The 288,358-nt window shown below is 39.0% G+C and overlaps 1 protein-coding gene and 1 pseudogene across 2 annotated transcripts; one reads left to right on the top strand and one right to left on the bottom strand.

Moving 5' to 3' along the window:
• Positions 1–118,261: 118,261 nt before the first annotated feature.
• Positions 118,262–118,983, bottom strand: LOC118594284 (annotated as a pseudogene).
• A 36,235-nt stretch (positions 118,984–155,218) lies between these two features.
• On the top strand, positions 155,219–273,791 carry Nectin3 (nectin cell adhesion molecule 3). 2 transcript variants are annotated; one of them, XM_036203168.1, is made up of 9 exons: positions 155,219–155,634; positions 184,649–184,990; positions 189,110–189,406; positions 190,887–191,004; positions 194,381–194,532; positions 210,758–210,896; positions 213,196–213,280; positions 265,631–265,693; positions 266,511–273,791. In XM_036203168.1, exons 1-9 carry the CDS (start codon positions 155,466–155,468, stop codon positions 266,685–266,687), a joined length of 1,542 nt encoding a protein of 513 aa, XP_036059061.1. In that variant the 5' UTR covers positions 155,219–155,465; the 3' UTR covers positions 266,688–273,791. The 2 variants fall into 2 exon arrangements, with proteins under 2 accessions (XP_036059061.1, XP_036059060.1); XM_036203167.1 differs by lacking the exons at positions 210,758–210,896; positions 213,196–213,280; positions 265,631–265,693; positions 266,511–273,791 and adding an exon at positions 200,184–201,994.
• Positions 273,792–288,358: the final 14,567 nt, after the last annotated feature.

Raw genomic sequence — 288,358 nt, 5'->3', positions numbered from 1 at the left:
GTGAGACAGTGACTAGCCACACATCTGATGTGAAATGTTACAGGTAAAAATGTTGACTGTAGATTATAATATTGAGAAAGTCACTTCCTGGCTTGAGGCAAGAGAGATCTGAGGTATAAGCTTTGATTTGATGGAACTTCTGAAAGCTAGTCTCACACAGGATCTGATCTCTTGCAAAGCTCCACTGAAACTAGCTACAGCCCAGTGAGTAAGGCAATCAATCAGAGCCAGCTACAATGCTTTGAGATAAGTCCCTTGTAGTCAGGGTAGATAAAGCACCACACCACATCTAAAACACTTGGAGGTGATAGGATAAAGGGGAAGCTAGAGGAGATATAGTTTTTGTAACCAGGCTCATGCTCAAATGACAGAGGAATCTTTTCCTTTGCTAATTATGTGGCTAAATATTCACAATCCAATGGACAAGGGGTACCTCCTTGAGTCTAATAAAGAACTCTGATATATTATTGCACACTGCCCTAAAAATGAATGTCTATGAGATGGGAACAATACATGTCTACTGCTAACCCAGTACACATGAATTTTCCAGAACCCTGCTCTGGAGGTCTTGTATGAGTAGTTCTTCAAGCCATCTGTGCACAATAGAGACACTGAAATTACTCATCAAAACAGGAACACCTTTATGGGTGAAGGAGGGCATAATTGCTATTTATCAGAATGCCTTCCCTGGAAGTCAAAGACATACGGTCATTTTAGGTGCATTGCCATTCAGAGAAGGAAGTTGAACAGTGAATGGCTTGGAATCGTGGCATCTGTATGATACAAATAGACTAGAGACACCTGAAAAGAAGCCTGATTTCATGGGGACTTGAGTGTGAGTGTATTTCACATGTGTACTTACATGCACCAAAGGCCAAGGGAAGGCAACATAAACTTACTCAAAAGTCCATCACACAGCAGAATGAAAAACATTGGCTTGTGGACAAAAAAGTAAAATCATAACCAAGAAGCAGACTCAGGCTCAATATAAAAAGAGCTTTATCACAGAAATGCCCAACAGTAAGAGGTTGCTATGTTATTCTCCTGAATGTACATGCTGGGAATATATGGGTTCCTTTCCAGGTATAAGAGAATGTTTGTGCAGACAGTGAGTGGTTGCATACATAGCTCCCTTGACTTTTTAAAGATTGTAATTTGCAATTAGCTATCCTCACAAACAGTATGATAAATTGTTAGTTTGCAATCCCAAGGATTGTGTGCATTAGAAAACAACAGTATATCTCAAAGGAAGGCAGACAGAGATAGCCTTATGCAGAAAATAAACACTGAAAATTTTCTAATGTGTTTATGGTCATTCATAATAGGTCATAAAGATAATAAAATTCAATGCCTTGACCATTAACGAAAATCATAATAGAATACTGTCAACAGCTGTTATTATCCCACAAATGTGAAAGTTCAAAATTCCATTCAAAATCTGCATTTGCTTATATATAATTAAAATATCTAAACACAAATTTAAAACCGAAGAGATTTTTACTGATTCTTGAAGCCTTTGACTAACTACCATATTTATTTAGAGTATTAATTTTTCTAAAACAGAGATGAATCTTCACTAAATTATGAAAGTAAAATAAATGTCACTGCCTTTTTCTGTTTTCTCATCTCTGGGCCAGCTCTTTCCTACTTTTATCTTTACTTTTTATCCTTCCTCTTTCCTGCCTTGGTATGGTCAGGAAAGCTTTGAATTAAATCAAGTTCCATATCATTAAGATGGTGGAGGGTGATACACCCCTAATTGCAGATGGTTTTATATTTTAGCAATATTTCTGATACCTTATTCCCAATGTGATGAAATCATAAAAATATAATCTTGGGAAAAAGTCATGTCAACTCCAGTTGTTTAAAGGAGATTCTTGGCATTGGAATTTTCATGAATGTATGGTATGTAGCAAGCCTCATAACTAGTTATTCAAGTAATTAATACTGCACTGTATTTTTACTTATCCCCATAATACCAAAAAGGAATGTTTGAGATTTTTAGATATTAGTAATAATAGCTGGGTCTCACTTGTTCAGGGTTCTGTGTGCAAAGTATTGCATTGATCAGTTTTCATATGTCATCTAACCCTGTAGCCATCACACTATAAATTATGTTGTGCAGTCATAGAGTTAGAAAGAAAAAAAAGGTGCAAAACAATTGAGTAATTTTCTTAGAAGCAGGTGGTGTTCTCTCAGCTCTATTTAACTCCACAGCTGGGTCCTCATTCCACAGGCTCTCCTTCATATTGGTACATTGAAACCAATGGTATGAGTTTCAAACGTGCAGACAGAGACAATACATGGAGATGAGAGAAGACCCTTTCTTTGTAACGTATCCAAAGCCTCTTCTCATATCTCTCTTTCTCCCACTGATGCATATACCTGTGGAAAATTTAATCAGAAGTCATCCAGACATCGCAGGACCAATTAGAGACTATTAAGTTTCTCTCAGGCTTTAATATCCCAACCTACACCTCTCCCCAATTTTTCAGAATTGCATGCATTTAATGCTTCACACTTTTCCTTAATTGAATTATTTTAAGTAAAAGTGAAGTCTTTCTTTTGGAAATTGAAACATGAATTTCCTTCTTTCTACTGATCCCTTAAACAGAATTTTGGGTAACTTAATATGAGAACAGAATATTATTTCCATACCAACCCAGAAGTAAAAGCAATGGAGACAGAAGAAAAAACTCCTCATTGCTTCCAGCCACCTCCTACAGAATCTATCTCACTAGTTATTATCAAGCACTTAATCATTTATGCTTAACTGGCCACCAAATGGTCCCCAAATGCAAATAACAAGCTACTTACTCTTTGCTACGGTTTACAACCCATGGATGGGCCACAGTTAGTGCAGGTAATACTCGAAAATACTCTGAAGATTTCATCAAATAGTTGACATGTTAGGTTAGCAAACTAGAACACTGAATTGACTACAGTGCCATCAAACTTGGTCAGGAGGCAGAGATGTTAAAGTCCAGTGAATTTAAGGGCCTCCACTATGTCAACTCTCTTTGGACTCAGTGAGAAGATTCAAAGCATAAACCATGGAGGCTGCCTAGTTTTATGGCAACTTGACACAAGTTAGAGTCACTGGAAATGAGAGAACCTCAAATGAAAATGCCTCCATAAGATTTTATTGTACCCCAGAACTCCCATCTGGACCAGAGGTGAGTGCCTGGGTTATATTCGGAGAGGCAACTGCACCTGGGTCCCACCGCTGGACACAGGCCATCCCGAGAGGACCTGATCAACTTGGCCCCAGTTTCCTGCCAATCAGAGGGCCCTGCAGGAAGGCTCCCCTTTTCCAAGACTGCAGGCAGACCCTGCAGTCTCCACACCCTGCCCCCACACACATCTGCTGGAGACCCCAGCCACTTCCTGAGAATCAGAGACCAGCCCCAAGCTTCCATCCTGCCCTGGAACTCCCACCTGGACCAGAGACCAGAGGAATTCCCATCTGGACAAGAAGAGCTCCCATCTGGAAAAAATAAGGAGACTCCCGGGACTTCCCGAGGCTCAGAGCCCAGCCCCCCAGCTCCTATCTGGCCAGCACTCTCATCTGGCCAAGAGCTTCCATCTGGACCAGAGAGAGGCTCCCTACATCTGTCAGCTCTCTCTGGACCAAGTACACTGATAAGACCAAGAACGAACCCAAGAGGAGATGGGCAGACGTCAAGGCAGAAGTACATACAACAAAATAAAGAGCAATACAGCATCACCAGAACCTAGCCCTTCTCCAACAGCTAGACCTGAACATCACAGAATGGAAAAAGAAGAAGAAAACAACCTCATAAGTAACATCATGAAGAGGCTAGAGCCTTATATAGAAGAAATCAAAAATAAAGTAGAGGAACAGACAAACAAAAAATGGGAAGAACGCTATAAGATACTAGAAGAAAGGACAATTAAAGCAGAAGAAAACAATAAATCCTTGAATGAAAATCATGAAAAAGCAAGGGAGACAATCCAAGACCTGAAGAGGGAAAAGGAAAAATGAAGAAGACACTAGCAGAAAGAATGTTGGAAATAGAAAATCTGAGTAAACAAACAGGAACTTCAGAGGCAAGTATAACCAACAGAATGCAAGAGATGGTAGAGAGGATCTCTGGTTTTGAAGATACAGTACAAGAAACAGATTCATCAGTCAAAGAAAACACTAAAACCAACAAAGTCATGACCCAAAATGTCCAAGAAATTTGGGACACCATGAAAAGATGAAACCTACGAATAATAGCGATAGAGGAAGGAGAAGAATACCAACTCAAAGGCACAGAAAATATATTTAACAAGATCATAGAAGAAAACTTTCCCAACTTAAAGAAGGAAATGCCTATGAAGATATAAGAAGCCTATAGAACACCAAACAGACTAGACCCCCCAAAAAGTCCCCTCGCCACATAATAATTAAACAACTAAACGTACAGAATAAAGAAAGAATATTAAGGGCAGCAAAGGAAAATGGCCAAGTGACTTATAAAGGCAAACCCGTCAGAATAACACCTGATATCTTGATGGAGACTTTGAAGGACAGAAGGACCTGGACAGATATAATGCAGACACTAAGAGACCATGGATGCCAGCCTAGACTAATATACCCAGCAAAACTTTCAATCATCATAGATGGAGTGAACAAGACCTTCCAAGACAAAACCATATTTAAACAATACTTATCCACAAACCCAGCCCTACAGAAAGCACTAGAAGGAAAATTCCAACCTAAGGAAGGCAGATATACCCATGAAAACACAGGCAATAGATAACACCACAGCAGTAAACCCCAAAGAAGAGAACTACACACACACTACCACAAAAAAATAAAAATGAGAACAAGAATGAACAATCACTGGTCATTAATATCCCTTAATATCAATGGACTTAATTCACCTATAAAAAGACACAGACTAACAGAATGGATATGAAAACAGGGCACATCTTTCTGCTGCATACAAGAAACACCTCAAATTCAAAGACAGACACCTCCTAAGAATAAAAGGCTGGGAAAAGACTTTCCAATCAAATGGTCTTAAGAAGCAAGCTAGTGTAGCCATCCTAATATCCAGCAAAATAGACTTCAAACTAAAATCAATCAAAACAGATGATGAAGGACATTACATACTCATCGCAGGAAAGATCCACCAAGATGAAGTCTCAATTCTGAACATTTATGCCCCAAACACAAGGGCACCCACATATGTCAAAGAAACATTACTAAAGCTTAAATCACATATAAAACCCCACACATTAATAGTGGGAGACTTCAACACCCCACTTTCACCTCTGGACAGATCGGCCTAAATGAGACTTAACAGAGACATAATGGACTTAACTGATGTTATGGCTCAAATGGACTTAATCGATATCTACAGAACATTCCACCCCCCCCCCTAAAAAAAGAATATACCTTCTTCTCAGCACCCCATGGAACCTTCACTAAAGTCAACCACATACTTGGCCACAAAGCAAATCTCAACAGATACAAAACAATTGGAATAACCTCCTGTGTTCTATCAGACCACCATGGTTTAAAGTTAGATTTCAACAACAGAAAAAAACTACAGAAATCCTACAATCTCATGGAAACTGAATAATGCTCAACTGAATCACCAATGGGTTAAGGAAGAAATAAAGAAAGAAATTGAAGACTTCCTAGAGATCAATGAAAATGAATACACCACATACCCAAATGTACAGGATACTACGAAAGCAGTGCTAAGAGGGAAATTCATAGCACTGAATGCCCACATAAAGAAGCTGGAGAAATCTCACACTAGTGACTTGACAGCACACCTGAAAGCCCTTGAACAGGAAGAAGCAAAGTCTCCCAGGAGGAACAGACGCCAGGAAATTATAAAATTGAGAGCTGAAATCAATAAAATAGAAATAAAGAGAACAATTAAAAGGATTAATGAAACAAAGAGTTGGTTCTTTGAGAAGATCAACAAGACAGACAAGCCCTTATCCAAACTAACCAAAAGACAGAGAAAGAGCATCCAAATTCACAAAATCAGAAATGAAAAGGGGGACAAAACAACAGACAATGAGGAAATCCAGAGAATCATCAGGTCATACTTCAAAAACCTCTACTCCACAAAACTGGAAAATCTAAAAGAAATGGATAATATTCTGGATAGGAACCACATACCTAAGTTAAACCAAGACCAGATAAACCATTTAAATAGCCCAATAACCCCTAAGGAAATAGAATCAGTCATTAAAAGTCTGCCAACCAAAAAAAGCCCTGGACCTGATGGTTTCACTGCAGAATTCTACCAGATCTTCAAAGAAGACTTAATACCAATACTCTTTAAATTGTTCCACACAATAGAAGCAGAAGGTATATTACCAAACTCCTTCTATGAGGCTACAATTACCCTGATTCCTAAACCAAACAAAGATGCAAAAAAGAAAGAGAACTATAGACCGATCTCCCTCATGAACATTGATGCAAAAATACTCAATGAAATTCTGGCAAACAGACTCCAAGAACACATCAAGACAATTATCCACCATGATCAAGTAGGCTTCATCTCAGGGATGCAAGGGTGGTTCAACATATGAAAGTCCATCAATGTAATACACCATATAAACAAACTCAAAGAAAAAAAACCACATGATCATCTCACTAGATGCAGAAAAGGCATTTGAGAAAATCCAACACCCCTTCATGATAAAGGTCTTGGAGCGATCAGGAATATAGGGAACATACCTAAACATAATAAAGGCAATCTACAGCAAGCCAACAGCCAACATCAAATTAAATGGAGAGAAACTCAAACAATACCACTAAAATCAGGAACAAGGCAAGGCTGTCCCCTCTCCCCATACTTATTCAATATAGTACTTGAAGTTCTAGCCAGAGCTATAAGACAACATAAAGAGATTAAGGGGGGATACAAATTGGAATGGAAGAAGTCAAGCTCTCCCTATTTGCAGATGACATGTTAGTGTACATGAGTGACCCCAAAAATTCAACCAAGGAACTGATACAGCTAATAAAAACCTTCAGCAACATAGCAGGATACAAGATCAACTCAAAAAAATCAGTAGCCCTCCTATATACAATAGACAAATAGGCTGAGAAGGAAATCAGAGATACATCACCCTTTACAATAGCCACAAATGATATAAAATACCTTGGGGTTATGCTAACTAAAGCATGTGAAGGACCTATATGACAAGAACTTTAGGTCCCTGAAAAAAGAAATTGAAGAAAATGTCAGAAAATGGAAAGATCTCCCATGCTCATGGATAGGCAGGATTAACATAGTAAAAATGGCGATCTTACCAAAAGCAATCTACAGATTCAACACAATTCCCATCAAATTACCAACACAATTCTTCACAGATCTGGAAAGAATCATACTCAACTTCATATGGAAAAACAAAAAACCCAGGATAGCCAAAAAAATCCTGTACAATAAAACAACCTCTGGAGGCATCACAATCCCCGACCTCAAGCTCTACTATAGAGCTACTATAATAAAAACAGCTTGGTACTGGCATAAAAACCAACATGTGGACAAATGGAATCTAATTGAAGACCCTGACATTAACCCGCACACCTATGAACATATAATTTTTGACAAAGAAGCCAAAAATGTACAATGGAAAAAAGAAAGCATCTTCAACAAATGGTGCTGGCATAACTGGATGTCAATGTGTAGAAGGCTGTAAATAGATCCCTATCTGTCACCATGCACAAAACTTAAATCCAAGTGGATCAAAGACCTCAACATAAATCCAGCTACTCTGAACCTGACAGTAGAGAAAGTAGGAAGTACTCTTGAATGCATTGGCACCAGAGATCACTTTCTAAATATAACACCAGTAGTAGCACAGACACTGAAAGAAACAATCAATCAATGGGACCTGTTGAAACTGATAAGCTTTTGTAGAACAAAGGACATGGTCAACAAGACAAAGCAACAGCCTACAGAATGGGAAAAGATCTTCACCAACTCCACATCTGACAGAGGGCTGATATCCAGAATATATAAGGAACTCAGGAAATTAGACATCAAAATGCCCAACAGTCCAATTAAGAAATGGGCTATAGAACTAAACAGAGAATTCTCCACAGAGGAAGTTCAAATGGCTGAAAGACATTTAAGGAATTGCTCAACATCCCTAATTATCCAGGAAATGCAAATCAAAACGACTCTGAGATACCACCTTATACCTGTCAGAGTGGCTAAGGTCAAAAACACTGAAGACGGCTTATGCTGGAGAGGATGTGGAGCAAGGGGAACTCTCCTACACTGCTGGTGGGAATGCAAGCTTGTATAGCCACTTTGGAAATCAATATGGCGTTTCCTTAGAAAATTGGGAATCCATCTCCCACAAGACCCAGCTATAGCACTCTTGGGCATATACCCAAGGAATGCTCAATCATACCACAAAGGCATTTGCTCAGCTATGTTCGTATCAGCTTTGTTTGTAATAGCCAGAACCTGGAATCAACCTAGATGCCCTTCCACTGAAGAATGGATAAAGAAAATATGGTACATAGACACAATGGAGTACTACTCAGCAGAGAAAAACAATGACATCATGAGGTTTGCAGACAAATGGATGGATCTAGAAAAAAATCATCCTGAGTGAGGTAACCCAGACTCAGAAGGACAAACACGGTATGTACTCACTCATAGTAGGATACTAGATGTAAAACAAAGATGACTAGACTGCTACACAACTCCAGGGAGGCTACCTAGAAAACGGGACCCTAGGAAAGACCCAAGGATCACCCAATGACAGAGAAATGGATGAGATCTACATGAACAACCTGGACAACAGTGGGAGTAATGAGGGCAAGATTTGAGGGAAAGAAAGCTTAGGGGAGCAGGAGATCCCAGCTGGATCAAGAACAGACAGGGAGAACAAGGAATAGCAGACCATGATAAATGAAGACCACATGAGAACAGGAATAGGCAGAGTGCTGGAGAGGTCCCCAGAAATCCACAATGATACATCCTCTGTAGACTGCTGGCAATGGTGGAGAGAAAGCCTGATCTGACCTAGTCTGGTGATCAGATGGCTAAACACCCTAACTGTTGTGCTGGAACTCTCGTCCAATAACTGATGGAAGTGGATGCAGAGATCCTCAGCCAGACCCCAGGTGGAGCTACAGGTGTCCAACTGTCGAGAAAGAGGAGGGTCTACAAGATCATGAATTGTTGAATCCAAGATTGCAAAAAGCACAGGGACAAATAGCCAATCGAATGGAAGCACATGAATTATGAACGAAAGGCTGTGGAGCCCCCAGCTGGATCAGGCCCTCTGGATAAGTGAGACAATTGAATAGCTTGATCTGCTTGAGAGGCACCCAGTCTGTGGGACCAGGATCTGTCCTTAGTGCATGAGTTGGCTGTTTGAAACCTTGGGCTTACACAGGGACACTTTGCTCAGTCTGGAAGGAGGGGACAGTACCTGCCTGTACTGAATCCACCAGGTTTAAATTAATCCCTAGGGGTGCCTTGATCCTGGAGGACATAGGAATGGAGGGGAGGTGCTGGGGTTAAGGTGGGGGTGGGGAAGGGAGGGGGAAAGACAGGGGAACCCATGGCTGATGTATAAAATTTAAAATACATAATAATAAAGAAAAAATAAATTAAAAAAATCCTATTGTAAGGCATCATCTTAATTACTGATTGATGAGGGATAGTCCAGCTCATTGTGGATGGTGCCATCCCTGGGCTGGTGGTTCTGAGTTCTATAAGAAAACAGGCTGATGGAGTGGTGTACTCTGGTGACCAGTCTAGTGAATACCCTAATCGTCATCACAGAGCCTTTGTCCAGAGACTGATGGAGGCAGATGCAGAGATCCATTGACAGGCACCAGGTTGAGCTCTGGGAATCCATTCGATGAGAGAGAGGAGGGATTCCGCAGGTGGGGGACGTCGAGATCATGATGGGAAGATGTGCAGAGATGAATGGCCACACTAGTGGAATCCCATAGACTAGTAGCTGTGGATCCCCCAAGGGACTGGACTAGGCCCTCTGGATATGGAAGACAGTTTTTTGGCTCAAACTGTTTGAGGAACACCCAGGCAAGGAGATTGGGATCATCCCTGATGCATGGGCAGGCTTTTGGGAGCCAGGTGCCTGTGGTGTGAAGCCTTGGCGCATCGATGAGGGGCTTGGACCCGCCTAGGCTCTGTGTGCAGGACTCTGCTGACTCCCCATGAGATACCTTGATTTGGGGGATGTGGGGATATGGGGTGGCTTGGGAGTGAGGGCTGGAGGGTGGGAGGAGGGAGAAGGGGGGATATGTGGGTGGTATGAATGTAGAGTGAGTAGAAAATTTCTTAATAAAGAAAAATGAAAAGAAAAAAGAAAGCAGGCTGAGTAAGCCATGTGGCACAAACACCCATCCATGTCCTCTTCATCAGCTCCTGCCTGCAGATTCTTATCTTGTTTGAGTTCCTGTTCTGACTGCCTTCCATGATAACCCTAATTATGACACCATCTATGAAAGTAGAGACTTCTATGTCTTTGCCTATCTCCTCTCCATCCAAAGAAGACACAATGTTCATTTTTCTCTTCACTATTATATAGTGTATCCCTCACTTGGTAATTCTATCTGCTAATCTGCAAATAGAAATCCCTTCAGTAAGGACTAAACATCAAATGAATAATATCAACCTGGAGTGCACTGTCTCCTCAAAACCATCAAGATCTCTGGGCTCTGAGGCTCCATGACTGATGATGCAGATGATTGGAGAGTTTGACAAAGGGCTTCTTGGAATTGTGACAGGTTACCAGGTTGCATGTAGGGTGACATTTCAAGGTCTTTTGAGTTTTTTTTTATACCTAACTGATCTTTATACCTAACTAATCCTCTTACAGGAAGATCATAAAAGAACAAAATACGTGCTAAGCTAATTTCCACTTTTGAAAGAGCATAAAACATTTTAGTTAACCCTTTTATTCATTTTTTTCTAGGGCAATATTACCATAACCATTTTAGGTAAAGCTCCCATCTTCAGGATCTTCTGTGGGAATAAAATATTCAGATGTCACTAAATTGAGAAAGATGCAAAAAGTGAATACTGAAGAGAATGGGAGAGAATATTTTCTATCGTATTTTTAGAGGAAGTGTTACTAAGATAAGTGATTAAATATTTTATAGAAATTATCATTTTAATTAAAGTGTGGTGTGGAGTACTAAGCACTAGAAGGGGGGTACTGGGGCTGAAACCCTTGAAAACATACCAATTTAAAGCTATTAGCTTTAATATTAACCTTAGGGCCATCTATTAAGTTCCTAGCTGAATATTAAAATATATTAACAAAAGAGCAAACTATTGAACCCTTTCCTCTAGCATGAAACTGTAGATTAGACAGCCAGCAGCACAATGAGTCATTTTAGTGTTGTACATGGAATAGGGGTGATGATTCATAGATCTGAGTCTTCAACAGTCATAGTTTGTTTCACCATAACCATAGACCAGACACAGAGTAGACTACCACGATGATGCTGCGAATGCCACTTTGGGTTCACATCTGCCATGGTCCATAAGCCTGACAAAGCTCTGTTATTTATGCCTTCTCTCTGTTGGGGAGGGGCACTTCCATAATCATGGAATAATGTCATACAGTGTTTGAGTTCTACCACTTAGCAGGAATCTTTGAGTATGCATTCCAGTCTGTGTGGATGCCAAGGGTTTTTTCTTTTATTTGGAAATCATTTTCTATTGGATAGATATAGTCATTTCTGTACTTGCTTACCCACCAGAAATCGCATGGGATGTTTCCAGGTTTAGGTGATCATTGTTAATGCCACTAAAAGTATTTATCTGTGGAGCTAAGCCTACTCACACGTGTGTCCTTATATGAACACAAACTTGAATTTCCTAACAGTGTATACCTCCAAATAGACTTGATGGACCCCCTGGAAGGTGCCTGCTTAGCATTTTGAGAAGCTGCTGTGGCATCCTCCAGAGTGGAGGACCATTTTGTGCTCCCATTAACAGAAAGAGTCCCTTCTTTTTGTAGCAGTGAGGCTGGGAATCATCAGTTTTTTTGTTTTTGTTTTTTTTTTAATTTTAGGACAGCCAATAAGTATATGAGGCTCTCTCCATCTCTTGGTAGCTTTTATGTTCATTTTCCTCATGACTAATAATGGAGAACATTTTTTTTTTATTTTGCAATCTATATTTTGTGGGACTGGCATTAAAGCATATTCAAATACTCTGTTCATGTTTTAATTTGGGTTGTTTTCTAATTTTTAGTCTTGAGAGTTCTTTACAAATTATGGTGCAAATTCTTTGCCTAATGTATGATTTGTAGACCTTTCTCTTCTGTACTGTCTTGCTATTCCCTTAGGATTCTATAGAGAACAAAGGTTTTTAATTCAATTTACTCCTTTTTTATTTAATGAATTGTTGCCTGTGTTATATCTAAGAATTCTTTCCCAATCAATTTTTCCTCTAAGAATTTTTAAGTTTTGACTTTGCATTTACGTGTATTGTGCATTTTGAGTTAATTTCTGTTAATTGAGTCAAATACAGATGAAAATTGATTGTCTTCCAAGTGAGCTTCCTCTCCCATTTTTGAAAAGACCCTGACCTTCGCCTGTTGAGTTGCTTTTGCAAATCTGAAAAAAGTCTGTTTATCATTTTTGTTTGAATCTATTTCAAATTTTTCTCTTGTTCCATCATTCCACATTTCAATTTTTCCACAGATACTATACTGCCTGCACCTGGCAATACTTGTGTGGGTGTCCCCCAAAGGTGCATATGTTAAACACTTTCTTTCCAAGATTGTGCTGTTGGGAGGGTACAGCCAACCTTTAGCCTGTAAGGGGCTTCTGGAAACCTTTAGGTCATTGGGAGTATGTCCTCAAAGGGATTGGGGAATTCCCATTGGTCCTATTTGTATTTTTCCTGGCTCACAAGTTAAGCAGTTGATATCACTATCATGTTTCCTTACCAAAGCTCCAAAGTGATGGGCCCACTTAGTTTCCACGTTGGCGAAACCAAATAAACATTTTAACATCCTCAACTCCTTCATTCTTGTTTCTTTGAAATAAATGTTTCATGTGTAGAAAACTGGTCTTAACCATTTTTATGAAGCCAAAATTGTCCTTGAACTCTTAATCTTCCTACCTCTACTTCCCGAGTGCTGGGATTACATATGCATGCCATCATACCAAATCTATGCCATGCTGAGGATAAGATCCTGGGATTCCCATACACTAACTGGGCAAGCACTCTACCAAATAAATGACATCCCTAGTGTTAATACTTTCTCTTTATAATTTAATGCTTCAGGTATCTCATTGTAGAGTGACTGAATTCTAACTGATACAACTTTTATAGCTTTAAAGAGACAATTATGCATGGCATTAAAGTTTGAATATTCCCGTTTCTTTGTCTTTCCATATACTTTATATATTCACTTCCTTGATATCTTCCTTGATAATTTCTCCTGTGATATTGATTGAGAATGCATTAAATATAAATATTGACATTTTACCCAGACTAGGATCTTTTAACCCAGAAATAAGATATGTGTCTCCATCACTATCACCAGCATACTAATCTTACATACATTTTACTGTATTTATCTCAGAACATTTCATAGTGGAAGGGTCACAAATATCACTGCATTTTTAACATCTCAATTTCTCAACTGTTTACTGCATTGTCTAAAAAATGTAATTCAGTTCTGACTACTTCTCTTGAATACTACAACCTTGTTAAACTCAATTTATTAATTCTAGTGTTTTAAACAGATTTTAGAATATTGTCATGTAGAAAAATCATACCACAAATAATAACAGTTTAATTTTTTCCTTTATAATAATTTAGAAAGAAGATAAACAAAGGGGGAAAATATCTCTTGTTTCATTTTCTAGAACAAATGCTTTCGCTAGATTTCAAGTTCCATATTGAGGAGGGTAGAAGTGGTTGACTAGTTCCTATCTTAGAAAGAAAACAATTAGCCTTTCACCAGTAAGTATGATGTTATCTGTAGTGTTTTCATATATTGAAGGCATTCTTTCTACTTCAAGTGAGCTGAGAGTTTGCATCCCAATTTGGACGTTGAATTTTGTCAAATGTTTTTTCTGTGTCTCTTGATGTAAGTTGTCCATAGAATGTTATCTTACCATTTTAATGTCAACTGGGTCCACAGTAATTTTCCCTCTTTCATTGCCAATGTTGATTACTTATTTCTTCTTTTACTTGACTGATTAATCTCATCTAAGATTATTAATTTTATTTATTGTTTTAAAAATCTAGTTTGGGGATGCCCATGGCTGCTTATGTTTATAATCTCATCAGTTGTGAAGAAGAAACAAATAACCACAAATTCAAGGCTAGCCTGGGCAACATAGCAAGTTCCAGGCCAGTTTGAGCTGTATAGAAAGACCCTCTCTGAAACAAGAGAGATAGACAGACAGACAGAGACAGAGACAGAGAGACAGAGAAGAACTCACTAGTAGCTTTTAGTTAAAATTGATCTTTATGTTTATAATTTAATTTATTCTTGCTTTTAATTTTATTTCTTTACATCTCTTTGAAACTTAATATGATGATTTGAATGACAATGGCCCCCATTTGAATCTTAGTCCTCAGTTAGCAGAACTGCTTGGGAAGGATTAGGAGGTGTGGCCTTATTGGAGGAGCTGTGACACACTGGGGACAGGCTTTGAAGTTTCAAAAGACTTGCACCATTCCTCTTCCCCCTCTCTGCCTTCTACTCATGGAGCAAGATGTCACCTCTCAGCTGTTCCTGCCTCTGTGCCCTCACTCCACCATCATGGACTTTAACCCTCTGAATCCAAAAACTCACTAAATACTTTCTTTTATAAGTTATCTTGGTCATAGTGTTTTGTCCCAGTGATAGAAAATAGCTACTACATTTAAATTATTAGTATCTTTTCATGTGAACTTTTAAGGTTAGAAATTTTGTTCAAACATTGCTTAAGTAATTTACATAAGTTTTAGTTGTTTATATTTTCACTTTCCTTCCACTCAAAAATAATTTTCAATAGCCCTTGACATTTCATCTTTGATGAGTTATTTAGTAATGTTTTACTTAACATTTTTCTTTTTATATTTATCTATGTGTGTATGTCTGTGATTATGTGCATATGTTTGTGGGTGACTTTGATTAAGCCACAAAAGTGCATGAGATGCCCTGGACATAGAGTTAGAGGCAATTTTGAGCCCCTTGATGTGGGTATTAAGAATTGAACTCTAGTCCTTTAGAAGAACAGCAAGTACTCTGAATTGCTGAACCATTTCTCTAGCCCGTTTCTGTTCAGCTTTCTAACATTAGGGTTTTCCCCTCATTACTCTGATATCATTTGCACACTTAGTTTTATGATTGCAAAACATGCTTCAAATAATTCCAGTCTTTTTTAACTTAATTGGTATTTCTTTGTGATTTCACATTGTAGACTATGATGAATGTTCCATCTGAACCTGAAAGAGTATGCTCTCTTCTATTTTGGCATGTGATATTTTACCAATGTTTTACAAAAGTGACTGATGATGTTGCTCAGATCTTCCATATATCATCAGAATTTTTATTTGCTTTTGTCAATATTTCTCTTCTCCTTTCATAACATAAATATTACAATTGATATTGTTCTATCAGTCCCTGGGGCTCTTTCTCTGTCCTCTCTCTCTCTTTTTCTCTCTAATTTTGGAGCCCCTAGTGACATCTTAAAATACTGCTACTGTATTCATGTGCCCATTTTTTCTTTTACGGCTATTTTTAATGTTTCATATACTGCTTTTATTTGCTGAAAATTTCTGACTTTCTGTTCTTTGCTAGATCATTTTTCCCTTGGTTCTTATACATGTGTAATACAACCACTTCAGACTTTTTCTGTATTTCCAACATTTAGGTCTTCTTGTGGTCGATGCCATTTGATCTCCTTTTCTCCTCGTAATTCCTTGGGTTTCCCTGGTTTTCTGTATGTTGAGTGCTTTTACATTTTATATGGATATTTTGAATGCTATATTATCAATTCTAAATAAATTGTATGTAGAATATTGGTTTGTGTTTTAACAGTCATTCATATCATTCTCAGTAGACTTAGTTGTTCACTCATTCTTAGTAGACTGTTTTTCCAAGTTTTCAGAAGACTTTTGGGTATATCTGGTCTACCCAACTTGTTCATACTGTAACATACATTGGTCCTCACTGTAATTTATTGCGCTAGGGTGTTGTTGAGACTTTGTTTCATAAATAAAGAACTGAGTAGTTTGTTTAAGACAAACACGGGTTTAAAGGGGCAATTTTTTCTGATTACTTTCCATCGTCAGTTTCCCCACTCTGTTTATAAGATTACCTATTCCTTGTGCTCTTGTTAGAAATATGGAAAGTTGGGTGAGGGGTATAGCTCAATTAGTAGGGAGCTTGCCTAACATGCACAAAGCCTTAGTCCAAACCCTAGTACTGCATAAGCCAAGTATGATGATGTACAAATGTGTAATACTGTAATCTCAGCCTTTGAGAAGTCCGGAAGCAGAAAGATCAAGAGTTCAAGGTCATCTTCAGGACATGTCTGCAAAGTGTCTTCCAATTTCCACAAGTGCACAAATTCACATCCCCTTCTTCATAAACAAAAAGGAAAGAGAAGGAAGGGAAGGGATACGGGGAAGGAAAAGAATGAAAAGGGAAGAGACGAATTAGGAGAAGAGAGATGAGGGCTGGTCAGAGACTTCCTACACTGACTTCTGGAGTTGCCTTTGCCTTGCTGATGAACAGAGGGGCTCTGAAAGGCTGTGTTCTTTGTAAGTCCCACAGGCTTCAACCCCACAGTGTTTGCTGACACTAAGCTGGTGGGGAAAGAAGGGATTCCACTGTGTTGTGATGACTCACATGACAGGAAAAGTAGACAACTGTTTTCCTTGAGATTTGACACTATGTACTAATGGGAAGGAGGCAGGTGATGAACCAAGAAACACATAAAACCTAAATGGTAGCCTTCAGCCAGACCATCTTTTTAGTCCAGAGGCCTCTACCCAGTCTACTTGCATTTGCACTGTTTAGTGTTATGTTAGATGTTAATTATTTAGGACAGAGAAGGCCATTTCTGTAGTTATAGACAGGATGGAGTGGACTATGTTCATTCCACTGTGTTTCATTCAGAAGTCACAGTATTGGAAAATTCTAAAATGTGGATAGGAGAGGGGGAAAGATTATCTCATAGGAATATGTATATGAAAGAGAATAAATTACAGAACATGTTTGAAAAATAAATGTTCATAATGTTAAATAAATGTTAAAAATAAAGTGAGACCTGCACAGGACACTTTTCTCTAGCACTTCCATGGCTTGAAGATGTAACCTGCCTAGGAACATGCCGCCCCTTTTTTTCTTGCCCAGGGAAGACTCTATCTCTCTAAGTAATATGACAAAGTTTGAAGTAAAGGCCTTGTTCCTACAAAAAGCATGTATGGCCCAACACTTACTATAACTTGTTGGTGAATCTCAGTAACCCCAGGGTTTAGTTCAGGAAGCTCATTCATAGATAGAAGCACATTGTCCAACTTCATAAATCACTCTGGCTGTTTTATTTTCCTGAGATGTATTCCTTCATCCTATTGATTAGTTTGTTTCTCCAACAAGGGAAACAGGGTAAATCATAGGGCCTTTTTAAAGACTATATACACTAATAAACAAATATTAATTAATTCACAGAAATTGCCAGCTTTACGTAGTGGGACCCTCAATACTTAGCTACTTATTGCATGGCATATAATTTATTTTTTTTGTCTCTTGTGCTTAGCATGCTGCCAAGCTCAGTGAACACATACTCAATGTCCATTAACTACCTGTCAAATAAACACTAGATTTAATGAATAAAATAATTCTAATACATATAATGTTAGACATATAATTCATAGAACCATCCTTCTTGCTTTAATAGTAGTATTTTAGTCTCAGGTTCTACTTCCTAAGTACAAATAAAATACCTGGGAATATCTAATGTCTACTCCACTTCAACTCTTCCAAGAATCATTAATATTTTTTTTTACCTTTTAGAGCTTTATTAGGAGTGAGAGGAAGAGAGAGGGAGAGAGAGAGAGAGAGAGAGAGAGAGAGAGAGAGAGAGAGAGAGAGAATCAGAGAAACAGAGAGACCATGTGGAGGGAAGAGAGCAGAAAGAGAAAAGGGAGAATCATTAATATTTTGCTAATGAGGGAAGAGACCTTTCAAAAGTCTAATAGCCAGAAAGTTATAGATTTAAGTTACAGACCCTTGAGCTTGATTCTGGAGCCTGTAACTATACCTAACATATCATACTATTTCTGGAGCCTGTGGCTATACCTAACATATCATACTACTTCTGGAGCCTGTGACTATACCTAACATATCATACTACTTCTGGAGCCTGTGGCTCTACCCAGCACATCATACCACTTCTCAAGGCAGAACTTCAGAGCCTTTCCAGCAACCTGCCCATGTGTCATCTGGCCCTGCTGGCTGATAGCCAAAAGTCTTGCATTTTGTCCTCCACACTATAGAACCTTCCCTGGCTTCATCATCTATGCCACCTTACCACGATGCTTTCATATAAGGCTGTGAAAGAAATCCAGCAATTCCTCTTCACACTACTAGTGTCTACCCCTAAGGGTTAGCTCACTTTACCCCTTCCCCTATTAGCTCTATTAGTAGTAGTTCTTTTGATTAAGTTTATGGCTAACATGCCCATAGATAAGTCATAGCATTTCAAATACAACACCTTGCATCTTTCAACACAATTTCTTTTCATTTAAATACCTTCATGCTTAGTTACAGAATTTTTTGTGTGTGCATTATTACAAAAAGCAGTGACTTTTCTCATTTTCCACCAGTCTATCCAAGTGTGTATGTAGAAGGTTAGACTGAAGTCATTAACTGAGCTAATTCTCAGTCCTAAAAATTTAGTTATTTCACAAATGTACATAAGGGATCTGAATTATTGCTGGATCATTTTTGAAGATGTATGGAAAAATTAAACTGTAAAAAAATTCCAGAAGCAAAATGTAGACTATGTTATTTAATGGGAACCAGAGGCTGAAAACACATGCCAGAATTTTAAAAGATAGAAAGGCTTTGCTGTCCATGCGCCGCTGTATGCCATCAAGCTGTGTGAGTGTTATCTATGGCAAAAGTTCTCAATTTTAGAATACAACATCACACATACACAGAAAGAATAGTGTCAAAAAATGGCACTTCCTAAAGCTGTGACTAATCCCACTGAGAAGGATCTTTGTGACTGAAACCTAAACAAAAGTTTGTTGTTTTTTTTTCAACAATGCTGAGATTCACAAGGTTTGAAAAACACTAGAACATACTTGACTCTCAGGACCAAAAGATCAGATAATATATACATGCAAAACATATCTCAATCAATTGTTAAATATTTCAGTCCAGCATAACTATTCATATTAACTTACATTCACTTTCTATTACTTAAATATCTCTTTGCAGAAAAGAACAGTGTAGGTTACCCAATTTAAAAGTATGTTTTCCAACAACTTTACCTAGAGCAAAAACAAAGTATAAAACCATAATTATGGTACAGTTTGGTTCTGATATACATAAGTGTATGGGGTCCATTTTATATGTGAAATCCAATCAAGCATGCCTTTGTCTTTTCTATGAGTTATAAAAACCACAATCCATGTTGTCAATTTATTTTCTGATGGGGGTGTTTGTATATATGTTTTGAATACACAGACCTTCCAACAGATGGGTAGTTAGACAATTACAAAATTCTTTTTATTGTGTAGCCTGCTTGGATTTTACATCTCATTACTAAAACTCAATGAAGAAAATTTGTGTCAAAATCATTAGAGAAATACTGAAATATTTCATGTGCACTTGCTTTAAAAAATCCTTAATAGCTCTATTAATACTTGTCAATCATCACATGTTCTTAATCTTTTTGGCTTTTAAAATGTAATTCCTCTTTCTTTGTTGAAATCTTTTATTCTGTTACCTTTAGTATCTTCTATACAACTGCAGATTTCTTTCCACTTGATTTGTCTTCATCCCTTCAATTACCAAAGTTGTTTCTACAACTTACAAAAATACTCAAATTCCAAACTTTCTTGTCATTTGTTCAATCAAAACACTCACCTGAATGCTTTTCAGATAATTTTATTGTATGTTTATTTCTGCCAGGCGAACAGTTTCCGAATGTCTAACAATAAATTACTACCTGTCTAGGGAAGTCATGCTGTTTGAAGGGTTTTCCTCGGCTCAACTACTTGAAGAAAAATGAAATAGGCTCATTAACAAACAGACTTCATAAAGGAGAACAACATATATTCTGTAAAACTCAACTGTTGATATATTCTGGGTCAGTCTATTGGCTAACATTATCTTGTGATGGATTTTCTGAAAACACTGGTATTTATTCAAACCCAGAAATGGCACTTAGAACAGAAAGTGAATTAAACTTGAAAAAGAGAAATGCAACACTGATTCAAAATAACCCCTTCTTGGAACATATCCAGACACAATATTAAGTGCATGCAATCAGTTCCAAGCCATACGTTAGAGAGCTCCCACAACTCACAGAAAATGTGCAGTTTTCAGCCCCATGAACTGTCGTCACCAAAAGAAGATGAAACAAGACTATAGTCTGACTCTGTCTCTGCTCACTATCAGGAAAAGAATCCTTACTACAGAAGCATTTGCACAATCTCTGTGTCCTACTGCATGGAAAGGTGTTAAGATTGAACTACTGCAATCAAGGTGGTGCCTTGAATCCTGAACATGATGTAGTTTAGACTCCATATATAATCTGCTGCAAATCAGTTGGGCAGAAATCCTGAAATAGCGCTTGCAGTCCTGTGATCCTCTCTTACAGCTCTTCCTAAGTCTTACAAGGTAAATGAGCCCACAGCTCCAACCTAAGTGTCCAGATAAGATGTGAAAAGTCCCTCCGCCATTGAGTATTCCCCTATCTTGCGTTCTAATTATTTTGCATAGAGCTACCAATGACTCCTAGTTCTGACATAGTGCCCAAACATAGGAACATACAGTTGTCACAAGTATATCACCATTTAATTACCCTGGTTCTTCATGAGGAAGCTAAATTATTAAACACAGAGTGTGACTGAAACACATGAGAATAGTTTAAATTGTATGATTGTGGAAACGCAGCATCAAAATACTTCCCAGAGGGTTGTAGAGTCAGGAACTAGTCACGTTGATGTCGCTCCTGCCAAGGAGGTCTGCTTGCCAGACTAGCATTCCACCAGGAGAGAAGAATCATTCCGTTCAATCACAGCTTGGCTTTGATAGAAGGAAACCATATGAAAGCGACAAATATATTTGAGAGAAGAAAACATATTGTTTACATTCTCTTTCCCCACTCCAAATCCTGGACAGAGTAAGGAAAGGTACGGCTTTGGAGGAAGCTATCAATTGTTTTGCTTCATTAGACAATAAATATCAGTTCAGTCTTGAATAAAACAGATGTAGCCAAAGAGGATGAAAAGCCCCCTGGGCTAACCAGTCAGTTTTACTAGAGGTCCACACAAAATTTTAAAATAGAACATTTACAAAACCATTTGAAGGCCTCTCCTTTGGGAGAGAGAGGCCCAAGCTTCTGGCACTTTTCTGTCTGCTTTTCTCAGCCAAGTTATCATCCCTCTTGAAAGGAAACTGCAGTCAGTATTCCTATTTCACTGGAGAGAGTAAATTGATATTTATTCACAAAATGTTGATACACGTGTCAGATGTAGATTTTTTCCTATGATTTTCAATTTGTTGGGTCAGGTTCATATGGTCATTTTTTTTTTTTTTTTTGAGCCTTTGGTCATCCTGGAAATCTGTTCCGACACACAAGTAAAAAAAAATAAATAAACCTAGCTGTAAACAGACCATATGCTATGTGAGAGGAGCCGCATTGTGAGGCCTTCCATTATTCCAACTATTCTCATCCAGAATCATCAACAGGCAAGGTGAAGTTCCCTAAGCCCAGTCTTTAAATTGTTGACACTTAGCTCTTCCTACCAAAGTAGTTCAGCCAGCTAACTACTCCACCTTTTTATTCTAATCATGACACTTTTTAGATCTATTGAATTCATCTCTTTCCATATCTCCCTTGAAGCATTTCATTCTTCAACTGCGTCTCTTTTAGAAAGGATTTCCTGTATCTCACAATGGCCTTGACTTGGTAGGGAACTCCAGAGGTACCTGAATTAAAGTTCTAAATGCTACTAGGAAATGTAGAATTTGCCGTGGCAGACTAAGTTTTCCACAGTATCCCGTTATGTGCCCATCTTATGTAATATGAATGTATCCCCATTGGGAAGCAAGCCAGTAAATGAGACTTTCCTTGACCCTGGGTGAATTTTGACCATGGCTCTTGATTCTTTCTCAGACTCCATCATGAGACCTTGCTTCTACCTCAGGCTTCTGATAAGCTCACTCTTGGAAGATAGCCATTATGTGTGCAAAGAAGCCCTTAAGGTCCATAAAAGGTCACCTACAGAAAGAAACTGAGGACCCTAGTCCATGCTTAGACAAGCTAAGCTTCCAACTAAGTGCAGGCCCAAATGTACCAATTCTGTGAGTGGGGCATCTTGAAAGAGAAAGTTCTAGTCAAAATTTGAGCCTCCTAATGGCTGATCATGAAGTATAGATAAGCCTTTACTGAGTGCACCAACAGAATTACAGGTGCTTATACTGTATAGTTATCATGGCTCTGACTGTTGAGTTTTCATGTGAATTGCTATGTAGCCTTTAAGGAAACTTAAGTAGATACTTTGTGACATATTTGTGTATTTAAACTCTGCATTTGTGTTATGCTGGTGAGTACATGTGTACATTTTAAAGCACAAACTGAGGGTATTAAATGATAATGTTCTGCTTCTTTTAATTGCTGAATCTAGCAGTTCTGAATCTATTATCCGAATTTAACCTACCACAGCCCCATTCTACCCTATCGAACTGTTGAGAGATTTGGTTCCTTTGGGGATTCTCCCCCAGTACGCCATGGTCTGAGATCTGTCTTCTGAACTATCTAGAAGATGTCAAAAGCTATCTAATAGCTTTTGAAGATTAAACAAGCTATTCCCATGAGCAGTATATCTAATTTTACACATACTGGAACTCTTCATTATACATTGAAGTGACAGAGATTTACTGAGAAGTTATTATATACTCATTGTACTTTGCACTGTGCTAAGCATTAAGTAAAAATAGATGAATTAGACTCCTACATAACTTTTATAGGTGTTAAGAACATGCCCTATAGCTGTGGAATCACTGGGGCTCTGTACACAGAGATCATCACAGAATCTCTTTAGGTTTGTGAGTTAACTAAAGTTGAGCCATGCTTAGAATAGTGAAGCTGTGACCTCTGACCTTTCTGGCCAGGCTTTCCAGGTGCCTTTCATAACCTCACATTTAAGACACTATTACCTTTCGACACACAAATCACTATTGCCACTAACACCAAGTCCTTATGGGAGTGTCAGATGAATATTTATTGAGTTCTCATTCTCTATGCCAAGTTCCATTATGTTTCTAAAATGCGTTATTATCTCAAGTCTCACCAAATCCCTATAATGTAGGTATTGATATTATTTTTCAGATGATCAAACTGAAGCACAGGAAAGGTTTTCTGTCCAAAGTAGTTATGAATTGATTTTAAAAAGCCAGGAATTGAATCCAAAAGCAGTTTGCTGAGACGTTGCTCAATGGTAATTTATATAGCTGTGTTACTGTGGTGGTTAATATTGATTATCAGCCTAACAGACTTAAGAATCACCATGGAAACAAACCTTTGGGGGATGTCTGGGAGGAAGTTTCCAGATTAGATTAATTGAGGGAAGTACAATCCTAAATATGGATAACACTATTCTATAGGCTAGGATCCTAGACATACTGATGTAGAGAAAGTAAGTTAAGCAGAACACTCATCTCTTTCTGCTTCTTGACTGAACACATGCAGTCAACTACCTCAAGCTCCTGCCGCCATGGTTTCTCCACAACGATGGACCATACACTTGAACTGTGAGCCAGAACAGACTCTTCCTTCTAGATGTCCCAGCAACACATAAAGTAATTAATATAGTTATGAACAAATTAGCAATGTGGAATGTGAAACCATAAGTCAAAGAACTTGCCACATTCCTCACAATATACCATGCATATGATATATGTAATGGGCTCTGTCTTATTTACTGTTCTGTTGCTAGGAAGAGACATCACGGCCAAGCCAGCTTACAGAAGAAAGCACTTAACTGAAGTTTGTTTACAGTGTCAGAGGATTAGTTCATGAACATTATGGTGGGTTGCACAATGGCAGGCAGGCCTGGGGCTACAGCAGTAGCTGAGAACTCACATTTAATCAGTAAGTTGTGGGCTGAGTGACAGAGAGGGGAAGCATTGGGGAAGGAGGGGCAACAAGGCAAGATGCAGCTACCAAGGACACACCCTCCATGACCTACTTCCTCTGGCTAGGATTCCCCTTCTAAAGTTTCCAGCACCTTCCAACTGGGGACAAGTCTTCACACCAGGAGCTTATAGAGGACATTTCATATTCAAGCCACAACAATATCTGAGTTATGCCTCTATCACTGTTTTACTAATAATCATTTGCCACTCTGAGGCATTGTTATGGATGAGATATACCCTATGATTCAAGAGAGTTGAAGCAGAAAAATTCCAAAGCCACCGCTCAGATATGGTATCAAATAAGTTGCCTTTGCAATTAAGATTCCTTGGAAAATGTTAATCACTTATTAAAGAAAAAACAGACACTGGGTTCTTTTAGAGACATTATTACCTAAAATCTCCTTTTTTATATAAGAAAACCAAAAATTAATGAATTCATATTAAGACAAAGTTCCATAGTACTAAATGACAAAACTTAATTCTAATATTTAAGTATTGTGACTTTTAAATCTAGGCTTAGGTCTTTGTTTCAAAAGTGTTTACACAGTTACATAAGATTTAGAAGTGGAAGACTAATGGTTACATATAAACCTTTGCATCATGACTTCAACTTTAAAAATAAAGCCGAAATTCTAATTGGGAATTGATTGTGTAACTCTATTATTTATATCTGTGTCCAGTTTTAGCCAGAGATCTGAACTGAGCATTGAAAACCCACATGGGGATTTCAGTACTGACTGTTGTCTGAAATCTGTTTTTGTTTTTGTATTTATAGGCATTATAATTCTGCTTTCTGTTAAGAAAGGAGATAGATATAAATGGGTCATTCTTAAAGTAATTTTGAAAAATCGCAGTTGCTGTTTCATGCCTCTTCTATGAATGGCCCACCATCTCATTCATCAGGAGGGTTACCATTATAGTGATCCACTACTATGCATTTACACAGGAATCCTAATATCAGGACAATGAACACACTGTGGAAAAGTCAAGTTCCTATTAATAATAATTTGTGGATGAATTTCAGATTTTTGAATTTTTTTTCCAAAATTATGTAACTTGTAAGAATTCTATCATCTAGTTTGAGATGTCCTCTTCACATACATCAGTGCGATTCCTATTATAAGAGCCAGCTGTGGGTTTAGCACACTTTCAGGACTGATGCAAAGGCACAGGTGTAGAAAAAAAAAAAGAAAAGAAAATGTTGTTTGTTTTTTTTCCTTTGGTGAAGAAAGAGGAGAAAGATCCGAATGTAAGTCGCTCTGTGCTTCAGCTCTGTGAACTAAGGTAACAGCTCTTGTGTTCACCACAAAGGTGTCATGGTGTGGGGGTGTGCTGCAATTCTTTATCGATGGTAGAAATAGCTCAAAAATCTCCATGAGTCTCCCTCAGCTGCCCTCCTGTCCTCAATCCTCAAAAAGGAAGAACAGCACTCCTTGACCACAGAGCCCAGTGGTTTGAGTCTTTCAATGTTGTTGTCCTTTTCTCTTGCTTTCTTGTCGAGCCAGAATGAAAAGACTGTTTTGAAGCGTGAGAAAATCCAAATTTCCCATTGAAAGCCTGGAGCTCATCAGCACGCCTGTGTGCCACTTACTCCAGGGGTCACTGGGTTATGCAACAGAACCTGTCTCCCTGCTTCCCAACTGGGGCTCTTTACCTGAAAACCATTCAGAATCTCTCTGAAGTTGATTAGCCTTCCACGGAGCCAATTCATCTTGGCTGTGCTTTGTCATGTGACCCTGTCCAGCCTGGGTCCCTGCTTTGATTATGTGCTATCTCCTTCTCCTTGATTAAATTTTAGTTAAGTCATTTCTCAGTTTAATTGATGGCAATGAAAATGTTTGTTTGTATTACACTGCAATTTCTCTTATTAACCACATATAAGCTAACTATACTAGTATTTACAAGCCAATGTAGAATTTTCATCCAAAGAAATAGTCTTTTTTAACTGGATTTTCATTATCTGTATGAAGACTAAAATTTAATTTTGGGGTGGTGAGAAATTGCCTGTTTCTTATATTACAGAATTATAGTAAAAGTGGAGATTTTATAATGTAATATTTAGAGATATAAGGAAATGAACACAGGCTTTTAGGACCAGATCGGGTTTTAAATTCCACAACAGGACTTAGAAATTGTGGGATCTCTCACAGCTAAATAATCTCATCTGAGAAATAAAACTACAAATACTAACTCATACAAGTTGCTCAAAGATTATAGTTACACCTAGAGAGTAAGATATTCACTCTAATGTTGATTACCATTTGTTTTAGCCTCACTAATACCAACTACAATGAGAGAGCTTACTTTTACTTTCTCTTTTTAGTTTCCTCGATAATCAAGAGGGCAGTGATTTCCACTTTCTATGTTGAAACCCAGTTAGTAAATGAATACACCCTTAGTGTATTATTTGGTAGCCATTTGGACAGTAATGTGAAGATGCTGAAACAAAACCAAGTGGTCAGTCAGAAAAGCTCAGTTTGGAATGCTGGGACAAAAAGCAGATTGAAGCATGTCCATTAAGGATTAAAACCACAGGCCAGTTAAACAATCTGTTGAAGAACCTTGCACTGAGATTGGTTAGCAGCTTGAATGAGTAACCTCAGGAAAATCATGGGAAACGCTGTGTTGACTTGTCTGATCTCAGCTTAATCAGCTCAGTTGTGAGCAAGACCTGCCAGCGCCTGGACCTACATCTTTGAATTTCAACTCACAGAAATTAACTGAAAAAATTAATTGTGCTCACCTCCATACTTGTCGATTATCTCTGTTTGTAACACATTCCCATATCTGCTTATCAGCACTATAGGATAAACAATTCCAATAAACGGCTCTAAAGTTTTACCTCTCATCATGGCAGTTGATTTTCTTTTTCCCAACTATGCTCCTCTTTCTTCTTCTACTCCTCCCCCCTCCTCTTTTTCCTTTTATTTCCCCCTTCTTTCTCCTCTTTCTGCTCTTCCTCCTATTCCTTGTCTTAATCCAGGCTGTACAACCCCCTTGCTCCCTCTTCATTGTCAATGCCTAGCTGTCAGTTGCCCTCCTCTTCCCCTCAAAGTCCAACCTGGGAAGCCCCCTTGGAAACCTCTTGAGATGTTTTCCTAATTATTAAATTATGAATCATGTTTAATAATTCAAACCACAAAGACAGCAAAATCTAAACCTTGGAATTATACACATTTTCGTAGACAAAAGCATCAGAAATGCCAATTCCCTCCTTCCTCCTTTTGAGTAAAAACATCAAGACCCATGAGCAAAGCAACTTCAAAACTAGCAGTTTGTCTACGTTTTTCCTTATCTGGAATTACCTTCTAAATTTTGAATAGACTATGTGACATTATGTAAATCAGTGTCGTAGACTGACCAGAAATATTGCTAAGAAAACAATGAATAGTTTTTCTATGATAAAGTAGCTCATCCTAAACAATCATAATAAGATAGTATTAATAACATAACTGACATCTACCTTCTCTTGAGGTCTCTTAATTACTTCTCTAGACTTTTCTATTTGCTGTTTCAGTCGGTGAACTTTGCAAAGAATCTCAGGTTTTTCTTCTTGGCCTAGATTATCTCAGATTGAGGAAGGGGGAAGGAGGGAGAGAGGGAGGAAGGAGAGTGAGAGAGAAAGTTAAATTACACATGACCTATGGTTTGTTGACGCTGTCCAATAAGGATCTCTGAAGAAGAAAGGAATGAGGAAGAACCTGTTCATACAGTACCCCTAGGAAAATTTCTGGTGCTCCTTAGTCATTCACACACACAAGTAGCTGATTCAGAAACTAAGTAATTTTTAAACAAATTCATCAGCTGTTCTTGGGGAGGAGGAGGAGGAGGAACAAACGAGTTTCTGTATTTTCTGGCTTTGGTCTAGATAAAGCATGTCATTTACTCCTCTCCCCCTCTTTTGGCCATGAGTAATTCTACAGTTAGAAAACAAACAAACAAACAAAAAACCATGTAGTTGATCTGCTGACAGGTGTACAGTGCAAAGTTCAGTGGTCAAAGGTTGAAAAAGCTACCAGAAACACATAGAAACTGAGATAGGTTACTCAGTTACTACTGCATTTCTTACTCTGACACTCATTCATAATGAAAGCATCTAAATATTGAAGATTAAGTTTCCCAAAGTAAAAGTATTATTATAAAGGTATTTTATAAGCTGAGATTATCTTGAAGTCCCCCCAGAACTTTCTGTCTTGTTTTAATTTTTCCCAAATGTAGAGTTAGCTGAAGCACTTGGCAAATATTTGTTGACTTCATTTTGATATCCCCAAACATTGTTCAAATGCCTTTTGGGTGCCAAAGAGCTATCCAGGATCAAGTGATACTCAAGAAAGAGTTCCCAGGCTGGAGAGGTAGCTATGTCAATGAAGTGTTCATTCTGCAAACAGGGGGTCCTGAGTTCCATTCCCAGCACCCATGTTTTAAAAAATGCCAGGAGTAGCAATGCATGCCTGTAATTCTGGGTGGTGAAGTGGAGAAAGAAGATCCTTGGGGATTGTTGTTCAGCCTGTCTAGATGGATAAAAGAGCTCCAGGTTCATGAAGAGATCATGTCCCAAAACATAAGATGAAGAGTGATTGAAGAAGACACCTGGTGTTGACCTCTGGCCAAGCATCCAAGTGCAAGTACACACCCCTCCCTCCCTCACAAACAAGTTCCAGCTCTCAGACAATTCCAAGCTTACAGAGCATATTATGATCCAGTGGGACCAATCTTGTGCATATAAGATGTTTTATAATTCTTTTTTTCCAAGAAGTTAGCAAGGCTTTGGGAAATTAATAATAATAATAATAATAATAATAATAATAATAATAATAATAACAATGAGGATAAACTGACAAGTGTTCAAAGAAGGATGATGACCTCAGGAAATGACATGTCATTTGATCTGCAGAACCCTGTGGCATCAGGGACCGAGTAATGGAGTTGAACTTAGGCAGTGGGATCAAATGGAACTGCAGAGGACCTGTGTTGTGTGATCCGGCCAGGAGAGTAGGGGTAGAGCATTAGATAGGAATGACATGATCAGATGGGTTTTACAAAGGTAATTCCAGCTCAGTAACTGGTGCTGCATTAGGACAGATGCATAAACAGGAGGAGAACCATATGATGGGCAGGTAAAGCATGCTGCAGGCCTAAACTCAGGCCAATGTCTAGTGCAATAGATAACTGAGGTTGAGTTTTAGAGAGCTGAAGTATTTGTGCTGACTTATTCTCACCTCTTTGAGTGATTTTGCAGACGGTGCTGGCACACTCACACCCTCTATAGTGACTTTGTGTAAGGGGAGGGGCAGATACAATTTGATTTTATACTTTCTCTCTTAAAATATAAAGCTTTTTTCTTGCTCAAAAATTCCAAATTTCTTCCTAGTTTGCAATTCAACTTCATTATAAAAAATTCAGGATTACTCATCGTTAATATATTGGTAAGTAAATCCTATCTCTAGGATTTACCTTTTCAAGAAGTAAATGGTCTTTACTTTAATTTTGGCATACAACTTGAGTAGCTTACCTTAGATGCATGATTTCATTATAAAATATTTTATTGACATTTGTTACTATCATGTACTGTTCACTTTACTGAGAAGTAGCCCAAAAAGCTGGATATTGTTTTTTGGTTTTTGGTTTTTGTTTTTTGTTTTATTTATTTATTTATTTTTTTACATATAATTTACCCACCCTTGTGTCTCTACAGCCCAAGTCCAAGAAACTTTCTCACTGTATTTGGTTCATTCATTCACTCAGCCAGCTTTTAATCCAAACTGAAGTGCTTTCTAGAATGCCTTCCAGAATCTGAACTTTAAAGGTAAGCTCTCCCCTTTCTTTAGTCTTCTTTCTGAATGAATCAACACACTGGAGTTTGGAGTACAAAGTTGAGCATTTACAGCCAGGAATTTAGAGACTCCACTTTGTGTATAATACAGTATTTTTCATGACTCCTGCTTTAGGAGACTTCAGTCCATGATCTCTTCACCCATTGCTGTGGGAGAGCATTGAGGTAGAAAGGTACAGTGAACAGAGCCACTCCATGGTAGCTGAGAAATGAAAAGAGAGATCCTAGAGACAAGGTATATCCTCCAATGCATCACCCCAGAGATCTTCTTTCTCCTTTTAGGTTCTGCCCTCTCTTCCACCACCCCTGAATAATTCCATCATAATACAAACCCAACATGGGTTATTCTACTGGCGAAGCCAGAGCTCCCATGACACAATAGATCTCTAGCCCTTCTGAATAATATTGAATTGGGAATAAGATAGATTTCCGCATCTGATTCTTTGGAGAAGAGAGCTCATATATAAACCCTAGCACCAGAACCAGCAGTTTCGTACTCATATGAAGGTCCTGACTCTGATGTCTGGTGTCACAATCCTAAGGAACTTATTCCTCAGGGACTAGCTATGCACCCATGCAACACTATAATTTAATCTGTGTAGTCTTCTGCCAAAAAGATGCAAAAGAGGTTTAGTCCATGTGAGTCTCACTAAAACTAGGACACATGTTTCCCCTGATTCTCACAAATAACCAGGCCTGCAATACATAGGAATTTATATGTCTCAGTCTGAGCCTTTTTGCTCCACAGACTTGCTGCACCTCAGCTTTCTCTGTGATTATATTTTTGCCCTAATTTTCGCATCACCTTAAGCAAAACTGAGAATATGAATGATGAATTTGTGGGCCAAGCACTGACTAGGAGCCGTCTTGGAATTCTTAAAACAACAAAATTGTGGTGACTCCTGCTTGAAGAACTACAGGGTAAATTTTCCTAATCATTATTGACAGTGATGTGACTATTCTTTAAAAAGGAGGAGGTAATGATTGGCAGGAACCAGTTTTTCTTCCCAGGGACTCTCTAGAGAACTGAATAACTAAGGTGGCAGACAACAATTTTCTTTGAAGATGACCTTTCATATTAAATGAAAAGCTGAAGGGCTAGTCTCGAAGGGAAAGAAAATGAATAATCTGTAAGGCCAACTATTCATTCCTGAATACACAGTGTTCATAAAAAAAGAGACACTGAAACGTGATAGTAAACATCAAAGCATGTTACATTACAAATTAAGTATATTTGCCACTTTCTGGGTCATCTTGGAAAGCCCACTATGAATAAGTTATCAGGATAGGAGCATGTTGACATGGTTACCACAGAATATGTACTGGTCAAATGTATCGTTAGCAGGCATTAGAAACACAAGGAGAACTTTTAAAATAGGCCATTTTGGACCAATCCTTCTTGGTTTCATTTCTGATTCATGCCATGTCCCACCCCCAACTGCCACCTGACTTGACAACTTTTAGGCAGAGGGCAATATGGTTAAAATGCCGATAACCAATCCACTCTGGAATTGTGAGAAGGTTTTTGTCCCATGGCAACCTCTATGCACCATCCTTCTTACAGTTCCAATCTCAGAATGCCTGAGAAGGTCTCATATCCTAAAAGCTAGAAAAGAACACTTGAAGAGGCATGGCCTGGTTTTACCTTTCTGAATAAAATGTTTGAGGGTATGTGTTTATTAAGCTCTTGCTTTTCCCAAAGTTTCATCATCTCATTTTAAACCTTCACCTCTCTCAACTGAAAGCCAAAAGTAATTAAGAGAGATTTGAACCCTTGACTTAGTGTAATGAATGAGGTAATAAAGCACCCAGTGGGTGGTTAAGTCTGATAATACTTTTTGCTTATTTTTTTGTAATAATTAAATTAAAACTCCTATTGGCTGGGAACCAGAAAGCATGCACCACATCAAAGTTTTATAATATTTCATATTTGGTCTTAAAATAGTCTATACTCATTTAATGTATTTACTAACCCAAATACTTCAAGCAGAGTTTCTTTCTAATGTAATTTAGAATGGCCATTTATATTGGAGCCAAATCTCTCTTGGCTATTAGCTCATGTCACTATGGTGCTTAATATCTCCAAAGGCAGAAATAAGAGCTCAAAAGAAATTACATTACAAAAGTTGTATTAATATAACTACTGCAGTTCCTTTTTGGAGATTTTAGAGATTTGAACCACACTGGCTCCTCTTTGCCTTTTCTCAAAGATCAGGGCCCCTAGATAAGCCAACTAAAGCCATTCAGAGTGACTGGATCATTTGGTCCCATCTAATCCTGTCAAGTTCCTAGCTACAACATCCACAATCCTACACTCTCATCTTAAGTTCTCTAATGACAGTCTTGGAACATTCCAGAAAACTTTAGCACTTCCCTTTTTTAACCATAAATCATATACAACTCTTTTGGATTCTTAGTCTATAATTTCTCATAAAATTCTTTGAGATCCTTTAGTGAAGATAAATGGCAAGAATTATTAGACTTTAAACTGTGATCCTTCAGTGTTATACGTACTGGATCGTAATTCTATGGCTTTGCTTCCCTCGTAAAAGTAAGCCACAAAGCCATTCTTTTCATTTCAAGCTTAACAGCACAGAGACCCATGGGTGAAGCAATATAAACACTCTTGAGTAATTTCTCAAAACCAAATCTCTCCTGCAAAAACAGACATGAAACTCAGTGATGTGTAATCTCTCCCGGAACGTGTGAAGCTGTAGTCCTCAGGCCACCCAAGGAGAGTGGTGAGAATAATGTTCATGTGTTGAACTAAGACAGGCGCGGGAACTAACTGTAATTACTGATCTGGGTTGATTCTGGTTCCACCATTGTGTTGCTCCAAACAAGTCACCACAACAGGTGATTGTTTTGGTGAGGTGTAGAGGAGGTGAAACCTCATGAATATAGAAGCTTTCTTTTAAAAAAAATGCAATTTTACAGGATTCATTTAAATCATTGGTTCTTGACAGTCAGTCATTGCTCAATGCATGACCCTCTTTAAATGAATATCATTAACACTAATACACTGTATGCAAAATAAGTGCTAGTGAGATATTCATGTAAGTGTTTGAAAAGTGTTAATGACAGGAAAAAAAAAAAAACAACTGGAAGAAGTACAGATGTCCACTGTTTGGATACAGTGGAAGGGTCTTCCAATGGAATAATAAGTAAAAGTCCAATGGAGAAAGTACATCTACAACAATTTGGATTTACTTTATAATTTCAAGTCTCTGTGTTGAGCACTTGATTTTTCACTTTATTTCTTCTTTTCAAAAATTTCATACATGTATAGCTTGGTCATATTTATCCTCCACTTTCTCCATCCAGCTGCCCCACAACATTATCTCCCAACTTCATGTGATATCACACACACACATACACATATATACATGAGACTCATATATTTAAATGACACACATATCACACACACACACACACACACACACACACACACACACACACACATCCCATTAAGTTCAATTAACATGCTGTCCACATGCTCATTTGTATGAGGTTATGCACGGGGACTTGAACAACCTGCTAATGACCATCCCACATACACACCAAAAGAAAACACTTAATTCATGTGTTTCCATTAGTTTGGCTGTTTGTTCCAGCCAAACTAATGGAAACATATGAACTATGAACCAAAGGCTGTGGAGCCCCCAACTTGATCAGGTCCTCTGGATAAGTGAGCCAATTGAATAGCTTGAACTGTTTGGGAGGCATCCAGGCAGTGGGACCCCAACCTGTCCTTAGTGCAAGAGCTGGCTGTTTGGAACCTGGAGCTTATGCGGGGATACTTTGCTCAGCCTGGAAGGAGGGGACTGGACCTGCCTGTACTGAATCCACCAGGTTGAGCTGAATCCCCAGGGGAGTCTTGGCCCTGGAGGAGATGGGAATGGGGGGAGGGGATGGGGGGAAGGCAGGGGCGGGGACAGGAGTGGGGAGGACAGGGGAACCCATGGCTGATATGTAAAATTAAAACACAAATATCTGTATGAAAAAATTAAAATAAATATATTTTAAAAGTTATGGAACAACAACAACAAAAAAGAAAACACTTAGTAGCCATTAACTGCTATTAGCTCTTCAGCTAGGGGGTAAAGAATTGGGACCCCTCCTAGAATTTTGACTCTCTTGATCTTGTGTAACTACTGCTGCTTTGAGCTCATGTGTGTCACAGCTGTATCACATCCAGAGGCCAGGTTTCTCCTCACTCCTCATCATCCTCTGTCTCTTACATTCATTCTTCTTCCTCTTTTTCCATGTTCTTCAAAACTTTGGTTGAGAGGGATGATGTAGATGCGTGAAGCACTTCACTGCAATCAATAATACCACTTTCCCCCCCCTGAGAATGAATAGTACGTAAAAATCTGTGGCAATGGTCACCCTAAAATGGTCCTATCATGAGTAACTATTTTCCTTCTGTGCTCTCTATTATTTCAACATTTTGGAAGAATAATGTTGAGCCATCACAGTAAAAGAGAATATAAACTGAAGCACTACGACTTGAGGTTGCATTGCAGAGATCCCTAAGCCTAACCAGTAACTATTTTCCAGATGATTCGGGTTCATTAGCCCCTCTGAACCTTATGATTCTCACATGTGAATTGGGCATAGGTAGAAGCCACTCAAAAATGCATACATGAAGCAACCCAAGCACTTGGCATGCTGCTCTACATATGACAGTAAATGTTTACATCTGTGACAGCTATCACCCCAGCTCCAAATAGAACTCCTCAGAGGCTCTGGCTTCTCCTGTCTTAGGTCCCCCATTCTCTCCTCAAGTTAAGTCACAGAAACTAAGCATCCTCATGGCAAGATGAGTCATAAAAATCAAAATACCGCTTCCCTCAAAGTCAAAAATAAAACCTAAAACTTGCATTCCAGTTTTCCTCCCATTTCTGTGTAAGAGTGGTTCATAAAGAGATCCCATGACCTGTCTTGTCTGATTGTCATAAGTGCCACACTTGGTCTTTCCAATCCTTTCTTACCCCTTGTGCTCCCAGTTTCTCTCTCCCATCTCTCTCTCTCTCTCTCTCTCTCTCTCTCTCTCTCTCTCTCTCTCTCTCTCTCTCTCTCTCTCTCTCTCTCTCACACACACACACACACACACACACACACACACACACACATCATTGAATCATTGCTTTTTCTCTGCTCTTCAACCCTATTTTTATCTAGATTCAGATTGAAAGCAGTAAACAAGTATGATATTTAGGTCATATATTTTTATCTTGGACACAAATAGACACAGTTCACAAATAGGGACTGTTTTGGTTAGATTATTGTACCCCTTCAAGGTCCTACTGGAATTTCTTAGACTTTGAAAGAAACTGACATTCATTTACATTTTGTTACTTAAAATATAACTTAAAATAAGAAAGGGAACCATTTTCACAACTCGCATAAAAGTAATAAAATAGCATGAGAACAATTCTTTAAATGTAATTCAACTTAATTAGAGGGAAAAAATGATTAAACGGAGATACTGGATGCAAACATATTGAAGGGCATATTTTACATAAGTTGAGTATGTTAGAAAAGAAAGAAGGAATGTCCAGTGCAAACTTTGACCTCAGGTGCTTTTGAGGACCTAGACAAATCTGGCAAGTCCCAAGGACCAGATCTCAGTCCTGAGTCAGGAAACAAAAATGAAGTTCTGAGACGTATAGCACATGGGAGATACTGAACCCAAGAATGAAGACACATGTTTCTAACCATGACAAAATCAAACAGGCCAGAGCAATAGTGTCATCATTACCCTGAAACTTACACCGTAGCACCACTCTTGTCTTACCAGATCTCAGTACCATCATTACAAGAATAGAAAGTGTGTATGTGTTCATTTGAGTGTGTGCATACCTGCGCACACTTGCACTCACCTAGGTGCAGATGCTCACGGAAACTTAAAGAGATGCTGAATTCCCTGGAGGTGGCATTACAGACAGTTGTGTAATGTCCTATCTAGGTACTGGGAGTCAAATTCTGGTCCTTTGCTAGAGAAGCACACACCATCCTAACTGTTGAGGCATCCCTTTTACCCATCTGTGGGTCAGTTCTGGTGAACTTGACTTGTAATAACAAGATAGACTATTTTTGCTGCCCTGCCCCCAAAAGACAAAATAATAATAATTATGACACATACCATGACAAACCCATTGCTTTCCATGCTACAAACTAATAAGCCAATATTAAAAAGCAGACCACTTCCTATTTTCCCCATCTTTCAGTACTATATAACTTTAACCTATGAGAATAAATTACCTTCCTGAATGCCCTCTCATTTCTGGGGTATAACGAATTTCTCCGTGTTATTCTCTCTCTCTCTCTAAAGAACACTACATTTTTCAAACCTTTTCCATTCTTCTGGGAGCAACAGCTTTGAATGAGGCCCTAAAATATGGAATCTTGATTTTTTTAAATGCATTATAAATGTTATTTGCATGTCTAGCACGTCACTGTGATAGACTCTACCACTAAGTGGCACACACCCACTTACAAATGTCTATCACGCCCATGACCTAATTAATTTAGGGGAAGAATCTCCACACAGCCACCCTTGGGAGTCAAAGATTCTGTTCTTGTGATGGAAACAAGTAGTTCTGTTCTTGTGATGTTCTTAAGATGGAACAAGTACTTCGTAAGCCCACATGCCTTTTCGGCTGTGACTGCCCATCTCTGTCTCGAGCAATGACCACTGGCATCTTGGATCCCCAGACAAGAAACAAGCAGCAACATCTGGCAAATGTCCTGTCTTCATGGTCCATGTCAGCATGTTCTAATAAGCAAGTGTTCCTCAGCTAAGTGATTATGAGCAAATGCTCTGGAATGCTCCAAAGACTGATAATTAACAGCTATGTGCTACAATTAAATTTTATTAGTGCTTTAGATATTCGGGCAAGATATTATCTCTTGTGTATGACAAATTCATACTTCATATCAAACCTCAAAGCAGCAATAAAAGCATGAATTTTATTTTTGTTTTCATTTTCTTCTTAATTCTACTATTCTTAATCCCATCTGTATCTCAAACTGCAAATTTCATAGACCTTTCAAAGGACCATGGGGAAAAGAGTGGGGAAGGCATCCAAGGCTTTCCCCAAGCAATCACCAGCCCTTAGAGGGCACCAACAGGGACAAACTAAATTAAGGTGATGACAAGAGGTCTCAGCAGTCCTAATTCACATTCATGGGCCCCTTGTGGCCATGCTATTTCCCTCAACAGATGTTAATTGAATGTCCACTATGCACGTGGTACTGTCTGAAGGTTTATGAAATTAAGACGTTGTAACATCTGTTTTTCCTGGTGTCCTTCCTAACTTTATAGTTTTAGAAATTAATAAATCTAAAAATGTACACATCCAGGAGATGATAACTCTGTAGGTAATACTGGGTTATATAAACAAAGAAACAAAAAGTTAACACAAGGCAATAAATGCCAAATAAAAGAGGCAGATGTCATAACACTTTTGAGAAGCAAGTGCTTGGAACCTCGGCTTCAACAGTTCCACAGCACTGGTTCTTAATACCAATGTGAGTTGGAGTTTGTTAACAAACAGGTTTCTGAAACCCGCCACCAGAGTGGACTCAGGTACAGCTCTGAGTTCAAATTTTCCTGACTCTGCACATAAATCTATTGCTTTATAAACCCATCTTGTGACTCAATGTGGAAAGCCATCAGAGTTATTGCCATAAGACTGGAATGTCAAAAAAGGATGGGCTTGACAAAGAATGGCTATCTGGTGATTTTAGCTTATAGATATTCCTGACACAGGGAATGTGAGGTAGATGAGGCTTATATAGCTCTGCCATCTTTGAGTTCTGACAAGGGTGATAAGGCACTCTTGGAAAACCATCTCTGGCATGGAGCTGTCTGGTCTTCCTGGGTTTGAGCTCTTCAGAGCCTCCAATCATACTTCTCAAGTTTCTCAAAGTACTTGAAATTCCAACTACTTGAGGCCCCTCTGTAGTTAAGAAACTGGTTCCATAAAGCCTGCTAGTGTCACCATATATTATTCTGTACCTCAGAAACACTAGCTCCTCTTTGTCACAAGCAAGGGACAAAAGTAATGTCTCCTAAAACTCCAGCTGTGGCAACTTGACCCTAATGCTTTGAGTGAGTCATTTGGCCCCACCCACTCCAGCCAGCTTTACTTTGCGCAGAGGAATGTTACATGCCTGTCTATAAGCTAGAAGGTATGTGGTGGTTTCCAAGTGAACTCTTCCAACTTCCCTTCAAAAGCCCCACCTTGCTTCACTGTTTCAGAGCAGCCAGGTAAGGCCTCTTAGCATCCATCCCACAGGACTCTAGTCTTCCCTGGTCCTTCCCAGGCCAGATATCCCAACAGCTTCAGCTCCTTGACCCATATCTCTTCTTCACCCCAAACTCCAAAGCCATTCCTAACCTTGCTCACAAGTTCTGAGCGCCTTCCAGCTCTAAAAGCCACACAGATCATGCTGTGCGTAAGTCCTAATCCCTTTTTGCTGTGCTCACTTGTCATTCATTTGGTGTGTCAAGGGCCTTGTTTTTGTGTCTTGAGGATATAGGGTGTCCTGACTGTGGCATTTGTCATTTTGTCAGCCCTCCTTTCTCAAGCATTTTAGAGGAAATTTATGACTATTTGTAATTAACCTAACCCCTTTAAATAAAAAGAAGACACAGCAAGGCAAGGAACTTTATCAATGCCTTTCACTATTTATTGCTCCTTATATAAAGCACCCACGGTCAATAGCAATGGGAGATTTCAGCCGGATTCCAGGCCCTCCTCCACCAGTCTATCCCACCACACCCCCGGCCCTGGTCGGCCCCTACTAAGGATACACAGTCCAGTTTTGCTCAAGTCTGTTAGAGTTTCTCTGTCCTCTATCCAGAACTGCTACCAGAGAGAAGGGAAGGGTCTGATGTTAGAGATCCCAGGCAGATGGCTGAAAGTGCTTGCTCGCATGGCCTACTGACACCGTCTGGCAGGCTTTGGGCTAGATAGTGAAGATAAGAAATGGATTAAAAACAAATTAACAAACATGGTTCCTAGTATGGTCAGGTACCACCAGTCCCTGATTTCCTGTGTTTAAACAAAAGACAGGAAAATTAATGTGAAAGTGAAAATCTTAGAATCTATTTCCAAGGACTCTAAGAATTTCTTCCTTAAAGTGAACATATATATCTTGATGTCTCATGAGAAGTTGCTCTTTAGAAAGAAAAGGATTTACACCTGCTGCATTCTGTTTGCTGGCCCAGACAGAAAGGCGTTCAGAAGGATTTGGTCACAGCGTAACACAATCTCCCCTGGTAGTTGCCCCAGGTGCCTTTCCCTCATGGTAATCTACCTTTAAAGACAATCCCACATGTCAGAAGAAATGAATGAGAAGAATGAGAGGAGTTCCTTTCCCACCTCCTCACATTGGTACTAATAATGAAGTCATGAAATGTTTCTGGTGCAAACATCAGCCTGTCCAGTGCCAGTTAGACTCTGTCATGGTCGCAGCTTTTTCTTTTTCTTTTCTTTTCTTTTTTTTTTTTCTGTTCATAAATGTAGTGCATACTCATTGCAAAAATTTAGCCTGAGAAAATACTTCATAATCTCAATGCCTCAATAGTAATTACTTTTAATATTTTTATCTATCCCTGTCTTACTTTGCGATTATTGTGAAGAGATACCATGACCATGCCAATTTTTATAAAAGGAAGCACTAAATTGGGGGCTTGTTTACACTTTCAGATGGCTAGTCTGTGATTATCATGGTGGGAAGCACACAGGCGTGACACTGGAGCAGAAGCTGTGAGTTTTACATCCTGATCTGCAGGAAGCAGGCAGAGAGAGAGAGAGAGAGAGAGAGAGAGAGAGAGAGAGAGAGAGAACAGAGACAGAGAGAAGGAGATGGAGATGGAGACAGAGACAGAAAACAGACTGACTGATGCTGGGGGTCCTGGCATGGGCTTTTGAAACCTCAAAGCCTACCCCTAGTGACACACCTCTTCCAACAAAGACATACCTTGTCCAACAGGGCCACCCCTCCTAATCCTTCTCAAATAATTCCAAAAACTGAGGAATAAGCATTTAAACACTGAGCCTATAGAGGCCATTTTTATTCAAACCATCACTCCATCCCATGTTATTTTTCTGTCTGCAAAAGCATACATATATGTGTAAACATTGTCCATTGACCACACCACCTCTATGTAATTTTGCATCCATTTTTCACCATTAGACTAACACCATCACATATGTAATTATATGTTGTTTTAAAATATGAGCAAAAGTTGTATCTATACTTTTAATGAGGCTATTTCTCCCATTAATTTAAATCTCAATCTTTTATGAGAGAGCTATGCATATCTGCTTCTCATTTACTCCAAATTTTATCTTGAGAATACACCAAAGGAATGGACAGAGGAAGAGAACAAAGCACTGATGATAAAATAGCAGAAAGAAGAATTAAGTACCTTGAAATTTTTCTTTTCTTCCCTAAAGAGAACTGCAGTGAACTCAGAAGGTAAGAAGGGGAAGTCCAAGTCTTGTAATTGTCCTAACAAGTGGAGGCTCAAGATTTGCTAGGCTGTATAAGACCAGCACACAACCAAGCCAGTCACTATTCTTGCATGGAGTGCAAAAGGTAACACAGGCTCAGGATTTATGGGCCTTTGATACCTTCTGAAGAAGAAAAAGGTTTTAATAAGGACATGGCCTCAAGTAAATCACCCACAGTCCCACAGATGGTCCCACACCTGTCAGTATATGAGTAGTATTAATTGAACTCTAAGGGTTGTTTTTTTTTTTTTAAGAAATAAAATTAGAATATAAAGTTGGGGGGTAATGAGGAGGTAGATGGATCTAGGGGTATAGTTAGGAGGAGGAGTAGGGGGTAAATATTATCAAAACATGTTTATGAAATTCTCAAAGAATTAATAAACTTTTAAGGATTTCTAGTAGATCTGGTCTCCTGACTATAGATTCATTCTTTGGGGAGGGTATTAAAATATGGAAGTAACATACAATTTCACTTCAAAACAGTATTTTCACAAAGAGTACAAAGCAAAATAGTTTGGTAATTATATGTCTTTTAAAACTTGAGGGGTGGCTGGAGAGATGGCTCAGAGGTTAAGAGCCCTGGCTGTTCTCTCAGAGGTTCTGAGTTCAATTCCCAGCAACCACATGGTGGCTTACAACTACCTGTAATAAGATCTGGCACCCTTTTCTGGCCAGCAGGCAGAATACTGTATACATAATAAAAATAAATTAATCTTAAAAAAAAAAAACTTGAGGGGCTTGTATTACACTGATGTGGGCATCATATGATCAATATTAAATAGTTCTGTTTTAAAAACGTGTTTACCTGTGTGAATGTTGCAGATAGCAAAATATTCACTTATTTAATTATATATATTATATACATATGCATAAATTCATGCCTGGAAGTTAGATAAAAGCTTGCAGGAGTCAATATGCTCTTTCTACTGTGTGTGTCCAGGGATCAAACTTGGGTCACAAGTCTTGAAGGTAAATATCTTTACCCACTGAGAAATCTCACTGACTCTAATTTGAGAATGGATCTTAACTTTTGGTAACTGTTAACTAAAATATAGATTCACTATTGACTTAGTCATAAAATCAACCCATAGTTATCCCAAGTGCTTTACAGTCTTTCTTCTAAAACAAGCCTATCAGGTGCATGCACAGGCAGAGAAGATTCTACCCCAGTGTGATGGTTAATGTTGATTGTCAACTTGATAGGGTCTAGAGTCACATAGGAGACAAGTCTCGGGATATGTCTATGAGAAAGTTTCTAGACTGAGTTAGGTGAGGTGGGAAAAACTACTCTAAATATGTGTGGTACCATTCTGTGGCCTAGAGTCCCAGACTAGTTAAGGGGGAGACAGGAGCTGAGCCTTTGTCTGTCCCTTCCCCCCCCCATCCCATTCTTTTTGTCTGCTTCACACCCCTGCCCTGCTCCACACCCCTGCCCTGCTTCACACCCCTGCCTCCATGACTTCCCTTCCATGATACCCTCAAACCATGAGTCAAAATAAACCCTTCCTTCATTGTCAGGCATTTTTGTCTCAGCAACAAGAAAGATAACCAATACACCCCGTTTCAAAGGTATCATGTCATTAATATTCTGGAAGTGTTAAGCAGCTCAGATAAGGTGACAGAATAAGTCAAAGAACTTCAGAAAAATCTACCTTACACATCCTATACACAAATAGGGTTTGTCTATAGTCTATCCTATTTGAAAGCTGGCGTTTCATCTGACTCTATCAGGAAACACATGTTAAGTAGTAAGCTGACAGCCCTGGGTTGAGTGGGGTGACCAAGGCGATGACAGTTTTAGAAACCATATTTTGTGGCCAATGACGGATGAAGGAGCTGGTGTATTTAGCCTTGGAAAACAACATCAAGAAGAGATAAGAGAGTTCTTTCCGTGTTTGAAAGGCTATCAAATGGACACAACACACACACAGATTCGTTCCTTGTTGCTGCAAATACCAGGCAAGAACAATGGACAGAACTTCAAAAGAAACAAGTCCCCACACAATAAGAGATTTATCTTTTGACCCAATTGAACTGCTCAGCTGTGGAGAGAGAGCAGACTGCATTCTAGCAAATGCCTCTACACTGGCTGCATTTAGGGGGAAACTGTCAGGGATTCTGTGATAACTTTTTTGGCTCTTGTACCATCACTCCATTTTTCTTTTCTTTTTCTTGAATCACTCCTGCAGTGTAGAGTACACAGACAAAAACAGAAGAGAAACTGCTACGATCCACAGGATTCTACAATGTGTTTCCCAGATAATAAGAACTGCCTGGGATAGACAGTGGACCCAGCTGAATGGGAAACCTCACAGGAGGAGCCTGGGAAACTTTGACACAAGGTTTGAAATGCCCTTCTGTAAACACCACTTCATTTCATCCTCCTAACACCCCTGTAGGACAGATGCGAACATGGAGGCTCAGAGTTACTCAGCAGTAAATTGAAAGTCACATCAGCAGATCAGACAAGAACTCATGCTCAGGAAGTTTGATCTGGAGTTACTTACCTTACTCACTATATTGTGAAAGAGAAAAGAGTAAGAAAATGGGTACCTTAAAGACAGGTTGGATTTTTAAGGAAATCAGTTGGTGGCCTTGCTTAACAGATCTAGCTATCTAACTTCTTTGTGGAAAATGGGACAGCATTTACATATAACCACGAATATTCTCTTCTGTTAATTAAATTGTCTCTGGATCTCCTCGATTATCAATTACAATGTGTACATTATTGCTATTTTGTATTGTTTGAGGAATGACAAGAAGAGAAAAATATGCCTGATTGTTTAGTACATATATATGTTTAACCCAACCATTTTCGATCTAAGTCTATTTGAATCCACAGAATGCTGAATTCATGGATAGGAAGGTCTGAGTGTACTGATATTCATGGTAAAATGTGGAGTGGGGCTTGGAACTGCCTACAATAAGATTTAGGCAAGAGCTATAGTGAGGTCACTTTTTGTCTTTTATAAATAATTACAAAAAGGGTCTACTCACCAAATAAACAATTTCAATGTGATTACAAAGAGAACAACATTTTAATGCACTTAGCAGAAGCAATTTACATGCATACAATTAATGTGCTAATTTCAGTGATCTTTAGCTATTCATTAAAACAGGCCTGGCAGGTCCTGTACTTGGCAACCCTCTCTTAGTCATTTCCTGCTATTACTTTATGTACTCAAAAGTAATCAGCCATCTATAATTTAAGACTTTTCAGTAATTAAATAGCCCTTTCTCTAATTATGTCCAAATTAGAGAGGTTAGTGTGTGGATAAATATGTTTGTACTCAGTATATGTATTCAAAGATGGTGGCTTCTCTGTATGTGGCAACAGAGACCAATAGAGCCCTTAACTCACAGTGGAGGGGATGTTGTTAGAGTGAGCAGGAAAGGCCTTTTGATTTTAAGGCTGAGTCGTTGTAGAAGAGGATTTTTCAGTGTGTTATTTTATACCCAGTTTTGTCAACGTGCTAAAGTCTGGATTTGTTGCCTACAAGGACCATCTGCTTTTTTCAGGCTTTGGCCTGAGAAATGAAGTGGAACAAAGGTTCTGGCAGAAAAGGAGTTAAAGGTTGTGTTTGCAGGAATGTGTTTGCTGACATTGATCAATGGGCAATTTTGTGATCATGCGTTTATTCACACAGAGGGTTCAAAAAAACAGATCAATAATGAAGCAGTGTTGAAGATGCCAAAGAAAAGGTGATTAATGAAAAATGTGGTGGAGGTGCAGTCTGCCATGTTGTGTGAATGCTCCTTCATTCCACACCCTATCAATAGATATGCATCAGATGGAGAGAGAACACTTCCTTGGAATGTCGTTGGAGCCAGGCAGCATTTTATCAGACCTCATGCTTCAAAGATCAGTTCCTCACATCCAAGAATCAAGTTTAAATCCTCTTGTGTACAGTCTATGCAGGCAGCTCTTCTCCTGCATTATGCATGACTCTGACATCTTGTAACATGAGCGGCATTCTAAAACTGGTTTCCAACTTTTATTTTCTGTATTATGTTTTAATGATACCATTTCAGCTAGAATTTTACCTTGGCTACAGTATCTTGTTACCCTTCTTCCTATAGCTTGTAATTATGACAGCAGTCATGTAACCTAGGATGGTATACATAAACAAGGATTTCTCAGAGCCTTGAGAGGATCTGTTGCTTTTAAAGCCCGTGCCTCGGCGCGTCTTTCTCATTATGTGGACTTAATATGTAATGATGAGTGTTAGGCAGACCCCAGCTCATTACATCTGGAAAGTGATAATAACTAATAATGAGCTGTGCTGAAAATGAATACAAAATCGAGAACAGCTCAACATTACAGTGTCCTGCCTGCCTTTTCTAGGATGAGAGGACTCAATTTCTCAAACACCAAACTCTAGGACTGGTTAACTGGAGGTAATCTTGTGAGGCTTTACTCTTTCTTATCTGAGGTCACTCGATTCCTCTTACAGAAATGCAGTCTTTTCTCCCCATTGACCCCTGCTCCCAGGGGTGGATTTGCAATCATCCTTTTGCACTCAGAAAAAAATGCCATGTGAGAATAAGTACTCTCTTCTTTTTGTTTTGAGGAAAGAGAGGCAGGTGTACCTAGTCCTCTTTCTTATCTTGCAATACTGGTCCTCTATTTAAATGATTTCAGCAATGAGTAAAGAGTCAGGGTCTGGACTTAAGCAAATGTGCAAATAATTTTATTCCCAGGACTCCTTGTTTTTAATGGTGCAGATAGAAGCTGTCTCTATGGTACATTAAAGACAAAATTCAATGTTTTCAATTAACCTCTTAATTTGATCCACAAAAGCATTGAAGAATAAGATGGTTCTTTTTCATCTCTGCTAGGTAGTTTCATCATCTACTGATAGCCACATGATTACCATGTATGTTCCTCCCTGTGAACAACATAGACACGTCCAAGAAAAGCATGTTGGTATAACATTCTTTACATGTGCAAAACCCTGTAAACTCACCATACATTATCTGCTTGTACTTCTGCCTGAACAAAGGTATCCAGCTGAGCAAGTTGAGCAAGCGGAAGTCAAGGCTGCCTTCCAGCTGAGATCCTCTTTGCTATACTGAGAAGAGACAAATGCAACACCATGATTTTTCCCTAGTTAGATACCCACAGGAACATCTTCTTCTTACCAAATAAAGGCACCATGCAACACTACTCCTAAGACTCATCCAGACATGTAATTAGTCTTGTCTGCCTCTCTTTCCTCAAAACAAAAAGGGAAATGGAAGAATATTCAGTTTTACTTTATGGTATGTTTCAAGGGCTTTGCTAATATTGAAACTGCAAAACAAGCAAACTTAGTCAAACACAGTGAGCTATACTTCTATTTAAAATGATTTTATCAGTCAATAGATACTCAGGGGTTGGTTTTGGTGAAAATAGTTTTCTTCCCAGCATTTGTTTTTTAAATAGTCTTCTACACAGAGGCTGTATCTATGGTTCATACAGATAAAATTATGATAAGTCATGACACCACTCCAGGGAGCGGTGTGCTTTGGGTGTACACAGTGGAGGAGGGAACCAGACAATGTAGAAAGTTGTCTCTAGAGAGGAAAGGGCTTTAGAATCACCAGGAGACCTTTCTAAGCAATCTACAGGAGCCACACTGCAGTTTCTGATTCAAGGGGATAACCCAAAACATGGATATCTAACAGGTTTCCAGGCAGTGCTAATATTGCTCATCCAGGCTCAAAAGTAGGAAAGTATAAACCTTGTAGGATCTCCCCTTTTAAAGAACTGGACTAAAGCATCACTGCTCTGTAAACACATGAAGAGGATTGTCTAAGGATATAACCAAAGAAGAAAACAAGCTTACATTAAAGATTCAATAACAGAAGCAGGGAGCAGTGTGAGACCAGACTAGGTTTGGCATGAGATTGTCTTAATATGGGAGAGGTACTTATGGACCTGTCAGAACAGAGAAACAGGGTCTGGGGCCTGCCCTATTGATTGCACATTTATGTTTGCCCCCACACTCATTTTTCATGTATGGACAATCACAGTGAAGCACTACACATCTCTTTTGGAATCCTGCCTAAGGTGTGAAATAAATATTCCAATAAAATGTTTTAATAGATTTATCCAGGTTCCAATTAGAGAAGCACGCTTAATTTGTGAGTCCCATCCATAAAAACTTCCTCTGTGCAGTAACACATCTGAAAATAATCCTCTGTGTTTCATAACTCAAAGCATAGTGAGACTCTCTTTGCTACACCTTCCCACATACTGCCCTAGGAATAGTCTATGTAAAATGACTTGATCTTGTCTGTGATTGTGTCAGCCAGTGGAGTATGAAAGGCAGCCATTTTAACCAATGTGCATTACTTCATAACCAATATGGCCATCATGCCACCAGGGTGATTAACATAAGTCAGTTTCATCTACACATACGGAATGACCGCCAGCCGCTGCCATTTTCCTATAAGACATGCAGAACAGCCTTGGCCTTACCTTTTCCTCCCTCTCTCTTCTCCCTGTTTCCATCGGCTCTCCCTCTGCTTCTAATTTTTTTTTAAAAGAATCTCAATTCTCCCACTTTCTCTGTCACATAAAGAAAGGATTTAAATGAGACAATCTGTTTTCTGAATGGTGGAGGAAGAGACTCATGGTATTTAATTAGAGCTCATTTGAAAGAGTTATCATAGTCTTCTGGACCAAATCCCCCAAGGGGAATCATGATGCAATTGTTTGATGTCTTTCACTCAGGTGCTTGTCTCACCTTTGTAGTTTAGTTATGTCTGGGGTGGGGGTAGGGGGTCAGACAGGGGGGCTTGTCTTGATTCCCATGGAGGCAACATTGTCTCGACAGTTTGATCCTGCTTTTGGAAATCAGGTTTTTCTGGCTCTGAGCTACTGGCACTTCTTTCTGTCTCTGCCTTTAAGGACAGTCTTGCTTGGAGAGCTATTTCCTTTGATGTGGATGTCAGGCTAACACAGCCATCCCTGTAACTAGTACATTTTCCTCCCTTTATGAAGGGTACCCATGGAAGAAAGTCAACTGGTTTTCCTGTGATCATCAAAAATGAGAATCTCCAAACCCTTTTTTATGGAATAATCTACTAAAAGATTTTAATTGAAAAAGAGTAATGGTGGACCTAAAAGAGTAATGTAAAGTAGACCTAAAATTCTATACATAATATGCAAAAGACATACAAGAAAATGAGGGAAGGTATCCTTTCTTTATATGACAAGTCAAAGCCAGAATAGTAATTGACAGGATTGTAAAAGAATTCTGTCTGCCCTTTTATCTTAGATTTTCTTCTCAAGGGACATTTTTAGCTCCTCAATTCTGAAATGATGACAATAATAAGAATAAAAATAACAATTCACAGCGATGGCTGCTGAGGCAGAACCCGGAATTTTCTAAAGGGAGACAATATATTGTTAAAACCTGCCAATCAAACCCTCCCCTTCTTCTGGTGGAAACATCAACTGACTGTGGGAAGAACATATTTTAATTAAATAAGTATGAGATAAATAGGCATCTATTATTATTCTGGGATAAAAGTATAGTGGGCTTCCTTTCTATTCTCACCCCCATCCCCAATGAAGAAGTTGATCTACTTTTGTTTGCCATGGGATATAGAGCTCCAGGATGCAGTGATGCGTATGGGCAAGTCTCTCAGGTGACTAAAAAAAAAAAAAAAAAAAAGACTTTGCACTTTCAGGAAGCTTTAACCCTTGTTCCCTCTGAAATTGCAGGTTATTCAAACATGTCCAGAAGACTGAAGCTGGTGTGTGCCTGGGGTTGGCTAGAAGTTTAATATCCCATGAATTACTCAGAAAGGAAAGTTACCACAAAGACCAAATTCTACAACAGAGATAGAGGCTTCAGGCTAGACATGGATTATCATTCATGATAATTACTTAAGAAAACTTGCCTAAACCAGCCACCCTACCGCTGTACGTTTTTCCACAGAGCCAAATAAGCTGTGTGGGAGTGCATGAACTTGAGGACTAAGTGATATTAGTGATCCTTCTGTCTGCTGGCATAGGATAACCATGGCCTTGGATGAAAGCTTCATTGTCCTGAATTTCATCCAGGCAGAGTAGGAAAACACCATCCCATCACCTCAATAGCCAGAACAATTCGGTGAGGTCAAAGGCTGTAGCCATGCAGCCAATTGATTTCCTTTGGACAAAATTTGACTATGATTCCTACTAACCACAAGATCTATGGGTTACTAAGTTGTGCCAAGATAGAGAAATTCTTGAAAGACCAAGGTAGCTGCTGCTCCAGAACATGCCAAATTAAATACAGAAGACACGTGGTCTTGTATCCCCCACCCCCAGGGTTCATAAATGCTGGTAAATTTGTGCAACAATCACATAACAAGTGAAATTTATTTACTCAAACATACTTTATGTAAGACACTATGACAAGCAATTTACATATTCTCTCACCTCATCTTTACCACATCTTATTGTACAAAAGAGGCGGAGGGGCTCTTCGAAAAAAGATCTCAGAGATATTACATGAAAAGCACGGACTCAAACCCTGTCCACAACAATTTGCAAGAATGTTAGCATTAACAATATCAGATTTCAAATGCTGTTATGAAAACCTCTTGGAATAGGAAATAATAATTAGCTAAGGCCCTGTTCACTTAAGAGGTTAGATAAATAATATTTTAAAACCCCCACCTAAGGGATAGTATTGATTTGTTAGCAGTAAAAAATGGAGTTACATATAAAAATTACATTTTCAGAGGATTATTTCTAGCAAATTCTGAGGGTAATCAATGATGTTGTCAATACATTTAATATTTTACCTCTCTACACATTTTATACTGTGTACCTTATCTTAATTGCTCTCGACAGCTGGCCTTACAGGCCTTGAAATTTAATAGAATTGAAGTTTACCTTGCTGACTTGAAAAGGTTTATTTCTTTTAAAAAAATGAACATTTTTGAAACACTAGCAATGATACAAGTTTAAAAAATGTGTTTCTCCTTATTTCCCACTTCTGTTATTGGTCTTGCATGCTCCCTTAAACCAATTAAAACCCTGAGGCTCTTCTCTCTTTCCTTCTTTCTTCTTTGCTGTCAATGAACCACTAGGGCCTGCCACTCTTTACTACTTATTTCATTATCCTGTGTCCAAAAGGAGGATTTGCTTTCTAGACTATTTACAAATATAAATTCTACCAATGGCCATCTCCACATAATATTCAAAACCTATAATTCAGCCTTCCTATCCCCTTCCCTCTGGGAGCCCTCCCACACTGTCAGAAAAAATGGCTCCTCTAAATACTACCCTGTATATGCTAGTGTTAGCGTGTTCTTTGGTAATTCAAAATCCAAACGCTTAACTTATGATTTGAGTGAGGCTGCAATAAACATACAGACATATTGAATATGTTTAACCTACCAAGCATAGCAGGTTCATCTAGCCTATCTTAAATATGTTCACAACACTTACAGTCACCTGAAATAGAGCAAAATCATCTAATATTGTCTAATATCCAACCAACTTTATAATAAAACATTGAACACCTCATACACACACACACACACACACACACACACACACACACACACACACACATATATGTGAAAATTTTACAGATGTGAAGAAATGTAATTATTTCTGTGTTTAAAAAAATACTTCAAACCAGTGTACTATAGGGCATAGGCTGTTTACCCTTCTGGCTGAGTGGCTCACTGGGAGCTACCACTTGAGGATCTTGTCCAGCATCATCAGATAACAAAACCCTATATAGTAATTGTGGGCTTGTCCCTGATGATGGCTTAACTCCATTTTCCAACTTATGATGGTGTAGCAATATTCATACTCAGAAGAAATTAGACTTGGATTTCATGTGTTTCTGACATGGCCATGTGCAGTAGGCACTTCCATGAGGTTGGGCAGTGGCAGGAAGCTCCCAGGCAACCACATGTGAACAACTGTGGCTCATCACTCTAACATGTCACCAGTGTCTTTTTCAAATACAGACATTCAATAAGTTACCTGACTTTGAATGATTTTTTTTTTAATAAAATGGAGTTTATATTACCGGATTTTGCCCAACTACCAGCTAACATTTACAAGCACGCTTAAGGGAGTCTAAGCTATGTTGTTTATCAAGTTAAATAAGTAGAACACTCTCAATCTGTAAAATGTTCAATCTATGATGCATTGATTGGTATGTAATTCACTGTTATTCAGAAATATCGTCTGTGTTCTCGAAGAGTCAAAACAGGGGACCACTAAAATTGATAAATACGAAATAATGTTAGTTGGACTGTAACTACATCATAAGTGAAAGAACACATATACTCTAATTCTCTAGCACAGTGCTCAGAATTCACAACTGAGCCCTCCTAACCTCATCTCCTCACTTAGATGTCAGTGGTTTACTGTCAGTCACCTTAAAACACACTCTGTTTTTCCCCATCTCTAAACTTTCACTTCAGTTCTCTAACAAAAGTGTTCCTTCTCTCTTGCTGTCTATTTATACTAACCTTTCAAACATCTTCCAAAGTTCAGGTTAGACTTTATTTTCTACAATAACTAACAAGGTCATCTCAAATAAAAAAAAAAATGTAGGTCATCATAAATGCCCTGCACTTATATCACTTGTTTAGATACAGAATTATTTAGTTGAATTCATGTTGATATGTGTTAATACACATACACATAAGTATATAGTGAAACAAGATTGTAGCTACATTTTTGTAGAAACTATATACATTGTGAACCCCTTGTGACACCCCTTGTTAAATATATATTTGTATTCACTACATTTTGAATATTTTATATTTCATGTAAATATATATAACTATTCATTTATATGACTCATAAAGTTACAATTACTCTATTTGGGGAAAACTTACTAAATGTGATAAAATGAAGTGGTGGCAACCGATTGCCAGTGGTCAGGTTGAAATTACTTTCTATTTTGGTTGTTATTTACTAAAAAAGCAAAAACAAAAACAAAACAAAACAAAACAGAAAACCCTTCTTTCTCCCAGAGTCCGAAGGTGAATTTCTAGTCCAGTGTCTAAGTCATCTCTGTTCTTCCCTGTTGGCAGTCTATAATCAGCATAATCATTCAGGGTTTCTAGATGTACCAAGTGTCACCACATGACTGTGACACTGATAGATTTTTACAGCTTATACCAAAAGAAAAACAAAAATGACTCTTTGATGCCCAGTGACATCTCATAAGATGACAAATCACTTCCTTGTTATTGCTGGCATCTCCTACACCTGGCCCATTAACAAGTGGCAGTGCTGAGGGAGACTGAGATTTGAAGCAAAAAATGAGAACAAATACCGGTCATTTCAGTACTGACGGGTCCAAGGTAGCCTGGATTTTTAAACTGGCTGTTTTTCAGGCAGATATAAGATCTTGCTGGTAAGATCAAAACGATATGCCCCGTAGCTTTCCTGGATGGCAGGTTTTGATGCTAGGGAGCAAGTTTGACTGTGGTTCATAGATGATGGCCACTTCCCTTCTCTTAAATGGCTAACATCTTTCACTTCTCTCAGATGAATATATCTGATATGAATTCTTCCATGTCACCTTAATGAGAACTATCAAGGGTCCTACCACTGGGATTCAAACTTGGGGAGATGCTGTGGATGCAAGGTCTGGCTGCTAGCCGGGGTACCATGCCTTCTAGAGCTTCTGGAAGGATAATTCCTGTGAAAAGAAAGAATCAGGCTCAAAGCCTCACCTAAGTAAACCAGCTTGGTAAACCAGCTTGGCCATTTAGGATCTCCAGAGACTCTTTTCTAGACCACACAGAGATAGAAGGTCCTCAATAAAATAACAGAAGGCATTGGAATGGAAAGTTACTACTCTCTTGAAAGACTTTCCAATAAAACCCAAAACGTGAAAGTGAAAGGCTCTCCTGCCACCCTTCATTGTAGAATAACCTCATTTCAATGACAGCGGCAGCCCCCAGCAAGAGAGACAGAGGGGCAGAGAAACCAGCAGGGCTGTGTGAACCACCCTGATGACTACATGGCAGTCTACCTTTTATGTCTCAGCAGAAGTAAAGGTAGTTGGAGGGCTAGAATGGCAGCATGGCCAGTGATATGACACCAGCTTTTAAATTGATCTCATTTTCACTCAGGGTGGATGGTATAGAGATAAGCAATACAATTAATGTCCATCAAACATCCCAGAATCTTTTATTTAGTGGTTAATTTTATAAGGCAAGTAGCAATATTTTCTGCATGTGCAGATGAGAAACCTGAGTTTTCATGAGATGAAGTCATTGGTCTAAGGTGAAGAGATAATCAGTTGTAGCCTTGGGATTTGGCCTCAAACTTTATGTTCCCAGAGACTCACCGAAAACCAGCCACGAGTTCTGCAGACTGTTTGCACTCTGTGGAAGTGAGGAGAGGTTATTATAAACAAGGAGAGATTCTCTGTTCCAACAAGGGCCAGAATTGGCGTGCCTATTTCACATGAGCTGAGTACTCATAACAGCTAGACAGAGTGGGACTCTACTTTGTAAAACTAGCCGGAGAGTCTGCATAGCCTGTAAGGGGATGTCCTACGGCAGGCAGCCAGCCATCCAGACAAACAGGTTAAGGCAGCTGTGAATATACTGTCTCTGAGACTTCGTGGCAGGTGTTCTCAGAGGTTAGATGACACATCTGGGAAGATCACATCTCTTTGATGCAGACAGAGGCAAAGTGGGGCAGAGTCTGCTCTGTATGTTGGGAATTGGGAAGGCTCAATTAGTTGATACTTCTCTGGGTTAGCATGTGGGAGGCTTGAATCTTCCTGATTTTTTTTCCCTGGGAACTCACTTGCTTGCTCTGGGCATCAGTTTCTCTTATTATAAAAGGAAAGAGTTGGAGTAACTTCCTTGTCAACTTCTCTTTTAAATTAGGAAAGACACTGAGAAAATTGAAAACACAGCTTTTCTGTGATTATGCTATTTTATGGAGAGATGGAGAGAGGGTGAGTGATCCCAGGATCAGAGAGTTAGAGGAGAAGGACCTTCTCCAGGTTTTCAAAGAAATAGATTAAACCATTCCTCATGGTGTTAAAATGTCCGACTGGATACTTTGTAGGCCAACATAAGAAATAGGCTCCTCCACTCAGGATTCAGTGTGTGAAAGGGATGAAGTGACAAGTCCCAGGAGGCCCTGCAAGTGACAGTGTCAGCTGACACTCGGGAGCACACTTCTTGACCTTGTACACACTGAAATTTCACGATTCTCCCCCTCTAGAGGAAAGTGAAACTTTGTCTTTAAAGGGTTTGAAAAGAAGCAGGACAAAGAGAGCCTTGTTCCTCTAAGGTCCTGCATTGTGAAGAAGAACACACAGTGCCGAGGACCTGGTGGGAATCCCCAGGGGGGGAAGAACAGGCTGACCTCTATCTTCTTTATGCTTGTGAATTGCCATATCTCTAACTTTTTGCTACAAGCAGCAGGTCCCTGAGGAATGGGGGAATTGAAATACAACAGGTGGTTTGGCCGGCTCTGTCCAGCAGATGTGGAGGACAAGTGCTCTGTCGCCAAGATCACCCAGCTTGCCTGCAAGTGAGCTCTCTTGTTCTCTCTCTCTCTCTCTCTCTCTCTCTCTCTCTCTCTCTCTCTCTCTCTCCTCTCTTCTGTCTCTCCCTCTCTCTCTTACACACACACACACACACACACACACACACACACACACACACACACACAAACACACACACTTTTCCTGCCCTGGACTTTTGGCAGGCATGAGGAAGGAGGCTTTCTACCCTGTGCCTTGCATGGAGTTCCCCATAAAGTAAAACACAAGAAAAGATCAATTGTGCTTTTGTGTCACGAGAGCCCTAACCTAAAGTTGTACCCAATTAAGCTTTACCTGTAGGTGGGCATGCCCAGAAAGCTAAACAAGAAACCAAGGCATCCAGCAATGCGGTAATGGCACAAGAACACGTTCATGCAGGAACAACTCAATTACCTGATCTTAATACAAACAAAAGCCCACACACCATCTGACAGAGAAAGAAAGTGGATATTATAACACTGTTAAAGGGTTAGCATCACATAGATTTTTATAGCATCAGATCTTACAAAATGTCTAAAGATGATTTTAAATAAAGAAAACTGAAAGGAAAGAAATCATTTGATCCCCCACTTAATTAAATGTCATCATATTTGTATTGAATTTTTAGTAAGAATTAGACAAAATAACATTCCCTCCCTTAAAGTGCTTTCAGCTTACTGAATAAAATGGGCACATAAACAACCAAGTAAAACAGAGTGGAACGTGATGAGGCAAACAAGAGGATCACGCAAAGAAAGGGAGAATTGAACTGTCAATGATGGCGTCCACAGTCAGAGGGCACTGCCAGTGGGCAGCAGAAAATGATGGAGCAGGGCTTCTTCTGAACTACCTTGCTCTTTTAAAGAAAAAGATTAAATCTTACTTATGCATGTGTGGGAAGACGATGTGCCCTTGAGTACAGGTGGTAACACAGGCCAGAGGCCTGGGATCACCCTAAAGCAGAAGTTACAGCCAGCTGTGTGCTGCCTGATACGTATGGTAGAAACGAACCTCTGGCCTCTGCAAAAGGAATGTGAGTTCTTAGCTGCTGAGCCACCTCTTTACCAGTTTTGATTATCCTAATTGACAGACAAGGACATTAGAGCACCAAGGGGTTAAATCACTTGCCTAAGAAATCCAAGCTGAAAGAGACAGTGATTCTCATCTGTCAGCAATTCATCATTTAAGAAAATCCTGCCATGTTATATTAATTTATGTACTCAATACTTACCAAGAACTAAACTGTTATTGTTTTTAGTAATCACTTAAGAAATGAATAAAATGTTTTAAAGTATAACATTTGACTTGAATGAAATCAAGGAGAAAGATGAGATTGGGGAAATGGGGTTTATAGAAGCATACCCACAGATTATTCTAAAGCCATCATTCTTGCATAGTCTTCAAGGACCTTGAATTTCTATCACTGGCCCATGCTGAGCTATTCCCAAAGCTTTAGAAATGCAGTTGGCAGAATAAGGTCATTTGACATACAAAATTTGCACAAAAAATTCCACAAAAAAATAAATCTCTTTGTTTTTCTAGCAATTCATCTTCCCCTTCCTCAAATCTACCCCCATCGTAAACTTTGCAAAATATTTTGCCTTATGACTCAATTTGTTCTCATGTTGTGATTGCAACAAATGTGATATTCCTAACATGTAGACATAGTTATAGCATGATGCTCATTCTACAGTATCTATACAGCATGGCAAAAAACTTCTTTTAGGTAAGCAAATTATTTAAGGATTTTATTCTTTCTCAATGTCATAATTTTTATTCTGAATAAATAGGGTTATATTTTTCCTTAGGATTACTTCACTGAATCCAAAATACAGATATCCTTTTATCTTTATACAATATCAGATAAAAAGTGTTATCCATATTTATGTTTAAAATTGAGACAAATCACAAATTTACCAGATCGTAATTGACCCAGTAAATAAAAGACAGAAATCCAAAGTAACTTAGGATTGTCTATTCTGAAAATGTATCAACTTCTGTTCTGAAAGTACACTGACCTGTAAAACTGTGTGTCTCCTAGTAAATAGAAGCCCTGTGTAAGGTGATATCTGGCTTGAACTGGTTCACTTTGTTTTCAGCAGACTGATGGTTCAGGTCTCCTCAATTGTGTCTTTATTGTATAAGAGAGTCAGTGTTCCCCAGATTTGCATTGCAGCCTATGGGACCCGCAACTAAACTTAAAACAAATAAAGTGGAATGTTTTAATCTTATGAAATTATCTCTCACTGAAGAAAAACCATAACAAAACATAATTTATTGAAGATTTTTTCAAAACTGCATTCCTCAGTAATGAAAAATAGCAAGTGACTTTGAAAATGTCTTTATACAGCCTTGCATCTCAAGAATCCAAGAATTCAGCAATGCCAAGGGCATTTAGCAAGATAAGCAATGATGTCAAAACTCTGGCTTTGTGGGAGCCTAGGACCAGATCAAAAGTTCATTGAGCATTCTGCCAAAGTAACCCTTTCCCTATCCTACCCTGCTGCTACTCTATCTCCAAGTAAGGCAAAATACAGAGTAAGATATCCCTTTAAAAGTTGGAGTATTTCTGGGCAGTTGTGATGCATGTGTTTAATCCCAGAACTCAGGAGGCAGAGGTAGACAGAGCTCTGTGAGTTCAAGGTCAGCCTGGTCTACAGTGCAAGATCCAGGACAACCATGGCTACAAAGAGAAACCCTGTCTTGAAAACTGAAAAAAAAAAAAAAGAAGAAGAAGAAATCTGAATATCATTTATTTGATGCTGTTATATGTTATGCTAGTTTAATTAAAATTATTCATTGGCAATTTCATATATATTATATATATAAAATGTATTCTGATCTCCCTCCCAACCCTGTCAATTCCCTCCTCACCTTCTATTCAAAAACCCTTGCCCACATTTATGTTTTCTCTTTTTGTTTCGTTGACCCATTGATTTTAACTAGAACTATCTGAGTAACCAGGAGTTTGGATTTGCCTGCCAGAGCTTTGTGGGCTCACCAGTGGGCACATGAGAATATTGGCTCTTTCCATCCTAGAATCTACCATCAGCTACCAGTTCATCAGGGACAGGAAGGGCCTGTGAGCTCATCCCCCAGCCTAGACTGGCAGTCCACAAGATCAGTCTCCTATAGGCTCAATGCAGATAATCATAGCTACTTTGAACTTCTGACTGCCTGATGCCCTTCAGATAGCATTTCACAGCCCTTCTCCCTAAAATCTGATTCTTACATTCTTTGTACCCCTATTCCTCATTATACCCAGAGCCTTATAGATGAATGTGTAAATGTCTCACTTAAGTATGAGCAGTCAACTGTGGTTAATCTTAGCACCTTGAGCAAACAGGAGTTTCTTCCTTCACCACCATTCACTGGAAAGAGAGCCATCTCTGATCAAGGCAGGGGAGCATCACTTGTCCTGAGTCAGCTCCTGTTCCCAGGCTGCTTGCACAGCATCCACTATGTCTTTAGAGTTATTTCTAAGGCAAGTCCTCTGCGTTGCTAAGGTCCACTCAAGTGTTTCTCACATGTGCTCCTATGACTCCTATGCACAATCCAGAAGCCACACTCCCTGATTCATTCCCACTGTCTCTGAGTCACTACTTGCCATTCAGAACATGGAACATGGTTTACTCAACTTTGTGTTTCTTACATAAGTATTTTCACTCCCTGCCCTATATTTTCATGGACAAAGATAATCTAATTTTGGCTTCTTTGCAAAATCTGGCACATAGATTTTGATTTTTAGAATTATGATTTCTATCTTGCCAAAAGGTATTATATGTCTTTATACCATATATACCTAAATGTTATTCAAAGACAAAAGGCAAAGACTTTTGACCACACAATGAATTCATAATCTGAAACTCAGTGATTGTGTTCTACTGTGACCAGGGTATATAATTCTTTCTTCAGGCAAGGGGCTGTCAATAGGCAGCTTCCAGAAATAATGAATGTTTGCAGTCATAATTTCATGGGTTGACTGAAACTTAATGGCCTTTATTTCCAATTTAGTTTGTGATATGTTCCAGTAGAAGTATTCTCAAATGAAATATTGTCTATCACAATACTATTTAACCCTCTATTATTTTGTTAATCAGTTGATGCTGTTTGTTTGGGTTTATGTGTCTAGCTGTGGCAGACTGTCTGAGGCACATTCATTCTTCTCTGCTGCTTCTGGCTTAGGCTTTCTTAGTCTGGTCACCAGTATACAGGAGAAGGTTGTCCAGCAACCGTCTTAGAGATATTTGCCTCATCTGACACAGCCAGCTCTTACTCCATTCATTACTGAAATATCACCACCAGAAAAAGAGTTGAAAAGGAGACAAAAAGATGCACTCCAGATCCGAGTATCCTACTTGTTATCCATAATGAAATTAGAGCAAATGCTAAGTTTCATAAATTAAATTCCAGCTGTCTCTAACTGTAGAAAAGTTGGACTACTGAGAATAGGGAATTTATGGGATAGTGTTTAAAGATCCACATGGGCAAAAACAACTGAGCAACTTGGTACCAGACAGAGTACCATCAACATTCTGGGATAGGAAGAAATGAGTCACATTGGCATGCTGTGCTGCTGAGGTGTGATTCAGAGAACAACCGTGCACTCCTGATTTTCTCGATGCATGCTCTTAGATGCTGAGATTGCAAACCCGGATTCCTACCAGAGTTACTTTCACTTGCTTTTTTCTTTTTCTTTTGCAAGACTATTCATAACTAGTGTTTATCAAAAACAAGAGCAAAAAAAAATTCCTAAAATGACTTCAACAAAACTAATTTTAAAACAAGTAATCACCTTTCCAAGTAGATGTGGTGCATATTCACATAGTACACAATCAATTATTGTCTGGGTTGTGTCAAAGCGAATTAAACCAATGAAAATAAAGTTTAGCATAGTTAAAGGACAGTTTGCTGGCAGGCATTGCCTTTGCCCCTCTTTGCCGTGGTCACAGCTACAGTGCTATATGTAGTTTCCATGGTCCTGGTACAGAGAACGGAAGAACTTACACTCATTCTTCAAGAGAAAGAAAGTTTAAACTCACTGTTCACCTAGACTGCAAAACCACATAGAGCTATTATCCATAACTGGTTAGGATGGCTGATAACCAAAAGACAAGTGGTGGCAGGGGAGACCAATAGGCAGAAGCCCACATCCACTGTTAGTGGGAATGCAAACTGGCCAAACATTACAGAAGTGACTCCAAACCCCAAAAACCAAACTACCATACAACCCAGCAACCCTGATTCTGAGTACACTTCTCAGGCAATGAAATCACCTCTAAGAGCTATATGTCCTTAGCAGCATTGTTCTAATATGTGAGGTGTGCATAGATAAAGAAAATTCATTTTTTACCTATATTCATGAAGCAGAATCTGAGAAAATCCTGCTGTGTGAGACAACACAGATAAACCTAAAGAGAATTTAGGCTAAGTGGGTGGACCAGCGCCTGCCTGAGTGCGAGAAGCTGGCCAAGGAAGGACGGCTTCAAGAAGTCATTGAAACCCTTCTCTCTCTAGAAAAACAGAACCCTACCCCAACCTTTGATTGTTAAATTTTTCTTACAACCTGAAGAGATGTCATATTGGTGGATGATCTTTTATTTCTCCTCATCAAGGGGTTTCTCCTGTTCGAATCGAATTTTTATTAATTTTGTTGGTATCCATAGCTTTTCTTCTCCTGTGGAAACAAAAGCAAAACCCCTTCCCCAACGTAGGACATATCCAGGTTTCCATTCTGAGGTCAACACATCTTTGAAATAAACCGGTTGGTTTAGCTCAGGAGTTTTGTCTGTCGTCCAATGTCTCTCCACAGCTGTTGTTCCTTTCTCATCAGCATTGAGAAAATTCAAGGTTAATAAAGCACTATGCAATCTATTTCTAGGAGTCATTGTTACCTGTTGCTGTTTATTTAGCATATCCTTTAAAGTTCGATTGGATCTTTCTATGACTGCTTGGCCTGTGGGATTGTGTGGTATACCTGTAACATGCTTTATATTGTAATAAGCAAAGAACTGTCTTATTTTATTGGAGACATATGCTGGGGCATTGTCTGTCTTAATTTGTACAGGTATTCCCATGATGGCCATAACTTCTAATAGGTGTGTAATCACAGAATCAGCCTTTTCAGAACTCATAGGAGTTGCCCACTGAAATCCTGAATAGGTGTCAATGGTATGGTGTACATACTTTAATCTTCCAAATTCTGCAAAATGAAACACATCCATCTGCCAAATTTCATTTCTTTGTATACCCTTTGGATTGCTTCCTGCAGGTAATGGAGTTTGGTTATAGAAGGAACAAGTAGGACATTTTTTCACAATATCCTTAGCTTGTTGCCAAGTAATGGAGAAATCCTTCTTCAAACCTTTGCTATTTACATGGTGTTTCTTATGAAATTCTGAGGCTTCTAGCACATTACCTATTAGTAACTGATCAATCTCATCATTACCTTGTGCTAGAGGTCCTGGCAGAAGGGTCAATATTTCATGCTCTCAGTGATATGTAGACTCTAAAAGGAGCCAGTTTCATAGAGGTATATAATAAACAACGGTTGTCAAAGACAAGGGGATTGGAAATACAAGGCACTGTGTTTTTAAAGGAAATATAAACTTTTAGTTGTAAGATGAATAGCGTCCAGGGACTTTACATTTAACATGGAGCCTACAGTTGAGAATTCTGCTAATTAGATGAAGCTGGCTAAGAGTAAATAAAAAAAAACGTTCTCTCTCTGACCCATACTAACAAATAACAACTAACTGTGGCAGTGTGAATGTTAATTTGATTGTGGCGATCATTTCCCCCAGTATGTATATACATGGAATCATTACGCCATAAACCTTGAGTATCCAGCCCACCATAATACCCAGGTGCTCCACATCTCTGAAGTCAACAAAGTTAAGATTCAAAATATTTGGAGTGGCAGGGGACTGAGCCCACATTAAACATGCAGACTTCTTTTTGTCATAGTTCTCTAAACAATATGGTGTGGCAACTATTTTCCTATCATTCACATTGCATTGTTTGTGACATAATAAAGTATGTAAAATGGTGAGGGGGTGCAGGTTACATGCAAATACTGTCACATTTCATATAAGGGACTTGAGCATTCATGGAGTTTCATATTGTCTGAGGATTCTAAAACTAACTCCCCATAGATACTAAGGAATGACTGTATATTATTTTTATGGATTATACTTCAAGGTAACTGGAAATATAAAAGTATGTCACAAAGAATCTCACATTTTGGACAAAATTTCACCAAGAACTAATTAGTGGGGACGGGGGGGGGGGGGGACGGGGAATCAGAGGACAATCTTGAATGTCAGACTTTTCTATCTGCTTTGTTCAAGATGATGTCTCATGTATGCTCTCTACATGTAGGTCAAGCTAGCCTATCCATACAGCTCTGGATATCCTCCTATCTTATAGTAGGACCACTGGCGTGTAGACTTAGGCCTCTGCACCTGGCTTTTCAAATCAAGCTTACACAGCTTATCTACTGAGCCATATCCCCAGGCCAGGAATTCATTTTTAAACCCACCAAATGAAAGACAGTAGATGAGATTCTTTTAGTGTCCTTACTGATTGCTCTAGAATTGATAAGGCACTTACTAAACTTAGCATTTAGGAAATCTCTGAAATGATCACTGTACTAAGCCACAGCACTTTGTAGCTTCTACTAGAAAGAGTGTGTTGATCCACAACATTCATCATTTCTTCTAGAGCAGCCCCAGGAGAAAGTTATTATATTTAAATACGATGTCTGGGATAGGGCTCATAAAAGCAAATGCTTGGTCTCTTTGAGTCAAGATAATTCACACCTTCATAGAGAAAAAAAATATAGAGACAGAAATGCCAAAAAGTTGACCTCTTTACCAAAACAAATGATTTCCTGGATAGAAATCAAGATACTGCTGTGTTCTCCATAGCACTCATCATTTCCTGGCCTTCATTCAATGGTAATAATTACAGCATGTCTGTCCCTACTGTGACCTCTGAAAGAACATGTCTCCCAAGCCCTTCCCCTGCAAAGACCCTCCATCTCTTCTGCTCCAGGGCCATCCCACTTTCTTAGACAGGGATGGCTCTCAACCAGACCTTGGTTGTCCCGCTGGCTGCTCTTGTCTGGACCCAATAGGCCTCAGCTAGAGGTCCAGGTGGCCTATTCCTCATTCCCCAGCAAGACTTCCACAGAATCCACCCCCTTCCTGTTCCCTCTACCATTAACATAATCAAGCCTGGAAGGATCTTCCTAAGTCCAAAACACAATTCAGTAGTTCATGCAGATTTTAGTCACAGAGAAGAAATTGAGCCAGCAAATGAAGACAGCTTTAGGAAAGGTGCATTACCTTAACACAATTCACAAAAACAAGTTCCAATTACAGAATGCTTCAAAAAAATGGTTTTTACCTATAACACTTCCTGGATGCATATATATCCAATATGTGTTCCTCTATATAATCATATCTTTATCTAGTTCATGAATTCACTATCAGATAGATAGATAGATAGATAGATAGATAGATAGATAGACAGATAGATGACAAGTAGTCAAACTGTGATTGAAAACTTTGGAACTTTGAAAACTGTATTTATTTATACAGATACAGTAGAGAGACATAGGGAACAAACAGAATAGGTAGATATCTATCTAAAGATACACCTAGGAGAATAGAGACTAAAATTTCAAACTAATAACTATCTAGATATCCTGCTTAAAGAATGGGGCCATATCCATGCATCTATAAAAGCATTTAAAGGAGTTTCTGACAATTTGCCACTTTGCTTGTATCACTACACTATATATGACAAGAAGGATTGTCAGCAAATTTGAAAGATATGCTCAAAGCATTCTGATATGATATAAAGAGACCACTGTCAAATGCCTTTTCAGGTGGTCAAAACTGAAGATGGATTTTTAGTATTCATTAATTTAAAATATTGATGTGTGGCCTACAGAGATTCACTTTGTGGGCCTAAAAGAACTCCTTAATTACCTTCCAAAACAGGTTAAACAATTAAGGAACTCTATTGGCTTTCTGGGACTGCTCTAACAAGTGACCACAAGGGGAGTGGCTTGAAACAATTGCGTATGTTTTAAAGTGTTAGAAACTAAATATGGCCGGGCGGTGGTGGCACACGCCTTTGATCCCAGCACTTGGGAGGCAGTGGCAGGCAGATCTCTGTGAGTTCCAGGCTAGCCTGGGCTACAGAGTGAGTTCCAGGAAAGGCACAAAGCTACACAGAGAAACCCTCTCTCGAAAAATAAAAAAAAAATAAAAAATTTTAAAATGTTTGATTAAAAAAAAGAAACTAAATATGAACTCAGGATGCTACAGAACAATGATCACATTGAAACCTCTAAGGAAGGGGGCATTATTACCCCTTCCAGCTTCTGGTGGTTTTGGTGATCCTTAACAGTGATCATTAACAACAATCTCTGCTTCAGTCTGCACATAGCCTCTGCATGCTTTCAGGTCTTTCTTTCCTTTAACAGCTCTAGTCACTGGATTTGGGGCCCAGTTCAATCTAGTCAGACCTTGTCTTGACCTGATTACATCGTCACAGACACAGTCTCCACATAAAGTCACATGCACCTGTGAGGACGTTGTGTTCATTATGTTCTGTCCTTTCTTTTCTTTCTTTCTTTTTTCTTTTTTGTTTTGTTTTGTTTGTTTGTTTGTTTGTTTGTTTGTTTGTTTGAGACAGGCTTTCTCTGTGTAGCTTTGTTCCTTTCCTGGAACTCAGTCTGTAGCCCAGGCTGGCCTCGAACTCACATGGAGATCTGCCTGGCTCTGCCTCCGAAGTGCTGGGATTAAAGGCATGTGCCACCACTGCCTGGCTTCCTCTTCTTATTGCTATGAGAACCGCCTGACAAAAGGCAGCTTAAGATCAGAGGGTTTGCATTGGTTCAGTCCTTCACAGTGGGAGGAGACATGGTGCCATCAGATCACTTTCCTTTGACGGTCAGGGAGCAAAGGACAGACAGGAGATAGGGCTGGGCTATCAAACCTCAAAGACCTGCCTCCGGGGACTCACTTCCTTCCCAAATAGCATTCCCAGCCAGCCTAAGACCAACTGTTCAAACACACGACCCACATATAAACCACAACAAAGATTCCAAGTATATTTATGGTGAACACAATTAAACTGACATCAGGAAGCAGTTAATGAACATAGTTTGAGAATTAACATTATGCCAGATCCTAAATACCAATGAAAAGATAGATCCTGGGATGTAAGATATGTGATAAACACAGAAAACAAATGGAGTTGAGATGAGAACTCTAAAAAAATATTTTAAAATGTTACCTAAACTGAGTTATTTTGATAGTGCAAGTGGGTGCAATTAATATCTACATCAAGATGATAGATATAAAACAATACTATTCTTTAACTACCTTAGCCTTGTATCAGGCTTTTTGTTTTGGGCCACCAACTGCCTCCCAAATTATGACATGGAGACTTATTATTAGTTTTAAATGTTCAGCCTACCTTAGACTTGTTTCTGGCTAGCTCTTTTAACTTAAATTAATCTGTTTCTCGTTATCTGTCTTTTGCCTCATGGCATTTTATCTTTTCTTTCCTTCTATATCTCTTACTTTCACTGCTTCTCATGTCTGTCTGTCCAGTGGCTACCTGGCTGGCTGTCCCCAGGCATCTCCCTCTTTTTCTCCCTGTTCTCTTCTCCTTTTCTCATCTCACAAGCCTAGACTTCTCGTCCTATTTATTCTCTCTGCCTGCCAGCCCCACCTATCCTTTCTCTGCCTAGCTACTGGCTGTTCGGCCCTTTATTAGACCAGTCAGGAGCCTTAGGCAAGGTGCAACACATCTTTACATAATTAAACACACATCCTTACATCATTAAACAAGTGCAGCATAAAGAAATGTAACACACCTTTACACAGTTAAAGTAAAATTCTACAGCATAAACAAATGTAACGTGTCTTTGTCCAGTTAAAATCATATTTCACAACCTAGCCTTTTAAAAGACAAGATAGCGCCTTGAATTTGAAATATTGTTTTGCATTCTAGTTGTATTTTGAAACGGTGCTCCCATGCTCTGAATTGAAGGCATCAGGGATTTATGTATTTAATGATGGAAAATGATTTCTTAAGTAAAATGCTGGATAATTGAAAGAAATAAATTATTTGTAAGCATTGGGGTGTTTCAATTCACCTCAAACTCAGCAACTGGTTTTTGCTGTGAACTTTCTCACACACATTTCAAGAAGACTTAGCCACACTTAAGTGTGAAACTCTTTCCCTGGATGAACAATAGTTAGGTGCTCTCAGATGAACTATCTCTACATTGCCTTCCCTCTGTGTGTTTCACTTAACAGATCTGGTTGGAATAATCCTTTAAACTTTTCTGATTCTTTTTTTTTTTTAATGTTTCTGAAGTTAAAGCTACCATTTAAATCCTTAAGGATTCAATAGGGATGTACAGTAAGTATTTAGCTATCCATACTCACTGAAATTCAAACACATTAATAGGATGAGAAGTTTGAAGTTTGCTTTGATTTTTACAGAAAAAAAAATGTGGAAAAAACCTCAGCCAGCTGATAGTTTATTTTAAAAAGTAGGTCAGCTCACAGAATGAAAGGCTGTTTAATTAACTAGAAGCTTAAAAGCCAGGGTGGCTAAGCCACTGTTTGCCTTATTAGAGATTGGCCTTTTAGACATAGATCTAGATGGGTTCTAGACAGTAATAATCAATTGCATGGTTTCTAGAGCCCCTGGTTACAACATACAATAATACATAGTATGATAACTACATAAAAATAAATCACCACATGTCCACAGAACTTTATCCCAAGTATTCAGGATAGGCTTTCACATATAACTGGAAAAAAATGCAACAATAAAGTAATGATTGCCAACTAAAAATAAGAACATTTAAAGTGGGCTGCCAATCAGTGTGGACTGAAGCCATTAGGAGATTCCCAGGGTAAACATTGTAAGTGGAGCTCCTTGAAGTGAAAATGCAGAAGAGAAGACAGCAAGAAGGAAGGGGGATGTACAAAGATACAACATGCAGAAGGAGCGATGAGCATGTATTGAGTAACTAACAAATGACAGACAGAATACAGGACACCTCCCATTCATCGTATAAAGGCTGGGAGGTAAGTATGCAGGGTCCATTTTTCAAGTAACATGGCTAAAAGGCAAGAGATACAATATCTGTGCAAGAACTGCCTGAAGCCAGAACCTGATTATTGCCAGGGTAAAGCATGGCACCAATTCCACGTTGTTATGGGAAGACCACCCTAGCACCCTAGTGGGGAGGCTTGAGGATTTAGGAGTGGCACTCCACACAGCAAGCAGAGCCCACTCCCGGGAATGCTCTTCACCAAATACACACCCACAGAGGTGATGCTTCCTAATTTAGAAATTGGCACCTCGCCCTCAGTTTTCTCTTCTACAACTATTTAAAGGCATTACTCTAAGACTTCACATATTACAAGGCAACGTGTGAAAAAAAGTGTCTTTACACAGCTGCCTGGGGGAGTAATTTTTAGCAGTTTGAATTTATATTAGTATCAGCTATAGTCTAAGTGTAAATGTGGTGACTCAGTGCCCTGCCATTCGGCATATTTGAGGGCCATTATTCTTTACTTGCTTGCCATCAGTCATAAGATTTATTTTTTCTCTCTAATATAAAAGAACTGCATTGGATAGAATAGTGAAAACAGTAACTTAGCTTTTCCTAGAAGTTGCTTAGCCTGCCTATTCACTCAGGGGTCAAAGTTGCAAAGGTTTTATAAAATAATTTATTTCCTAGGTCATCTATACACAGATGACTAGCAAAGGACACCAGAGTTTCCAGGGTAAAGGAATTCCTTGAACGAATGCAGTGGTCAGTGTTCACTTTCTCACTGTTGGAAAGGGAACTGTCTCTAGTTTCTTAGTTCAGAAGTTAACAGGGGCTATTGATGCCATCGTCCCCTGGGCATATGGAACCTCTCACCTACAACTTCATTAATTTTGATCAACCCATGTGAAATCCTAGGAGCAGAAGTGCTATTATATTATACAAAGGAGACGCCAGTGATTGTGTTATCAGCATTATTTCAGTTCTCTTAAGCTGAAATGTGGATGCTGTTCAGTGTTTTACATTCCTTAATATGAGGATTGCAGCAAGGTAAGTATCCTGCTTATTAACTTAGGTTGTACGGGGAAATAAGAGCAGCTAACATTGGCTAAAAAGAGTTTCTTTCCCTGGTTAAAGTGGGCAGGTGTGCAACACATTAACTCATAAACAGGTTAAGTGCAAAACAACTTTCCTTTATGTCGATTTTGCTGGAGAAAACTGTCTAGGTAAGGAAAGGGGGTGGGGTGGAAAAAAGAGAAATGCTTTTCAAGGTTGCTGACAGAGTGAACTAAGAGCTTCTTCAACTTGAGCACTCATTTGAAGAATTTATTTAAACTATGTACAAATTTAATACCAGACATTTGCGGAGCAACCTGAAAATGGCCAGTACAGAATTGATAATCTCACTGAGGAGGCAAATAGGTAGGTCAACAATGAAGCCAATATTGTCAGTGGTAAGGACAGTACTGTCTGACTTGGAGTGTCAAAGAAAAATCTTCACTGTGAGCAACTATCAAGCTGAGATATAGTATGTGAGGATGAGCTGTCTAGTTGAACATTGATGGAGTCAGAGTTGGAAAGGGGCATATTTGGGAAGCTCCAGGCAATGATAATCATACCTTCAAGGGACTGCGGTATACCTTATTATTTTTCAAAGCACAAAAAGCAGTATACATGGAGAATTCCACTATAGGGATTCCCTAATACACATGCTCTAAATGTACAAAACCATGAATATTCCCATTAAACAAGTTAAACCCCTTTGAGCAGATAATACTGAACTGTACAGGAGTGTTCAAAGAGGATCCAATGGGTTGGGAGAAAAAGGAGCTTATCTCACTGGTTTCTCTCTTCAGTGCCTCCTCTGTATTGTAAAAGTTACATGAAAATGCAGAACAGCAGGATGCCAAGTGACTCAGGCTCCTCAGAGGAGGTTTAAAATTCGTGTGCCATGAATATGCTCTTTGACTCTCTGGCGAGGGGAACAGGCAAGCCACGTGCATACATACGTGTAAGAAAGCACAAGAAAGTGTCAGCGTTTGGCTGGGATTAGGCACGTTTAACGAAGAAGCTACATGGCAAAGCATCAGATAACCTGGGCACAGGCAGAATTCCATGAAGAATGTAGCAAGCTCTTTGATCTAAATGGGATTACAGTAAGTGGACTGAAAATTCATAGCAGGAGATGCCTGGAGAAATGTGTGTCCTAAGACTTTTCTCACTTGTATTACTTAACATTAAAATATAGCCATTCATTTTCTCCTTTCCCTTTCCTCTCTCTAACCCCTCCTATGTACCCACCCTGGCTCTCTCTGAGATCTCTTTTTAATGGATTCATTTGACTCCTTGACAATTGCATGCATATATTTACTGTATTCTGATTACTCTCTCCCTCAACCCTGTATTGTTTCCCTCTCATCATTATCACACATACAGATCCCCACAACACCACCAATCTCTATCAGTCCCTTACCAGATTCATGACTTTGGGTGGACCAACTTCATTCCACACCTATGGGCCTCCTTGGCAGATGTCCCATGGTCTTGCATCCCCAATAGTCTGGAGTCTCCAATACAACTTAGGTGGCATCTTCAAAGCTTCACACAATTGTCTTTCAAGGCCAGCTTGCAAGGACTCTGACTCTGCCACATATTTTCTGTTCTTACCTGCTCTCCATGACCCCTTCAATTTTGCATCTTTCAGGATTTAAAACTAGTAGTGTGTGGATGCCATGCCCAAGTTCTGCCATCATCTAAAGATATATCCCTTGCCCCTTGGAGCACAGCTATCTCAATTTCTCTGTGCTGATCCAGAGGAAACACTTTCATATTGTCCCAGTTCAAAACTCTAGGTTTCTCTTTAATGGCACTGACCCTTTGGAAATCACAGTTGCTTTCTTGTATGCATAGCCATTTGAAAGTTTAAAACTTCCCCACAAACTTTTCATTAATCAAATTCATCCATTATCATTTTTGTTTGTTTCTTTGTTTTCCTTTCAACTTCACTCAAGTTCCTGGGACACGTGCAGAATAAAGTCAGATTCCTGGGCACAATATCACAGAAATGGTCTTAGACAAATCCATGGTAACAGTTCTTGTTCCCCTTGAAACCTCACAAGCGGGACGTCAACCGTCTGTATTTCACTCACCGTTGCTGATTTTCAAGTTCCCACTGCTTCCAGCATTCATTCTACAAAATACCTCCCAGGATCTAAAAGCCATGTGGTCAAGTTTATACCCCACTTTGGCATCAATATCCATCTTAGTTTCTTTCCTGTTGCTAATGATGAAATATTCTCACAAAACTAACATGGTTGAGAAAGCATTTATTTGGTTCACAAGTAGGGTTAAAGTCAACCAGAACAGAACAGTCAGAGCAGCAGGAACTTGAAAGAACTGGTCACAATACATCAGTCAAAATCAAAGAGCAATGAATTAATATTTGCATGCTAATACTTAGCCCAGTCTCCCCATTTTATACAGTCTATGATTTCCTACACAGGCAATGGTCTCACCTACAATTAAAATGGGTTTCTCATATTAATTATCTTAATCAAGATAACCCTCCACCAATATTCTCAGAGGCTAAACTTAATCCAGATAATCCTTCACAAGTATGCTCAGAGGCCTGCCTTTTGGGTACCAAGCTGGCAATTAATATGAGCCATCCCTAGTAAGAAACTACCATGGTTTCTATCACCAGAGAAAAAACACAAGACCAAAGGAACCACAAAATTATTCAATGGTTAATGTTTAACTATAACCCACAAAGGGAACATTTCTCTAAGACAATTATTAAACTCCTGAGTTAGCCAAGAGTTTGGATAATTCATGCTAATGAACTTATAATCCTTTGCTGGGTAGACTTAATAGTCTATTCATAGTAGTGAAAGCCACAGCATTCAAGCATGGTTGGAAAGGTTTTTCCAGGGAGAAAGCAGCTGAAACTTCCTCTGGAGTTCTTTCTGGTAGACAGTGTAAATGATTATGCTCATGTGTTCAAAGAGAGAAAACAGTACATATGAAGACAAATTATCAGAGGGTAAATATGAGCCACATATAAGTGTGATAAGAAAGAACGTATGAAAGAGACTGGACAAGCAAAGTATGAAAAGCAAGAAAATACTTGGCTAAGTATCATATAATTTGGATATGTATGAACAAAAGTGTATGTTGTCATAGGGACACATTTATAAGCATGCTGCCTGTGAGGGGAAAAACAGAAGGGACCTTGGTCAATGAAGACTGCCACTTTTACCTGTGCTGTAAGTCCAAAACATAATGTGACCATGGCCACATTTTTAAGGTTTCTTGTTATTATTCTCTGTAGTTTTATGTGTGATCTTTTTTGTTTTATTTTCACTTTTGGAACTTCTCAAAATAAAGAGAGATGTGGAAAGGATTTTAAGAACAACGTGAAAAAAAATGTTGTTTTTCCTATTGTCCCAGTTCAAAACTCTAGGTTTCTCTTTAATGGCACTGACCCTTTGGCAATCACAGTTGCTTTCTTGTCTGCATAGCCATTGAAAGTTTAAAACTTCCCCACAAACTTTTCATTAATCAAATTCATCCATTATCATTTTTGTTTGTTTCTTTGTTTTCCTTCTAACTATACTCAAGTTCATGGGACACATGCAGATTCCTGGCTATGGGCTCCCCAGCCAACAACGAATCAAGGGAGTTGGCCAGTTCGTAAAGCTGCAGCGTAGCAGAAGGGAATGAAAGGCAGTTTCCAATCTGGGGCAGAAAGAAGAATCTTTAGATTCCTTACCAGTGCTGTACTTTCCCCAAAACCACCTCCACAAGCTACTCTGTGTGGCTCAGCTTTGTTTATTCACTAAGGGTGCTGATTACCTGATGTGCTTTCTGTCAGCCCATGTTTACAGACATATGATCATGTTTGACAAGCACTGTGAGCCTACACAGGTACACACAGAAGAAACCATGTATGTAGGATCAGAGGGGTGTGCACTCCTTTGAGGTGGTGGTCCCAAGCTCTACTTGAACCACTGTCGTGAAATGTTCACAGATTCTCTCACCAAGATTCTTTTCTATTACATGCCTGCTTTCCCCAAAGGTAACTTTATTGTAAACCAGTGTCAATGTATGACTGATACTTGTTGCACCAAATGTCATTAATATTCTAAATATTACTAGTAGATTATGTTAGCAAGCAAGAGGCTTTTCGTAGCCCATAAAGGAGAACATAGTGGGGTTAAGGTTTACAAGCAATAACCTGGGGCTCTAAGTACTTGCAGATCTAGGTAAGAAAGTCTGGGAAATTTTGAAAGATAAATAAACAACCCAAACACAAAGGAATAGATCAAGATGTGTGTTTTATTGTTCAAGGGGAAAATGCAACTCAGGGGACTGAGCAACTTTATGAATTTTCTGAGCTATATAAATGAGTTTAAGAATAGTATCAATAGAAGATGGGTGGTGTGTACCTGTGATACCAGCACTCAGGACATTGGAGAAGAATCTAGGGTTCAGTGGAAAAGAGTGTTTGCCCCATAAACATGAGGAATGAGGTTCACATCCTCCTCACCCACACAGAAGCCAAGTTCATACGTCAATGTGTGCCTGTGATCCCTGGATTCAGGAGGTAGATATGGGGACTAGAGCACATGAATTGTCAAGCTCCAGGATCAGCAAGAGACCATTCCTCAGTAAATTAAGTAGAGAGCATTTTAGGAAAATACCCACTATCAATCTCCAGCTTCAATAGGCACGCACATGCTCTCACATACTTATACATGTGCACTCACACATACTCATGTGAAATAAATACACAGATAACATAAAAACAGGAAAACAAAATCATTAATAATGCTGCAGATGAGATAGTTATTCAACACGGTGTGGCTTTTAGATCTTCAAGCACAAGGGGACCTTGAATATAAATGCCACACTACCTCAGAAAGTTCCTCTGAAGCTTAGAAGGAAGTGAGATTTTGTGATTAAAGAAGAACATAGAGTTTTTACTTATTTATGCATTATGAGTCATGTCAATACTCAGCCTACTAATACCATCTTACCAGAAACGAAGCAAAAAGTGTCTGGGGGGTCACAAAGCAATGCAGATTATAAATTATCACTTCTAGGCCTGTTGCTTAGCGACCAAAAGAGCCATCTTCTTGCTGGTAGCATCATTTGCATCCACTTACATATACTTGAGTGAATTCTCAAGCTGAAAGAGAAACCAAAAAATTAGTACCTGGATGCATTAAATGAAAGAGACACCTACTGCATGAGTAAGATGAAGATCTACAGCCTGGGTTAGAGTCTGGGAACCTTGAAACGATACCTGGTGACTTTGGAGTAGACCTGGACCACAGTACAAAGTTAGCTAATGGAACTGGACACCAGAAAACAACTGACCACTCACCTGAAAACAACTTCCAGCTATAACTGACTCTTCAGTGGTTTTGTGATAAAGAAGATTTTTTTTTTCCTGGCTGACAGGAGCTGACAGTTTAGCTGCTGGTCTTCAAACCCTGTTAGACGTTATATATGTGACCATGTGTATTCCTCTATGTGACATGCACACAGACAGAAATATCACTTCTGAGTGTATCTGTGTAGACACAACATTATTTTTGCAATAGTAAGAGCGAAGTATTGCAAAAAGTGCCATAGTTTCTCCTGTTACTAAGTGAACAGGAAAAAGAAAGAAAGAAAACACAAGGGAAGGAAAACAGCTTTAGCAGAGGCCTCTCTCCCTCTTATGTGGGGTTGTTTCTAACCAGGGGTGAAATGCAGATGAAAATGGAAAGTGAAAGTTTAAATGTGTTTTGTATAAAGTCAGGAGTCAACATGCCAAGCGCCGAATGAGTAGCGTCTGTGTTGGGAGAAGTGGGATACCGTTTGAAAAACTGGATGTAGAGGTGAGCAATGACAGAGGTTGAGAAACATATTGTTCAGGTGTTAAGTTTCAATACAGGAGATGAGAAACAGCAGGGCAGATAGAGGGCCTAGGATAAACAGTTTGAGCAAATTATGTTTGTTTGGGACTCGAGAAAAGTGTAGGGAGAGGAATGTGGGCTAGGTTTATGATTAAGAAAAGGAGAGGGGCAGAAGTCCACCTCACATATTTTCATAAGAAACCAAATAAATATAACTTTAACTCTGCATGAAGATATCTATGCATTCTTCAAAGGACTTGTGCAAACACTGAGGATATGAGGAGAAAGCATGCTACTTGGCGAATAAGAGGACCGAGATTTTAGACTACGGTACCTTCCTTTTCCAGGATGCTATGCCAGGAATTTGATGGTCTATTCCCATAAGTAATAATTAAAATATAAACCAATGGAAGCATATTCTTTAAACTCCATTCTGGTTCAAATCTCAGACATGTATAACACTTTTTGTTGCTCATGTTAATGCTCAGAATAACATTTAGCATTTCCTTGAAAGCAGAATCTCCATCCTGGATGCTAACGGTCTGGTTGTCTTAAGGCCATTGAGGCCTGAGACCTCAGGCTGGCTACCAGTCTATTCTACTTGTCAGCTTTTGCCATCTCCTCCCAGTGCAGTGATTTCATCAGTTTGGAGGGTGGCAGCTGGAATAAATGACTTCGGATTTTCTGCTACTTCACATATTAACCCAGTATCTTCCTTTGTCCCCAACTTGGCTTCGGCTTCCCCCAAACCCCCTTGCTCGCTTTCTGATTACAACCTAACAGGAAGGAAAGGCTCACAGGGAAAACTGTTCTTGATTTTTAATTTTTTGTCATTTTATATAATATTGATACACACACACACACACACACACACACACACACACAAAAAAAAAAAAAAAAAAAAAAAAAAAAAAAAAAAAAACAACAAACAAACAGAGAAATGTGCTTTTGCTAAGTAACCAAATGTATGAAGTTCATATAGGGGCTTGAATCTTTTTACATTTGTTTGCTCTCTCTCTTTTTCTCTCCCTCCCTCCCCCCCACTATGTGTATGTGTGTGTGTGTGTGTGTGTATGTGTGTGTGTGTGTGCGCGCGTGTGCGCACGCACGCACGTGTGCTGGAGTCATTAGCAAGTACAGGATGCCTGGCTTCTTAAACGAGTCCTGGGATCTGAGCTCCAGTCCTCATCATGGTGCATTGAGCTCTTTGACCTGCCGGGCTATCTCTTCAGTCCATGATAGTTCAGTTTTACAATTCCTGGCCAGTTCTCATGTTCTGCATCTTGGTTTCTTTTATATTTCACTTGTGACAGTGCATTCATTGTAAATGCCTGCCATTTTGAAGGTTCCATTGAACCATTTGCCAATAGTAAATTATTATAATTAATACTTAACAATAATTATTGTTATTACTAATTATGTGACAGGAATGTTCAGATTTTATTTGGTAAATTGTTCACTTTGTTTTCTTTCCTGAGTAGTCTGGTTTGGCATTCAGTCTTAGATTTTGTTTTATTTTGTATCTACATGATTAGAGTGTAAAAAGATCTGAACACATCCTGAGACACTTTACAGCATCAGTTCACAAGAGATAAGTTGTCTCTGCTGTGTGACGCTTAAATTGTCATTTGGCTCCTACCATTGTCCTGGGATAAAGAGTAAGGCTTCAAAAATAGTCTGCTATTTGGGAGACCTCTGTTGTAATTTGTGTATGAGTAAAAAATATCATATGAGTGTTCTCCCGGTGGCCTCTAGGGAAAATTCCCTGCTGACATGTCCTTTCATGATCTCAGAATGCACTCCAAACTAATGCAAATATTTTATTTGAAACTTTATTTGTTGGTCGGCACTTATAATAATTGGCTTGATGGAGTCTGAAAATTTGTGTGTCAATGGTCCCAATAAAGATTGATAGACATACATGATGGTCATCTGAACTTCAAAGAGAAGAGACAAATACTCCTGGCTCACTCTGGGTGGCTCCAGCATCTTAACAGGTGTGTCAGGAATGTATGACAAAGTGATATATAGAACTCTCATAGGCAATCAGTTAAGGACATTCTCAGCCAGAAGAACTCCAACAGCATATCTTCAAAGCATTGAGCAGGTGGGGGGGGGGGTTAGGGGGGGATCATGATTCACACCACACCTGGAGCTAAGCCACGTTCCTTGGTGTTGCAACTTCCAGAGATGCAGAAGAGTGGAAATGAACCCGTTGTTGACACGCTGGTAAGGAGTCCCTGAAACTAAAGCCTGCATTTTCTCAGCAAGGCCAAACTGATACCCACATTAATTCTGGAAGCTGAACTGAAAAATAAATTTCTTATGGGTTTACAAGAGAAATTACAGAATAATTTACCTCAAAGATTTAAAAAGGCATTGTGGTACTTGATGATAGTCCAAGCATTTGGGAGGCAGAGGCACAGAAGTTCAAGATCATTCTTATATAGAAAGTCCAAGAAAGCCAGGATGCTATGTGAGACCCAGTCTCAAGAATAAAGGAAGTAATCTTAATTTGTTCTAATTGTAGTTTAGATACAACTATGTGTTCACATGTTTAAAGACCTATTAAATTTATACCACTAAATCTATATCGTAAAACTTAGGTGCTCTTGGCCTCTGAAAGCCTATTGAAACAACATATTTGGGTTTATTAAATACACCTCATAAAATATTATGATGATTTGAATATGGCATTAAGGTATATGATCGCCTAAAGCAAGGACTTTTGGGAGACAATAAGTATCTGAAATATTTTATTGAAAGTATGGTTTTTAAGCAAAAAAGTATTAAATGAGTCATAAAGTGTTTGTTAAGCTAAAGAATTTTGTATTGTCTATATAGATTGAATATTTTCTTCTAACACAAACTCTAGAAAGAAATTAATTGCACTTTTTTAAGTGAATATACAATGCTTATATTTATAAATGACATTTATAAGTTGTATAGAAGATATAAATTTATATAATAGTTTTAAAAAACTTGTAAGAAAATATATGCAATTAGGTGAATACAACCAAATGTTCTTTATAAGATTTTTAATGATTTGAATTCAGAGAATTTGGGCTTTTTCAAATAATGATCTACTTCAAAATTTTAAAAAGACTAACTTTAAAAGTTAAAAAAGTAGTGTTGATTTTTTTCATACTATTAACAGAAATTTCTAATTAGATTGAAATCTGTAAGGAGCATATTATAGCATAGAAGGGGCTGGAAAGAAGGCTCAGAAATGAACAGGCTTGCTGAATCAGTGTGAGGAAGGGCTTCAGAGCCCCAGAACCTATGCAGACACAGGTCTCCAGGTAGGCACGGCCAGGAGCTACTCCTTCTGTTTTGTAGTGGCTTGAATTTGCTCATGAAGGGTTCTATTGGCACTAACTCCTTGACATCTCTCACTTATTCTGCCACCCTCCCCCAACACACAGATATTCTTGGATTGAGATCAGAAAACTGGGATAGATGTCCCTGCTTCAGGGAACGGTTGGAATCAAACCAGACAGTTAATCAGCGGTAGCTTCAGAGAATTGTTACAAGACAGGAAAAGATGTTGTTGTCAGAATAAAATGGACCCACAGTGAACACCCAGAACTGCAGAGGCTGAACAGAAGGATTCTGAGTTCAGAGCCAGCTTGGACTAAATGCAGTCAACTGGGACAGTCCTTCTCAAAGTAACCAAGGTGCAGAGTTCATCAGGAGCTGTTTCTTGTGCATCAGCTAACACTAACTGACTGTCTTTCAATGTTGGCCCCTAATTGTAGTTTGTTTATGACATTTATTTCAGGCACGGACATATTTCAGGAAATTTTACACCAACTCTATCATATCATCCCAAATTCCCCAAGGCTAAAAATAAAGAAAAGGGCATTGTAACTGCCCTGGTGTGTGTGTGTGTGTGTGTGTGTGTGTGTGTGTGTGTGTGTGTCCCAGTTTTTACTTCAATCATCTTTTTTCTATAAACGTGTAAGGCTACTACAGGCAAGGAGAAAAACTAGAGAAACTTGGTCTCTACATTTTTGATAAACTATAAATAAACCCATTTTCTTTATGAATTTATTTTCTAATGTCTTTGAGAATGAGAATGTTTGTGAATCTTTAAGAAGTGTATTTATGAATCTAAGTGCCCGTCCCATAATAATATGTTTGTTTTCCAATGAACTAATGACAAGGTGTTTTCAACCTCACTCTCTGGGATTCTGAGTCCGGTCTTCCTTTTAGTATATGTAAATAGATCATGCTTTCATCTTCTACCATATTGGGAAGAATTTTATGCTTTTTTCAAATGTGGTGATATATTGTGTCCCCTTATATATTGTGCATCCTAATAAACTTATCTGGGGTCAGAGGACAGAACAGCCACTAGATAGATATAGAGGCCAGAAAATGGTAGCACACATACCTTTAATCCTATCACTTGGGAGGCAGAGATCCATCCGGGTCTCTGTGAGTTCAAAGCCACACTGGAAACAGCCAGGCATGATGACTCATGCCTTTAATCCCAAGAAGTGATAGCAGGAAGCAGAAAGGTATATAAGGCATGAAAACCAGGAACTAGAACTGGTTAAGCTTTTAAGCTTTTGAGCAGCAGTTCAGCTAAGATTCATTCTGAATGAGGACTCAGACACTTCCAGTCTGAGGAAACAGGATCAGCTGAGGAATTGGCAAGGTTCAGTGGCTGTGACTTGTTCTGCTTCTCTGATCTTCCACATTCACCCCAATACCTGGCTCTAAGTTTATTTTCATTAATAAGACCTCTTAAGATTTGTGCTACACACAAGAAATCATAGAATCCCTAGGGTCAATGATCTTGTGGTCATTTCTTATTTTCCTTCTTGACAGCACTAATGACTGCCAAACTAACAATTATACATCCCTGTTGATATCTCTTGATCCTTCTTCTACCATGACATGTTGGTGTCCCTTGGAAGTTTCTTGTTGGAAACCTTTTCCTCACAAAGCTCAGCTTCCCAATGTATTGATGTATTAGCCACCATCAGCATCCTTTAATTTTGTTTTATAATATCTGAGACTTCTCGGGAAGATTCTTTTAATGATAAATTATTCACCACTCAGCTTTGCCCTCTATTTCGTGTTCAGAACTGCTCTTCAGAATCACAGAAACCATTAATAGCATAACGAAGTCTAAGCTCTACTCAAATGGCTGAATGAATCACTGAGTAAGGCCACAATAGCGTTATGTTTTAAGTGCTCTCCAAGTGATTTGTTAGGCTTTAATTTCTTGAGCATTAATGTGTATAGGAGCCACCCAAGAATTTTGCTAAAATATAATCTTTGATATAGCATTAATGTGGCTCCTAAGTCTCTACATTTCTGACAAGCACTCAGGAACACACTGGCGCTGGGCCAGTGGTTTTAATCTGGCTCTAAAATGAATCACCCAAGGAAATTTACAAATTCCTGCATCATGGTTCCCAGAACCAGACATTAGTTTTTTGTTTTAGTTTTCCAAGTTGCCTCTAAATCTCTATTTTTGACATGAATGCAGGAAAGATGAGGATGCCATATCTGTCACCTCTTCCATTTCCAGACCTAAAGCCATCTCTAAAATGTATCTTTCCTGCAAAAGCTTCTGTAATTGGTTCTTACTTTAAATGGCATATCTAAAACAACTGTTTAGAAAATAAATGTTAGTTGTTGGTGGTTACTACTTCTGTTTCCATACAGTAAGATAATCCCTTTAAGTATCATCTGTTGCAGATAGTCTAAATCCAAGTGAACTTTTTCACCTATCAGATCCTAATAAAAATACCGAAAGATTGCTTCATAATTAGTACCACAACATGGACTCCTTACAAAATGAATATATGAACATGGATTCCATGATCTTACCTTGAAGAGATGATATAGATAGATAGATAGATAGATAGATAGATAGATAGATAAGCCTCATGTCTTTATCAAGATAGTCACTGAATATCTAAGGATGTTTGAAAAAGTCTAAAGGAATCATATTGCATATACTTACCAAAAAATTACAACACACTCACACTTAATCTTAAATGAAGATTATGCCACTTGGGCTGACAATGCTCCCTTCAACAGTGCCAGAGATGAAAACCATCCTTTCAAGTTGTTTGTGGCACAAGAAACCTCCTTCCAAAAGACTTCAAAAAATGGGCTTTGCAACTGTCCTTGATTATAGCTGTAGAAGAGAAGACAAAGACACTACATACTTAGGACAAAGGATCCAAATATTTAAACTGGATTTGACCTGAAAGGCTCCTTCCTGAAGACTAACTTCCATAATACTAGAAAGTACTATGAAAGCTACCAAGGGAGGGAAAAAAAATCAATCTTACGCAGCTGTGATGCTTATGAACCAAAACAATGACCAGCATGGTAAGATATTCTTAAAGGTGCAATAGTGGTATCCATAGCTGGCAGTAACCAACAGCTCTCTAATTGAACTTAAGGTTTATTCTATTTGAAGGAAATTGTGTCTAGAAATAGAAAGCTAGCCAACTACCCAGAGCTAATGAGATCTGGGAGTTTGAAGAAGAACCTATAACCACTGCTTTACTAAACTTGCCTAATTCCTAACTATATTCTAAACATTGTTCTTTATAACCATATATCAGTGTAACTCTCAGCCCTCATCAAAGAAGTTTGAGCTTACAGAAAACCTCAAATGGTCAAAATGCAGAGTTCAACCAAGGCATCAATAACACAATTCCTCCATCTAAGGCTCAGGGAATATCTCAGAAAAGGAGGTGGAAAGATTATAAGAGCTTTAGGACAAGAAAGACTTCTGTAAAAGCATGGTTCCTATAAAATTCATCTTTAGTGATGAATTTATATTTACATTTATTTAACATATTTATTTAATGCCAGGTATTCAGCCCTGAAATCATATACATACAACCAACACTCAATGGACTATTGTAGTTAAAAATTTATGCACACACACATACATGCATAGACATATATATAAAACAATAATAATCAAATAAAAAGAGGCTAAGAATTTGAGAGGAAGGAGAGGACACAGGAGGGGTTTGAAGTAGAAAATATTTTTTAAAGATTGTTACTAACAAATTCATTAGGAAAGGTAGGCTCTAAAGCATTGTCTGCTTAGGAAGATGCTCCTATCTTTTAAATCTCCTTTCACAAAGATAACCAATGTGAGCTCCAAAGCTAAATTTTTAGTTCATTTTTCCCCTGTCTACAAAATTTAGCATAATTTAACCTACTACACAAACACACACACACACACACACACACACACACACACACACACACCCCTCTACACTTATGCAGGAAAAATTACAATATATATTAAATGATTATTACCCAATACTTCATAAAATTAGCATCCTTCCTTTGCATATTATATCCCAGCCAATAAAACCACAATTATAGTTGGCTAGTAAGATTATTCAAATGTCAATACTTTGTAGTTTGATTTTCTTTCTGTTCATAATTCAGAAAGGCAGCGTGATAGCAGAGCAGTGTACTGCATGTTGCAGAGACCTGTAAGGGAAGCAGATATGTTTTTCTGAATTTAAAATGCATATCATTTGTACTCAGACAGGATAAACATAAACATGTAAGTATACAAACACACAAGATGAAATGTACAGCTAGTTTCAGCTGTAAAAAGAATCGGACATGAAAACCACTCTGCTACCAAGAGACCTTTCCCGATGGCCATCTATCTGTAAAAGCTACATAAAAAGGGTGACTTTGTGCAGAACGTTTTAGCCATGAAACACAGGCCTTGGTATGACAGGACAAGGGTCGACAAGCAGAGGATAGTAGAACAAAGAAGACTACTATTTAAGCAACATCATGGTAGTGACCAATAAAAACAGAATTCTGTTGGTAAACACTGTAAGACAGGATTTAAGGACTACATTATTAAACAGTAAAATATGCAATGAATTTGAGTCTTAAAACAACTTAAAATCCAAAGGCAGTATTGGATCCTCCTCTCTGAAAACAGTCCTCCAGTGTTATATCCAAAAGACACAGTGCATGGGCCTTAAAGAGTATCCTATTACCTTGAAGATCGGTTTGATCTACTAGTGCCTTGCTATTGTGTGTTATTACTGCTGAAACCAGAGACCTCTGAATAGTTTTCACTTCGGGGTTCTTTAAAGTCTGTTCCTAAAGTGCGTTGTGTGTTTTTAGTATGTATTCAACAGGAAGGACAGAAGAGGAGATAACAATCCAATTGTACTCGATACTCTAACAATTTGAGTTTCATTCACCTAAAATGAGATGGATGAATTTCACAATGAATAATAGCTGCACCATCCTCTGACCATCAGGTGTCTGTTCTTGTGTAACCAGATAACAAGGATCTGCAGGCCAAAAAGGCAGTAATCTCACTGCATGTGAACAATCTTGACTTAATCAGCCACTCTTTAGGATGACAGGAAAATGAGTACTGTGACATGAGAGGTTGAGGCTCTCCAGCATGATGTGACATGAGTCCTGGCTCAGTGGTCCTTTCTCGTCTAAAAATAAAATCTAGGGCCTATGCTGAGACACTTTGCTCAGCCTTGGTGAAGGAAGGAGGGGACTGCACCTGCCTCAAGTGAATCTACCAGGCTGAGCTGAATCCCCAGCCTTGGAGGAGGTGGGAATAGGGGGTGGATTGGGGGGAAGGCGGAGGTGGGGCACAGCAGGGGAGGACAGGGGAATCCATGGCTGATATGTAAAATTAAATCAATTATAAAATTTAAAGAAATGCTTCCAGTCTATCCTTACTTGAATGTGTAAAAAAAAAAAAAAAAATCAACTACCAAAAGCAATTGAAAATGAGGATTGTAAGATGCAAGCTATGTTGCGATGTATTTTGAAATCATGAAAATATGCAGTATTTTCGGTTCAAAAGAGGTAAGGATTGCCCTTTCCACAAAAGTTTTTAAGTGTGAAAATCTCCAAAGTTATAGCTTCTCCAATAGAAAGGGCATACAATTTCAGCTTCAGAGACTCCCCTGATGGAAAATGACACAAATAGAAAAGGTGGCTGGCCTGGCCATCCTGCTTGAGTCCTTGTGACTTCAGCACTTGATTCAAGTCTATATTCAAGGTGGAGCAGATCAGTAATAGGTTCCATGTAGCCTCACACTGAATGCTATCAGTATGTTGTAGGAAAATAATTGAGCCCACCATTGAATTGTGACTATGAAACAACGGGCTTGATGTCCAGGAACATCAACCAGGTACATCTAAAGATAATGAAAACACTGCTGACCTGGCAGGAATGCTGCTGGACACATGTCAAAAGAATTCCACTAAGAATAGAGAACTGGCTAATCCAAGAATCCAGAGCTCTGTGGACTGCAGATGGGACACTTGCACCCTCTAATAGACTTTTCTCTACAGCCCCAGACAATGTTGAAAAAACAATAAACAGGATACTAAGACAATTTCCTCTGAGATTCTCCTCTTGGAAAAGAACCACCTCGCTGGAAAGTTGCAAAATTCCACCTGGTTCCTTCTTTTCTAAGATCAAAGGCCTTAAACCTTTCAGGAAAGGGAGCAAATCCTATGTTTGGGGGGGGGAGCACTGTTGGATATTAATTTTACCTATGCAGTGGAAATAGAAAAGGGACCTCTCTAACCAGCAGAAGAAAGGAAAAGGAACACTGGGTGGATACAAGTCTTCTCCAGCTGAATGAGAGACTGGTAACACCATGGTAATTCTCACTGTGATGATGCAGAAAACGGTGCTAACTTGCCTCTGAAGCTTTATCGGAAAGACAAAGAATATCCAAGCAATAGCACCAATATGTGTGTATGTGTGTGCGAACACACATTCTTCTTCTTCATCATCATCATCATCATCATCATCATCATCATCATCATCATGCAACTAAAGTTGAATAAGTAGCAAGGAACCTTTAGAAATGGAACAGACCATGAAGGGAGGAGCTTTCTTTGATCAGAGTTCAAAAAGCAGAGCTCGTGGAAAAGCCAATTATCAGGAAATTCTATTAGCCCAAGCCATATGCACAATGTAATGTTAAAGCATTGAAAGCAGGGTCACACAGAGCGCTACCATAGTAGAGCAAACTGTAGAGAGCCTAACTTCTGACCTAATGACTGCAACTTCTCCTCCCTCAAAAGGTGCAGCAGAAGCAAAAGCACTCAGCCATGTTGAGCACAGAATTTTCTCATTCTTTACTGTCTACATTAGATGCACAACTGCCAACAACAACAAAAAAAAATTAAAAGACATCCAGGAAAGTGAGTAAAAACAGTATATTGTGTGGGGGGGGGGGGGAAGCAGCAAATATTCTCAGTCTTAGAAGTGAAACAGGTGTTAGAAATATCAAACTGGTAATTAAAGATAACTAGGATTAATGCATTAAAAGGTTCCAGTGGGGAAGGAAGTCTACATGCAAAGCCAGATGGGTAATTTCAGTAATAAAATTAAAACTATTACAAATCTCATGGGAAAGGCTAGAAATTGACAGATAATGCAGACAAGAATGATTTCAATAAGCTAAACAACAGACCTGGTTCAGAAGAGAGCAGAATATGTGATAATTATAATAAATTAATGGAATTTTTAAAAGATACACAAAATAAAAAATAAAAACATGAACTAGACATGCAAGAGCCATTCAGCAAAACCAAACTAACAACTGAGATGTCAGAGAAGAGAAAGGAGATGGGGCCCAGGAAAAGGTTGTCAAAGAAAGAGTAGCTGAGAATTTTCCAAAATCACAGATAAATTACAAAGAATAGATACAGGGAGCTCAGGGAATATTTAACAGGATAAGCATGAAGAGAAGAAAAAAGAGCAAACGTGTCATATTTTAACTAGTAAAAATCAGAGGTAAAGAGAAAACTTGGCTTATAGCTCAGAGGGGAAATCCAGGGAGAACAAGGTAAGAATTACCATAGATTGTTTTCACTAGAAACAATGCAAAAAGAAGAAGATGAGGAAGAGAAATGTAACACATGCTGATAAAACTTACTCGCTAATTCAATACACCATTAAATATATACAATTCAGTATATACATCATTAACTATCAATGGAGAAAAAGACTTTCTTAGACAAGTAAGCTCAGAGAGAGATGGGGGCCAGCAGAGAAAGACTATCCCAAACAAAGTAACAGTGATGTCTCATACCAAATTATCTATCAAAGGTGTTTAGACAGAAGGCACTTTACCAACCAGAAGCTTGGATCTACAGAAGGAAATGAGAAGCACTAAAATAGGGTAAGAATGTAAATATAAATATTCACTTGGCTTTAAATATTTAAAAAGATAATAGGCTGTATAAACTAAAATGGGTAACAAGGTCTTGCCTGATTACTGTATGACTAAAAGCAAAATTATGAGGCATACTCAGTGAGGCAGAGGGGCAACAACTGCAGTGCTGCAAAGGTCTTCTTGTATAAAGTGCAACATTATGAGCTGTCTGTAAAGAGGAACCTGTAAATATTATGGTACCAACTACAAATTATGAGGAAATATATGTAGTAAGTGAATAAAGACTAAAGCGATACAAGTTAATATCCAAATGAACCAATCTAAAGGCAAATTATTATTGTATTAAAATGTATACAAATGAGTATGGTATTTAAGCCACTTACTTTAAATAATGGGCCTGTTGTATGTATAGATAAAAATAGAAGTGCAAAAGTAGAAGATAAATCATGCCAACATCAATAAGGGAAATCTGAATTCTGATACAACCATAATAACAACCAAAGCAGACTTGAGAAGAAATATTGCCACAGATAAAGAGGAAAATTGAAGAGGTCAATCACCTGAGAAACAATAATCCAAAATTTTTTTAAAGATTTATTTATTCATTTATTTATTACTTACACATTCCTTTATTTATTTATTAATTTCCATTTTTTCTTTCTTTTTTTATTATGTGTTTTAATTTTATACATCAGCCATGGGTTCCCCTGTCCTCCCCCTCCTGCACCCATCCCCATCTTCCCCCCAGCCCCTCCCCTCCATTCCCATGTTCTCCAGGACCAAGACAACTCTGGGGATTCATTTAAACCTGGTGGATTCAGTACAGGCAGGTACTGTCCCCTCCTTCCAGACTGAGCAAAGTGTCCCTGTGTAAGCCCAAGGTTCCAAAGAGCCAGCTCCCAAACAGATCCAGCTATTCAATTGTCTCACTTATCCAGAGGGCCTGATCTAGCTGGGGGCTCCTCAGCCATTGGTTCATAATTCATGTGCTTCCATTTGATTGGCTATTTGTCCCTGTGCTTTTTGCAATCTTAGATTCAACAATTCACACTCTTGTAGTCACTCCTCTTTCCCGACAGTTGGACACCTGGAGCTCCACCTGGGGCCTGGCTGAGGATCTCTGCATCCACTTCCATCAGTTATTGGATGAGAGTTCCAGCACGACAGTTAGGGTGTTTAGTCATCTGATCACCAGACTAGGTCAGATCAGGCTTTCTCTCCACCATTGCCAGCAGTCTACAGAGGATGTATCATTGTGGATTTCTGGGGACCTCTCCAGTACTCTGCCTATTCCTGGTCTCATGTGGTCTTCATTTATCATGGTCTGTTATTCCTCGTTCTCCCTTCCTGTTCTTGATCCAGCTGGGATCTCCTGCTCCCCTAAGCTTTCTTTCCCTCAAATCTTGCCCTCATTACTCCCACTGTTGTCCAGGTTGTTCGTGTAGATCTCATCCATTTCTCTGTCATTGGGCGATCCCTGTGTCTTTCCTAGGGTCCTGTTTTCTAGGTAGCCTCCCTGGAGTTGTGTAGCAGTCTAGTCATCTTTGTTTTACATCTAGTATCCTCCTATGAGTGAGTACATACCGTGTATGTCCTTCTGAGTCTGGGTTACGTTACTCAGGATGATTTTTTCTAGATCCATCCATTTGCCTGCAAACCTCATGATGTCATTGTCTTTGTCTGCTGAGTAGTACTCCATTGTGTATATGTACCATATTTTCTTTATCCATTCTTCAGTGGAAAGGCATCTAGGTTGTTTCCAGGTTCTGGCTATTACAAACAAAGCTGATATGAACATAGCCTTTGTGGTATGATTGAGCATTCCTTGGGTATATGCCCAAGAGTGCTACAGCTGGGTCTTGGGGGAGATGGATTCCCAATTTTCTAAGGAAGCGCCATATTGATTTCCAAAGTGGCTGTACAAGCTTGCATTCCCACCAGCAGTGGAGGAGAGTTCCCCTTGCTCCACATCCTCTCCAGCATAAGCTGTCTTCTGTGTTTTTGATCTTAGCCACTCTGACAGGTGTAAGGTGGTATCTCAGAGTCGTTTTGATTTGCATTTCCTGGATAATTAGGGATGTTGAGCAATTCCTTAAATGTCTTTCAGCCATTTGAACTTGCTCTGTGGAAAATTCTCTGTTTAGTTCCATAGCCCTTTTCTTAATTGGACTGTTGGGCATTTTGATGTCTAATTTCTGGAGTTCCTTATATATTCTGGATATCAGCCCTCTGTCAGATGTGGGGTTGGTGAAGACCTTTTCCCATTCTGTAGGCTGTCCTTTGTCTTGTTGACCGTGTCCTTTCCTCTACAAAAGTCCCATTGATTGATTGTTTCTCTCAGTGTCTGTGCTACTGGTGTTATATTTAGAAAGTGATCTCTGGTGCCAATGCGTTCAAGAGTACTTCCTACTTTCTCTACTATCAAGTTCAGAGTAGCTGGATTTATGTTGAGGTCTTTGATCCACTCGCACTTAAGTTTTCTGCATGGTGACAGATATGGATCTATTTGCAGCCTTCTACACATTGACATCCAGTTATGCCAGCACCATTTGTTGAAGATGCTTTCTTTTTTCCATTATACATTTTTGGCTTCTTTGTCAAAAATTATATGTTCATAGGTGTGTGGGTTAATGTCAGGGTCTTCAATTCAATTCCATTGGTCCACATGTCGGTTTTTATGCCAGTACCAAGCTGTTTTTATTACAGTAGCTCTATAGTAGAGCTTGAGGTCGGGGATTGTGATGCCTCCAGAGGTTGTTTTATTGAACAGGATTCTTTTGGCTATCCTGGGTTTTTTGTTTTTCCATATGAAGTTGAGTATGATTCTTTCCAGATCTGTGAAGAATTGTGTTGGTAATTTGATGGGAATTGTGTTGAATCTGTAGATTGCTTTTGGTAAGAACGCCATTTTTACTATGTTAATCCTGCCTATCCATGAGCATGGGAGATCTTTCCATTTTCTGACATCTTCTTCAATTTCTTTTTTCAGGGACTTAAAGTTCTTGTCATATAGGTCCTTCACATGCTTAGTTAATGTAACCACAAGGTATTTTATATCATTTGTGGCTATTGTAAAGGGTGATGTATCCTTCTCAGCCTGTTTGTCTATTGTATATAGGAGGGCTACTGATTTTTTTTTGAGTTGATCTTGTATCCTGCAATGTTGCTGAAGGTTTTTATTAGCTATATCAGTTCCTTGGTTGAATTTTGGGGGTCACTCATATATACTGTCATGTCATCTGCAAATAGGGAGAGCTTGACTTCTTCCTTTCCAATTTGTGTCCCCTTAATCTCTTTATGTTGTCTTATAGCTCTGGCTAGAACTTCAAGTACTATATTGAATAAGTATGGGGAGAGGGGACAGCCTTGCCTTGTTCCTGATTTTAGTGGTATTGTTTGAGTTTCTCTCCATTTAATTTGATGTTGGCTGTTGGCTTGCTGTAGATTGCTTTTCTTATGTTTAGGTATGTTCCCTCTATTCCTGATCACTCTAAGACCTTTATCATGAACGAGTGTTGGATTTTCTCAAATGCCTTTTCTGCATCTAGTGAGATGATCATGTGGTTTTTTCCTTTGAGTTTGTTTATATGGTGTATTACATTGATGGACTTTCGTATGTTGAACAACCCTTACATCCTTGGGATGAAGCCTACTTGATCATGGTGGATAATTGTCTTGATGTGTTCTTGGAGTCTGTTTGCCAGAATTTTATTGAGTATTTTTGAATCAATGTCCATGAGGGAGATTGGTCTATAGTTCTCTTTCTTTTTTGCATCTTTGTTTGGTTTAGGAATCAGGGTAATTGTAGCCTCATAGAAGGAGTTTGGTAATATACCTTCTGCTTCTATTGTGTGGAACAATTTAAAGTGTATTGGTATTAAGTCTTCTTTGAAGATCTGGTAGAATTCTGCAGTGAAACCATCAGGTCTGGGGCTTTTTTTGGTTGGCAGACTTTTAATGACTGATTCTATTTCCTTAGGGGTTATTGGGCTATTTAAATGGTTTATCTGGTCTTGGTTTAACTTAGGTATGTGGTACCTATCCAGAATATTATCCATTTCTTTTATATTTTCCAGTTTTGTGGAGTAGAGGTTTTTGAAGTATGACCTGATGATTCTCTGGATTTCCTCATTGTCTGTTGTTTTGTCCCCCTTTTCATTTCTGGTTTTGTGAATTTGGATGCTCTCTCTCTCTGTCTTTTGGTTAGTTTGGATAAGGGCTTGTCTATCTTGTTGATCTTCTCAAAGAACCAACTCTTTGTTTCATTAATCCTTTGAATTGTTCTCTTTATTTCTATTTTATTGATTATAGCTCTCAATTTGATAATTTCCTGGCGTCTGTTCCTCCTGGGAGACTTTGCTTCTTCCTGTTCAAGGGCTTTCAGGTGTGCTGTCAAGTCACTAGTGTGAGATTTCTCCAGCTTCTTTATGTGGGCATTCAGTGCTATGAATTTCCCTCTTAGCACTGCTTTCATAGTATCCCATTAGTTTGGGTATGTGGTGTATTCATTTTCATTGATCTCTAGGAAGTCTTTAATTTCTTTCTTTATTTCTTCCTTAACCCATTGGTGATTCAGTTGAGCATTATTCAGTTTCCTTGAGATTGTAGGATTTCTGTAGTTTTTTCTGTTGTTGAAATCTAACTTTAAACCATGGTGGTCTGATAGAACAGAGCAGGTTATTCCAGTTGTTTTATATCTGTTGAGATTTGCTTTGTGGCCAAGTATGTGGTCGATTTAGAGAAGGTTCCATGGGGTGCTGAGAAGAAGGTATATTCTTTTTTTAGAGGGGGGGGGTGGAATGTTCTGTAGATATCGATTAAGTCCATTTGAGCCATAACATCAGTTAAGTCCATTATGTCTCTGTTAAGTCTCAATTAGGCCGATCTGTCCAGAGGTGAAAGTGGGGTGTTGAAGTCTCCCACTATTAATGTGTGGGGTTTTATATGTGATTTAAGCTTTAGTAATGTTTCTTTGACATATGTGGGTGCCCTTGTGTTTGGGGCATAAATGTTCAGAATTGAGACTTCATCTTGGTGGATCTTTCCTGCGATGAGTATGTAATGTCCTTCATCATCTCTTTTGGTTGATTTTAGTTTGAAGTCTATTTTGTTGGATATTAGGATGGCTACACCAGTTTACTTCTTAAGATCATTTGATTGGAAAGTTTTCTCCCAGCCTTTTATTCTTAGGAGGTGTCTGTCTTTGAATTTGAGGTGTGTTTCTTGTATGCAGTAGAAAGATGGGTCCTGTTTTCGTATCCATTCTGTTTCTCTGTGTCTTTTTATAGGTGTATTAAGTCCATTGATATTAAGGGATATTAATGACAAGTGATTATTCATTCCTGTTGTTATTTTTAGTTTTTGGTGGTAGTGTGTGTGTACTTCTCTTCTTTGGGATTTACTGCTGTGGTGTTATCTATTGCCCGTGTTTTCATGGGTGTATCTGACTTCCTTAGGTTGGAATTTTCCTTCTAGTGCTTTCTGTAGGGCTGGGTTTGTGGATAAGTATTGTTTAAATCTGGTTTTGTCTTGGAAGGTCTTGTTCACTCCATCTACGATGATTGAAAGTTTTGCTGGGTATATTAGTCTAGGCTGGCATCCATGGTCTCTTAGTGTCTGCATTATATCTGTCCAGGTCCTTCTGGTTTTCAAAGTCTCCATCAAGAAATCGGGTGTTATTCTGATGGGTTTGCCTTTATAAGTCACTTGGCCATTTTCCTTTGGTGCCCTTAATATTCTTTCTTTATTCTGTACGTTTAGTTGTTTAATTATTATGTGGCAAGGGAACTTTTTTTGGGGGGTTGGGGGAGTCTAGTCTGTTTGGTTTTCTATAGGCTTCTTGTATCTTCATAGGCATTTCCTTCTTTAAGTTGGGAAAGTTTTCTTCTATGATCTTGTTAAATATATTTTCTGTGCCTTTGAGTTGGTATTCTTCTCCTTCCGCTATCCCTATTATTCGTAGGTTTCATCTTTTCATGGTGTCCCAAATTTCTTGGACATTTTGGGTCATGACTTTGTTGGTTTTAGTGTTTTCTTTGACTGATGAATCTATTTCTTCTACTGTATCTTCAACACCAGATGTCCTCTCTTCCATCTCTTGCATTCTGTTGGTTATACTTGCCTCTGAAGTTCCTGTTTGTTTACTCAGATTTTCTATTTCCAGCATTCCTTCTGCTAGTGTCTTCATTTTTTCTATTTCCCTCTTCAGGTCTTGTTGTCTCCCTTGCTTTTTCATGATTTTCTTTCAAGGATTTATTGTTTTCTTCTGCTTTAATTGTCCTTTCCTCTAGTTTTTTATAGCGTTCTTCCCATTTTTTGTTCGTCTGCTCCTCTACTTTATTTTTGATTTCTTCTATATAAGGGTCTAGCCTCCTCATGATGTTACTTATAAGGTTGTTTTCTTCTTCTTCCATTCTGTGATGTTCAGGTCTAGCTGTTGGAGAAGGGCTAGGTTCTGGTGATGCTGTATTGCTCTTTGTTTTGTTGTATGTACTTCTGCCTTGACGTCTGCCCATCTCCTCTTGGGTTCGTTCTTGGTCTTATCAGTGTACTTGGTCCAGAGAGAGCTGACAGATGTAGGGAGCCTCTCTCTGGTCCAGCTGGCAGCTCTATGCCAGATGGGAGCGCTGGTCCAGATGAGAGTGCTTGCCAGATAGGAGCTGGGGGGCTGGACTCTGAGTCTGGTGAAGTCCCCAGGGTCTCCTTATTTAGTCCAGATGGGAGCTCCTCTTGTCCAGATGGGAGTTCCTTTGGTCTCTGGTCCAGATGGGAGTTCCAGGGCAGGGTGGAAGCTTGGGGCTGTTCTCTGATTCTGAGGAAGTGGCTGTGGTCTCTGGCAGAAGGGTGTGGAGGCAGGGTGTAGAGACTGCAGGGTCTGCCTGCAGTCTTGGAAAAGGGGAACCTTCCATCAGGGCCTGCTGATTGGCAGGAAACTGGAGCCAAATTTGTCAGGTCCTCCCAGGATGGCCTGTGTCCAGCGGTGGGACCCAGGCACAGGTGCCTCTCTGACTATAGCCCAGGCACTCACCTCTGGTCCAGATGGGAGTTCCCAGGCAGATGGGAGCTGGAGGTTGGTCTCTGAGTCTCAGGAAGTGGCTGGGGTCTTGGGCAAATGGGTGTGGGGGCAAGGTGTGGAGACTAAAGTTTCTGCCTGCAGTGTTGGAAAAGGGGAGCCATCCCGCAGGGCCCGCCGATTGGCAATAAACTGGGGCCAAGTTGGTCAGGTCCTCCTGGGATGGCCTGTGTCCAGCGGTGGGACCCAAGGGCAGTTGCCTCTCTGGCTATAACCCCAGGCACTCACCTCTCTCCTTTATTTATTATGTATACAATGTTCTGCCTGCGTTCCAGAAGAGGGTGCCATGTCTCATTACAGATGGTTGTGAGCCACCATGTGGTTGCTGGGAATTGAACTCAGGACGTCTGGAAGAACAGCCAGTGCTCTTAACTGCTGAGCCAATAATCCAAATTTTTTTGAGCTTAATATTAGCCTCAAAAACAGAAGACAAAAGCTAAATGGAATGAAAGAGGAATGGGTGAACTCACCCTGACTGTTGGAGACTTTAACTTGGCTCTCAGCACTCAAAGAACAAACAGAACTGGTAAGGATTCAGAGGCCCTAAGACCACTCTGACCTTACTGTTGATGCAGCAGCTCACTGAACTAGAGCACACAATTTTTGAGGAATACATGGAATATTCAACAAGACAAGACCTATTCTTGTTTACAAGACAAAATTTAAATATAAAAAGAAATATAAATAAGAGAGAGCTTAAATTATGCTTATGTAAAACTCCCACATAATCAAAGGATTGCATATTGAAAATTAAAATTATATTTTCCAACCACTAAGTTTAAATGGATATTCTAAATTATAAAATATAATTTTGATGAAGATTTCCAAAGTAGACACACAGTGAGAGTAAATACTGTTATAATCCCTCAAAAGAACATCAGGTAGTATATTCCAAGCTTGAAACACTACATAATTTGATTTCTTAGGAACTTTTCAGGAGTATGACTTTTTAGAAAGCCTTTTATTTTCATAATGTATACCACACCAAAAGCAACTTAGGGGAAAATGGTTCATTTCTGATTACAATTCTTGGGTCACACTCTATTACTCATGACAGGAACTCAAGGCAGGGACCTGGAGTCAGAAACTGAAGCATGGAGAAATGTTGCTTGCTGGTTTGCTCTCCATGGCTTGCTCAGCTTCCTTTCCTCTACAACTCAAGACCACCTGCCCAACCAAGGGTGGCACCACCTGCTGTGCTGATGGGCCCTCCCACATCAATCATAAGTCAAGAAAACGCACACAGACTTGCCTACAGGCCAATCTATGGACGTTTTTCTCAAGTGAGATTCCCTCTTTCCAAATGATTCTAGCTTGAGTTAAGTTGACAAAAAACTAGCAAGGACAGAATGTATACCAAACAAATCATGATAAATATGCACAAATATAAAATCTAATAAATTATTGTTAACAATAGCGTAACCATGTAATAATTTAATAATGCATTTATACAACAGTCATTGAATAGATATTGTGTGCCAAGAATCATTCTAAGCTCTAGACAGAAGGGGATATGACAAAAAGAAATCAGTTTCCTTATTTCCACAGATTTTCTACTCGGCTAGATTTTTTTATAGAGATAAATTGTAAATAAAAGTAAATAACAATGGTAGAGAAATGGCTTCGTAAATAAAGCATTTGCTATACAAGAGTGGGGATCTAACTTCAGATCCTCATCACCCACAAAATGCTGTGCCTAGTGATGGCCTACCTGTAATCTTAACACTTGGAAGGCGAAGAATGGAGATCCCCAGGGAAGATGTTTTAACTTTATGCTGCCACTTTTCTCATTATACACTTCACTTATTATAATAACAAAATGCAAAGAATAATTTTCTATAAACCCATGATACTTAGAAAAGTAGTGTTGAATGTATAATGGCACCAAGTTGACCATAGAAAAATCCCATGAAGAACTTAGCAAACTGAAGTGACAATACTCAGATGCTTGCCAGAGTTGAGGTTAAACTGAATTTGACACTGTAAATAAAAAGTACAAAGGAGTATTTGGCTAATAGAATATAGGATATATATATATATAGAATATAGATATATAAAATATTCCAATGATACACAATTATTCCAAGTGTGTGTGTGTGTGTGTGTGTGTGTGTGTGTGTGTGTGTGTGTGTGTAGATTTATCTTTATTACTACCGGAGATTGCAAGAGTGATATAGGACAACAATGGGCTTCCTGTGAACTGTCAGCATTGAATAAATAGGTAAAAGAGTCCCTACAGAATAGCACAGAGTAGAAGAGAGGCCTGCCTAAGGTTACACATCCTTAGGACTCCACACTTTCTTTTATTATTATTAATATTTTTTAATTTATTTTGCATACCAACAACCCATTCCCATTCCCTCCCCTACCTTTTTTTTTTTTTTTCCCCGAGACAGGGTTTCTCTGTAGCTTTGGGGCCTGTCCTGGACTAGCTCTGTAGACCAGGATGGCCTTGAACCCACAGAGATCTGCCTGCCTCTGCCTCCCGAGTGCTGGGATTACAGGCATGTGCCACCACTGCCTGGTAGCCCCCCACCTCCTTTTAACCCCTACCATCCTCTCCTCAGAAAGAAAGAGGCAGACCTCCCATGGGAGTCAGCAAAGCATGGCATATTAAATTGAGGCAGACCAAGCTCCTCCCTGCTCCATCAAGGCGGAGTGAGACATCCCACCATAGGGAGTAGTTTTCAAAAAACTAGCTAATGTACCAGGGACAGATCCTGGCCCCACTCCTAGGGCCCCACAAACAGACTAAGCTACACACTGTCACCCACATGTAGCGTGTAGTACGAATCTTAAAAGTTATTAATAAAATTAAACCTGGAGCCAGTTAATGTAGTGAATGCTGAATGATCAGAGAAACAGAACAAGCCACAGCCACCTCACCTCACCAGTTCCTCAGCTAATCCTGTTTCCTCAGACTGGAAGCCTCTGAGCCTTCATCCAAAATGAATCTCAGGTGAACTGCTGCTCAAAAGCCTAAAAGCTTAACCAACTCTAGTTCCTGGTTTTCACACCTTATATACTTTTCTACTTTCTGCCATCACTTCCTGGGATTAAAGGCATGAGTCTTTCCAGTGTTTCCAGTGTGGCTTTGAACTCACAGAGATTCAGATGGATCTCTGCCTCCCAAGTGATAGGATTATAGGCATGTGTGCCACCATTTTCCAGCCTCTATGTCTATCTAGTGGTTGTTCTGTCCTCTGACTGACCTCAGATAAGTTTATTAGGATGCACAATATATTGGAGGACACAATATATCACCTCATGTAGAGATCTAGGTCGATCCCAGGTAGGCTCCCTAGCTGTCAGTCTAGAGTCCTTGAGCTCCCACAAGGTTGTGTTAGCTGTCTCTGTGCGTTTCCCTGTCATAATCTTGACCCTTCTCCCTTGTTTATATAGTCCTTCCCCCCTCTTTTCAACTGGACATCTGGGGCTCAGCCCAGTTCTTGGCTGTGGATCTCTGCATCTTCTCCCAACAGTTACTGGATGAAGGTTCTATGATGACAATTGCAGTAGTCACTAATCTGATTAGAGAAGGCCAGCTCAGGCACCCTCTCCATTATTGCTAGGAGTCTTAGCTGGTGTTATCCTTATGGATTCCTGGCATCAGGTTTTTCCCTAAGCCCGTAATGCCAACCTCTATCAAGCAATGAATGAGCAGAGTAATGCATGCCCAGTTCTTTCTCCTACAAGCCTGCCAATAATGAGACTGTGGTTCCTCCTTGAAGGAACCTGTTAGAGAAAGAGAAAGCCTGCAGTTTTAATGGCTTCCCCAGTGAAACTAGAGAAGGGTGAAATAAATATTCCTAACAACAGACACTGAGTACTTGCCTCTGAGAACATCATTGCTGCCTTCCAGGGAATATGTGGAAGAAGTCCTATTTTGGGGGTGCTCTTTGAGATAATACTAAGAATGGAGAAAGTTCCAGTTTCTACTCAACAGAGTATTCCAGGGTCAAGGGAGAAAGAATGCTTTCTTTATCTTCTAATTCCTTTGGGATACCAAAGACTGTCAAACACTTTATATGACAAGGTGAAATTGACTGAACTCTCTTAGCAGGAAAGAATGATAGCTGATAATTTGTTTTCATATTCATCAAAGTGATGCATGTGTAGAGTTCAAGGGAAGCCCTAGTCCCCTGCCTGTAACTGATCTTGTTACCAGAGATAGTCATCATCAGTAATGTGGTTTATTTTTCTGACAGCTTCAATGTTAAAAAATAAAATGCCTGGTCTGTTATGTCTGGTTTTATCAATTCAATCATTCGCCCTCTTCATATCTGAAGACCATAGAACTCTTCCTCATCTCATGAAATTAAGAGTATTATGATCATTTTGTAGCCAGTATTTAGTTTTCTGCTGCAACACATTGTAGCTGGAAAGTTTCTCTGGTCTCACCAGGCCCCCGCAGTCCCATGGCCCGCTTATAAAATAGTCATTCAGAAGCTTATATTAATTATAACTGCTTGGCCTTTAGCTCAGGCTTATTACTGACTAGCTCTTACACTTAAATTAACCCATAATTCTTATTTATGTTTAGCTACATGGCTTGGTACCTTTTCTCAATTCTGCCTTGTCATCTTGCTTCCTCTGTGCCTGGCTGGCAACTCCTGACTCTGCCCTTCCTCTTCCCAGAATTTTCCTCATCTACTCACCCTGCCTATACTTCTTGCCTGGCTACTGGCCAATCAGCATTCTATTTATCAACCAATCAGAGCAACACATATTCCCAGCAAACAGAACGATATCCCACAGCAACATACATTATTATATTTCCTTAGTCAACTTTCACTTTTCTCTGTAATTAATAATTTCAATTTTTTAAAAAAAATTTTAAACTTTAATTTTTAACCTGTGATATTTCTCCTTGTTGGTTCCAGAATAGCATTGTTTTATACTTTCCCACAATGTGACATTTTTAACGTCTGCCCCATTCATGCCTTCCCTGAAGCTAACTGCCTTTCTTTTCCCATTGCTCCTGAGACTTTCTTCGAGGTTCTGTGCTGGGGCTCGTCTGCTCGGCACCTTGGGGACTCTTTTACTTCTCTTGTATGGGATCTCCTGTTGCCAGATCCCCCGCCTTCCTGTTCCTTGGTTTACCTAACATTTTAGAGTAACAACCAAAATATTTGAGCACTGGGGAAGGAGTGCAGGTTGTCAGCTCTTGCACATCTGAAGATGACAGTATGTTACCCTCACAACATTATGTATAATTCATTTGTGAAAAGTCAAAAAGGGGAAAATCATTGTCATTGAAATTTTAAAGCCAGCTATGCTGGCTATTGAAAAACCTGACATCATTCTCAATTCCATTCTTCTACACGCAATTGCTCTTGTTCTGTGCAGAAGTTTAAATTTCCCTGTTGTTTTGGTGAGCTGAACGTCATCAAGGCATTCCTGGGTTTGAGTGCATTTTCTTTCCTTTTTCAAAGTTAATTTTCCCACTTTCTCAGAGGTTCCTGTGCCTGTTAGTTTTTGTCCAGTTGATACAAACCAGAGACACCTGGGAAAAAGGAATTTCAACTGAGGAATTTCTTCTGTCAGATTGGCCCATGTTCATGTCTATGGAGCAATGTTTATTTCTAGTTGGTGGAGGAGGGCCTATCTCACTATGGGCAGTGCCGCCCCTGGGCACCAGGTAGTCCTTCTTGGTTTGTATAAGAAAGCTAGCCAAATACATGCCTTGAAGCAAGCCAGTAAACAGTGTTATTCCATAGTAACTGCCTCTGTTCCCGCCTGGAGCTCCTGCCCTGACTTCCCTCAGTGATGAATTGTGACTTGGAGTTGTGAGACAAAATATACCCTATCCTCCCCTAAGTTGATTTTCCTTAGTGTTTTGTCCTGGCAACAGAGATACAAACAAGGATAACTCCTTCTATCTAGAATACATGTCCTTCATTAATTGAACACTTCCTATATTGTTTCCCATCCACTGGCTCTGTAGTATACTTGTGAATCATCTATTACTTGTCTATAATAAGTGAGGAATGTGTTTGTATCTATCATAGAACTGCTTTATTGATCTTTCATGCTTTTACCCCTTCTTTTTATCCTCTTATTTCATTTTTCCAAAGCATTTCTTTTGCTTAATATTCTAACCAGTGGGCTGAGTCTTTAATTTCAGGCACAAAGATCTTATTTTCTAAAAGTTGTTCTTCAGTTTTCATTGAATTTTTAGCATTGGTTATTACTTTGCAATGATTGTTGTAGAATAATCTTTTTGTACACTGTGAAAATGTGTTGTTGCCAAGGTGCCTTCTGATTGGCTTAATAAAGAGCTGCATGACCAATGGCCAGGCAGGAAGAGGTTAGGTGGGACTTCCAGGCAAAGAGAGAAGAAGAAGAGATGAGTGGAGGTGCAGGAGAGACACCAGACACAAAGAGGAAACAGGAGGCACAAAGTGAAAGAGAGGTAAAAGCCACAAGGCAAAACATAGATTAGTATAAATGGGTTAATTTATGTTATAAGAGCTCATGGGACAAGCCTAAGCTATAGGCTGAGCTTTCATGATTAATAATGTCTCTGTGTCCTTCTTCTTCTTTTTTTTTTTTTTTTTTGCAAGCTGGCATCCCAAAGAAAAACCTGTCAACGAATAATAGCATCGTTTTATATCTCTTAAGAGTATGTAAATGAAATTTTCTTAAAATTGTTTTCTGATTCCATGATTCCTTCTTTTTTTGTAAAATTACTTCTATTAATTTTGTTCTCTTTCCTGATAGGAAAGTTCTCTTGATATTGTGCTGTCATGTTTGATAACAGCACACCATAAGGATTTTTTGTAATCTGCATCAAATGATGAGTTTTTCAGATATGAGTTTTTCACTTTGCTAACTGAATGGCCAGCTAGCCTTTGGGGAGGGTATACAAAATACAATATCCATAATCATTTACCCTTTGATTCTTCAGTTTTTTCAAAGAAGGGACCTCTGGGTCTGTTTTACTACTGATTTTCATGGAGTAAAGTTGGTGAGAAGGTCAAGTTCTCATCATTATACACACTTTCTTTTAATATATTCCACCTTAACTGAGCCATTTTAACCCTATCTCTCTGTCCACCAGTTACAAGCCTCAAGTATTCATGATTGATTTTTTTCCCTAATCATTATCTTACATTACTTTCATATTTTAAGGTGATTTTTTTGTTTCAATCTTCTTCTTACCCTACCCCTTCTTAATTACTAGTCCCTCAGCCTTTCCATGGTTTGACAAACACAAAGGTTTGACCTTAACATCTTTTCCCCCACTCTTCAGAATCTCCTCCTGCTATGTTGTTTTTCTATCTACAGGCCATACTCTTGTCCATTGCAGTCTTTTCTCCTATATAGGAAACATTCGTTTTCATCATAGAAGGCTACCTTATAAAGAGAAGGAGCAGTGGTGTGTTTGTTCCACAGTTTCAGAGACTGAAACGCCAAGTGGCAGAGCACTAACTCCATGATTCAGGCCATTCTCCTGCCTCGCCTTCAGACATAGACAGCAACTGTGAGAACAAGCAAATGACTCCATCTTGACCCAGGAACAGTGAGTTTTGAGGGTCAGCTTACTCTTTCTATAGTACCTCTCTCTTGAGAAGTGAGGGGATCACAGGAGATCTGCCTCTGTAAGTGCACCCTCAGATGCCTAAGGACTTCCTGCTGAGTCCATTCTTAAAGCACTCCATTACTTTCCAATAGTGCTCCCCTTGGGAACCCAGCCTCTAGTCAAATCGACACTTGGGAGACATCTTAATTCATTCTTGTTGCTGTTTCTTATATAAACCAGTATGTCTTTCCTATTCCTTTCTCTAACTCTGTCAGGAATCTGAGAGTAGTAAACATTCGCATTTAGTCCTGGTCACAAATTTTTGTTGGGGAATATTATTTTAAGGTGTCTTACTTTTGTTTATGTTGTATTTTTTAACTCTGTGAAGCTGTGTTACTATGCCTATCTAAAACACCTGATGGTATAATAAAGAACAGAACGGCCAATAGCAAAGCAGGAGAAAGGATAGACAGGGCTGGCAGGCAGAGAGAATATGTGTGTGTGTGTGTGTGTGTGTGTGTGTGTGTGTGTGTACATGTGTGTGTACATATACATACACACACACACACACACACACACATATATATGTATATATATATATATATATATATATATATATATAGAGAGAGAGAGAGAGAGAGAGAGAGAGAGAGAGAGAGAAATCTGTAAGAAGAAAACGTAGCCAGAGAAGGAGGTGGACTTGAGGGGCCAGCCACACAGCCACCCAGCTACACAGCAAGCCATGGAGTAAGAGTCAGATTTACAGAAGTAAGAGAACAGAATAATTTAAAGTTAAGGAAACCTGGCAAGAAACAAGCCAAGCTAAGGCTGGTCATTTATAATTAAGAATAAGCCTCCATGTGATTTATTTGGGAGCTGGGTGGTGGGTCCCCCCAAAGACCAAAAACACCCAACAACAAATTTTAGTACAATTTTAAAAGTAACTAATCCATGCTAGAGATAGCAAGGCATACTATGTGGTAAAGGATTGAGGTTTTGCCCTGAAAATATTAAGAACTGATGTACTCTTTAGGAGACAATAATGTAGGAATAGCTATAACACAGCACAAATAAATGGCATAGACAGAAATGAGCATGCTGCCAGGCCAAGGATTGAATGGCATGTGACCTTGGTGTTGAAAAACTCAGAAAACTAAATTACTATGTCTCTGAAAGACTGAACCAAGTTAGAATAGAATAAGACAGAATTTTAACCTCTTTGATGCTGATGGCTTAAGTAGATCTTTGGTCTATTTCTAAAGCCCCCTATTTTCCCTTCTGTACACATAACTTAAAATGGCTTCAGTTCAATCACTTTTTAAGCGAGGTTTGGGATAAAGTTCAGCAATAGAGTTCTTGCCTAGCATGATCCTCAGCATTTGAAAATTAAACATCATGTAGTCAGTGCCTGATACTAGAGTAATTTTTCAGTTTTTAAAACTATGCTTCACCTAGTCTTCCTCTCCAAACTGTTCCATTAAAACCTGCTCTTCTGGCCTTTCATTTTTTTTTCTTTCTTTAATGCGCTGAGTAAAACATAATAACGTTAATGATTAAATTATCTAGTGCTATCAGGCTACCAAAAACCCAATAAAATTACATCTAGATATTGAATTCTTACCTGTTATATGTGAATGGATATGTTTCTCTGAAAAAAAAAAAAAAAAACAAAGATATTATGTTTGGAGAGTTAAAGCATGAGAAGTTTCTATTATTTGATTTTACAAATTAAAATCACGCACATGCATGTATGCACACGTGTGCACGTACACACACACACACACACACACACAAATCCTGCCACTGGTTTAAAATTTAAAGTTTTAGTTTAGGGCTTTACAGAAATGATGAGAGTTCCAAGCAGAGCTTTCTAACGTTTTGCAGGACTGCCAAGTGAAACAGCAACAGTTGGGAGATTTAGCTCCAGAGCACGTGGCTAATGACCTTTCAGGCAACTGGCCCCATATGTCAACTGAGAAAAAAATATGTGCTGTAACTGTTGAGGTTAGATGATTTCCTTATTTTTTTCCTCATTTATGCAACTCAAGATCTGGTATAATGGCTGTACCATAAGGACAGAAAGGTGTTTTTAATAACAGTTTTTCTCTTAAAAGATGTCATTTTTGAAACTAATTATTAAGAAAATTAGATTTCTTGGCATTTCAGTAGAAAATATGTCCTTGTTTCTTGAAGTAGTTGGGTCGCATTTTTCTACAAATGTGTATATTGGCTTGTGATATTCTTGGCTGAACAAACTGTTACCATGAGATTGTGTTTGAAAAACTGGTGGGGCTTGTGGAAAACACATTTCAAATACTAATAACTTCCCCTATTATTATACATTTCTACAAGCAATGCAAAGGAATTTATAAAATTTTGTTTTTATTACACATGTCTGAGAAGAACTTACAAATATGAGACATTGCTTTTAAAACGACGAATTTTCATTCTGTCCATTAAGAAAAGGTTATCAATAAAATTATACAAATAAGAAAACTTGAATTTTGATGAGGACATCTGCCAGCAAATAAACCTTGTTCTAAAGTAGGTCGCAACGTTATATTAGATTTTTACATTTGTGATATATGGTTATGAACAAAAATATAATAGTGTTGACAGCTATCTAGTTAAACAACAGTTTATTGCAAGAAGAAATGTTCTGGTATACTCTTGTGTGTTGAATGTGGTATTTATAGGTTTTGTAATCAATCAGGCTTGAGGTTTAATAGTGCCTACCACTTCTGTGTGTACATTGTGTGCCTGTGTGTGTGTGTGTGTGTGTGTGTGTGAGAGAGAGAGAGAGAGAGAGAGAGAGAGAGAGAGAGAGAGAGAGAGAGAGAGAGAGAGAGAGAGAGAGAGAGAGAGAGAGAGAGAGAGAGAGATGGGGGGAAGAGAGAGAGCGAGCAGGTACACACGTGTGCAGGTGCAAGTGGGAATGAATATTTGTGTGGATGCTAAAGCATGAGCTCCAATGTGATTCCTCAGGTACCAATATCCATTTTTCTTACAAACATTTTTTTAACCTTTTACTGTGCTGGAACTAGCCAAGTATGTTAGCCTGACTGGTGGTGAGCCCAGAGCTATACCAAGCATTTCTTAAATGCTTCTATCAATAGAATGCCCGTCCTTGTTCAAGCGCATAGCATACTGACCTATCTCCCTAAGTCCCAACATCAACTACGTATGTATGACCTGAGTTTGTTCACATATTCAATGGCATCATTTCATATCAAAAAACTACTGGAAACTACTGATCATCATACAACACAAGCAAGAGTTAAAAAATGGGTCAAGATTTGGCCTACAGTCACATAGGCTGGAACTTGTCTGTTTTGAAGAAAATACATTTAAAGTTAAGAGAGATTTTGGTCCCCTTCCTTGGGAGAAATGTCTATTCTCTTCTGTTCTATAGCCTGGAGAGTATTTTGTACTTTTCCTTGATACCTAGTGTTTTCTCATTTTCTTTTATCTGGTGTAGCAAAATGGTTACGTTTAATGTTGATAAAATAATAAACACACAAACAATTAAAATAAAATTATAGCTGGAATTCCAGAAATGTAGAATTCTCATTGATACTGTCATGGAATACAGATCACAAAATTATGAGAAATAATAATGGAGAATTGTCTATAAATATGATACTGAAGAATTCTGAAAGTTAAGACTGAGTTTGTCATTTATCAAGAAGGCAGTTAGGAGCCACTGGAAACTGAATGGAGAAACTTAAACCATCAGGTGCAAATTTTGAAAGGATGGCTCTGGTGGGGGTGTGAAGATAAGATATCAGGAAAATGGGAGACATAAGAGACATTGGGAGCCTAGTGCAGGACATTTGCTCATGTGGACATTGATGACTCTCGGAGAGTGGGCATGATCTTCAGCACGAAAAGGAGGACATTGACACATGCAAAGGAGAATGTTTTGTGAACTTTATTTTGTGTGGCAGCTTTAAGTTATTATGTTCTTGTTATGTGTATTTTTACCTGAGAATTTCATAAGTGTGTACAATGTATTTGGATCATTTCTGCCCTGCAGTCCCTCTCCAACAGGAAAATCTGAAGGATTATATACAAACGAGAAATTTAGTTACAAAGTTCCTACACATCAAATGTTGATCCCAGGTGGCTCAGGTAATGAATTTTATCAACCATTGAATAACTCATACCAGTCCTGTTCACACTCTTTCATATCACAGATATAGGGATCTTCCTAGCTCATCTGTAAGACCATTATTATTTCAATACCCAAAAAAGACATGTCTATTCTAAAAAAAGGAAATTACATGTCTATCATAAATGTAGTCTCAAAAGTCTTTAACAAAACTGTAGAAAATAAGTACAGGAATACATAAAACACTATCAAAGAGGGAACCATGACATCACATTGAATGCTCAGTGTCAGGCATTGAGGAGAAAAATGATCAGAGAACCAGATGCCAATGCTTCCTGTAATTTTGGATTAATTAGAGATTTATAAGTGGCAGTATCCAAAGACAATAAGTTATATCTGATGGCATATTGGGCATGTTTTATATACTAGACTTGCCTAGACCTTGTCATGTTTGATTTTCAAACCACCTCTATGATAGTATTACCTTATTTTTTTCCCCACAGAAAAATAAATGAAGTTTCTAGGTGTTAAGGAATTTGCCCTGATTAGAAAGTTTGTGAAGGGCTTAACTAGATTAAAATTCATGTCTGTTGGGACCAAAAGTTCATGTCCTTTCTACTCTATCATACACCAGTCGGAACATCCTGGGTCTAAGCGAGAAGGATTATGAAGGAATAATGATGGTTGAGAAAAGTCTCAAGGTTGAGACAGGGTATACAATCCACTTCCAACTGAGACTGGAGAGGAACCATAAGCACCTACAGTTCGAAAGGAATGAGAGCTTTGAGAAGACTTGTTCCATCCAAAGATGCATACTGTATCATCAATTAATTTAATTAGCCAAGGGACTGACTCATCTATACAGCCCATATGTGTAACAGAAGTTTCTGTAAGCAACTCCAGGTTCTATAGTGGACCAGTCAAAGACCTCCTCTAAAACTAAGATGAAAACTTATGAACAATTACATCTCTAAGTACAGAGATGTTGCTAACTCTTTTCACTTTGTTCTTTGCACTCATTATTTTTTCACAGTTATGAAAGTCTTTGAATACAGAAGCACCACTCCCCTCTTCTAAGTGTAGAAGTATTTACACAGCATATAAATGTGTTTATGTTGCATCATATCTGATACTTTATATAAACATTTATTTATTCAAATTTAGATTGCTTCTCTTTATATGTATTCACACATACACACACACACACACACACACACACATACACACACACGGGTGATATCTGTATGTATACATTTTTAAAAATAACACCAAAAGGAGGCCATAAAAAAACAGAGTGTGTAGCTCTCCTAATTATTTCCTGATGAAAGCCCATTCTTGTGAAAAGTCAGGTGAGGAAGATTAATGCTGTGGGCTTGCTTTCTTCTTGCAATGCACCAAGTCTCTAGAAAATCAACAGATCCTTCCACCAAAGCTCTAATCTAGGTAGCAACTAGATTTATTTTTAGAATAACCACTACCTACAAAAATATTGCTCATGCTCACTATTTTCCAGCTCATATAGAATGTGAGGGAAATTTATCTAAGATAGAGATCATTTCCCTACTTTCATATAACATGTTATAATTTGCAAACAAATCATATCGTAATTTGCTTGTAACTCAGTGTGTCTTCGGCAAACAGTTGTTTGAGGGGGTTGCTGTTTATCTTGCTGAAAAAGAAAAATTGCATCTGTGTGCCTTCAGAGTAATCTTGAGTTCCATGTTGGATTCTGTAAGCAACATACTTCCAGCTGAACTTCAGAACAGTCTGAGTAAATGTTGACTGTCTCTTTTGCTTTTGAATGTGTGCTGCATTTAAATTTAGAGCTGAAATCTTGGGCAACTCCTACATGAAGTAATGGAAATTATATTGTAATCAACATCTTTGAGTTTGTGTTTCCTAACTGTGCTCTTATGTTTGCATGCAAATATAAAGTAGTTAGCCTTGTAGGACGAAAGCAGTATAAATGAATTTCACCTTGAAAAATGAATCATCATGGCAACTATTTCATAGCCTCTTGTGAATGTTTACAGAATTTATAGAGAATGCACTGGAGAGTCTAGGGAAGTGTTGTTTTTAAAAAATAACCTTAACATTTAACATCACCTATGTCATATTGATTTCTGAGGAGAAGTTTCATAAAGCCAAATTGCCTGTGCATGTTTTCTAGTATGTAATATTTGGAAAAAATGATCCCACTGCAAACAATGATAAATGAATTTTCTTATAATTCTCTCCTTCCATAGCCTCTAGTCTGCTGCAATAGCATGAACGCTAGTGCAAGAACTAGGAGGTAGATGCAAAATCAAACCACAATACAGCCATTGGACTCCCCAAATTAGATTCCTCCCTCCTATAGGCATTGTAGACAGAAAACAAAATCAAATTCACAGTTGGTCTTAAAATCTTAGCTTTTCACAGTTGGCTTTCCAAAAACTCAAACACTGAAACACTCATTTTGTAAAGAACTGATCAAGCAATAAGACTGGAAAGCCTGAAATAGTACTCCATCAGGTATGCTTCCTCAGCTCTACAATCAATCCGTAAATCCTTGTTTGGGCTTCGGTGTTGCCATCATTGTCTCAGAGCACCAATCTTCCTATTTCTCTAGTGATGAGTCTGTTCTTAATGTGCCCTTGCTCCACCCAGAGGTATCATCGGTTCCTAAAAGCAGATGCCTCAGAGGGTACATCTCTTCAAGCACTGCCTTCTCCCTCAGCCAGTAGACTTTAATTATTCATTATTTGGTGTTGGACTTATGCCAGGCATCGGTATAATTCTTTATTCTCCCAGTCTAATCCAATAGCTAGCTAATTCTGTGTACCTGGGCCTTGGAGGCAGAGCCTTCTTGGCATTCCTGACTCTATTCCCATGGCAACCAAATCTTCCTTTGTTTCTGTAGTCCATTTAGTCTCTTGCCCTCCATCATTTTTTTTTGTTTCTAATCATCCAATATACACCATGGAGAAAACTTTGTAAAGGACACTGAACTTCTTGTGTGGAGGTGGTTTGGTTATTCTAAATTGATACGCTGGTCTGCACTTAGTCTTTGAGATTTTGTTGAAATGTTGGCTGTTCCCTTCCTTCTTCCCTTACACACCACCTAACATAAACTGTTCATGAGCCTCATTCCTTGTTTGAAAGAGTCTGTCAGTTTTCTTAGCAGTTCAATGGGGTCGATTTGTTTTTTGACGATTAGTTTTTAGTCTTTTTCATGTTGTGGTTACAGAGACAAAACTTCGTAAGCAGAAGAAGCACATTAAATTCATAATATTCACTGAAACAAAGCATCTTTAAACCTTTCTCAAAACATTTAAATTTTTATTTATGCGTTTATTTATCAGTTATGCATACATGTGTGATCAAGACAGAGTCAGAGAGAAAGAGAAACAGAGGGAAATGCAGGCAGGATGCCATGGAATGCATGTAAAAGACAAAGGATAACTTTGTGGGGTGTCAGTTCACACTTTACACCATGTTTTTGAGGTAGCATCTATTGTGATTTCTGCCACTATACAGCATGTAGGAGCATCCAGCTGATTATTTTGTCTCCATCTCCCATCTTGCTGTAGGAGTACTGGGACTGGGTTTATAGACTATACCACTGAATTTATCCATAGTCTTTTTATGTGAGCGCCAGATTAAATCTGAAAGTCGTGGTTGTGCACAAGAGGTTTTAGCCTCTGAGCCATCTTGCCAGACAAAAATGTATTTAATCAAACTCTAACAGTCTCAGGGAATTGACTTCTTTTACTATCTCAAAGTGTTTCAAAGGTCAAATAATCAGGTTAAGAGGCTCTAATAGAGGGCATGGGAAATAATCCATAAAGATGAACATTCTCAGGACTGAGGCACTTAGGATCCAGATAGCCAGGATTTGAACAGTCAAGAATTTTATCTTAGAGATTTCTTATGGAATTAAAACTTACACTTAGCTACAGACAATGGGAGTCTCTAGTCCATGGAAAGCTAGTTATGAACACCCACAAATGTTTAGATGAGCAAAGCAGGCCACTTAAAGAGATCTCAAGGTGGACCTGTGTCATCTGATGGTGCAAAGTCACTTCTGTATGATGGCCAACAAAGGGAGCAGCTATAACTTCAAACACTTTCACTGTCTCAGATAGATGCCCTGGTAGTGACTTCCCTTTTTTAATCTATCATCTGCATGTCTATGGATCTTTTAAATTGACTTACCATTTTAACAGCTATCCTAGAATGTTGGCTATTTCACAACACAGCAGAAAAGACCCTATCTATAGTGTGGAGTGCTCTTTCTTGTAATAGAAGGCAGAATTAAACAATATTTACAATAATGTAGTCAGTGTCAATTTTAACTGGGTAGTCTGAGCAAAGACTTAGAGGAGGGTAACAGAGGTAGCCACACAGATACCTGGGGGAAGTCCTACAAAGGGAAGAGTCAGCTGAAGGCCACATTCTTCTGTATTACAGGAGCAATAAGAAGGCCCACAAAGGGGAAAGCAGCAGTAGATGCAGAAACAGGAAACAAAGCTGACTGATTAAATAAGTACAAATAGTATAGCTTATTTGTACAAGTTGCTTCTATTCCCAGGCTGCTATCTACTTGTCAATGAGTCCTTTCTTTCTGTATCTGCTTTTTCAAATAAAAAAGAAAATTGAACTGTTCATCTTAGGAGTCACCACATAGGGATTGATTCAAGAAGATAAGTTCAGCCCCAGGTTTTTAATAGAGCTGTTAATGCACCAATTGTTCCCAGATATTCCAAAGGAGGTTGGGATATAGAAACTTCCAAATAAAGGCAGGACAAAGAATTTTGTTACTAATTGTGAATAATGCATTAAGATCATTAACAAAAGAGAAAAATACAAATGGCTAATAAGACAATAGCAAGAACATTCATTCAATATTGCTAGTCATACTGTTATAATTTTCTGCTCTCTGCATAAATTATTTCTATATGGTATAGTCAGACTGCAAATTTAACAACCAGAGTGATCAAACCTATGGCAATGGAAATTGGGAATGCAAGTAGCACTCATATTACTCTGCAAAGCACACAGACTAGGCCCCTTAGCGTGATGACTACCTAAAGCTGTGAGACCTATCTCAGACTCAGCTAGGTAGCTAAATGGTTAGTAACAAAAGGCTGGATCTGTCATGTCAGTTAAGCTTTTCCTAAACTTAGTCACTAATTGCAAGCACTGTTGAAATGGTTCTTTGGTTATTGTTATATAATTAAAGAGATGAGAAGTGATTGTTTTTTCTCAATGGAAACAAAATGATTTGAAAAGACTCAATAAATATGTGTTGTTGCTTTTTTTTTTTTAGAATAAAGAGATAAAAGAAGGAAAGATGCTGACAAATCAGAGTTTTGACCTTGAAAAGTTGTTTTTCCAGTGCTTTAACTTCTGTCTCCATTTAAAAATTGAAACAAGACTCATAAAGAATTGATTCACTATAGCGCTCATTATGAAAGAACCCCTATCTGGAGACTTCTCTAATAGCAAAAATATTACAGAAAGTGAAATCCTGACCAACATTAAAATATTGGTGAGTAGAGATCTATAAAGCAAATAAAATATGAAGTATGTATTATTTAAAAGTGTTATCATTTTTAAAGGAAATTTTGTTTGGGGGCTGGAAAGATGACTCAGTTCTTAAAAGCACTTAATATTCTTGCCAAACCCAAGTTCAGTTTCCAGCACCCACATTGCATAGTTCAACTGCCTTACACTCCAGCTCTAGGCGACCCAGCACTTTCATCTGGTCTCCATTAACACCAGCACAATTGGGACATACACTCACGTAGATACACATACACAAAAATAATTAAAAATAAATATAAAACCTTCAAAGGAAAGATATTCTGTTTTAATTTTCTTTTATATAGTCTGTAACTAATACTGGGCAAGAGGACTTTCAGTATATACACCAAAACCATTTTAGATACACAATCATATTGGTGAAATTAGTAAGGCCACTCCATGTAATTAAAAGGGAGGTTTATTTTGTGGGGTAACTTACAAGTGAAGGGATAAGTAACAGGGTCTTGGAAAGGTGTAGCACAGTGCAGCACTGTTCTCTGGAAAACTCTGCTCGGTCTACCTCCAGAGTCCAGGGTCCAGGAACCAAGAGAGCAGGCACATCCGGATCTTGGGTCTTTAGGGTCCTCTCTTGGCCCCACCTTGGAGGCATGGCAGTTACAGAAGCCTCAGTGGGGGTTGGAACTTTCAGATCAAAGCTGGAGTGGCTACCCACTACACAATCCCTTTTCAAGTCTTATCAAGGACAAAGTTTAGTGAGATCCAAATTGTGGGGCATCTAATTAACTGGTACTGTTCAAAAGTACCAAATCATGAAGAAATTTGGAAAAGCTTCAGGAGATATGGGAATTAAATACAACATATTTTATGAATTCAATCTGGAACAAGGAAAGAGCATTAGTACTGTAACTCAATTATCAGAATTAACATTTTCTTAATACCAGTAAATATGCCAAGATTATGATAAGATGCTAACTTCAGGGAAAATTAGATGAAGATAACTCAGAGAAAAATCAGGAAACTAGAGTTAGAAAATTTGTATTACCTTTGAAATTCTATAAATCTAAAAACATTTCAACAAAAATTATATATACATACATATATATGTCTGTGTGTAAAATACATTTTATTGAAATTCTCTTACTGATAAATTACCCTAAGGAAAAAGGACATAGGCAAAATTTAACTACAAGATATCAATTGAAAATAATGTAAAGGCATGATGTAATTATTAAACATTGAAGCTAGAAACATTCTTTTATTATTATTATTATTATTATTATTATTATTAAGAGATTTTTTTTATTTATTTTACATATCAATCACAGATTCCCATGTCTTCCCTCCTCCTATCCCCCAGCCTTCCCTTTCAAGCCACCCACCCCCATTCCCACCTCCTCCAAGGCAAGGTCTCCCATGGGGAGTCAGCAGAGCCTGGTACATTCAGTTGAGGCAGACCAAAGCCCTTCCTCCCTGCACCAAAACTGAACAAAGTGTCCCACCATAGGCACTAGGCTCGAAAAAGCCGGCTCATGCACTAAAGACAGGTCCCGATCCCACTGCCTGGGGCTCCCTAAACAATTCAAGCTAAACAACTGTCTTGACTATCCAGAGGGCCTAGTCCAATACCATGGGGGCTCTTCAGCTATTGGTCCACAGTTCATGTGTTTCCACTAGTTTGGCTAGTTGTATCTGTACCTTTTCCAATCATGGTCTAGATATCTCTTGCTCATAGAATCCCTTCTCACTCTCATTGATTGGACTCCTGGAGCTCTGCTTGGGACCCTGCCGTGGATCTCTGCATCTTCTTCCATCAGTCATTGGATAAGGGCTCTATGATACCAGTTAGGGTATTCAGTCATCTGATCACCAGAGTAGGCCAGCTCAGGCATGTTCTGGACTATTGCCAGTAGTCTGTAGTGGAGTCATCCTTGTGGATTCCTAAGAACCTCCCTAGCACTCCGCTTCTCCCTAATCCCATGATGTCTCCCTCTATCATGATATCTCTTTCCTTGTTCTCCCACTCTGTCCCTGTTCCAGCTTGAACCTCCCCTTCTCCTATGTTCTCATCCCCCATCCCTTGCTCTCCATTATTCCCCCTCACCCCCAGTTTGCTCATGTAGATCTCATCTATTTCTCCTTCTCTGGGCAATTCATGTGTCCTTCCTAGAGTCCTTCTTTCTAGCTAGCTTCCCTGGAGCTGTGGGTTGAAGTCTGGTTATCCTTTGCTTTAGATCTAATATCCACTTATGAGTGAGTACATACCGTGTTTATCTTTCTGAGTCTGGGTTACCTCACTCAGGATGATATTTTCTAGTTCCATCCATTTACCTGGAAATTTCATGATGTCATTGTTTTTCTCTGCTGAGTAGTACTCCATTGTGTATATGCACCACATTTTCTTTATCCATTCTTCAGTTGAGGGGCATCTAGGTTGTTTCCAAGTTCTGGCTATTATGAATAATGCTGCTATGAACATAGTTAAGCATGTGTACAATGGAAAAAATAAAGCATCCTCAACAAATGGTGATGACATAACTGGATGTCAACATGTAGAAGATTGCAGATAGATCCATATCTGTTGCCATGCACAAAACTCAAGTCCAAGTAGATCAAAGACCTCAACATAAATCCAGCTACACTGAACCTGATAAGAAAAAGTAGGAAGTAGTCTGGAATGAATTGGCACAGGAGATCACTTCCTAAATATAACACCAGTAGCACAGACACTGAGAGTGACAATTAATAAATGGGACCTCTTGAAACTGAGAAGCTTTTGTATGGCAAAGGACATGGTCAATAAGACAAAATGGCAGCCTACAGAATGGGAAAACATCTTCACTAACTCCATATCTGACAAAGTGCTGATCTCCAAAATATATAAAGAAATCAAGAAACTAGACATCAAAATACCAACAAACTAATTAAAAAATGGACTACAGAGCTAAACAGAATTCTCAACAGCAGAATCTCAAATGGCCAAAAGATATTCAAGGAATTGCTCAACATCCTTAGTCATCAGGGAAATGCAAATCAAAACAACTCTGAGATACCATCTTATACCTGTCAGAATGACTAAGATTGAAAACACTGAAGACAGCTTATGTTGGAGAGGATATGGAGCAAGGGAAACACTTCTCCATTGTTGGTGACAGTACAAACTTGTACAGCCACTTTGAAAATCAGTATGGTAGTTTCTCAGAAAATTAGGAATCAAACTTCCTCAAGACCCAGGTATACCACTCTTGGGCATGTACCCAAGGAATGTTCAATCATACCATAGGGACACATGCTCAACTATGTTCATAAAAGCATTCTATAGCCACTAAAGTGATATTTTAGAAGTACAATAATATGGATATATGTGCCACCAAGTGACAAAAGATTGATTTGAAAACAGTGTTTTCATAAATCTATAAAGTTATTTGCATATATAAGTACACATATCCTCCCATAGGAAAAAAATACACACAAATGAAATATACATAAAATGATTTTTAGAAAGCTGGAAACATTTTATTAATGGAGTCACTGGATTTGAAGCTCAGTGCTGATTATTTTCCATTGACATAGGACTTCAAATGTGTTTTCCTTTTCCCTTCCTTTGATTTTGTGAGCAAAACTCTTTCTCTGCCTCCTCCTCTTCTTCTCCTCTCCCTTCCCTCTTTCACTTTTCTACAGAAAGTTCTACTATAGTCCTGATCTGTGAGAGCACCTCAGTTAACCACACTTGAAAAACATGAATGACTGTATGGTGTCTTGGTAACAGTAAAAGACCTTTAACTACTTTCCCCCAAGACTCAAGGTTATTGAAAGTTGTCAGGGAAGATTGAGGTTGCTCCAAAGGAAGCCCATTGACAAAGAAAATGAAAACAAACAAAAACCAAAACCCGACAGAAATAAAGTTGTGGTGAGGCCAGGAAAGTCTAGAAGCTAGAAGCATGGCTGTGGAGCAGAAAGGGCCTCTGTATAGTGGAGGCCAGCCAGGCCTAATCAGTCTTGTCACAGACAGTCCTACATCTTCCTGAAAGATGGTGCATAAGCTTAAAGAGCTAGATTAGTCAGCCTTAGAACAGTTTTACACTGGGATATTATTGTCTAATGGACTACTGTAGAGGGTTCTGGGGAGAAGGACAATCCTTCGAAATCCTGGAATAATCATTGGACAAGTTCTATTTAAAAAAAAAACCTACTGAGACAAAACTATTTAAAATCCATTTTCAAGCTCTTTGCACAAAAATGTTAAGAACTTCTTCAGTGGTAAAACATGGAAAATAAGATTTCATTCAAACCCATCATGTAGCTCTCATGATCACTGCTGGGGAGTCTTGCAGTGAGGAAAGAACTTGAGCTCTACTTTGAACACATCCCAGGCAAAAAGAAAATTTACAGCCAAAGAACAGGGTAGGTTCTGTGGTGTAAAAATGACAAGGAAGTGTCAGGGATAAAGCAGGGTTCTGACCAAATAGGCCTAAGAGGATTCTGGCTGAATATGGACCTGGAAGGTAGATCAATACCCAATGTGTGGGATAGTGGAGGATGAAGAAGAAGCCAGGTGAGTCAAGGATGATCTGGTATATTTTACTAAACTAACTCAGCATGTGTTTTGCCTAGAATCAGATTTTACCCAAAAGTACACAGATGGGCCTAAAGAACCATTATCAGATACCAGCTACCCTTAATGTTTATCATAATCCACTTTGAGTAAGGCTTCAATATAGGAGTATGGAAGCCGCATTGTATTGGAGGAAGTAACCAATGTACACAGGCACTTGGAAGTCCTCCATCTCAAGGACAAAGACAGCCAGATTTAGCAAACTGTTTTATAAGATGCCAGTTAGATGTGAATGTCAGATAAACAGTGAATCATTTAGTATAAGCATGACCCAAATGTTGCATGATGACAGACTTGCATAAACAACTATTGTACTTACTATACACCTGAAATTGACATTTAACTCAGTAACCTGTATTTATTTTGGTGCTGTTATCGGAAGTGAATCCAAATACTCAGCCTTCAAGGATCATTCTCATATGCCTCCCCTTTTTGTACCTTGAAATGTTACAAGATTTTGCTTTCAATGCTGGAGGTTAATCCCAGTGCTTTGCATATGTTAGTCAAGTACTCGAATACTGAAATACATTCTCACCCATAAAATGCTAGTGAGAAAAATATTATAAAGAAAACGTTTCTTGTTAGATAATATAGTGCTTCCAATGCCTTAGCTGGTAGATACTAAAAAAAGTAGAAAATATGGGAGAAACAGCTCACTCAGACACTGTTCTAGCAAGAAAAGTGCTATTACTTTTGTGCTAACAGTCACAGCATGTTGGCTTTAATGAACTTTTAGAAAGAAGCATTGCTTTAAACATTTTAAGTGTAAGAACTATAAAAATGACAAAACAAGTAACAAGGTAGAAACAAAACAACTAGCCTGTAAAATTCAGGAAGAAAGAGTGTGAGCATCCGGAAGTTTAGATTTCTTGCTAACCCCTTAATGAAGATTGGTGATGTCCAATGTAATATTTAGAAGTATGGTTCACTGCTGGGAGTAGTTTTAACACTCAACATATAAATCAGAATACCCATACTACACATGCAGTGTTCAATGAGTATTGGGCTACAAAACACATGAATATTCATAAATTTAAAAAACTTTTGGAGATAATCCTGCTGAGAAGTGAGAGAGATCAGCTAGGTCACTGCTGTCAAGAAATCCACCAAGGTATACAATAATGGATGAGAACACAGACAAGCCTCATCACAAGGCGGGAAGCACTGGCTTCCTAACATTTTCTGCCAGAGGAAAATTGGTGAACAGATTCTGCTTCCTTGGAGCTACAAATGCCTGCAGGGATATTACTACAGTTATTCATGTGCTTCTGTCTTCTAGGCTTTTGTACATTATATAAGTCAAGACATTTGTCAATAACACAAGATATGGGTTTAATGTGCTTTCTTCAGTAATGAAGGATACCAATCCACTTGGCAGCCTTGACCCTATTTACAGTACAGTGAATAAGCATGTAACAGATGCTCTGGAACTGGAATGCCATAGATGATAATAAAAGGACCAAAGAGAAACTTGAAGGCAAATTAACCGCCACCCATATAGAGAGAGACAGCCCTGACAGGAAAAGTCAGCTGAACAAATATTTGCCTTACTGTACTTGTCTCTATCTGTCATTGCCCCAGAAGGTTTGTTAAAGGCTTAGCTGGGTAAATGTACTTTTGCTTGGTGGTCTAGCAAGGACATATATAATGACAGTGAGTTATCTCTTCCCAGCTGTGTCATGTTTTCTTCAAGAAGGAATTAGTTCCTTTAAAAATGGGTAAGTCAAGTTAAACAATTCCTAAATCTTTACCTTGCATTGCACCCACAAATATGTTCTTCAGATGTGATGTTTAGTACATATTGTCTAGGAAATATTCAAGTGGACTTTAAAGGTCCTTCCGAACTGTTGAAATTAATACACTTGAGCATTTGTCAGAGCCTGCTATGTGCAGATTTCATTTGTATTCAAACTTAAAGGTCCTGGGATGAACAAAACAATTCCTGCAGTGAGGAAATATCTAACGATGTCCTGAGTGTTGTCAATAATGACAAAGCTGGAGGAAACCCAAAAATTCATTGATTTTATGGCATTCACATAATGAAACAATCTTCATCAACGAAAGGAACTAATTTACCTTAAACTGATCAACATGAATTAATTGTAAAACTCATGCTGTTGAAGTCACAGACAAATTCAAACAGCATTATTCAGTTCACATAAAGTTTAAAATTTGGGAAGACTAAACAATGTAACAATGCTTGAAGACAGGTCTGGTACTGACAAAGCAAAAAAACAAAAGAAATGAACAGTGAGGATAAGATTTAAGAAGAGAATAAATGGATGCATTTGGCTAGGTGCCTCTGAAGTGCTGGTCATGTCCTGTGTCTTTTTTTTTTTTAACTGTATCAAGTATTTTATTCATGCAATCATTACTGGTATCCCCACAGGTCTGTTCCTTGGACTCTCAGCATATACCAAAATCTGCAGATGTTCAAGTCCCATCATGTATTGTTTCTCAACTCCAAGATAGTAGGTGAAGAACTGTTTATTGTTTTGAGTTTGTAAAGTTTTATAGTTCTAATAAATGTGTTATACACATTTACTAAAAATAAATTTTATTTTATTAAAAATAAATTCAAAAATAATTGGAGAGGCTGTGTGGTGGTTTGAAAAAAAATGGCCTCCATAAAGAGTAGCTGTATTAGGAGATGCAGTCTTGTTGGCCAGGTGTGGCCTTGTTAGAGGTAGTGTGTCACTGTAGGGGTAGGTTTTGAGGTCTCCTATGTTCAAGCTATGCCAGGTGTCACAGTTCATTTCCTGTTGCCTGAGGATCAAGATGTAGAACTCTCCGCTTCTCTAGCACCATGTCTGCCTGTATGCCACCATTTCCCATCACGACAATAATGGACTAAACCTCTGAACTGTAAGCCACCCAATTAAATATTTTCCTTATAAGAGATGGTCATGGTGTCTCTTCATAGCAGTAGAAACCCTAACTAGGACAATAATTCATTGAGTAAAATGCTTATCACACAAATATGAGCCCAAACTCATAGCACCTATGTATAACATCAGATGTGACCATGAGCATCTGTCACACCATCGCAGGGGGACAGAGACAAGAGGATCCCCAAAGCTTGCTGGCTACCCAGACTAGTTGAAGCATAAGATTTCAGTTTAAAAAAAAAAAAAAGAAGAAGAAGAAGAAAAAGAACCGCTGGGTGGTGATGGCACACGCCTTTAATCCCAGCACTTGGGAGGCAGAGGCAGGCGGATCTCTGTGAGTTCGAGGCCAGCCTGGGCTACCAAGTGAGTTCCAGGAAAGGTGCAAAGCTATGCAGGGAAACCCTGTCTTAAAAAAAAAAAAAAAAAAAAAAAAAAAAAAAAAAAAAAAAAAAAAAGAACCTCTGTCTCAAAAAAATAAAAGTGCACAGATATTAAGGAAGATATCACAACCTATGTCACCAGCACATACATGTGTATACACACAAACATACACATATGCATGTATATACCACACACACACTGATGATTAGAGAATCCATTAAGAGATAGACTCTCTATTTGAATATTCTAGAAATAGTAAACCTTTAAAATGCTTTGTAAATTATTCTACTAAGAAGGAGATTTCCTTAGGATTCCTAACATCCTGAGGTTGGCGTTCAGTGAAAAATTGAGGTGGCCACCATTGTTGGGGGAATATGGAGAGATGTAGATCATCTCTAGAAAAAACTGTATCCCATTCAAATTTGACTTTGAGTAGTCAAATCTTAGATAAGAACCCTGTGCTTCTAGGTATATAAATTTAAAATAACGACAATGAGTCAACTGAAATGACATCTCACTTCACATAACTATCATACCAATTATGTGAGAATAATCAACTGAATGTCAAAATTAGTGTAAAACTGCCTGGATGAGTCAGTGACCCCATTACACAGATGGTGGGTGGGACTTCGATGTAGACCTGATCCATATTCAATTATAATATCAAGGTGTCTTGTATTTTGATTATAGCATTTCATTCATAGACTATATTTGTGTGTGTTATGAAAAAAGGAAAATATTTTTTTAATATTTAAGCGGATTTATCAACAATAAACTAGTAGAACCAAGAAAAAATAAAAAAGCAGTTGGTGTCTGGCCTCAGACTCTGAAATATTTATATAGGAAAGGCTGGAACAGATGTTTCCCATACCTGGAGAAGGATAAATAAGAGATGTCATAGTCTTATTGAAATAGGATGGATGGATAGATAGATCTGCCTATTATAATAACATTATTGATAAAATAATTATGCAAAATATCCAGAAGGATGTGTTAACAACAGTTAACACAAATTTAGTTCTGAGAATTAGCATCAGAAGAGAGTGAGCCTTGACACACTTATCTTTCATTTTCTATACAGTGCTTTTTTCATACTGGGAATATATTCCATTTTAAAGTTTAAATTATTAGGAAACGTTTTACTAGGAAACAGTTCAGAGACATCACACTGTAGGTCTTCTGTCAAACCACTAACATTGCGATTATGTTTAAAGCTGTTGTAACACTACACATTTTACAATTTACAAATGCTTTTGTAATTTCATATTGCTTTTTAAAGTAAATTCAATTTTAAGAGGTAAAATTTTGAATGGTTATCTTTGAAGACCTCTGACATGATTACTTCAAATGGAATAAATAGAAATTTGTCAAAATTCTCAGCCAGAGTAGAAGACGTACTTTGTTTTCTTGCTGTGGTCATCTCAGGGAAGGCCTGATATAAGTAGACGATGCATTTTACAAACTTGCCAAACAAATATGTAAATCTTAACTAATGACACTGCCTGCTGTTAGTGGTTTCACTGATACAGGTTCCACTGGGTTTACATTGTAGACATCTTTTTATGATGCTAGCAAGTGGCTAGGGCCCTCCTCTTGACTCAAATTATGCTTGACTCCTCTCCATGGATCTACATCTATGCAATCTTTCTTCAGATTTGACTGCTCAAAATAATTCTCCACCTGATGGAGACACTAGTTCATTTAGTGAGGCCCTGAACTGAGTGTGTTTTGTTCACACTGAACCGAAGCTAGCAGAAGGCACAAAGGTTTTCTAGCCTGGATAGCTCAGCCACTTTTTAACTTTCTCATTTGATTCAAACCTGTAAGACTCTGTTGGAAAGATCCTTGAGTTTCTTCTTGCATTGTGTGATTGTGGCCACGGTTACAATTTGATTTGTTTGTAGCTCACTACTGTCTCCAGATATGAGATTTTAATTTGGTTATATGCTGATTTGCCATCTGGTCCTGAACCTTCAATCTTCAAAGTTCTTTGAAATCCATACAGGAGTTAATTTTTCAGAATCAGGGTTATTCACTTGAGTTGTTCCTAAATGACAAGATCAATGCCGTAGGAAGATTCTGTAAAGTGGTTTGCTGTGTGCAGGATACATCTCTGTTCTAGTCACAGACAGGATTGCACCAAGCTGCTACATTGAGCTTTCATATTGGCTTGTTTGAAATGGTCACATTGCATTGTAGCTGATTGAGGTGCCATTTGGATATTGCTCAACAACATAAATGACAACTTCTGCCTGATCATCTGGCAATGTCTTAATACCCTGCACATTTACAGTATAATTCTGGTTTTCTCCCAAAACTGTATGCAACAATTCTACCAACTGCTGCTGTTGGCTTCTAGTATCTATTTCTTTCTTGTAGAAAACTAAAATCACTAGCCTATTTCTGCCATTTCTATTGGGCATAAACCTATAACCTACTGATGATTCGCTGCTGTTGTGTATTGAAGACTTCAAATACCAATCCAGTTCCAAAACCAGTCCTTAAACCAATATTGGTTCCCATTGCTGCCTCAAAACAGTACTGAAGCCAAAACCTTTTTCCTGAGCGCCACTCATAAGTCTGACAGATCCAGTGTTTGCTAGGGCAGAAAATCCAAAAGCAGAATGCACAGTAGTAAATACTTTCTCAACGCCTTCAGAACCACCCTTAAGGTGGGGTCTGAAGCTCTGTCTAAAGTGACAGAGAGAGCATCCAGAATTACTAGCCATGTTGAAACTGCAAATATTTGGTTGCCCTGGGCTTCTGTTATGCAACTTTTGGTGCATTCATGTCAAGAAGGAAACCTCCAGCTATACCACAGGGTTCTCCCTCTGGCTTAGCATCATGGTTCTGATACTGAACCTGTTATCTCCTTTAATCTGCCTTCTGAATGTTTGCAAATAAGCTTTATCACAGAAAAACATTGTTTAGTTGAAAGAAACTGATGCTTAAGCTAGCTTAGATAAATCTCCTTCAGAGGACAGGAAGTTCAGAATAGACAGGAACTGGAAGGCCACCAAGAAGAACCCACTAGCCCAAATGCTGTCCCTTCCCTGTTCCTCTGTTTTATTTGCATTGCTTTTTCTTTGTTCTATGTGCAAATAATTTTCTTACTTTTCTACATCCAAAATATAGTGTATATAGTTGGCCATTTTGTGTTGTTATAACAAAATGCCTAAATCTGGGTATTTCATTAAAAAAAGAAGATGTTTACAGGCTCACAATTCTAGTGGCTATAAGTTCAACATGACACCAGTGTCTTGGCAAGCATCTCTGGCTGTTACCCAATATGGCAAAGAAGGTAAAAGGGAAATACACACACAGAGAAGGGGCCAAACCAATGTGCAAGTATAGTTGTGTAAGAACCCACTCTACCTAGAAATAACCTCCTTGCAAGGGCAGCATTAGTCTTTCTGGACAATGGTATGTGTCCCCACGACCTGATTTCTTTGTACTGAACTCTGACTTTTAAATATTCCAGCCACACTGGGGAGCAGGTTTCCAGCACAGGAATGCTTCAGGAATATCTTCCAATGGTGTCCAAACAGCAGCATTGTCCTCCGATTCAGAATATATATCATTTTCCAAAACTAGCTCCTATGATAAGCTACCTAATATTTTCAATCACATGACACCTCAGATTGAAATCTTGATATTAATTTAATTTTTTTCAGTTCATGAGAATTAGGAGAATAGACTTATGAGAATGAGAAACAGAGATGTTACCTAATTTTTGTGATGTCCTCAGACATTAAAGAAAGGGAAACATTTTTACTAAAGGGTCCTAATTTACTGGAATATTCTATTTGGATGTGATTTTTTGAAATAGTCTGTCTACCCCTTATTTTACAAAGCTTAATAAAATATTTTGATAGTATTTGTGCATGATTTTCTTTTCTTATTTTAAAAATAAATATTTAAAAAGAATTCTAATTGTTCTGAGGAAAATCCCAAATTAGTGATGTTTTACTTTTACTTTTTTATTAAGAAAAAAAATTTTTTTTGGTTTCTCTGTATAGTTTTGGTGCCTGTCCTGGATCTCACTCTGTAGACCAGGCTGGCCTCGAACTCACAGAGATCTGCCTGGCTCTGCCCCCCAAGTGCTGGGATTAAAGGTGTGTGCCACCACCGCCTGGCAAATTTTTTTTTATTCATTTTACATACCAACCAAAGATTGCCCTCTTCCCTCCTCCTACCCCCCTACAGCCTCCCCCTCCTAACCCACTCCCCATTCCCTCCTACTAGATGGTAAGGCCTCCCATGGGGGGGGGGGTACATTTAGTAGAGGCAGGTCCAAGGCCCTCCCCCTGTCTAAAGGCTGTGCAACGTGTCCCATCATAGATAGTGGGCTCCAAAAAGCCTGCTCATGCACCAGGGATGGATTCTGATCCTACCGCCAAAGGGGAATCAGATTAAGCTACACAATTGTCTTACTATACATGATTTTCAATAATATTGTACTTGAATTTTTATCTAGGTGTATTATCCATTGACATTTTTGTCAATTTCACTATTATTATTCAATAATAATAATAATATATTTTATGTTAGAATATGTACAAATATATAAAATATATTTAAAATATATAATAATATAGTTTTTAAAATTTGTTTATTTTTTATTTGTGTGGTATATGTACGCAAGTTAACTCCTAAGTGTGTATGGGTGCCTAATACAGAGACCAGAGGACAGCATTGGATACCCTGAAGCTGAAGTGACAGGTTGTAAGTCACTCTTCATGGGTGCTGGGAACTTAACTGGGGTCCTCTACAAAACAAATAAACACTCATATCTGCTAAGCCATATCTTCAATCCTGTGATACACTTTTTCTTTTAATAGAGGACTTTCCATGTAAGGAAAAAGTATTTCAGCAAACTCACAAGAAATAAATAAATAAAAATTTAAAACTGGGAGAATCCTAGTTCAAAAAACCTGTGGCTGTCAGGAAAGTCACTCTGGGACCACAGCTAAAGATGGAAGATATGAAGTTATCAATTCTAGCTACCCCAATGATAGGATGTCCAGAGAAATTCTGCCAATCTCCTCTATGCTGTGAGACTGTCTATGGTGACTGGCTGTATGTATGTGATAATGAAAGACAGGCAGAGAACAGGAACCCAAGCATTACATGTAAAGATAATGTTTGGGAAAATGAACAATAGAAATTACTTCTCAACACAACTGCAAAAACCCTGAAAGATGCAATATTATGTACCGAGAAAGCATGGAAAATAGGCAAAGCCTGATAAGGGTGTGGTGTGGTTTCTCTTTTATTCCTATGACCTGAAAGTGAGTTTTCTGTATTTGTTTCTTGTCTTTGCTTCAGCAATATCTATCTGCCTTGGCTTTCAACATGCAATTTTAACTAGACAAAGATGACTGTGGTGCTTATAGTATTTATTTACAGGGTGAATGTATCATGAATCACATCTTAACAGACTGGCATTGTACACCCGGCCACAGAAGCTTTTTTTTTTTTTTTCAGGCAAGGAAGATGTGAGACAATGTCATCCTGCACAATTTCTGTCTTGGAACCCTGACTCCAGCCAGCCACGGAATGAAGACAGGAAAAGCACTGTGACTGGGTGGGCTGTGCTCACCCTGTTGGAGGGCACCTGCCAACCATCAACAGCCTGGAACCTCAACATATTACAAAGTACAACATAGTGTGGGGATGTTAGCTGACCTCGGTAGGCAGTCTCTATGGCAACCAGTCTCAGAGGATAGCCATCCAAGATGAGAAGGAAGCTGCACTTTCTAGTCAGTGCACACACTGGTCATTCACTCATACTCAGAATACCTAGGAAAGATTTTCCATCCCTCAAAGCTTATCCCAGGTAAGGCTTTGCCACTCAGGTGGGGCTGAGCCATTGGAGTCCTCAGCAGGACCCTGCGTATGTCAATGATACATATTCACTCAGGACTTCATTCACTTAGGTTTTCTTCCACTTTCTACAGGAAGATACAGGTTAGATCAACATCTCTTTCAACGTGTCTAACTGTAAAGTGCTTTGATAAAGAGTCCCAGAAACAGGTGCAACATAAGGAAACTCATTGCCCTGTAGAAGGTCCTGGGTCACTGTAATGCTCTGGTGAAGTGTGACATCTAGAAACATATCATCCCCTCCCTATGTTCCTAGGGTCAAGGTCAAATATTTTGAAAATGTTTCATTATAATCCAAACTACAGGATTTATTTTATATATATATTTCAAGGTTGCCCATACTTCTCTTGAGTTAATTTCATTGGCATCGGAAGACAGATGCCATGGGCCAAGACAAATACTTAGATATCCTTCTCTAGCTAGGACTTCAAGCTTGACATAAGCATTCAACCTTGAGAACATGTAGTGTAGTTTAGTCAAGAATGATACTTGGTAAGACACAACAGAAAGGTCAGTCCATTTTTACTAGGCACGCCTTAAATAACTATTTTTTAAAATTTCATCCTGAATAATCAACAGTATCTCTGCAATAAAATCTGCTATGTCATAAGTCCAAGCAAAATGATTTAATGAACTATCTGCTTGCCCTCATTTAAACTAGCGAATCCCTCCTCTTGAAGGATGATGCCCAGACAAGCACAATGAGCGCCACTCTGGAACTTGTTTGGTTATACACAATTTTAGACTTACCACAATCTGCTGAACTGGAAACGAGGAGCTGGAATCCTACAATGTTAACAAGCCTTCTAGGTGATTCGTGCATACTGACCATGAGAACAAGCCTTAAGTTGCTCTCTTCTGATGCCCTGTATTAAAAGGGAGAAGGAGGAATCTAGGCCATGGATAAAAACAAATTCCTCATCAAAATACCTGCAAATGTGTTTTTGAGTCTTAATGGATTAATCATTCTGCCCAGGATGTAAAAATCAACCAGAATACTTGCAATTCAGCAGCCCTTAAGCATTATATTATTTTTGATAAAAGAAGGCAAGTTTCCATTTTGCAGAAGAAAAGTATTATGATAGTATTAGAATGATTTTTTTTCTGCCATTGAATGTTCTAATTATGGCAGTCTCTCTGTAATCACAGCACTGAGAAATCATACTCTGGTAATGACTGAGAATGCATTTAATGAGGTCATTTAATTCAAGAATTTAAATTGAAATGTTAGGGCAAGTTTTCCCCTCGTGTAAGAGTCTTACATACTAGTCCCTCCGATCTCTGACCTTTTCTCTTCCCATAGTTCAGTTACTTGTGGCCAATCAAGGTCTGAAATATTAAACAGAAAATTCCAGAAACAATCAAGTCATAAGTTTTACCTTTTACATTTTTTCTAATGAGTGTAATAAAACTATCCTAGCAACTGCTGTCCATCATCCCCATGCTACATTTACCATCTACATGTGAATCACTTGATAACTCTCACCATTATCAGATAACCCTGGCAGTAGCATGATGCTTATGTCCCAGTAACCCTAATCAACTGGCTTCAAGACACTATGCTTGTGCCTACATAATTCGACTCAATTCATCTCACCGTGTAGACACTCTAGCTGCTCCTGTCATCATAAAAAGAGCAAGAATGTTACAAAATACTTGGAAAGCAAAAAAAAAAAAAAAAAATGGATGACACTCACAATTTTATTGGGAGTATATTGCCTGGTTGTTCTATATTACTGTTAGTTGTTATTCCAATTTCCTACCATAACTATTAACAAATGAAATTTTACTATAGGTATGGAAGTATAGGAAAAACACAGTGTGTGTAGAGTTCATGACCATATTAAGTATCAGCATCCACTAACGTCCCCCACAGATAGAGGGGTGACTTACTAACAGGTGTGTCATAGAACGACCAGAAATTTATCTTTCATCTGCTCTTCATCTTTCTCATCTCGTAATTTTTCCTGGGACTTGAACTCCTGAGGACTTCAAGCACGTGATAAATGCTAGGTAACATGAAAAAATCAAATCAATTACTATCTATCTGATGGCCTGTTTCCTCCATTTCCTTTACCTATATGTCTTAGCATGCTTCACAGGTCCCCTCATTGATCTATAAGAGTCCTTATAGGCTAATATTGTCCAGGAATTAATGAAGTTAATTATGGAAGAAGAAACCAATTTGAATAATTGAGGACATTAACAAAACATCTACAAGACTTTCAAAATATGTGTTTAGATAGTTGTAGGCCTAATCAAGCTTCCTGCAGACAAATGACCCATTTTTATAATAGGCTCATTTAAATTACATTATTCTGAAGGAGGGTTTTAAGTATGCTGTCATTTATAAAGAAAATAAATTACTTCTTTGATTAGGAAGGAGAAAGATATTGTAGATCAAGGCAGGGGGACATAGTCCCTTGAATATAAGTCTGTCTGTACAATCAATATAAAAAAGAAAAAATTGAGTCCTGTTTGTGAGATTGCAATATGTTAGCAAATATTAGTGTGATATATTTATAGACTATATAAGTACATAGAGAGTCTCTGCCGAGTTTTCTGGCACAAAGTTCCTAAAACCCTTAGAATCATTGAAGTGTTGTGTCTTTGTGAATACTAATGAGATAGCTGATGGCTGTGGTCTCTGGGTTAGCCTCAGGATGCAGGCAGTTGCCAGGGCAACCAACCATGTGAGTTGTGAGTTGGGACTTACAGCTTCACCCCTCCCTCAGCCTCTGCAGAGAGAAGAACTGAAGGTTGAATTGCTTAGAAATAGCTAATTATTTAATCATGCCTATATATGAAGCTATTACATCCCAATGGATGGTTTCAGAGTGTTTCCTTTTTAGAGATGCAGTTCTGGGAAGGTAGTGTTCACAGAGGGGCAACTCCCCACCTCTTTCACCATACCTAACCCTATGCAACTATTCCATCTGGCTGTTGCTGGATTGTTTCCTCTTATAATAAAGTAGTAATAGTAAGGAAAGTGTTCCCCAGTGCACTAGGAAATGTCCAAACCAAAGGAGGGGTTGTGGGAACCTCCTCTTTATGGTTGAATCAGCTTAACAACACTGAACCTCCTGAAGAGAGATTGTGTGCAACATGGAGACCTACTATTGGTGCCTGATTACTAATGTGGGGCAATCCTATCACATGAACACTGACTTGGGTTCCTATCAACATTAATGAAATGTAAGCTGTCCAGGGTTGGCGAATTCATGGGCGCAGGAGGAATTTCCACCTATTTGGTGACTGTAGGAAAGTTCAGAGTGTTGTGAGTGAGTCTACCAACAGAAAGAAACATTATGTGGTTATTCTCTATCCATCGTTCATTCATGAAGATTATCTTCTAAGGATTATGAATAGAATAAGGCATTTTCTTTGATAAGACTTACTTCTCTTCAATATGTATCCTTTTGAATACTGTAAGGACAGTATATGAATTACAGTTTTGAGAAAAAATGTTAGGTGTGTGTCCACATAAGGCAGTTAGGTGAGGAATGTATGAAATAAAATGAGAAAAGCAGCTATATGAACATAAGGTTGATTGTAGGGATGTATGAGTGAGGGGAAGTTAGAGAAGACAAAGCTGTAGGAAGCCAGGACCAGATGAGTAGGGCCCAAGTGATACAGGTATATCTTTAGACTTGATTCTGGATGACACAGAAAATATCGAAGTCCTTGGCACACAGATGTAGCAATGGTTTCTAAATAACTATTCTAGATGCTGGATCAGCACCAAAGACATCAACTAGGAAACAGGGCTAGCGGCTGAGCAAGAGGTGAATAAGTTCACAGAGTTAGATGAGGTGAATATTAGTCATATTTGGGATATATTTAATGGTTAATTCAAGTGTGCTTATGAATTATGAATTAGATGACAGGTGTGAAAGAAGCAGAGGGACTCCCAGATGCTTCGGGGTTTAAGAGTTGAGCACAGGAGGGCTGAAATTAAGCAAAGACCATATTTTCTAGGATGCAAGAGAAAGTGATTTATTATTAGGGGGTATTTTAACTAGAGGACTTTGTCATATCATTTCCTGAGATATTAATAGAGGAAAACAGATGACAAAAAAAGAGATAAAGTAGTGAGCACCTTTGTTGTCATAGTACCTTGTCAGAGCAGGACATCCACGGGAGACAGAGAGCTATCAAGGGCACTTGCGTTTGTCCTTGGGGACACCAGACCTCACTGTTATCCAACTCCAGATGCAAACAAGACTTTGAGATAAAAATAAAATGGAGACAAAGAAAGCACCATACAACAACAGCTGTTAACATTTGAAAGAGGGGGAGAAGAAAGACTAATGTGGTCAAAGCAAGGCAAAATGTTGCACGTTTTCTCTCATAATACACACATACATGTCGTGTGAAAGCAGAAAGCAGGGGAATTAAAGGGACAATCTAGAGGTGTGGAGGGAGGACATAGTTGGGGGCAGAATGTGAGTAAAGTAGTGTGTGTGTGTGTGTGTGTGTGTGTGTGTGTGTGCGCACGCGCACTTGCACACATCAAATGTCATAGTAAAACTAATTATTTGGTACACTAACTTAAAAATTAATGTAAAAGGGGATGGAGCATGGCTCCATGGTTAAAAGCACTTTCTCTGCAAGCATGAGAACCTGAGCTTGAGTCTGCAGCACCCACATAAAAAGTTGGTCATAGTTTGCCTGTAGACTCCCTCAGTAGGTTGGGTGAAAGAGAAGAAAGACAGATCCTCTGAGCTCACTAAATAGCAAGCCCAGCCAAAACAGGAAGCATCTTGTTCAATGAGAGACCTTAAGGAAAAAGAGAATAGAGGAAGACACCCAAAGTCCTTTTCTGGCCCATGCATGCACTTGCATGGCACACACCATCTAATATACATGTATCACACACACACACACACACACACACACACACACACACACACACACACACAGAGATCCCTATAGGAATTCATTAGAAATAACTATGGGAAAGTGAGCGGGAGGCCAGGGGTTTCTGTGGGAAAGAACCATTAAGAAAAATGTTAAAATCAATTTAAAGTTTATTTCATTTAAACGGGGTATTGCTCACAGAGGATTGATCATAAGTCTCATGGGTCTCGGAGATTTTATAAGTGTGGAGAATTGCTTCTGCTATTGTCATTTTCATTAGTGGAATGCTTTGTTCTAAGGTGGCATAAAATAACATTTAAAATGTCTAAAACTTCCCCCATATGATTCTATCAATAAATTATACAGATTTATATATTTATATATATTTCAGTACTACTAGGAAACATTGATCTCTGTTTGATGTTAACGTTTTAAATATTTCTTATGCAAACTTTTCGTTATCTTCTAGAATTGGATTATGGCTTCCTAACAGCCTCTTTCATGTACATATGGCCCAAGATACTTTACATCTATGTGTAGGTAGTATATACAGTGCCTTCTGCAAATGGTATTTTAAATAACTGTAAATAAGGTAAAGGGGAGATAAGAGGTTTTTCATATCATATCTCAGAATGTAAACAACTCTTCTCTGAATATGTAGCTTCAACTGATAGTAAGAACTGATCGTTATTTACATAATAGAAAAGATACATTTCAGTTTCTGTGATGCAAACAGCTATCTTTCTCAATTACTCATGCCATTTCAGACAACATACCAAGAGCTACATCAGAGATAAAAAAACAAAGACCATTTTCTTCCAGGAACAAAGTCAGACTTACTTTGTTTCAGGATGTGATTTTTTTCTTTCACAATTCTGAAAGCCTTGTTGGTGTGGAACAGTTATTTCCTAAAAATCTGTGCACTAATGACAGACATACACACAGAGAGAGAGACAGACAGACACAGAGAGAGAGAAACAGAGAGAGAGAGGAGGAAGAGAGAGGAGACAGATACAATGATACACAGAAAGACAGACACACAGAAACAGAGACAGAGAAAGAGAATAGCATTGTACTTTCAGTAGAGTAAAACGGCACTAAAGATAATTATAACTGAATGTTCAGGAACAATTATAAGATTATAGCTGGGAGAGTCACAGAGGGAAGACCGAGCCTTCGTGTCAATTCCCGGTGATAAGAACATGTGAGCTCTGTGTGTTATGGGTGAGAGTATGAATAACTTACTGCAATGCCTTCTCCTGTAGAAGAACCATAGGACAATTAGGAATCACACTGCATTGTGAACAACTGCTTATGTGTTCATCCTGGATATGCTGGTGAGTTTGTTGTTTTGAGAAGGAATAGAAAGAACTGTTTTCACAAAATCTATAATTAACCCAAGAGACTTTCCACTGAATGTATAGCTTAGCAAGGATTTGAGATGGATTTTAAAAGGAGATGAAAGTAGCTATTGCATTTTCATGAAGAACTCTCAAGGGCTGCAACTGACATGCAATGAGGATATCACTTTCCTCCTTTCCAAGTGCTAGTACGACTTCCAAGATGCAGGAGAATGTCAGTGCTATCTAAGAAGCAAATTCCTAGAGTGAAACTTGGAATGTAATCTTCATTATAGTAGATCACTTGTTTGCCTCATATGCTGGTATATCCCTGGCATCAAAAATCTGTAATAGAAGCTTGATGGATGCACCCCAATATAAGATTAAGTCTATTTGGGGAAATCATATGTATGGTAAGATATATGGCAATCTGAGTCCCTTATACATGGGAGTGAGAAAAAAGAAAAAACTCCTTGGAAGGATTGCTGGCAGTCTTTACAAGGTAAGTAAACAACTTCCTATATTTATGTTGAAAATGTAAAATTACTACTAGGAATAAGTGCAAAGAATTTACATCTCCAAACCTGTTACAGGCACCACCCATGTTCCCTGGATTTTTATCAGTGTAGTCCACTCCAGTCACTAGGTACCAGCATCTTCTCCTTTGCTAAAAGGCTTATTTGGTTGTTAAAACTAGAGCTGGCTTTGGTGTAATACACTGTTATCAGAATGGGATATCCCATGCTTGGGGGTTAATTATCTGTAGTTCCTGTGTTGAAATCCTTTATGTTTGTCTTTGAATTTGTTCTCTGTGAGTTCTAATGGAATAAAAGCACATGGCACTCCCAGTTAATAACATCCCCTCTTCAGGATGCTTCCATGCCTGCCCTCTACCCTGGATTCAGTGACTTTTACTGCTCTCTGTCACAAGAGGAGAGCTGAGCACAAGTTGGCTAAAGGGTCAGAGTCAGGAATGTGCATCTAGCACATCCCATGTGACCAGCTGTGGAATAGGAACCAAACAACCACCAACTGTATGTAGGACCAATTGTACTTGCCTATGAGTTAATGCTGGGCCACAGGGAGAAGGACAGTAGGTAACAAATAACACAAGCCATAATTTGGAGGGAGGCAAAGGGAAATGTGTAAATCATTTTCCATAGAGGATTTCACTCTCACTTTGACTTTGCTCTGGACCTCATAAAGTTGATGTGGTTGGCACTCTATCTGTCCACAGACATAACAGACCAATAAGACCAAAGAGATGATCCTGCCCTCTTGCTGAATAGTGAATTGATGGCTTGTTGTTGGAAACAGTGAGAATTCTGAGTTCTCTAGAGTTCTGTAGAATTAAGTTCCTTTTATGCCTTTATCTTTGGTAGTAGGTGGTTTGGTAATAGCTTTCAATCAATCTTTCTTTCTTTTGTCCATTGCTTTCTGACTGATATTCTCTGAGATAACAAAAATATATATTCCTGGGGTTTGAACCTTTATTGTTTGTTTCTGAAGAAATGGATTCATAAACTAACATTCAAAGGCATCTCCAATATCTTTGGCTGAATAAAAAATGAACAACTTCAGTAGAGTCAAGCCCCTTTCTCTATAGGTTCCTCTGGAATTTGAAGGCTTAGAGTTTGTATTTCTATTTATACCTCAATGGCTAAGATGTATAACCACCCTACTTTTCTTGAAGCTTATTTTCTCCTTTAATCTAAATGAAGAAGGTTTGAATGTCTAACAGATTCTTTCCCCGCACCATAGTTCTATGACTTTTGTGTCCAATTTCCGAAAGAATGGGAATAATTGAACTACAACCTATTACCACAAAACAATTCTGTAAAGACTACTATAATACACAACCATCTATGTATTTCTGCATTCTGACATGGAGGTGGTTTTTAAATGTGACCCTGAAGTTACAAAAATCATATGCAATTATGTATTATTATCCTTTGTTCAAATGAATCCATGTGACAACATGCTTTCTAGATTTAAGCAAGAAATAGGAAATTCTAGAAAGGCAATGAAAATTGCAGGTGGGTAAGAGAATTTAAGCCCAAAATATTTCATAGGTAAAATTTTCTGTTTTAAATCTTTATTTTAAAATTTGATTACTGCTAATATGATTGAAAGAGAGAAGTAAGAGGGTCCCATCCCCACTGGGGCTTGGTTCAGTCCTTCCGCTTTGAGAATTGCTTTAGGAGAAAAAACTATTAAGCTCAAAATAAATTAATTTCTGCCTGCTGTTCCCTCTTTCCTTTAGTAATTCATAGACTATTGGATACTATTATTCTCAATCTTGATAATAAAGGCTCTTTCCTTAAATTTTTTTTTTATACCTTGTCAACACAGGATAATTAAAGCCAAACTGGGGCTGCTAAGGAGAATCTAGATGCTTTTCTAACACATCATGGAACACCAACCCTCTAGTGATAATGTTGACTCCTGGGGTTTGAACTCCCATCCATCTGCTCCAACTCTCTCCTTACTCCCTAACTCTTTAGTTCTAATCAGCCTCTCTACTTACCCCACTGGCCCACCTCAGTTACTTGTTTTCATGAAAAGTTTATTTACCCATTTGTTTACTCATTGATCAAAAATGAATCCACAACCTACTTGATCTACAAAATTCAAGTTCAAACATGGTTTGAGGTTCAGCAGCATCAAAAAAAAAAAAAAACCCAAAAAAACAAAAAACAAACAAACAAACAAACAAAAACAGGAGTTGTTGGAAGTACAAATCTCTGGTCCTTCCACACAGTAGCTGACTCAGAGTCCATGAGGGAAGCCACAGCCATCCCGTGCTAGCTTGCTGTGCAAGTGGTTTCACCTAGAGCCTGGGGAATGTGGGTCTGTGTCTAGGTTTCAGATGAACCCCAGGAATTTGCATGTCTATCAAGTTTTCAGATCATGTTGCTGCAACCAGCCTAAAGAGCACTGAGAACTGCCCACGCAGACACTGAAGCTGCTGTGGCTGTTACTCAACCAAAGCCTGAGTACAGCTCTACCCAATTGCTTTTCAGCTTTAACTTCTGCTTGCCCATTTTCACTATGCAAGTGTCCCTAACTCGAATTTAGTAGCCCTTTGGAAGAGCTGCAACTGTACTGTCCATGGTATCCTTCATTATTTTCATCTTTGCTTTGCATGCTCTTTCTGAAAATCACATAGCATGTTCAACTAGGAACAGATCTAAAATTAGATTCGATGAAACTGCCAAATTACCTACGGTAAATTTGAACAAGTTACTTAACGTTTCTGAAATTTGTTTTCTTATATGCACAATGAAAATATGATGAATTTGGAAGATACTGGCAAAAAAAAAAAAATACCTGACTGACGTATTAATAGGTGCTCAAATAAAAGTCCTTACATTTTCAAATGACAGTATTCTCTTTCTTCAGTACCATCTAATACGAGGAAATAACACGGAACATGATCAAATCATTTAACTTTTTTATCATGTTTATATCTCTCGAGAACATTTTTGTTACATTTAAAATTTGAATTTTATTATCCACATTTTCCTCAGTCTTCATTTTGATGACCTCTAGAAACCTAATTATACTAATTTACCTTTGGCATTAAAAATAAAGTTTTGAAAAGCAAAGCAGACTACAAAGAACCTCACAGTGGCAGTTGTAAAGTATAGATCTCTGGGTTTCTTGCCATCTGATGTCAAACAAGTCGTAACTAGACGTGCCTTAAATTTTCTTATTAGAAAAAAATAGCTTCAATATGGGCTAACTTTTTTTGACAAGTACCTAATAACACTTAAAATGTGTCCATCAGGAAGGTAAGAATCAAAGTACATAAACTAAAACTGCACAGGCAAGTTTAAGAAGTAAGGGTGCATGCTATATGTAAGTAAGCCAAACAGATTAAGGCATAGCAAGCCTGCCCATTTACATCATCCTTAGTGGCTTGCAACTCCAACTTAGAAAAGAGAGTGTTTTGAAAAAAATCAACGATCTTTATATAAAAGGGATGCATTTATAGTCGTATTTAAGCCAAATAGTGCTAAAGCACTTATGAATATTAACTATTTTTGCTTCATACTCCCCAGTCTTAGATTCGGCCCTCTAGAAAGGACTTCCCTTTATTTACAAGACTTTTTAAAGGTATAGTGTCTTAGTTAGGTTTTCTATTATTGCAATAAAACACCGTGACTAAAAGGCAAATTGGGGAGGAAAGGGTTTATTTGGCTTATACTTCAGCATTGCTGTTCATCACTGAAGGAAGTCAGGATAAGAACTCAAACAGGGCAGGATCCCATAGGCAGGAGCTGATGCTGGGCCATAGAGGAGTGTCACTTACTGGCTTGTTCATCATGGCTTGCTCTGCCTGCTTTCTTATAGAACCCAGGACCACCAGCCCAGGGATGGCAACCACCCAAAGTGGGCTGGGCCCAACCCCATTGATCACTAACTGAGAAGATGCCTTACAGCTGGATCTCATCAAGGCATTTCCTCAATTGAGCCTCCTTCCTCTGATGACTAACTGGTGTCAAGTTGACACTCAAAGCCAGTCAGTACATATAGGTAATATGGTTTAGAAGACTAATCTTAATTTCCTAATGTTATTTTTGTCCTCAGACAAAAATCTAACTTACAAAACAACAAGTATCCTTCTCTTCTTTCTCAATGTGTAATTAAAAATAATTTCTAGTTAAATAACTTCACAATGTTTAAAATACTTTGAGTTGATATATTAAAGAGTCAAGTGGTTTGGACAATCAGATTGCCTTGCTAGGGTTATGGATCCACTCTTGTACACATAGTATTGTTCTTTGAATTTCTAATTATACCATTTTTTTCAGATTCTTTATTTTACATCAGCATTACTTATTGACTTAGTTAGGGTTTCTATTGCTGGAACAAAACACTATGATCAAAAAAGCAAGTTGGGGAGGAAAGGATTTATCTGGCTTATACTTCCAGATTACAGTCATCATTGGAGGAAGTCAAAACAGGAACTCAAGCAGGGCTGGAGCCTGGAGGCAGAAGCTGAAGCAGAGGCCATGATGGGAACTGCTTACTGGCTTGCTTCCCCTGGCTTGTTCAGACTGGTCTCTCATAGAATCCAGGACCACCAGCACAGGAATGGCACTGTCCACAATGGGCTGGGCCCTCTCCCATTGATCACTAATTGAGGAAATGTCTTACAGCTGAACCTCACGGAGGCATTTCCTCACCTGGAGGCATTTCCTTCCTCTCTGATGACTCTGGCTTGTGAAATTGACTTACAAAACCAGATAGGGCACTGATTTTGCTGAAGTCACTCATATCAGTCATTTATGAAGTGGGTGTCTGATATCACTCATCCACACAACCCCAGGAACTTCCTAATTCTTTTGCAGCTGCTGTTGTTCATGGCTGTCCGGAGCTGCTCCTGTCTACTCCAATTGTAACCACTGCTTCTCTCTGCTCCCTGATTTTACCTCCAGTGTTTTCTGACTCTTCGATGACAGGAAATAGTTTTTCTTCTCTTTACAATCGCATTTGATTCTTTGTATAAGTTTAGAATTCAGTGTTAAGAAGTCATTTCCCACCAGTATTTTTAAGTAATTTTTTTTTTCTTCAAAAGGCAATCAGTGCCAATGAGTAAATCTGAAATAATGGGTTAGATGTGCCGTGGTTTTGTTTAGCACTCCTATATAAAACATCAACAACTTAACAATTAGAAAATCACATGGAAACAAAGCAAGTTTTAGATGGCATTAGCTCTGTAATGGGCGGAGTCCTCCTAAAGTAGAAATGTGGAGCTCTTGATAAGTTACACAGAATTTCAACATGCTGACAGTAGCGGAGGAAGCCAAGCTAAAGAGCCTTCCAGTGGCAAGGCCACTTACACCAGCCATATCATCAACAACCCAGGAGTTCCAGCCTCTTGGGAAATAAATCCTGATCTCTAACGCTATACTGATTACATGGTGGTCACTTGGGTTGTTAGAGCCAGAGTAATTCAATCACCGCGGGCAGGATGACCTTTCAGCTTAATGTAATCACATTTTCACACACTAAACAAGATTTGCTTGTCGCTGGTCTTTGCTTTCCTGACACTCTAGGAATTAGCTTCCTCTCTTGCTCTCATTCCTTAGTCTTCTTTATTTGTTTGAAACAAAGTTGCTGCATAACAAGGACGTGGCTGAGAACTATTCAGACACAGCCTTCTTAGGTTGTGCGTCTAGGACAGTTGGAACTTCAAGCAGCCGACTCAGCGTCATTCTAAAGGTCGCAACTGGGAAGCTCGTCCCCGCCCAATCCATGTAGGAGGGCCGCTGCTGCGATTCAAACTGCTCATTCTAAGATGAAGAAAATAAAACCCAAAGAGACTAGCTGATTTGCTTAAAGTCTTTCATGGTAAGTTCTAGACTGAAATCCACTTCTGCCACTCTGTATAGCCTCCCTGCCACATCTCGCTTTCTTGGGTAAGCTGTTTTAGTTCTATATACCTTTGCCATATGTTCAGACAACACATTCACACACAATATATATAAGAAGGGGATGACCAGAATCCCCCGGCAGATTCCCAGAATCATCATATAAGAATCAAAGTAGTCAAAGATTCCTTTGATTCCTTATGATGAGAGAGAGAGAGAGAGAGAGAGAGAGAGAGAGAGAGAGAGAGAGAGAGAGAGAGAGAGAGAGAGAGAGAGAGAGAAGGGAGGAGAGAGGAGAGAGAATGGGGAGGGAGGAGAGTGGGGAGGGAGAAAGGGAGAAAAAAAATGCTTCAATCATCAGGGAATCTGTGTGTGCATGTGAGAGTAGATGAGAGGGAAGCAAGCAGCGGTCAGATTTGGCTTCCGCCAGTTCTTCCTTCCCCACGACTGTTAAAGCAAACAAGGAAGCGGAAGTCGTCTGGTCTCGAATGCCCATTGAAATTAGTTTGTAACTGGTCTGCAAACTTTTGTAATCAGCCTCAGCGTCATTGCGAGTGAGTATCAGGCTGTCACTGGGTCTCGGGATTTGCAGGTAAACCTGCGTCACCTGTTCGCTTTCCACCCACTGCTCCCCAGACATTTCCACTTACAAATAAACACGTGATCATGAATACTCAGTCTTTAAGTTCTGCTTGCTGGTAGTGTACTCAAGTTGTATGTGGCTCTCGACTGCTATTCCCTCACTTGCTGGAGCATTTTAGCAATTTGGGTAATTTTTAGCGTACAGTTGAAATCATTTCTTCATAGTTGTCTTACCTTGTTCAGTTGGAATAACAGAACCTCATCTTCCTTTTGGCCTTGGTAGGTCTGAAAGAAGTTTTAGAAGTCTGGTAAACTATTTCTTTTGTACCTGCCTCAATTTCTGTGACTTATATTTCTTATAATCTAAGAGAAACTCCTTTTCGATATATTTCCAGTCTGGACAAAAACACACGGCCAGTAGCCATATTGCTGTCCTGTGGCCCACAGACAATTTCTGGAATCTGGTTCTAACTTCTCTGTGTACCTCTAAATCAAGGGAAAGAGTAACATAGTAAGTCACTATGGGTTGTCTGGCCCAGTGAAAATGTCTCTGCATGCATGAATTTCCTAGTTATTCTTTGAGGGAAAGAATGTAGAAGGGATTCTTATTAACAAGGTATTCCTCAAATGCCAAAGTGATACTTACACTGTAAAGTATAGTAGGATGTCTGGTGTCTATGGGAGAATAAAATTGGAGGTACAATCTTTGACTACTTAGAAACCAGTTTTTAAAATAGTACTCTACCAATGACCAGCACATCTGAAATTGTTTATTTCACAAACATAGAAGAGTGATTCCAAGTTATAGTTCATATCGGTAAATATCCAAACTTTTGAAAAATACGAATTCTTTTTTAATTCACCATGGTCAGCAGAGAGAGAGAGAGAGAGAGAGAGAGAGAGAGAGAGAGAGAGAAGAGTGGGGAGAAAGGAGAGTGGGGAGAGAGAGGGAGAAGAAAATGCTTCAAATACAAAACACATATTTCAAGATAATAGCCCTGGCTACAGGGCTAGGCAGTAGGAAGCTACAAAAGCATCAATCATTTTCCCAGTTAGTAGCATCTGTGTTCTTTGGGGAGCACTTTGTGTGAGGTAGAATGTGCCCTTGTCCTCACCAGGGCAGACAGTGGAAGCTGAGCTGGAAGACTGCCTGGTCTGATCTGTGGGGGAGGGGAAGTGGGGCAGAATCGGCCTGGCTGCCTTCACCACTCCCTCCTGGATTGCCTTCTGTGCCTTTCCCCTACAGGACTTTTGCACAGTTGGGCCAAAAGTTACCTCCCATCTTCCCACAAACACTGGGCAGTTAAACGGGATTCTCATGAACAGCGCCACATTCAAGTTTGGGGTCTGAAACTTGAAAAACAGAAGGAAACTTTAGTAGGGTAGTAATCCTCCCAAATTAGTCTCTCTATCCTCTCTTTTCCTCCCTTGTGCTTTACGGAAGAAGAAAACATGGGAGTAAATATGGAATATATTCATTGAGAAAATGTCTGTGTTCTGCTCTTCCTGTTTGTTCATCTAGCAAGTATTCACTGTGTGCAACTGGGTGTTAGCTGAGTACTATATGTACGTGGTGGTATACATACTGTATGTGTTAGAATAAGTTAGGTTTCCTAATGAACCCTATACTCCTTGGGGTTAGCCACTAGGTCCAAAAAACTTTGCTATGGTGAGAAATAATCAGGACTCCATAATTTAGAAATGAGGGTCAAGAAGGGCTTCTCTGAGGGAATAACATACATAAATATCTGAAAGATAATTGAATATTAGTCAAGATAGTCTAGGGAAATCAGTCCACCAAGCTTTCTGATCTAAAAATAGCTCTGCATGTATCTACACAGATGAAAAATAAATGTAGTAGGTAAGTGTGAACATTTGCCAATAGACATTTTATTTTTTCTAGGGTTAAAACCAATGTCATCTGGCAAACTTATACCCTCTTAACATTTTAAGGGAAGTTCCCAAGTAAATGCTTTATTATTTGATGTCAACAGGGCTTACTAGACTTACATAGTAGAGAGGATATCAATGGGAAGACATACCTTCTCCTAGATGTGGGAAAGACATTGAAAATTACAATATGGGTGGGAGAGAAGTCTGGTTACTGTGATAAACATGCTCCCACCTTCTTCTGATCACACTGGTGCTATTATAAACAATGCTTGGGAGACACAAAACACAGTATATGATTTGTAGAAATTGTCTTGCTTAGATTTTTAGAACTGTGTTGGAAATCCATGAACTAGGCACAGATCCTCACCTTCAGGGTAATGTTTAACTAGGTTTCCTTGCACTTTGTAACTAGTTCCTGTATGAGCAAACCCGACTGAGGTGAGCCCACTGTCTTGGAGAGTACTCCCACAGTGAGTATCCTACTGGGAGACAAATGCAAAGGAAAACAGGCAGGTGTGTGAAGGCAAGAGCTTGCAAGTGGTGGGGTTTGGGACACAGTACCCCAAAATATGTCAGCTTGGTATTAAAAAAAAAAAAGAACAGAAGCAAGGAGATCCCTCGTTCTCTTGCCCTTTTCCCCAAAGCAGGCCATAAAAGATCACCTGGCCTTCCTCTAGGGTAGGTCAAAAGAGTTACAATAAGGGGTGAGTTAAAGAGCAGATGCTTCCTATACGTGGACAAACAGAAAATTTCTTAGCTGGGAACTCACAGGGACAGAGAAGAATGTGAACTGGGCAATTCCTGCAAATTCCTCTGTTAGCTACTATTTGGTCAGATCCTCTCTGTCCAATCCTTCTTCCACGTGACTCTTGGCATTCCATCAAGCTGAGCATCAACCACACACAAGCGTACTTACGTCTCTGAGTCTTTATTTCCCATGAAGGTTTCTCTCACGCATAAAATTCATATTAAATAAGTTTATGTGATTTTTCTCTTAATCTGCCCTTTGTTGTAGGAGCCTCAACCAGGAACTTAGCAACGAGTGAAAAGAGCCCGAATTTCCTTATGTATACAGTAGGAAAATACTAAATCCTTTTAGATGTAAGAATTCTCTGATTCTTATTGTATTCAGAAACAAAGAAAGCTACTTTCATGTTTCAAGTTTGTGTTTTAAGTTGTATAAATAGCATTAGTTGTGCAGTGTCTGTGGGGGACATAAAACAACAAACATTTTAAACATATTTGCTGTTATTTATTTATTTATTGCTTAAATGGTTGTATACTTTTAATACAGGGTACTTGTGTTTCACAGGTCTTTGTTGTGAGCCCTCATCAATGCAATGGGGACTTATCCATTGTTACCCGTGTAGAAAGCCAAATCATTTTTCATGCTATAAGAATGTACAACTTAAATTCCCCCATACAAATGCATATAAAACTATTGTCCCGTTGCTGAGGAATATCTATTTGAAGAGAACTAAAACTTAATTACAAAAGGCCTGTCAATCAAGTCTTTCCTCTCAGCCCAGCACAAGGAAAATACTTTTCTAATGACAATTCTAAGACAAAGCTCTTTAATGTTACTATTTAAAGAGCTCTATGGGGAGCAATTCTTGGGCCATGACAACGAACTACTTCCAAAGTCATAAGCATGATCCAGGGCCTTTTGAAGGTACTTCTTAAGTAGATCTGCATCAGACTTTCAGGAAATGAATATTACTTTCATTTTCAATAGGGGTCAATGCTGTCATGATAAAAAATAAGCTGCTGTGTCTCTTCACATACAGTTTTCTGAGTTCCAAATACTGGAAGGGCCACAGCTATATTTGAATATTACCTGACATAGAAATCACATTTAGTTTCAATCCTAAAATTTAGGATTTTACAGGACATCCAGGACTGTTTCACAGAGAAACTCAGTCTCAACAAACAAACAAACAAACAAACAAAATAGGATTTATAAAGTAATTCTATTGAGCGGAGTGTAAGTGCTATCCTTGAGGTACAAAACTTAAAAATAATAATGTATTAATACACATATTTCAAGTTTTTAACAGTATATCATGGATAGCCAATACACATCAGCTTTCTATTGTTAACATTCTAATAATTGCAAATAGCATGATTAAGGGTCATAGTCTATTTTTACATTTGGCTTAAATAGTATTTGTGGTAGGTATTGTGTTCCCTGAAATATTGTGTGTTCCCCAAAATAAACATATCTGGGGTCAGAGAACAGACAGCCACTAGAACAAAGCCAAAAATGGTGGCTAGAAATTGGGAAGAGTAAGCCATAACAGAAGTTGGGTGGTGGTGGTGCATGCCTTTAATCCCAGCACTTGGGAGGCAGAGCTAGCCGGATCTCTGAGTTCAAGGCCACTTTAGAAACAGCTAAGTATGGTGATCCACACCTCTAATCCCAGAAACCCAAACTTTAATCCCAGGGAGTGGGGGCAGAAAGAGAAAGGTATATAAGGCATGAGGACCAGGAACTAAAGGAGGAGTAAGCATGTAGTTAGTTAAGCATTTGGTTGGTTAAGCGTTCAGGCTTTGGAGCAACACAGTTCAGCTGAGATTCATGTGGAGGACTCAGAAGCTTCCAGCCTGAGGAAAAAGGATCACCTGAGGAACTAGCAAGGTGAGATAGCTGTGGCTTGTTCTGTGTCTCTGATCTTCCAGCAATCACCCCACTAACTGGCCTCAGGTTTGTTTTCATTAACAAGTACCATTAAGATTCCTGTTACAAGTATTGTTAATTTTTTAAAAAATGTTTAGTATACTGTATTTTCCCAAGTTCCTTTAAAGATCACTTAAAACAGGCATAGTATGTCAAATTTACCGTGGCACGTGAAAAAGAGTTTTAGTATAAATGGCCAATCTGACAAGTGGTTTGTAGCTTTACAGATGGAAGTTGAACATTTTCTGAGTACTTAATACACTTTTAGAGAACTTAAGAGAGTAAGCCAGAATTTGTCTTTCCTGCATGGAAGCAAACTCCTACCCGCTTGTTCTTTCTGCATTGGCAAATGATGGCCAGCAGGGAAATATCACTTTCTCCTGCAGAGGTGCTATTTCCGGCTAGCTCCATCACCCTTCTTTGATATCTTGTTAACTCAAAGAGGTCATCTGGTCCTCAGTTTTCCTCATAGCAAGAAAAATGTATGGTTAAACCACCTGACTGTCACTATCTTTGATCATTTTGTCTCATCCCAACCAGCTGAGTTGATGGAGAAACAGAGCTGAACAGCTAGGGTTGTTTAACATCCACATACCTAAGGCTAATCAATTCGTCCTTATTCACAATGTCTGCAACCTTCTATTCTCCTTAGACTCCATCCTTTGTTTATTTACAGTCCCCTGACATGGCATCTTCCATTAAGACAAAGAAAACAGAACAAAGCAAACTCTCCCCCAAAAACCCTTTTCATGGAAAATGTCTTTAACCTGAGCCCAGTCAGTTCATACTGCATCTCCCCTGTGTGGTCTGTAAAACCTGAGGAAACATTTCTCTTGATTAAAACCTATATGCTACTTAGGCTATGGATTGTGCTTCTGTATATTTCTTTAAAACCCATGCTTTTGGAGCTGGCCTTTGGAGCCATTACCTATGGTTGGATGCCTTGCTCAGCCTTGATGCATGGGGGAAGGGCTTGGTCCTACCTCAACTAAATGTACCAGGCTTTACTGACTCCCCATGGGAGCCCTTATCCTTTTGGAGGGGGGGATGGGAGGGAGTGGGTTGGGGGCAGGAGGCTGGAGGGGAGCAGGAGGAAGGATGAGTGGGGGAATCTGTGGTTGGTATGTAAAATGAATTAAAACATTTATTAAATTAAAAATATGCTTTTTGACTCAAGTGTTAATTCCTTTGTATAGTGATATATTTAATTGTTTCAAAGTTCAAAAATGATGGAAGATGATATGATGAAAAGTCTGTTTCTTCTGAGGCCCAGTCACCTAGCCTCTTCTAGGACCAAGTTCAGCCAAAGACATTTTAGACATACCATGTAAACAACTGCACAATCGTTCTTTCTTGAGTCTTAAAAAAAAACAGCAAAACTTTACACACGGCTACATAGCTGCCCTTCTCATTTAAAAATTTTATCTTAGGCATAATACCAACCAATCAAGTGTTATTTTATCCCTTTTCAATTACCTGGCATGAATTATGAATTTCCTACAACTTAGCCTGAACTTACTGGTGGATAATCAGCGTGACTCTCCACTTCTGCTGTTATACATCACACTGTAATAGCTGTCTTTATGAATTGGCTCACATGTGTAAATGCTCACTCTGTGGGTTGAATAAGTTCCTATTAGATGAATCTAAACATAAAGGATGTGAAGGTATAATTTTAACAGGTGTTTTCAAGCCATCCTCTCACCAAAACACGTGAGTGTGACAACGCACGTCCAAAAGAAAACCTCTGCTAAATTTCTCAGAACTACATCATTTCCCTTACAAGACTGGGCATTTTCAAGTATTTATGACGTGTTTATGATGGTTTTGCTGTGATCTCTTTGTTCTTATGCTTTTCCTATTTTCTAGATTCTCCACTTCTTTCTATACACTGAACTCAGCCATCCCCAAGTCCTACAAGTGTGTTTTCTAAAGGTTAATTTTTGGAAGCTATTCATAGGTAAGGATAGTTTCTGTAATATGCATTGCAACTTGTGGGCCATGCAGAAAATACTGTAGCATATGATTTATTAAGTGTCATGTTTTTGGCTTCTGGCTTTTGTAATGTATTTTGAAAGCCCCCCCCCCTCCCACCCTGGTGTGTGCCACATTAAGATGATAAAAGAAAATTATATATTTTCTTCTATTTATTTTGCTGATGTGGAATATACATATTTATTGTATTATTTCTATATATTTTATCATTTTGATTGCTACTGTGGGGGATCTTGTTTGTATTAGATCACTTAACTTACTGTTTTAATTTGTGAAATCTGCTAATTTGTGTATATTAGTCTTGCAGTCAGTCACTGAACTCTCTGGTGGGTTCTTAATTAATTGTCTTGGGATTCTCACATGTACAATTGCATTATCTCCAAATCCTAACAACTTAACCTCTTCCTACCTCATATTGAAACCTAAAAATCCTTTTTTGCCTTTTTTATTTAACATTCTCAAGGGGGAAAAGATTCAACAATCACATACTGGTAGGCATTCCTGCCTCTTACTTAGGTAGTCTTAAGTTTTAGATTGTCTTCTAATTTCTAATATCATTAGTTTCTTCCTACTCACTAGCACTTTCTAACTTCAAAAACCCTTTGATATTGATAGTACACACCCTCCATTTACTGCTCTGAGAGAACACACATATTCCATCTCCTTGCTCTCTCAAAGCTGTCTGCCTTCTTCTTCCTCTAGTCCCTTTTCTGTTCTGGTTCACTGTTTCTCTTCTTCCAGCTTCTGGTCCCCATCACTGGCTGATGAGCTGCACTGGAAGGGGGTCTCAGCTACAGAGGACACAGTGGCAGCAATGGAAAGGGTGATGACTGATGTGCTTTCTTCTTAGTTCCAGATGTGGCAGCTCATGTCTAGTGTCTGCATGAAGAACGTCCTCTGGATTCCCTCCACGGCTTGATCTGGTGCCTTGTCTCTGGCTGCTGGGCTGTAGTCTGGCCTGTCACTCTTCTCAGAGGTGAGCCTTTCCATTCGATGGATGTGTGTTTTTATTAGCTGTTCTTGGTGTTGCTCTTGAGATTACCAGTGTTCCCAAGTCATTCTAATGGGTCATCTTTTCTGGAAAAAAAAAAAATTCACATCTTTAAAGTTTTACAATGCTGCATTATAATTTTTGGGGGCAAACCCTGGTCTCTTTTACTAATACAGCTTTCCTTCCATATATAATTCCAATATTTCCAGCTCTGAGGGTAAAGCTTAATCTTCCTGTGGCATGTTCCTAAGTGATCTCACATGCTTACATGATAGAAACTGTATAGATACCTTGGACTTCTTCCCTTCCAGCATCTAAATTCAACCAATCCTTTTCAGGTTTGTTCTGATAACTGTGGATCTAATTTCCTAGTGATCACGTGATCTCCCATCACTTCTTACTTCAGTTCTTGTATTCACTTGACTGACTGAATTCAGTTGATTCAACTCATGTATTCACTTAACTGATTCCTGAATTTAGTTAATTCAATTCCCAGAGGGAACACCGACCCTCAGTGCTCATGCTCTCTATAGTAGTCAGGTATAAAAGGATATAAATGGAAAACTGATGATGCAATTTCTTGAGTGAGAATTTTTTTTTAAAGGGTTGTTTCCTGTTACTGATGGCTGAAACCTAAAATGCTTAGCATGACCTTTGAGGATTTCTTTTACCTGGATCCTTTCTACCTTGCTAGGCTTTCAGTACAGTATTTTAAAAATTGTTTTGATTGATTTTGTCTCTGCAGCCTCATACTTGTATATCATATACTGTGATTAAATCGCACCCCCACCCACCCACACACACCATGCACACACACCCTCCCTGAGCAAAGGGCAGTGGAAGGATGCCACAGCAGAGGAAGTCATTCTCTTCGTTTATGTAGTCACTGGTGAGTTACTCATAATCCAGTGAACAGCTCCTAACCCTCATGCTCATCAGAGAGGCCCTGGTTAAACCCAGTGAGTCAGAAAGTAAAATGAGTAAGTAAAAGAACACCAAAATGGGAGAGGGACTTTGGAGAGGAGAGACTGGAGGGGATGAGAGGAGGCTAGGAGAGCAGGAATTGTGGTCAAAACATAAACGTGTATACAATTGCCAAAGAAAAACTAGTAAAAATAACAAATCATATCATTATTTTATGCTGGATAGTCATAGTAGAGCAAGAAAAAAAAAACATAACCAAGGGTTATTTGGCCAAGCAAGATACCACCCGGATGAGGAAGCTGCTTTCCTCCCTGAGTGGGTGCTCATAGCTTCCCTTTCTCTTCCCCAGAGATGCTGTCACTGCTGGAGCTGAATAGACACATGCCCTTCTATAGAGGCTGCTAAAAGCCTCTGTTAACCACGCCACTTTTTGTGCGGCTGTAAAGGGTCCCTAGGAATCAGGAAGGATAATTGACTTTTTACTTTCTAATTCCTCTGCCAGTGCTGCCCAGTGTCAGATATTAACAGAAAATGTGTTGACAAAGGAATCTGCAAATTTCAATTTGCAGACTTCCAGCCCCTGTGACTGAGATGAGAGCACAGTCCAGAATAGAGCTGGCAGGCATATGTTCCTGCTCTTAACTTTCTAAACCAATCAAACTCCTGGCTTTTACATCACCCCTTTCATGATACGCACATATATGCCAAGTTGTTGTTGTTGTTAAAGCGTTAATGCCAATGTATTGTCAGGGTCTGAATGTAAATAATAGTTCATCAAGAAAGCTATTTTAGGTCCACATTAATCTACATCCCTCAGTATATACCCTCTGCCATCCCGTGTCTTTCCTTATAACATTGATAAAACTGAGACTAAGTAATGCATTACATAATTATTCATTTAATATCTGCCTCCTATGCTAACCTGAAAAGTCATTGAAGAGAAGGGTCTATACGTCTTATTCATAAGTCTATATGACTACCAAATGAAGCATGGGCAGTATATATTAAATATTGTTGAATATATGAAGTATCTCTTTTATCATAAAATTTGAAAGAGTAGTTCTCTCATTCATTGTCAGTGGTCCTTCTAGGTACAAAACATTTATCAGTTTAGAACAGTTTCTTTTCATTAGGCAAAAGGGTCGGTTCCTCAAGGATTTCTCTCATGTTATTAATTCAGAGATAGAAAGGACCCATTAGTTTTTCTGGGTAAGTTGTGTTGAAGTTAATGTAAAATGTCTATATATTTTTCAGCAACCTAATACGCTTCACAGAAATTTAAGTCCTTGTGAAGATGGAAGCAAAGCTCGGAAGCAAATTCAAGGAGTTAGATGACATTTTTGTGAAAGGTCTGAAGGGAACACAGTATGAAGAAACAAAGAAAATTCAAGAGCAAACACAAATCCTGAGATTTCCACACACCTAATTATTGGTCATAGCAATGACAAAAGCTATTTGTCATTTACATGTTTACATATCTATGTAATATTTACATATGTTTCATGCCAAAACAATATTTTCTCATACCAAATGGTACCAGCTAAACATGAAGTTACTGGTTCATCAAACAAATAGAACTATTGGTCTTGAGGAGCTGGATGGTAGCTCTTTAATCTCTTCTATCCATGAGGCCATCTGCTTTGGCTTTACATTCCTATAAGAGAAAGATCCTAGGGCAGCTGAAATACCACCAATCTGTTATCCTTGAGTCCGGGTTTCAGGTTCTGACATACTTTGAAAACTCTAATACTCAAATGGTTGATCTATTTTTAAGACCTGAGTTGCATCAGTGCTCTTCATTCCTCCTCAGTTGAAGAGACAATAATTATCCTATGGGTGGTGATTTGTGGGGGAAGTGGAAAATGATGTTCCCAGCAGCGAACGTTTCAGTTACTTTAGAGGAGAAAGGGTTGCAAGTTAAATTAGAAGGCAAAAGCTAGATCATCTAGAAGCACCTCAATATTTTTCCAAGGAATTAAAAAAAAAAAAAAAAAAAACAACCATGAACTGAAGAAAGAGCGTACAGGATTGAGGAGAAAGAAAAAAAAAATGGGTGATCACTGCAAAGGTCTCAATTATGCTCACAATAGATTGCATAGCTTTGAGAAACTGAAGCGGAAGTTTGCTAACACAAAATTTCAGGAATTAAACGTGGCATACTGTTGAGATTTTTATCAAACAACTTGACCTAGGGCAGGAATGTTGAATGCCATTAGTGAGGGACAGCAAAGCACATAGGCATTGCTGAGTGCATTTTTTAAAATTTTGATAATGATGGCCATTCTGGAAGGGAAGGCAGACAAGCAAGAATGGGAATAAGAGCATGGAGATGCACTAGAAGACCAAGTCCAGAAGATTAAGAACAATTCAACACTGATAACTGGCAGGAAAAGAGGAGCTAAATTAGAGTAAGGACTTAGATCAGAAATTTTTACTGAGCCCAAAGGTTCACACAGTGTGAAGGTATCGAAGCACCAAGGCTAAGTGGTGTAAGTAGAGGCAGAATGGGGGCATGTTCACAGCCTTCTAACAGCTGTGCAGTTGTTGGATGCAGGCTACAGAGGAGCGGTGTAGAAACAGACACGACACTCTTCTAGGAAGCATGCGTTGAAGGAAATGGAAAATAAACTGGAAGCTTTCTTTGAGGATGGGAGACAAAAAAAATCTTCGAATTCTGAGCCACTCTGATTCATGCTTCATTTCATTTTGAAGGGAAGGACTAACAAAGGCAACAGCATGAGGATGTTTGTTCCTCGTGGCATGATGATGGCCTAAAGGGACTGAAGACGAAGATGGCGTAGGGTATGCTGATAGGTAGGTGTGGCTAGGAACAAGCTGAGGGCTCTGCCTCCTTGAATGCTGTTCAGAGGGATAAAAAGACATGGAAGGTACGGTAGTAACATTACTACTGATATAATGACTTTCAAAAATGAATTGTAGTTTTGCAGCCTAGTTCAACACGGGTTATACATGGCTAAAATCAAGGTGAGTAGGACTATATTTCTTTTGGGTGGCCCCAGGAATAATGCCTGTTTTGTCTTTTCAGTCTCCTAGATAGTGTACTATTTCTTGGCGCACATTCTTTTCTCTCTGTCTTCAAAGAATCTCTGTCTCTGTCAGGACACAATCTCTCTCTGACCATTCTCAGCCATCATTTTCTGTCTCTTGTCATCTGTCTTCCTTGACTTTTAAGGACCTTTGTGATTATACGGTACCTACCTGGATAATGCAGGGGCACCTCACCATTTGTAAAGTCAGCCAGTAGTAACCTGAATTCCATCCACAGACCTTTCACCTTTGCCATGTAGCCTGATGTGTTTCTAGGTTTGGGAGACTGTCACATAAACATCTGCAAACTACCTGAAGTGAACTGATGAGGTTTGTAAACCATAAAGATAAAGATGCACACTATTATTAATAATAATAGGTAGAGTTTGTCAGGACAGTTTTCAAGATTTGAATGGCATCGTTGGAACAGGAACCTGATCAGAACTGCTTCCAGTTAGCTGTGATCAACAAGGGATTCCCAAATTTATGTTTATAATACCTCAGTGGCTAATAATAACTCAACCTCAATCAGAACTAATGTCTCTTGGGTTTTGTTTCAGACCAGTTCTTAAGTTGCTACACCAACTAAAGCAGCTTTAATACTCGGAGAAATGAAGAATCGTTTTCCTTACTTTCATAGGAGGAAATTAAAGAGAATTAGTAACTGACCAAAGATCATAAAGTGGCAGGCCATGAACTGAATCCCTTGCAGCAATATGCTTTTGGCATCATTTACAATTATGTGCCCTTATGTGCATATTTGGTGCACATGGAATCACTGATGAGTATCATTATGAATTAGATATCAAAGGACAATTTGTAAACAATGCTCAGCTTGGGCAGGAACTAGTGAAACCCCAAGGGAGAGCAAAGTGGCTTTTCATTCCATAGCCTATATGGATGGAGGATGAGCATGGGCTCTGTTAGTTCAGTATGACTGACACACAACAGCAAAATCACCCTACAGGTCTAGTCTCTCTCTCTCCCCATTCCATTGAGGAAACACCTATTGATTATTGGCAGTTGGAAAGAAATTGGGCAACAAGTGAGAGAACGAATGAAGACTTAAGTAAGTAATACACTTTACCTTAAAACTGCCTCATAATGCATGAAGCTATCCATTGCGTGGTTGCAGCTTTTGTAGCTTTTGCCTCTCCAGATTTTCTGATACAGTGAGGTCACTGGTCTTTAACCACCCCCCACCTTTACACAAATTTCCTTACTGGCTTTCGGTGCCTCTCCTTTTCTTCTCCCCCTCTCTGTCCCGCTGCTTGTTTCTCTCCACTGTCTATATATCATTTCCTATCTCCTCATATCCTATTCCAGCCTCTATGGAGATCCAGAACTGTGTTTTAAAACCCTCAAGTTTTCCCTCAATTATTTGTTTTGAGATAGGGTTTCTCCCACCCTCCAACCCCCTCCTGCCAGTGGACCATGCTGACCTCACATTCACAGAGGTCCACCTGCCTCCCAAGCGTTGAGATTAAAGGCCTGTGCTTCCACACCTGTCTTGATTAAACTGCTCTTTGTTTCATCCGCATGAAGTTCATTCCCTCGCTGCTCCTCAGAGCTCCCCTGCTAAATCCCCACTTGCAATTTCCCCCAGATGTCCTGACGTCCCATTTATCTTCGCCTTTCCAAATTTCTCTGATTTCCTTAACAAATATAATCTTGGCATTCTCTTACTCAAAATTCTTAAACTGTCCCCATGGTCTCAGATAAAATCCAATCTTCGTTTCAAAATTTAGAAAATCTTAGTCAGATGTGGTGGCTCAGGTCATCATTCTTGGGTCAGGATTGCCAAGACTATGGGTCCAGCGGGAACTACAGGGTAAGACCCAGACTCAGAATATCCCAACCCAACCCAACCCAACCCAACCCAACCCAACCCAACCCAAACCACCCAAACCAAAGAGAAATGTCTGCCAACCTCAGTTCATTTTAATCTTTAGTCTTATGCCCTTATATGCTACCCCCTAGCAGCACAGCAATGTTTGTGGTTTCCAGAACTTACGACATGCCATGTGTCTGTAACTCCCCATTCTCACTCCTCTCTTTGCTTCCTTTCTCTTATCTTTGTGGCAAACTCCTGGCCACACTTTAAGACTATCCAAACACTGTTTTTACTGTGAAGCTGTCCCAGTCTTTTTAAGGTAGAATGTAACACAAATCCTAAATGGTGTTATAATAAAAACCCAGAGCCAGATATTGAGGTAAATGCTGAAAGATCAGAGAGACAAAGGAACAAGCCACTAGAGAAACTTCTCACCACTAATGAGTCCTCCGGCTGATTGGGACTCGAGATCCTATCTCCATGAATCCTCTGACTGAAAGCCTCTCAGTCCTCATCTGAAAGGCTCGTTCTTCAGCTGTAAAGCTCTAGTTCCTGTCTCCTCATACCTTACATGCCTTTCTCCACCCAGCCATTTCACTTCCTTCCTTATGCTGAGATTAAAAGCGTGTGTGCTTCCCAAATACTAGTAGCAAAGATGTGAGATCTTAAGTACTGGGATTAAAGGCATGTGACTCCCAAGTACTGGGATTAAAGGTGTGTGCCACCACAGCTAGGCTGTTTCTGTCCTAGACTGGATCAATCTCCTGTAGTCTAGGGTGGCTTTGAACTCATAGATCCAGATGAATCTCTGCCTCCTGAGTGCTAGGAATAAATGTGTGTAACGGCACTGCCTGGTCTCTATGTTTAATCTAGTGGCTGGCTTTGTCCTCTGATCCCCAAGCAAGCTTTATTTGATACACATTATATCACCACAGTAGAACTTTGCCTTCCTCCTCTGTCTCCTCTATATTATGGATTTTTAAGTGAAAACTATCATTAGTATTAGGGCAGGTTTAATTATAATCTGTTAATCCAACCTATTTTATTATTTAACAAATCAATCTTGTGGCATCGCTCCTCTTTCTGCTTGAATATATCTCCTTTCAAGCTATATTCTTTGGAATGCTAACATTACTACAGAAGAGTAGCAAAGTATAACTATGGTTTACCAGTACCATTGTTGGCTTATGAAGTCCAACTGTCTTCCAAACAATCTAGTATTTCCATAATGAGTTGTAAATGTGGTTGAGATGTATAAATGAAATAAAATGAGAGGTGGGCATTTGATTTTTAACATATCTGGATAAAAAAACAGAAGAACTAAGACCTATGTGTATATCATAGTATCAACATAATTTCACTGCTTTCAAGATCATCTCTGATAAATGTAGTATACTGCCAAGGAAATAGAAACAGTTTTTCTCTTTTGACTTGTGGCTTCTATTTACAGCTATTGGTTTATTGATGGAATAATGTTGGCTCTGTGATGTTCAAACAGTTTTATTTAGAGAAAAACAACTGTTATAAGTTAAGATGTGAAGAAATAATCACAGAAAAACTGAGTGTCACTTGGAGTCTAGACAGAGGCAGAAACTATTTAACTGAAAGGAATTAATAGAGGAAAATGCTGCACAGAGGGAAATGTTGCTTGAAGGAGTCTTTAGGTTAGATTGCTTGAAGGGGCAATCTCCTAAAGACAGGACTTATCTACTAGGAAGGAAGTTATTATTGCCTTTAGAGTCCTGGGAACAAAGGAGGAAGTTTGGGTTATCAGCACTCAGAAGTCCAGAGAAGAGATGCTGAGCTCAGGACTGGTCCTCTGAGGAATGGGAACAGCTTGGCTGGGGGCTGGTATCTTTGAAAGGCTGTGAAGAGTCTGTGATTTAGAGTGTGAAAATGAAAGTCTGGAAGCAAGTCCTAAAGACAAGAAAGACAGTGTATAACCACCAAGGTGATGCTGTTAGGGGCAAGAAATGCATGCCAAGAAACAATCCAGTGACTTAGTGGTAGAACCTATGAGAAAGCCCATTGGTAAAGGAAACGTGTAGACTGCAGAATCCCAGTCCCAGCATGACAGCCCTAAAGTGCAGAATTGTGTGAATATACAGTAGAAAGACAGTGGTTGAAAACACAGCACCAGAGCTGGCTCAGTAAGTCAAGTGCTTGCCGAGCACACACAGGGACCTGAGTCTAGATCTCTGTGACCCACACCTAAAAGCCAAGAACCAAACCTTTTCTCCCAGTGCTAGAGGAGCAGACACAGAAGGATAGAAGGATCCCTAGAGCTTCCTGGTTAGGCCATTTAGCTTATTAGATGGGTTCCAGTTTAGCGAGAGGTCTTGTCTCAAACAATAAATATCGAGGAACATATCCAATATTGACCTCTGTTTCCACATGCATGTGCATACATGCATATATTCACCCCCAATACAACATACACATGCACACACGCACTAAATAAAAATAAAAGCATCACTAATGGCAATTAAATCAAAGTCTTAAGCAATGGTCAGAATAATCATTTTCTAGCTTAAATGTACAACATGATCAATAAATACATGCTAAAGTCTTGAAAAAATTAATGTACTTCTATTGAACTTTTAACCATTATACAGGAACTTGAGTATGTTACTCTACGATGTTATAGTGATCATTTAAGCATCCAATATGGAATCTGTATGGTGCTTTTAAAAAAAAAAAGTGCCTCTGTATTAGTAGTTGAAAAAGTAGGATGGAACCTGTGTGTCCTTATAGAACTTTCACTTTAAGGGGAAAAGATGATAATGTGTCTGGAGAAAATAAACTGGATTAAGTAGACAGAATGATGTGGAGGTCGTTCTCACCCAGGTGGTCCTTGACGAGCTCAATGATAAAGTGAAATTTGAGCAAACACCCAAAGGAAATGAGAGGGAAAACAAAGCAATGATCTTTTTAGTAGGGAGAATTGCATTTGATGAAAACATGAAGTTGAAACTTCTCAAAGTGGTAGACTCCTTTGTGGGCTTGTAGCTTGTTTGCAGTCACTTGCATAATTCCTTTTCAGAACCCTGGAAGTCTAAGTGGCTCCATCACCTAGAGTGTTGTGTATGGTACAAACGTTCTATAAGCCATTGTTCTTTTCCTCCATTAAGGAAAAGTTATGCTTCTTCACATGGGTGAACTTGCTGATGGTACGGACAGTTAGTTAATACATACACTGTCCAACCTGCTCTACAGAGGACTTACTTAGTCATGGAGTTTTACTGGTCTCAAACTTGTGAACCAATTTAAAATCCCCAGCACTGCACATAGTTACTTCATTGTTCATACAACAAACTTTGTTTTTTAGTTAAGAGTTAGTTGGCAAACAGTCTTTAAAACTAAAAGTAGGATGGAACCCCATCAATACTTTATGTGAAACAATGAAACTATTGTTGGCGTTAGAATTGTGTTATTTTTTCTTCAGATGTTCTTCCTAACATGTAAATACATATTTCAATATACAACAAGGCCAAAAATTTTAATGAATTAGTTAATTTTTTTTTTTCAACCACATTCTTAATGTGAGTTTATCTGTAAAAGACAACTCGGATTTTTATAAAGCCCAGTAATGGTCTAATTCTAGTCTTTGGGGGATATAAAGTTTTACTTTGATGTGTGAAGTCTGGTGTGTGTGTGTGTGTGTGTGTGTGTGTGTGTGTGTGTGTGTGTAGTAATAATTTCCATCAGGAAAACTAGAGCTTGGTAAGGAGAATATAATCTCAGACTGGACATTCAGAAAGCAGAAAATCATGTTGCCTAAGTACATAAAAGGGTATCCTGGGGACTCAGTGGTGCCCACTGGAAGGCAAGAAAGCAGTTCTGGCAGGAAAAAACCTGCACATGTCTGGCAGGGTTTGCAGAGCACTTAACCTCTGCCTAGGTTCCTCTAACTGTCAAGTCGGGATAATAGTAATTGCCACCTTCCGTGTGATATGAGCATGAGCTTTGGCATCTCTGGCTGCAGATGCCACAGCAACACAAATTATTATTATTAGAACATAATGCATGTATTCACATAAGACACCAGCACAATGCTCTTTTTACTCACTATATCATATCTATAAGTACTCTTCTTCCATTCTTGCTTCATTTTAGGTAAGAGAATATGATCACAGCAAGCCACTGTTCATTGTCTCCATATATGGAGGAAATAGTTAAAAAGTTCCAGATCATCCTTTTGAGATACCCTCAACCTGTTAATTTCTTGTGGGTCTTTGCAGCAAATTGCACAATAGCCCCTGAATTAAGCCTTTGGCACCTTTAAAAATGTTAGCTAAATTACTTTTCCTAGAATCTGGAACCATCAGGGAAAGTCTGGGGGAATGAAATTGGCTAACGATATTAAAATTTTGGTTGTTTAACATTTAACTGAATCGCAACAACGTGTTAAAGTGCTATCTAAACAGATAATTAGCTAGTAGTTGCAGCAGTGGGCTCTGTCTAAATTTAGCAGTGAAATTAGATTTAGGGAATGTGAAAATCGGGAAAGAGATGTTCTCAAGGGAAACAGTGGTGTCAGCACAGCTGAGGAATGTCACAATAGCTACATTTTGTCAATTATGAGCATCATCAGGGGAACTCCCCAGCAATGCGGGGCAAGGTTTATTCATAAGTGAACCTTGAGGATAGGCGATAGAAAGCAAAGACTGGGGCAGACAGATGGGAGGAGAAAGAAGGGGGAGGGGGTGGTGGTAATGAATAGAAATAGTCCCAGTGCTGGAAGACAGAACAGGGTACAGGTGAGAAAGATGAGATTGGAGAGAAAGGGAGACACACTGAGAGACCGACTGAGTAGGAGGCTGTGTGGTCTTGGAGGTGAGTAAAACATCATAAATCAGTGTGTGAAGGTGGAGAGATCCCGGTGATTTTGAAAGTCTGAGCACAGCGTGCTCTTGGGCACAAGGCAAGCTTTAGTTTAGCGGCCACAGGCTCATCTCTGGGTGGCTGATCTTATTTTTTAGAGCGCATCTGTAGCTATCTGCAGGATCTACGTAAAATTAATGGTGTCAGGCCTTAGGACGGTGTCCCCCGCTTCCACTGCCCCCGCAGACAGCCCAAACTGTCCATCCTTCCCCTTCCCCCTACAGAGCTACTGTGGCTGGGGCTTCAAGGTCAAGTCACTTTGGCTGTGTGTGGTGGATGGATGAGGAGGGCAGGCAGACAACCATTTGGGCTTGAGGGAGGGCTGTGATGAATCACAGACGCTCCTCTTAGGGGCAAATGTGTAATACTTCCCGAGGTCACTTTTCTGCGAAGAGCTCGAAGAGAAACAGGCAAGAAATAAAATGACACGTGCGAACATGCAAACGATCAAAGAACAAAACAAAACAAAACACGACCGCACTCGAAGGCTTCGGATGGGAGAAATCCATGGCCTCCTGTTGCAGGTCGCCTAGCGCAGAAAGTGGACAACCCGGCGGCCGCCGGAGAGAAGCAAGAGCTAAAGAGCAAACCTTCCGGGGGTGGGGGGCTAGTGTCCTTCGCCAGCTCCGGTGACCCTTCCACCAAACCTCCCTCCCAAAGAAAGGGGCTGGCTAAATGCCTAGGCTAACGCAGGCCCGGGACAGCGGAGGGCCGGGATGCCCCGGGGGAGGAGGAGGAGGAGGAGGAAGGAGTGGAGAGAGTGTCTCCTTTCAGTCCGGGTGCCCGGGTGAAGAAGGGAGACGAGGCTGGTCCAGCGGGCAGCATCCGCCGGAGAGCGGGCATCCGAACCCTGCCTTCCCCGCACACCCTCTGGTCGCCCCCTGGTCCCTTTGGGGGAACCGCACCACTCGGGAGAAGACGAGAGCCGGGACTGGGAGTCCCGCAGCCCGCCGCCTGGGTGAGCCTCGGAGTGCCCCGGCGGCCCCGGCCCCCGCGAAGGGGCGGAGTGGGCGAGACCATCTCAAGCGCTGCGGAGGGGGGGAGACGAGGCGGGGCCGAGGGGCGGGGCCGCCTACCCTGGTCCAGATAGCACTGCCTCGGGAGAAGCCCGGTTTTCCTAGTGGATGAAGTTTCGGGTTTTTTTTTTTTTTTTTCCCAAAGGGGGAGGAGCGTGAGGGGAGGGCTGGAGGTGGGAGGGGCCTCCGCGGCGGGCGGCTGGGCGTCCCGGCAGCGGGGCGGCGGGGGGGGGCGGGCTCGTCCCGGCGGTGAGGGTCGGCGTCTCTCCCCCCCCCTCCCCGCAGGGCGGGGTGGTGCGTTCCGAGTTCCCAGGAGTTCGCGGCGGGCGGGGACCGCGGGGAGGGGAGTGGCGGCGGCGGCGGCGGCGGGCGGCTCCCGCTTCAGCCTCGGCAGTGGCGTCGGCGACGACGGCGGAGTCGAGGCAGCCGCGAGCGCTCGGCCGAGTGGCGGCGGCGGGCGGCGACGGCGCAGGAGCCGGGGGTTGAGGACACGCGCGCGCGCTGGCCCTTCCGCGCCGCGGCCGCCGCCGCCGCCGCCACCCAGAGCCTAAGGCGCCGGGGCGCGGGCGAGCGGGTGGGCCGGGGCAGGGCGGGCATGGCGCGGACCCCGGGCCCGGCCCCGTTGTGTCCTGGAGGCGGCAAAGCACAACTTTCCTCGGCTTCTCCTCCCGCGGCCGGGCTGCCGCTGCTGCTGCTGCCGGCCCCGACGCCGCCGCCGCTGCTGCTGCTGCTCATCCCCCTGCTGCTCTTCTCCCGGCTCTGTGGTAGGTGAAGCGGGTGGGCGCGGGGCAGGAGGAGACGCGGCGGGGCGGGCGCGGGCCGCCGGTGCGGGCGGCGAGGCGAGGCGAGGCGCGGCGAGGCGGTTGTGCCGGGCGGTTGGCTGCGCGAGCGGCCGCCGCGGACTTTGCCTGGAAACTTTTCGCCGCGCCCCGGGCGAGGCCCGGGAAGGGCAAGGAGAGCGAACGAGGCGCCGGCCGCTGGCTTCCCGCCCCCCGAGGCCGCGCGGGTCGTGGCGCTGGGCGCCCGCCCCCCACCCCCCACCCTCACCCGGGGCCGGCGGTGGAGCTCGGTGCGCGCAGACCCCGCGCTCCCCGGGAACCGTTACTTCCGAGCCTGGTGCGCCCGCCGAGGAAGCGGAGAGCGCGGACTTCTCGGGGCTGAGGTTAGGATGCCGGGATGCACGTTGCCGCCTCCTCCTTTCTCCCTGATGAAACTTGAGCTGCGAGTCCGGAAACCCTTCGGACACTAGCCCGGGAGCACTGAAGCCTTTGGGTCCACGCCTCCCGGCCTCCGGGAGAAGGCACCATCTTAAAACTCACCCTGCTGCAGCGTCCCCCTCCAGCCACATTTGTACCTTGGCAACCTTTGGTTCTTTGGGTTGAGCCCAAGACACACGTTGCCTTCCAGTTGTTGGACGTCCTTCACGCTACCCCTGCTTATTTTAGAAAATCTTGTTCTCGGGGACCCAAGATTTACCTTTTAAATACGTATTGCATCTGCTGTCCCCGGGCTGTTGGAACAAGTAGCCAGGGTTTCTTCCTTGTGTCTTTTTTTATTTTTTTTTTACTCCAGGTTTAGGAGCTAAATCTCCTTTGTAAGTTCTGATCCTGGGATCTGAGACTAGTTTAGAGACCTACTTTTTAAGGATGTAGAAAAAAAAAATTGATAAATTCACTTTTCATGCAAGAGAAGTGGACGTGATAATCAGTGGATGGTACTGATTGGTGAAAGAAAGCCACCAGTTTTAGGAGATTAAATGTCTGGGTTTATCAGAATACTGCAAGATGTTGTGCATTTAAGGATTGCTGATGGGAAAGGTGGAGGAATAAAACTTAGATTGCTCAGACACTGGTTCTCAGTGCATCGTTAAATCTTAGAGCTGATGTATTTATTAAAAAGGAGAGATACGTACAAATTTCTTTAGATACATACACATTTCTGCCCTGTGATACAGAAGAAAGAAAATCCTGCTATTGGTAGGTGAGGCAGGGTGGTTGGTGCTGAGGGAGATGAGATTATGTTGAGATTGAGTGCCACTTACAGACTGAGAATTTCAGTACATTCCCAGTGCTGTAAGGCACGTTTGCTGATCTACATGGAATGCAGTGTGATACATGGTATGCTATCTAATCCACAGTTTGCATAGCTCTCCTCTCTAGATGTTTGGTTCGAAGACACAGTTCTTAGCCTGTTACCTCCTGTTATATTAATATGAGAGTCTATATTGAATTTGTATGTTGTGTTATGAGCCATTAAGGGGGATTGTAGATAGTGCTTATGATTTTACTTCCAAGATAACTGGAAGTGGGAGGTGATATAAGCATTTTACTGTCAGGACTTCCTTGTGGTAAGTACTGAAGGAGTATTTGTAGGTCTAGGGGGCTTTTTGTCTCGACAAAACCCAATGGGGTTCTGAAGCTATGTAAAAGTTGATGCCGAAAATAGAATTTATGTTGGTAGTTTCATAGTGGAAGTGGGTTGTTGATTAGTTTGGGAACAAACATTAGTTTTTACCTAGAAGAAGGAAATAAGTTTCAAGGAGATCTTGTATAGTGTTCTACGGGAGAAGGATGATCAGTTGATTTAGAGCCTAATAAACTAGCAGTGTAGGGAAATGTCCTGTAATACAGAAGAGGTGTAAATTGGAGTTTTTAGTGTGTGCTGTTGTAGACATAGACAGTAGCTATGTTAATATGTGCTGTTGATTTAAAGGGCTGACTTTTGGGGCTTGTGTTACAATACCCTAATTTGTGAGCCCCTATGACACTTAAAAAGAATCAGCCTCTATTTTAGAATACAGTCTTTGATTAGGGCACAATTGTCTTGACTTAGGGATGCTAATGAGTATGGAAACAGAATTTTCTTCATGTAATCGCCCTCCCACCCCACAACCTGTTGATCTATGAATGATAGTAATATTAACATTCCATAGTGCTTACAAGGTTTGGCTCATACTTACTCTTTGAGTAGACTCAGTTTTAGAGTTGGAAGATTTTTAGACCTTTAAAAGATGACCCTTCGTGATTGTTAATCAGAATGCTAGGCTTTTTTATCGTTTGCAGTTTTGCTTTTTCTTTTTATAAATTTGTTTTGATAAGTTGTTTACATTTAGCACTGCATTAACTAGTCTGGTTAGCATCATCATGTTAATTTGACTGTTGAAAATATCCCTCATCACTGGTTTTATATATATATGTGTGTGTGTGTGTGTGTGTGTGTGTGTGTGTGTGTGTGTGTATCAGAGTTGCTATGTGTTTAGGCACTGTATACTGTCATATTTGAATTTGAAGAATTAAACTTTCTCCAGGGGTAGAGAGCCAGGGTCTTCTGTGTAGTTGAGATTGGCCTCAATCCCTGATCCTCCTCTTTTACCCTCCTCAATTCTGAGATTATAAGTATGCAAACCCATTTCTGATTTGAGAGCTGAATGGTTAAAATGATAGTTTCAGAGGTGGAGAGACTGCCAGTTTTTTAAAGTCCAAGACATTTCTAGTTATAAGGTCTAGGGGACCAAGTTTATATGATATTTGATTCAACAAACCTAATTTCTTAAATTCTGAAATCCCATATTCCTTTGTGATGATAATTACCAATTGATAAATTATGTGCCTCCCTTTTTCTTCCTGCACTTTTCCTGAGAGGTTGAGAATATTGTGTTAGTAGGAAGGTGACATTGAAGAATTAGAAGATCGAAATTTTGACCCTTCTAGGGCCCTGTTTGTCTTTGGGATTTGGCCACAATGCCTCTGCCTTTGGACCAAGACTTTTTTTATCTTATGATAAATGTTTAGACGAAGGTTGAAAACAAGCTATCATATAATGCAAATCTTTAAAAACACTTGGAATAGTTTTAGATGCTTTATAAACACTTGGGAACACACACTCAGCAGTGTCTTGTCCTCAATATGCTTGCAGGGTTCTGACAGACAGAAAGGAAGTAGATGATTACAGGACAGTTTAGTGTTTCTGTAGAATGGATATGCTATCCCATGAGTTTCTTGGGATAGGAGAACATAATTCATTAGGTAAACAGACATAAATGAGGAAAAATTCACTTTGTGTATGTTTGAATGGGTGTGTGTGTATGTGTGTATTTGTCTAGGGATGGAATCCAGGGAATTGCATATTCGTAATCAAGTATGTTTCCCACTGAACTTTAAAAATCCTTACTTTAAAAATAACTTAAAAATCAATTGAGTCAGATCTTCTTGAGATTAGACAGTTTAATGATATAAGACGTCTGTTTCTCTCTCTCACTCTCTCACTGCAATTTATGGTTTAATCACTAAAAAGTCAGTCTGGTTCAGAATGAAGACTGCCACTTAGTCAAAGTGAATCACTGGCAGGGTACTTATATCATCTTACTAATAGGGTTCTTAGGCTATTAAATGAAAGAATAAACTAAAAACGCTTAGAGAACATGGGTGTGGTAACTCCCACGTGCAAACTTTTTTTACAGTGTACATTATAAACTGTCAGTCCTGGCATAGGTGACTCTTAATCCTAAATAGTTGAGTTTTCTAGATAATTGACACTTGCATGTTCATGACTGTGTAACATAATCAGTAGTCCAGAAATATTTATTAGATATACTTTCTATAAAGAGTTAGCTATTTCAGCACATAGCCAAATTAAATGTGTATTAGTGTGGAAACCACTTGAATCCTCCATCAGCGATGTTGAGTATGTTTTTAAGATTTGGGAGTTTTTCATAGAGTCACTTAGAAGATCAGTGATTATATTGAACACGTGGGATTGGAGAACGAAAGGGAGACAGAATTTGAACTCTACTTTTTCTCCATACCATCACCTTAGGGTCTGTATGAGATGTAAACATGAATTATTTTGGAACGTTGACCAAATTTAGAAGCAAATGAAAGAAAAACTTGCTTCTGTCTATAGCATCCGAAAGAGGCACAGCTGTAGAGTTGTATGCTTGTGCTTTTATCATGTATATTTATTGGCATGCCTTGTTTATGTTATGAGAATCTCTTTTTTGAAATGCTTGGGATCAGGCAGTTTTAGATTTAAGATAAGAAAATTAGATTTTATCTTATGTGTATGAATGATTTGCCCGCTTGTCTTCATGAATGCCACATGTGTGCGTGGTGCTCATGGAGGTCAGAAGAGGGCGTCAGATGCCCTGGCACTGGAGATAAAGATAGTTGTGAATTTCCCTGTGGGCGCTAGGGACTGATATTAACGACTCGAGAGGTAACATGGATAAATATCATCATGATAGGACTGAGGTTCCAAAAGTGGAATGTGCTCAAGTTTTAATTATGCCTTATACACTTAGCTTTGAGGTAGTTTTATATAATATTTTCAGTAATTTTGTACATAGTATAGGATTTTATACTTGAGGCATCATGTGCAAAGAATTTTCTTTTTTTTTTTCTTTTTTGAGCATTTTAAATTGTAGCATTTTGGTTAGTAGATTGGCTTAACCCATTCACATATTTACACACACACACACACACACACACACACACACACCAACCACACTAGTAGCTTACAAATTCTGGTATGCATCTTGGATCTGTATAGTTAGAGAGAAAAAATTTTCCAGTTATCATTAATCATTAAAAACTAATTGAAGAGAAGCTAGCTATGATAGTCTTATTAAAAAAAAAAAAAAAAAACCAAACAAACCAGTATTTTGACATTCTGTAATTTATCTATTAAAAGTAGTAAGTGTATTTCTGCAGATTGTTGTGTTAACTTTTAATGTCTTCATAAAAAATGACAGTAAGGGCTATCTAATTTTCAAAAGGAAAGACATTCAATTAATTACTGTTAATATGTAAATTGGGATAAAATTAAATAACATTATTAAGACAATAATGGAATTTTAAACATTCTTTGTAGCAAGCATTCAGAAAACACTTAACTATCCAATCACCATTAATTTGTCATACTTTCAGTTTTTTAAATATATTTTTGCTTAGAATCGCCTTTTAATTCTTAAATGCATAAACTTTCTTGAATTTCATTAAATTTGTGATTTTAATTTTTTTAAATTACTTATTTTCTTTGTTTTGGACATAGTCTCACTGTGTAACTATGACTAGCTTATAACTCACTGTGTAGACCAGGTTGGCCTTGAACTCAAGAGAGCTCCAATGTACCTTTGCCTCACAGGTGCTAGGATTAAAGGCATGTGTCACCTTATGTATTTTTTTGTGTTTATGTATAGTATGCATGTATGTGTATACAGGAATATATGCAGATGGGTGTGTATATGGAGGCCAGAGATAGAGATTGGCAACCTTGGTCTGTTCTCCACGTTATTCATTGAGGTCTCTCACTTGAACCCAGAACTGGGAGATAGAGCTGGTATGGCTAGCGGAGATCCCCTTGCCTTTTCCTCCCAAGGCTAGAATTAGAACCTCCCATTATTTATGTGGGTGTGGGGACCTGAACTCTAGTGCTCTTTCTTACTTGCTATAAGCACTTTAACCAACTGAGCCTTCTCCCAAGCCCTCTACGACTTTTCATTTTTAGAAGATTCTGACAGTGTAGTCATTAACTTAGTTTTGTTGGGAAACTATTAAGGGTGGATTTGAAGTTTTTTCCTAAATGGCTCTTTTATAGGCCGTCAACTTAAAATTTTAGTGAGTGGTGCCTCACATTTGTCTTGATTCATCTATGTTGCACTTTCTGTGGTTACCTTAGAAAGGCTAATAATTTATGCTTATATTGTGAATACTTATATTGTGTAAACACTTCATGTGTTTAAGTGTCAAAGGGGTTATTTTTCTTGTATACTTATTGATTGATTACAATCATTCTACTAACTGGGTATGTAGGGAAGAGCTGTTGTATTGTGTAGATCCTAAAATGGAATAAGAGACGTATAAAACATACCAGCTTATAATTGAATAGCTAAGAAATGGAAGTGTAGCTTTCAATACTTTGTGATTGATTCTGTAGGCTTAAAATATTTTATGCATGTGATTTTATAGACTAAAAAGATGACAGTTGTTTTTATAATGTTGTTTGGTTTCCTTTAATAATGCTTAAGAAAAACATTTTAAACAGGTTGGCTATTTAGGTTCTTCCCAGAAGAAATCAAATTAAGGAGAGAAGGCCAGTATGAATTACTCTCCTCAGATGGCCAGGGTCAGCGAGAGTAGAGTGTATGGGTGGTTTCAACTCTGTTACCAGGGAACCTTTCTAAATCCCACTGCACTAGGCTCCACTGTGGACATGAGGTCAGCAGTTTGCAGGAGGGTTGGAGAGCCTGGGATTCTGAGGTATTTCCAGAGAATATCTTCAGATTCTTCTCCCAGATGACTTCTACTTGTTACAGCCATTTTGTTTACATCTTGACCAGATGTGAATACTTTCTGAAAGGAATACAGTGTACCATCTTATTCACTATTTTGTACTCTTGTGTGCTTGTCATGCAGACACTCAAGTTTACCTCAAAAGTTTAGCAAGAAGATCAAGTTTAGTTTTAAGTGAGCATGTGTACAATAGAGTATAATAGAACCCACATAATTTTGTTTTCCTAATACTACATTAAAAGGCTTAAAAAGTAAACATGCCATGATGTGATAACCAAATACCATTTCAGCATATAATTGATAGTAAAATTGTAGATATTTTGCTTTATGTTTCAGCTTTTGAAGACTTGTTGGCATTTTATGCTTACAGATTGTTTCAATTTGGATACCACACTTAATGCACTTAGTAGATGCATTGTGGATGGTGGCTACCACTTCAGGCATTGAAGCACTAAACTATATGATGTCTCTGAGGTAGGCTATGTGCTTTGGGTTTAGATTCACATTTTTCTACCAACTTACAGCCTAAAGTGCTTGCTGTAGGAATGGCTTTCCTCATTAAGGCCTCCCTCACCACTGCTTACATACAGTGAGAATATAAGTCCATTTTCCAATGGTTTTATGTTTAGAATAGTGTTGATAGGAGTTTTTGATGGAACATTCATCTTTGGAAGAAAATACCATGATTAATGTATTTAGGAATGGGAAAAGGTATATACTATATAATTAATACCTGTCACACAAAATGTCACAGTGTGCATTAGATTATTAGTGGTCTAAGGAACTGTTTCATGAAGTATTCTACTTTAACCCTTTTTTTTGTGTGCAATGCTTATTACGTTGTAAAGGCTAAGCTATACAAAACATATTATGGGAGATAAGAAAATATTGAGATGTATGTTAAATTTGAGGTACAAACTTTGTTAACTGGAATACTTTCCCATTGTGGTTTTGTTTTGTGTGTTGATTTTTCATTGGTATTCCTACTTGAATTTGAAGAGGTTCAGAATTGACCTTTTGGAGAAATGTAAAATTTCTTCAGTGATATTGTAAACAGCTGTGTATTATTTAGCTAGTGTGGATGTAGATTAAACAGCTTCTAGTGGGGGCATACCTTATGATGTGCCACGAAGTGGGTAAACTTACAATTGGTAGCATGTTATCTTATAATAGAAATATACCAGAGCGGCTGTTGAGAAGACATGGGAGTACCAAGTGAAAAATATAAAAATAGGTTCATAGAACTAGCTCTTCAACTCAGTGACTGAGAAAATTACAATTAAGAATGAGCTACACTTTTCAGAGAAAATGTATTAATGAATGCAGTATTGGAAAATTGACAAGATCAACTTTATACATGAATTATTTCTGTGAATTGGGTGTGGTAGAAATGATTGTCTTTCAAAAATATTTTGGACTTTCGTTTTTGAAGACAGAATAAGATTTCTTAGGTATAGCTATACTGAGTTTGGTTCAAATTCATTTCATAATGGTCTTGTCATTGTGGGTTCAGTTTGATTTAAATTAGAGATAATTGTTTATAGCTCTAAGTTTAACTGGTTTAGAGATTTGTTAGACCCTTTATTTAGAAAAATTGGTTTTTAAATACCTTTTACTTAATTGCTTTTGAAGAGATTATGACTCAGAGTTGGGTGGGGATAATGTACACGGAATACTTGAACCTTGGTTTAAGTATGCTACAACATCAGCATTTTTTCACTGACTTGTGTAAATCTGCTTATATTAGTAGCTGGCATAGCTACTCTGAATTTTTGCAATTCTTGTAAACCTTGAAAGAGATAAACAAATAACCAGCACAAGACTCTAGAAACATGCCAGTTATGCATTTGTATTCAATACCAGTTTCCATATTAGCTTCCTCCTTATAAGCAATACTCAAATGGAATGAAGGTTGACATAGAAATAGCAGCAGACTGGCAGTAAATTCTCCTCTGTTTGTTATATGTTAGTATAATGTCAAAGGTTTCACTTTTTGTTTAAGCTGCTGTGGACCCTATAGTTGACTGATTTTGAAATTTAAAAGGTATATCAAGTCTAGGATTGGCAATAGTAATGAACACATCTTTCTTAGAAAAATAAGGCTATCTGGTTAAACTGTTATTTTTTCTATATTCAAGAAGATAGTTCATAAGTAAAAATATATTATTTTCATAGTTTTAGTGAGAAAACTGGAAGTAATTAGTAATTGTACTTATTTTGAGGCCATGCATTGCTTATCAAATTTATTTGTGTATGTATATATACACATATATGGATCTGGATGTATGTGGAAACATTAACATATATAAATAATCTGCTAATTTTTTATAACATTCTAAAAGTCTCTTGTCCTCCAGAGCTTTAATTTGATGATGTATTTTAAGATGCCAGCTTTCTTTGAGGACACTTCTGTTGCTTTGCTGCCCTCTACCGTCCTCTGGAGCAGTGGCTGTGTTTGTATTCATAGCTGTTTCCCTGGGACATGGTTAGAGAGAGTCCTCTGTGAACTTTAAGTTTCAAGAGTGGGTTGAATAATGCTTACTGTTTAAATATAATACGGCTTAGGTAATTATAACACTTGATCTTGTTATACAAAAATTAAAGGGCTTAGATATAGAAGCTGGAGATAAATACTGGTTACTATTAGTCAAATCATGAGACCATAGAAATCATGCATGTGCTATGGTAGATTTATGATAGCTACTCTTAGGCTTATAAACTCAGTGGTAAGATTAATACAAAATTCGTGCATATATATGTACAAATATGTGACATCTGTAGAAACATACCAAGTATAGCTGGAAATATGATCAATAAAGTCTGAAAGAGACATAAGTAGAGTTCAGCTGGGTAAAACTGATATTTCAAATAGAGAAAGGACTTTTTCTCTCTTTTATTGAACATTGAACATCCCTTTGTAATACTGGCCCTTAAAACATGTACAGTGTGTTGCTTTAGTTTTTGCCAGGGGTCAAACTTCAGGCCTTGAACATGCTAGGCAAACACTCTCCAACTGAGCTGTATACCCTTCACCTAAGAAATAGGAAATATCAGGAGATCTTCATAGAAGGGAAGAGAGAGAGAGAGAGAGAGAGAGAGAGAGAGAGAGAGAGAGAGAGAGGGAGGAGGGGTAGGAGAGAGGAGAGAGAGGGCAAGGGTGGGCACTACTTTATACCTGTTTCAAAATCTGTAAAATTGACTAAATTATAATTCATTTACAAAATTGCTGTGAAAATTAAGTTGCACTCTAGATCTACAACAAAACTAGTGTAAAGTGTTGTGGGGCAGGACCAGGTGGTACAGGTCTGCAATATCAGCCACCCAGGAGGCTGAGACAAAAGGATTTCAATTGCAAGTTCAAGACCACCAGCCTAGTAGCCTAGTGAGACCTTGTCTCTAAGTAAAAAGTGAAAATAGATTTGAGCATATAGCTCAGTGGTTGAAGAGATGTCTAGCTTGCATGAGACTTTTACTTCTGTCTCCAGCACCATAAAAATAAATGAAGGTTCAGTTTGTGGGATTATAGAAATAATTTTTTTTTTTAACTGTTGATAGAGGCAGACTTGAAGAGGATCTAACATTTTTAGCTGAATTGTGAAGGAAATATTTACATTTCCCTTCATGAGGAAATCTAGTGAAACAAAAGATAGTGAGTTGAAAAACTCACTGGCATGAGGATTCCGAAGGAATCAGTATTATTGTGGCATTCAGACATGAACTTTATGAAGGCAAGTGATTATTTTTCTTGGCTGAGGTTAGCATGGTGTAGGCAATTAGGAGCTATGGTGGTTTGAATTAGAAATGTCTCCCATGGGCTATGTATTTGAAAATTTGATCTCTGGTAGTTGTTGTTTAGGGAAGTTATGGCAACTGTAGGAGTTGGGGCCTTGCTGGAGGAAGTGCACCACTTCCTGTTCCCTGTTCCTTCTTTCTGTTTATGGATGGAAATGTCATCAGTTGGCTTCCTGCTCCTGCTACTTATGCCATTCCTTCCCTGCCATTATGGATTCTTACACCCTGGAACCATAAGCCCTAATAAACTAATTTCTTCCTTAAGCTGCTTTTAGTCAGTGCTTTTTCACAACAGAAAAGTGACTAAGAAGGACATTGGTACCAGAGGAAGAGGAATGTTGTATAAAGAACTTGACAACATGGTTTTTTGAAGGAACTTGGAAAACTTTGGAAGTTTGGACTAGCAAAGCTATTGAATGCTGTAAGCAAAGCTCAAAGAGCTGTTGTTATAGGAACCTGCAAGACAATAGTGCTGGGAGTAATGTGGACAGGGGAGACCTAGCTTGTGAGGTTTCAGGGGAGGAACAAAGACTCTTGTTAGTAATTGGGCTACAGGTCAATTGTATGATATTTTGGCAAATAATCTGGTTGCATTATACCCTTGTCCTGAGAACTTGCCTGAAGCTAAATTAAAAAGTAACAAACTAATTTCTTTGGCAGAGAAGATTTGGGGATAGTTGATGTTTGATGTTGAGTCTGTGGCATGGTTATTATTCTTGGGCAAATCTACAATAAAAAAAAAAGCAGATGGGAAAAACAAAGGTTGGTTTGAAGAAGAACAGAACACTGGGAAGTTTAGGATTGCAGTAAAGTCATATGCTGAAAAGGCAGTGCAGTAATTGTTAGGAAATTAGGGCCTTAAAGAGAAATCTTCTTTGCACTGGAGTCATAGGGAAGGTTTCCTGGGGCAGGGCCCCACCCAGCTAAGCCTCCAACTTGTAAAAAAAGATCCAGGGGGTTTTTGCTCCTAGAAAACCATTGCATATGGAAATTTTTGTTCATCTGTACAGAAACTGCTGTAAATGTGTTGTCCATGTGGGGCAGGGTCCATCCGAAGCTGGCATCAGAACTTGGCAATGTCATCTAAATTCTGCTGTTTTTAGAAACAAGAACCATAAAAGACTGAGAGGGTAGTGGATTCTTTCTCTGCAGTTTCAGAGAGCCATTGAGACCCAGCAATGTATGACAGGGTTGATTTCCCTGTGAAGATATGAAGGTGAAGCCTGGGTTGTGGTGGAAACCACATCTCCAAGATGTTGGAGATGCCAGAGAAGTGAGATATAGCAAGGAGAGCTTCATATAGGGAGTAACCATCCCAAGAGAAAGATGTTGCATGTTGCAGACAGCAAAGCTGGATGGGTGGAACCATCTAGGCTCTTTGATGCTGAAGCCCCAAATACCGAACATAGAGTTAGAGAGATTTAGTGTTTGCCCTGTTAGGTCTTCAAACTTGTTTTGGTCCAGTTTTTCCTCACTATGCTTCTGTCCCTCCTCTTTGGAACAATAATATATATCCTGTGCCATTGTGTGTTGAAAGTCTATAATTTGATTTAAAGGACAAGTGGTTGGGGAAAAATACCAAATACTAATGAATCATTTAGTGAGGGGCTAATGAAGATATAGGCTAGGACCCACTCTTGGGAAAGATAAAATTGAGAGAAAAGAATGAATCAGCTCATTAGAAACTGAATATATGTGTGTCATTTATATGTTGACCTTTAATCCCCACTGAGGCAGTGTTAGATGGTGAGTTCTTCAGATGATTGAGTTTGGACAGGGTGGAAGGGTAGCACAGCAAGAAAATAACAAGATGCGAAGATCTGTTAGCAGGACTGAATGAAGCTGGCACCCTAATCTCAGACTTTCATCACTCCAGTGTTTACGTGTTAAGTGTTTAAGATTCAAGCCACCCGGTCTGGTATTGTCATAGCAGCCCATGATAAGACATGAAGATTGAGAGTTCTCAGTTAACAAGTGCCAGAAACTTGACTGGCTAAAGTAAATGATTGAAGGATATTAAGTAGTGCAGATACGGAAATGAACAGAAGGAGGCTACTTGGGCATCTAGAAGTATATGCTCGATACCGTTGTGGAGGCAATCTGCCCAGGACTTTACGTGCTGCCTCTTAAAAACACTGAATTATTTTAGCTTTGCCTCTGACACTGACTTTGATGAAATTGGATGTTGGATTTGGTGGCGCAGGCCTATAAAAATAGTTATTAGGGAGGCTAAGGCAGGAGGATCATGTATTTCAAGGCCTTCTAGGATAACTTAGACTCAAAGTCCAAAAATGGTTTAGAGATAGGGCTTGATTGTAGAGTACTTGGGTAGCATGCACAAGGCTGTAGGTTCAGTTGCTAGTACCATCAAACCCCTGACCCTAGACCTTGATGTTTTTGCTGTAGCTCAGGAAAGTACATTACCAGTAGTTGTCCATGTATAGACAGTGATAGAAAATCTTTTTCTCATCCAGTTAATTTTTATGACTTCTAAATTTGGGGGAAAAACATGGGAGATGCACACTGGCTGTATAGCAAGGTTGAGGAAAAGAAAACAGGGAGAGGAGTCTTTAAGAGACCTTAATAGTAAAAGCATCTTCTAAATTAAACCACAAGGAGAGAAGAAAGTTATAGGGAGGGTTTGATCTTTAATGATTTTAGTAATATGTTTTGAGGATAAATCAGTATGAGTGATAGCTGGAGGAAAGTGGAGTAAAACATAATGAAGCATAAATTATGAATCAGCTTTGAAGACAGGTTGACAGAAGCTGAACTTGTACAATATAAATGATGGTGCAGTAGTAATAGTTTTATGTTGGTGGATACAGATATTTGAGGACTGGGTTTCTCAGAGATTTTAGGTACTGTGAAAAAAATACATTAGCTAGCTAATAAGGGATAAAATAGGTTTATTGGAACTTACTGTGTTTTTGAAGGAATTAGGATATAGTGCCCAGATACTGCATACTTTTTGGCTCTCATGTAAGGGAATGTCTGACAGTTTAGGACAAGATAAATAATATAAGAAAAATAATATTTGACACTTAAGAAAGAGAGGAACTATATAGGGAAAGTAATATGATTTATTGTGAACAGTATGTTCTAGGTTAGAATTAGAATGGTAATGATAGAAATAGAAGGAAAGGGTTTAAAATAAGAGATTATTAGAAGAAAAAAACAATGGCTTGATGATCCTAGGATATGAAAAATGCAGAGACAGTTGAGTGGATTTGGATTTTTGTATTGTATAAGTAAGAGTAATACAATAATCGCTGAACAGGAGGTTGAAGTGAGAATCAGAAATTATGGAAGGATTCATTAGCTTCCTGTGGATGCCATAGTAAGCGTTGCAAACCAAGTTACTTGAACCACATGCATATATTCTCTTAGGTTCTAGAATCTACAAGTCAGAAGTCACGTTCTGTGACAAAATAGAATCCTTCCTTGCAAACTAGTTCCTGTGGCCACAAAATAGACTCCTTCCTTGCAAACTAGTTTCTGTAGCCATTGTCAGTTTTTCTGTTTATAGCTTTGTCACTAGAGTAACTGCCTCTGTCATCATATACCTCTCTCTGAACATACGGCATAGGATTTTTGGACAACAGTCTATTGTACTAAAGGCATACCCTACTTCAGTGTGACCACATCTTAAGTTACATGTTACTTACATGTATGGATAATTCTATTTCCAAATAAGGTCACATTTACAGGTATTCAGCATATCATTTTCTATGACAAAATTGAACCCATAACAAAAGCGTGCTGATTTTTATTTTAGTAGTACAAACTGGGACTTGGGGTTTGATTGAAGTCAAAGTGCCAGATAAATAGAGTGTTTTGATACTTAGTGTGAGCTGGCTTGGACAAAATTTCACACAGATGAATGAAGTGTTAAAACTTACATATGTAGGCGTGCCATTGGATGGATTATAATAGAGTTATATATCCTTGAAACCACAGTTCTGGCCAAGAAATAAAGCATTGGCAGTATTCCAAAGGTTCCTCTATTTTTCAATGGTAAGTGTCCAGAGAATAACCACAATTCTGTTAACACTAAATTGCATCTAAACTTGCAAAATACTTTTTTACTGATACAAGTTGGTTGGACCACATTACTATATAGAACATTTTTTTTTAATCATTGTATATTATTCTTTGTCCTGACTGTTGCAAAATTTATTAGGGTTCTGATGTTACTTTGAGTTGCTTTCACTTTTAAGGCTTTTACTGCTATGAGCATCCATATCACCTGTCTTGGTAGTGGAATTTCTGGGCACTCTTAAGCATGATTTGCTTTAAAAAGGCTTATACTAGTTTATACTCTTTCCAGTAGAGTATAAGTTTCCTTTGTAATAGCAGATTTTTCCTTTAGCCATTCTGATTGTTGAGTAATATTAAAATATGAGTTTTATTTGTATTTCCCTGATGGCTGGGGTCTCAGGATTATGGGCATACGAATACTTACTTTGTGAAACATGTTTGTTTTCTTGTTTTATTAGATTGGGTTGTCTTTTAGATTTGTAGGAGTCTTTTACATGTGCTAGATTTGAGTGCTCTGTCTGCATGTACACTTTATGCCAGAAGAGGGCATCAGATCCCACTATAGATGGTTGTGAGTCACCATGTGGTTGCTGGGAATTGAACTCAGGACCTCTGGAAGAGCAGCCAGTGCTCTTAACTGCTACGCCGTCTCTCCAGCCCTGATACTTGTTTTCTTAAAAGATATGTTTGAAAGTTTCTTAGGAATTTGGGATGCAACATACTTTCATACTAAAGACTGATTTATTACAGCAAATAGTTATTAACAATGGGTCATAACGCAGCAAGGGGGAAACCAGGTACAAGCTTCCAGAGTTCTTTCCCATAGTCTCAGAGGGTGCACTTAATTCTCCCAGGAAAAGCAGTGATGGCAAATATGAACTGTCTAATCATTGAAGCTTGTTTCACCGGAGTTGATTCCTTGCTCAATAGATGCCCAAATTCCAGGATCTGAAGGAAAGTGGGTTGGTGCACTGTAGAATCCAGCTAGTTTCATCTGAACCTCAAATAAAATTTATTTACTAATTCTTCCTGGTGCTTAGTTAATACTTGTTCTTGTGTTTTGAGTGGTTGCTTTTTTTTTTTTTTTTTTTAATTTTGCTGAAGATTTGCTGGTTAGGTGGTGATCTTTTAAGTAGTAAGATAAACTCTTTCATCCAGAGTGTCACTAGTATAATTTAGGTGTTCTTGAATATAATTTAGTTTGGCTCAAAGATATGTTTTTGAATTTTCACCTTCTTATTTGCCAACACTTTAAATCTTTACTTATTTATGTAGAAAGTGTGTATGTGTGTGTTTGGTATGTTTGTATGCATCCATGTGCTATGGCAGGCGTATGTGGAGGTCAGAAGATAACTTTGTGCAGTTGGATCCCTTCTCCACCATGTGGCCTCTGAAGTTCAGCTCAGGCCATTAGGCTTGGTGGCAAGTACTGTTACCTACTTGGACTCATCTTGCTGATCTGCATCAGTAGTTTTATATCTCCGTTCTATATCTGAAAAGTATACCACTAAACTGTAAGCTCTGAGTATTTGGAGATTCTGCCCTTAATATTGAATGTTTTTGAGATAGTTTATTCATGTTAACTTGTATACAAAATTTTGTGTTTAATCATTATAGCAATCTAGTATTTATGAGATCTGAAAGTAGATTAGTGTCTTGAAAGCAATAGTTCTTTATAGTGTTTAGTGCTTCTGAGATGAAAATTGCCTCTTTATGGGCTCCTGCTTTCCTTTACCTACTGTACATTGAAGATTAGAAGTACAGAACCAAAAGGAAAGGGTTGGAGTGAATTCCTAAGTGTGGTTAAAAAATAATTCATTTGGTTGAAAATTGCCTCCTGTTGTTCATTATGATCACTAAAATTTTGTGAGTTACACATTTTGTTAGAAGTAAAACTTGAAAATTTTAACTCATTCATTATTAAAAAATATAACAGTACTGAAACAAAATATCTTGACAAGCAATTTAAGGAAGGAAGGACTTATTTTGGCTCTGAGTCCCATCGTGGTGGAGAAGTCATGGCAGCAGGACCTCAAGGAAGCTCCATCACATTGCAGAGTGGAAAGCAGAGGAGATGATGCTATTCTCAGCTAATGTTCTCCTTGCACAGTGAGAGACCACAAGCCCCTTTGATGGAATGGTCCTATTGACAGTTAGGATGGGTCTTCCCCTTTTGGCCAACCTAATCTGGATGATCCCTTATAGACATGCCCATAGACTTGTTTCCATGGTGATTCTATAGTTTGTCAAATTCTCAAATCAAAAGGACAGAGTCTTGGTAATTACTATGAAAATCCTTACACGTTTGCTTGTGGTGGAAGTAATGTTTACTCATGAAACACAACCCTTCTCTGCCTTTGTGTTTTGAAAGTCATTAAAGTTTGGAAAGACTAGATAAGTAATCCAGTTCCTCTTTGTGCAAAACTTTCCAATTTTTCATACATGCTGTGCACAACCCGATGAGGGTGGGAAAATGTTCTTTCAAATCTAGGAAGCTGCTTCCTGACTCTGTTTATATCATAAACTGGCCATATGGAAAGAACACCTTACTACACTGTAAAATAAGTTAGATTATATAAGCTGGAAAATGTCCTTTTTGAGACAAACGTGTACTTTTTAGAAACTGAATTTTATTTAGGCATTTCATGATCTATTTCAAATTTTATGAGAAATATTTATGTAGTAGGAAAATATAGAAATGTCCTCAGTGGTAAATTAAGAGTGTTCTGTAGTTCAGAGGCATAGGGTGAAATAATTTAGTAGTTCTAAATACATTTGGTAATTGCTTTTCAATTTTCCTGTGGAAGTGAAGTAAGTGAAAGCCTTAAGTGTTAGGTTATGACTAAGGATATTTAAACTCTGAAGGGTTTATTATATGGGAATGATAAGGCATTATACTTTTATTTTGCTAAATAATTTTAAATTTAGCATAGGGAGGAATGGATGTCATTATACTTTATTCATACACAACTGCCTTCCTGTGAGGGACCTGCCCCTACTTTTTCCCCTAGGATACTCTTGAGGAGTGAGGGCTAAGAGATTTAGATAGAAATATATATGTGAGAGAGACAGATAAAAACACAGGATAGCCTCAGGAGGGCCTGCATCCTAGTCCACCAGCTCCTGTATCTTCTAAAAGGCTTTTTAAAGGAATGCTAATGGGTGGAGCAAAAGACCTGCCCCCAGCACAGCCAAGTGCAGACCCTTCCAAATACCAGGTAACCATGCATGTGGTCATTCCATCCTCTTATGCAGCTCTGCTGGGTAAAGCAAACTCAGATCTCACTAGGAAACCTGTGAGCTCCCACAGATCCATGCTCTTCATTTTTTAAAGAACCCCTCAGGCCCCTCCGATGAACTGGGTCTGTCTTAGGTCGTCCTTGATTATTCTTCCATTATGCTTTCCATCAAGCATACTCTGGCTTAGGTTAGAAGCTATCAAGAAGAAAGTTGCCTGTCTCTGACCACCAGCTTCTGGCAGGTGGGGGTACATAGCTTAACTCAAGAGGAGCTTGCAAGTAGTTTGAACAGCCCAGTGATTGCTAGGCTGCCATACCTCCAGTAAAGGAGTAGGTGATGACCAAGATGGAATATCCTTTTTTGAATGGGTCTTAAGATGTCTGTAACAGCCTTAGCTATGCCAAGTCCTTTTTTAAATCAATAAACTCTTGATGCAAACCACATCAAATAAACTGCATCAAACTTAGATTCCCTTAGCTTCACCAAACTCTGGTTCGTTAATATTTACATAATTCTAGTATGAATATTATTATACATATTTACAACTAGCATGACTATTTATGTATTTACACTTTTTACAAACTTAAAAATCTATAGGGCTACTTTATAAACTTTAGCAAACATCTGGAAGAGATTTCTTAAATGAACTACTATCACTATACATATTTACACTTTTTACAAACTTACATTAAACATTTAGACTTATGTACAACATTTACACTTTTTACAAACTCACATTCAACATATACTTGTTTAAAAACATTGAAAATACTATTTTACAAACTTTAGTATATATCTAGAAGAGATTTCTTAGAACTATTTATCAAACTTATATTCAAGAGGAAACTCTATAGAACTATTTTAAAGAATCTCTTAACAGAACTAACTTATTTTCTTTCAACAAGATAGAGTACACAAATCATAAGTTACCATAGTAAATTATAAGTGAACTTAACACTGCTTTATTTCTAAGTTTGGAGTTCATGGTAAGATTTGATATGAGACTCCTGTGGGTAGCTAGCAAGCTTCATTTGGTGACTAAGGGTACAATTTTTCCCCCTTCTTAAATTTTTTTGTTTGTTTTTTGAGACAGGGTTTCTCTGTGTAGCTTTGCGCCTTTCCTGGATCTCGATCTGTAGATCAGGCTGGCCTCAAACTCACAAAGATCCACCTGCCTCTGCCTCCCGAGTGCTGGGATTAAAGGAGTGCACCACCATGCCTGGCTCCCTTCTTAAATTTTTAAAGCTTCTTTTTAAGATTACCATGACTTCTTTTAATGATGCCAGTGTTTCCCTTTTGTATTTTAAGCACAAAACAATCCCATAAGGTTTTTTCATACCTGAAGCAATTTTCCCAGTGTGAGGACTTTTCCTTGTTTTCTAAAATATTTTAAAGTGGCTTGTTGGGCTTGTTGACAAACAGTATTAGCACTTTTAATTATCTTCTGAGAGGCAAGCTGCTTGCCTGTTCCTAATTCTAAAGAGGTAAGACTAAGTTTTCTGCATTTGGAGCTGAAAAAAAAAAGTTTTAGGGCAGTATCACCATTTTGAGTGATACATTTCTGCCTTTCTGCATCTTCCTGCAGTTACTAATGACAATATAGTCTAGGTTTCCCAAGGTGCCTTTCGGGTCCACCACATTCCCATTTCTGTTTACATGGTTTGTTTTCATACTGAAAATCAAGAGCAAATGAAGTTTTTTGTTTTGTTTTGGCCACGAGAGATTTCTGTTCTCCTTAAGCTTGCTTTAGGATGCCTGCATTACCATTTGACAGGTGTACCTCTAATTAGAATTTTTACCTGACACTGTTCCCAGACTTTGTCACATCTATCTGTGTGCACTCAGACAGATGTTTTGGTGCCCAAAGCAAAAACCCCCCAGGGCTTGCTCTTCTACCTTATCAAGTCAATGAAAGTACTTAAAAAGCCTTTTCAGATAAACTGGGCGGTAGTGGCTCATGCCTTTAATCCCAGCACTGGTGAGGCTGAGGCAGGGGGATCTTTGTGAGTTTGAGGCCAGCCTGGTCTACAGAGTGAGATCCAGGAAAGGCGCAAAGCTACATAGAGAAAAAAAATCCAGGGGGGAAAAAAAACCTTTTCAGAGAGATTTTTAGGAACTCAAGCCCTGTCTCCCTCATTGCAGGAAGGATTTTAGAGCCCCCACAGCTTCCTCCACACCAGCAGCCCCTCCCTGCCTCTGTTGCTGCTTCATTTTGGGGCAAGCTGTCCCTGCTTTGGCTTTCTGCCTGCACTTTTCTGTTAGGCTCTAGCTGCAGGAAACTGGTGCTGATTTTCTAATACTAGCTTGAAAGAGAGACAGGACTGGCGGAGAGGATTTTTTTATATTCCAAGAAGTTTTTTTCTTAGAGCAATTAGAGATGATTTTCCCATACTGATAGATGTTGTTTTGAGGTGAGTTAAATTTTTTTTCCCTTACAGCAAGAGAAAAAAATCTGAGAAAAGTCTGAAAAGCTTTTAGTTTTTTTTTGAGAGATTTTACTATGTTTTTCCCAAGTAAGTTTTCAGTTTCTGAGAGAAAGATTATTAAGTTTTCCCCAAAACTTCTGTTCTCTAAACTTTTCACTTCATGGCCAAATGAAGACTAATTCTGATGGTATGATGTTTTCCTACAGTGGCATCGTCAGCAAAGTGAAAAGTTTTATTTTACCCACCTCTGTCTCAGGGAAATTTCTTTTGTCTGCCTCTCAGGGCTTGATTCTAAGCTGTCTCCGGGCCAAAAGTTTTGATAGGAATCTTTTTCCGCCCATTTTGCTTTCTCATCTTTGATAGAGTTTTCGGATTCTTCCCCAGGATTTTGTGTTGGTAGCCCCATAGTTGGAAAATCAAGGACATGGTTTTTCTGTCTGGTTGCTTATCTTTTTTTCTTAAACTATATTCGTAACCCAATATTTCTATATTCTATCTTTCTCTAAATTTCTTCCTACACTATATTCCTATATTCTACTTAATTTTTATAGAAGGGAATTAAGAGAGAGAGAGAGAAATAAATCTAGATAGAGAGAAATATATGCTGCATCTTCACTTTTCAACTTCAGCATTCTACTGCCTCACTTGACTCCTGAGAATAAAATGCCACCCCTTTATCAATTTCTTATTGGCGTGCCTTACACCTGCAACGCCCCCAACCCCTCTTTAGCTGAGTCCCTGGGTGCCTGTTCCTGGTGCAATTTATGTAGGACCCACCCTACCTTTTCCCCCAGGATACTCTTTAGGAGTAAGGATTAAGAGATTTATATAGAAGGATAGAAGGGAGAGAAACAGATAGAAACAGGATATCCTCAGGAGGGCCTGGATCCTTATCTGTTGGCCACTTCTAAGAGGCTTTTTATAGGGATGCCAAAGGGTGGAGCAAAAGACCTCCTCCTAGCACAGCCAAGTGTAGACCCTTCCAATCACCTAGTAACCATGCACATGGTCAATCTATCCCCTTATGTAGCTCTGCTGGGTAAAGCAAGCTCAGATCTCACTAGGAAACCTCTGTGGGCTCCCATAATTTCTCAGCCATCCTCCTCTTCTGATTGGTCCTCTTCTTTTCTCTTAGTCCCCAAGGTTATAGCTGAGTTAGTTTATTTGTGGATCCTACTGTTTTACCCCATTGGTTTAAGTGTCTACATTTGTGCCACTGTCTTGCTGTTTTTGTTACTGTGTGTCTTTGAAACAATCTGATGTTAGATATTCTGATAACCCCAGAGATGCTCTTACTACTTAGGATTTCTTTGCCTATTTGGAGTCTATTGTTTTTCCATGGGAATTTTAGGATTGTTTTTGTAGTTGTGTATAAAGACTTTCACTGGAATTTTAATAGAGATAGCATTGGAGATAGTTGTTGGTAACATAGCCATTTTATAATATTAATTCTGCTAATCCATGAGCATGGGAGTTTTTAAGTACCTGTTAATTCAGTATTATGAAAATTTCATTGTAGAGAGCCTTCATTCCTTTGTTAGGATTGTTCTAGGTATTTTATGTTTTTGGGAGGTGTCTTTAATTAGATCATTTGCCTTTGTAAGTAATTTGACCTTTTACTCTTAAGAAATAGATGTTTTGGGACATTTTCAATACACTGTGTTACAGAGTGGTTCTTCTATGGTTATGTCTATTTGGGGTTCTAAGTATCTTGTAAGGGGTGTCAATTCTTTAGATTTGGGAAATTTTTGTAATTTTATTTAATAGATTCTGTGTCTCTAATTTTTATATCAATATTTCTACTCCTGTATATTTAAGTTTAGACTCTTGCTAGGTCTGGTCTTGTATATTTTTGTTTGTAAATGACTGACTGATGTTGTCTTGACTTCATTTTTTCCTTAATCTTGTATGTTGATGACTTCCCTGTTTATTATTTGGTTTTTGTTCTCAGTATCTCATTGTCCTTGCTGAAGTTTTCTTTCATGGTTTTAAATTTTTCTTTCACATTGATGATTTTTTAATCTCCTTTGTTAATTTCCATGATAAGGCTATGAATTTATTTTTCCTTTTGTCTACTTTAGTCCTCTCTGTGGTCATTAATACTTTTTTATTACTGTAATTTAATTTGTTCTCTGGCAGTTTCTCTCTCTCTCTGGCAGTCCCCCCCTTCTCCGGCAGTTTCTGTCTCTCCCCCCCCCCCCCGACCCCCACAGAGACAGACAGACACACACACACACACACACACACACACACACACACACACACACACGGCATGTTCTTGCTTGAATGTTCACTGGTCAATTCTTGTGTGGGCCTAGAGGAGGTAGCCCTTTGTTGCTGTTGAGTTCATGATGACAGTGACTGCTACTGCCCAGAAGATGGCATTTTTCAGTCCTTCTCACTATCTTACATTCATTCCACCCTCTTTTCATTGATGTTACCTAAACATTCAATGGAGTGATCCAAATTTTCTGTTTAGGAGTGAACACACTTCTGCCACTTACTCTCAACACCTCTAGCAGCCATGAGTTTCACTGCCATTCACTGGAAAGAGTGCCGATCTGATTAGTAGCATTTGACTATGGGTATAAAAACATGAGTATTTAGAAGGCAGCTTGATGCTGTGCCAGTTTAGCTAAACAATAGCAGTTGGTTCCCACCAAGGATCTTTGACTTCCCATTCATGGGGTTTTTACCAGGTTTATAGTGCCATGCATGGATTTCCTTTGTGGAGCAAATGTCAAATCCAGATGTGTTGGCTATTCTTAGGCATGCCACTGCTGCACAAGTAGGCTCAGCCAGTTTGGGTAGTTGGTATTGCATTTGTAGAATTCATAGCCAGATGGGACCATTGGTGCCTCTTCTCTACCAGCAGCCTGTATAACATCTTGAACATTATAAAAGCTGCCAGAAAGAGAGGAGTATTCAATGCCATTCCTTCTTAATTTCTTTGTATCTTACATCCAAGGTATTTTGTGCCACCAGAAATTGGATCTTATCATTGAATTCTAGTGGGAAACTGAGAGAAATGCTTAAGTGCATTGTTTTGGGTGCACGTAGGACCTTCCTACAGTTGTCATATGGAGGTATGCTACAGTTGGCACTGGAAATTTTTAGTATTATCCCACAGCTCCTAGGAGCAGTATTATCAAGCCATGCATTTTATCCTTCAGATGCTTTTGTTAAGGTTGCATTTTTTAAAAAAGATTTATTTATTTATTATGTAAACAATGTTCTGCCTACATATATGGCTGCAGGCCAGAAGAGGGCACCAGATCTCATTACAGATGGTTGTGAGCCACTATGTGGGTTGCTGGGTATTGAACTCAGTACCTTTGGAAGAACAGTCAGTACTCTTAATCACTGAGCCAGCTCTTCAACTCAAGATTGCATTTTTTTAAACTGGGTTACAATGAACATGTGGAATCTGTTTTCTGAGAAGAGAAAGAAATAAGGCATAGAGTTGAATGAGTAGGGAGTTGGCATAGCGGAAACCCAATCATAATATACTGTGTGAAGAAAAATTATTTTCCATAAAAAATGGCAGCATTTACATGAACATCACTAAAATGAAATGTTCATATAAGAATCTAATAAAGCTTTCATGTACATAACCCACATGCAGAAAACGATTAAAATCCTGATAAAAGCAAAAACTAAATAAATGAAGAGATTTCCTACATTCATGGCTAGAAAGACATGATATTGTCAAGATGTTCATTCTTCACAAATTGACATACATATTCAGTGCAATTCCAGTGTAACACTTCAAGTTTTATTGCAGGTATTGACAAATGGGTTCCAAGTTTATATGGTCTTATGGTTTTTTTTTGTAGATGTCCATTCCCAAGTTGAGGAAGTTCCTGCTTATTCTAAGTTGAGTGTTCCTCTTTCATTGCTGAGTGATATTTCACTCAGTAATATATCACAATTTGTTTACTTGTTGATGAACAAGAGGGCTATTTTGTTTGGATTAAGTTGTTGTGTACGTTTATGTGGGAGCCATGGTATGTGGACAGAAGCTATCTGATGCTTCCAGTGTGTTTATATAATTTTATAGTCAGCCAGCAGTTCGTGAGGGATTCAATTTGTCCACATTCTCTCTAGTATGTTCTTTTCAATTTTGTAACAGTAGTGAGTATAAAGTGATCATCTTATTGTGATCTCAACTTGTATTTTTCTAATGATGTTAAATACCACTCTGTGTACTTTGGTGCTATTTCTTTTCAGCTGCACCTTTAAAAGTATTGTCTTTTAAATTGTGAAGTAACTGTTGAGTTTTTAATCTATTTTGGTCCTCATCAGATATCCCTTTTAGATATCTGTATATTTGTAAATATCCTCACTTAGTTGGTGGCTTGTCCAAGAGTGTTATAAGGAACAGAAATTTATTGGTGGTATTCACTGAATATTCTTGTAGTGGCATAACAAAGAGATTATTGCCTAACCAAGATCACTTTTTTATTTTCATGTGACTTTTATAAACATCTTTTCTATTGCTCCTAAAATTTGAATAGGATTTTGATTGCATTGAGTGTACAGATCAATTTAGAGAGACATAATGTCTTACTCTCCAGTTTCTGCCTCATGGATAGAGAGTCCATCTCTCTACTTAGGTCTCTATATTTCTCTTAACACTTGTTTTTAGTTTCAGGTGGTACAGTCCTTTTCACATTTCTGGTTAGATTTATCCCCATTTCTTTTTTGGTGCAACCACTGACAGTAGTATTTAAAATGTTTATTTATTTTTTATTTTCCGTTGTTTGTAGAAGTTCAGTCAGTTATGTACTTTGTTCTTTAGTCTTCATAACATGAAGATGGCCGTAGCCCTTGTTAAACAGTCTCAGTGTTGCTTGTTTGTGATAGTAAAACTGCGCTGGTTGGTGGTGCTGGTTACAGGTAGAAAAGTCACGGGCCATGGCAGAACCCAATATTAGTTTTTAGAACTTTAGTAGGAGGGAAAAGGGGTAGAGAGAGCCAGGCCTGAGGGGAGAGTAGAGCGGGAACAGAGAGAGGAGAGAGAGAGAAAGTGGGGGTCCACATCTGGCTTTTTTAAGGCAGGTACTTAGTCGCCTGGGTCCACTGATGATGTAAGATGCCAGACCCCCAACAAGTGAGAGCAGAATCCTAACAGTTTGGGTTGATTTTTATCAGATTATCCATACAGATTGTGTGTGTGTGTGTGTGTGTGTGTGTGTGTGTGTGTGTGTGTGTGAAGTAGTTTTCTTTCTTTCCAATGTGGATACCTTTTATTTTTCTTGTTTCATTGTTCTAGCTAGAACCTTCAGAATTATTTTGGTTGTAAAGGAAGACTGCCTTGACTCGGTTTAGGTTTTCTCTTCTGGTGTTGTGGGCTTGAAATCATTTCCATGTTGCAAGTTAATGCCAGACACAGTGCTCACTGTGTTTGTTATCTCTCAAATGGAGCCTTGGTATCCTCAAAGGATTGGTTCTGGGACAGCTTACTTTTCCCAGGAGACTTCCAAATTCTAAGATGCCCAAGTTAGAGATGCATATTTCCATATAATTGAAATTATTGTAAATTGTATTTTCTACTAATACAATGTGTGCTATATAAATAGTTATTCTATTGTATTGCTTAGAGAAAATAGTTTGTGCTTGTTCAGTACAACCACATAAGTTAAGTACATAGCATTTGTGTGAGATAGAAGTGAACAGTGATTAGAGAATGAATTCTGAGGAGATAGTGAGAACCTGTGAAGTGGAGGAAGAACTATAGCAGAGTATTCCACACTGTCATGGACTTAGCATAGTGTTCGGTGCACAGGAGATAGAGCCTGTGAAGTGGAGGAAGAACTGTAGCAGAGTATCCCTCTACACTGTCATGGACTTAGCATAGTGTTCGGTGCACAGGAGATAGAGCCTGTGAAGTGGAGGAAGAACTGTAGCAGAGTATCCCTCTACACTGTCATGGACTTAGCATAGTGTTCGGTGCACAGGAGATAGAGCCTGTGAAGTGGAGGAAGAACTGTAGCAGAGTATCCCTCTACACTGTCATGGATTTAGCATAGTGTTCGGTGCACAGCAAGGTCAGTATTTGCTTTGGGGACCTTTAAGGAATTCTTTTTCCTTTCTGAATATTTCTGTCCACGGATAATCCATGGGTATACAAAAGGCCTATTAGATTTTAATGTTGACTACTCTCTGAAATGGTGGTTTCACACAGGAGGATGAATCATGTTACTTTTTTGTGTATGAAAACAAAGTCTCTGGCTCTGTTTTAAAGGTATCCCAATCAGAGTTTTATGTTCATCACAGTTGCTGAAACAGTAGTTTCTTATCAGTCCTCCTTTCGATGTATTAGCAGCATTTAGAATATTTAGCACTCATCTTTGGTTGATACTTAAATTGGTCTACAGAGTGCTTGACTCTTCGTTCTCCCCATCCAGTCTTCTGTCATCTTTGCAGAATTCTCTTCTTTCACACCTTTCTGTGCTGTAATGGACCGCCAATACTGGTCTTCATATTTCCTTCTCTTTGTTCTTATTAACTTATAAATAATTTCATGTCATCTCATGTCTTCACAAGCCTAGCTCTTTATAAATTGATACTAGGAATTTGCACGAAAATCTGTCAGTTTTTCCAGAACAGCATTTTGTTAGAGATCTAGCATCTAGCTGCTTTTCCAACATGTCCCTCTGGTTATAAAGTAGGCACCTCAAATACAAGAAGTCCAAACTTTGCTTCAGAGTTGTCTTCTCCTTGCTTTTCAAAGAATTATACCTGTGTGATAGATGGATCTCTCATTCCACATGCGCTGACCAGAAGTCATGGAGTAATTTTGCCTTATCTGCTGCTTTTACACTCTTGCTCATCTTATCTGCAGTGCTTGTCAGAATGTGGTTCATCCCACCTTCTATATTCAAGTGATGAATAACTTCCATGTGTTTGATGTTTGCTTCATTTCAAATGAGAAAATTATGTCAGCTTTCATTATTATTAGCCAAAGTATCTTTTCATTCCTGTGATAATTCAACTGGGTATCATATATTTTTATGTGTAAAATGTAGAGCTCAATGTGTTATAATATGTGCATTTATTTATTGTAAAAGCAACTTTTTATTGAAAATAATTTTAGTACAATATATTCTGATTGATTTCCCCTTCCCCACGTCCTCCCCACTTTCCCACTCACCCACATCCTTACCCTTTCTTTCCCTCATTAAGATACAAATAGGCATCTTAAAACAAATAATAATAAAATGATATTACATAGCATAAAAACAGACCAGAATAGGATAGAATAAACAAACCAAAAGAAAAAGAGCCAAAGAAAAAGCTCAGGAAACACATATAGGGACACACGTTCATATACACAGAAATTCCATAAAAACGCAAAACTGGAAACCATAATATCTATGAAAAGGACCTGTAAAGAAAAGTTAAAATATAAGGAAAAAAAATAACCTGTGACAAAGTATCATGAGACAACGAACCTTCAAAAATACCATTGAATTCATTCTGTGTTAGCCATGTACTGCGGGTTATGGGGCTTGGCCTTAAGAGTGGTTTGTTTCCCCAGTGAGACTCTGTTGGAGAAAACTAATTTTTTTCATTTGTGAGTAGTTATCAGTTGGAGGTAGCTTCTAGGTTAGGGATGAGGGCTCTGTCCACTTCCTTCTCAGTGTTGGGACCCCATCAGACCCAAACCTATGGAGGCCCTGTGCATGCTGCCACAGTCTCTGAATTCATATGTGCATTGGGCATGTGAATTTAGAAGGGCTTGTTTCCTTGGTGTCCTCCATCTCCTCTGGCTTTAGAATCTTTCCATCTGCTCTTCTTTAGGGTTCCCTGAGCACTGAGGGGAACGAAATTGATGGAGATCCATTTAGGACTGAGTATTCAAGGTGCCTTACTGTCTCTTCATTATTATCCATTAGTAGCTCTCTGTATTTGTTCCCATTTCCTGCAGGAGGAAGCTTCTCTGATGATGGCTGAGTGAGACCTTGATCTATGAGTATGATAGAATTCATTAGGAGTCATTTTATTGCTGGGTTCCTTAGCAGAACAGTATTATTTGATTTTTCCCCCCTAGTTTCTTGTCCACCCAAGCATTGTTGGGGAAGGGTTCCGTCTCATGGAGTAGGCCTGAAATCCAATCAGATATTGGCTGGCTGGTCCCCACTATTACACTTGTGCATCTTGCAGACAGGATGTCATTGTAGACTGAAGGATTTGTAGTTGGGTAGGTGTTTCCCGCTTTCCCTTTGCTAGCATGCAGAGTCCCTTCCAGTGCCATGATCATTAGTCCAGCGACAGACTTGATTAAATGTGACCCATTCCCAGAACCGGAGGCTTCATTTGGTAATGAGAGATACCCAGTTAGTGCTCTGTCTCCCTATTACTTAGCAGGTCCATTTAGATCACCTTCAGTTATGTAGATATTTTAGGAAACTACTGTATTAGACTTCCATACTTCTCAAATGATCCTTAGTTTTGGCTGTCCCTCCCTGTATCCCCTCACCCACCTCTTCCCTCCCTTTTCCATCTGATTGTCCAGTTCCTGTACCCTAATAAAAATCAGTATTCATGAGACTTTTTCATGGGTTTGCATTTAAAAAATACCTTAAAGCTTGATAACTTTGAAATAACATCCATTCATCTTAGGTTCATTGGGAAGGGGATCTAGACATGGTTCAGTTGTACTCTGCTTTAGAATCTCACAGTGCTGCAGTCAAGGTGGCAGCTAGGTCTGAAATCTAAGGTGAAGTCTGGATGTGGGGAACCTGCTTCCAGGCTTGCTTCCAGTGGACCCCCTTTCTACTGAGCTCACTGTCGAATGATTTGACATTCATTTGGGGTCTGACTTTGAGCTGAACCAGTTCCCAGCTCTTTTCAGTCTCCTAGTGTTGGTGTGTATTTGAGTGTGATGGGCAGGTGGAGTATGTGTTTGTAGAGAAAGGGACAGTGACTATATGTTAGCCTATGTTTTTCATTATTAAAACTATATTACATGTGTTTCTTTACAGGTGCCTTAGCTGGATCAATTATCGTGGAGCCACATGTCACAGCAGTGTGGGGAAAGAATGTTTCATTGAAGTGTCTCATTGAAGTGAATGAAACCATAACACAGATTTCCTGGGAGAAGATACATGGCAAAAGTACACAGACTGTTGCAGTTCATCATCCTCAGTACGGGTTCTCTGTTCAAGGAGACTATCAGGGAAGGATCTTGTTTAAAAACTATTCACTTCATGATGCAACGATTACTCTTCATAACATTGGCTTCTCAGATTCTGGGAAATACATATGCAAAGCTGTTACATTCCCACTTGGAAATGCCCAGTCCTCTACAACTGTGACTGTGTTAGGTAGGTGCTTGAGTTGGGTTTGATTACTGTGATAAATAGCATATTAAAAATGTTTTCAAGAATATAAAATCAGAATTTCTGTAAATGTGATTCAAATTAAAATCATTTGGATATACATTCTCAAATTCTGTCTTAAAGTTGTGTATTCCTAGGCTCTCTTAATGTAAGCAAAGTCTGTGTGTACCTATCTGTGATGCTGCATAGTTTTAGTTATTTTTATAATAGGTGGCACTTTAATTATAGTGACGATGTGATTTTCAGCTGGGCATGGTGACTCACACTTGTCATTCCAGCTCTTGAGAGGTAAGGAGGATTATTGCCATAAACTCCAAGTTAGCTGGGGCTACCAAATGAAATCCTCTTCTTAAAATCAGAACTCTTATAACATTTTATTATTTCCTTCAATATTAAAACCTTAGTTACATTTTTGTTGTTTAAGTTTTTCCTGGTTTTTTGTTTGCTTCTTTTTCTCTAATGACTTGAATTGGACTTCTTGGAGCCTTTTGCCACCTTGTATTTCAGTTTTTCACAATGATTTTTGTTCCTGCCATTGAAGAATTGTATATCTATTTTAATCACATATTATTTTCCACAATAAACTATATTTTACTCTTTTCTACCTGAATTGTTAGAGGTTATGGTGAAACTTTGAATAAACCTGTTAGCATTGTGGTAATTCCCTGAAGTGGCGTATAAAGCAATTTGAAAATGCAGATGAGTACTGTAGTAGTCATAGATCAGGGATGGAGGAGCAGCAATAATCTGTAACTGAAGTGGAGAGAGAGGCACTGCTCAGCTCCTCCTACTGAAAGCCTCTTTACTAAGCTAGAGGAGCCAACACTTTCCCTAAGGCCAGTAAGATTCCCTTAGTAAGATACATGGTGAATTGGTGAACACAGAAGTCAACATTTTACAAAAGGACTGGCTGTTAGTCTTTAAGTGGTGGGTAGTTTGAGTCTGGCACATGGAAGGAAATTTAGGGAAACCTACTATTGGGATTGACAGAGAGCTAAGTCTGAGAGGTACTTAAGAGCAAAGTTTCCTTAATTCTCAATTGTTGAATGTGAGAACTAGAATTCTTTTTGTTGAGGTTCTGTCCTATTCCTCATAGAATGCTTTGTAGATCCATGGACTCCAGCCCATCAAATGCCAGTAACAACTTCTTTGTGATGAAAATCTCTCACCATGCAAGTGTCCTCCTGGAAAGTTTAGGATAGAAGGAATTAAAATGGTTGGAAATGGACCACTGAAAAAGTAATTCATCAGTTGAGCAAAGAATTTGTATGAAGTATAAGACATTTTAAATCTGGAGCATATGAAAATAACTTGAATGGAGAAATTGGTATTTCTGCTGTAAATGTGAGCTTAGGCTCCTGCCTCATCTGCTCTCAAGCCCATGGTGCTTGAAATTTAGTTCATAGGTCAACGGCCTTGGTCTCACTTGGAAGTGTGTTAGACGCAGCATTTGAGGCCCATTTTGTAGCTTATTGAATAGTATTCTGTTAAGTTTAACGAGGTTGTAAGGGGTCCAAGGAGACAGATCAGGAAGATTGCATAGCAGAGGGCATTTGTACTGAGTAGCCAACTGAAATGATAAAACTAACTTACCCAGAAATTTTTACCAAGAAAAAAATAACAAACAATATCATTCAAAATTGACTTTAGATATACATGTTCCTCAAGGAAAATAAATCTTTAATGATTCTATAATTTTTTTCAGGCCAGCTTTTCAGCTGGGTGTTTGGAAGCCCAGAGTATATAGTGAGGAGTGTGACTGTATTAATACTGGGAAAAGATGAAGGTATAGAAATTAACCTTGCACTGAAAGCTGAATGATCCTGGAGAAACATTGTGATGGTCAGATGAGATTTGGGGCTAATAAAAGGGAGAGATGGCTTCTTGGCCTTTGGGCTAAAATCAAATGAAACAAGAGGGAGTCTTAAGTGAAATTCTGTCCAGTGTGGAATGTTTTACCTAAAATTTGATTTGTATTTCAAAAATCTTCACTCTCAGTAGTAATGAACTCAAATCATGTTTGAAGAGTCGTAGACCCGGGGCATATTACTTAAGTAGGTCACACTTGAGAAAATTCTGGCCTAGTTAGTTTATAGGAGTTTGGCATAAAGAATTTTTTTCCTTTTGGAGGGAATATCTTCAGTGTCAGAGTATTTCTACATTAATAATTCAGATATAGGTCTGCCCTGTACTTGAGGACCACCAGTCTTACATGTAAGGAAGGTTGATCTGATCTTCAACTCTCTGTACAAAAAGACAACAGAAGTAGACTCATGTCTGGGGTATGGCCCAGTTGGTAGAGAGCCTAGCACATGTGAAGACTAGGCTCAACATAAATTGGCCCTAGCAGGGGGTCACATTCTCGTAATTCCTGCATTCTGCAGGTGGAGGCAGACAAAGGAGAAGGTCAGTCACAGCAGGCTTCAGAGTGAGTTTCAGCCCAGCCTGGGATACACAAGACTGCCTTTAAAATACCCAAATGGATTTACACAAACATAGGATGCTAGAATTACTAGAGACTTTTAAACAATATTGCTTGTTCCATTTGGGGAAATACATCAATCTATAAATTTATGGAAAAAACTAGAAACAAACGAAAATCACATAGTAGTTGGCCTTGAAATAGGATATTTCTTGGTACATAGTCAACCATCAAAGTAATTAAAAACATAATACATTTGAATTAACTTTTTATTTTTTGTTTGTTTGGTTTTTCGAGACAGGGTTTCTCTGGGTAGTTTCACTGCCTGTCCTGGATCTTGCTTTGTAGACCAGACTAGCCTCTAACTCACAGAGATCTGCCTGGCTCTGCCTCCTGAGTGCTGGGATTAAAGGCGTGCACCACGCCACCACCGCCTGGCTTGAATTAACTTTCTCAAAAAGGACCGGGGCCATAAGTCAATGACAGAATATGTGTGTAGCTTCCACAGGACCTTGGTTCAGTTCTGAGCCTCTCAAAAACAAAACACAGAACAGTAGCAAGCTTGAAACTTATAGAAAATAATCTGTGCTATAATTTAGAAGAAACTATTTTCCAAGATTTATGTACAACCTCTACATTACCAGTTTAAAAACAAAACAAAAACCCCTCACCTCAAGGTACATTTGGCAGAAAAAGAAGTTGAAAATGACCCTAAAACATGTGATACTATCTACCCTCATTCATAACTTGAGAAATTTAAACCTTAATGATATGTTATATATGAGATTGGAATACTGAATAGTTTAATAAGATTAGCTGGTGAATATATGGATCCATATCTTGAGGATTGCAAGTTAATTGGCACCTCAAGTAAGTTTAGGTGAAATTGAAAATAAACATGATAGAAGCAGTTCTAGTATCTGGGACAAACCAGAGAAAGTTGTGTATAAATATACCAAGATATGTATATGTACTCCAGGTACAGGTAAAGTAAGGCTGTCTGGTTTGGATTTGCCTTATTGATTCTAATGAGAAGATATTTAAAATTCATTTACCAAGTTAGAGTTATGGTTCCACATTAAAGTAGATTGGGTAAGATAAAAAGAGACAAGGAACTTGTGAGTTGCTCATATTCCTAGTTTAGATGGTGGTGGTTACGTGGATATTTGCTAGAAGTTTATTCATCATGTATATATTTTTTTCTTTCCCTTTGTTTCTCAGAGGAGAGGTACATAAGGTAATATTAATAGCTTTTAAAGTAAAATATTGAGCAAATAGATAGGTACAAATTAGAACAAAACTAGTAATTTATTTAAACGTTATTTGCTTTAAACTTTTTGCTTAGGATGTACATATAATATACATACTTAAAGTATAAAACTTTATTTCAGAAATAATGACTTTAATATCATAAAGGAAATGATGATTGACTCTTTTAATTGGATTATATTCCATTCATTTCATAAGGTAAAGCTTTCTCAGGGACAGCCATCTTTGTGATGATAATTTAAAATTTAACCTCCTGTTCCAGGAATGCAGGTGATATTGACATTACTTAAACAATACTTGTATGATTTCATTTGTATTGTCCCTAAGATTATAAACCGTTTATAGATTTCGCTAGAACAAATTGTAAATATTTTATTAACTGAAGTACAACTTTTTTGTTTTTATTTAAACAGTTGAACCTACGGTGAGCCTGATAAAAGGGCCAGATTCCTTAATTGATGGAGGAAATGAGACAGTAGCAGCCATTTGTATAGCAGCCACTGGAAAACCAGTTGCACATATTGACTGGGAAGGTGATCTTGGTGAAATGGAATCTACGACAACTTCGTTTCCCAATGAAACAGCAACAATTGTCAGCCAGTACAAGCTGTTTCCCACGCGATTTGCTAGAGGAAGGCGAATTACGTGTGTTGTAAAACACCCAGCCTTAGAAAAGGACATCCGATACTCTTTCATACTAGACATACAGTGTACGTACTCGCCAGTGTCTGCTTACTAGATGTACCTAAGGGTGTGCCAACATCTACTTTCAGCTTCAGCTACACACCATACTCTTTTCTGTTGTCAGAGTTCTTTCTCCAATTGCCTTTGGTTTGAAAACTGAGTATGCAGATATTCCTATAGCAGAGATGGTCAACTTAAACATGTTTAATTGGGTCCTTTTGAGACTTTAAAGTAGGCTAGCCTTAAGGAAGCTGTGGAAACTTGTACCTCAGATGTGCACTTCTTAAAAGATAAACAACTGCGTTGTGTTTAACTGGGCTGCTGACCCTGCCCTGGGACTTACTGCTTTCAATAAGAACCTTTTACTTGTATGGTAGTGGCACACACCTTTAATTCCAGCACTCTGTAGACAGAGACAGGAAGATCTCTGAGTTCTAGGTCAGCCTGGTCTACAGAGCAAGCTCCAGGATAATCAGCACAATTCTATACAGAGAATCCGTCTTGAAAAACAAAAAAGTATCTTTTACTTTCCAGATACATTTTAGCTAGTTTGAAAATCTGTCTTTAGTATTGTTCCAAAGCGGTCTTATTGATAATATCATATAATTTTTATGTAGTTGAGATGTTTTAAAGCTATCATTCGGGATAGTAAAAACTATATACAAGAATCAAAGCTGTCTACTTTGTACTTAAAAGTTTTGAGGAGTTCACTTTCCAACAGTTTCTGGTTTTGATGCATTGTGATTTTGTTTGGAATTTTAATATTTTGAGTAAAAAGTGGTTTCTTTCTTTCAGCAAGGGTAACTAACATTAGGTAGATTGAAGAATAATACTAGCAAGTGTTTAAGTCTGCTGACATTGCCATACATGCAGATTGAAGTCATTTTTGTTGGGGTTTTGAAGTTGTTTTATTGTTGTTACTTTTTTGGTGAAATATCATGCGTAGGAGTTTAGATTACACTAATTACACATAAATAAAATTGATTATGCTGCGCATATCCTAAAGACCATTTGGCTTCAGTGAATACATAGTTTGCTTTATCACCATTGAAGCCCTAGATGTTTATTGTACTTGCCACAGCTCTACATGTGCACTGAATATTACTTAATTGTAATGTATGAATCTTACTTCTCTTATATTAAACATCCTTTTCAAGACAGGGATATAAGGTGCTTGGTACTAAGGCAATACCTAAATTGCCAGTCTCCTTATTTAAGTACAATAATGTATTTGTTTTGTTTGAGTCTACAGTGGGACTTATGAAGTCTTAACATTTAGCATCCCTGCTAAATAAAGCCATGGGAGGTTTTGTTTATCTTGTATCTGAATTCCGTTCATCCATTCATTCATTGTCTTAGTCAACTACTGTTTACTGAATATTGTCTTCCTGGGTGATTATAGTGGAAGTAAGGAAAAATAATTATCCGTTGCATTAATGTTTTTTCATTGTATAGTGAATTACTCCTAACAAAAAATGATTGTGTCTGTATTCATTGAATTTATAGATGCTCCTGAAGTTTCAGTTACAGGATATGATGGAAATTGGTTTGTGGGAAGAAAAGGTGTTAACCTCAAGTGCAATGCTGATGCAAATCCTCCACCCTTCAAGTCCGTGTGGAGCAGGTAAAAAGTTAAATCCACAATGGCTAATTGTTTACAGGAGAAAGGTTTTCTTCAGTGTATTAAGATTGATTTTAATCAGGACAGTGCATAGTCAGTAGCTGAAGAAATTAAAGTTTTCTCAGCATTTTTCTACGCTCTTGCTGTCTCTTACCATACTGTCCTCGGATTTCTGATCCTTACTGGCAACAGTGTTAGAGATTTTAGCTTTTTTCTTTTTCCCCTGTAATTGCTATCATAGGTCTGATGAAAGCTAGCCAGCAGAGAGTAAGCTTCCACTGCAGTGTCAGCTGGATGTCTCTGTATCCTGTGATTCGAGTGTGTGATATCTTCGGCAATAGAGTTTTTGGTAGACAGCTAAGAGAAATGGCAAGAGGTTATATTGTTTGGGGCCTCTAGTGCCTAGCTAACTAGGAGCTTATAAAGAGGCAACTCCTATCTAGCACTGGAATTGTTGTTTAATGATCTGTGACTTTTAGGAGAAGCACTCTCCAAATCTTGTAGAAGGGCTCTCGTCTACTCTCACTCTTGTTTTTGGCCTACATTGAAATTAGCGAGGCTCCATATGGCCTTTTCATATATACATCATTGAGACAACCCCTTCCTGTTGTGTGCCTCCCTACCTCCCTTACCCCTAACCTTCTTTAGCTTTCCATGTCTAGTATTCCTTCTGTCCACTTGCATATCAACCATATTCCGCTACACCCCCGTTAAGGCCTACCCAACCCAAGTGGCCCTTTTTGACTTTCCTGGATTCTGCAAGTACTCTAGATTAAACACAAACCTAAAAATACAGTGCTAGGGTCTATATATGAGACAGAGCATGGAGTGCTTTGGTTCTGGGCCTGGGTTACCTCACTCCTTTTACTAGTTCCATTTACTTGTAAGTCTTATTTTCTTTACAACTGAGTAAAATTATATTGTATCTACCTGCTACATTTTTATTATCCATTCATCGGTTGATGAACATCTAAGCTGATTCCATGTCTTAGCTGTTGTGAAGAGAGAAGCATTAAACATTGTTGAACAGAAATCTCTGTAGTAGGATATAGAGTCCTTTGAGTATATCCCTAGGGGTGGTATATCTGGGTGATATGATAGTTCTAGTTCTAGCCTTTGAAAGAACTGATTTCCATAGTGGCTTCATTGCTTTACACTCCCACTAATAGTCACTAAATGCTCTTCTTTGCCTACATCCTTGACAGCGTATGTTGTCTATTGCTTTCTTTTACCTTTCATTTATTTTTATGTGTATGTGCTTGCATATGTATATCATGTTCATATAGGAGCCCATGGAGGCCAGTAAAAGGCATTACAATCCTCTGGATCTGTAAAATTAGACAATTGTGAGGGGCTAGGTGGGTGCTAGGAACCTAGCAAAAGTCTTCTGCAAGAGCAACAAGTTCTATTAACTCCTGAGCTGTTTCTCCAGCCCTTCATCAGACTTCTTGATGATAGCCATTCCAGCGGGTAAAATAGACTTTCAAGGTAGTTTTAAATTCCCTGATGACTAACAATGTCTAATTTTTAAAAATGTGTATTATTAGCCATTTGTACTTTTTCCTTTGAGAATTATCTGTTTAGATTGTTAGTTTCATCTCTGTTGCTATGATAAAACATTCTGACCAAAAGTAAATTAGGGGAGGAAATGGTCTATTCCCCACTGAGGAAAGTTGGGGCAGGAATTGAAGCAGAAAGCTAACTTCCATGAATAGCCCAGGCCCATCTACCTAAGGATGGTGGTGCTCACAGTGGGCTGGGCCTTCCTGTATCCATTAATAGTCAATTAAATGTAAAATCATTTCCCCAGTCATGCCCATAAATCCACTCTGATCTGGGTAGACCTTCAATTGTAATTTGCTGCTTATGTGACTCAAAGCTTTATCAGACTGACAGACAATGAAAGCAAACTAGGACTTAGCTCCATAGCCTATTTTTAGATGAGAGTCTTTTCTTGATGTTTGTTTTAATTTCTTGTGTGTGTATTGTGTATATTAACTTTGCAGATATGTAGCTGGCAAAGACTTTTCTTTCATTGTATGGGCTTTTCTTTGCTGTACACAAGCTATTTAATTTCATGAGGTCCAATTTGTCAGTTGTTGGCTTTGTTTTTTAAGAGACTCATTCTGTTTAAGAAGCCTTTGCCTATGACTTGTAGCCCATCACCTTCCTTTCCCTCTAACAATTTCAAAGTTAATGGTTTTCTGCTGAGGTCTTTCATCCACTTAGAGTTGGTTTTTGTACCAGGAGAGATTACTGATGTAGTTTCCCTCTGCAGTGAATGATGTTGAATACAGAGCTCCATGACTGCTCAAGATGCTGAGACCAAGTGATAATTGAGTGCTCAACCCTGAGTAGGACATTTGTAGCACCCATCAAAAAGGCTCAGGGAATATTTTGAAGAGCGGGGGGGATATAAAAAGCAGGAAGATGAGGAGAAGAGCTGTGAAATTTTGTCTTCTGTGCCTGACAAAATGAATGCAGGCTGTGGCAGCCTGTACTGACCCTGCACATGACCTGTCACCAGTCAGTGATTAATCAAGAAGGGTCTTTCAGGTGCCAATCCCTGCTTACTGAATTATTGGCTATCCTGCATTCTGGGGAAAGGGATGAAATGTACTGTCTTCAGTTAGGTCTCTACAGATGAGCCCATTGGGCTCTGGTAGATAGTTCCAAATACATCGTCACACCAATAGCTTTGCTTAAACTCAGTGTGCCACAAAAAGACATGAATGGAAAGAGTGACTCTTGAGGGTGGGGCAGAAGGGGTTTGGAGCTTCAGATATGGTAGGGGATGACAGTCATCAGAATGCAGTATATATGCAATTGGTGAAACTGGAAAAAATTTAATAATAGCTGTGAAAATCTTCCCTCTCATTATGTTGACCTATCTGACATACATAGATTAATTTTCTAAAGAAATGGGTGTACTGGGTTGGGGATTTAGTTCAGTGGTAGAGCACTTACCTAGCAAGTGCAAGGCCCTGGGTTCGGTCCTCAGCTCTGAAAAAAGAGAAATGGGTATACTTAATAGACTTATATAATTCATCTTTATTGAAATGAAATTTATATGTGCTTATAACTAATTATATCCAAAAGATACAGAGTTTTATTGGCATCTTAAAAGTATAACAGCTTGCCGGGCAGTGGTGGCGGCGCACGCCTTTAATCCGAGCATTCGGGAGGCAGAGGCAGGCGGATCTTTGTGAGTTCCGGGCCAGCCTGGTCTACCAAGCGAGATCCAGGAATGGCGCAAAGCTGCACAGAGAAACCCTGTCTCAAAAAACCAAAACAAACAAAAAAGTATAACATCTTAAATAATTGTCAGTGTTTGCTAATTTAAGCTATTTAAAATAATGTCATGCTTTTAAACATCTAGGTTGGATGGACAGTGGCCTGATGGATTATTGGCTTCTGACAATACTCTTCATTTTGTCCATCCACTGACTTTCAATTATTCTGGCGTTTATGTCTGTAAAGTGACAAATTCCCTTGGTCAAAGAAGTGATCAAAAAATCATCTACATTTCAGGTAAGCTACTGCCTTCTTCCAAGATAAATTAAAGTAGTAATATCATAATAATTAAAATGTAATACAATGTAGTAATTTATACTCCTAACAGTTTAGATTCATTGATAGTGTTAAAAATAATACAAGGGATATGGTAAAGTAATAGCATCTAAAATATGTATATAAAGTGGCAGTTCTTTAAAGAAATATCAAATGAGTATGTAACAAGTTGTGCATGTTTCTTTGACTGGTAGCATGCCCTTCTAAATTCTTTGGTGTTTAAATAATGAACAGTGTTTTTGTTTTTTGTTTTTTGTTTTTTCTTCTTCTTTATTTGCTGCTCTGCATGTAATTGTTGGAAAAAATAAAATGGGATGTTAACTTTGTTAATTTGGCTTCAGAAATAACTTTGTTTGCCATTGGAGTTAAGACGGCCGTTTTAGGTTAATGAGAGGTGAAGTAAGAATGCTAAGCGTTTTAATGAAGTAAAATTTGGTATTTTTTTGTCAGTTTTTAAGCAGTGAAAATATTTATTTTTCGTATACTGTTTGTTTCACTATGAAAGTTTTGTTAATTTGTTTCAGTATAAATTTGAGCATTCACAAAATATAAGAACAGAATCCACATTTTTTTATTAATAGTTATAAATTACCCATGAGGTACTAATGTAGGAAAAATACATTAACTATTTGAGTAATTCTTAATGATCAGAAGGCTATAGCAGTCTTCACATGTAACACATGGGAAATGAGGATGGTCAAAAAGAAGACTTTCAGATGGTTTGTATTATAGAATGGGTAGTTACAGTGCTCAGTCTCTTCAAATGTATGATGAATAAGTTACGGATTTTAGAAAGCATTATCTTTGTGTTTTCAGTGACATGTGACCCTTTGCTTGTCCCCAGTGTCACTGCAGGCTAGTGGTGTGCTTATGTTGATGCTCACCTGTCCTCAGGAAAATCAGTAGATGAGTGCCTAGCACACAGCAGAGCTCCTGGGTTTTGTATCATGTTCGCAAGGAACAAAAAGCCGTGTACAGCCACATACAGCTCTTCAGTAACAATGCTTCATTGGGAAGTTGATTGAAGTATACGAGTCACTTTATTCCCTTAAAGAACAAGCCATAGTCAGTGTATATTTAAATTATATTAAAAACTTAAATTTTAGTTTCCTGAAGAGTATTGAATTTACTACCATTTGTTGCTTTTCCACAGCTTCCTATGGCGTATTTGATCTTAGCTCCAAATGTTACTGTTGTATCTTTACGAAGCAGATTCAGTTGGTCTTTTACAGATGTTAATGAGTCCATTGGTGTCCAAACCTAGACTTCTTGGATTTTGGGGTTATTATTTATTTATTTCTGTATTCTCCACCTTTGTTTCAGTTGCCTATTCAGAGTCATTAAATATATGCAGAAATTGAGCAGGCATTTACAACTCACCTTTTTCAAACCAAGGTCTGTCCTGACTTTTCTCTCACCCCTTAATCCAAACCTGTCAGTCCCCGCTTTCAGTTGCCTGTGAGTTCTGTCATATTCACTCAGGATACAGCCCTTCTTACAACCTCTTTTCCACGCTTTCTCCTTTGTGCCACTCAGTCCGTCAACAAACCGGTATCAGTTCTCCTCCGCAGTGTGAAGTATTATCCACACTACAGCTCTTCTGCTCTTGCTGCTATGATCACGACGACGACGAGAGCTTTTCTCCTCTAAAGCTGTTAGTCTCCCTCTTTGGACCTGTCACCCTTCAGTCTGTAATCAGAGAAGCAGCCAGTCATCCTTTTAAAGAGTGCATTCAATTATGTCACTCCTCCTTACAATCTTCCTGGAACTTTACTTACCTATGGTCAAAACCAGATCTTCACAGTAATAACGGCTCTGTGCGCACTCTTTAACATCATGTCTGTGTTCCTTGTTCCCTGGTTCATCCACACTGGCCTCCTTTCTCATTAAACACAGTGGGGATGCTTCTGCCTCGGAGTTTGCATTTTCTGTTCCTGGAACCTGGAGTAGCTCTCCATAGGTGTTTTGTAGCTCTTCCCTCAGCTACTTTTCCTAACTGTCATGTTTTCCAACCAAATCTCCCTTCTTTCTATGATTCTCCATACCCTTTTACTGCCTCCTCTCCTCTATACTTATCCTTCACTTTGGTGCTTGTCAATATGGCATACTCTTTATTTTTGTCCATATGCTTATCTATTTTTATCCCCACTAGAAGTTAACTCTTAGGAGGGCAGGGATGTGTATCCATTTTAATCATGGCTATTTTGCTGTCATGTCTAATAATCTGTCACATACAATAGGTTTTTCAGTACATTTTTGTTGCATGAGTGAAAAATAGATTTAAGAAAGAAATAAACTTATTTTCTTTGTTTGGGGAACTAATGAGTAATTCTTGTTTAAAATGAAAATCTATTAAGTGTTATAAACTGGGGAGAAAACTTTAAGTAAATATAAAAAGTGAGTTTAAGTACCTCAAACAACTGCTGAAGAACACAAGATAACATTGTGTGAGGTAGTGTTTATCAAGTAATCAAGAATTAGATTTTACCTTTCTATGCAGTCTATGGCACTTTTCTGTGCCAAGCATATTACCTTCTCTGTTGCTGCTTGTGCTGTGTTAAGTAACCTAGATGTTCTGGTGCTTTTACAGAGGTGTTTTCTCATCAACCTACTGGGTTTTTATCAGGGTAAAAGGCTGTATTTGACATAGTAAGATTTCATCTCACTGTTAAATGAACTTTTAAAAATCTTATGTCAGGCGTCAATTTTGCTTAGAAAAATACAGAGTTAGCAACTCTGAAAGTGTGAAATTGTATATAATATCTTTGTTTTCTCACATTAGTGGCCATCCGGCTTTGGACGGAAAGCTGTGGGCTGGCTCAGGTGTGCAGCCTTCAGCTTAGGTAGTTACCCGGTATTCTAGCCAAGTGTCACTCCCGTGGCTCTCAGTAGTTCTTAGCCCAAGACTAACTGAGTGCTGGAAATTGTATTTTCTGCTTTGCTGTTTGCATGTACTTTCCCATAACTGATTTATTACTTCTCCAAAAGTAAAAGGGCAGATTAAGACATTTCTCATCATCGCCTCATGCCCTTCATTCTTACTCCTCTATAAAGTTGAATTTCATATTATTGATTTTAGGATCCAGGCATAAATTTAAGAATCTACAAATGACAATTTCTGACTTTAAGATATGCCTTTTTTAAAAAAAATTTAAACAACCTACATATAGTATGAAGAAATGAAAGTCAATATATGTAATTTTAATACAATTATCAATAAACTGAATTGTACCTTATGGCTACAAGGACATTCCTGAATGTACTATGTATTGTACTATTTGGCAGAACTAATTAATTTATTGGTGAAACAGACTTAAAAGGCTCTTCTTTTGGGAGCAATCTCAGAGTCAACTGAAATTCTTTATATCTGTCATCTTCTCATATGTTAAACATTTAGCAAAGAACCTAAAAATGGCTGATTTTCAATAAAGAATTTTGGTGTGATTTTAGATCACTATTGTTAAGTAGCTGTTGATTATTATTAGAACCTTTGACTTCATAAGTGAACTATGTTTCAGTCCTGATTACAATAAAGATAGGTCTGCTATATATTGCCATATGCCCATTGCTTAGAATGTGCAGTGAAGTGTTAACTACCTGGACTCCTGACATTATGGCTATTATCTTTAATACTGGTTAAGGAGAATAGTGAATGCAAAATTTCCTAGGACCACTAATAAGGCTACTAAAGTTTTAAGTACTTTTAGATTTTTCTGAAATTTTTGTTTTGTTAAATATGAGAAAAAAAGAACAGATAGCCATTCGTGTACATTTAAAGAACTTTATAAGTTGAAATAAAAATGTCAAATTTTTATCAATATATTCTAACACCATTGAGTTTCATATTTTCTACCTGGTTAGAGCTAAGGTGTATGCATTGCTTAAGAAAAAGTAGGGCATGAGGAGCTGTCATAAGCCTTGGAAGTCTCCATGTATACAGATGGATACAGATGTATAAGTCTTAAATAATTAATGTAAGCAATTTGTATTTTTATTTTCATGTGCTGGTACATTCTCTTTTGCAGTCATTACGTAGGTATCATTCAGTAGCTTGGCTGACGGTACTCCCTAAACAGATAACTTGTCTCAGAAAGGAGTGTAGGTGTTTGTCCTATTTCTCTAGTCCTCAGCTCATCGAAGCTGCTCATAGGAAGCTTGACTGCTTTACAGTAAACAGAACCTTCAGTTTCACAGTTGCTTCTTTCAGAATGCACTTGCTCAGCTTGAGAAGACTTACAATAAAGTTGTCCTAGCTTCACATACATAGCAGTCAGTAGCATCCGCAGTAGCTTACAGCCATAGGAAAAAGACGTCTGTGATATTTGGTGATTTTTTTTTTTTTTTAATTACTGTACTTGCTAAATTTTTACTACATTCTATACATATGGCATTCCGTGATGAAACCTGTTTCAGTAAGTATATTTCTTTAGCTTGTGATGTTAGAATAACTTACCCCATGTAGATTTAGTATTTTTCTAACAATCATTTTAAAAAGCTGTTAGACCCACTCACATAAAAATTAATTTTAGGAAATTGCCATTTGGGTCATTTATTTTTATCTATGAAAAAACTCCACATATTTAAACTCATCTTTTCTTTAAACTCTAGAACTTTATATAATATGACCTACAGATACTACTTAATGGACAATTAACAATCTTTAATTTTTATTATTTATGTTTAGTTGCTTTTTAATATTAATGGCTACTCTGTAATATAATGTCAATAAATGGTCCATTTGCATCTAATATTTAAGTTTTATTAGAATGTTCTCTCTAAAATATTAGCCATTCTCTTTTGACAGTCTCTTAAAACAGTGGCATGGAATTATGCAAATGTAGTTGAAATTCCTTCATTTTACAAATGTTCATATATACTACCCATTAATTATTTGAGGTGATTACTACATTGATTTATATTTTGTGTCTGTTAGTCTCATTTGATAATAGCTCATTTGATTGACACAGTTTTAAATATATGCTTTTTGATTTTTAAAATTACTAAATAATTTTACTATTATATATCTTTCATAAGAAAAATATTTTTGAGAGAATTATTAAACTTATATAGTATGCTCATTTAACAAGATTCTATGGTTTTTCATTCTTTTAAAAGATAAATTCTGATCTTACACATTAAGTAAAGATGCATATTACGAAAACATTTCATTTTTATGGTCATTTTATTTCCTTTTGCTATTGGCTAAGAAGATACATTTGAATACTTGATTTAATTGAATTTTTGTCTGATTGTTCTGAAGCCGTCCATGTATAGATCACTTAAGTAAAATCTACATTGAAACAATAACCTGTTCCTTAGAGCACGGTACTACTCAGCTGTGGATTGGATGACCTTGTCCTCACACTATTGGTTTCATTCTTCTCACCTCATTGGGAACTGACTAAGAGTCAGTTCTTTTGGTTTGCTTTGTTTTGTTTTATTTTTTAATATTTGTAAGTAATAGTACTTTCTAATCTTAAATTAAGAATGAAAAACTATTGTTAGTATAAATATGTATTCATTAACTGTGCTGCCTTTTCAACTGCTGCTGAATCAGCCTCATTGACATTCTCTGCCTTTCTGTGTCTTGTCTATCTTACTGTTTCCATTAGATCCTCCTACCACCACCACCCTTCAGCCTACAGCTCAGTGGCATCCCTCAACTGCTGACATCGAGGATCTAGCAACAGAACCTAAAAAATTGCCTTTTCCATTGTCAACTTTGGCAACAATTAAGGATGACACAATTGGCACCATCATTGCTAGTGTAGTGGGTGGGGCTCTCTTCATAGTGCTTGTGAGTGTTTTGGCTGGAATATTCTGCTATAGGAGACGACGGACGTTTCGTGGAGACTACTTTGCCAAAAACTACATTCCACCATCAGACATGCAAAAAGAATCGCAAATCGATGTTCTTCAACAAGATGAGCTTGACGCTTACCCAGACAGTATAAAGAAAGAGAACAAAAATCCAGTGAACAATCTGATACGTAAAGACTACTTAGAAGAGCCTGAAAAAACTCAGTGGAATAATGTAGAAAATCTCACTAGATTTGAAAGACCAATGGATTATTACGAAGATCTAAAAATGGGAATGAAGTTCGTCAGTGATGAGCGCTACGATGAAAACGAAGATGACTTAGTTTCCCATGTAGATGGGTCCGTAATTTCCAGGAGGGAGTGGTATGTTTAACAGCCACTAATGTGACTTCACTCTGTACAATGTCTCATTCATACTAGTTGATCATTTTCAGATTGTTCATACTTTTCCTTGAGGAAGAATAAGCTTTTTCAAGTTGATTTCAAGCTTACTTTTTATATTCTGATCTGACAAATGAAAATGTAAAATCTGGGTTCAATGTATCTGAGCTGCTTTACAATTTTTTTCACTGCTGTACTACTGTCTCAAGATTTAAATTCTAATGCAGAGTACTTTATTGGTCTGAGGCACACAGGTAAGAAGAAATGTCAACGTTAAATGTATGACGTTTTTGGTACAAAAATTAAAAACAGAAAAAAAATGAAACTACCTTTGCATTGTGTATTAAATGTTTACCTAAGACTATAATCTCAAGTATAATGTTTGTGTAACATAATACCTCTCAAAACTGATCACCACTATGTGTACTCCATCAAAATTGACAGTAAATCTAATTCAGAAATGCTTATATATTTTTAGTATACTAAAATTATTCATCCTGATGGAGTATCTCTCATTTTCAAACATTATTTTCTAAGTTTCTATATAGATAGAATCTTTACCTCTGCATTTTAATGAGCCTTGCCATAATTTCTGTAGAGTGGCTTTGCAAAGATATTTTGTTGCACTAAAACCGTGGCCATAAACTCAGTGAATATGATGTGTGGAAGAGCATAATTAGCTGATCAATATTTTTGTCCAAAATACATGCAAGAATAATAAAATATATGCCTCCTAACACCATAATTATTTTTTTCATCTCTGGAAGAACGATCTTGTTTTGTGAACATGGTTTTGGTATATGAAGCATTGACCTTATTTTAATGCTTTATTTGCTTAAGTGTATGAATAGTGATGAAAATAAGGTACACAGCTAAGTTCAGAGAGGATATTTGAGTATATTCGTGTGCCAGATTTAGACATGAGCTGTTTCAGCCAGGAATCTATACAAAGAATTTTCTAGATCACCTTGTTTTAGTTATTTAATGTTGGTGTTGTTCAAACGGGTAAATGTAAAAACAATTAAAATAAACTTTGAAGCTCGAGGTTTAATTAGAGAAATTGAATTCCAAAGCCAGTTGTTGGTAACACTTGCTGATGAATATTGGCAGTCCATCCCTTTTTCCTCCATGTCCTCCTAAATGTATGTATATGTTTCAAGCTTTTTCGCTTTCATTTTTGTTTTTGTTTTTTTCAAATTAAAACTGGAAACATATCATGAGATTTTTTGGGTTTTTTTTGTTCATTTGTTTCACATAGCTCATTAACTATATTCTTTCCAGTATCATGTAACTTCTGAGAGATGTTATATAAAACTTCAAATGTTAATCTTCTTTGTATGGTAAATTAGTTCTGTAGTAGAGTTCTAAAAATTGTGATAATAGCAACGAATGTTTTTCTATTGATTGATTAAGAAAAAGGACTGTAGAACAAGTGTCCTGCCAGGACAGTGAAGATGTTATTAAATGAACCATAACAGATGAATTATTTTTAATAAAAAGTAAATTAGGTGCTCTTCACCAACCACCTACTCCCAATCATTCATTCATTCATATGTATATGTGAATTTTACATATATATAATAGAATGTCATTCTATATGTTTCATATAGAAGACAGATTGTGGTATACTAAAATATCACAAGTAGTAGAAGCTTTATTCTGAATGACTAGATACTTTTTTCTCTAGCACTATTGTGGAAATTAGAGGCTCTTCCCTAGCGTGTATTTTAAGGCAATAATATCAGATTGAAAGTACAGTTAGTTCACCAATATCTAATTGAAAATATGTTTTTAATATATTTAATCACCTAACAGACAAATAGTAAGACATATTACTTCCAAGTCATTGGAAGTACACAGTTCGTTAGTAATAATACACTGTGACAAAACTAACTGTATTTTCATTTAAGTTAAGGGTAGCGATATGAGCCACAAGAAAGATAGGCCTAAAATTTCTTTCCATGAAAGATAAGAATTTATTGCTCCTTTGATTGAAAATTTTATTTTGAGATGTAAGGTTTTGATATGCTGTATGATTCCAAGCAGAATGATCACATTTAGGATTCTATATAAATTTCAACTTGAATATATAACCTAAAAAATATTAGTACTTAAGAACTGTGTTTCTCAAGTACAGATACCTACTGATGGTGAACTTCCTTTCTCGTTGTGTCTATTATGTGCTTAATATTAGGGATTTTGTTTGGTTTTGTGGGCAAAAGGCAATCTGGAAATCTGTGGAGTATTTAATATAGTCTGTATCCATAATCTGGATAATTTGGCATCCTGGGAGCTTGGCAGGTTCTAGGAATCTTACACTGGTGCTTAAGGCTTTTTGGAAGCATTGCACTGTTCATAAAGCTTTATGTATGTACACTGTACATAGGGAAGTTGTCTGTGAACATGAGTATTCACATGAATACCAGTGATGTGTACAACTGATTGTCAGGTATATAAAAATCGTATCTCCTTGGAAATTTTGAAAGATTATTTTTACCTTATAGAGACCATGTTTACTTTTGTTACTTTGATATGTTTTGAACTGTTTTTACATTTTTATATTTACTTCATGGTTTCTTTTCTACTTGTTAAAATATTTCAATAATACAACTTGTTTTTTTCCTGTAAATTTTATTAAATTTAAAAGTTTCCATAAGCTAGAAGTTAACTATAAACTAGTATTTGACTGTATTTGAACATTTAGTATTTAACCATGTGCCTGATTAGAGATGTATGTGGCTGTACCCATTCCCTGCCACACACACGCACACGCACAGCTGTAGATAAGGAAATTTAAGGTTTTTTAGTAGTAACTACTGCTCTGATAGTCATCCATGTGTGAAAAAGTTCTAGGAAGAAGCTGTAGCTACATATCTTACATTAAGGGATTATAGGAATTAGAATAAGTGGAAAATTTGACAAAAATGTAGCCATTTCATAAGCAAAAACATTTTATGTGATTTTGATAGACTGTTGAAGTATATAAGTATAATAGGTTATTTATTCATGGAAGTAGTCAGCATAAAATATGAGAAACGGAAGAACGACACACAAAGTGAATTTTAATCTTACAGGGTCTAGAGTATAAATAGATTTTTCCCTCCCTACTTGTTAATTAGAAATGACCTGTCAGAAAAGAGTGAGAAGTATTTCTCAGCTTTCTTTGACATTCTGAGATTGGGTTCCATTTTCCAGTTCTTTGTTTTTAACCAATTTATTCATTCATTTATATTCCCTCCCTCTCTCCTTCTCTTTCTTTCTTTCTTTCTTTCTTTCTTTCTTCCTTCCTTCCTTCCTTCCTTCCTTCCTTCCTTCCTTCCTTCCTTCCTTCCTTCCTTTCTTTCTTTCTTTCTTTCTTTTCTCTCTCTGTCTCTCTCCTTCCCTCCTTTCTTTCTTTCTTTCTTTCTTTCTTTCTTTCTTTCTTTCTTTTTTCTTTCTTTCTTTCATCAAGTTACTTTTTTAGGTGTTCGCTCTCATAGCCATGTAGTAAATCATGAAATAAAGTTTAAAAAAAGCTTTTTCAGTGGTATGCTTCTAAAGTGAGATGAAATTCTGTATTAATTTCTTCGTCTTCATATTTGCTACTGTGCCTGTGTTTTTATGTTCATGTATGTATAGCCCATTTTCATTTCAATTAACAATTAAAATGCAATTAATAATCATGAGAATTGGGATCTACTTCATTGGTCCTCCCAGACAACTAATAATCAGGTTAAAGATAGAGTTAAGTCAACTCTGACAGTGCCTATAAGTGGACATGTTAGCCACGTTGACCATTTGCTTTTACCATACATTTAGTAGCTGTTTTGTGTATTTGTCGTCAGTGATACTCAGAAATACTGAAAAATTTCATCTGCACCAAACATGTGCAACCTGTTTGTCTCACCTTTTCTTAAACGCTCCTTACAACTGTTACACAGAATTTACAAATTATTAGGCATTTTAAATGATTTGAAGATAACTTGTATTTCAGAGGATTTATACAGATTATGTTTATGTAGTAGTTTGCTGGGGATTTGAACATCACTGTATTTTGTTATCTTTGGGTTCCTGGAACCCTTGTGTATAGATACCCAGTTTGTTTTCATTTTGAGATCAGCTCATTTTAAAAGATGATTAGCTTGTCTTTTAGTGGTGTTTACTTACTGCTTATGAATTTTTTTGAGTAGAAATCACTCTATAATCAATTTCCTGCTTACTATTTGTTATTTTTAATAATGGTATATATTTTTCTAAACTATTTTTGAACAAGCAGCCATTTCTTAAAAGTGACATACACTTTGGATTGTTTTGTTCACCTGTGGTGTATACCAATAAAAACTGATTAATGCAAGCATCCCTAGAATAGTGTCAACAGTATCCCGACTTCTAAAGTTTTATACGTCTTTATTTACATGTCTGTTTTCTTCTGTTAGTATATGTCCACATTTTTAACCCACGAAGATGAGTAGTGAAAGTAAGGCTACTTTTACAAAAGGTCGTACTATGTATATTTATGTAGGGGTCATGTATTGAAGCTCGGCAGTAGTTGTTTCTGTTTGGCTTTGGAAGCGTAAAGCTTCTTTGTAGGGAGAAAGTACATGTCACTGTTCCTGGTGCACACTATGACAACAGCAGTGATGGCATCAGATTTGTAAAAATCACAGCAGAAACAATCCTCAATGCTTGAGAACAATCCAAAGACTTATTTTTTACATGCATATTATTTCGATATAGATACATCAGTACAGAAATTACACCATTCTAGTTAGTAGAAATGTCTCAGGGAAAACCTACTTGTGGAGAATTTTTTTCTTTTAAATCTACCTACTTCAGTTCCTACTGGTTCAGTGTCACTAATGTGGAATTTAAGCCCATTGCCCCTCGTGTCACTAACTCAATGACAGTAGATCATATAAGTTCTAAAAGATAAAGATTCTAAAAACCGGCTATTTTTAAAAAACTTTTCATAGTATCTTTATTATTCCAAAAATGGATATCTATAATTTCAAGCAGTAAGTATTCACATTTCAGTCATGTTTTAGCAGTTTTAATCAGGATCCAAGTATGACCTGTATATTGTAATTTTAGAAATACCTTCTTGTGTGTTCTGGCCCCAAAGGCAGAAGTTTCTTCTATCCTTCCCTTTGTTTGTTTTTGTTGTTCTGAAAATGGCCTTTTCCTGCAGTTTCCCTGTGTAGATTGTCTCATTGCACCCGAATGCGTCCTCTGCATTTTTATAAGTTGTTGGTAAGGTCTAGAGCCTTGCTTCACTCAAGTTTCATTGTGTAAGCAAGGTTACTACATAGGAAATGATGCATCCTTCCACCAGGAGGTTCATAATACTTGCTTTTCTGCTTGGACACTAGCAACCATTTGGTCCTCAATGCTGAGACACAGTAGTAGAGGCTCTACTCATGTCCAGATATATTAACTGTGCATTTACCTTGTGGTGTGCCTGATACATGAATAATTGTGTCCATGCTTCCCCTTTATTGAAAACCTCCTTTCCTCCCTTTCCATGTTGTGAGGCCAGTCCATATAAGTGTATCTCAAATGATAGATTTATGATGCTTCAACAGAATTAACAAATGCCAGCCATGGTCTTTTCTGTCATCTTGTCTGTTTACATTTTATTCTTGTTTTTGACTATCTTTTGTAGATCGGTGAAAACTCTTGATTGTAACATGAGCTAAAAAAAAAAAAAAATGAGTGTATTCCAAGTATATTTGTGCTACTAGAGCAACTCAGTTGTATGTATTTTAAAGTAGTCCGAAATGGACATTTTAACTGATAAAATAATACTTTTAAATGCTCGTGTCATTGTCACTATTTGGGATGCGTAATGTGCTTCATTTTTAAAGTTAACCTCTTTTCTCACAAACTGATACTTAAAAAATAATTAAATGTGCTTCATTTTAAAAATCTTGGTCTTTAGACTTTTTGATTCAAAAGACCTTATTCATTCTATGGTACATATCTTTTGATACTTGGTTTAGTGTGTTCTCAAAGACAACTTGATTCACATGGGATGGGAGAGCATTGTTGAGAACTTGAAGAAAGATTTTGTCACAACTGCAGTTGAGAGCTTATCTTTATGTACAAGGTGTTCATTTTTCAGTGTCTTGCCAATTCCAGTAAATTCACATACTTTGTGCTTTCGACCCTCTATAGGTTTATTGTGAGTGCAATTGATATGAAGAAAATAGAAGTATTTTAATTGGTCTCTTGGTACACCTGAATTATTTTAGCTGATTCATCACAGCTCACTAGGTTGTGATGGTTTTACTTTCATACTATAACTAATTGTGGAAGTTTATGTATTGTGTAAAATATTGGCACTGCTTTTCTTTGAGTTATGTGATACCTTCATTATGCCACAGCTTTTGCAGGATAGTGTATATCACAGATGAGTTGTGGTAATCTCCTTTGGTTAGGTGCTCACTTGACACATGGGATACATTAGTGTTAAAAATGAATACTGAATCAGTCGGCTGAACTCCCGTGTGTCATATGTGTTGATTATACTGAGAAGGAGCATATAAGCAAAGGCCCTGAAGAAGCTCCTCAGTTCACATTTGTTGTTGTGGAACTATTACACTCCCTCTCCCTATATGCAGCCCCAAGTGGCAAGTGAGCAGCTGACATTCGGATCATATAAGGCTGGCAGTGCCAATTCTTTTTTTTAATGCTCGATACTATTTGCTTTTTTTTTTTTTTTTCTTTTTTTCCGAGACAGGGTTTCTCTATGTAGCTTTGCGCCTTTCCTGGAACTCGCTTTGGAGACCAGGCTGGCCTCGAACTTAAAAGAGATCCGCCTGGCTCTGCTCCCGAGTGCTGGAACTAAAGGCGTGTTCCACCACCGCCCAGCTCTGCCTTTTTTTTTTTTTTTTTTTTTTTAGACTAATGTTGCTTCTTTTTGCCTTTCTTTGGAGGAGGTAATTTGTTAATAATTGAGTGTAACTCCTCATTCTAGAGAAGCTCTACAATTGAATCATTAAATGTCTTTTAATATTTAGTTCTGTTTCTATACTTGATTAGATTGCACATTTTATGAATTTGTAACCTCATCTTGGGACTGTTTTTTTTTTTTTTTTTTTTTTTTTGTGAGGACCAGTGCTTAGCACTTAGATGCCTGATAATTTATTGAATGAACAGCTGAATATGACCTTGAGCTAAATATGGTTCTTAGGGAAAAATTGGTGAGATAAACTTTGCATAGATAAAAGCTTCACTATCGTGTTGAAAACATAAAAGATGTTGAAAATGAACACTGAAAGGCTAAAAGTATAGCTCTAAAGTAGATCACATGCTTGTCATGTGCAAGGTGTGGATCCTCACAGTGAAAATGAAGGGTTATTTATGGAAAAAATGGTAATAACAGTTCTGAATAGTATGAGAGTAAACATAAGAATTATAATAGTACCAAAACTAATTGTATTTGATACCTATAATATTTACTGTGTGCATGTTTTCCAGAAAGTTTAGTATGTATTGGTTGGTTGGTTGCAAACTGGATTTTGAACATTTTTCTCAAAAATGTACACTTGGAATCTGTAATTAATTACAGGTGATATATTTTTGATGTATGAGAGATTGTCATTTTTCTTTTTGTGTGGGAGGGTGAGTTTCCAGTGAATGTGAGGTAATGTAACTGCTGCAGTAGCAGCAATCTGTTATTTTTAGAAATTCATTTACCACCTTTTCATGGTAAAATGTTAACACTTATTTTCTGTCACTTTAAACATTGTAGAACATGTCATGTTTCTTAAGTCACTGGCTTAGGTTTAAAAAGGCAAAGTTTCACTTGTGCACTGAACCTTTGCACTTGTGCAGTATGGAGAGTTTGTGTAGTGTCTGTGTGTTTATCTGATACTATGGTATTATTGTTAGACCAAATTCTCAAATTTCCATCAAAATACTTAAATTTAAATGCAAAAGATTTTACATCTTCCTTTGTATTTCATTCTGACACTCAAAAATTTATAATTTTAATGCCTTGGACTATCTTTAAATATCTTGTGTGTTTTTCTTTAATTAGTAGAAGAATCAGGAAAGGAAATGTGAAACATACATATGCATCTAGCATCATCTTACTTATGTGAAGTGAACCTATTGTGATGATCTGCGGGTTGAAAATTTTACTTTGCACTCATACTCAAGAGTAACATGAGCTTTTGTAAAACAGTTTGGAAGTACTACTGTTCTATCCTGTGAACATCATTATAAAATAAAACTCAGAAATTTAAATTCTGTGTACTTGGGCATTTGGTCAGGTGAGCACCTAACCAAATACAAAGGGTAGGGACATTTTACCCTTATCAGATGAAAGATTCAATTAAAGACATTTAAAAGAGCTAGTGTGTAATAAATAGCAAATTTGATCATTGGGACTTTTATTTCTGCCACTGCCTTTTGGTTGGTCAAGTCCTTAAAATGGATTTCAGTTGGCCGATCACTAAAGATCGATAGAGTGGACTCATCTACATTGTAGTTTGGTGCAGTGGTGGAAAATAGAATATATATTCTAAAGAAGTGAGTGAGTGATTAGGTTGAATGATTCCAAATCTCAGGTTTACAAGCACTAAATCCTCTTGACTGCACCGACAGATGAAAGAGCTGGTGATTAGACTGATAAGCTGAAGTTGATAATCTCAGTTGTGTGAAAATTTAAAGTTGTAGTTTGAGCATAATTGCATGCTATGCTCACTCTGTCTAGATTGTATTCATTGTTGACAGTTTATTCAAATAGATGACTTGCACTGAAGGGTAAGAGTTGGAGTTTAAAATAAAGCTAATGAAATGACCCACTAATAAACTGTCTTACCAGTTTGCTAAAGAAAACTTTAGAAAGTAAAAACCTTTCAGCCAGTGTAAAACCCCACGTGCACAAGACTTGTCTTGAACTCTTAGACATACGTCCGCCTCTGCCTCCCTAGTGCTATGATTAAAGATACATGCCACCATGCCCACCTACAAGCCACATTTTAATAAAAATACTTTGATAGGTAAGAAATATTCTAAACATTCTATAGTGCTTCAATTTCATTTCAGTTAGCCATGTCTGGACTGAAGAATAATTACACGGATTTAAGACATGTGACTAAACCATTTTAATGAAAACAGCTTTTAGTTTCCCATAGGGAGCAAAAGGGCAAGGTTATGTTAGCTGTTGCCTTTCACTCGAGTCCCCAGACTGGAGCAAGAGCAGTGGCTGGAGACTTATATCTCGCCTTGGCTTTTCCTTTTGTTCTTTACTGCCCATTAACTGGATGACTATGGGCAGGCTGCCTTAGAGCCTGGCTTCATTCTTAAGGGGCATTTCTCACTGTCTGCCTCACTGGTTAGAAGAGTGAAACGAGATCAGGTCCTTTAGTCTGAGAAGTGAATTAGTATTCAGAACTTGTGTACATGATGTATGAATGTATACTGACATGTAGCCTTTAGCTGTGTAGAAAAGAACTGGTATTGCTGACATGTCTTTTTAAAATATTCTATTTTACAACAGTTTTTAAAGTATACTCTATACCTTTTTATACTATATCTGTGGTATGCTTTTTTGGTTTTTGTTGTTCTTTAGTCCTTGAATATTATTACATTATTTTTAATAGTGTTTCTCTTTCATTTTAATAGAATAAAATGGTTAGTGTACGTATTACTAGTCAATTGATTTTTTATCACCTGTTTGAGAACTTAAAATTATCTTTGTATTTTTATTTATCTTTTCTTTAGATATTATTTGACTGTAAAAAATAGATTTATTCAATAATGACTGATTAGAGATATTCTTTCCAAGATTTGAATAAAGCAAAGTTGGGAGTCTTAAGGAAAATAGAATTGTATCAACATAATTCTTCCAAAATGGATGGATTAAATTTGAGATCCTCTAAAATAATTGTTGGGTAAATACTTCAAATAGCCATTGAGCGCTGTAAAAGTTAAAGCATGCAACTCTTAAGAACTCTTTCAAGTTGTTTGAAAAGTCTAATTTTTTATTACTTAACAGACATCCCACTTAAGCAGACCTCATCCATAGCAGTGGCTGGAGCTGTGATTGGAGCTGTCCTGGCGCTCTTCATCATCGCTGTCTTTGTGACTGTGCTGCTAACACCTCGGAAGAAGAGACCGTCATATCTTGACAAAGTGTAGGTAACGGTTTTGCTTGTGTTCAGCTGTGAACATCCGTTTTCCGTTAGTCTTCATGTCCACCTTTATGTTACTTACATTCAGTGTTCAACAGATGGAAATAAGGATAGTGTTGGACCATTGTTAGTTAACTGGGATTTCATCAGAACGTCTTATACTGCATTCTAGTAAATGAGAATCTTCACAGGGTTGCTGGAAGCAAAGGTGTTAGGCAGCTCCTCATCCACAGGCATTAGACATGTTTCCAAATGCATCATATTAGATTGCTTATGTTGTCCAACCTGAATAGAATTCAGACCTGTACTAAGTACTGGTTTCAGTATTAGATACTTATTAGGCTTAATTGATTATATGTCTACAGTCTTATATATAGATATAACTAAACTACCAAGAATTATTTTTAAAGACTCTCATTTTAAAGCTTTTTTCTTAAGAAAATAAATGCTTTGTTTCATTTAAGTATAAAATAAACATCTTTTCATTTAAGCAATAATTTTTTCCTAGTCACTGAGATTGAATTATAAGAGAAATATTGTACCTTGTTGTAGAATGTAATGACTAACATATCATTTCAGTTTAATCTTGTTATTATCTCTGCCTGTATGATACTTTCCATATTTCACATGGTTGTGTTGGGAACAGAATAAGATGATTTGATTTTGAGGACTGAGTAGTGGAGCTTCCTGTTGCCTGAGGGCACGAGGCTGGTATTCAAATGATACATTCTTTTGTTTCTTTAGAGTGCTTTGGGGTAGGGCTCCACTTCTTCTACCTGACACTGACTGGTCTCTGGACCCTGTCATAATGTCATCCCTGCTGTCACCATGAGCAGCTCACTGCTTCCATCAGCTTTGGTGTTCTTCCTTAATTGGTGCTATAAATTTGTTTCTATTTTCATTAGAGAAAAGTTACTGCTTATGAATAAAAGGTGGACAAATGCTGCTTTAATTTAATAATTGTAAGATGGGAATTCTTTTATAATAAACTTTTTATATAGTTATTGAATTGTTTTCAGTAGAAAATACCATTTTATGCCCATAGTGAGAAATGAGTAGATCATGGCACATTTATTATTTTAGCATCTAAAGATTTCATTTATTTTATCTTTTAATATAGATAACTTTATTTCATTTGCTAATCAAAAGTACTGAAAATACATCTAGTCTTTATCACTGAAAACTATATATATGTATATATATGAGAGATTAATTTCTATAAAACAACTATAGAGTCATAAATGTGTTTTTAAATATCTGACATTTAAAATATGTGTGAATATTAGGAAATTTTAAGGATGAAGTCATCAAAAATACATTCTTTAAGGAAATCTTGGATCCTTCAGATGGCATGATTTATAATGAATTGTAGCTGAAAAAAATCTTAATTTATGAGGTAAATGTTCTAAAAATGAATAAACTCCTTTTAAAGATTTATTGAGTTTTGATTTATGTGCATGCTTGTTTTGTTTGCATGTATGTGCCTGTACCATGTGCATCCCTGATGTTCATGGAGTTTAGACAAGGTATCCAATTCTCTGGAACTGGAGGTTCAGATGTTTGTGAGCACCACGTGGGTGCTGGAAACTGTTTAACCTGGGTCCTCTGGGAGAACAAGCATTCTCAACTGCTGAGCCATCTCCCCAGCCCCAAGGCAGCCCTTTTGAAAATCCATCTTGGAAAGCCATTTCAAACTATAATGTGAGCTTTTGTCAATCTCCTGAGTCACTTCTATGACCATTTGGAGACACAGTAATACAAACATTGGGGGCTGGAGACATTGGCTTAGCGACTTGAGTGCTTGCTGCTCCAGCAGAGGCTCCAAGTTTGGTTCCAAGCACCCATATCTGGAAGTTCACAACCCCCTGTACCTTTGGCTGCATGGGTCTGACCTCTCTTCTGGTCTCTGGGCATCCACATACGTGTGACAGACATATGCACATACACATAAATAAAATCTTTTAAAAATACTGTCTTTAAAATGTTAGTCAGCATAATCAAAGATGAAAATAAACCAAACTTGAGAAGATGGGTCATGCATAAGATACTTGTTTAATAATAATTTTCAGTGTTTCTATTTGAATTGCTTCTTTAATGTGAGTATGTTAGTTTGGTATTAAGTATTAGAAGTAGTGATGACTTTTTATTTCCTGACAGATTAACAGAATATAACTTAAACATGTAGAGTAGAATAATTGTGTATTATTGTATGAAGAAACTATCTTTCAGATTTGTGAGAACCTTGTTTTCTTTCTTTTTCCTCCTGGAACCCCCTACACTCTGTTTACTGTTTTGAACACAGAATCGACCTTCCACCTACACAGAAGCCACCCCCCGTGTATGAAGAACGAGTTCCTCCTCTGCCTCAGAAAGGCCTTCTGTGTCAGGTATGTGTTCATGAAGACACCTAACATCACCCGACTATCTCCTAAAAGTCTGCCCAGCTGTTGTGGTGCACATCTGCAACCCCTGCACTGGAGAGGTTGGAGCAGATGGACCAGAAGTTTAAAGTCATCCTTGGCTACACAGTGAGTTTGAGGCCAGCCTGGGCTACAGGAAACCCCATTGCAAAAGTTGAAGTGAATAAACAGTTTTAAAAATCTATTCCATTTGTTTTAATTTTTTAAAACATTGTCATTATTTTGTAATGACACATAATTCTTAACATGTTCAAGTATTCTGAAATATGTGAGTGATAATTCAGACTTTGTGTACAAATTAGTAAGAAAAGTGATGGCTAGTGTGAGAAGGGAAGCCAGTACTGTACTGGCCTTTCACGAGAAGCTGCGCTTAGAGACTGGTTGTGAATTCAGTTGTATTGACCTGCAGATTGACTATAAAAATAGGCATTTTCATGTGGATAGAAAGTAGAGACTGTGCGTTTCTTTGGGTGATTGTTGTGGACATCTGCTCTTCTCTGAGCACCACATTTTACTCGTTTCTTTTTAGTATGTGGTGTCCAGAGTTGGTTCTGAGAATTTTGTTTAGGATGTTATTATTAGTTTTTTTGTTTTTTGTTTTTTTAGAACAAGCTCAATTGAATATAATTGATGTGTGGTCAGGAAAATCAGTTTGTATGTAATTTATTCTTTATATTTTCAAGATGGCTGTGTATAGAATCTTGACTTAGAAAAGGTTATTTGGTTCAAATCATATGCATTGGGTTTTAGTTAAGCAAATATAACTGTTACACATATAAGACGACACTGCATAAAAACAAAAGGAAGGTGTTATATCTTGCATGACTCGAGCTGACAGTGAAGCAGAGGGCTTCCAGGACGGCTCAGCTTGGGAGATACAAAATAAATTACTCAGATTAGAACTAGAGCAATTTGATTGTAGTAAGTTTAGTAACAGGAATAATTCTGGGCAGAAATGAAGAATGAAATTGAAAAGTAGTCAAGACCTTTTTTGTTGAAGGAAAATACCTTATAAACAGATGAGCCTTGTTGCCCCTTAAGAAGTAAACAACCAATTAGCATTGTAATTTTTTTTTTATTCAAATCAAGAAGTGAAAAGCATTAGTCACCAATGTTTTTTTCTAAATATAAAACCAATTCTATAGGCCAGGCGGTGGTGGAGCACACCTTTAAGCCCACCACTTGGGAGGCAGAGCCAGGTGGATCTCTGTGAGTTCAAGGCCAGCCTGGTCTACAGGGCGAGATCCAGGACAGGCTCCAAAACTACTCAAATCCTGTCTTGAAAAGAAGAAAACAAAACAAAAAAACCCTGTAAGATACAGGAGAATCAGAACTTGAGTTGGACATGAAATCGGTCATATTTTTCATTCTTTAAAAAAAATGCATTTAGAAATAGAGGTAAAGCTTTAGTAAGATAATTTATTATGACTATCCCATTAGACTACCATACAGTAATTGTATGGATATTTGTTTAGAGTTTATCTTACATCAAAATGCAAAGCATATAACTGTTTCTTGGTTACTAAGGAGTCTGTGCCTCAAAAGATAACTTATCAACTTTAAATTCATTAATTTCTACTTGAAATCATTGCTTAGCTCTAACAACCAGGCCTGATGACACAGGTCTCCTGTTCCCAGAAGGTCAGCCAGGCTTTAAGGAAGAGCCTGTTGTCAACATTAAACACCACTTTTACCTCAAGGGAGCTAAGAGACAGTTTATTTTAGAGTCAATTTCCACAGCCCAGTAACAGGGTAACCTCAAATGACATGCTCTAGTGTAGACACAAGGTGTACAACAAAAGAAAGTCTTAAATTGAGGTACATTTTCAAATACATTGGTGGAAACATAAAGTAGGCAGGCTATAACAGACATCCCTAATGTAGCTGCCACATGCTATGTGATGATGTTCATACCTATTGAGTTGGTGGAAGCTGGTGACCTGTTTGTTATGTTAATGCATTGTAAGAACTTTGACCTGATGAACACAAGAGTGCAAGAATGTTAGGTCCAATACGGAAGTGATAGTGAATGTCTGTTAAGGGGACTAAAGATAGCCTATGAGAAGTTGGCTTTCGATCTGCAGCATTCCAACAATCAAATTCTGATCCATCAGGCAGTGTTGTCGAATCTTTATAATGAGTGTGACTTTTTCTCCGAGAGTTTCAGTTTGTGTTGGCCTTTTGATTGGTGGTTTTCCTTGAGAAACTATAGAAAGAGGTGATTCCTCCCATATGTGCTAGTCACAGTAATGAGCAGTTCCTTTGGTGGTATTGTCTGCATTAATCCCTGAGAGCTCTTACCCCGATACAAGGTATTCAGGAGAATGAAAGCCTGATCTTGTGAAGAGACACTTTTCTTGAGTGAGAGCTGTTTTCCTACAGAGAAGCTGTCCAAAGTGGCAGTACACATTTTCAGGAAATCAGAAGCGGTTTTGTCTGAAGCCAGAGAGCTCTTAAATCCACCAGTGTGTCCTCTTCATAGATGAAGACCTGCCTAAGTTTCTTTATGAAACATACAATTTTATGATGGTTTATTTTCCTTGTATGTTTCATACATAAGTATACTCATCGTATAAAATACAATCTTACAGAAATTTAGAAGGTCAACTGTGCAAATCTTTTTTCATTCCACTGTCCTAAAAGATCCCCGTCCCTTTCCCTAGACAACACTGCTATTGAAGATTTCAACTTCTCACCACACTTCTCTCCATGACTTTACTTTATACATGTTTGTATTTTATCTGTGAATGGTTATTTTAAAATATCGGTGGACTTGTTTGAAAATTTTCTTTGTCTTGTTTACTGTGTCTTCCCTGATAATGTATTTTTCAGAATGGGCAGTGCAGTTACCTTTATCAAGCTCCTCTGAGTTACTGAGTATTCACAAACAGTTTGTTACCTTGGATTGTTAACAGTTGACATGCCCCTGCCAACTAGGTGTGTTCTAATGGCATTCAAGTCTAAGTTTTGTTTACGTATCTCTGTCCCACTCTGGATGACTTTCAAAATACTCCATTTCATTCATCCAATAAGTTCCTTATTTTTGTTGCAGAATTGTAGTGGAAATATTTGATGCATTTTTTGTGCTTATGTATTTATTATGTGATTCAGGCCAAGAAGTAGAATCACTGTATATTTTTTTTTACAGAAGGTGTCATACTATTAGCCACAGTATCAATATATATTCTTACAGATGGCATACCTGTTTCTTTCTCCATCCTGTAGTATCAGGTGTCCTGTGGATATTAAAACTAAACAATCCATGGATTCTTGGCTGAAGTGAGCCCTACTTACCAGCTACTGAGCTGCCTGTTTGCATCTTTTCCCCCCAATTTTTTAATTGTGTTTTGAGCTTTGGTTGTTCTTTATTTAAGAATTCTGATGTAGATATAGTCCTTTGTCTTACATCATTTCTTAATTTTTACCTTCATGGTGTCATGTAGTATACTAAAATTTTTATGTAATCAATTCCATTTCTTGTATTTTGGGGAGGTTGTTTTGGACTGAAGCAGTTTCCATTCTGTCTCTTATGGCCATTATTTTTTTTTTTTTACTTTTATAAATCTTTAATGGTTTTATGTTTTACTCTAAAACTGAGATTTTGTGTGTATAATTTCAAATAGAGACCTGTTTAACCATTGAGATCACCAGTTGTTCAAATTTCTGAGGTCTAATTACATTATGTTTTTGTGTTCTCTTACTAAACCATAAGTTGGTGATATGATTTACTATTCACTGGAACAAATTCCTTTATTAATTTTTCCTTGCCAAGATATTCTTGTTCTTTTTCTTTCAACTTTATGAGTGACTTCTCAGACTTCATGTAACTATATATTGAACTTAGGGATTACTTCAATGCAAACTGACAACTGTGGTAATACTGATATGAGAAATCACGTAGGGTTTCACTTTGGTGTTTCTTTATGCAGTGGGATAAAATTTCTTCTTTGGAGCACATGTTTTCTCTTTAGGTTTATTGTATACAGGACAGGCATTTTGATCACCAGTGGTGCTCGCTTGCCCCTGCCTCTATTCCTTGGCTTCTTCTAGGGGCTCGTTACTAACGTGTACAAAGACTCATACTAAAACCACCTAGGGTTTTTGGTATTACTCCTTGTTAGCATATATGGAAAACTGTCATCTGTCAGATGACTTTAGTAAGTACAAAACTTTTAACAGTACTGAAAATAGTGTATGAGTGGTACTTCTGTTGTAAAACTGTACAGAACAGTTTTTGTGGTGTGCGTGTGTGTGTGTGTGTGTGTGTGTGTGTGTGTGTGTGTGTGTGTGTTGTTTGGTGCAAGTGTATAAGGGTTCTGTATTTCGTGAAACAGAATATGGGGTTTACTGATGAGTCTTCAGATTCTGTACAGCAAGTAACCTTAATAACCTAGATACACAGTTTGGGTGTAGTGCTGCAAATGTTTTCCCCTTACCTCAAAAGATGACTGAAATAGGCCTCCCTTTTCCAACATATCTATGTGCTGTGGATTTTCCTTCATGCTGTTCAACTAAAGAGCATATCAAACAGAGTAAGCACTGTAGCTAATCGTAGTATCTAGTTTTCTTCGTGGTTTTGTTGTCCTTTATTGGCCTGGATATATTTTTCTTTTTCTTTGCTAATGAAAATGTCTGTATGTATGTAGATGTTTTCATCTGTGAAGGTGCACATGCAGTAGAAGCCCAAGGTAAATGTGGGGAATCTTCTTCCACTGATGGCTCTTCTACGTTACTCTTTGAGGCAGGGATTCAAGCTCAGAGCTCTGATTTGGCTGGCTTCACTAGGTGAACCTTCACAACTACCTAGCATTTATGTGGCTACCGAGTTTTGTGAGTTGCCACTTTGCTGAAATTGTTGGTTGTCTTTAGAAGTTTTCTGGTGGAATCTTGTATATCATTTGTATGTAATATCACATTTATCGGCAACTACAGATGATTTGACTTCTCCTTTTGCTGTTTGAGTCCCTTTAATTTCTTTCTCTTGTCTTATCACTCTGGCTAGTGTTTCTAGTGCTGTATTGAAAAGGAGTAGGTAGGGATGGTGGGCAGCCTGGGCTCATTCCTCATGATAATGAGATTGCTTCAGTTTTTTTCACCACTTAAGATGATGGGTTGTCATATGTGGCCTTTATTAGTATGTCCCTCCAGGCCAACTCCCTGTAAGACATTTATTATGAAAACATGTTGGATTTTGTTAAAGGCTTTTCTGTGTCTATTAAGGTGATCATGTGAGTTTGTCTTTCAGTCCATCTATGTGACTTAATTACATTTATTGAACCAACCATCAAGGATGAAGCCCACTTTTTCATAGTGCATGTTCTTCTTGATATGTGCCTATATTTGGTTTGATAGTATTTTTTGGTTGGTTTGTTTGTTTTGCCAGAGCTGAGGACCGAACCCAGGGCCTTGCACTTGCTAGGCAAGCGCTTTACCACTGAGCTAAATCCCCAACCCTTGATAGTATTTTATTGAATATTTTTGCATCTATGAACAATATCAGAGAGATTGACTGTAGTTTTTTTTTTTTTTTTTTTTTTTTTTTTTTAATGTGTCTTTAGCTGCTTTGGATATTAGAGTAAGACTGGTTTCATAGAATGAGTTTTGGTGTGATCCTTCTAATTCCATATTTGTTTTTGAATAGTTTAAGAAGTATTGGGTGTAGTTCTTTGAAAGTATAGTAGATTTCTGCTGTGATTGTTACTGTTTAAAGCCCCTCTTTTGTTTGAGTCTGTTTAGGTTATTGATCTCTTTTTGGTTTAACTTTGGTAGTTTAGATGAATCAAGAAGTTCATTCATTTCCTTTAGCTTTTCCAACATAATGGAGTACAGGTTTTTAATGTATTCCCTTGGAATATTCTGAATTACTCTGGTGTCTGTGTGATAGAGTCTGTTCATTCCTGATTCTAGTAATTTGGAGTCCTTTCTCTCTCTCTCTCTCTGTCTCTGTCTCTCTGTCTCTCTGTCTCTCTGTCTCTGTTTTTTTCTTTTTTTTGACTAATTGGCCCTGGAATCTGTTGATCTTGTTCATCTTCTCAGAGAAACAGCTCTTAGATTCATGATTCACTGATTCTTCGTGTTGTTTTCTTTGTTTCTATTTCATCAATTTCTCCTTTGATTTTTATTATTTCTTGCCTCCCACTGGGTTTTGGTTTTTTTGTTGTTGTTTTTCTAAATACTTGACTTGTGTCATTAAGTTATGTATTTGAGCTCTTTCTGGGTTTTGTTGTTGTAGTGTTGTGTTTTGTTGTTTTCTCACATAATATATCCTGAATACTGTTTCCCTTCCCTCTATTCCTCTTCACCTCCTCTATTCCTTTTCACCTCCCATCTGGATCCACTTAGTGGTATAAACGTTCCTGTTAGGGCTGCTTTTAATGTGTCCCAGAGTTTTGTTTTCATTTAGTTCCAGGAACATTTGTATTTTTTTTCTTGATTTCTTCTTAGACCCATTCATCAATCTGTAATGAGGTGTTTGATCTCTGAGTTTATACACTTACTCTACTTTTGTTTTCTGTTGATTTTAAGTTTTATTGCATAATATTTGGATAGTATACATGGGATTATTATTTTAGAAAAGCTTCCATGTACTACTGAGTAGAATGTATGTTATTAGGTGTTTAGGTAGAACATTCTATTTGTAAGGTCCATTTGGTGTAAGATGTCACTTAATGCTAAGGTTTCTCTGTTTACCTTTTGTCCAGAAGACCAATGTACTGGAGAGTTTTGATGTTGAAAGCATCTACTATTATGGGGTTTGCTCTAATCTGGATCTTTAATTCCATTTGTATGCTTCTCATGACATGGAGTTTAGTGCTATAACATTTTCTCTATTAATTAATCCCTTGATTAGAATGACAAGCCCTTTTCTCTATCTCTTCTGACTAGTTTCAGTTTGGCCTCTGTTTTCTCAGATACTAGGAATAGCAGCATCCAGTTGCTTCCTGATCCTATTTCCTTGGAATTCTTTTTCTATCCTTTCACTTTAAGGTGGTGTATGCCTTTAAAGCAAAGATGGGTTTCTTGTGGACAGTAAAAGGTGGGTTTTGTTTCTTAATCAATTTAGCCACCCTATGTCTTTTGAGTAGAGACTTGAGACCCCAAATAATTAAGGTTATTATTGAAAGATGTATGTAAATTGGAATAATTTTGTTCTTTTTTTTTTTTTTTTTTGCTTTTTATGTTCTCAGTTGTGCTCTGTATTTCATTAATTTTAACAGTTTATTTTCTTTCTAGAATCTCTTGGCTGTACTTATTCTTCTCTTCAATTTCAAGCATTGATTCCAATATTCTGTTTAGCATTTGTTTCTGAATATACATGTTTTCAGGCTGTTTGGATCATGGAAAGTTTTTCTTCTTCTCTTGCAACTATGTCAGATAGTTTTTCTGCATACGGTTGTCTAGGTTGGTTGTCATAGTTCTTAGAACTTGGAGTAGTGCATTGCACCAGGCATTTCTGGCTTTCAGAGTTTCCATTGAAAAGCCAGCTGGTCTTCTGATGGGGTTTTCTTTATATGTGACTCAGTACTCTTTCTTCATTCTGTGTAATTAGTATGTTATCTGTAAATGTTATAGTGTCTTTCTTTTCTAGTCTTCACTAGTTGGTGTTCTGTGTGCTTTTTATCTCTGTATGGGTGTGTCCTTATTTAGTTTAGGGAAAGTTTTCATCTGTTGTTAAAGATCAGATCTATTTCATTGACCTGAAATTCATCTCTCTTATCTATTCCTATAGTTTGAGGATTTGATCTTTTGATAGTGAGTCACATTTCCTACATAGTCCTTCCCTATGCTTTAATTTTTTTCATAATCTTTGCTTATTTGATCTAGATCTCTGCTTTACCTTCGAGTCCTGATACTTTAACTTCTGCTTAACTCATTCTATTTATCAGGCTTTTCCATGAGTTTTCACATTAGCAAATTGAGTTTTAAAACTATCTTCTCTTCAGCTTGTATTCTCGTAGTGAATTAAGTTTTCAAAGCCTGAATGATCTTTGTTATTTTATTCATCTGTGTACTTTTCTTTTCTTGGACACCACTTAAGCTTTTATTGTTATCTTCTTGGAGTTCAATAAAGCATTTGTTATCTTCTTTACATTCCTTTAATTCTGTGATAAACTTTATGATTATTCTTTTAAAATCTTGGTCCTGGGGTTCTTCTCTACAGTTCTCATTGGAGAGCACATCTGTAGGACTAGTAGGATTGATGGAAGACCTGCTCTCGTGGCTATTTAGGTTTTTGTTTTTACTATTTGTCCTAGCTGTGTGGGCTTCCTTTCTTTGGTTGTATGTCTGGTGTGAAAACTCGTCCTGCTCTAGATTGTACCAGTGCAGGAGCTATGTGACTAGAGTTAGGCCAGGTAAAGCTTGTGGGTGAGTTATTTAGTAGGACCAGGCAAAGATGGCTTCCACACCTTGGGTCTCAAGCTTGGACTCCAGGTGCATAGATGGCAGAGGACAGCAGGAAGGATGGAAAAGAAAAGGAGCATGTCGCTAGTCAAAGGGGGCTCATGCAAAGCAGGCTCAAAGCATGTCTGTGGGTGTGAAGAGGGCACCAGTGGGGCGGAGGACGGGGAAGACATGACTGACCAGTCACAGGCAGCTCACAGTTAGACCTGGTTCTTAGGTGCAGGATGGACCTAGGCATATGGATGTGGAGTTGTGGGGAAAGGATCAAGGGAGAAATTGGAAAGGGAAGAAGCCACTTACCCTGCAAAGGTGGCTTACAAACAAAAAGGATCGCAGGCTAGATCTAGGGCCAGGCAGATGCCAAAAGGCAAGGGGCCAAAAGATATTCTAATTTGACATTAATAACTTGCATTATTTATGATTTAAACTGATAATTTGATGTATGCATTGTTTGTGAAACAACTAAATCAAGATAATGAATGCATTTTGATATAAAATTTTGATAAAAATCTTTGAATAAATAATTGAAAGCATCAAACCCTTCCTTACATTCTCTCTACTTCTTCACTATTCTATGATAGCTCTGTGAAATATCTATATCTATATATACACATACATACATATATAAAGTATATATAGGTATACATATCAGTGTATATGTATATATGTGTGTATGCGCGTGTGTGCATCTCTCTATATATATATGTCAGTATCTAATGTTTGTATAGCTCATGTTGTATACCAGTGTATTATATATTGGATATAGTAGAACATGTTTTCTGGTTTACTAATCCTAATTTACTAGAAATAGCATATATATATATATATTAAATATAATAATAATTGTAGCTTCAGTATTTTCAGTGATAGCATCTTTTCAAGTGTTTTAAATGCTGTTATGTGGCAAGAATCTTAAAGGTACTTGTTAATAAAACTCAAACCCGAGACCAGTTATTGGGGTGAATGCTGGAAGATCAGAGAAGCAGAACAAGCCACAGCTATCTCACCTTGTTAGTTCCTCAGGTGATCCTGTTTCCTCAGGCTGGAAGCTTCTGAGTCCTCCTCCACATGAATCTCAGCTGAACTGTGTTGCTTCCAAGCTTAACTAACTACATGCTTTTTCCCCCTTAGTTCCTGGTCCTCACGCCTTATATACCTTTTTCTTTCTGCCCCCACTCCCTGGGATTAAAGGCGTGGGTCACCATGCTTAGCTGTTTCTAAAGTGGCCTTGAACTCAGAGATCTGGCTAGCTCTGCCTCCCAAGTGCTGGGATTAAAGGTGTGTACCACCACCACCCAACTTCTGTTATGGCTTACTCTTCCCATTTTCTAGCCACCATTTCTGGCTCTGTTCTAGTAGCTGTCTGTTCTCTGACCCCAGATATGTTTATTTCGGGGAACACACAATATTTCAGGGAACACAATACCCACCACACTGTTATTCCTACAGACCATCACCTTTTCATCTTTATTCATTTGATAAGATTATTGCGAGCATTTATGCATTCTGTAGCAACTATGAATGGCTTTCATTTTAACCTTGACATATACCCTACTTCTTCATATCAAAATTCATAGTAAGGAAACTTCAGTAAGATGAGTGTTCTTGGGGCTGGAGAGATGGTTCAGTGGTTATGGGCACATGTTGCTCTTACAAAGAGCCAAGGTCTTGTTCCCAATACACACATGGCAGCTTCTACCCATCTGTAACGCCAGTTCCAGAGAATCTGATGCCATCTTCTGGCCTCTGCAGGAATGGAGAATACACATGCTATATAACACACACACACACACACACACACACACACACACACACACACACACACACAAATACAGACAAACACTCATAAAATACATAAATCGTTTTCAAATTGTCTTCCCTAGGAAGAACCCTCAATGGGTTATCTAATATCAAGTGGTCTGCCCTGAAATTATAGACATATAAGTAACATCTACAGACAGAGCAGGTTGTATTTATATCTTTAGGGATATATGTGTACACACACATCTGTAACAATTAAAAGAGGCATGATTTAGACAGCGGTTACATGGGGCAAGACGGGAGGGAAAAAGGAAAGTTGAGAAATGATGAGCAAAGAGCGAATCCACTTCATAAGGCATGGCTGTGGGAACGTACAAGGTAATATGTGCAGTGTGTCGAAAGCCCAGTGTGCTTCTTGTATCTGCATGGGTATTTCTTTCCTTAGTTTGGAAAAGACGTCTTCTATGATCTTGTTCAAGATCTCTTTTTGCAGTAGCTTTTTGTTATTTCACAATGAGAATGTGAAAGACCAAAGCAATGAAATTACGTGAGTAAAAGCGAAAATACTGCCTCTCTGACTCATTTAGATTTGGGGTATTTCTTTTGGAAATTTTTGATGCTTTATTTTAATTTTATTGGTGCTTGAAATTAAAATAATATCTATTTTATATTTATAACATCTTGTTTTTCTAATTAATCATTATATATAGAATTCTTTCATTTTTGCTTCTTTCTTAAAGTTTTTTTCTTTTCAAGATTATCATGTAATTATATCTTTTCGCCCTTCCCTTTCCTCCTTCTAAACCCTCCCATATACCCCTCCTGCTGTCTCTCAAATTCATGACCTCCTCTTTTCATTAATCATTGTTACATGTGTATATGTATATGTATGTACATATATATTCCTACATATAACCAGCGCACTCTGCATAGTGTTACTTGTATGCATGTTTCCAGGGCTGACCTATTAGTACTAGATAACCAGTTGTTGTGCTCTTCTCTGCAAAAGACTATTTCTCCTGATCCTAGCATTCCTTAGTTTCCCGCAGCTCTTTGTATAGGATTGAAACTTCATTGCCTTTCTCCTGTCCATTTTGACATGTCTGTTGTTGTCAGATATTATAATAGTGGCACCTGCTTTCTTTCTAGTCCCATTTGATTGGACTATTGATTGGACTATTTTCATCCATCCTTTTACTCAAAGGCAGTATCTATCATTAAAGCTAAAATGTGTTTTTTTTGGTTTTTTTTTTGTAGACAACAGGTAGATGGATTTTGTTTTTTGATCCATTCAGTTAACTTGTGTCTTTTGATAGGAGAAATGAGGCCACTGATATTTAAAGTTATTATTGAAATGTATGTGTGGTCCCCATGTTGTTGATTTTTATGGTGGTATTTGTGTTCAATGGTATTTTGTGTTTTAATAATTATGCCTTTATATTTTCAGAGGCATATATTTTTCAGAGCCTCTTCTAGGCTCATTCCTTCCTTTAGCCTGACATGCCTTTCCTGTTTTTTCTTTAGGTTTGATTTGTTGGTTGTAATTTTTTTAGGCTGTTTATATTATGGAAAATTTTACAACTTGAATTATGGTGGATAGTTTTGTTGGGTATATTAGTTTAGACTGGAAGTCATAGTTTTTTTTAGGACTTGGAATATGTTGCTTCAGGTTTTCTTTTGGCTTTCAGAGTTTCCATTGAAAAATCAGCTATTATCCTGATGGGTTTTCCTTTATATATGCTCTGTGTGTGTGTGTGTGTGTGTGTGTGTGTGTGTGTGTGTTTTCTCTTATAGTTTTCAGTACACTTTCTTTGTTATGTTTACTTAGTATTTTAACTATTATATGCTGTGGGGATTATCTTTTCTAATCTTGTCTATTTGGTATTCCACGTGCTTCTTGTATCTGCATAGGTATGTCTTTCCTTAGTTCGGAGAACTTTTCTTCTATTATCTTGTTGAAAATCGGGTCTGTGTGTAGCTGGAAGTTTTCCTGTGTCACACACAGTCCACAGCCGCTCAGACCAAAGTAAACATGCAGATGCTTATATTAAATAAAACTGCTTGGCCATTAGCTCAGGCCTACCACTGACTAGCTCTTACATTTAAACTCAGCCCATTTCTGTTAAATCTATATGTCATCATATTTTCTGTGGCTTTACCTGTGTGCTATTACATGCTGCTCTCTAGATGGAGGGCTAGTATCTCCTGACTCAGCCTTCCTCTTCCCAGAATTCTCCTTGTCTGTTTATCTTGCCTATACTTCCAGCCTGGAAACTGGCCAATCAGTGTTTTATTAAACCAGTGTACAAAAGCATTAACCACAGCATTTGTGCCATTACCTGGGGGTTCCTCTACCTCATCTATGCCTATAATTTTGAAGTTTTTTTTTTTTTCATAGTATCCCACATTGCCTGTATGTTCATTTAACCTCCCCCCCCCCCCCCCCATATTCCTTGCTTATTTGGTCTAGATTATCTACTTTTTTCTTCCGAGTCCTGATATTCTGTCTTCTCCTTATTCATTTTTACTTGCAAGACCTTCCTCTGGGTTCTCTATTGAGTTGTTGGGTTTTTCAATTTGATCTACATTCAGCCTGCGTCTTTAGTGTTTGTATCTCCTTATCCAATTCTATTCTTGAGTCCTGGGTTGTTGTCATAATTACCATAAACCTTGTGTTTGTGCTTTCTCGGGCTTCAGTCAGGCATTTATTCCCCTTAAGCTCTTTTTCCTTAATTTCACTGTGCTGTTTCTTTTTGTCTTCTTGAAACTCCTTGAATTCCTTTTAAAGTTCATGATTGTTCTTTTAAATTCTCCATACTGGGATTCATCTAGGAAATTCTCATTGGCAAACATTTCTTCAGTAGCTTGTATTTAATTACCAAATAAACAAGCACCCAGGATAACCCCTTTCTTCCTTTTGCTGAAATACTGTTATTGATATACAGCTGGTACAAAATGAAATGAACATATTAGAAGTGCAGATGTAATAATGTTTTCCATATGCTCACATGCGAGCAAGCATCTACACAATCTGTAAAGTGCACATAGTCATCATGTCCAAAGGATTCCTAGTGTGCTTTTATCTTCCCTGGGGTACTTACCAGCTCACTTTCCACATTCCACTGATCTCTCTGCTTTCTGTCAGTTCATGCAGCAGTCTTCCCTAATTCTTGCCAAGAAAGATCCATCCCAAGACTTCTTGGGTTCATGAAAGTGCACATAGTACCAAACCGTACCTACTGATTTTTTTAATACATAGAAAGATACCAATGATAGTATAAATTAGGTATAGTAAGAAATTAAAAGAATAAATAGTAATAAAATAGAATCATTCTAGCAATATTAGTACTTAAAGTTATGTGAATGCAGTTCCTCATGGAAGAGTTAACACACTTATGTTCTCAGATCACACAGGTGTGTATCAGAATCGCCAGAAAGTGGAGCTAAGTACATCCTTATAGCATGCCTTCCTTTTTATCTTGAGTCTTTCGTGATAGTTTTGAGATTCACTCCTGTTATGTCCATCAGCGTATATCTCTTAGATAATATTTCTTGTACATATACAATATTTTGTATGTTTACCTGTTGTTAAATGTTCTCCTGAGTCCAGTTGGAGCTTGTAGTAGACAAGAGTTTCAGGGAGCCTTATAATACATACCTTTGTGTAAATGTGTGATCTCATTTCTCTTGGAATTAATGACTAAGTCGTGGAGTAAGCATATTTTTAATTGTTTAAGAAAATGCAAAACTGTCATCTTGTGCTTTTATCATTTCTGTTTCTGGGGACAGTATATGAGTTGATCCATGTACTTACCAATAATTTTTTCATTATTTTAAATGTAATTCTTTATTGATTTTTTTTCACATCATGTACCCCAACCCTGCTCCCCTCCCAATCCTTCCATATCTGTCCCTCACCCATGCAATATGCACCCCCCAAATTAATTAAAACAAAACAAAACAAAATTCCCACCCTGCTTCTCCATCATTCTAGTACCCCTTCATTCATCCTGGTGGCATCAGGAGCTGTGTGTCATGCAATATACCCCTTTTGTCCAATCAGCACCCCCTCCACACACACACAGTGTTCATTGCCTGAGTCATTGGTCTGGTTTCTGGTATGCCGTCATCACTGGGCCCTCATGGAGACTCCTCCCAGATAGCCTGTTGTTGTCCCCAGTCATGGAGATCCTACGGTTATCTTTCTAGCAGGTCATAGATGGGTCAGCTGTTAGGGTGGGCCAGCCCAAGGCCCAGGATATGGGTCTGGGTGGTAGCTGAGCTGGTCAGTCTGGGCCATTGGGACCACCCCCTCAGGTGAGGGACAGAGTCAGCTCTCCTAGGCCCATGCCATCTGGGCTAGTTCTCCCATCTGGGCCAGTTCTCCCATGCCTGTGTTGAAGGGTAGGGCCATCTCTTCCAAGTGCTGGGGGCAGCTCTCCTGTGGGAGGGCAGGGCCAGTTGTCCTAGGGCCAGTGAGACACAGAGCTGGCTCAACATGGCCCTTGGATTTCAACAGGCATGGTTTCTATGACCCTCAGTGATAACATAGCCAGGGACATCAGCCCAGACCCTGGCTGCTGTTAGGCCGTGGACCCACAATTCTTATGGTCAGTCTGTTAAGTATTTAGGGGTGTGGTTGTATTTTTGTCTTGGTTTTAATTTTCATTTTTTGCAGTTATTGTATAGAATATTTTCATGTGTTGAAGTGTCTGTTTATCTTTGGTAAAGTACATGTTCAAATATGTGCTGTTTTTATTGGATTACTTTTTTTTTTTTTTAAATCTCTTCACCAACACATACACACACTTTCTCTTCCCCTTTCCATTCTCCTTCTCTATCTTTGTTTTGGATTGCATTCTTATTGTTGAGTTTGAACAGTCTTCATTAATTTTGCATATAAGTCCATTCTCAACAATTTGTAAATACCTTCTCTCATTCTCTTAATAGTAACTTTTGAAGAGCAAAAGTTACCTTGAGTTGAAGGTGTGGAGAACCTATTTTGATATTTACTGTTCTACTTCATGAAAACTATGTGGTTCATCATTTTATGATATGCCATTGTACTTAATTTTTCCTTTGTGAACATTCTCATCAGTTAGGAAATTCAGCAAATTAACTCAAAGATAGTGGGTTTTTTCTAAGTCATCAAAAATCCTTAGTGTCTGCTATTCTCAGGAATTATTAAGTATTATACTTGCTTCTTGCCTGAGCACTATAAACATTAGAAGGTTTTATCCTCCTCAGTCATGTTTTGTGGCTCATGGCACAGAAGTGCACCTTACCTTTTATATGTTTCATCCATTTCTCTGTCAGATACAGAATTATCACAAGTGGTAAGATAGTAAAAATTGAGAAGGAAGTAAGTCCATGACACCATTTTAGAGCTGGGTCATTAACTTTAGAATTACATAGGATCCATGAAGCTAATTACAGTCAAGAATCATAGTTAGTCATTTTAACCTGCTGTCAGTGTAGAAATACTCCAAGAAAGTTTATTTTAGACTTACTGTCTATGCATAAACCACACTTAATCTAGGGAGCCTGGAGTGGTGGTTTCTAGGCAAAGAGTCCACATTCACTGATTTTTAAGTATTTTATTACTGTGGAAGCATTCACAAATACTGTTAGTATCAGCACATTGAATATGTGGCTTTTCAGGAGCTGAGTCAGTTTGGTTTTGGTGCTGGGGTTTGAACCCAGGGACCCTGTGTATACTGAGCACGTACTTCAGCACTGGGTACAAGAGTTGAAATCTGACTGTTCTTCTCACTTCTGTCTCATTCTGCCTTCTCACTGGGTTGCTTCTGGGTGGGAAGTTAGTTGGTACTATTTTAAGAAGGAAAAATAAATGTTGGACTATGTAACGATTCCTTCAGAAATATATCTAACACTGGTTGAATTATACTTTTATGTAATTAATGATTGAAAAGAACTGGTTTTATTCTAGCCACCAGTATCCAATATCAGAATGAAGCAGATAATTAAAAGCAACTCATTAGCTATCAGCTTTTTAAGTGTGTTCTGAACAGCTCAAAGAGAACATCTAATTCACTATTTCTTAAGATTCTTTAGTCTAACTCCTTGCGGTTCTGTCTACATATAAGACCCCAGCCTCCTTCTTCTATTTGAATTTTAGCACAGAGTTAAAGGAATGGATTTTTTAAAGTTGCATAACTACTTGTACTCATATATTTGGATCCTGTTCTCTGTCTTCTTATTTGGCTCTACAAGAGGAAACTGGGGCTATTACTTCACTTGTAGCATTTCTTCATATCTAATAAACTGCCCTACACCAGGGTTATTCTAAAGTCACTGCTTTACAATGATAGGGAATTGTTCGTAAAGTCAGTTACCCAGTCCAGCTGAACATAATAGAGATTTGGGATGGAGGCAAGGAATACTTGGGAATCTATTTACTCTGTCACTTTGTTCTTCTACCTGTGTAATTGATTTTTAAGCGATTAGGAAATTGTACAGCATATGGTTTGTGAACAAGAAGAGGTAACTTTTGGAATAGGTGCCAGTTTCTAGGTTGTGTCAAGTTCAAAGCTTTTACCATTGTCCACTCACAATAAGCAGAAATTGACCTCTGCTTTTTAATATTACTAGTAATTTTTTCTTTTGAGGCTGGGGATGTTTTTGAGACAGACTCTCATGCATCCCAGGCTTGTCTGGAAGTTGCTGTATAGCTGATGAAGACACTGACCTTCTGATCTCCCACCTTCATCTGCAAAGTGCTGGGGTTACAGGTGTGCACCACAGCACCTGGTTTTATGTATGTAAGGGAGATTCTAAGTATAGTATCCAGCCTAAGGCCTGTACATACAAGGCAAGCATTCTATTAATAGAGACACATCCCAGCCTCCTAAAAATATTCTAAAACACCACATTAGTAAAGACTTGAAGAATTAACCCAGATGCAATTCCAAAACTTTGGAAACAAAAAGGAATAAAAAGAAATTTTAATGGGGAACTCCTTGGGAACTCTTACAGACAGGTATTATCTAAGCCAATAGTTTACTAAGACTGTGGCTTTAACTTTTAAGGAATTAAAGTTTGACTCTTTTTGCTTGAAGTATAGTCAGAGCTGTGTAAAGTTCACACTGCCATTAGGGAGCTATAAGTCTTAATTAGAGGTGACTTGATTGACTCCTGAGGAGGTAGCAGGGAAACTGATGAAGGTAAATATGGAAGCTAAGTAAGGTGAGATTTTTTCCTGGATTTCAAAAGACATAATGCTTTTCCTTATCAAAGCATTCATGATTCTTTTTAAATGGAGCAATGTTATTTCATATTCAGAAAGGGCTGAGCACAGAAGTGGGCTGTTTCTATTTGATTTGTTACTTACATTGTGTGTGTGTGTGTGTGCATGTGCGTGTGCGTGTGCGTGTGTGTGTGTGTGTGTGTGTGCACGCGCGTGCGTGCGTGTACATGCACATTCACAGATGTGTTCCGATCTGTATGTGGAGGTCAGAGAACAGCATGGAGGAGTCAGCTCCCTCTTCCTACCACATAGATCTCAGAGATCCAACTCAGGTCCTCAGGCTTGGCAACAAGCAACTCTACCCACTGGATCTTCTTACTGGCCCTAAACTGGGCTGTTTTAGATATTTAGAACAGAATGATTAACTTTGGGGGATATTTGTTTTTTGTTTTTTAAAAGATCGACTTCATATAAATGAAATTTCATACATTATCAGTTTTATTTTGTATGTGGTCATTTAGACTTGGTTTACTGTAGACAAGTTGTTTTGAGGTTCTTTTGACTGACAATGACAAGCTGTCCTCTGACCTCTACACATTGTGACACTGTCGTGCTCCATCCCAATAAATAAATGTTAAAAAATGCCAGCAATTAAAATATGGGCCGTAATTATCAACAAAGCCATAGTTGGAAATAAAAACTAAAGGTGTCAGTCAGCACCTGAAAGGACTCTACAGTTGTGCTTAGAATCCTGACATGAAATTTAAGTCACAGGGTTTTGCAGATCTTCCAAATACTTTAAGTCATGTATGTCCTACCTGTGAGCGACAGACTGTGTGCATGCTAGGATGACTCTAGATGCCACTCAACACATTTGTAGATAACAGCATCCTGTCTGAATGTGAAAACATGAAGCCTCAAGTCCTCTGCCCTACCAGCTAAGCTATCGAAGGAAGCAAGCAGATGTAGAGACCCACAGCGAAACATTAGGGAGAGCTTGGGGAAATCATAGGAAGAGGAGAAAGGAGGATTGTAGGAGCCAGAGGGGTCACCACAAGAACATGGGCCACAGAATCAACTAACCAGGGCTCATAGAAACTGAGACGAATCAGGGAGCCTGTATGCATCTGACCTATGTCCTTTGCACATATTATGGTTGTATAGCTTGGTATTTTCGTGGGGCTCCTAACAGTGGGAGTGGGGTTTATCTCTGACTCTTATCTGCTTTGGGGACCCCTTTCCTTCTACTGGGTTGCTTCGTTGAACCTTGATATGAAGGTATGTCCCTAGCCTTATTATGCCATATTTGGTTGATATCCCTGGGAGGCTTGCTCTTTTCTGAAGGGAAAAAGGAAAATGGAAGAGGAGTGATCTGGGGGAGGGAGGGAGTGTAGTGATATATTGTGTCCCCCAAAATATTGTGCACCCTAATAAACTTATCTGGGGTCGGAGGACAGAACAGCCACTAGATAGACATAGAGGCCAGAAAATGGTGGCACACATGCCTTTAATCCTATCATTTGGGAGGCAGAGATCTGTCTGGATCTCTGAGTTCAAGGCCACACTGGAAACAGCCAGGCATGGTTACTCATACCTTTAATCCCAGGAAGTGATGGCAGAAAGCAGAAAGGTATTTAAGGCATGAGAATGAGGAACTAGAGGTGCTTAAGCATTCAGACTTTTGAGAAGCAGTTCAGCTGAGACCCCTTCTGAATGAAGACTTGGAGGCTTCCAGTCTAAGGAAACAGGATCAGCTGAGGAACTGGAGAGGTGAGGTAGCTGTGACTTATTCTGTTTCTCTGATCTTCCAGCATTCACCCCAATACCCAGCCCCAGGTTTGTTTTTATTAATAAGACTCTTTAAGATTCATGCTACAAGGGAGGGAAAACTGTAGTCAGGATGTATTATGAGAGAAGAAAAATAAATAAGTTAATTTTAAAAATGAAGCCTTCTCTGGCATGCTTAGTGCAACATAAATGCTTATAAATAGCTATTATTCTGTAGTGTTTGGAACAATAAGAAATCAATGTGTACATTGTAAAAAATTGTATTGTTGAAATTCTTTTAACATTTTCAGCCATAGTTGATTGAATCTGTGAATGTGGAGCCTGAAGATTAAGGAAACTAACTATACTAAATTAATTTCAATGTACGTATTGGTTGAGAAATCTTTAAAACACAAAAATGTAAGAAAAATTTAAATATAATTGAATAGCTGGAAAAACTAGGAAATGTGTGTTTAGGGTACAGTGGTCATGACCAGTTTATCTGTGGGTAAACTGTCCTTAGTTATTCATCTACAGACACTAAATTGTTCTGTTTTGGGGTTTGTTTTTGTTTGTTTTTGTTTTTTTCAGAGCTGAGGACTGAACCCAAGGCCTTGCACTTACTAGGCAAGCACTCTACCACTGAGCTAAATCCCCAACGCAATTGTTTTATTATATAGGTCTGGGAGTCTTCCACCTAGACCCCTTGGCAGTCTGTCAGATGAGTTTCCATAGCTACTGAGCTAACATGCTACAGATTTCCTGTTCGGAATTATAGTGGTAGATGTAGTTATCACACCAGGTCCCAGCGATATGTTTCTCATCACTGATTACTTTGATGTGACATGGGTCCAAATTAATTTCATTGGTAAACCAAGATGTCCATCTATTCATTCTCACATGCAGTGGTTTACTTGACTAGCACTTGCTGAACTGCAGATGTGTTCTGAGCCAGCAATTAGCCTATCATTGAGTCAATTTTTCTTTTAAATCTTATTTTAAGAATAAATTAGACCACAAGTAACTTACATGTTTTGGTGGCCAGGCAGATTAAAGGATTAATTTTTTTTTAATTACATTTTTATTATTTATGACGGATCATAGGCCATGGCCAACTTGAAGGAGTTAGTTCTCACCACTATCTGGGGATTGAACTTGGGTCAGGTGTGATGACAAGTGCTCTCATCCACAGAGCCATCTTGCTGGCCCTAAAACATTAATCTTGTAATTCAGACTAGCATCACTTTATCATTGATGACTTAATGCAACCCAGTACCTGGAGGTGGGAAAGTTATCTGGAGTGATTCTTCAGTTTGAGTCATTGGTGTTGTTTTAGAAATACTTTTCAAAACCGTTGGATGAGTTAAGTATTTTAAAGTGTCACAACTCGCCAATGTTCCTTTTGTGTGATTAACAAATATGTATGTAACACATTTACATCAGGATCATCTCCTGTGATGATTTCCACGGCAACCAAACAGTAACTTCAAGTTTCTATCAAATCATTTATCCCGACTTCTGCAACTTTCTGAGAAACCCAGCTTGGGTTTTGAGCATTTCTAAGAATGGCATTCTTGCTTCTCTGTCTTTTCCTACAGAGCCAAACTCTGACAGTGGCTTCATATTCCCTTCATTTGTTGAGTATAATTGTTATGTTGTTTTGTAACACAGGGCTAAGACGTGGAGGTGAAGACCCAGGAAGAGAGATTCCATGAGCACTTGCTTTACAGAAGAATTTTTAATGATTAAGTCTATTAGAAAAAGGGGTGAATAGATCCCATAAGAAGTGGTGGTGTTAATGTTTATTATCCTAGTTGTGGGTAAAAGAAGCCACTTCTATCTTGAGAATAAAGTATTCCCATTTATCTTTACTTATGTATATAGATGTGTTGCCTTAAAGTAAGTATATCACATGCATGCAGAGGTGAGAAGTAAGTGGTAGATGCCCTGGGACTGGAGTTACAGACAGTTGTTAGCCTTCATGTGCTTGCTAGGAACCAAAGTCAAGTCCTATGGAAAAGAAGCCAGTGCTCTTAACTGCCAAGCCAATTCTGTAACCCTTCTTGACTTGCCTGTGAATCTTTTTTTTCCCCGTGAGGAAATAATACAGATTTTCTCATATACCTGAGTAACCAAGTTAAGTTATAAGGACAAAAGGTTAATTTTGTCTCACTGTTGCGGAGATTTGGTCATTGATTGGTGGTAGTTCCCATATCATTCTCCTGAAGTGGAGAGGGAAGTAGAAGAGAGCTTCTTTTCTCATGGACAGGAAGCAAAGCAGAAAGGGAAAGGTCCCACAATTCCATGTCATACCTCCAGTTAGCTAACTTCCTCACACTAGGCTACCACCTCCCCATTGTGTCATACTAGGGACCAATCCTCTGAAGAGTGGGCTTTCAGGGACATTCACAATGCAAACAGTTAGCTCATGAGTTGCCAACCACACACACTCTTAGCAGTGGCAGCACTACTCTACACGTTTTTATTATGTTTAATTATAAGAGCTGCTGCTGATTCCAAATATTACTAGGTCTTCCTGTAGAGCAATATAACATGAACAAATGTTACTTCCGAGAGGTGGTGGTGGTGGTTGTTTTTCCTACCCTTTTCAAGAACAAAAGAACTTTCTTCTTAAAATGCAGTTTATGCATTGGTTTATGGTTGGTTACTTTTCTACTTCTGTGACAACCCACCATGACCAGGGGAAGCTACAGAAGAGTTTATTGGGAACTTGCTTAACATTTCAGAAGATAAGAGTCAAGTGACCATCATAATAGGGAGTATGGCAGCAGGCAGGCATTGGTGCTGGAGCAGCAGCTGAGAGCTTATATCTGATCCACAAGCACTAGGCAGGGGGACGGGGGTGGGGGAAGAAGGGGAGTGCTAACTGAAATGGTGTGGGCTTTTGACATCTCAGAGCCCACCCTCAGTGACAAAACTCCTCCAACAAGGCCACACCTCCTTATCCTTCTCAAACAGTTCCACGAACTAGAGTCCAAGTATTCAAACATGTGAGCCTATGGGACCTGTCTCATTCAAAACAATGCAGTTTACAAGTTTGATTCTTTCTGTTCATATAGATAACAAAAGCTAAAAATGCACATCAAATATCTTGAACATAGCTTTAATAACAATGAGTATTATATAAAACATAAAATCTGCTAGATGTAGAATATTTCTTACAGTAAGTGTAGAAGGATGTGGATAGGTAAAAGTTTTCAAAATAAAATACTTAGCCTTGTGACAGTTCCTGTTTTATGTTTAGAAACCTTTTACAATGACCCCAGCTTCAGATGTTTAATGGGCAGTGTTTTTGTAGGCTGTCACTCTTATTAAAAGAAATGGCATGTAAATACATTTGCTTGAAACTTCTTTAAAAAAAGATTCAAAATATTAGCTTTATTTGTATATATAAGCTGAGACATCATAAGCTACATTCCAGAAAAGGTAGCTACAAGGTTGAATATGCTTGCTGTGGTTCCCTTTTACTGAGATATGATTGGATGTAAGGTATGTGTTTACATACGACAAGCTAATTAATTGTACTAGAACACAAATATAAAAAGCATTAAGTTGGGCTTACAATCAAAAATTAGTATTTTAAAGGGCACCCTTAAGAAAACAAAAATAGCTGGGGCATGGTGGCACATGTCTTTAATCCCAGCAGCACTCAGGAGGTGGAGGCAGGCGGATCTCTGAGTTCGAGACCAGCCTGATCTACAGAGCTAGTTTCGGGACAGGTATGGCTGTTACACAGAGAAACCCTGTCTCAGAACCCCCTTCCCACCAGAAAAGAAAAGTAAACCAAAGGTTAGGAAGAATATTATAATGTATCAGACAAAAAAAATTCAGAATTACACATATATAAAAAGAATTATATATGAAATCATACAACTCAATAAGAGAAAGGGTGACTCCATTTTTAAGAAATGGAAAGACAGTGCTGGAGAGATGGCTCAGTGGTTAACAGCACTGGCTGTTCTTCCAGAGGACCTGGGTTCAGTTTCCAGCACCCACATGGCAGCTTCAACTGTCCGGTTCCAAGAATTCTGATACCTTCACACCAATGCACAAGTTAAAATTAAATAAATTTAAAAAAAAAAAAAAGAAATGGAGAGACTTATGTAGCTATTTTTATCAGAGAAGTCAATGTGTTAGTAGCATATAGTAAAGGCTGATACATTCAGCATCATTAATCACCAGAGACATAAAGTGAAAAGCCACCTGATTGAAATAGGTGTCTGTGTCACTGCCGGCTAGACTGGTTAAGGCTAAAATGATTGACTAAATTAGGAGTTACTGTCACAATAATGACCCCTCATTTACCTTGTATAAGTTTACTCTTCATTTCCTTTCTATAAAGCAGTTTGTACTTGATCTCCTCTATTATTATTAACCAAGTACATGCATTATTTTTATTTTCTATTCTATCTCCGAGAATTGCATATAATTGGAAGCATATAATCTGTCATTGTTCTTAGGGCATGGAGGAGCTAATCTTTATTGTCAGTTTAGGTAGATTTAGACTGATCTAGAAGACTTACCTCTTAATGTGTCTGTGAGGCATTTTTCAGGAAGATTTAACTGAGTAGAAAAGCTTCCCCTGAATGGGTTGGGCTCTCAGACAGAATAAAAACACTGAGCAGCAGCATCCCTGTCTCTGTGGACTCAGTGTCACCTCATGCCCCTGTTTACCCACCACAATGGACTTAATCTCTTTCAAACTATGTGCCCAAGTAAATGCTCCCTTCTCCAGTTGGCATTGTCAGACAGAGAGGAAAGGTTTTCCTCACCCCTTCTCCCATTATGGTTCTTACTTCAAAGATCTGTATGTTTTTAATGTGATAGGATTGTTAGCAGATTTGCCAAAGGAAAGACTTAGAGCCTATGGCCAATCTGAAACATGCACTAAAGTGAGATACCGTTTGAGATCTTATAACCCAGTCTTTTTTCTCTAGGTAAAAATTCCTCTAACACTGCTCCACCTCAAAAGCTAGTCACTGTGCCTTTATTAAAACACTTAGAATAATACTTTGCCTCCCAAGATATTCTATTCTGTTATTCATCTCAAAAATTGTGGACTGGCTGCTTTTCCAGTACCAACATGGTGCTTCACAAGTATCTGTAACTCAACTTCCAAGGCATCTGATACCCTCTTCTGGCTACTGTGAGCACGAGGCACCCTCATAATACACAGACATACATGCAGACAAAACACCAGTGCATATACAATAAAGTTGCTAGAAAATTGGACATCTAGTTTTCTTTCCATTTTTTTCTTTTAAGACATGGTCTATATAGCCTAAGGCTGACCTTGAACTTGTGATCCTCCTGCCTCCACCTTCCAAGTTCTGGCTTATAGGCTTGTACCACCACATTTAGATTTTGGTGTTGGGGACCAAACTTGAGGTTTCCTGCATGCTAGACAAGCACTCTACCAACTAAGCTACATTCTTAGTCCCTCCCAATTCCATGAGTTACTATTGTCACTGTTGTAAGTGTTAATATTATCTTTGGCATTTGAAGCTATAGTTATTAAGAGCATGCATATATTTTTGAGTCCATATGCTACTACTACATACTTTAAATGCTTACAATAGCCCTTCAGGAATTGTTTGTCTTTCAGAATATTTAAAGTCCTCTTACTGACTTTTACCATTTTTTAGACCAACCTGAATGTTCCTTTTTGCCCATTCCTTATATAATGATCTTCCTTCTGTAGACTGTCTATCAAAATACAGTTTAGTATGTGGTATATTTTGTTTAGAACAAAATAGAAAACATTGGGGTGGTAAATTCTAAAATAATTTAGTTATATTTCTCTTTCCTAGTCCCTATACTTCTAGATAAATGATGTATTTCTATGTGTGTGTGTGTGTGTGCATGTGTGCACATGGGATATAGCCAGCTACAATCCTTATTTCATCCCTTTTTAATCCAAGCACTTTCTATGCCATCATACTTTATTAACTTAATTATCTTTTCTCCTTCAAATATAACCTTTATTTTAGATTAGTGTTTCAACATGTTGCCAACTTTTCATTTACAGTCAATATTCTGTATTTCTTACTTATTGTAGTGCCCTTTGCTAGGATGAAAACCAGTGAAACCAACTCAAAGCAACAAACAGGAGATGATGTGACTTAGCTGGTTAGTTATCAAAAATAGGATCTGTACTATCCTCTTCAAGTTTAAAGACAGTCTCCTGTGACCCCTTAACCGTCTGTTAAGTGACAGCCACAGAGAGCCAAGGGAGTCCCTTAAAACCAGCTTGGGTGCTTTATACGTGTGTGTGTGTGTGTGTGTGTGTGTGTGTGTGTGTGTGTGTGTGTGTGTGTGTGTGTGTGGGAGGGGGGTAATTAATGTGGCTACTTTGCATAAGTATCACCTCTAGGGCACAATGGAACTCTAGTTATGGAATCACAAATTAATGATAATTAAAGTATTTTTTCTAGAACAATATTTTGGAAATTGCTTGGTTTTAGTTGCAGACAAATGTGTTAAATAAAATGAAAGTTTCCTCTGAGACGAAATTACACACATAAAATGTATATAATATAATTAAAAATATTTACTGGCTTATTTTATGTAGACTTTTAAATAATTGTTATAAAACTTAAGTGATCCTATTTCGTTTACTACAATAACCAGTTCTTAGCTATCCATAATGAGAAGACAGTAAAATACAGATAATTGAATTCTACCAGTAATTCAGAAACCAGAACCTGAACCCATCCTCCAAAGGAGCTCTTCCTGAGCTACTACTGCACATGGCTCCTGCAGCACTAGGGAAGCTTGGTTATTCCAAAGGAGCCAACAATTTCTGGTTTGAGGAGCTTATAGAAGACTAGCATTTATTGCTGCGCTCAGGGTCTGCTGCAGTTCTTGGCAGTGACCCAAGGCAGCTTTCTCTGTTGACTCACTAGGTTACAAACAACAGTGCATACTTCTGCAGCCACTGGAGCCAGCCCAAGAGCTGTGGGGGAGCTTTGCCCCGTGATTCAGTACAGCTTTAGGAGCGTTCCTCCTTATATGCTTGAGTGGTTCATACCCATCACATGACTTCAAGAGCCTGAGAGAATGGTCATCAGAATTCCCAGAAAGAGAAGGGATCTACATATCAGCAAAGAAGGCATATCTACCAGGCTCCTTTTCTGATCCTTGTCCATTGTCTTATGACATGGTCCATGAACAAAAAGAGCTGCCCACCAGCAAGTTGTCTGCAAACTGAACTCAGAACAAGTTATCTGCCCATTTTCTTAGTAGAGATTTTAGAAGGATCTCATCCTACTGGAACTGGGGCACTGCAGCTGCTTTCCCAAACTAGCACTGAGGGAATCAGCTTTCTTTCATTATGCCTGTGTTCCTGGAGATTTCTGAGTTGATTATTTTCAGGTTTTTCATAGCTTATTCAAGAAGCACACACATTGCAAATTGGCAAGTACAGTCTATTAAAAAGCCAAGTGATAGGCCAGGTCAGACAAACCACAAATGAGCTATGTACTCAAAGGCATCATCAGTTGTTATTAGGGGCTTCCTTTTAAAGGATCCAGAAGCAAGAACTAAGGGGTGGGGTATATGTGGATGCGTCTGTTTTGATTATGTGAGGTTTTGTTTACTGAACATGTCCCTTCCCATGATGCATCTGATCTTCATCATATGCATGCCCGATTATGCATAAGCATAAGATGGTTAGCACAAGACTTTTAAAAGTTCATTCACGCAGAGGACAGTTTGCCTTATTGTGAATATATCCAAAACTAGTTCAGACCAGATCAGTTCCCTGCCTTCAGTATCCTGATCTGTTCTGGATACATCTGAATAGAAACTGTCCACCAAGAGAGGAGTTACAAAGACTGTCAGGAAGTAGTAACTTATTCCGTCATTTAAAGTGGGACGTATCTGTGGTGTGGTGGTTTGGTGTTCCCTGGGTTGCTAGCTCTGTTATTTAGAGAGATGTGGACATAGCCTAAACCAAGTAAAGTCCCAGGTTGCTGAGCTCTTACTGCGTTTGCCTACTTTGCTGATTTTTGGTACCTACCTAACGTTTATCTGATCTGAGATCCTCTGGGATCCCATCTAGATTAATATCTGCCTTAAGAAACATCATGTTCTTTATTAGGCATGGGGATGATGGAAGAGGGAAGTGAAGTAGTGAAGATGGGTTGCTGATAAAAAGTACAAAACATTAGTTATTCCTCTACTAACCTTCCCTCCATCAGTCCTACATGATTACACTCATGTACATACTGGCTTCATTAGGGGCTCAGTATTTTTTTTTTAAGAACACTTGAAGTTATGCAATAGTAGTGTTGATGATAAGGGAGAAATTGGAGGAGAGGAAATAGGAGTTGGGGGGATGGACCTGATCAAAGTACATTATATATTTATGTGAATTCTCAAACAATAAAAAAATTTTAAAGTTAAAAGCTTTTCTCAAATTGCTTTATTGTAAGCAGTATTGTATACTGAGCATTACTTAGATAGCAGGTGCTGCTTTTATATGCTGTCTCATTTTACCCTTGCAATCATGCAGGTCAGAATTACTGTCTTCCTCTCGATAAGGAAGTTGAGACTCTGAGGATTGTTAAACTATTCAACAATAGATGTTAAAGCATGCCATGGACAGGTTTATGTAGAACAACCAGAATGGGAAGGTCCCGCTACAGTAGGAAATACAGGGGAGAAAAGTACCATAAATATGAATACAGTAGGGTAAGGAGAAGCATAGGGAAGAACAAGCTGGGGTCAGTGGATGGAAAATTATTACAAGAAAACAAGGGTAAGGAAGATCCTAGCAAAACTGACCCAAGAGGATTCTTGCTGAAGTCAGACCTGGGTGATGGATTAAACACTGGTGAAGACCTAAGGTATCAAAGTTAACATATTAGAGCAGTGGTTCTCAACTTTCCTACTGCTGTGATCCTTTAGTACAGTTCCTCACAATATGGTGACCCCAACCATACAATTATTTTGTTGTAATTTCATAACTGTAATTTTGATACTGTTATTAATCATAATGTAAATATTTTTTGGACATAGACGTTTGCCAAGGATTCATGACCCACAGATTGAGAACCACTGCCATTGCAGGTGAGAAAGTTTGTCTGACTGTCTTAGCAAGAATGGAGGGAGTGGATTCTATAGGACATGCACAGAGGAACCTAAGATAAGGATCTGAAAGTGGGCTGAAGTTCAGTCAAGCCTGATCTCTCAGGTCTCAGTTTTCCCAAGGTCATAGATAGTTCCTGAGCTTGAGGTTTTCTTTTCCTTACTACCTACCAACTGAGGGAACATATGTTAATCCTAATTATAGCATCCACTTATGTCGCAACTCAAAATGAAAGGCACTCTTCTAAGTGCTTTAAATGTATTAACTCATAATCCTCATAACCACCGTGTGTGGCACAGACCATTGTTTTCAGATGAGTGAGCTCCTAGAGTTACACCGTCTTGTCAGTGTCAGCCACCTGGGTAGTGGGAGTAGAACCCAGGCCAGAGCCCACGCTATAATCATTGGCTTGTGAGTTAAGGAATATAGATTTAGATTCATGGTTTAGTCTCCCACAGGTGAACTCTGAGCAAATGCTTTTACCTCTCAGGAGCTCCATTTGCTTGTAGAAGAGGGGATTTTGTTTGTTTCTACATAATTTCTGAGGGCATTTCTAGGCAAGTCCTGGGGTTCTTGTGCTGGTATTTTAGAATTGCCAAGATGAAAAGGTCAGGGTGAGCATGCACCTTCTGATTCGTCAGCTGAGGACACTTTGAACCTCTGCTGCTATACATCTGGCACCTTCTGAGTTTGTGCCCAAAAGACATTCAACTGCTACAATTTAATGCATGTCCTTTCCCAGTGTATCACGCGCCTAGCTTCTTTGTGGGACACAGCTCCATGCAACTATGTTTGTGTTGGCATTGAAAGCTCTTATACAGGGATATCAGATGACCCTATTGTTCAAGTGGATGGACCCTCATAAGAAAAAAAAAAAAACCTCTTAAAAACCACTGACATGTTTGCATGTGGACATATGCATTTTTAGTGAGTGTGTCTATGCATGCCTATGACATTTGTAGCAATAACACTAAAATGTAAAAGGCATGTTTTGTTTTGTTTTTACAACAATTCACCTGGCCATCCACCTTGCCTTGGTAAAGGTCTGTTATACAAATTTGTAGTGAAGTAATTAAGGTGACTTCTTTTTTATAATATTACAAAAATAAGAAAACATGTAGGCATTTTTCTGGATTTAGTCATTTAATGTTTAGTGCTGTCTCTTCCTTTGAATTGAATACAGGTCAACTATAATATTTAAAAGTAGAGAAATTGATGGAGCTGGAACGAAGTTTTAGCACCCACATCCATAATCTTCTAGCTGCCTGTAACTCTAGTTCTGGGACATCCGATGGCTTCTCCTGACCTCAACACATAGTGCACATAAATACAAACATGCATAGAGACACACATGATGCACATACATACATGCACACATACATACATACATACACCTGAATACTCATGTACTTGAAATAAAGAAAAAATGTGACCAAGATGTTGAGGATTATTGTTATAGGCCTATTCTGGCTACATGGCCATATTTTATTAGCTTCTTTATGCATTGTACTGTAGATGCTTTAAATCCTAAACTCCTTTCCTTTGTGTGTGTAGCAGCTGCTTCTTGCCATGATCTCTTTCTGCCTTTCCACACTCCCTTGCTCTTATACCTCCTGCTTTGTACATGGAGCTGCTCACATGTTAAACATCATGCAGGCTCCTCGTTATTGTGATGCAGAATCCTCAATGTCGCTAAGTTAAATACATGGAGATATCATGCACATGTTTAAATTTTGGATTAGGAAGACTAGAAATAAAAATAAAATCCTTTTCTCCCATGTTTGCACAGTAAAAGAGTCTAAAGTTAGCCTGGATTGTATTCGACATGAAAGATATTTGGACTGCTTGGCATCATTCTTAATAGTCCCATAATATTCATTGGAAAATTCTCCCCCCACAAATTATCAGGTGGGTGCTGTTTCCTTTTCTCCTGCCCTGTTGTTCTGCCTGCTATGTACAGATTGGCAGCTTTGTGTTTTCTGTGAATTCCAAGGTGAAATTCTATACTACTCTTTGGATCCTTGTATTAGTTCTCAAACTCCCCAAAGGAGGGTTTCAGCAAACCACCCCAAGCTATTTTGAGAGAAAGGTGATAATTTTTGTAGCTTTCAAAGCCTCTCACATTGACTATGATTTCTTCTTCCTCTACTCCAAACAGCTTGCATACAGATGCCATCCATATTCTTTTTTGGGGGGTGGGAGGCGGGGAAGACTGGCCAGAGCAAACTAAGATGCCCTTAGTACACAGGGAGAGCGGGTTCTCTTTGATGTGTTACCAGCTCTGGGTCTCTTAGGAAAGAGAGACCCATCACTCTTCTTTGGTCCAAGCTGCTTCATCTCCATTAACAAGGAAGGTCGATTTCTGGACCTGTGTCTGCCCCTCCTCTTCACATGAGGAGGCTTGTCATGTGTTAACACTTAGGCCCCTTTCTATTTTGATATGTTTCAGGCTGTGGGCAGCTTTTACTTCTTCTGGGTTGTTTTCTTCACTTGTAATCATACATGATCTTTTTCATCAGGATTTTTCTATGGGTCCCCTAAAGCTTTGTTCCTTTCTCTCAGCCTGGAAGCCTTAGACCTTCTACCCCTCCTTCTGAACCTCACAGTTATTTCAGTGTCTGTAACATAACCCAGGGATTTCATACCTTTGTCCCCTCCTCAAAACCTGTCATCTCCCCAGCAGCTAGGCCCCACAGTACAGGCCCTCTTCCAGCTGACCTGGTATTCCTCCTCCTGCTCCCTCTGCACCTTTGTGTTCCTGGACGGAACCTGAGCCTGCTTCCTCTGAGGTTCATTTGTAGTCATGTCTCTGTAATGCACACTGATAGCCTTCGACACACAGATACACACTTTGGCCCTGCAAACCTTTATTTAATAGAATAAAAAGTTTGCATTTGTCAAAACTTTTTTCACATGCCTTCGGCTCCTGCTTCCATGGGTTGGTTTAGGTCCATTGGTAGTTTTGTTCCCCTTTGTGTCCCTTCTCCAGACCCAGCTGTTAGTGATCAAACCCTGCATTCTGAAGGACAGTAGGAACCTCGTCGTTTCTGTTACCATCACCACCAGCACCATCATCTTCGCCATCAGTCAGACTAGAGTCTCTCAGGTCATACTCTCATTGTTGCCTGAACCTCCTATGTGAGTGATTGTGGGGGCTTGGGCCTCAAAGTCTTTCTCTGTGTGATCTGACCATACTATATACCTAGTCCAGTGCTTCCAACACTCCCCGTGGGACCCTCTCTCCCACCAGTGGGTCCTTGCTAATACTGGTCAGCCTCCTCCTGGGATTAACTTATATCGTGTTAAAGGAAATAAGCCAGGAACAGAAGGACAAATGCTACAGTCTTAAAATCTCTAAGTAGAATCTAAAACAGTGGGTCTATTACAAATAGTTGAAAGGAAGGTACTACAATGAAGTCTGATAAGAAGAATGAGTTCTAGTCACCTGCGGAAAGACAGAGGAACTACAGTCGATTAAAAATGTATTACATGTCTCAAAATAACTATAAAATTGAATAGTTTGAAGATTTCAATACAAAGGAAGACTAATTACCCTGATTTGATTGTTGCATATACATGTTTATAGTTATCAATTATATCTGGCGCTAATAGTTTCAGATGTTATAGGTCTGCAGTGTTCAGAGTACTATGATAAATGAGGAAAAGAAAGAACAGAACACTGGTATATGGCTTCCTTCCAAAATGACTTTCTTTGTTAACTATTTAAAAGAAGACCCACATGAGTCAGATTAATGAATTCCTGGTGATTGAAGGCCCATGAGGTCTTTTCAACACTCTTAGTAGAGTGTTACAATGTGAGGCTTTGTAGGCAACTAACTTTAAATTTCCAAGCTACTTCCTTTTCATGGCTTTTCACAGATGACAAAGCCAACATTTATATCCTATTTCAAGCCAGATTTTCCAAACACCCCAACATTTGTCTTTCGTTCTATCTGCATGGAGCTGAGGCACAGGCTATTTCTGCTTCAGGGTGCCTAATATTATCAAATGAGGTCTCCCCGGTATGGCCAGTACTAGCCAGACTCATCTGCTGGCCTGAGCTATGCCAGCTTGTGCAGGAAGTGGGGTGCACTAAATTGCTGGGTGACTATTCCACTAAGCGTTTTTGAGTTGCTGTTGAGAAGTACATTTAGTCCTTTGTTAAATAATGGAAATGCTTATGTCCTAACAAAGGACTGAGTCCTCTCCTCTCGAGTAATGGAATGTCATCTTGCAATGGCATTTACCAGTCTCAGACTAAGTGGATGATCTTATTTGCAGTGTAGCCTATTTTAGGAGCCAATGGTAAAATACTCTGACTCTGTTTGGTCATATGAATTATGTATACATGAAGAGAAAAGGCTTTTAGCAGTCATTTATTCTTGGCATGCAGGATTTCTTGCTTCAGCAATAATAACATCTAATAAAGTAGCGCTGCTATGTAGCAAGTATGAATGCTATAAGGTATGCCGAAGATAAGAAGAATGCGTGACTCTCCTATTGTTACTAGGCAGCATATGTCCCTAAAAGATTTCCTCCCCTTGGTGTCACCTGACTCAGCTTTCTCCTGCACCACCATGGTGTATGTGTTCTCATGCCAGTGACTGCTCTGTCTGCTTGTACTTACCTCATGAGCTAACCTCCAGCACAGGGTTCTTTTCAATAGGAGGAACCATGAGGAAGTGACATCTGGTCTTAGTGTACTACCTGTTGACTCAGGTCCATGAGTATGCTCACTTAGATAGTAGATTGAATATGAGGCTTAGGAATATTCATATTAATGAATTAATGATCTCTGGAGAGGAATTGCTGTCAGTTCTTATTTTAGGTTAGAGAATTTTACCATTCTGTATAGAGCCATCCCTGACATAGCTTGAGGCTTATGCTTCATCAAGAATCTGATTAGCATATGAGGAAAACTACAAAGCAACTTTGAGCATAAATCTTACAGCATTCTGATGTAAATATGTGGTATGTATTGATTGTGAGAACTAGTTTCTAAGCATGCATACCTTCTTTGTTCCCTAGAAATGGTTACAATTCATGGGTGGAGGGGCATTTTAGAATTGCATGTGGATGACTAGTTTGCTTGTAAATAATTTTCTCTCTTTCTCATCTGTCCACTTTAATTAGATACTTGCTTTGCATACATAATGCAACTTAAGTAAACTTTTGCTATCTTGTGTGTTTTAATACAAGGATTGAGACGATAACCCAAGATAAGAAATTTCATTAAAATATGTCTTATCAAATTTCACTTTAAAAGTTAAAATCCAGAGTGTCTACTCAGCAGAAGTTGTGCGTTTATTAACCCTTGAAGTGGGAGCACAACTTTCCTTCTGGAAGAGACGTCTGCAGCAACAAAGCTGCTAGAATCCTGTGATAACTTCAGAAAAGTCCTTTTGCCACTGTATGTGATACTGTACCTACTCTTCTGTCTCGAAAATAAGCCTCATGACTTAAGCCTATGTTTGAAAATATTACCATGAGGTCATTTCTTCCTTTACTGTTTCATTAAAATCTGTAATATCCTGAGTTAGGGAATTAAAGTTATTGAACTTTAAGATAATAACTATATCTTTCCATAGTATAAGCAAACAATCCAAGAAAGAGAGGAAATGCCTTCTAGTTATTTTAAAGCATTAGTCTACAGGAGATAACCACTCTGAATTTACACTGGGATGAGTCTCATGATTGCTCATGAAAAGCCTTGTCTGTGTCTTCCTTCCAAAAGCCATAGCCCAAGTAGGTGTTATGACATCACTTATGCCATAGCTTCTATCTGATCAGATAAAGATGAACCAGAAGAAGCAGGAAACTGGCAAGGACTGAGCATTTCAGATCTCTCCTTGGATTGTCTGCCATCTCCCCTTTCATGTTCTGGTTTTTGCAGTCAAATTAGGAAAATTAGATATTCTTTTTTTTTTTTTTTTTTTATTTCTGAGACAGGGTTTCTCTATGTAGCTTTGCACCTTTTCCTGGAACTCACTTGGTAGCCCAGGCTGGCCTCGAACTCACAGAGAGCCTCCTGGCTCTGCCTCCCAAGTGCTGGGATTAAAGGCGTGCACCACCACCGCCAGGCAAAAATTAGATATTCTTGAGACAGGCAGTTTCATATGATGGTTGAAGACACAGATTTTGCAGCATGTTTTTTTTTCTTTTTTCCGGAGCTGAGGACCGAACCCAGGGCCTTGTGCTTGCTAGGCAAGCGCTCTACCACTGAGCTAAATCCCCAACCCGAAGACACAGGTTTTGATATTACACCAAAATGAGTCTAAATCTTAACTCTACAAACGTGGACATTGCTTGGTCATTCTAAGCCCCAATTTCTTCATATGTAACATGGGAACAATGATGATATTGCCTATAATATAAGAAAATGTATATCTAGATTTTCTTTGCCAAGGCCTATCCGATCATAATTCTTGGCATAGGTTGGTTTTCAGGAAAATACTCATTAAATGTATATGGAACTTTGATTTGAAATCTTTAGTCTTGAATTGCATTGGAGAGGGCCAGAGTAAAGAAAGAATCTTTTGCTTTTCTTATAAATTACCTGTGTGCATTTACCATAGCCAAGACTGGGGATGTCTCTTTTACCAAGCACATTACTGAGCCAGCCTTTGTGTTCTCTTTCTCTCCTGGTTTTTACTTTAATAATACTCTAGAATACCAAGGCTTGAGAAGCTGTTTTTATGGAGTTTTTTTCCCTTTTATATACCCTGTTCTTCGCAGAAAGTAATTCAGAGCTTAAGGTTTCTAGTACTAGCTGCCATCTGGTGTCCCAGTCATCTCTGGGGATCCCTTACTAGGTGTGGGATACAAATCAGAAGCAGCTCTTCAAGGATTTATTGAGCTCTGTTGAATGTCAGAACCAAGTGGAGCTTGAGAGAGCCTCTGCCAGCCTCTTAGAAAACTATGGAGAGTGCTGGTAGATGAGAACTCTCAGAAAGAACATAGTGGTAAACCTAAACTACTAGACATTTGGAAAGAAGGGCTATATGCAAAGAAATCTCAAGTATATGAGAGTCCAGTTCACACAGACTTTACACAGGTAATGTGTGTAATGTGGGATGGCAGCCTGCAGTGAGCATGATTGACTGCAGATGCCAAAGAACCAAGAACTGATTTTAATAAGATAAAGGGAAAAGTCCAAACTTAACAATACAACACCTCTCCAAGCATTCAGAAGATACTCCATAAACTTTTCAGAAGCCCTACATCTCCAAATACCTCTGTATTTATAAAAATGACATGGAAAGTTGAAAATAAAAGTTGGATGTTGAGTGGTCCCTGAGCTTGCTCGTTAATTAAATAAGTCCCATCAGTAATATCTCTGGTCTTGATTCCAGTCTGTCTTAACAAAAGGACAATTTCTCATCTGCCATAGGCCTCTTCCTGTCATTCATGAGCACTGGCTGTCAGTTGATGTCATCCAGTCTCTAAGATGCTGTGGGTCTGTTGGAACATAAAGAGATAAGTTCCCATTTGGGTAATTGTCATGAAAGTATAACAATTACCTACCTTGTAGAACAGGTACCTGATTAATGTGAATGCTGCTTAATTGGAACCCCATCTTTATGGATATCGCTCTTGTAGGATGATCAGCTTCTCAAGTAACAACTAAAAGCAGTGAAAGGGAACCTTTGGCTAGCAGTTTTATTTGATATTTTCGTTGGCTTGAGGCAGGGCCTCCTTGTGATGTACAGGCTGGCCTTGATTTATCAGTTCAAGTCATTTTCCTGCCTCAGTTTCCCAAGTAGCTGAGATTATAGATGTTCTTCATCACACCCAGCTAGGTTTTGTTTTCTTTCAGAGAGGAACTTAAGGCAGGAGAATATCGTATTTTGAAGTCTGCACACTATGAATTATGTGTGATAGCTAGTCTTTATGTATTTCTCTATTAGCATAGAGAAACCATCTGCAAAGATTAGCAACTCAGTCATTAAAACACAAATACACATTCAGATATATTAACAGAAAAATTTCTGCATCAGAGACAAGGTTATGACTGAGAATTTGCTTTATTGTGGCAGATGCCAGAATAACTTCCCAGTCTACTCCATCTCTTCACTTGAGTTCCTCCTAAATGGGATAACTATGATAAAAAAGAAAACAGCTTTTAAAAAAGTCAGCTTCACCGGGCGTTGGTGCTGCATGCCTTTAATCCCAGCACTCGGGAGGCAGAGCCAGGCGGATCTCTGTGAGTTCGAGGGCCCAGCCTGGTCTCCAAAGCGAGTTCCAGGAAAGGCGCAAAGCTACACAGAGAAACCCTGTCTCGAAAAACAAAAAACAAAAAAACAAAAAAACAAAAAGTCAGCTTCATTGAAGTACAACTTATATAACAATGCTACATCTTAAGTGTAAACTTTGATAAACATTGCCGGATGCATGCATTCTATAGCCCTTCCCCAGCCAAGACCATTTCAGCGACCTGAAACATTTCTCACATAATATCCATCTTCACCACCACCTTTCACGCATGTGCCTTCTGTCTCCAGCAAGCGCTGATGTGATTGCTCTTGCAGTACGTTAGGTCTGTCTTTTGTCAAGACCCACACATGAAAAGAGTCTCTTTCAATACTCTTGGACAACATGATGTTTTGAGATTCATTCATATTGAAAGAATATATATCTCACTACTGAGTAGTGTGTGTGTATGTGTGTGTATACACATATACACACACAAACTTTTAAATTCACATAATTGTTGAGGACTGCTTTGTTTCAAGTCTGGGAGTTTAGAGAATAAACTGTGGGTAAAGTCCATTAGCTGATTTTCTTATGTCTTTGGAACCCTAGTGATGATGCCAGTCTCATAAGAGGATTCAGCGTGTTTTCTTCCTCCCCATTTGCTAAAGGAGTTCAGGCTGGTATCACCCTGTCCTTATGCAAAGGATTTCTTTTGTATCTTGAAGATGTTTGTCATTTCATTTAGGTTGTTGAAATATTAGCATCAAATTTTATATTTATATAAATATAACAGTGTTTATAACAGTGGTTCTCCACCTTCTTACTGCTGTGACCTTTTAATACAGTCCCTCATGTTGTGGTGACTTCCAACCATAAAATTATGTCTTTGCTACTTCATAACTGTAATTTTGCTACTGTTATGAACAGTAATGTAAATATCTGATATGCAAGATGAATGATATATGCAACCCCTTTGGGGTTTGCAACTCACAGGTTGAGAATTGCTTGTTTATATAACATTTTATCCTATTAATTTATGCAGGATGAGTGCAGTAATGCCAATCGTTTTCATTTTCAAATGTCTTTATGTTTGCTGGGGGTTTGTTTGTTTGGTTGGTTTTTTTTTCAGAGAGTTTCTAATTTTTCTAATTTTTCAAAGAGGCAGTTTATGGTTTCATAAATTCTCTGTTCATTCTTACTGATTTCCCATTATTGCTGCTTCATTCCTTCTTCCCTTAGGTTTAATTTGATCTTTTGTTGTTATTGTTCCTTAAAGAAAGACTTTAGATGATTAAGATGTTTTTCTACGAATTGTCTAGTATAAGCATTTAAAGTGGAAATGTTTTAGTATGAACACTTAAAGTACAAACAGTTCTTTGTTTGAAATCCCACACAGTTTGACAGTTTTATTATATTCAATTCGGAGTATCGGGCTGGGAACTGGCTCAGTTGGTAATTTTACAAGTGCAAAGACCTACCTTTGATTCCCAGATTCCTATGAAAAATGTTAAATATGGTAATCCCAGTGCTGGGGAGGGGGAGACAGGTGGATCCTGAGGCTCCCTGGCTAGCCATGCTGACCTGATAGATGAGCTACAGGCCAGTTAGCAACTTTGTCAAAAAGAATGTGGACAGTGTCTCTGAGGATTATACTCAAGGTTATCTTTCAGCCTCCAAATATTTACCTCAACAAATAAATGTGTAAACGTGCGCGCGCGCGCACACACACACACACACACACACACACACACACACACACACACCAAACAGGGGGTAGGGTTGCAGTGTTTTCTAGTCTCCCTTACTGTTTTCTTCTCCAATCAATGAATTATTCAGAAGTATGTTTTTTGTCCTTGTAGTTTTATTTGGTTTGGTTTTTTGTTGATTTTTTTTTTTTTCAAGACAGGGTTTCTCTGTGTAGCACTGGCTGTCCAGGAACTCAATTTGTAGACCAGGCTGGTCGAACTCACAGAGATCCCCTGCCTATGCCTCTCAAGTGCTGGGATTAAAGGTGTACGCCACCACACCTTCTGGGAGTCTGTCAGATTCCCAGCTTTGACCTGCTCTCACCTTTCAAAGGGTTCTTGGGTAGAGGAGAGAGGAATGAGGAAGTATTAGGTAGAAAGATAGAAAGAGATGATAAGAAAGACATACACAGAATAGCTTCGGGAGGGCCCTGGGTCAATACCCAGTCACCCAGAGCTTTATTCAAAAGGACTTTTTATAATATGCCAAGGGAAGAGGCAAAAGTCCTCCCCCTTGCAAGATCAAAGCACACCATACAGCCAAGTGTAGACCCTTCCAAACATCTGGTAACCATGCCCCTGGCCAAATTATCCCATTATGCATCCCTGCTGGGTAAGCAATTTTGTTAGGTCTCACTAGGAAGCCCCTGTGGGCCACCATAACACCTGGCTAGAAGTATGTTTTTAAATCTATAAACATTGTGAAATTTTTCAAGTATTTCCTTATTAACCTTCCATTAATTCTCTAGTGATATATGCATACATATCTCCAGTGAGAATTAATGGCTGTAAAAATGACTATAGAATCTTAGTTCCTCCATGTTGAGACTTTAAGCCCCAGCAGATGGTGTGTCTTACAACAATGATGTAAATGTCATTGTGTGTGGTTGATTGTAGTCCTCTATAAATGTCACTTAGTTCAATGTAGTTGCTAGAGTTGGTCAAGTCCTTTAGACACATACAGATGTTCAGTTGATAGAGTACTTGTTTATAGCTCAGTCGGTAGAGCATGAGACTCTTAATCTCAGGGTCGTGGGTTCGTGCCCCACGTTGGGCACCAGATGTAGTATGAATCTTAAAGAGTCTTATTAATAAAACTCAACCCGAGGCCAGTTATTGGGGTGAATGCTGGAAGATCAGAGACACAGAACAAGCCACAGTTTCCTCACCTCGCCAGTCCCTCAGCTGGTTTTGTTTTGTCAGACTGGAAACTTCTGAGTCCTCCTCCCAATGGCTCTCAGCTGAACTGTGTTGCTCCAAAGCTTAACTAACTACATGCTTTTTCCTCCCCTAATTCCTGGTCCTCACGCCTTATATACCTTTCTCTTTCTGCCCCCACTCCCTGGGATTAAAGGTTGTGTTTCTGGGATTAAAGGCGTGAGTCACCATGCTTAGCTGTTTCTAAAGTGGCCTTGAACTCAGAGATCCAGATAGCTCTGCCTCCCAAGTGCTGGGATTAAAGGTGTGTACCACCACCGCCAGGCTTCTGCTATGGCTTACTCTTCCCATTTTCTAGCCACCATTTCTGGCTCTGTTCTAGTGGCTGTCTGTTCTCTGACCCCAGATATGTTTATTTCTGGGAACACACAATATTTCAGGGAACACAATACCCACCACATTTCCCCTGTTTTTGTCTAAAATTAAAAAAAGGTTATAACTAATACAAGAAAAATCATATCCAATAAGTATATACAATATACACAGTCAAGATTACATTAATGATGTCTAGTCCATTAACATTTGACAGATTCAGGTGAAAAACTCCATTATCTATAATAATGTCCAGTCCAGTAACATTTGATAAAACTCAAACAAAAATTTTTCATTACTTATCCTATCTTTTCTTTTCATAATAGATTCAGTAGTCTACCTTTTGTCATTTTTATATCTTCTCCTTTTTCTTTTTAGAGTAGATTCAGTGATCTACCCATTTATCCTATTATTTCTTTGTCTTTTTTCTCAGGGTAGATTCAATGATCTACCTCATATCTATTTTCTCTTTTTCTTTTTTTTTAACAAAACCTCTGAATCTAATCTTCATGTTCAGCTTTTTTCCTGACCATTAACAATTAACAACTTGTAACCAATCATCATAAACAATGACAATATCCAAAATTCATTAAACGATCGAAAACCTCCCATCCCACTTTTTGGGGATGTGGGCGTCATCTTCTTAAAATTACTTCCATCTTTAGAGGATCCTGAAAAGAAAATTTTTGGGTTAATTGTCAAGTCCTGTACCATAGTGAGAAAGTGTAGGGCTTTCAAGTCCTTGTTCAGGTAGTCTGTCAGGCTGGATCATCTCAGCTAGCCATCTCGAAATTGTCCTGAGCAGTTTGTAGTCCAGAGTCGATCTTTCCATGGTGTTAATGGCTTTACCTTAGTCCATGTGGCATCATCATTGTGGAGTTCCATCATCCTTTTGAAGATTTCAAAGTCACTGTTAGGCATGATCATGGTTCCTTTTTTTTTTTTTTTTTGTGCCTCCTCTGTGGTTTGGAGCAATCACAGTCTGATAAATGTCTGTCTCTTGGAACCATGAACATTCTTCCCTAGAAGAGAATATCTTCACAGCAATTTCTTCCCACCATTTGTCTTGCCAAACTTTTCCAAACTGACCTTTGCCGATGTTTTCTTGTAACACACTGGTCCTGGCAATTCTTCTCTGAACAAGCAGCAGTAAACTATTTGTTCCAGGTAGCAGCATCACCAAAGTCACCAACACGATGAGAAGCAGCCGGCAACTCGAAGCAGCAGTTACTGCCTACATGGTTCCACCACTGTTTGTAGCTCGGCCCCGGCCGAAGCTTCTCCTAGGTTGGCCTCAAACTCGGGATCCTCCTGCCTCTGCCTTCTTCAGTAAATCCTACCAGCATGTGCCACCACAGCTGGCCGAGTGTAGCTCAGGCCTGAGCTAGGGCTCACAAGGCCACAGGCAAGAGGCTATTTCATGAATTCGTACCACAAACGTTGGGCGCCAGGTATTGGTGAAATTATTAAGGCCGCTCCACGTAGTTAAAAGGGAGGTTTATTTTGTGGGGTACTTACAAATGAGGGGGTAGGTTACAGGGTCTGGCAAGAGTATAGTGCAGTCCGCCATGTTCTCTGGAGAACTCTGCTCGGTCTACCTCCAGCGTCCAGAGTCCGGGAACCAAGAGAGTGACCTCTTCCCGATCCTTGGTCTTCCGCTTCCTCCTCCGCCCTGCCTTATGGGCGTGACCGTTACCGAAGCCTCAGTGGAGGTTGGAACTTCCAGGCCAATGCTGGGATGGCTATCCACTACACTTGTTCCAACTGTGTATTTGAGTGTGTCTGTGTCTCCTTTTAGCTCTGTCAGTTCATGTATTTTGTAATTCTCCTATTGGGTACACCAATACTGAGGATTGATTGCTTTGCTGTCTCCTCTTTATACCATGGGCCTTTTTATTGTTACCTGATAGTTTCATACATGTGTATAATAAATTTCAGTCCTTTTCACCCACTTTTAATCCCCACTCCTTTTTTTGTGCTGAAACACTTTCTCTCAACAAGGCTCCCTCCTACTTTCATGTCTCTCTTAGTGTATGTGTGACTCAGAGTTTAAACAAGGTTGCCCACATGAACATGGGTGGGAGGGCTTTCACTGAAGCACAAGTAAGTCATCCATGACTAAACCACTGAAGAAAGCGACACGACATCCTCCAGCCACTATTACACGTCAATAGTCCCACAGTGGTGGGTCTTCATGAGTCCTGCTCTTGCTCTCTACTGGCTTGCTTTCACAGTGCCAGAGGGTTCACTCCACAGGAAGGAACTCATGCCTTCCTGGTACTGTAAACTTGGCTCAACCTGTGGCTGGGGAGATCCTAGGCGTAAGTGAGAGCCTACCTCTTCTGGAAGTGAGGTCTCATGCATCTTCCCCACCTCCATATGAAATGTGGAGGGGCCCAGTCCTGGGCTGGTAACCAAAGCTACAGTAAGTTCACGCATATCAGTCATGACCTTCCCAGAAGACACTTTTGCAGCAGTCTTCCCCAAACTCTGGCTCTTGGATTCTTTCTGCCCCCTTTTCCGTGATGTTCCCCAAGCCTTGAGAATGGGGGCAGAGGTGACACAGATGTCCCCTTTGGTGCTGAGTACTGCACAGTCACTATTTCTCTGCACTTTGACTAGCTGTGAGGCTCTGTATTAACCACTGTCCACTGTAAAAAGAAGCTTCTCTGAAGAAGGCTGAGAGCTGTGCTAATCTATGAATAGGAAGTGTTTAGAAGGCAGGTTGATAGATACTATGTCCATTTAGCAAAGCAGTAGAAGGCTCCCCCCTGCCACAGACTCTTAACTGAGGTTACAGAACCAGGCATGAGTTCCCTCCTGTGGAGTGAATCTTCCAACACCATGAAAGCAAGCTTTCAAGGTAATCTTCCAGCTCAGTTCCAGCTTGATTTTTCCATGTTCTGTGACCAACCTACATAGAGTCTTCAGCAACAGGGTCTTACCATCCAATTCTAATGTACAACCAACAGCAATGGAAATAGCCCATTTTGAGGCTCGGGCCCTCTCTGACTAACAACTTAAATTGCTGGCATTCAGCTTCTTGTTTAATAAACTGTGGCTTCTGAGAGAAGCAGCATTTCCCCGAAACACTGATCTTTCCTGCATCTGTGAAAGTTCTCCTTTATTTCTAGTAATTTTCCTTGTCCTAAAATCACTTGGACTGATATTAGTATGGCCACTCAGCTTTTAAATGTTTCTAATGCTTTTCTAACGGCTTGTGTTTTCATGGTATGGCTTTTCCTTCCTTTTGTTTTGTGGGAGGGAGAGAGGAAAGGGTTGAAGGCAAGGTCTTTGTACTCAAGGCTGGCCTTGCAGGTGTGAGCCCACACACACTGCTTCCTTCTGCTTTTCATCTCTTTGCATCTCTGATGAATTTTATATAAGTAATGTGCAGTTGGATAAGTATGCTCATTCTAAAAATTCTTGCATTTTATCATTATGTGTACTCCGTTCTGACTCCCACAGTTAGGTTTAACTTGGCCATCTTATTTGTTCTCTTGATTCTTTACCCCTCCTCATTTCCCTGCCTTCTCCCAACTAGATGAGTCATTTGGTATTAACTTCTCTGTTGAATTATTTGTTATACTTTTACTTTTGACTATGAGCAAGCTCATTTTTTAGCTTGCTCTCCTAGTCAGGGTTTCTCTTCCTGTGATAAACACTGTGACTAAAAGTGTCTTGGGGAGGAAAGGGTGTATTTCAGCCTACAGCTCTCAGGTCACAGTCACTGAGGGAAGGTGGGGCAGGAAGTCAAGGCAGGAACCTGGAGACAGAAACTGAAGCAAAGGCCATGGAGGAATGCCGCTTACTGGTTTGGTCCTCATAGCTTGCTCAACCAACTTTCTTATTGCACCCAGGACTACCACTGGCTCTGCCTGCAGTGGACTGGACCTTCTCACACCAATCACTAATTAAGAAAATACCCCACAAGCTTGCCTTTGTGCCAGTCTTGCAGAGGCATTTTCTCAAATATGGTTCCCTCTTTTTAGATAACACTAGCTTGTGTCAAGTTGACAAAAAAAGAGGACCCCTTCCATGTTCTACTTAACATTTACTTCTGCCTCCCTGTTCCCTTAATTTAGTTTGTTTTTTCATGTGTTATAAACTTGATAATCCATTCTTACTGTGCTTTTCTTAAACCATAATGTATTTTTTTTAATGTTAAAGTTAATGATTGGAGTCAGTTTTCTTGGACCTGGAGAATCCTTCTGTAAGACTCTAACAATACAGATGTTCTGAGCACAAAATGTCTCAGCTTTCCTTTGTCTGGAAATGTCCTCATTTCACTGTCTTTATTTAACATTGCTCTGGGGCTCACAAATGATATTCAGCTTAATTGTTTTCATCACATGCATTAAAACTGTATTTACAGACCCTGAGATTAAGAGTCCCATGCTCTACCAACTGAGCTAGCTGGGTGGTGCATGTCTTTAATCGCAGCACTCGGAAGGCAGAGGCAGGCAGATCTCTGCGAGTTCGAGGCCAACCTAGGCTACAGAGTGAGTTCCAGGAAAGGCACAAAGCTACACAGAGAAACCTTGTCTTGAAAAACAAAACAAAAAAACAAAAAAAACCCCCTGTATTTACATTGTCTTTTGTTCCCCCATATTTTACATTATTGCTGATACTTCAAGTGACAGATACTTCTTGCCTTTTTTTTGCATATCTTACATCTCATTTTTTTCTTCTCGCTGTATCTTTGATTATGTCTTTAATATTGAGTTTAAGCAGTTCAATTTTGAAATAAGTTTGGGTGGCATTACATATTTTAATTCTTCTTAGAATACATTGACCTTTCAGAAATACAGGTTTGTATTTTTCACCAAAACTCAAAAATTCTGCTAATTCTCATTCCACTGTTGTTTGCATCAATAGTTTCACATGCATGTATACATTCACTTTTCTTGAATCACGTCTAATCTGCTGTGAGGACATCTGGAGAGATTTACCATTATAGGTTGTAATTTTTTTTTCTTTTTTTCTTGTTTAGCTGTTGAAGCTTTCTTTGATTCTTTTTCATAATTATTATTACTCACACTTTCTTGCTTTAAACATATTTATAATAGCCATTTTTTTTTTTTAATTTTTGAGATAGGTTTCACTGGCTACCATGGAACTAATACTCTTCGTGCTCTGACATCTCAGGTGCTGGAATTATAGGTGTGTGCCACCATGTCTGGCTTATGATGGATATGTTAAAGTGTTGGCCAGCAAACTGTACTGTATCTATCATTTCCAGGTTATTTCTGTTGATTTACTTTCTCTACTTTATTCATGGTCATTAGATATTAATTAGGCCCTGGACATTGTAAATGTTACATCAATTTACTTAATATTTTAATGTTATTCCTTAGTAAGAATTGGGTTATTTTGTAGCAGTGTTAACTTAAAAATCATTGTCATCCTCCAAAAGCCTATGTTCAGTTTTGGTGGTTGTTCTAGAGGCCTGTCCTTACCCCTAGGGATGACTGGGTCTTGTCTCTGGTGGTCTGGATATGTGTTCAGTATCTGCCAAGGCTTCCTATGCTGTGTAGAGATAGTAAAAACAGTGCAGCTCTAGAGGCAGCTTTTGAGAGGTGATTAGGGTTAGATAAGGCCATTGAAAAGATCCCCGTAAGTCTTCTACAGGTGGCTTTATAGGAAGAGGGAAACCAGACATGCCCGTGTGTGCACTACTTGTCTCTTGCCGTGTGCTTCCCTTGGTTACCTCAGGACTCTGCCAGCAAGAAGTCCAACATTGGATGCAGCCCCTCACTCACATTCACAGGACAGCGAGCCTAAGTAAATCTCTTTCCTTGAGGTAGTAACCAAAAATGAAGTGATTCAGTATCTTGTTGAGGGGGGACTTTCCTACTAAAGCTGGTTGGAAATTTAGCATCTTTCAGTTTTAATCAGGCTCTGGCAGTGGTTACAATTATAATTTCCTTCTAGTATCTCCTTCTCTGGTATTCATTGTCTATTCCACGTATGCTCACACTAGAACTGAGCCAAATGAACTCTCTTCTTGTGCCAATAGCTGAACTTTTTCTAGCTGCATCTCATTTTCAGTTCCCTTCTCCAGATTCTAGACACTTCATCTTACCTAAAAGTGGAACTCTTCCATGTGGGTTCAGCAAGACACTGTGATCATCTTCAATTGTCCTCTCCTGAAGCTGACAGAAAATTCATGGCTATTACAGGATCATCGCATGTGTGCTTGCTTGCTTCTGGGATTTCAGCTCTGTGCAACACAATTTTCCAGTGTTTGAAACTCTTGTTCCGTGGACTTGATATCCAGTGTTTGAAACTTGTGTTTTGTGGACTTCATACCATAAACCATCATAGCTGGAGACTCACTTGTCAGTCTTTAGAAAAAGTATTAGGACAAGCTATATCGATAGAGTTGAAGTCCTTTGCACTGTCTTGACATAAAGAGAGGAAACAGGATGCCAGCAGACATGTGGCAACATGTGGGGAGCAAGCCAGGAGAGTTCTGGAGCAAGCATCCAGCTCAGAAAAAATAGCTACGTTTTCTGTGCCCCCAGAATTGTCTGTTTTTTAGAAGTCCATTGAAAAGTAAATTTACAGTTTATCATGGATATTAACCTGGAACTGATCAGAGAAGAAAAAGGAGGCACAGTTTCTGTGGTCAGCAGTGAACTTGAGAGGTAACAGAAAACTCCAGGACTGAAAGGAGAGAACACTATAAATATGTCATCTTGGAAGGCATAGAGGGCAGTAGATAGCAATTTGTCTTATTTGTCTAGAAGACAACAAGATTTCATGCAGAATCAATATAAGTAAGTCATACGTTCACTACTCATGATTTCTTCATATAATCTATAATCTTTCATAAAAGATTATGGGTGTGCATTAAATATGTAGTTTTGTCTTATGTGCTGCTATTAGTGGGGGTGGAAAGTTATCCAGGGACGTGACTGGAGATGAACAAATGCTGGGACTGGAAGGGCAGCTGTGGAGGACAGAAGAGCTACACACTAAGGGTGAATCTGCCCATCTTCACTTGCAGCCTTGGGAACTAGATGATCTTTCAGAGGAAGGGCCAAGTTCATGGTATCTCAACAGCTGAGGTTTTTGAATTGTGATGTCTGAAAATTTTAAGGACATTGAATTTGCCTTTCTCTTTTAAGGTGGGAGAAATTTAAAGAGTATATGTTGAATAGAAGAGTCAATGAAATGATGATTTAGAGATGAAGTATCCCTCAGAAAGGCTCATGTGTTCAAAGCTCAGTCACCAGATGGTAGACCAGTTATTAGGGGACCAGTGGATTATTAGGCCCAGTAATTAATTAATTAATTCTTTCACTGGTAGCATCATGACTTGATAGCAGTATTGAGTCATGCTGGAAAGTAGAGGATGGGGCTGATTGGAGAAAATGTGTCCCTGGGGCTGAGCTCTGAGAGGGCATATTTTGACATACACACCCTCCCTTCTCATTTTTTTTCCCTTTTGGCTACCATGGTGTAAGAATCCTGCTCTGACACACACTCACAAAAGCATAATATTCTGCCTTGTGCAAGTCCAAACCAACTGATCAGGCAACCATGGAATGCACTATAAGCCGACATCAATCTCTCCTCCTTCAAGCTGTTGCTGTCAGGTATTTGTCACGGCAGAGAAAAGCTGAAGGAAATGGGCAGCAAGAGAAGCAAGCATGTTACAGAGCCTAGATCTGAAAGTGGGGCAGAAGTTCTCACAGGCGTGGGAATTTCTTCTGGAATGGAAAGAAAGACCCCAAAGCAAGATGAGGGTATGTTTTAGCTTCAAGGTAACTAAAATGGTGGGTCAGGCAGAGACCAGAAAGCACTGATCTAGGTGTCCAGTCCTCAGTCAGAAGACTGATGTGATCATAACCAATGGGATGGTAGGTAGCAGAGGCAGTTCTGGATTCTCTCAGAAAGTCCCTGAAAAGGTAGGCGGCAGTGCCTAGCAGCTAGAGAGAGCATGATGGAAAAGGCTTGAAAAGACAGGAGTGCATTTTTAAAAAGACGGTGCTGGGCCTGGAGAGGTAGCTCAATGAGAGCACTGTGGGGGCCCACAAAGATTCCTGGTGAGAGCAGAGCTTGCTTTACCCAGCAGAGCTGCATCAGGGGATGGCTTGACCATGTGCATGGTCACCAGGTATTTGGAAAGGTCTGCACAGGGCTGTGCTAGGGGGAGGTCTTCTGTTCCATCCCTTGGCATTCCTCTTTTTAAAAAGCCCCTTAGAAGCGACAGAAGGGGCCAGTGGATAAGGATCCAGGCTCTCCCAAGCTATCCTGTGTTTCTATCCGTTTCTTTCTCCTCTATCCTTCTATCTAAATATTTCTCACTTCTCCCTCCTCAAGAGTATCTTGGGGTAAAAATGGGAGTGAGTATTCCACAGAGCACTGGCTTCCTGAGGACATGGGTTTGATGCCCAGCACCCACATAGTGACTCACAACTGTCTGAGTGGCAGAGCACAGGGGGTTTGGGTGACAATGAAACTATTCTCTATGTGATGGTAGGATGACACAGCCATGGCATTAGACTTTTGTTAGCAACCAAATAAGGTGCACTGCCAAGAGTCAATTCAAACACAAGTTTTGAACTTCTGAAAATGAGAATGTGTACAAGAGTCACCATTTGTAACAAATGAGCCTCAGGGAGGCTAGAAGTTACCCTGAAGGTGGGGTTTGTACATGCATATGGAGGGGACTGGAAAGGTATATAGAAACTGTACTTCCCACTCAACTTTTAGATAAGCATAACATTGACCCATGAAAATCAGTTTGTTAATTTAAGAGCTAAATTGATGTATTCAGCATTGCAGACTTATAGGTCCCTTGAGGTATAATGCTTTGATGATGAACATTTCAAATGTGGGATAGAATCGAGGCACTTCCTTTTTTGTTCAGGTTCATGTTATCAAGGGTTTGGCTTATTTCCTATCTCCTAGCATAGGAAAAGGGAGTGGTTCTTGGACATCTTTGTATTGAAGCAAGTAGATTTTAGTTTCTACTGTTCCCTAGCCCTGGCGAGTATAAAGCGGATATTGTTGCTCATGATGCCCTATCTTTGGCTTCCAGGAATCGTTCATATGTTGCATTGACACAGAGGAGAGGCTTACCAGCAGGTTGGAAAGATGGGGCTGATAATGTGTTTTCTGGCCATGTTAAAGTTACCATCTGGAATTTGTAGAGTAAATTGGAACAGCATGTCTTCACAGCACATCTCTCCTTAAACCCTTGCAGCCATATTGTGTTCCGAGAATGTGCCTGTCCTTCAGGGTGGATGATGGTTCTTCATTCCAGACTGTCCCCAGTAGGAGGAGAGGGAAGAATGTATTGGTGGGCATCTTCCTTCAGGGTCAGCAGAGTTGTAATAAAGATTTCCTTACTCTTTTTCTTTTCTCATTTTCCCCATGATTGGGCTCTATTAAAAGAGCAACAACCTCCAAACATTGCTGGTTGCCCTTCCTTTGGTAGATTCTATACCCTTCTGGAAGATGGAACAGCTTCGTCCATCACTTAAATTCCTTTTTCCTTCTCTGACAGTATTAGATGTAGAAATTGAGTCAGACTATTAGACAGGTGGGACTGCTTAAGAAGACAGTGTAGGCAGACTATGGGAGGACTTTGTCAGAGGTTCATGATGTTGGTAAAAGGCACAGTAGATTGTGATGCCTTTTACTGACTTAGTTGTTTTTTTTTTTTTCCTAAAGATCAACACAAATAGGTTTAGGTTTTGTTATAACATAGAAGATACTGGAAAAAGAACAAATGAAGTTATAATAAATAAGATGTCTTTTATAAAGACAGGTGATTTAGAAGATCTATGCCTGCCTTCACTGTGAATCTGTTATTCCTCTGTCTTTTCAAGTTATACTTTGTTCTGAGTGACACAGAACAATGTTTTTTTTTTTTAATATTTGTATAAAATGGGTAGAAAACAGCAAGCACAGGCATCCTCTAAAAAGCAAAGAAGCTAAAGAAAATACTAATTTTACTTTAAGGTATTAGTTTTCAAGTCTGTTCTCCTTGGACCATGAACAAGAAAAGAATTTGTGAGGCCTAGCAAAAGTGAGCATTGAGGTGGTGATGCTAGATACCATGATGAGTACCTGGGCATGAGTAAGAGGCTTGCCTTTGCTGGGACATGGCCTCTGGGACCTGCCAACCTTGTGTGGTACTGGAAGGGCACACACTTCTGACCCTAGCTTTCCCTAAGCCAGCACTCTGTCTTCTTTCAGGGTGGAAGTCCATGACATTACTGGGTGGGATAGTAGGTGAGACCTGGGCAATGGGAGAGGAGAATGATATCCAAGAGCCAACTAAAGCCAAGCACCAGAAGGCATGATGCAAGGACCTGGGGTTCCTCATCCATAGGCATGCTGCTTTGCCTTCTTGAGCCACTTATAAGATATAAATTCATTGTAAAATTAAGAAATCAAATATGACAACTGCATTCCAAGCACTCCACATGACTGACCACAGGTCCATTAAACTGACCTACCTGGGGTTTGTAACCAGTATGTATTGTATTGTTCATGTCAGCTGGTCGTCATCATGTTGCAGATGGCATTAGAGGGGTGTGGATTATCACAGATAATTTATAATGTGGATAACCTTGACACAGGAGACCAAGAACCAATGAGAGTTTAGACTCCAACCAGGTGATTAACTATTGACTTGTTATTACAGAAGATAGGCTGTAATATAGGGATGAGCAAAGATTGATCTGTTTGAGATGCAATAAAAACGAGTGATAAATTAGGGGGCTCATGACTAACAGATACTTAGTTCTGGGGCTTGAGAAGTCCAAGATCAGTGCACCAGCACATCTGGGATCTAGGGAAAGTCCTCTTCCTGTGATATGGCCATCTCACTATAACCTCATAGTTTAGAAGAGAATTCTGTAGCCTCTTCAGCATATTATAAGGCAACACTAACCCCATTCATGGGAGCCCTACCCCCATGTCATTATCCCTTCCACAGTCCCACCTCCTGATACCATCATATTACAGATTAGGTTTCAACAAATGGATTTGGTGAAGGACAAACGTTCAAGCCACAACAGCAGACAGGACAGATTAGGTATTTGCTGGAGTTGGAAATTACAAATGTTCAAGATTATAAAATAAGGCAAACTATGATGTGAGGCCTAAGAGATGTGCAGAGAAGAACAGTGGAGAATGTAGGAGTGGAAGGATTAACTGTGGCAGAACAAGGCTCCATGAAAGAGAAGAGTGACTTTAGTCAAGCCACCATATATGGAGAGGAGTTCAACTATCAGAGCTTAAGGGGCCTCCAGACCAAGGACAGCAGGGGCAAAGACATGTTGGTAGATATGCCACACAGGACATCAGTCTTCCTCCTATTGTATTTGCAGAACATCTCGTGTAGACATGGCGCCTGAAACAGGACATAAGCCTCAAAAACTTTAGAAGCTGACAAAAGTATGCTTGAGTAGCAGTCTACTAACCATCTGTGAGATGAGACACCTTAACCAGGCTGTACCCCGGATTAAGTCAGGTGTAGGATAACACTGATAGAAAAACACAGTTTCTGCTTCAAAAGGAATAAGAGATGGTTGATTCTGGAGTCAAATATGAGTGATGATGGCCTGATCATGAGGGAACACTGTAATCTAATGTGGAGACAGTAACATGAGATTTTATTGGTTACAGAAGAAAGTTGTAAATCAAAGTATTTGCCAGATGCATGGGTGGGTGCCATATGTATGTGGTTTTAGATGCTACTTGATGAGAGTCCTTAGCTGTTGGGCTAGGAGAAGCTAGTGGTCTGTTAAGAATACATTTTAAAGGTTTTGATAGTTTCCAGGATGTTAAGTCAGTAGGGGTGAGCACTGAATAGCTTCCAAAGTGACTAAAAGTAGAGGAAGGTAATTTGGCTTTAATCTAAAACAGTTTAACTCTCCTGGTCATGAAGTTAAGTCATTGACTTTGTAGTATCTTTAACACAAGTGTGGTGATCTCCTTGACTTCAGCTTCAGTTCCCAATGGAGACCAGCTTTATAGAATTACTTATAAGGGTTAGATAAGAAAATGCTTACAAGACTCCTTAAAGCACTCAAGGTCTCCCATAGGGGGCTGCTATTATATGCTGTGATGGCTGCCGCCACCTGAGGGCTTTACAAATGCTGTGACACTTGAATGGGGGCCTAATGTAGCAGGCAGAGGGGGCTGAGAAAGATCCTTTGCAGCTGAGGTTACATTCAAAGTGATGACTCCCTTATAACCCATGAGGAAGGAATCAGGAAGAAAAGAATGGTCCCATGGATGGCCACAGATAAAAGCTTACTGCCAGTTCGGCCTACTCTTACCTGATCAAAATACCAGACTGTTCCACTGGAGAAAGACAGAAGAGCTATAGTGCTAAAACTCTCAAGTCATATAGACGCAGTTTCTCCAGCTCTTGTGCATCAGATGCTCTGGACAGTTTCTCTCTGAAGAAGCCAGGAGCAGGGGAGAAGGGATGAGGAGAGATGGAATATGTAGCTGTTGTTTTTTCCATCCTCCTGGAGGATATTGGTTGGCTCCTTGAACACAAGAGTCACCCAGGTATTGGTTGATGTGCTAGTACTTTACATTGTGCATCTTTTACTGTCTTCCAGACTGAACACTTGCCTTTGCAGACTCAGTTCAAAGAGAAAGGCGCTGGTGGTCTTCAGTCCTCTGTAAGTAAGGCTCATGTTGTATCCACCCAGGTACATTTGAAAGTCTCATCGGATAGCCATACAAGTTCATTTTAGCCATTGCTCCCTGTTTACATGTCTGTACATGACTTGATAAAGTCCTTGAACTTGATTACCCTTGCAAATAATATAAAGAATACTTCTCAGTAATCCCAGAAGCGTTTCAGTCATCTGAAACCAATGCCCAGGCAGAAGAGGCCATGTCAGAAATACCAGAGCACATCAGAGAGTGTTCATTCCACAGTAAGTGTCAGCTGTGGCTCAAGGTCAAGTCAGAAGGAAGGTTGAGAGGAGAGGCTGTCTGGGACAGCATTTTTAAGTCTCCCTTTGATCAAGCATATGGTCAAATGCTAGTTCATTTTGCTGTGTCTGTTCCCTAATCCCCCAATGCTGAATCTTTATGTTTATTTTTGTTTTGGTTGATTTAATTCTCTGACTATCTCATACATTCCTTCCAAGCTGGAACCCTTTTTGAGATGTTCCTGAAGTTCACAACCATGCCCTTCTTTAGCTGACCTTGATGGGTACCAATTCCAAATTTCAAAACCCAAAACTGCTCACAGCCCCATTAGTTGGAATTTATAGTTAAAAGTCACCACTCCTCTTACCTCGGGTATGGTGGGCACCAAATGACTGGAACATGGTGAGTTGCTGAACTTTGCCTTGCCATCCAGTTCTTTGTGGGGTCGTGAACTAAGGACATAGACTTTAAGGAATTTAACTTTTGCTTGTTTTTGCCAGTGTGGTAGAAGAATGTAAACAGTTTCTCTGCTAATATAAGCAATGTTTGAATTTCTAGAATGGACTAAATAGCAGGAGATTTGACTGTGAAGATGAGAACACAGCACAAGAGGATGGGAGTCAGGAGATGTACCCCCTCTACAACCAGATGTGCTTCCAAGACCGAAGCCCTCACAAACACCACTCAAGCAACCCCGAGAGACTCTACATCAACCCACGGGAACATTATGTGTGATTTTCCTCTTGTTGTAATGGGTGTTCTAACAAATGTTTATTCTTAGACTTGAGAGAGAAACTGAGGCATCTAAACAATTTCAGTCTGAGTGAGTCGGAACTCTTGATGAATGACTCTGAGCTAATAGTGGTTTTCTTAACTTCATTAAGGGTTTCTTAACCACCAGCTGTGTTTGTGAACTTGCCTGTAGTTTTGCATCTCTGTAACTCTAGTGTTTAACTACTAACACTTGGCCTGCAATGGCATGTTCATTTGAAATCACGGCATCTGCCTGTGATGACTGCAGGGAAAGGCCCCAGCTGCTGGCAGCCACTCTGCTCGGGTCTCAGGCAGTGCTCGGCTGTAATTTAAACAGGTGGGAAAACGAGCTCCAAATCCAGTCTGCTAATGATTAAACTGGGATTTCAATTTCCCTAGCATCCCAATACGATTACAATAGCTGTGTCCAGAGGCCAAGGGAACAGGCAGGCTGTCCTCTCTCCAAACAATATAACAAAAGCAATGAGAACCTCCAAGCCTCTGGGTGCTTGTGAAGCAGTATTAGTGCTAAATGTCCTTCCTGGCCATGGGCCCCAGGGGCTCCACAGGGCCCTCTTCTGCCTTTGGTCCCCTCAGGACTAGCTGTGCTACAGAGTCTTCTCCTTTGTCCTTGGAGCTGCGCCTGTTTTCCCACCTATTAATCCTAAAATCCCTGCCGAAACGGGCTGCAGTCCTCTTAGTCTTGCTCTTTTCTTCTGAACCTGACAAGCTCACCTTTCACCACTCCTGTGGATTCCACACCAGTCTCCCTCCACACAGCTAGCTACTCTTTTGCCTTCTTTCCTTTTCTTCCACGTCTTATCTACCTCAAGAAACAAACAGAAAGCCTGCAGAAAGTCGCCCTGAAATAACTCCCACTCTTAAAAGCCAGGTGGAAAATTGAAAAACTGTTTTTTGTAAAGCTACTTCAATATGACATGTTGGCTAAATCTGCGTGGTCTCCATTCCCACTCCCCACACCGCCTGGTGAACAAGCCTATAGACATAGCACAAAGTGAATCCTACAGTAGCCCCTCTGCCTAGGTAAATGGCTACATCATGATGCTCTTATATGTATCTGCTCATGTCTGCCCGGAGTCCTGTCATCTCCCTCTGCCAGCTGTCTGTCACTGAGACTGACAATGGTCACAGAAAGAAACTTAAAGGCCAAAGGATCATGGGCACATCTTAAGGATAATGTCGCTTTACTGTGTATCCTGGATGATCAGAGCATGTCACAGGCATTAAAAAATAAAATACTGTGTACGTGTTAATATTAAGAAAGAGTGGTATCAACATGAAAATAGTGTACATTTCCATCCTAAACTACAAGAGGAAATGAGAACATTACCAGATTTGTAGTGAAATACCAAAGATATTTTATTCACGCCACACTGGCCTTGGTTCCCCATAACTTCTTTTCGTTGTTTTTTGTCAGGCTTTGTGAGGTAAGCCATAACGGCGCTTCTGCTCTAGTAATACACACACCCAGCCCACTGCCTGTGACCAGCAGTTCTAGGAGCAAGAATACTCAAATTCCATCTCACGTCTTTGTTGGGGTTAGCGCTTTTAGAGGTCACGGCTCCACAGCACCCAGAGTTCCACTGGTCTCTGCTCCATCACCATGCTACTCTGGGTTTAGTTTACTGCCTTTATAGTAAAGGTGATGGTCAGCGTCATTTGCCAGCATGCCATTAGGAAGTCCGTGTAACTACAGTTACAGGGTTCCTTGTGACTGGCCTCCAGTAGTCAGATGGTGTGGTACTAAGAGTTGTCTTTGGCAGTGAAGCATTTCATTAGCCCTCGAAGTTAGGGCCCAATTGTAGAGCACCCCTCCTTTAGAAGGCTTTAAATATCTTAACACCAAGGAGAGTTGCTAGAGTCCTGCTGGGTAGCAGGTCATAGAGTCCTCTTCACAAAAGCACACAGTGAACCCAGGGGGCGGGAAGGATGTCCTCCTTTGTGCCAGAGAAAACGATGTGGAAGCCTTTTGTCCTCTGCTTAGCACCCTCCCAGGAGGAACCCACTGTCTGCCTTTCACCGATTCTTAGGATTGTTAGGAAAAAGTTATTTTAGGGTGTGGGTATTCTCATGCAGCCGGCCAGGTCATTATCATCTGTGCCTTTCTGTCAGCTAAGGAATTCCTACACAAACTGTTATATTTGATAGTTGTTGGCCCCAGACAGGGGTCACATAAGCTTCATAGTAGTTTATTCTAGTGTCTCCTGTCTGTTCTCTATTTTAAAAGAAAGAAAAGAAAGCAAGATACTGAACAGGTTTAAAGGGGGTTGATGAACCAGTCCCCTCAACCAAAATATGCCATCCAAGATTAGTCTGCTGATCTCTGAATTTGGAGCCTAGACTACTTGATGGTGCCATTTAAATTTGGAAGTTAGACTTTAAAGGTCAGTATGTGAGGTTGAGGGACATATTCACAGCTGGCTGTGCTCTGCCCATAACTGTTCTGTTAAAGTTCACTGAGACAGAAGTAAATTTGTATGGCATTTTTCCATGTACTGATTCCACTCTGCGTTCCAAGGAGGCAGGGGTACATGCTCACCCTCACCACAGCCTCCATTGCCTGTTTTACCTGCCAGTGTTGTGGCTGCAGTAGCAGATCACCAGACCCTTTGCATCTCACTACAGTTAAGCGTCTGGACTGGCTAAAATCAGCTTGACTTAACAAAACAAGAATGCAAACAAACAGCCATGACTCGTTACATCTTCTATGAGAGTTCCCCTTATGCCTGGTGTTTTGTATGCTCTATAATTTGAAGACATCTCTGCTCTAAGGAGTATATGAAACCCTTACCTGTGCTAGACATCTGTATAACAGGTACACATGTACACACACACACACACACACACACACACACACACACACACAAGACTGAAGAAAAGCCCAGTAAGTGACCAGGTTCTCATCATTATTATTTTCTGTGTCCTATTCACTCATAGAAACAGGACCAAGTCCTTTACCTCAAGTTGTCTTTTGTAGAAGTCTAAATTTCAAAAAAAAAAAAAAAAAAAAAAGTATTGTTTGTTATTGCTCATCTTTTCTGGCATTCACTTGCCTCCTGGTGCTATCCTTACTATACTCTAAGGCCTACCTTGGAATTAGAGAATCCTCCGTTGTTTTGAGAATCAGCAGGATGGGTCTATACCCAGCTTTCCCCCTAGCTGTAAAAACTTAGGAAAATAAACTGTGTAGGGTATCAGGTGTTCCCATCCATAAACAGAGACCTTCCCTGTCAACCTCTCAGAACTGTGCTAAGAATTAAACTAGGGAGCAGCGGATGAGAAATTGTAATCTCTGAGAAGCACCTATACTCCACTGTTGCATTTTGAACTTCAATGCCCAGTGCCTTTGCTAGTATTTACAGTACTGGAATGTCCTAGGGAGAGTCATTCAGCAGTGTGGAAATTTCAGTTCGGTCTAGTTTGAATATAACCAATTGCAAGTTCAAAAATTCAATTTATTAGAATAAACATCCCATAATATGTTTCATATCTGGGCCCTTGACGTAGATCCTTGGGTAAAGGCACTTGCCATGCAAGCCTGCAGACTTGAGTTTAATCCTTGGAGCTCACATAGAAGTAGAAGGACAGAGAAGGGCCACAACATGGTCCTCTTACCACCACTTGAGCTCACACACCTATGCACATGTAATAATAATAGTAAAGGTTCATGTGTCAAGCTTTAGGTAGGATTGGAAATGCATATTATTAGAATCCACAGTTGCTTTTGTTTTTTCAAATAACTATTAATGGGTAGCTTTACTGAGTGTATGGTATAGCCTGGGTTCTAGGGCCAGCACTGTACATGAGTCATCTCACTAGATAGAATCCTACCCCTGTTATGTCCTCTTTCAAGAGCTCCCATGGGAACAGAAAGGCTCATATTCTCATACCACGCAGTTATAGTCTATGCAGATCATCAGTCAGCTGTTACTTCTTTTAAACCTGCTTTGATTTGGGGGGAATATAGTTGTCTTGGTTTTCCTTTTAAAGCAGAAGTATAGGAGCCTACTTGGAATGAGACTGTAAGAAATGTTAAAGTAGAAAGGAAGCACAGGTGCTAACTTTACCTCTGAATAGTCAGTACTATTCTGTTTACTAGGTTAGCCTCCATTAGGTTAAGCTACAAAGGCTAAACCAAGTCAATAGAACAGCCTATACCAGTTGGCTTGGTTTTACAGGGCACAGACATCTAACATTCTTTCCTGGACTTAATTTGACTTGCTTCTTGCTATTTGTCTCCACTCAGTCAAGGTCCAACTCCCTCCCAGGGTGGTAACACGCACACTGAGGACAGCTGGAAGGGAGCTGGAGCAGAGTGGACAGGGTGAAAGATCAAGGTGCCAGGGTCACCACCTATGCCTCTTAGCTTTGTTTTTCTTGTCCTGGTGCTCAAACAACAAGGTCCGCCCTTCATCCTTGGGTCATTTGAAGACTCTAAAAGAACCTAGGACTTTTACCCCCATTAAACCACAACCTAATGTTTGCCAATCTAGTCAACTATAGCATGCAGCTGCAGTAATCTTACAGCTGATGAATACATGGATTTCTTCCATTCAAGAATATTACAATCTGGCCTTTGCCAGCTCTTAGGCTGTTTGGGTAGCCTTTGGTAGACAGATGTGTAAGGGCTATATGCCTCCTCCAGGTTGGACTGCAAATAAAGCACATGGTAACAGCCTCAGAAGTGACCAGAGCTACTGGCGGCCCCTGGAAAATGTGTGCTCCTGATTCGCATGCAACAGATATTAACCAGCTACACTTAGAACCATATTAAAACTGATGGGCATGTCTCAAAATAATTTTAAAATTTAAATGCAATGTAACAGAATTTGGCAAGATTTTTTTTCAGGTTTCCATGCCATCATACTAGGGTGGGGATAGGGCTATTAGCTATCTGAAGTGAGGAATCTGCTGGAAACTTGTGCTGACATTTATCCACGGTGATAATTTTAGGATAGACTGTCAGTGCCATGCAGCTTGATAGAAAAAAAAACAAAGTATCTGTGACTTAACCACCAACTGACAGTCCTCTTGTGCTTCAGTTCCACAGTGCGTCTGTCACAGTGGCCACAAGCAGACATTTTCTAGGAGACAGGTCACTTGGATATGAAGAGAGCTGCTCTCGGTCTTAAAGTTACTATCAAGTTCTAATTACTAACTCAAACCATCTTGAGTAAACAAAGGAGGCTTTCTGAGATAGTTCATTTGAAAGGTGGCAGGCCACACAATTGCCCATTTATGGGTTTTGCCAGAGTATTTCTAGGATCAGATCTCAGAGGCTCAAGACGAGGCCTGGTTTTGTGACCCGCACTGGATGGACTTGATCTCCATGATGTGGAATTTGGCTGTGAAAGGTGATGAGGAGAGCCGGAGGGAAATCCTCCCGGGAATCCAGAACATCCGATTTGCTACAGTGACTTAGAACTGAGCCCTGCCCTACCACAGATGTGTCTGACAGCCATGAAAGAGATGGGTTATTTCATTTCCTCAGAGGTTAATTTCCCTTAATGACACACAGTAGATCTCTGAAGTCCAGCGCTACACACAGTTTTCCAAGTGAATGGACACCATTGTTTGGTTTCTAATCCCCTTTCCAGGAACAGGCAGGATTTCTAAATCCACCCTAGTGTATTGATCAAACTAAATTAAGCTCCTCTCCGAACTCCTAGGAGGAGCCCAGTATTCACTGTACTTTAACTCGATGCAGCAGAAGTTTGTTCTGCATGCACTGGTTTGCTGCAGTCCACACCATGGCTGTGATACCCCTGTGCTCTCATGAGACATAACTATGGGGTTCCCTTGAACTGAGCGCTTCAGTAACCAAACCAGTGTCCATCATCTTTGGTTTCATTGTGTACCTGAGATCCCAAATCCTCTGTGAATGTGTAAGTAGCTGATATGGCTAATAGATCCCCAGATTACCCCACTTGTCCATCTGTAAGAGCTGCTGTTACCCCCTTTTCCTTCTGTTTCTGCCTCTAAACCAATGCTGTACAACATACCATCTCCATCCCGTCTGTGCTCCACATGGTCCTCCCCTCTCAACGTCCCTACATCTCCACCTTCAAGTCTGCGCTCTCTACCTCACAGGGGTTGTACCCGTGGTAAGGGGGAATAAGATGTCCAAGGGCTGTCTTCAAGGGATATCCTTCTTTCAAGGTGATTTTACAAAAACCTCCAAGCTTAGAAGTGAGAAACGCTCTAGCTATTATATTTTTCTATTCTTGTTTTGCTATTTTTACCTCTGCAAAGTGATCTCTGTCTGAAAAGAGGCTTTATCCTGGTTTTCACTTTCTCCCTGCTAACCCCCTCACCCTGAAATCTCCACTTTGTGTATGTTCTCAACTTCTTAGTCTGACCTGAAACTAAGGCTCTCGATGGAAAACCCCAACTCTTATACTGCTATTAAAAATAATAATAATAATGCCTTCTGCAGAGAAATCTCTTGCTTTTCCTATGGGAAGCCAGTGAGACCTCACTCTGACTCCATCCTGGTCTTATAGCAAGCCTTGCTTCGTCATATGGATATTGAGGCTAATTCAGTTGTTTCCAGTACCTGGGGATTGATTCCTGGCTAATAAATGGTAGAAGCATTTTACACATGGCTTGTGTTTCATTCATGGATCATAGGTAGTCTAGACAGCCTTCAAATAGGAGTCTAGCTGGATTTGGAATCCCTTTATCCCCACTGTTTGCAAAAGAAACATACATTGTTGTCTTTTTATAGTAGAAATCCATTGCTTGTTTTTGTAATTATTTTCATTTTGTTGTGTACAAAGGGTTTTATGCCATGTGTTCCTGCTTGTGAGAAAAGACCCAAGTTACAAATTTAAGCATTAGAACTGAAGCAGTTAACAGTGTAGTTTTGTGAAGAAAATTCTAGCTCAGATGTTATGAAATACAAAAAGAAATGCCAGCTTAGACTTTGATATTATATTTTAAATAGTAGGTGTTAATGTGGTGGTTTTTAGACAGTCCTTAAGTTTCCAGAAATTGTCTTTTATTTTTGCAGTTTTGGACTATATAGCTTTTTAGATATTCTAAATAAAGCCTTTTATCATTTAAGTTTTTTATTTCTGTTATATAAATCTATTACTAAAATGCATATGAAATCACCAACCTAATTATATGACCATGGAATGTATAAACTGCAAACAGTCTGAAACATTTCTGTGCTTGAGGCCTTCCTGGACAAGTTTAAAAGCAGTGACAGGAGCAACATGTGCTTCAAACAACATAAAAGGTGGGCGTTATTATTGCTGTAGCTCCTTATAAAAACCACGTATTTTATGTGTATGTTTATAATGTGGTTATGTGAATGTGAGTGCAGGTACCCTGGGGGCTACGAGGCATCAGATGCCCCTGGACCTGGAGTTCTAGGCAGTTGTGAGCAGCCCTGATGTGAGTGCTAGGATCCAAACTCAGGTTTTCTGCGAGAGCAGTATGTGCTTTTAACCACTGAGCCACCCTTCCAGACCCTGTAATACTTTTTAAATGAAGCTACATTTACTCCAGTTGGCAAATAGTTCATCATTCCTTGACTCTTTTAATCACTAAAATTACATTCTTTTTAGTAAATTCTGTCAGTATCATTGTAAGTGCTCACTAAATGGTGCTATTTATCAAAAGCAAATGAACAAAGTGGACACCTGTGGTGGATTCCAGAATTTTCCTTAATAGTTTCTGAAATCTCAAAATCTAGAAACCACATTTTAAAAATAACATTTTATTGAGATGCATAACTCATCCTTATAAAAAGTATTAAATTCTGTAGGCTTTAGTATATTTACAGGATTGTGAACCCATTATTACCACAATTTTCAGTTTTGTACATGGTCTCCAAAGTAAACCTATGCACATTATCATTTCCTATTAAGAAGCCCCTGACTTGGTCCCTGGAAAGCCACATTCTCCTGTCTCTGTTAGTTGCTTATTCTGGGCATTGCAGATATTTAGCATGATGCAATAGGTGGTCCTTGGTGACCCGTGCCTTTCATTAGCCTCATTCTTCCAAAGATAATCGTGTTGCTTCATGCATTTCTCTCATTCCCAAAGCTGGCTCACCATAACAGATTGAACCCATTAATGTGGGACATTTGGGACACTGCCTTTGGGAAATCATTATGCTTTATGGATGATACCGCTGTGAACATGTATGTACAATTTCCATGCGGAATAGTTTGGCTTCTCTTGCACACACACCTAGAAGTGGACCTACGGGTAGTCTGTTGGCTTTTCTAAAGCTGCTATACTATTCTCACCAACATAATTATAATAATTATGGCGACCCTAGTGTGCTTATTGCTGGACTGTACCTGCTGTCTTGTGATGTTTACTTATCTACTTTAAGGAAGAATCAATCCTATCTCATAAGCAGTATAAAAAAGGCTGCGACTGTATGATACCCACAGTTAGACTTCACAGTAAGAGGGTAGACTTAGGGGACAAATGTATTGAAACAAGCATTCTAAATATTCTTTGTATGCTGAAGAACACAGAGCAAAGCATGAGCCATTAACAGACATGGGAGATTAAAGAAAATACATAAAATAGATAATAAGTCACCTTACCATATACCAGGCACATGGGATACACGTATAGTCCCATCACGTGGACTGTAGAGGCAGAACTATCAGAATTTCAAAGGTATACTCAGCTACATGTCAACTTCAAGGCCAGCCTTGGCTACACAAGATACTGGCTCAAGGAAAAAAAAAAAAAAGGCTTACTTGGAGGAAAGAAAAAAACTCCACTGGGCTATGTCAATTGCCAAGTCCCTCCTGTATGTACTGTAACTACTGTAATTGGAGCCTGTTTTAAGTTCCCAAGGTGATGCTACTGAACCTGGTGTTTAGAAAGAATGCACCATTGGCTCCAAAAGCTGGAATCAGCTGCCTCCCACAAATTCTTGATGTCAGTCCCCTCTTCATAATCCATGGTAGCCGGTAAATACAACTAATATCTACACAGCTAGTCCAGATCTTCTACAAATGCCCAAAGAAAAGAACGGTTGCCCCTTTCATTGTATCCTTAGACCATCACAACCCTTTACCGTTTCTCAGTCAGTCTTTGTTACCCTAGAGTCATGGCCAGGTAGCCTCAGACTTTTTAAAAATCACACAAACATTTATAGTCCTCAAAATGTAAAAACAAACACACAAAGCTGCTTCAGAATAAACTCAAACATGCTCTGACATCACACCCCGGCAAAATTCCCTGGAAGTACCTTTAGCTGGAGGTTATGTGAGTGGAAGACAGTCATGCAAACCCAGACACAGACATGTGCCACACACATGGATCACTTGTGCAAGTTTTAAACCAAGAGTAAACGATAACAAAAATCCAAACTTGTCTCAGTGGTTAGATATGCATGCAATGCATCATCAGATGTTTGTGCTTCTCTGTCTCTTCACTCCAGAGGTTCCAACAGAAGCCTTCATTTTAGCCTCAAGTTTAGATTTCTGTTTTCACCAAAATACAAGGGGCTTGGGGAGAGGGAGATTCCCTTCTTTACATTCTGAAATAGCTCTGCAGATAGCTCTGGAGAAATTAGAGAAGCACCCAGAAAATAAGCAGTTCATAACTCGCATTTTAAATAGCCCTCTGCAAATCTGGTCTAATGTTTCCCACTTGGCATTGCTTTGTGTAATGTATTTAAGTACATCCATGGTCTGCTGGGCTCCTCTCTTCTCTAAATACTTTCCTTCCTGCTGGTGGTAAGGGCTAGAGTTCAGTGAGGGTTTCCCCCCTTTGCCCATGCATACGTCTGCTCCAAGCAAAGCAAAGAAAGCAACAATTTTGCTGAGGAGAAATTCTACTGTGCTGCATCCCTACCTTGCATGGGCTTCCACGGATGGTCTTAATTGCAGAGAGGCCTATGGATATTGACAGCTCCCCAAGATCAGGACTTGAGTGTGCTGTGACTAATTGTGAGCTGTGCGAAGCAGCTCTGTGACTTTCCCTGGCTAAAGGAAAAGCAGAGTCTTTACTAACGTGCAAAAGATGTCCTGACACAGATGTCCCCCCGCTGTGATCCAACAGACTTGCAGGATTTTCCTGGAATGGCCCTTTACTCCAAAATCAGCCTTGTTATCCCTGTAGGAACCTCTCAGACTTGGTACCACTACAGTGGGTTCAACACCCAGGAGCTGTGCCCTTTACCGTAATCCAAACATCAAGTCTGGAGATAGTAATACAAAGATGGGGACTTCAGGAGAATGGCCTCTACACATCAACCCATCCTCCTCACATTTCAGCCTATCCTGTGTTCTGCAGTTGGATGTGAAAAATGGTGCCACTGTCCCTTCTCTGCCGTGAATACACTCACTTCAGCCACCGGTTTCTAAAATGGCAGTGTGAGGTGGTCAGGAGAGCAAGGCAGGGCTGCTTTGCTGTGTAGAAAGAATTCCAGAACAGGAGAACAAAATACCACTCACCAGAGGCCAGGTGGGAAGCAGCTGGACTGCAGCTAACCAAGGTGGGTAGTGGTAAGTGTTAGGAGGAAAAGGCAGGGTCTCTTAAGCCAGCTCCAGGAGAACTTCTCTGCTCAGAGTATGCAGGTTGGGTTCAAAGACAGCAAACAATATATGTAGTTAGAGTTTTCCTGCCTGGCCCACAGTCAGGACAAATCTCTCACCTGCCAGGCCCATAGACACTCAGAACCAACCAAGTAAACACACAGAAATTTACATTGTTTAGAAACTGTATGGCTGTGGCAGGCTTCTTGTTATCTACTTTTTCTATCTTAAATTAATCCATTTCTATTTATCTATACTTTGCCACATGGCTCGTGGCTTACCAGTACCTTATATCTTGTCATGGCGGCAGCTGGCGGTGTCTTTCCCCACCCAGCCTTCCACCTCCCAGAATTCTCTTCTCTCTTGTCCTGCCTATACTTCCTGCCTGGCCACTGGCCAATCAGAACTTTATTTACACAGAGCAATATCCACAGCAAATATAAAAGGATTTTTCATTTTCTTCAGTATAAAAGAAGCCCTATGTGTGACTCAATGTTGTTAAACATGCAGGGACTGGGACAGAGTGCCACATGCTCTCTCCATACTCAAGTTGTGGTGTCGGCTGAAGGCTTACAAAAAAGGTAATCTGTAACTGGGCACCTGTAGCTGTGGACCTTAAGAGGGGACATAGGATCAGGAAGGGGAAGAAGCAAACTAACCTACTTCACGAATCAATGCACAACTTATCACAGTTGAGCCCAATAGCCCAGTTTGTCTCTGTCGCAATCAGCTGATGGATAAAGGTTGCTCTAGAAGGCAAAGCAGCTGTGTACAACTAAGGAAGCCCTGGCAAGGCTGGCAGCAGCCTTTGCGAGCCTTCTCTTGAAGGAGAAGCCCTATGGTCCATCAGGTGTGCCTTAGTACACTCTCAACACTGGCATTCATTTTGGGGATCTACTCAAGGGTGGCCTCTCCATGGTTTTGGGGAGACCATACTTCTACAGCTGGCTTTGGGGCTAAGACTGATAGGCAATGTCTCCATTTTCGCTCACTATTTTAGATTCACTTTATTCTCAATGGTTGAGTAGATTTAGTATTTGACCAAGGAGCCTAATGCTGTTTCTTACCCGTGAGCATCCTGAGCCCCTAATCACCATGTGAAAATTAACTCACTTTATATCAGTATCAAGGGACACCAGGTAGAAACTGGGGGTACACATACTTTTTTCCACACTTGGTGACAGCACCCTGAATCCCCCTAGAGAGTAGGATAACTTAGTTCTATCAAGTTGGTGATACTGCTTCTTTCTAGTGGAATTTTCATTGTCTGTTGAAAGTGTGTCCTTTTGGGAGATTACCCATGGAGCTCAGATCTCAGAAACAAAAAGAAAGATACAAGATTCCTCAGTGAATCAGAGTGATGGTAAATAGACACACTCCTGGTCTCACACCTTGATTTCACTCCCATGATATTTTTCTATTACAAATATGGTCTCGTGCAAAGATCTTTAACTCAACATGCATGTTCTTTCCTGGAGGAAAGCACCTCTATAGATTAGAGCTTTTGTGTCTAAGCTGGCACACCAATCTCCCCATCAATTGACAATCACAGTGATCTGTGTCAGGCAATTTCTAAATACCACCTTATGTTAAATATCCAGTGAATCTCATACTTTTGGACCTGCTTTCCTTTTCTTCGCTACAAAAGAACCTCTATGTGTGACTCAATGTTGTGACATGTGTGGGACCATTCCAGAGAGCCACAAAGCTCTCTCCATACTCAAGTTGTGGTGTTGACTGAAGGCTTACAAAAAGGAAAGGTCAATCAATACACAGGATGTGTCCATTTACTTAAGATAAATCTGTCTATCCCAAGATAGACAGTACCAAGGACTGTGTGTCCCCAAAAAGAAAGTTGATCTCTTAGGCCAGGCTGGGGACTCAGACTTGCTCTGGCAGATTGGCGATTGGATGACAACAGTATTTTGGAAGTAGTGCTGAAAGTGAGAGTATGTCCTGCTGGCCCCATTCATAATACCTGTCGCCTCCTGCATGGCCATGCCTTCCATGTGCCTATCCAAGGCTAATGACCACCAGGTGGGCTCTCCACCTGTTAAAGCATTCCACCCAAGTGATTGTAATATGCTTCGTGAATTAGGTGGGTTCTTGCTAGTGGGCGTTACCTGATAAAATATCCTCAACTTTGGGCTCATTCACATATACCCATCCCAGACTCCCTTGTCTTAAATGTTCCATTTTTCCAATTTCAGATCTCTGATGAACTGGTTGGCCATTCATTATTTCCAATGAGTCCTGCCCCTCTCTTGCTCAAGTCCAGTTGCACCCTTGTTTGTATATTTGAACACATACACCTCCTGAAGCTGTGACCCTTGGGAAAATTTTTGCCACCCCACATCTTTCAAAGCATTCCTGAGTAAGCCTGCAATGTAGCTGTCCTCTGTTTGGGCTAACATTCACTCCCTACCCTAGTCTATTTTAGGCTTTATAACACACCTGGGACTGGATAAGTTCAAGAGCAGTCATTTATTTCTTAGACATTCTGGAGACTACAGTCAAGGACTAAAGGGCTAGCACCTAGCCAGTGCCTTCTTGTTGCACCATCTTATAGAAGAAATCAAAGGGGGGTGGAATGGGGGAGGGGGAGGGGAGGAGGGAGGACAAGGGAATCTGTGGCTGATATGTAAAATTAAATTATAAAATTAAAAAAAAACATTAATTTAAAAAAAGAGCTAGAAGAGGCTAAACCCAATTTTTATGGTAACACCAGTCTACCTACTCACCTTGCCAAGTCCCACCTCTTCATACTATTACATTGACCATTAAATTTCAGTGTGAGGTATGGAGGGGCAAGCATGAAGCTCCTAGGACCTCCCGAAACCAAGTTCCTCTTGTATCCAGTTGTGAAAGAACCCCCATGTGACCACGGTACTGATCTGAGAGAAAGGCCCAAGTGTAACAGTGGCACAGGGGCATGGGCTATGTGGAGTGGGAACTGTGTGCCTTCAAGTCCTGCTCCTGCTTGATCGAAATGTCCCACCTCATCTGAAAATGGCCTGCTGCTGGGCTGCCAGTTGGTGAGTTCTGAGAGGACTCCACATGTAGTGAGAATTCCCAGGTGTTCTTTCCTGGAGGAAAGCACCCATCTCTATAGATGAGAGCTTTTGTGTCTAAACTGGCACACCAATCTCCCCATCACCCATGCCGGGTGTCCCATGATGAGATATGTCACCTCTGCCAGAGCCATGGAGCATGTTCGGAATAATTTTTTTAAGTCATAATTGTCTGATAGAATAGTCCTACACTTCTCCTGGCCTTCAATGCCCATGCTATGGTTTTCACACTGGAACGTGCCGGAAGGTTCACAAAGTATTTTTCCTACAATGGGGTCAGCCTGGATGTGCTACGGACCCTTTTGCTGCCAGGAGTCTCACTCAAATATAAAAATGTTTTGTGCACCCAAATATGCACCACAGCAGGATCTCCAGGTATAGAAACTCATGTCTGGAGAACATGAAGAGAAGGTCCAGGCCTTTTATTTCATTTCTTCATGGTAAAAGATGCAGATAAAAGCACAAAAAAAAAGATATCTAGCTACTTTCAACTAGAGTTTTAAACAATTTACTGATGTGTTTAAAATAAGCTTAGAATTTCTTTTTCTTTCTTTTTTTGTTTTTGATTTGAGACATGGTCTCTCTCTGTAGGTCTGGCTGTCCTATGTTGCATTTTGTTTTTAATCTTTGGGGGTAATGTTGTCATTTGTTTTTGCTCATGGGGGCCTGCCACCCAGCTCCCAAATAAATTCACACACACAGGCTTAGTATTACTTATGAATGCCCAGCCTTAGCTTGGCTTAGTTTCTTGTCAGCTTTTCTTAACTTATCCCATCTATCTTTTGCCTCTGGGCTTTTCCTTTTCTATTCCTGTATACCTTTCTTTGTTTCTTACTCCATGGCTTGCTGTGTAGCTAGGTGGCTGGTCCCTGGAGTCCTCCTCTTCTCTGGCTCCTTCTCTCCTCTTTCTTTTTCTCCCAGATTTCTTCCTCTATATATTCTCTCTGCCTGCCAGCCCCACCTATCCTTTCACCTGCCTTGCTATTGGCTGTTCAGCTTTTTATTAGACCATCAGGTGCTTTAGACAGGCACAGTAGACACACAGCTTCCTAGAGTTAAACAAAAGTAACACACCTTAAAATAATATTCTACTACATCACTATGTAGACCAGGCTGGCCTTGAACTCACAGAGATGAGCCTGCTTCTGCCTCCTGAATGCTGGGATTAAAGGCGTGTGCCACTACACCAGGCTGAACTTGGAATTTCTTAGACTTACTATTATAGAATTTATCTCTGGAATCCATATTATTGGACAAGGCCTATAGCCTGCCAACCATTTCTTGCTTGGACAGCTCCATAAGCATAATTCTAGAAATGTGTTGGAGAAGTGAGATTCTCTGTAGTATGTTCAGACTCCAAATATCTTTGGACTACATTTTGACACTGACTCTGTGTGTGTGTGTGTGTGTGTGTGTGTGTGTGTGTGTGTGTGTGTGCCAAAGACTGTAAATATATATTGAAACTTATCCCACGTGAATTTGGATTGTCTGATATCTTCTAAATAGGAAAGAATATAATACAATGTATTTCCAAATCAATAGTCACATCTACCACCACAGACTTGCAACCTAATTACCCAGATCTGAAAGGGATGCCATCTTCAACACAGTGACTAGAGTTGAAACCACTAGGTGGTTGAATGTGAACCCTAGTAGCTCTGGAAAATGAGTGAAAATCAATAAAGTCTTCCTCATGCCAGGTCATTGAGCAACTCCATTGGCAAAGCCAAACCAGGTCCTGCTGGTTCTTTACTGGTATCAGCCAGCATGTATTAGCAGGACTCACAGCTTCTTTGGAGTAGAGTGCTGTTACTCTTCTATCAAGCCCAGTATATCTCTACTGATTATCCTTTAATCCTTCCTATAGACCTAGAAGCTGAAGTGAAAGATGGGAGTTATGTCTTAAAAGAGAGCGATTTCAAGTTTTCAGACAAGAAGGAACTATGAGCTCTAGTTAGGAAGAGATGGGTCCCTGCTGCAGGCTTGGGGGTATTGTAGAGTGTAGCTGGTTTTTAATCGGGGCTGTAGTTCTGAAACGTTAACATCTCAGGAAGCCCCTAGATGCAAGTTAAGAAACTCCAGGATTCAAGAGATTTGGGTTTTTCGGGTTCCATTTTTTTTTTACCCCAACCAAGTTAAAAGAATGTCTTCCTCAGATACACAGTTAGTCAGAAAATCGGTGATAGATTTTGCATTGAGCTTAAGTTTCAGTTCTTTTCCATCCTCCTGAAGTAACATGTTAGAGCCTGTTTGTGACAGAGCACAGAAATCCTCTGCTTTTCATACCTGGCTTGCAGTTACCTAGATTCTACACAATTACTCACTGTCTTTAGGATACCAGTAGGGGTTCTCAGCAATACTCACATGATTCCACTGTCATCATTGCTGTTTTCCCCTCACTTCTCATAGACCTCCCCCCACCCCCCACAGCCCCACTAGTGCCTTCTCTTCTGTGGCTGTACCATTTCATGTCAACCATTAGACTGTCACCATCCTTAGTGCCAGGAGGTTCCTGGTTCCATCAATTGTTTTGGTAGTAGGGGACGGAGACAAGTTTTCCTCTAGTCCAGGCTGGCCTGCAATTCCTTACACAGCCCAAGCTGTCCATGGATTTCCAACAATTGTCTTATACAGCCTCCCAAGTGCTGGGATCACTAGCATGAGCTACCATGCCTACCTCTCCATGTTTGATCTTGTATGAGTTGGGTCCTCATTGCTCATCAGGTTCCAGGTATTTAACTCAACAATTCCATGAGAGTAGCTGCTTTCTAGGGCCATTCTTAAACAAACTTGCAAGATAGGTTCTATAAAATACATTTGGGATGGGATTTAGACTGGTGTCCACCAGGGATGAATATCTGTGGGAAAAGGGAGTTTAAAAAAATCACAAAGTGTATGGTCCATCCTGCTATCCCATGTTGGGCTGACACGGCTGGGCTTTCTTAACTCTGCTTCTCTCAGTCACTGGGTACACTTGCCCTGAGAAGGGCATATCCTTAGGAGAAGAGGCCCTCTGCACTGGGTCAGCCATGGAGGAAGAGGGGAGTGGGAGTGTGTTTTCTCATCTTCCACAACCAGAGAGGAACTGGAGGAATCTGGAGTTGCTTGTGTTCTTGTAAGTGATTATCAATTGCTCTACAAGCTGAAAACATTCTGTAAATGGCAAAACAATATTTATGTTTTCTCTGTTTTTCTTTTCCCCACTCAGTGGGTAGAGACCTCATATATATTTCTTCATCTCAAGGGAAATTTGCTCTGTTCCCTTCTGGAGTTTTCCCTGGAATTTAAATCTGTTGTTCTGAGAGTAGTTTGAATAGGAGGGAATTCTGTCTTAGCTAAAGAAGATGCTCCAGAATGAACATGTCTAAAAGAAATACAGACAGATATGCAGGAGAGGAGAGGAGAGGAGAGGAGAGGAGAGGAGAGGAGAGGAGAGAGAGAGAGAGAGAGAGAGAGAGAGAGAGAGAGAGAGAGACCAAGAAGGTAAATATAGAAGGTGCAAAATATCTTGTATTTCCAGCCGCAAAGCTGCTCAGTGGTGGGCATGTGCAGACACTGTTCCTGGCTCTGTCTGAGGAATATGATAGCACCTTGGTACTTTGTGAGACCTTGCACCTTTGACACAGCTCTAAAATTAAAAAGGTAAGCAGAAGAAGACAACTAAAAGAAGGGCTGTGGGTGTCTGGCTCACCTGGAAGAAGCCTGGCAAGACTCTAGAAGAAGCTGAAGGGAAGAAAACAGTGAGACACCAGTGTCATATATAAGTGTAAGGGCTGGTATCTAAGTGTATTCTACTCATCTCTTGTATGAAAAGGAGCCCATCATGCACCTCCCTCCTTCCCTACTCAGTTACCCTGAGACTACTGCTTCCTTCTATGTCTCCAGGCCACCTGGACCCCTTAATCTCCAGATGGATGCAGACAGTAGGGTAAGCATTTTCTGCAAAGCTTCCTTCCTGCACCTGGTTGTCCATCTGAGGTTTTGAGCAGGCACACCCTCCTCCACACCCATCCTGTTTGCCCTTTCTTTTGTGAATCTGATCTCATGTCTTGTCCCAAGCATGTTATTTATAGCATCAGTTTAGGAAAAATAACCCACCCTATTACTGTTTTTGTTTAATCCACAGGGTTTTCCTTCTCACATTCATTTTCTTTTCCTTCACATCTCTTACATATTCGTTTGTATGAGCTCTTTGGGGTTTCTACTTGTAAAGCAATGGTTTGCAGTACTTCTCATAGAAATTTCAAAATGCCACTTTCAAAATGAGCTCTTAAAGGACTGTAACATACTGATGTCAGAATTCTGACTAAATTAAAACAATCCTCTTGCATTGATTATCAAACATAATTAAAAATAGAAATAGAAAATGCACATTTCTCAATGTCATTGGAAATAAATAGGAAAAGGATGTTGAGGTTTATTCATGTAGAGGGCTATTTAATGAGTCTGGTTTATGTTTACTTAGTTCCAAGATGACTCTCCTTCATAAAACCATGACTTCATCAGTTGGTGTTTAAAGCATGTTAAGTGTCTGTTGAGGGCTTTGCTGAGAGGCCTTGACTTTCCTCAATTCATCCTGCTGATCATCCAACGGCCCCAGGGTGTTTAGTAGTCTCTCTGGTTTTACCCTTTTCTCTGTTCTTACAGCTTCTATCCACTTGTTATCATTAGTTCTTCCCATATTTGTGACGTTCATTCACTCATGCATTCATTGAAAGGATACAGTGAACTTTCTTCAAAGCTCTGTTAGAGACTCTTGAGAACATGTAAATGAACAGAACAAACAAAAGTTCCCACCTCGTGGGACAGTTGAAGAGAAAAAGAGAAAGAACAATTTAAAATATTTGTATTAATATGTTAGAATAATAACAATGCCTGAACACCAAAGGAAGGAAGGAAGCAGAAAGTGTTGATGGGTAGAAGGGCGGCCAGAAAAAGCCAGTTATAGCTTGAGTATGAAATGTCTTCTGAAGGCTTGTGATTTGATTTGAAGGCTTCTGAAATTGTGGTACAATTTTGAAGTCTATGGAACCTTTAGAACAGTGGTGCTCAACCTTCTTAATGTTGCAACCCTTTAATGCAGTGACTCATGTTGTGGTGACCCCCAACCATAAAATTGCTTACTACTTCATAACTGTAATTTTGCTACTCTTGTGAATTGTAATGTAAATATCTGATATGCAGGATATCTAATATACATTCCTGTGAAAAGGCTGACACAACGGGTTATGACCCATAGGTTGAGAATCACTGCTTTAATTCAGTTCTTCAAGTCGTGGTGATCCCCAACCATAAAATTGTTATTGTTGCTAGTTTATAACTATAATTTTGCTGCTGTTAGGAATCACAGTGTAAATATCTGATATGCAGATAGTCTTAAGGGGAAGGGGTCTAGCCCCACAGGTTGAGAACCACTTATTTAGATTGTGGGGACTGGCTATGGTTGGTTGAAGTAGACCACTGTGTGGGCCTCTGAAGGTGATGCTCACTTCTGCTTTCACTATGCTGCTCTACTTCCTAATCTGCAATCATGATGTAAACAAACTACTACCCTTAAGGTCTGCTACCATGGCCAGAGCCCCTCTGCCATGCTTTGCATGGATGTTTCCCATGCCCAGGATGGATCGTACTGACTGAAATGCTGAGTCAGTGTAAACCCCTCCTCACTTAATTTGCTTCTGCCAGATATTTTGTTACAAGGAGAAGAAAAGTAGTTATGACAGAAAATCGGTACCAGAGAAGTGGGATCATTGCTAATATAAACCTGACCATATAGTCCTCAGGTTTCTAGAACTGCTTTATAGGGGGAATGTGGAAGAGTTCAGAGCTGCAGGCTAGAGAAGCCTTAGAATGCTGTTTGTGGAGCTTATTATTCTGCTGGGAATCCAAAAGACCAAACTCCAATAGAAATCCAACCAGTAAACATTGCAATCAAAATATTTCAGCTGGTAGCAATGACTCTCTTAGAAATTGGGTGGTAAGCCGTTCATATCACATTTGTTCCATATCCTGAAAATTTTAGGGGTGCTTAATGTATTGGTTTGGTAGAGGAAATTTCAGAGTTGCATAATGCACAGGCTCTGAAATAGTTATAGCTGGCTGGTTCCAACATGTTTATAATGAGAATTCAGAGAAAATAGCTGAGCAGAATGACATGAAAAATGGATGTTTTAAAAACATTTATTTATTTTGGTGTGAGTGTGTGTGTGTGTGTGTGTGTGTGTGTGTGTGTGTGTGTGTGTGGAGTGGCTGTGTCATGTGAGTGTGTGCATACCACAGCATGCATGTGGAGGTCAGAGGACAACTTAGAGAAGTCAGTTCTCTCCTTCTACCACATGAGTTCTGGGAATCAAACTCAAGTCAGCAGCCTCAGAAGCAAGTACCCTTACCAGCTGAGTCATCTCACTGGCCCAAAATATGCAGTTTGGTGAGTAAAGGCACTTTAAAAGTCTTTAAAGTATTAACAAGTTAACTACTGTTGACAAAACCATGATAGTTGCTAACGACATTCCCATTACTGTTAACTTTCCACTGGGGTAACAGGGAATGTGCCTAGAAGGCAAGACCCTGAAAATACAAAGCTACAGGGAAAATGTTCCTTTAAAAAGATTGTATATAAGAAGGTAGAGCCACAGGGGATTATTCTGCTCCCAAATGACTGTTTATGGACATGTTTTTCTAGATTCAGCCACCCATGTCCTCAAAAGGTTCTGTAGCCAAGAGAGCCTGACCACATCTCAGGCAGCAGATCTTCCATATTATGCTGATTCTGTAAGCATGCAGAATGCAAGAGTTATAAGGTCATGAATGCTTGCACCTGGGTTCCAGAAGAAGCCAGTAAGGTCAAGCAATGTATCAGAGGCTCCCATTTCCTGCAGAGAAGCTGTGAGAATTTAATGCTTCAAGTGACTAAGTTGAAGCCTAAGCTACTGTTGAGACATAAGGATGCTGAAGAGGCCAGGGATGTGGCATCTCACCAAGGAAATCTTCAGGTGCCAAATGGAGTGGATGTAAAAGAGAGAGAATGTATGCTACAAAAGGCAAGGCCATAAGGACCAGGTTACCCCAACCTAAACTTGTTGGATCTCACATCGCACTACTTCATGGCTTGGATGCCAGATAAAGAGCTGTGGAACTTAACATTAGCTCTGGTCCACTGTAAATGACCTGGTCCAATCTTTCCTTTCCATATCTTCATTCCTCCCTTTGGAATGGGAATGCTTACTGTGGAATTATGCATGGGAGTTATTTAACTTATTGTGTTGTTATTTTATAGGCTCATTGCTAGTAATGTGCCTTGAGACTCAGAAGAAAGTCTGGACTTTTGAACAATCCTGAGTCTTTAGACCAAGGGAACTTCTGAAGTTAGATTGGATGCATTTTTCTTTATGAGCTAGCCACTGACCTTTGGGAGGCATGGGTGGAATGCCATGGTTTGACTCTGAAATGTCCCCCACAGGCTCACACTTTTACTATTTGGCCTGCAGCTTGTCTTGTGATTTTCAAGCTTCATGAGCTTTTAGGAGATAAGGCCTGGGCGGCTGATGTAGGTGACTAGGAGTGGTCCTGCTGCCAGCTGTACTCTCTACTTCTTGGTCTGTGGTTGTGAGGTGAACAAGTCACTGTATTGTGCTTTGCTGTCATGGGGGTTGTTCCATGTTGCCTTCTGAACTAGAATGAACCATACCATCTAAAACCTTGAGACAAAATAAACCCTGCTCTTTTGCATTGATTCCATCAGGTCTTACCACAGCAGTGAGAAAAGAATAATAAGCCTCATTGAGAAAATAAAACCTTTAAGGAGACCTAAAAGTGGGGGGTGTCATACCTTGAGGGAAGAATTATCTAATCACAGAATCAAGTGTATAGGTCAGCAATCCTGTGTCAAGACTGTACTAACAATCACATTTAAGGAGCAGCACAAGTGAGGAATAAAGCTGTTAAAGAGATGATGTCTGAGAAGGAATTTAAAGCAGGCTCTGGAGAGGCATTGCTTTGGGGACATTGGATGGACTCATGCTTCTTCTAGATGAACCATGTGAGG

This window comes from Onychomys torridus, chromosome 12 (genome assembly GCF_903995425.1).
Source record: "Onychomys torridus chromosome 12, mOncTor1.1, whole genome shotgun sequence".
Lineage (NCBI taxonomy): Eukaryota > Metazoa > Chordata > Mammalia > Rodentia > Cricetidae > Onychomys > Onychomys torridus.
This window is presented reverse-complemented; position numbering and strand designations above follow the sequence as displayed.

Coding starts and splice junctions, on each gene's coding strand:
- Nectin3 (XM_036203167.1), top strand. CDS start 155,466: ATGGCGCGGACCCCGGGCCCGGCCCCGTTGTGTCCTGGAGGCGGCAAA. Junction 189,407..190,886: donor TTTCATACTAGACATACAGT/GTACGTACTCGC, acceptor TTGAATTTATAG/ATGCTCCTGAAGTTTCAGTT. Junction 191,005..194,380: donor TTCAAGTCCGTGTGGAGCAG/GTAAAAAGTTAA, acceptor TTAAACATCTAG/GTTGGATGGACAGTGGCCTG.